This window comes from Drosophila persimilis, unplaced genomic scaffold (genome assembly GCF_003286085.1).
Source record: "Drosophila persimilis strain 14011-0111.01,24,50 unplaced genomic scaffold, DperRS2 tig00000000-arrow-pilon, whole genome shotgun sequence".
Lineage (NCBI taxonomy): Eukaryota > Metazoa > Arthropoda > Insecta > Diptera > Drosophilidae > Drosophila > Drosophila persimilis.
Window position 1 is genome coordinate 15,754,375 of NW_020825288.1, and position 236,095 is coordinate 15,990,469.

General features: G+C 46.1%; 41 protein-coding genes and 1 pseudogene across 62 annotated transcripts; 24 read left to right on the top strand and 18 right to left on the bottom strand.

Annotated features, from left to right (window-relative positions):
- Positions 1–8,230: 8,230 nt before the first annotated feature.
- Positions 8,231–9,405, bottom strand: LOC6587412 (rRNA 2'-O-methyltransferase fibrillarin). The gene has a single exon (XM_002013830.2). It carries the CDS (start codon positions 9,403–9,405, stop codon positions 8,479–8,481), a length of 927 nt encoding a protein of 308 aa, XP_002013866.1. The 3' UTR covers positions 8,231–8,478.
- A 4,777-nt stretch (positions 9,406–14,182) lies between these two features.
- LOC6587421 lies at positions 14,183–29,095 on the top strand. Its single transcript, XM_026994682.1, has 7 exons — positions 14,183–14,304; positions 17,055–17,364; positions 22,631–22,784; positions 25,785–25,993; positions 27,892–28,025; positions 28,094–28,415; positions 28,620–29,095. The coding sequence occupies exons 2-7, from the start codon at positions 17,316–17,318 to the stop codon at positions 28,817–28,819; spliced, it is 1,068 nt and encodes a 355-aa protein (XP_026850483.1). The 5' UTR covers positions 14,183–14,304; positions 17,055–17,315; the 3' UTR covers positions 28,820–29,095.
- Positions 29,096–41,557: 12,462 nt separating this feature from the next.
- On the bottom strand, positions 41,558–43,005 carry LOC113567433 (odorant receptor 67a). Its single transcript, XM_026995247.1, has 4 exons — positions 42,149–43,005; positions 41,887–42,088; positions 41,674–41,829; positions 41,558–41,611 (listed from the first exon to the last, which is right to left on the bottom strand). The coding sequence occupies exons 1-4, from the start codon at positions 43,003–43,005 to the stop codon at positions 41,558–41,560; spliced, it is 1,269 nt and encodes a 422-aa protein (XP_026851048.1).
- A 6,650-nt stretch (positions 43,006–49,655) lies between these two features.
- Positions 49,656–63,150, bottom strand: LOC6587228 (probable aminopeptidase NPEPL1). The gene is made up of 6 exons (XM_002013833.2): positions 63,020–63,150; positions 61,026–62,038; positions 60,805–60,961; positions 57,288–57,464; positions 49,997–50,107; positions 49,656–49,929 (listed from the first exon to the last, which is right to left on the bottom strand). Exons 1-6 carry the CDS (start codon positions 63,083–63,085, stop codon positions 49,798–49,800), a joined length of 1,656 nt encoding a protein of 551 aa, XP_002013869.1. The 5' UTR covers positions 63,086–63,150; the 3' UTR covers positions 49,656–49,797.
- Positions 63,151–64,054: 904 nt separating this feature from the next.
- LOC6587440 (kinetochore protein Spc25) lies at positions 64,055–65,063 on the top strand. Its single transcript, XM_002013834.2, has 3 exons — positions 64,055–64,246; positions 64,313–64,529; positions 64,604–65,063. The coding sequence occupies exons 1-3, from the start codon at positions 64,102–64,104 to the stop codon at positions 64,956–64,958; spliced, it is 717 nt and encodes a 238-aa protein (XP_002013870.2). The 5' UTR covers positions 64,055–64,101; the 3' UTR covers positions 64,959–65,063.
- A 235-nt stretch (positions 65,064–65,298) lies between these two features.
- Positions 65,299–67,485, top strand: LOC6587400 (probable cytochrome P450 304a1). Its single transcript, XM_002013835.2, has 4 exons — positions 65,299–65,396; positions 65,476–65,727; positions 66,084–66,940; positions 67,003–67,485. The coding sequence occupies exons 1-4, from the start codon at positions 65,303–65,305 to the stop codon at positions 67,336–67,338; spliced, it is 1,539 nt and encodes a 512-aa protein (XP_002013871.1). The 5' UTR covers positions 65,299–65,302; the 3' UTR covers positions 67,339–67,485.
- Positions 67,346–68,150, bottom strand: LOC6587250. The gene is made up of 2 exons (XM_002013836.2): positions 68,070–68,150; positions 67,346–68,006 (listed from the first exon to the last, which is right to left on the bottom strand). Exons 1-2 carry the CDS (start codon positions 68,117–68,119, stop codon positions 67,490–67,492), a joined length of 567 nt encoding a protein of 188 aa, XP_002013872.2. The 5' UTR covers positions 68,120–68,150; the 3' UTR covers positions 67,346–67,489.
- Positions 68,151–68,812: 662 nt separating this feature from the next.
- Positions 68,813–69,623, bottom strand: LOC113564895. Its single transcript, XM_026984140.1, has 2 exons — positions 69,501–69,623; positions 68,813–69,437 (listed from the first exon to the last, which is right to left on the bottom strand). Exons 1-2 carry the CDS (start codon positions 69,548–69,550, stop codon positions 68,921–68,923), a joined length of 567 nt encoding a protein of 188 aa, XP_026839941.1. The 5' UTR covers positions 69,551–69,623; the 3' UTR covers positions 68,813–68,920.
- A 1,296-nt stretch (positions 69,624–70,919) lies between these two features.
- LOC6587428 lies at positions 70,920–71,671 on the top strand (annotated as a pseudogene).
- Positions 71,672–71,682: 11 nt separating this feature from the next.
- LOC6588630 lies at positions 71,683–72,490 on the bottom strand. The gene is made up of 2 exons (XM_002013838.2): positions 72,367–72,490; positions 71,683–72,303 (listed from the first exon to the last, which is right to left on the bottom strand). The coding sequence occupies exons 1-2, from the start codon at positions 72,414–72,416 to the stop codon at positions 71,787–71,789; spliced, it is 567 nt and encodes a 188-aa protein (XP_002013874.2). The 5' UTR covers positions 72,417–72,490; the 3' UTR covers positions 71,683–71,786.
- Positions 72,491–74,753: 2,263 nt separating this feature from the next.
- LOC6587463 (cell death abnormality protein 1) lies at positions 74,754–78,794 on the bottom strand. Its single transcript, XM_002013839.2, has 10 exons — positions 78,713–78,794; positions 77,527–77,834; positions 77,351–77,468; positions 76,665–77,285; positions 76,478–76,597; positions 76,296–76,415; positions 75,816–76,220; positions 75,616–75,747; positions 75,400–75,552; positions 74,754–75,278 (listed from the first exon to the last, which is right to left on the bottom strand). Exons 1-10 carry the CDS (start codon positions 78,771–78,773, stop codon positions 75,178–75,180), a joined length of 2,139 nt encoding a protein of 712 aa, XP_002013875.1. The 5' UTR covers positions 78,774–78,794; the 3' UTR covers positions 74,754–75,177.
- A 9,670-nt stretch (positions 78,795–88,464) lies between these two features.
- LOC6587218 (sialin) lies at positions 88,465–90,648 on the top strand. 2 transcript variants are annotated; one of them, XM_026988637.1, is made up of 6 exons: positions 88,465–89,033; positions 89,090–89,326; positions 89,382–89,678; positions 89,737–90,016; positions 90,077–90,321; positions 90,380–90,648. In XM_026988637.1, exons 1-6 carry the CDS (start codon positions 88,749–88,751, stop codon positions 90,536–90,538), a joined length of 1,503 nt encoding a protein of 500 aa, XP_026844438.1. In that variant the 5' UTR covers positions 88,465–88,748; the 3' UTR covers positions 90,539–90,648. The 2 variants fall into 2 exon arrangements, with proteins under 2 accessions (XP_026844438.1, XP_002013876.2); XM_002013840.2 differs by having other exon boundaries at positions 88,466–89,033; positions 89,093–89,326.
- A 2,648-nt stretch (positions 90,649–93,296) lies between these two features.
- On the top strand, positions 93,297–96,778 carry LOC6587471 (polyadenylate-binding protein-interacting protein 2). Of its 2 annotated transcripts, XM_026994938.1 has the most exons (4): positions 93,297–93,485; positions 95,032–95,183; positions 95,243–95,343; positions 95,406–95,535. In XM_026994938.1, exons 2-4 carry the CDS (start codon positions 95,040–95,042, stop codon positions 95,533–95,535), a joined length of 375 nt encoding a protein of 124 aa, XP_026850739.1. In that variant the 5' UTR covers positions 93,297–93,485; positions 95,032–95,039. The 2 variants fall into 2 exon arrangements, with proteins under 2 accessions (XP_026850739.1, XP_002013878.1); XM_002013842.2 differs by lacking the exon at positions 93,297–93,485 and having other exon boundaries at positions 95,406–96,778.
- Positions 96,779–99,024: 2,246 nt separating this feature from the next.
- LOC6587204 lies at positions 99,025–103,963 on the top strand. The gene is made up of 8 exons (XM_026994981.1): positions 99,025–99,332; positions 99,406–99,626; positions 99,726–100,324; positions 100,388–100,439; positions 101,530–103,098; positions 103,172–103,313; positions 103,372–103,530; positions 103,593–103,963. The coding sequence occupies exons 1-8, from the start codon at positions 99,156–99,158 to the stop codon at positions 103,806–103,808; spliced, it is 3,135 nt and encodes a 1,044-aa protein (XP_026850782.1). The 5' UTR covers positions 99,025–99,155; the 3' UTR covers positions 103,809–103,963.
- On the bottom strand, positions 100,406–101,503 carry LOC6587486. Its single transcript, XM_002013844.2, has one exon. The coding sequence runs from the start codon at positions 101,434–101,436 to the stop codon at positions 100,465–100,467; it is 972 nt and encodes a 323-aa protein (XP_002013880.1). The 5' UTR covers positions 101,437–101,503; the 3' UTR covers positions 100,406–100,464.
- Positions 103,964–104,630: 667 nt separating the features above from the next.
- LOC6587497 (L-dopachrome tautomerase yellow-f2) lies at positions 104,631–107,305 on the bottom strand. The gene is made up of 4 exons (XM_002013845.2): positions 107,053–107,305; positions 106,595–106,987; positions 105,107–105,762; positions 104,631–104,908 (listed from the first exon to the last, which is right to left on the bottom strand). Exons 1-4 carry the CDS (start codon positions 107,243–107,245, stop codon positions 104,768–104,770), a joined length of 1,383 nt encoding a protein of 460 aa, XP_002013881.2. The 5' UTR covers positions 107,246–107,305; the 3' UTR covers positions 104,631–104,767.
- Positions 107,306–109,560: 2,255 nt separating this feature from the next.
- LOC6587509 lies at positions 109,561–120,171 on the top strand. 3 transcript variants are annotated; one of them, XM_026989454.1, is made up of 15 exons: positions 109,561–110,774; positions 110,845–110,928; positions 110,993–111,183; positions 111,256–111,417; positions 111,499–111,644; positions 111,703–112,285; positions 112,355–113,152; positions 113,211–113,237; positions 113,892–113,972; positions 114,036–114,172; positions 114,231–116,936; positions 117,003–117,830; positions 117,886–118,820; positions 119,232–119,430; positions 119,499–120,171. In XM_026989454.1, exons 1-15 carry the CDS (start codon positions 110,070–110,072, stop codon positions 119,867–119,869), a joined length of 7,953 nt encoding a protein of 2,650 aa, XP_026845255.1. In that variant the 5' UTR covers positions 109,561–110,069; the 3' UTR covers positions 119,870–120,171. The 3 variants fall into 3 exon arrangements, with proteins under 3 accessions (XP_026845255.1, XP_026845258.1, XP_026845263.1); XM_026989457.1 differs by having other exon boundaries at positions 117,006–117,830; positions 119,499–119,869; XM_026989462.1 differs by having other exon boundaries at positions 111,005–111,183; positions 119,499–119,869.
- Positions 120,140–123,233, bottom strand: LOC6587176 (protein MEMO1). The gene is made up of 6 exons (XM_026989541.1): positions 123,044–123,233; positions 121,646–121,727; positions 121,503–121,571; positions 121,329–121,441; positions 121,159–121,270; positions 120,140–120,779 (listed from the first exon to the last, which is right to left on the bottom strand). The coding sequence occupies exons 1-6, from the start codon at positions 123,090–123,092 to the stop codon at positions 120,317–120,319; spliced, it is 888 nt and encodes a 295-aa protein (XP_026845342.1). The 5' UTR covers positions 123,093–123,233; the 3' UTR covers positions 120,140–120,316.
- On the top strand, positions 121,755–122,940 carry LOC6587503. Its single transcript, XM_002013848.2, has 2 exons — positions 121,755–121,970; positions 122,038–122,940. Exons 1-2 carry the CDS (start codon positions 121,891–121,893, stop codon positions 122,819–122,821), a joined length of 864 nt encoding a protein of 287 aa, XP_002013884.2. The 5' UTR covers positions 121,755–121,890; the 3' UTR covers positions 122,822–122,940.
- Positions 123,234–123,400: 167 nt separating the features above from the next.
- LOC6587238 (C-terminal-binding protein) lies at positions 123,401–138,514 on the top strand. Of its 12 annotated transcripts, none has more exons than XM_026989474.1 (8): positions 123,401–123,803; positions 131,131–131,694; positions 131,773–132,078; positions 132,159–132,419; positions 132,505–132,645; positions 132,754–132,976; positions 137,242–137,504; positions 137,954–138,514. In XM_026989474.1, exons 2-8 carry the CDS (start codon positions 131,500–131,502, stop codon positions 138,035–138,037), a joined length of 1,473 nt encoding a protein of 490 aa, XP_026845275.1. In that variant the 5' UTR covers positions 123,401–123,803; positions 131,131–131,499; the 3' UTR covers positions 138,038–138,514. The 12 variants fall into 12 exon arrangements, with proteins under 12 accessions (XP_026845275.1, XP_026845281.1, XP_026845269.1 ...); XM_026989480.1 differs by having other exon boundaries at positions 123,401–123,632; XM_026989468.1 differs by lacking the exon at positions 123,401–123,803 and adding an exon at positions 123,884–124,037.
- Positions 138,515–138,898: 384 nt separating this feature from the next.
- On the bottom strand, positions 138,899–144,043 carry LOC6587543 (traB domain-containing protein). 2 transcript variants are annotated; one of them, XM_026989564.1, is made up of 5 exons: positions 143,901–144,043; positions 143,295–143,669; positions 140,771–141,477; positions 140,581–140,700; positions 138,899–140,521 (listed from the first exon to the last, which is right to left on the bottom strand). In XM_026989564.1, exons 2-5 carry the CDS (start codon positions 143,434–143,436, stop codon positions 139,856–139,858), a joined length of 1,635 nt encoding a protein of 544 aa, XP_026845365.1. In that variant the 5' UTR covers positions 143,437–143,669; positions 143,901–144,043; the 3' UTR covers positions 138,899–139,855. The 2 variants fall into 2 exon arrangements, with proteins under 2 accessions (XP_026845365.1, XP_026845369.1); XM_026989568.1 differs by lacking the exon at positions 143,901–144,043 and adding an exon at positions 143,729–143,799.
- On the bottom strand, positions 141,510–143,275 carry LOC113565981. Its single transcript, XM_026989558.1, has one exon. It carries the CDS (start codon positions 143,192–143,194, stop codon positions 141,557–141,559), a length of 1,638 nt encoding a protein of 545 aa, XP_026845359.1. The 5' UTR covers positions 143,195–143,275; the 3' UTR covers positions 141,510–141,556.
- A 2,861-nt stretch (positions 144,044–146,904) lies between the features above and the next one.
- LOC6587549 (cytochrome c oxidase assembly protein COX20, mitochondrial) lies at positions 146,905–147,746 on the top strand. Its single transcript, XM_002013851.2, has 3 exons — positions 146,905–147,010; positions 147,083–147,270; positions 147,325–147,746. Exons 1-3 carry the CDS (start codon positions 146,981–146,983, stop codon positions 147,437–147,439), a joined length of 333 nt encoding a protein of 110 aa, XP_002013887.1. The 5' UTR covers positions 146,905–146,980; the 3' UTR covers positions 147,440–147,746.
- Positions 147,747–148,228: 482 nt separating this feature from the next.
- On the top strand, positions 148,229–153,756 carry LOC6587207 (xanthine dehydrogenase). The gene is made up of 5 exons (XM_002013852.2): positions 148,229–148,487; positions 149,497–152,109; positions 152,172–153,317; positions 153,384–153,551; positions 153,619–153,756. The coding sequence occupies exons 1-5, from the start codon at positions 148,434–148,436 to the stop codon at positions 153,667–153,669; spliced, it is 4,032 nt and encodes a 1,343-aa protein (XP_002013888.1). The 5' UTR covers positions 148,229–148,433; the 3' UTR covers positions 153,670–153,756.
- A 1,631-nt stretch (positions 153,757–155,387) lies between these two features.
- Positions 155,388–156,961, top strand: LOC6587554 (serine protease snake). The gene is made up of 6 exons (XM_002013853.2): positions 155,388–155,740; positions 155,792–155,961; positions 156,025–156,167; positions 156,236–156,471; positions 156,532–156,689; positions 156,743–156,961. The coding sequence occupies exons 1-6, from the start codon at positions 155,395–155,397 to the stop codon at positions 156,914–156,916; spliced, it is 1,227 nt and encodes a 408-aa protein (XP_002013889.2). The 5' UTR covers positions 155,388–155,394; the 3' UTR covers positions 156,917–156,961.
- LOC6587235 (serine protease snake) lies at positions 156,956–158,959 on the bottom strand. Of its 2 annotated transcripts, none has more exons than XM_002013854.2 (4): positions 158,555–158,644; positions 158,120–158,491; positions 157,815–158,064; positions 156,956–157,759 (listed from the first exon to the last, which is right to left on the bottom strand). In XM_002013854.2, exons 1-4 carry the CDS (start codon positions 158,631–158,633, stop codon positions 157,174–157,176), a joined length of 1,287 nt encoding a protein of 428 aa, XP_002013890.1. In that variant the 5' UTR covers positions 158,634–158,644; the 3' UTR covers positions 156,956–157,173. The 2 variants fall into 2 exon arrangements, with proteins under 2 accessions (XP_002013890.1, XP_026839899.1); XM_026984098.1 differs by having other exon boundaries at positions 157,670–157,759; positions 157,819–158,064; positions 158,555–158,959.
- On the top strand, positions 158,960–161,429 carry LOC6587561 (serine protease snake). Of its 2 annotated transcripts, XM_026984100.1 has the most exons (6): positions 158,960–159,127; positions 159,185–159,500; positions 159,828–159,937; positions 160,611–161,028; positions 161,092–161,224; positions 161,297–161,429. In XM_026984100.1, exons 1-6 carry the CDS (start codon positions 158,970–158,972, stop codon positions 161,383–161,385), a joined length of 1,224 nt encoding a protein of 407 aa, XP_026839901.1. In that variant the 5' UTR covers positions 158,960–158,969; the 3' UTR covers positions 161,386–161,429. The 2 variants fall into 2 exon arrangements, with proteins under 2 accessions (XP_026839901.1, XP_026839900.1); XM_026984099.1 differs by having other exon boundaries at positions 158,960–159,500.
- Positions 161,430–161,514: 85 nt separating this feature from the next.
- LOC113564956 (small lysine-rich protein 1) lies at positions 161,515–161,843 on the top strand. The gene is made up of 2 exons (XM_026984714.1): positions 161,515–161,721; positions 161,775–161,843. Exons 1-2 carry the CDS (start codon positions 161,515–161,517, stop codon positions 161,841–161,843), a joined length of 276 nt encoding a protein of 91 aa, XP_026840515.1.
- A 701-nt stretch (positions 161,844–162,544) lies between these two features.
- Positions 162,545–164,996, top strand: LOC113564954 (heat shock 70 kDa protein cognate 2). The gene is made up of 2 exons (XM_026984678.1): positions 162,545–162,890; positions 163,184–164,996. The coding sequence occupies exons 1-2, from the start codon at positions 162,717–162,719 to the stop codon at positions 164,912–164,914; spliced, it is 1,905 nt and encodes a 634-aa protein (XP_026840479.1). The 5' UTR covers positions 162,545–162,716; the 3' UTR covers positions 164,915–164,996.
- Positions 164,997–164,999: 3 nt separating this feature from the next.
- On the top strand, positions 165,000–166,506 carry LOC113564955 (transmembrane protein 135-like). 2 transcript variants are annotated; one of them, XM_026984681.1, is made up of 5 exons: positions 165,000–165,345; positions 165,408–165,531; positions 165,588–165,968; positions 166,020–166,342; positions 166,401–166,506. In XM_026984681.1, the coding sequence occupies exons 1-5, from the start codon at positions 165,041–165,043 to the stop codon at positions 166,438–166,440; spliced, it is 1,173 nt and encodes a 390-aa protein (XP_026840482.1). In that variant the 5' UTR covers positions 165,000–165,040; the 3' UTR covers positions 166,441–166,506. The 2 variants fall into 2 exon arrangements, with proteins under 2 accessions (XP_026840482.1, XP_026840481.1); XM_026984680.1 differs by having other exon boundaries at positions 165,588–166,342.
- Positions 166,507–166,531: 25 nt separating this feature from the next.
- LOC6587567 lies at positions 166,532–168,044 on the top strand. Its single transcript, XM_026984682.1, has 5 exons — positions 166,532–166,783; positions 166,850–167,104; positions 167,155–167,487; positions 167,554–167,879; positions 167,937–168,044. The coding sequence occupies exons 1-5, from the start codon at positions 166,625–166,627 to the stop codon at positions 168,028–168,030; spliced, it is 1,167 nt and encodes a 388-aa protein (XP_026840483.1). The 5' UTR covers positions 166,532–166,624; the 3' UTR covers positions 168,031–168,044.
- Positions 168,045–168,065: 21 nt separating this feature from the next.
- LOC6587575 (methanethiol oxidase) lies at positions 168,066–170,126 on the bottom strand. Its single transcript, XM_026984679.1, has 6 exons — positions 170,052–170,126; positions 169,817–169,980; positions 169,289–169,758; positions 168,736–169,228; positions 168,556–168,681; positions 168,066–168,484 (listed from the first exon to the last, which is right to left on the bottom strand). The coding sequence occupies exons 1-6, from the start codon at positions 170,062–170,064 to the stop codon at positions 168,290–168,292; spliced, it is 1,461 nt and encodes a 486-aa protein (XP_026840480.1). The 5' UTR covers positions 170,065–170,126; the 3' UTR covers positions 168,066–168,289.
- A 1,157-nt stretch (positions 170,127–171,283) lies between these two features.
- Positions 171,284–172,718, top strand: LOC6587533 (3-oxoacyl-[acyl-carrier-protein] synthase, mitochondrial). Its single transcript, XM_026994820.1, has one exon. The coding sequence runs from the start codon at positions 171,299–171,301 to the stop codon at positions 172,619–172,621; it is 1,323 nt and encodes a 440-aa protein (XP_026850621.1). The 5' UTR covers positions 171,284–171,298; the 3' UTR covers positions 172,622–172,718.
- A 1,843-nt stretch (positions 172,719–174,561) lies between these two features.
- Positions 174,562–183,802, bottom strand: LOC6587587 (metastasis-associated protein MTA3). Of its 2 annotated transcripts, XM_026994810.1 has the most exons (13): positions 183,775–183,802; positions 181,967–182,128; positions 177,981–178,088; positions 177,272–177,648; positions 176,883–177,203; positions 176,632–176,820; positions 176,267–176,554; positions 175,951–176,201; positions 175,624–175,874; positions 175,207–175,560; positions 175,016–175,143; positions 174,829–174,944; positions 174,562–174,768 (listed from the first exon to the last, which is right to left on the bottom strand). In XM_026994810.1, the coding sequence occupies exons 1-13, from the start codon at positions 183,800–183,802 to the stop codon at positions 174,633–174,635; spliced, it is 2,709 nt and encodes a 902-aa protein (XP_026850611.1). In that variant the 3' UTR covers positions 174,562–174,632. The 2 variants fall into 2 exon arrangements, with proteins under 2 accessions (XP_026850611.1, XP_026850615.1); XM_026994814.1 differs by lacking the exon at positions 177,981–178,088 and having other exon boundaries at positions 174,633–174,768.
- A 685-nt stretch (positions 183,803–184,487) lies between these two features.
- Positions 184,488–187,655, top strand: LOC6587565 (protein transport protein Sec23A). Of its 2 annotated transcripts, XM_026995478.1 has the most exons (6): positions 184,488–184,827; positions 184,900–186,164; positions 186,245–186,398; positions 186,470–187,018; positions 187,169–187,189; positions 187,357–187,655. In XM_026995478.1, exons 1-6 carry the CDS (start codon positions 184,549–184,551, stop codon positions 187,444–187,446), a joined length of 2,358 nt encoding a protein of 785 aa, XP_026851279.1. In that variant the 5' UTR covers positions 184,488–184,548; the 3' UTR covers positions 187,447–187,655. The 2 variants fall into 2 exon arrangements, with proteins under 2 accessions (XP_026851279.1, XP_026851284.1); XM_026995483.1 differs by lacking the exon at positions 187,169–187,189 and having other exon boundaries at positions 184,490–184,827.
- On the bottom strand, positions 187,650–189,218 carry LOC6587216 (calcineurin B homologous protein 1). Its single transcript, XM_002013861.2, has 2 exons — positions 189,102–189,218; positions 187,650–188,411 (listed from the first exon to the last, which is right to left on the bottom strand). Exons 1-2 carry the CDS (start codon positions 189,166–189,168, stop codon positions 187,909–187,911), a joined length of 570 nt encoding a protein of 189 aa, XP_002013897.1. The 5' UTR covers positions 189,169–189,218; the 3' UTR covers positions 187,650–187,908.
- A 1,157-nt stretch (positions 189,219–190,375) lies between these two features.
- Positions 190,376–191,425, top strand: LOC6587598 (mediator of RNA polymerase II transcription subunit 27). The gene is made up of 3 exons (XM_002013862.2): positions 190,376–190,545; positions 190,606–190,872; positions 190,946–191,425. The coding sequence occupies exons 1-3, from the start codon at positions 190,376–190,378 to the stop codon at positions 191,388–191,390; spliced, it is 882 nt and encodes a 293-aa protein (XP_002013898.1). The 3' UTR covers positions 191,391–191,425.
- LOC6587603 (gametogenetin-binding protein 2-like) lies at positions 191,409–194,507 on the bottom strand. Its single transcript, XM_002013863.2, has 4 exons — positions 194,263–194,507; positions 193,144–193,710; positions 191,887–193,086; positions 191,409–191,747 (listed from the first exon to the last, which is right to left on the bottom strand). Exons 1-4 carry the CDS (start codon positions 194,356–194,358, stop codon positions 191,538–191,540), a joined length of 2,073 nt encoding a protein of 690 aa, XP_002013899.1. The 5' UTR covers positions 194,359–194,507; the 3' UTR covers positions 191,409–191,537.
- A 1,916-nt stretch (positions 194,508–196,423) lies between these two features.
- LOC6587576 (DNA damage-binding protein 1) lies at positions 196,424–200,603 on the top strand. The gene is made up of 7 exons (XM_002013864.2): positions 196,424–196,588; positions 196,742–197,153; positions 197,210–198,134; positions 198,193–198,544; positions 198,606–199,800; positions 199,859–200,255; positions 200,321–200,603. The coding sequence occupies exons 1-7, from the start codon at positions 196,528–196,530 to the stop codon at positions 200,399–200,401; spliced, it is 3,423 nt and encodes a 1,140-aa protein (XP_002013900.1). The 5' UTR covers positions 196,424–196,527; the 3' UTR covers positions 200,402–200,603.
- Positions 200,604–201,518: 915 nt separating this feature from the next.
- On the bottom strand, positions 201,519–202,015 carry LOC6587611 (nuclear envelope phosphatase-regulatory subunit 1 homolog). Its single transcript, XM_002013865.2, has one exon. It carries the CDS (start codon positions 201,975–201,977, stop codon positions 201,597–201,599), a length of 381 nt encoding a protein of 126 aa, XP_002013901.1. The 5' UTR covers positions 201,978–202,015; the 3' UTR covers positions 201,519–201,596.
- Positions 202,016–207,206: 5,191 nt separating this feature from the next.
- On the top strand, positions 207,207–227,188 carry LOC6587614 (protein single-minded). The gene is made up of 9 exons (XM_026987245.1): positions 207,207–207,420; positions 218,717–218,911; positions 220,060–220,229; positions 220,516–220,617; positions 220,742–220,909; positions 220,973–221,172; positions 221,969–222,075; positions 222,144–223,169; positions 227,094–227,188. The coding sequence occupies exons 1-9, from the start codon at positions 207,408–207,410 to the stop codon at positions 227,186–227,188; spliced, it is 2,076 nt and encodes a 691-aa protein (XP_026843046.1). The 5' UTR covers positions 207,207–207,407.
- A 6,496-nt stretch (positions 227,189–233,684) lies between these two features.
- LOC6587584 lies at positions 233,685–234,264 on the top strand. The gene is made up of 2 exons (XM_002013867.2): positions 233,685–233,710; positions 233,780–234,264. The coding sequence occupies exons 1-2, from the start codon at positions 233,686–233,688 to the stop codon at positions 234,121–234,123; spliced, it is 369 nt and encodes a 122-aa protein (XP_002013903.1). The 5' UTR covers position 233,685; the 3' UTR covers positions 234,124–234,264.
- The last annotated feature ends 1,831 nt before the right edge of the window (positions 234,265–236,095 follow it).

The following is a 236,095-nucleotide window of genomic DNA, read 5'->3' on the forward strand; positions in this document are numbered from 1 at the left end:
TTAACAAAAACGCTCATGATTGCAAATTAGTTGCCGAGAATGGGCCTCAAATTGAAATGGTTATCGATTGCCGCTCTTATATTCGGGTTTATGTATGTACAGATTGATTTGAGGGCCGAAATTTATTAGCTGTTGGCTGGAAAATGGGAGCAGGAGGACTGTAGAGTGCCGACTGCTGTTGACTGCTGATTGCTGACTGCTTAGGCAGCAGCCAAACGGATCAAAAGTTAAATTCCTGTTTGACTTTTCATTCGAAAAATTGGATTTTGCATTTTCCCACCGACAGAAAAACTTTCGCCCCACGCCTTTCGCCGTCGGGGGGATAAGCCGCTCAGAGAATGCAATCCTAGGCAATGCAATCCTCTTGGAAGGCAATGTCGAAAAATAGGGAAAACTTTTGTAGTTTTACAACTAATTTATCAAATTTCAGAGATTTGTTTCGTACTTTCTGTTTGAGTTGCCAGTGCTGCCACTGTGCGGGCTTCGGTCCGGATTACAGATGCCCTGCCCCGGCTAAATGCCGAAACAATGGCCATAATAATTTCAATTATTTAAGTAACATCAACGCCCACAACCGGAGCTGAGCGGAGCGGAGAAGCAGCAGCCTAAGCCATGGAAATGCATAAACAAATCCAGTTGTCAATTTGCTAATTGCTGTGGTCTTGCCTTTTAATTGCGACCGCAATTCCACAAAAATAAAAGTGGGAATCCCCCAAAAAATGCCCAATAAAAATCCAGAGCTAGAGCGGAAGCTACTAGCGGTGGCTGGTGGGTTGTGGGCGGTGGGCGGTGGGCGGTTGCTGGTGTCTGGTGGATTGTGGATTGTGGCGGTGCTGCCCTTTGGCGCTGCTAGCGCAATTGAAGCGTGTTATTAGCTCTAATTGTTATAAAGCCCTTTTAATTGGGTGTCTGATAAAGTTGCGCCGAAAAGAAAGCTCAAGTGTTAGGTAAAGCAAAATCCTCACTCGCTTCTCGTCTGTAGGCCTCCAGAGATCCAAGCTGGTATTCACCTTAATGAAAAAAGGTCTTTTGTGGAACCATTAAAGAAAGAGGCGGGGCGGGGCAGGCTTTACAATTTCTTTTTCGAATGCCTGATAAAACTTTTTCGCCAAGTATTTTTCACACGCGCCACACTGCGTATGCGTAATCCTAGGTAACATCAACCGGAAACGGCAGCCCGGGAAGGCAGGGCAGTGAAGCTGGAGGGTGTGTTTGTTTTTCCAAGAAGATCTTTTTATTTTAAGCATCTTGTTAACATGGTTTCAGCGTGTGGCTTAATTAATTTTCAATGTATTTGCGGGCAGAATAAACACCCCACCCCACCACAACTTTGAGCAGAACCAGAACCAACCAAAACCGAGTCAGCAGCGCCCAACCATCGCCAGTCAGAGCAACGGCAACGGCAACAGCAACGTGCCCAAGCATAAAACCCAGGGAGTCCGCCGCTAATCCACTTTCAATTAAGCGACCAGGGCTTATATATGTACTCATTCGTATAGACCGGACGAACCCTCAACTTATAGGAATTTACATTCATTTAGAGAATGAATACAGGGCCACCGACATGGTTTGTATTACTAAAAACGTGGTAGTGGCAGCAGGTCTTCGAGCAGTTTCAAAAATCACGAGTATTTACTCAGCATTTATTCACAGTAATTCGTAAAGGAAACCGAAGAGCTGGTTTTTTTTTACCTCTAGATGTTTTAGTTGCATGCAGCTTCTATCTTCTTTAGTTTTGCTACTTTGTGCTGCCAAAATAAGCGTAAGTGCATATTATTAACATGATAGAGACCGTCAGCTCTTGGCTATTGTAACAACAATTTACTCTTTGCGTTTTAAATTGAAACAATTGGGAATGAAAGTGTAATTTGATATTCTCTTGCATTCTGTCTGCAAACGATTCAGTGTCGCCCTCGAGATATGTGCATTAATTAGAATAAATCCGTTTTGAAATCAATTAAATCCGATACACGATTCCGCAATTAGACTGCCAATTATTGGACTGTCAATGCCAATTAATTGAATCTACTTATGTACATTTATACCCGTATACTCGTACTCGTATATTGTTTGCTCCTGGGCACCGCCGTGGCTGATGCAGCATGCAGCATGCAGCATGCAACGCACGCAATAAGCAACAATAGAAAGAAGCAAGGACCTGAAGCGAGGGCAGAGTCTGCATTTGAGTTCTGCTAAAAGTTCAAACTAAAAACTGAAAAACTGAAAACCCAAATCCGAAATCGGAGCGGAACAATGGAATGCGAGCGCGGAGTTATTGTGCCCCAGAGTCAGAATGCACAAAGGGCGTGCGGAGTGAGGGCAGATGCCCAAGAGCGAGGGGCGTGGCAATAGATTGGGAAAGGAAGGCAATGCAAAACAACTTAAAATGTCATATAAAATTTGTAGCGTTGCTGATTGCACGTGTTAAAGAGTCAAAGCTGGGACGGGTTGCGCGGCCGGGACGAGCGGAAGGAGTGAGTCCTTTGCTCTTTTTTCTCCGTACGAGACCCACACATGGATATAAAATACACCGTCAGACATAACGGGACAGCGCGTAAATCCAGTCACGCCCCACACCCAAGGGAGCTTGGAGCTTCAAGCTGGGGGCCACTCCGGGGCGTTCCGAACTAAAACAAAAAGCAGCGAAAGCTCTACGGATCCGAGAGCGAAACGTGCAAAATAAAAACGAATGCGAAAAATCACAAATTCCAACAAAATCTTTAAATCCCACGGATTTATGCATTTTTACGTTGCATTTGCCGCTGCTGTTTCAGCCGTTCCGTTGCATGTGGGCCGTCTCTGATCTCCGCGGCCGTGTCCCCGCACCCTACTTACTTATGCTATGTGTTTTTGTGATTGTGCGAATGCGGGTTAGAAGAGGGCCGGGTTTCGGGTACAGGGAATAGGACAACATGCAGCGGGCGGTGGGCGGTGGGCGATGGGCGATGGGCGTTTATGTGATTTCTATAGTTTGCCAACAGCGCCTCAAGGTGTCACTGCACTGCACTCAGGAGCACTGGTCTGGTCTCCGCTAAAATGCGTGCTGATTTCCGTCAGGATGGTGCCAAAAATATGGGATTTTCTAAATACTCGGGCGCGGGTTGCTCTATAGAAAATTGGTTTAAAATTTCAATTTGTGCAGCTATCAGATATCATCCCCTGTAGCTTTGGTCTATGACGTTATGGTCCCAGAGTAAATACATAAAAATAGGACCACCAGCAGCAGTTTATGAAACAGTTTCAATATAAGGACTTATCGAGTATCAACAATATTAAACCAAAACTCTTTCAGCAATATTTCCACCGTAATAAAAGGTATGATGGAACCAATCGCAAATTTATTTATGCACCAGCCTAATGGATAGCATCTCCCGGAACAGCGCTCGATGACAGTGGTACCTCTATCTCTCGCCCTCTCTTTCCACTCCTCACACCATCTTTCGATGCCACTGCCACTACTGCCACTGCCACTGCTGCTGCTGGTGCAGTGTGTCTGTAGCCCGCTATCAGAACGACGACAGCATCGTTTCTCCCACTTGTGCTCCCCTCCCTGGAGCCAACAGTTAACGTCACCAAAAAAAATCCCCACAATCGATTGGCGCTGCTTTCCACTGCGCCCACAATCACCAGTGGCAGAGGAGTTGGCAGTAGCAGCGGCAGAGCAGCATGGCAGCGGCAGCAGCAGCCATCAGTGAGGTATTCCTTGTTTTTGTTCTTGTTATTGTTTTTGTGGCGCACTGCAAACTATCTGTCGCTTTTGTTTTACGATTCCTTTTGGACTTGATGATCGTCAGCGTCGCAGTCGCAGTCTCTGCCGCAGTCTCTGCCGCAGTCTCTGCCGCTGCATGCCCATTGGCATAATGAAGACATATACAAAATAAGGTGAGGCAGTCCTATTTAATAGATGCTTCGGCAAGTCTTGGGCCTTTGCATGCAGGACTCACAATCGTTTCAATCCTATAAGAGAGACAACCTGACCTTCTCTTAACATACCTTGAGCATAATCGTGTTACTGCTTGCTGCATGGGATGTTTGTTTGTCTTTCCCACTGCCGTCGCGGCTCCTGCCACAGCTCCTTCCACTGCCGTCGCCGCTGCAGCTGCAATCTCTGTGTAATATTTTATTTTCAATTCGCATTTAGTGCAGCCCTGGCAGCATCTAAGGGAGCAGGAATAAATTGTATCTGACAATTGGCAATTGGCCTATCGGACCGTTTGATAGTGTTCCAGAACCAGAACCAGACGCAGGCCCCTTTCCCATCCCTGTATCTATCCCTGTCCCTATCCCTTTCCCGATCCCTCTTCCCATTCCAATGGCAATCCAAAAGCTTGCCAATAAATCCAGCAGGAGGCGTGGGCGTTTGCCCGACCGCCAGTTTATGCTGAATCACGAATTACATTAGACAAGGCTGGGGCTTTGGCTGTGCCACTATTCCGATGTCCCAGCCGATGTCCCGGCATACAGTGCCTGCCAATTGGATTATCACATTTGAGGGCCGGGGCTTTGTGAGAACCACTACCGACTACCGACCAAACCGTGCCGTGCCGTGCCGTGCCCGTGCCGTGCCCGTGCCCATTGGCAGTGCAGTCGCTGACAGTTTTCATTAAAATTTCTCACGGAGCCGGCCAAGTGCGTGTGGCATGTTCGGAACAGCTCCATCAATGCCACAACCACATCCCGCTTCTGGCTCCTGGTCGGGAAATCGAAAGTCGGCAGTGCAGTGATAAATGTCAAATCAGCTGCCGAGTGTCCTCCTCCTCGCTGGACGGTGGCGTGAAATGCTTTTTAAGCACTCACATGGCTCCGGACGCATTTACAAGAGATGTACGGAACAGGCGAGGACGGGGGGCCGGCTTCTGAGTGGAACCCAATGTCCATATCCTTGTTGAGGGCACATTACGAGCAAACAAAAATTTGCGCTGTCAACTAAATGTCAGAAAAATGGTTCGGCATCGGCACTCGCTGTGAACGCTGGGAGCATCGTTGGAATCTCCTTGCTAGTGCCGTGCCACTGTCCCCGGCACGCACGCACTTGATCAATCATGCGACGCCATCGATGTGGCCCAGCTGGAGGATGACGATGTGAGTCCGGATGGGGATGGGGGTGGAGATGGTGCTGACAAGTGCGCTGCTTGGTATTTGCATTGATGACAACTACACGTCCGCAGACGATTATGGAGCACCTTGGATCCAAACCCATCCCCAAGCAGACTGCAGACTGTCCCGAAAAGTCTGTCCTCACCTTGCACTCGTCGCATATTAATAAACCGCTCTGCCAGACATCGATAATAAATCGAGTGCCATTCATCTTGGCCCGACGGCAATCGACAGACATTAACCACCAGACCAGGCGCTTCCCGCTTGGAGGTTGGCGGCTGGCGACTGGCGGGGCTCAAAATAAAAGCGAAAAATTATATGTCTAAGGCAAATATTGGAAAGCGACGGCCAAATCCAAACAAATGTCTGAGCTTTTAACTGGGATTATCGGCGCGTTATTTATGCATCACCATTTCTCTTGAGCTCAATAGGCGGCGAGGCAGCTGTCTGACCGCAGCATCTGCTCCTCCAATCGTTAATTTAAACAAATGTCGGGACAACAAATCCCTGGTTCTAAATCGAGTTTCTCCTCTAATCGGCGTTCGAGGGAAGGGGCGGAGGGGGCTATAATTGGGACTCTTCGATGTTATCACAGTAAAAACCAAGTAAGTATATGGATCTGCACATGTGAGTTACTCTCTTTGCAGCCTATTTAAACAACCCGAACCTACCGTGAGGATATGCGAGCAGGTTCTGAAAAGCTGGAGTTACTACATTAGACGCTTATTAAGTAGTTTTGTAATAGCAGCACATAGTCATGATTCTGAGAAACAATCTGAACAAGTTCAGATATCTATGCTAGTTCCTGCCCCATCATCAGAATGCGCGACAAGATTATTCTCTTCATAACTCGCTTTGACAGACGTCTGGGCCTGGGCCTGGGCCTGGGTCCGGGCCTGGACATGTCCGGCAACTTTCCTTTTTAGCGCTACGTGATTTAATGAACTGTTGATTTGGCAAATGCGCGATCCGGCTACGGCTCCGTCTGCTGCATATATTTACAGGCGTCAAATACGAGTGCGACGGGCAGGGCAGTGACTCCACCTCCAGCTCCAGCTCCAGCACATATTTGACTTTTGTTCTGTGCGTTTCAAACAGTTTTCCAATGCCTGCGACAGGATGAGGCGCGGGGGCTTTAAACGTGAACGCCGCGCCATTGGGGATCCCGAGCAGTGGCGGAATCGCAAAATTATTTAACATGTAAATCAAGGAAGAGGCAAAAGCGAAAAATCTAACAGAGCTCAGTGCGAAACTTTTTTAATTTCAAAGCAAATAGCGAAGCGGGGAATGGTGAATGGGGGGGGGGGGGGGGGGGGGATGGTATGGGAAGAGCGGGTCAGTTGTGTATGGTGGCAGTAGTCGGTGGGGGGTGGGCGAGATGCTGTTGCAGATTATGAGGCGGCAAAAGCAAAATCGCGATGATTATAGTCACGTACTTGCGCCACCGCCTCTCTATCCAAATCCAACCAACTTTCCAGCGACGAGTTGTAATTACATATGTGTATGTGTGCATGACGTGCATGTGTGTGTTAGCATGGAGTTGGCATCTGCATCAGTGTGCGTGCGTGTGTGTGTGTGTGTGTGTAGGTTGGCAAATATTGACGCTCAACTTTTATTTACGCACACAAATGTTCAAGTTTCCAACAAAAGATAAATATGAAGTATTCTAAATCGTTGCCATGCCGGGCTCGTCCTGCGCCCGGGCTCTCCGCGCACTCTGTGCCATTTACTCATTTAACTGACAGTTAAAATTACAAACGCTTATCATGTACCAGAATCATATCATACGGAATAATTTATTATGCCCAACGCTTAATGTAATTCCCGAGCAGCGAAATTTTCGCTTCACATGCCAAGCGACGAAAGTGCGGATGAGTCTGATGGAAGATGGGGCTTGGCGAGGAGCCCTGGGTTCGGGGTTCAGGGTTCGGGTTTCGTGGGGATAAGGGATGTCGGATGGGGCGGGCCACGGGGCATGAGGCATGGAGGTTGCAGATTGGGGCAGCCGGGGACCGGCAATTGAGGGGAGTACTGGCTTCGCTGGTTAACTGACTGGTTTTGTCTTTGAGATAGATGGGATAAAGTGCGCAACATACAAATGAATATGTGCGCACTCACACTTGCCCTCAAACACCCACACACTACCGTACATACACCCCATGGACACACACTCGCATTCAAACACACACACATGTATGTTAGTACATATGTATATGTACATAGTTTTATTTGCTCAGCTTGCCTTCGTTCATTTGAAATGCTCGCGTAATAGACATCCTGGATAAGGATAAGTATAAGGGTGTGAGTGTCGAATGACTGTGTATGTGTGTGCGTGTGTGTGTGCGCTGGTTTATGCTCTGCACCCCGAGGTTAATTAAGATTTTGCCATGCATTTGTTTGAGCAAATGGTGTTTGTGCTTGAAGAAGTGCGGATCCCGGTACCCGTGCCCGGATCCGGACCCGAACCCGGACCCGGACCCGGACCCGAACCCGGACCCGGACCCGGACCCATCCGAGTCAGCGAAATGAAAAAGTTTTATTAGTTGTAATCCCTAATTAAATTAAAATTGTTCGTTGTAATTAAATGCGGGCCAAACGCGTGATATATGATGAATGTTGAATGAGATTATTAGAAGCTTTTAGCCTGTCTAAGCGAGTGGCAGATACATTAATCATTTGCGCGACCCCACGTTTTACCAAAGGTGAAGGATTTTTGCCCCATTCATGGCCAAAAACTAAGTTTATGTGATAAGTGGATAATTAGTAAGTGGATTAATTAGTATACAGATGTCTCGAGATATCAACCTGTGCGTGAGGTATAATTATATGAAACTCAGGATGGTATCTCGTTTTCAACCATTCATCCTTGGTATTTTGCAAACCCATTAATAATAGACTATTTTGAGTTATTTGACAAACTGATTCGGTATATTTAATTTTTCGATCTATTGTCGAACATCAGGAGGCTCAGGAAGGTGCAAGTCGGATGAAGCTTCCCAGCGGAATCATCCTGCAGTCTACATATAACCATAGATTACGTGGCTACACACACTTGATACATATGTAAATCTAGTAGTATGTATCTCTGATCAGTCCAAATTTGATATTGGCCATAAAAATATCTTTATGGGAAGACTATATTGAATAGATCTTTTTATGTATATTGCATTTTCATTTAATTGATTCATTACGTTCCTGCTAGTTTCATTAATGTTCTGAAATATTTTCATTCCGCTTTGGGGCATAAATAATTTGTGATTAATTCAATTTAGCAGGCAGTGTGTCTTGTCATTCAGTGGAAACTATAATCAATGGATAATAAATGGCTGGTTCTCTGCAGTTCTGGGACTATGAATCACTATATATGAATCCTAGAGATCATTATAACACTGGCAATCGAGTGTAAACGCCCACTACCAGAGCATTACCACGAACATAGGGATCCAGTTGGACCAGCTGGAGAGGCTCAAGATGGTATTTCTTGAGCAGCTCCATCTCGGCTATGAGGGCCATCTTCGTGGGCGCCTTGTCGTAGATGCTCTCCGCATACAGGAAGATGGCAAAGTGTCCGTTTGGCTTCAGAAAATGCCGGGCATTCAGCATGAGTATACGAGCCTGCTCTGCTTGCTGCAGGTTACAGATGATCACATCGATTTTGTCGGTGAGCTGCTTGTAGTACTTGTACGGTGCTGAGGGGTCCTCGAGGATGGGCACAACGTTTGGACGGCGCTCGGACAATGCTGAGAGAGGTCGTACCGCCCAGGGTCCGGGCTCCACGGCATACACCACTCCAGTCTTATCGATGATGTCAGAGATGTGGGAGACGGTCCGCCCAAGCCCAGCCCCAAGATACAGCACCTTCGAGCCACTCTTCAGGTATAAATCCTCCACTCCGCTCATGATGGCGGCGGCCAGATTGGATTGGAAGGGGGACCAGGTGCGAAACTCGCACCGCAGTCCACGGAAATCCGCCCTGAACCGATGCTCCTCGTAGTCCTGTTCGGGCTCTGAGGCATCTCCAGTGGCCTTGTTCCGAGTAAGCAGCTGAACGGAATCGTCCTTGTTACGTGCCAGAAATATTCCATGGTAGCGATGCTGCTCTACGACGATGTTACGAATCTTTGCGACGGACTGAGCCTGCGTCTCGATCTTGGTTAGGAGCGGCTTATCTCCGGTTTCTGCATCTTTAACTGGAGACCCCACTGCGGGCGCGGCAGCCTTTGAGGACTTTGGGGCCTTTTCGGGGACGCGGTTACCATCGCCCCGTTTCCCGCCCTTTGGGTGTTTCTTAGAGTGCTTTTTAGGCATTGAACAACTCCAAGTAAAAATGTAACTTGGTTCTTACAATCTAAAGTCAATGCTGTCTAGAGTTGTTTATAAAGAATTAAACAAAGCACGGTTGATTTCTCTGATATGACAGTAAGCTCTGGGTAATTGCTGGAATTCAAACAATAATGACTCAGTAATGCAGTAAAGAACTCCGTAATGCAATGTATGATACGGATGATAATATCAAAGACACCCATTTTAAAGCACTGCGCAAGAGGATCACGTATCAGGATCAGAACTAGATTTATAACTTTATAAAATACTAGGGGCTAAGACCCTGCGCGGACTTTGAATATAAATATCTCAACCAAATCCCGTCTCAGTTGCTTAGGCAACAAAAAAATACCCTTTACATGTTTTTGAATAAAATATGGGGCGACGAGGACTCGAAATAATTAGAGATAAATGCTAGAAAAAATCAATTAAACATTGTATTTAAATTATTAATTCTGTTTGCAATGTCTGAAGACTTTGACCAATGAATTTTTTTAGATATTTATAGCCGAGCAACAGTTTTCATTATTTAGATTAATTTCCAAAGAGCAATCTCAGGCAGCACTCAAGAGTAATCAATAATATTTTTCCTTTTTGAATGTATAGTTTTAAGCTTATTTAATGCATTTAATATATTTATTAATGTATTCTTTGAATTCATATATACAATTTGTATATTAGTCGTACGAATAATTTATTATTATTTTATTATTATGGTGATATTATTTCAAGCGCTGGGAATAATATGTATGTATAGCTCGCTCTCTCCTGAAGAAGAGAAGGGCCGTTGGGATCCAGTCGATTCGCCATGTAAATGTATCCGCAAATGCTGCACATAATTTAACAAAGTGAATTGTACCGCAGCATCAGTGGCAGCAGCACCAACAGCAGCATCACCAGCAACAACATCTGTGGCAGTGGCAATAATAATAGCTCGGGAACAACAACAACAGAACAGAAACATTTCGACTTCATTTTGTTGTGGTTTTCTTTTGTACATAAAACTTTTTCGGGCACTACAATTTTTAATGCCCTCTCTGACATTGCCCCGACCTGAGAGTATGAGAGTAGGCGGGGGTCGGGAGGAGAAGGGTTCGGGACTGGGGCTGGCCGTGGAGTACAAGCAAATGAAACTCAAGTGCATGTAGCCTGGGCCTGGCCAAGTGGCACAGAAAAACGAACAGTGAAAAAATGTAGCAGCCGAAAACAAAGGAAAAACGAAACAAAAATAATAAGCCAGCAATGGAATAAAACAGGAAAAGAAAAGCAAAGCAACGAAAGAAAACAATAATAATACACAAGGGAGGCTGTGGCATGGGGCGTGGGGCGTGGGGCAAACTCAAATTTTTAATAAACTTGCCGCGGCTCCTGGGCTTTTTTGGTTGCCGCTGCATACTTTTGGGCGCAGCGACAATCGCGGCCATTGTGGCAGCCTACAGTCCCCTCATTGTTGCTCTTGCCTCTCTTATTTACGAGTATTTGCCTAGGAATGTGGCAAGCGGCTACGTCTAGGGGCGGCTTGCCAAGTGGCTGCCTATAGAGGCATCCCCATCCCCATCCCCATCCCCATCGCAGCCACAGCCACAGCTCCAGTCCATCCGCATAATGAGGCACCCAGCCAGACGACGGCAGTTCATGAAAAATCAAGAGCCAAGAACTTTTAGCTGCTCCTGCCTGGCTCCTGCCACTGCCACTGCCCCACGCAACAAAACTTTTGCTCAATGTAAATTTGGCCTGATCATGTTTGAAGTTTATCCGCGAGTGGGGCTGTGGGAGGCGGGTTCTGTGACCACCTACACCACACGTCTGATGCAACTCCATTAACCCGCTGGGTCCCGAGATGACACTCATATGCCAGACCATCAAACACTGAGGGAAAATAGCAACCTCAAGAAATATCTCCAGCAGGGGTTCCGAAAACTGTATAATGGTGTTTTCCCATGTGATCAAATTAAGTTAATAGATTTAACTGACATTGCCACAACCTGAGAGTAGAAGAGTAGGCGGGGGTCGGGTGGGAAAGGGTTCAAATATTCCCGAATCCTTCTTATAGCTAGCATAGCGACAGTAGCCTGAAAACTATTTATTTTGAATGTTCCAGGTAAATCAGATTGCAATGGAATAACAATCGGTAATATTGAAGTCTTTTATCATACATTCCCATTTATTTGAAAGTCTCCTTAAGCTGAATACATGTCCCTCTTGTGGATTCGTGGAGGATTTTCTGTTCGATTCGTTTCTTGTTCTTAGAACAATCAAGTTTCTGCCAGTGTACCCCAAGCCAGAAACGCTTAGTCTCAGCAGCCGAGAAGATTCTATCCCAGCGCGGCCAGGCCAGCACGTGCTGGGGAAAGCTGCCCCGGCAAAGGCACAAGGGGGGGAATGCATTTTTAACATACCCGCGCGCATTTTCCGCAAATGGCAACAAACGGCGCCAAGTTTAGCAGCTGCGCGGCCTTCGGGCGCTGTAAAATGCAAAATCCAAATGCTCTGGCCACTCTGCCCCTGCCCCTGGCCCTGCCATGGCTGGCTTTTGGCATTACATTTTTAGCATATTTGTTGTAGTCCAAACACGTGACAAGTGTGGCTGTGTGTGCGAGTGCCATTAGTTCCTTGGTCATGCCCAGGCCACGGCAAACTCACGTGCCATGTTCGGATATGCAGGTTTGGCCCAACAAAAATGATAAAAAATGTGCAACTTTACCGCAAAGGCGACAACAACGGGAATAGATGGCGCCTGGCAGAAGGGAAATGGCTGCGGTCATATATTTGCCATTGCATCGCCATACTTTTGTCCACATTTTAATCAATTTTTCAGGCTTTTAAGTGTGCAACATGCGAGGGTCTCCCCAGTGGCATGCCACTGCATGCACAGCCCCATTAATAACCAAACTCTACCTGAATGATATACATACTTGTTATGGGTTCTTTGTTCTGATTATATTTTGAGGTTCTTAACTCGCCTTTATGTAATGCACATTTTAGAATAATCGACAGTCGATCTGCATACTTTTAGAGGGCCTCCAGCAGATACTCAGAATACTCTGCCTACTTCTGAATTCTGCAATGATGCATTAGGTCTTTTTTAGACTTCAAATAAGCTGCAACCTCCGTAAACCAACTTCATTCTAGCTTCCATTTTAGAGCAACATCGCAATCGCCATAGTTTGCGATCTCACCTCTGGGGTCATGGCCGTGGCCTAGGGCAAATCCCTCGGGAAGGCAGTGTTTTTCAGGCCACAATGCCAGAAATTAAATAAATATGCTCGAATATTTGCAGTTTATAGCGATGTAAGTTGCGGGAAAAGTGTGCAAAATATTTTTGATAAATACTTGAATATTAAATCGGCTTAATGCGAGGGCCTGGCCGTGGTGGGGGCACCGTCACCTTGTGGACTCGTTGAGCTCATTAAGCCCATAAGCTTTATTGATTTTTAACAAGCCCGAAATGGCTGCGCCGTCAATTTACAAAAATTAATTATTGCCAGCCGAGCAGAGAGGAAAATGCATTTGAATTGATTTGAGTTGATTTTAATATCCTGTTTAAACTTTATCAGCAAAATTAAATTATCTGAGTCGAAAGCATGTAACCCATTAAGGATAAATCGGTGGCAGGAGTGTCTATGACATCATTATGGATTTGAAATATTGCTTTCGTGAACCCGCCAGAAGCATCGGAGCGACAGTGCCACAACAAACCACAGCACAACATTAACATCAGCCTGGCTGTCAGAAGCAAGTCGGGTACAGGACTTGGCTGTCCCTCCGAGCATTCGTATGGCCTTGCCACGCGCAGCATCTGCGACTCTGTGAGTGACTGATAACTGCAGCCGTTTCCCACTGGAAACCCTTGCCCTGCCTGCCCCCGAGCCCGTTCCCGGGCCCAGGCCGAGTACAACAAATGAAATCGATAAGAAACTAAGCGGCTTGCCGCTTGCCAGCGGAATTCCATTTCTTTTCCGCTGCAGCTTAAGCGATGCATTTTCCCGTCCAAAAGAGACAGACATGTGGCTAATAGGATTTCAGCGCCGCAAGAGGGAGGAGTCGCGGTTTTCTGGTTATTTTTCAATTGTCTACTTGGATGCACAAGGCCGCCGCCCGTTAATGCTGCAGTTGAACCTGCCACGCGCTAAGAAGCTAAGGTCGAAGCTTAAATGAAGGGATTTAGCCAGGCTGAACAAGGGCACAAACTTCGAAACACTGCATATAAACAGGTGAGGTCGGAAAACGTTGGTAACATTTCAATCGAAACGATATCGAAGTCAAAATTAAGCCATGATGCACGTAAATTGAGTAATTGAGTAAACCTCCGGCTATATAAAGTATTTCCATTTGGAATCGAGCCCTGCTATGCCATTACTTTGTTGTGCTTTACATGGAGCAATTTTAATCAAAGCCACAACCATTTAACATAACATAACCATAAAATACTGCTTCGTTACAGCATCCATATTCTAACATGCTCTGTTCGCTGTTATTGGTTAAAACAGTCTGTTAATAACTCTCCACTCTGTTAACTTAACAGCTGTAAACGGCAACAGTAGCTACAAAGGCTACAAAGCGACAAAGAAATAGAGCAAAGAGAGGACTAGCAGCAGAAGGCGCGCCCAGGACATTCGGCAGCTTTGGGGATGAACGAGCGGAAACGAAGCTGCTCCAGCAGCCTCAGCGAGACGGCGGCACTCCGCCGGCAATGGTCTGCCAACCATGTCCACGGCATCAAAGAGTTGCCACTCTACGCAGCGGCGCGGTGCAGAGCGGTACGAAGCGGAGCGGCTCGGTTCGGTTTTCTAAGCGACAACGAAAAAAGCGTCAAACCGGTCCACCAAAACCAAATGGCAGTTAAATAAAGCTATAAACTCATAGAGCTGTATGATCGTACAAGTATGTCCGATAATGTGTGTGTGTGCGAATGTATTTGTTGGTGTGTGTTTGTGAAATTATGCATTTATGCAAATGGAGCCATTGAAAAACAGCAACAGCGCCAGCAACCACAAGCAGAGCCAGAGTCAGAGCCAACTGACTGTTGCTGATGCACAAAACTCATAAATATTTCAAGAGCCAGCAGAACCGTGTGACATACTCTGTGTAGGTTTTAGATGTGTGTGTCTGTGTGTATGTGTGTGTGTGTGTGTGTTTGTGTGGGAGGGAGGGTGCACGAGAGTGTGTGTCATTTAAGCCAGTCAATGAAATGTTTGTTAATTATGTATGTGTATACATTACATTGCCATTAAGTAATTAACTCGGCTCCAAGCAGAGCTGTTTAAGTCTCTCACACGGTGTATGCGTGTGTATCTGTGTGTCCCTGTTTGTGCGCTCCATTTCTGTGTACTGCTGAACGAGTGTGTTTCTGCGAGTGTGTGCTTGACATTGTCTCCTTTGATTGGAAACATGTTGCGTATACGCCATGTTAACGTACAACAAATTGAGAGCAAATTGATAAGCCCAACAAAGGAAAGGGCAAATGCAATTGCTGGTGCAACTGGCACTCAAATTGGCAGTAGAAGTGGAAATGCCAATTGAAGCCACTCTGAACATGTCGATATTGCCATTAATTTGATATTTTCATTATAATTGCAAGACGAGAGACTCGAGAGATTAGAGCGCCTGCAGGCCTGTGCAGGAAGTCAGAGCAAAACAATTGTCAGAGAATTCAAATTGGAAAACTGTCATTGCGACATTCGACAGCCTCTCCGACAGAGTAGATTGTTGTCAGGCTGTAACTGAAATGTGAAAAGGCTATTCTGCATTTGATTTGATTTCGTTTTGTTATCTGTCTTGCAAGGCATTTTTCGGATTCATGTGCATGCGCATGTGTGTGGTCGCTCTGGGTGTTCTGGGAAATGCATTTGAATTGCAAATCATATTGCTGTCTAAATATTTTTATTGTCGTCCCAAAGCAGACTTGGCTCGATTTCTCTGACAGACACACATTCCATGGCTCAAATGATGATGCCGAAACTGCACTCAAATTATTCAATTAGCAGTTGGCCAAACTCTCTTCGCATATGGCACGGAACAACGGCTCGGAACAAGGCAATTTGGCCAAACTTTATATCTGACATTGACACTCCAACGAGTTGATTTGTTGCTGGCCAAATTGGTCTCGACTATGGTGATTGATATGGTTGGCATACTCGTATTAGAAAACGCTGAGCAACGAACAATCAACTTTGTTTGTATAACCTTTTTATAGATTCGTAAATGTACACTCATTTCACTAAAATATTTCATAGACATACATGCCAAAATAAACGTTTATGATACATAGGTAGGTATTTGTTTTTCCTGTTTCATTAGTTTCATATTCTGCTTCATTATTTGTAAAGGGTTTTCTCCTCTGCTCACACTCCTTCCTTGTTGGAGTCCCGTCTTTTGTAAGCGATCTCTGACTGAGGTGTAAGTCAAAGTTGGAATAATACAGTACTAAACGATTTTGCCTTAAACAAATAAATTGTTTTTAAGTTAATTTCAGACAATATTTACTCAATATTTCAATATTTTTAGCTATCATGTACAATATTTGTATTCTGTTCAGTACACAAAGAATGCGTTCAGAGCTAAATTCCTTAAACAAAGGCCAAGTTAGATTACATTTATTGAAACTTACATTCACATCGATTTGAACTTGGCCAAATAATCAAATATTTAACCCATTCACTTGTGTTTATTCCTTCCTTCCGTCCGTTCGTCTGGGCTTCCTTCCTTCCCCGCCCTAGCCCTGAATCGTAAATTATTCAGGCTCGAGCGAAATTAAATGGATATTTTTAGGAGCAAACATCCGCTTGTGCCCCATCCCACTTCCATTTCCATGGATCGTCTGTCTGCTCCGTTATTAAAAATAAAATGCCGTTCCGCAGCAAAAGTTTTCCACGGTAATTTTAATAAACGCGTCAATGAAACCAAAACAATGACGACAGCATCAGCAACAGCAACAGCAACAATAACAGCCACATTAACAAGGGGCAACCTCCGCAAGGAGGGGGCGGGGCACGGGGATATGGGCGCACAAAAAAGAAGCCACAATTTGATTAGAGCATTAAAGGACTTTGTGCCACAAAGCCCGAATCGCCCTGACCTCGGACTCAGACTCGGATGTGTCTGGGACTCAGCCTGAACCTGAGACTGGACCTGGGCCTGGGCCTGGATCACAAAGTGGGGCAGGGCAGCCATGGGGAGTTTTTGGCTTCTGGCTGAGGCAGACAAAGTTGTAGCAACACCAACAAAAGCACTGTCTGCACAATTTTTGTATTTTTTCCGCTTTTGTAGATTGTTGTTCTTGTTGCTGCTGTTCGACCATGGGAAATTTTGGAAACTGTCAACGTTTAAATAACGCTGACAATGACAATAAACAAATGCAGTGGCCAAACAGAATGGAGCCAGCAAAAAATAGAAGAAGGAAGTTTAATAAAAAAGCAAAACTGAAACTTTTTAAAAGTCAGACACGTGCGGCAGCAAGAAAGAGAGAGAGATATAGAATGTGTGTAAGAGAGAGAGAGAGCCAGCGGAGATGAATGTTCTTTGGACTTTGACGCCAAAAAAGTTTTCAAATTTAATAACCTTAAAACAAAAAGCAAAAAAAACACGAGTTCTTCCTTCTTTTTGTAACAAGGATTCTCCATTTATTTTTCTAGCTCATTGGCCGCTGAACTGTCAATGGCATTTATCGATATCGGAACTATATGTATGTAGATATACGGCCGCCTGTGTAATCATGAGCGACGCGTAGGGCGAAAAGTTGGCTTCAAAAAGTTTGTACTAATAGAAAATATGGCCGGCCATTGAGTGTGGCCAAAGAGCAAAGTTTCTGGCTGGATTCTCCGCCCCATTCCCATTCCTCGGGGCCAGGACGAACGGCCTGAGAGCAACAAGGAATTTAAAAGGCGACCACCACAATGGACTATGGCCGGTGGCTGCTGCAGCTGAGCGTCCACATGCTCCTGGGTAAGTCCAAGTTAAAGCCGCAGCCAGACCAAGCTCCCAGCCCAGCCCCTAGTCTGGGACGGGACAGGCCGGGGCTGGAGCTGGTCCGAGCCAAGCCGGTTATAATAATGAAAATATTTGAAACTTTTCATTTTATTGCCTTTTGCTTTTAATCCTTTCACAAGCCGTACCAAACCTTTTTTACGACACAGTCCACGATGTCGGCAACTTTGTGGCTGCACACCAACACTCGCTCACACACACACACACACACCAGCACGATGGAAAGTCATTTAGGCATTTCCGTTTCCGCTCGTCGCCATTGTGCATTTGGCCGCCGTGTGACTCGAACTTGGAGCTCAACTGAAACTCGAAATTAGCATAGCAATAAATGTGTTTGTCTGGGTGTCGCCGCCTCCGACCCGACCCGACTCGACCCGCCACGACCCAGAACCAACCTGATCTGACCCGACCCGACCCGACCCGACCTTAACCACATCAATTTATGTTAATTTTATGCCACCGAAATTGTTTTTTAAATACACTTTTAATTATGGCCCAATGAAGGGAAAGAAACGAGCTGAATTCCGCATCGCAAATAAAAATAATAATTTCAATTAGCTTTTATGCGTCTGCCGCAGATAAGCCAAGTGTTTTTTCTCCCCTGTCCTTCGCCTGTCCTTGACTTGGAGTAGAGTTGTCTGTCCTGCCTCTGGCTGTCCCACACTGCGGATGAGCGATATTTGAGGATGAGACATTCGGAGGAAATAGATTTTATTGAACTCATTCGCTTTGCGTAAATTACATGGGTAATTGAGAATTTACATATAATTCCAGCTGAAATGATAGGCAAGAGAAGGGAACAAAATTATTATGCAAAACGAGAAAATGAATGCAGAAAATGGAAATTGAAAGGGGCTTTCATCTGCTTGAATATTGTGATAAAACTGTGCTCTTTTGAGCTGGTTAAAAATATATTATATTTTTTATTGATTCTTTTTCCCATTAAATTTTCCATTTATGGAACTCATTATCTATGCAAACCAATTTCATTACCAAGGAAATGTGTCAACAAACGATGCACAAAATGTCCACAGTTTTCGCTTTTTATGCCATGCATTGTTTGAGGAGAGAATTCTCCACTGGCAAGGACAAGGACAAATGCCCCGACAGTCAACAAATTTGCATAAACCAAACATAAATGCGACAATTCCATTGCGGAGTACGCCTTAAAGGATTTGCCCCACACACACACACACACACACACACACCCCAGTATGAAGAGCAGGAAAACTGTGAAAATATAAGTGTGTCTCGCTATATTTTATTTGCACTTTTCTTAAATTTATAGACGCTCTGAAAATTCAGTGCAAACACAGACGGGGACTGGGACTGGGGGTGGGGGTGGAGGCTGAGGCCATTGCCTGCTATAAAGAAAATAAATATTTGCGGGGCAGGCACTCGCTCACCCGCTTCGAGAGCCATAAAGTTTATTTAAACAAATTGCCGATTTTACAAGTGTCTTCAATTTTAGTAAGTGTGCGTTATGAGCCGGCTCCCAGGCTCCCAGGCTCCCCGGCGTAAACGAAACGATGTCTCCGCCTTGTTTGCACACACAAATTACACTTGAACGGAGGATGCAAAGTACCTCCCGGGGAAACTATAAGAGTTTCGACTGTCATGGGCCAGAACTGACACTAATATGATGCCAGGCAGCGGCAGACAATACCGACAAATCCTCTTGCCAAATCCAAGCCGCAAGTCGAACTCGAAGTCAAAGTCGAAGTCAGAGCCAAATCAACTTTAAACTTTCACGCGTTTGCGTAGCTCCGCTCCCGATTTAGCTCCCGATTCAGGTCTTCCGATCCGGCTTCGGCTGCATACCAAATGGGATTTGAACAAAAAACCAACCAGAAACAACAAAAGCTCCGCATCAGCTAAGGAATCTCAGCATAGTAGTTGTCCGGGCAAAGGCAACGGCAACGGCAACGGAGCCATGCTTTTTGCTGCCCCACTTGCCCTGCTCATGTTGCTCGTTTAGATGCTCGATTTTTTGTTGCCTCTGCTGCTGCCGCTGCTGCTGCTTCCGCTTCTGGCTGAGATTAGCATCTTTATTTGTGTTTGTTTGCCGCAGCGCATCCAACGCAACTTGCCCCCGACCAAACTAAAACAAACTCCAATCCCAGCCACGCCCTCCCCTGCCCAAACCAAACCGAAGCGAACCCAATCCAAACAAACCCTGCCATGGACTTGAAGTCTCCTACTTGTCGTTGTCGTTGTCGTTCTCGTTGGCCCCGCATTTGTATGCAAATTATAGACGCCTGGCCTGGTCTCCTTGTTCCCACCTTCCCACAGCTGCTTTCATATTCCTTCTCCAGTGGGCCAGTGCAGATTTGTCTGTTCGAGCGTTTATCGTCGGCGGCAAATGTTTAAAGCGGATTTGAGCTGAAGCCCCATAGTATGGGCAAAAATAATGTTGTCCCGCTTATGGCCAACGGAAAAGGCGGGCATAAATAGGAGGATGCTGTTCCGAAAGGCATCTTTGCTCGTAGATAGTGGCACATTCCAAGCAGATGGTAAGCACCCTCAGAGCTGAAGCTGATTAAAAATCCAGGGTCATTTCTTGGGCAGAGATCTTTATATCACGAAACTTAGAAGTCAATGTCCTACAGCTAATGCAGACTCTTTCTACAAAGAATACACGCAACAAATCATTGGCTTCTTTGCCAACTGGGATCTATTGTAATCTCCTTGACTCAAACACACTATATCTCATCACACATTTCTATACGAAGGGAATCTGTTAGGCTTCGATCGAAGAAATTAGAGACGCTCTGTGAGAAGCAAACGATCGTTGATTCTGGATTTGAGTTGGGGGATCCCTCTGAATCTTCTCACGAGTATAGCTCTGAAAAGCTATTCCTTTTTGCTCCTTGACTTTCATTAGAAATGGCAAAGATATCGGCTTTGGTTGAGCGGGTTCGAGGGGGTTTCCAGACCGCAAGCGAACAGCTGCGCCAGAGTCAGACGAGCAAGACGAAACGTGCAGGCAGACACAGACAGAGAGACACTGGGATAGGGAGAGAGAAAGAGAAAGAGAGAAACTACAGCCGCCACAACAAATTGATGTGTTGCCGTAGCTGTCTCTGTCTCTGTCTCTGGTTCTGGTTCTGTCCCTGCGTCTAAGTCAGTCTCTGTTCCAGACTACGTCCGTGTCTCTGTCTCCGTCTACGTCTCCGCCTACGTCTACGTCTCCGGTTCTGGTTGTTAGGCAGCAAAGTTCACTCAAGTGCGTTGATTGCCGTGCAAAAAGTTTCGTTTGTCTGTATTTGATGTACTTATTTTTATTATTTACATATACACGCAAAGACACGGCATTTGTTTGCATAGGTACACACCGACATACACTCGAACGAGAGCCGCAGCCGAGCCCAGGACGTGCCTTTGGCCGCGCAGGTGAAGTTTTCCTTTTGCTTTTCCTCTGCTGGAGAACTGCTGGAAAGCCTGTCATTAAGCTGCGGTTGCCGCTGCCATTTGCAAATGTGTTTTCCATTGTCGTCCTTGTTGCTGCTGTTGCTGTTGCTTTCGTTGTTCGTCTAGTGCTTTGACATGCTTCAAAGGACTCATGTCAGGATCAGAATCGAAATCAGGCTGCAATCGCTGCGACCGCTAGGCACTTTTGTCTGTTTGTCTATGGAAAGTTTTAGCAAGTTTCGTCTGCTCCTCTGCCCCTGCATCTCACAAATCCCGATGTTCTGCAATCAAACAGCGCTCTGGATAGGGACAGGGATAGCCAACAATTCGAAAAGGTTGTTGGCAGTGGTAGTGGTAGTGGTAGCGGCAGTGTCGAAAAACGAAAATAAATACTCGACTAAGCTGCCTTTGGCAATCGCAACTTTTGACATCCTTGCAAGTTATTTCAACTGTAAACGGCGACAAATTAAATTCACGAGTGTTGCAGTTGCAGTTGCAGTTGCCACTGCGTCAACTGTTGCTGCCTCTGTTGCTGTTACCTAATGCGATTTGGTGAAATTATGCACAAGTTGTCGGTTGCCGGCTGTCGGCTGTCGGCATCCACTTGCTTTCGTCTCCGGGATTGCTTGCTTATCATGCGGGACTGGGCTCCTGCAATGCAGTTGCAACTTCAACTGCAACAAGCCTTTGCCCGGATTATGGAAATTTCCACCAGCAACTTCTTCCAGGAAAAACGCGAAGGGCCTTCGGAGCAATAGGAGGCAGGAAAAACACCTAACCGCTACCACAGCAGCAGCAGCAGCAACAGCAGAACCCATTGCAGCTAATGATATTAACCATTTTTTCCGGCATTTCCTTTTTTCTCTCGCTCTGTCTGTTTGCACTTAAGAACGTTCCGCAAATTGTAAAAACCAGCTCGCGGTTTGTCCTTTTTCTTCTTGCTGCTCTGCCGGCTGCTGCTTTTGTTGGTGGCACCGTTTAGCTGGTTTTTGTTGCATCTGTCGTTGCCCCAGACTCTGCCCGTCTCAGCCTTAGAGCTGAGCATTTCTACAAGTTCATTCAATTAGGAGTTGTGCGTCGCTTTCCATTGTTCTCAGTTCCCTGTTTGTCTGTCTGTTTTCTCTGACTACTTTAATATTTAACATTTTCTTCTTGTGCTGCTGATGAGATTAAAATGTACCATTCCAAATAATTACTAATTTACGACCATGAATGAGGAAAAGATAACATAATTATTAGATCTTTACTTTTGTTTAAAGAACTAGTTAGAGATTTAATCTCTATAGTATATCTCTTTGGAGTATATGTATACTCTTGTCTGATTTTATAGACAACAATCAAAGTAAGCACTCTCAGACTCCGATCAAAGCTTACACAATACCCGCCCCCTCCCATTTTGCTTTTCCTTTTGCTGGTTTTAAAAAAATATACATACATACCAAATTATATATCTTTTTATTGCTCGGCAATCTCTGACATGCCATCGAGACCGGGTGCTGCTCGGCTCGGACTGGCTTAATGCCTCAATTTAAAGCAGACGAATGCAAAACATTTTCCATTTTCCATTTTCGTTTTCGGTTTTCTGATTTTTTGATTTTCTGATTTACTTTTTGTATACGTATACGTGTATTCCATATTTTTATGGCACTTCTCATCATTTTATCTGACGTTTTTCATCTCGTTGCATGGCACTAACCTTCTCTGCTCCTCTCTGCTCTGCTCTGCTCTGCTCTCCTCGGCCCCGCTCTGCCACCGTCTGGGTCCATGCTCTGCTGCTCTGCTGCTCTGCTGCTCGGTTGCTGGCGTGCGGCAGTTGTGCGACGCATTCAGTGTCTACGTGTGACTGACATCAATGTGCCACAAATTGTTGATTTTCGTGATAACGTGACATTATCCTGCAGCTATGACATAAGTGGTCACACGTTAAATTCGGTTAAGTGGTACAAAAACGGAAAGGAGTTTTTTAGGTAAGTACGCAGCAGCATCAAAATGGCATATTTGGGCATTGGGGCATTGGGGCGTTGGGGCGTTGTGTGTGCAGACGTGCTCTGGCCTATGCATGTGTTACAAATACAGTGCGTTATAGAACTATAGCAGCATAGGTTAAATAATGCAATATTTTTATCAAATATTTTAAGCATATTCTTAGAAGGGATTTATTTAATGGATTTATTCAAAGATTTTAATGATAATTAGTTCTTAGTTCGTTAACATACTTTTTTACATTTACTTTTTATATATCATTAATTTGTTGCCTTAATGTTTTCCCACACAATTATTGTAATCCCTGCCAATATTTTTCAATTGTTGAACAGTGAAAAGTATAGCTATTAAATATTTAGTAATCGTTAAAGTGTGTTTATTAACTCAAATCAAATGATTGACAAATATGAAACACGGTAATGTAAAATGAGAGCCACAAATTATACCAATTTTAAAACATTTACATAGTACGTGTAATTTAAATTACTAATTAATGAATTATTATCATAAATTTTAGTAAAATATGCAGTTGACAATTGAGAAATGTAGTCCGTTATTATTACAAGCAAACATGTTGAGGCCAACAATAAGTTTCATTCAATTTTTGTTGCTAAAATGTTGTATTTTTTACATACGTCGTATAGTTTTTTGACGCACTGTTTTGGCCATAATTTATGATATTTATTCCAGGGCGCAGCTGTCAGATGCATGTGGCATCCGTGCCACAATCAGGGGTTTGCCTCAGAATGCTTTTGCATGGGGGTGTGCGAGTATACCCACATATATTGTACGAGTACGCATATTCCACACAAATATGTTCATTGTCTGGCACTGCGGCAGACTTTCTTGCTCCATTAATTATTAAATAAATTAATTTGTGTTGGCAAATTAATTTAAATGTTTGGTCACCTCCTCCTCCTCGTCAGCTCCTCATCCTAGGCGGCATGTGCTTGCGCAGACCTACCTCTTGAGCCCTTCCCCACTCACAGCATTTATTATTTATGCACACATCGTTTGCAGCGAGACAAACAACAAATTAATTGGCCAAAAGACCCAACCTGGCCAGATATTTTGTCCGAGCAGGCCAAATATGATGATTAAATGGTCATTCGACCTCAAGTCGGCCACAACAAGTGGCAAGCCGTCATTATTCTCTCTCTTTGAATGCCTCTTCGCCAGTGGGGAGGCACATGCCTCATGCACATGTCTGGGGCAGAGTAATGAAAAATCTCAAGTGGGTGCTTCGCGTTTTGCTTAATTAAAAATGAGCAGCTCCCTGATATCCGCCCTCACATACTTGCAGCACAACTGTATGGGTATAGGGACAAAACGGAGAACACACAGATACAGATACAGATGCAGATGCAGATACTGATATACAGATGGAGGAAGCGAAGGAAAGCGGAACAGTTAGCAAGCGCCAGGGGGCTAAGGTTAGGACGAGGGCGGGAGAAAGTTTTAATTAGACAGCAGCACGTAAAAGTCAACTGAAGGCAAATTGCAATTCCACTTGCACTCGCCAGCCAAATGCAAATTAAAGCAAACAGTGCCAGAAGAGCTACCAACAAAGAGCAGCAAAAGTTCGCAGAGAAACTTAAATATTTGTTCAAACTTTTGGCCACTTTTTTGTGGAATTACTTGTCAATGAAAATTATTAAGAATATTGCGAACGGAAAAACTGTTCGAAAGTATTTCCTATCATTAAAATTTGTTTTTTAATCTTACCCTTAATGACCCCATTTATTTTGTAATGAAATTTCGGAGAAAACGCTCATGTATTTTTCACATGCCTTTTTAGAACGAAAAAATGATTTCAATAGCCCGGAATAGAATCCGAAATCAAAGAAAAAAATTTGAAAACAACGTGAAACATTTCTGTGGAACTTGGGATACTTTTGCCATGAATTTGTGAGCAATTTCAAGTGAAAAAATATTCAAGTGATTTTCAGTTGAATCAAACATGGAAAAAATGTTTCCAAAAATTTGTTGGCTTTGTTTGATTTAGTGCTGGTTGGGAGTATATAAAGCAAACGTCTCTCTAGCCCCCAGCCAGATTTGGCCTTGGCCAGTTATTCCCTTTGCAGAAGGTTTTCCCCAGTAAAATTAATGTAATGTATATTTTGGTTTTTTACTTTATTCCCAAAGAAAGAATCTGTCCATTCGCCTCTGTCCCCTCACACAAATCCCCTTGTAACGAGGCGCTTTTGGCACAGGGAATGGGGCTGGGACAGGCACTGGGACAGCGGCTGCCGTTTATATTGCTTATCAAATTTGTTGATTTGCTGCCGCAGTTACCGCCTAAGCCGCAAATAATGCGCAACCAGCACCCGGCCCGTCCACTGCCCCATCCCCTGTCGTGGCTATTAACAAGTAGCACACAAAGGCGACTTATCAACACTACAGCAGCGCACAAAAGTAGGCAACGCTTTTTCTCAATGCTTGGGGTGCTTTTATTTATATGCCCCAAGGCGTGTTGGAGACCCACTTGATAGCTCTGTGCTTGCCTCAGTGTGTGTGCTTTAGTGTTGGACAAGTTTTCCACTTGAACACTTTTTGTTGTGGATTTCTCTTTTTACATGTTTTGAGGCATTTGTGGGATTAATGAGCATCAATCCACAATACAAAACAAATTAAAGGGATGCCCATGCCCATGCCCATGTCCATTTCCACATCAGACCCACATTGGCAATCAGTTAAGGTTGAGTGCATGTAAGCCACTTGTCGGGGCGAGGGATAGGGCTGGAGGGAAGGGAAGAGAAGAGAAGGGGAAAAAGAAACGATTCTCTCCATTTCCTGGCCAGTTTTCGTTGATGGCTTTGAAAGCTTTTAACCCAAGCCTACGACACACATCTGCAGATTATCAGTGGGCCTTGGTTGAGGCAGGGGAGGCAGGGGAAACGGACTTGCTGCAATTTGCGGCCACTTTGCTACTCTGCTAGAACATCTTCCTTCCTCGCTCACTCTTCATATCTTCTCCCTTGTAGATACTCGCCACTTACGCCACCCACATATATACCATTCGCGGTGGACGGTGTGCAGCTGATCGATGACGGCAACGAATGCAATGAATCCTCGTGTCGCGTGGAGCTTAATTTATTGGGCATCAAATCGTCCGGAGTCTACAGGTGCGAAGTGTCCGGCGATGCGCCCCACTTCCAGTTAACTGCACGCGATGCCAACATGAGCGTAGAGGGTAAGTGGAAGTTGATTCGAGGATTCCAGCACTTGCTGACTAATGAAATGCTGTTTCAATTGTTAGTCTTAAATTAAGGACTGACTCACCTACATACGAGGACGAGGACGAGTACGAGTACGAGTACGTGGGAGTGTATGATGTAAATATTTTACGCCGCAGGCTTACTCTTCGTTACCATTACCTCGTTGCCATTCCCATTCCCATTCCGGGCACACGTTCAGGGCTGCCACTGCCACTACAGGCACTGCCTTTGCTCTGCATTGCATAAGCAGAGTAAAATGTGTAATTTCCGTGATATTTTAATAGTAAACAACACGGGAAGAAAACTGCAAGGAACATGCAGAGCAGGGGCCGTTTGCATATATGACGAGCTGGCAAAGTGGCTGCCACTGCGGGGGGAGTGCACACGCACAGGATAAGCTGCAAGGCAACCAGGCAGCCAGGCAGGCAGGCAGGCAGGCAGGCAGGATGTGCTCGCGAAAGGAACAGCGAGCGTTCATAAAATGTAACCAAGAGATGCATGTGATTCGCATCCGCACAGCGAGCATACTCCCACTCAGATACACGCCCGCCTCGACATGGACACGGACACAGCGCACAGGAACCTACGGCTCCTTCCACTGCTCGTGTGTGTGTGTCTGTGCGGCTCTGTGATTTACGGCAGCACTTTATGCTTAAAAAGGATATCGCTAAAATGAAAAGCTCCGCCACTGCCACCGCCTCCGCCTCCTGCCGGCTCTGGCTCCTCATCAGGCGACTCCGCCAGGGCCCACCCGCCTGGCTCACTTCTGCTACTGCTACTGCTCCTGCTCCTGTCCCTGCCCCTGCTGCATGTGCGTGTTGCCTTCCTCTCTGTTCTGCTTTATTTTATTCTCGCTTTTACTTTTCCCTCGCACAACCTCGTGGAACAACCCACAGCCATACACAAACATGCAGGATGCTTCTCTGCATGTGTTTTATGATCATCTATTTTTCCGCTGATATAGAATAAATATCTTGTAGATGGGGGGCAGCAGAGCACTGCCTCTGTGTTGCTCCCGCGTCTGCTTCAGGCTCTGCTGCTCCACTGTTGCTAAAATATTTTTAAAAATTTATCAAAAGCAAATAGAGAAGTTTCGCAACACAAACACAGCCAAACAGCGAGAACAAGAACGACGGCAGCAACAAAGGTGCGCCATTTGCATGTGTAATGTGCGTTTAAAATTAGCTAAGGAAATAACTGCGATGCAGTCAGCCAGAGAAGAAATCATCTGTCCTCCATTCACTCTGTGCGATGGGAATACGTTTACTTAAAGTTGTAGCTGAAGTAATGGATCTTTTGCGACTAGATTGAAGAGGCACTTTCCTGAATACATAACCAGACTGAAGAGCTACTTATGCAACATCTAAATATTGAATATCCATATGTTGGTTCATGCTCCTCCTTTTCCTTTCAATTCGAACATGAACCTGATAACAACGCCTTGAAATCCTCACCTCACTCCTAACCCTGCATCGTTTAAGCTTTTCTCCCTTCCCAATGAAATATCTGGAATAAATAAAACTAAAATCGCAAAGCCTTCTCTTTCATTTTGTGCCACTTCAGTAGTTCGAAATCCCCTACCTTTGCCTCTGCCCCTTACCGTTGAGAAAATCCATTTTTGAAAAGCACAGATCCCATAACCCCCTTGCTGTCGAAAAATCTCCAATCCTTTTCACAAGGTTAGCTCTTGAAAGGAGAAAACAAGAGCTATGCTTGTCAGTCGCAAAGGTTTGGATAGCTTCAGTTTCGGGAAACAATAAGTAGGCCAAGGATACCATAAGCATATCAGACTTCTTAGATGATTTAGAGGGCATTACACTCTTCACAAGATTTATATTATTTAATATTAATATATAAATGTTCTCCCTTGCAGCTCTTCCTCAGAACAATCCCCTTATCAGCAGCTTTCACTCCATGTACCGCTTCGACGACTTTGTTCAGGTGAATTGCAGTACGGACTTCTCCAGCCTATTCACGCGGATCGCATGGTACATCAATGGAGTGAAGGTATGGACCACTCATCCATCTATGATTACATATGCTTTAACCAAGTCTGTTTCTTCAAAATTAAATAGGTTTCGCTGGTGGATCTCCTGCCCAGCATTGAGACCACGATTGCCGCCCACGATTACAATCTGCGGCGCATCGTGTCCCAGCTGAACTTCTACGCCAACGAGCCGCGCTTCCACCAGGCACAGCTGCAACAGCTGATGCTGCAGCGTCAGCAACAGCCGCAGCAGAAGCGCACCATCTCCCCGGCCCGCCTCGGCCTCGAGCTGCGATGTGTGGCCGAGATCGACAGGTATCCGCAGCTGCAGCGAGAGGCGAGCATGTACGCGCAGCTCTTCCGGGATGACATCGACCTGAAGAACCAAAAGCTGATCAACTCGAGATCGGGTGGGTGGCCCTTCCAGTCCTCCTCCCCCTCTGTGGGCGACCTCTCTTAATGCACTCGACCGCAATTGCAGTGGCCGCTAATTAAAAATAAATATATTTTTAACGGACTGACATGCGGACAGACATATTTGGACAATTTTCAACACAAATTAATACAATTTCTCTCTCTCTCTCTCTCTCTGTCTCTTTCGCTCTGTGTTGCAGTTGCCACTCGTGGTGGACACAGCATACAATTGCAGCAGCTGCTGCTCCTGGTGATGGCGTCTGCGGCTGCAGCAACCGCAGCGCGACTCTTGACGCCACTGACATTTCAATATGGCGCACGGAAGTCGGCGCGCTACAAAATGGCGTCGACGAGTGCGTGTGCGTGTGCGAGTGCGAGTAGAATCCCCTGCTGGCCGTAGTGCGGAATGGACTTTCTGTTATTTTCCGGTTTTTGTTGCGTTTGTTTCAACCATTTTATAGCTCTAAGCAACTGAAATGCACGTGAGAATTTACAAAAAACAAAAGGCAAACCTATGTAATTTGTATGTATAATTGTAATAAATGTCACTGAGTAACAAAAAATAATTACATGAAGTGGGGAGACCTGTAACTTAAGCCAAGGCAAGCGAACCCTGTAAATAGCCTCTAAGTATGCAATGGTATTGTAAGAACAAACGAAACATCATCAATAAACATGCAACCAAACAAATGATTTCGTCTGTTTTTTTGTAAGCACATTTCCAGGCACGCCCACGATTTCCACACGCCCGCCCATGCATCCTTTCAGACAACCGCAAAAGTGCTGTTAAATATGTTGTTGGGTTCCAATTTTTTCGGATTGTTTTTTCTTTTGTTGTTTCATTTGAATTTCGTATATTTTTTTGTTTGGAGTGAGTACATGCCTCTCGTGCCTCGGGGCCCGGCAGCTATGTGTGTGCCACACCCATACATCGCCATCGCCATTGCCTTGCCATTTCCCTGGCCTGCTCTGGCATCGCCCCGGCCTGAATCGTTCGTCTCGTTTTCATTTCGTTTTTAAATCGAATTCAATGAATTCAATTGCAATTCCCCTTTGCATACGCAAGTTTGTGGCTGTGAAAATGGCAGCCGACAACAAGTGTAGGGGCCGTGTCAGGACGCCGCCCGCCTGTGTGGCACCCAGTATCCAAGCCTCCTCATCCAGGCATCCGCAACACTCGACAGCAAAGTTGAGCTTCTTGGGCGTAGTCCTTGTACTACCTGTATTTAGGAAAGCCTGCTGCTGTATGTGTTGTCGGATTCAATTATTCGTACAGGTCGAACAACACCAATCTCAAAACTCAGTAGTATTTTATTGGTATAGCACAGCCACAGCCAATAGATTTTGTTCACAAAACGCTTAAAAGCTAACTTTTTATGGTCCTCAATTTCATGTCTCATAGTGTTGATAGAAGATACCCCGACACCATCTCGCATTGCATATCATTTACGTCCCTTGACGCACTGAGATTGATTTCTGTTTGCCTGGAAAAAATCGAACAATAAACCATCCACCCATCCTCTCAATCCCTGGGCAGCCCCTCTTCTGGCTTATCTTATTATTTTTCAGTTTTCATTTTCCGTTTTGATGCATTATTGGGCCCTATTTTTGTAGAAATGGCATTTAATGCTGAGAATATAAAACAGTGGTCACTGAGATATGTCCATACATAAGTAAATCGGAAAGTGATGATTGAGACTGTGCATCAGAAATTATCCAAACAATCGACCAAGATAGATAAGATCATTTTCCATAGCTCAGTGATATTACCATTTTTGTTTTTGCGCTATCACATTAATCATTGATCAACGAATAGAATACCTTGGTGGAATCTGGCTAAAGTCATTCTGAAACCCTCTTTCAGTGGTCAGCTAACTTATTTACCTGCAAACAGAATGGAGAAGTATCTCGGGATTGAGTCGTCCATCAGTAGACTGGTGAAAACGTTAGGCTCCCACACTCTGTCATATAAAAATTAAGGATCAAAGTTGCGGGGGGTGGGGGTGGGGCAGGAAGAAGTAGAAGTGCCCCGCAGCACCGACAAAAACAACAACAACAACAGTAAAAAGGCTATTAAGCGATAATTTATTTGTAATCTGCGACGTGGACCGACGGTTGCGCTCTCCGTCAAGTTCGCCTTCTGCCTCTTGCTATCCTCCTGTTGTCCTCCTGGCATCCTCTTGGCATCCTCCTAGATGCTGCTGCATCAGCAGGGTGGTGGGCTGGAGAAATGAAGGGTTGAAAAGAGAGCGAGTGCGAGTGCAGCGGCGAGGAAAGGATTCCGCTGCCCGGCTCGTGGGGCAATAAAACAGCAGGAGCAGAAGGCCAGTTCCTGCAAATATTTAAAGGCGCTAAGATGGGGCCAGTCATCAGTAGGTGGACCTGGACCTGGCACTCCGGGGGGCCATTCGAGAAAAACTCTTTCTGGACTTTAAGGGGAGCCCTTCCAGGAAATGATTCGGCCTGCCGCTTAAATAGCAACAAATGCCAATTACAATTGCTTTAATGGGTAAATGAAACGGACGGACGGGAAGAGGGCAGACAAGTGGACAGTGGAGCAGTGGACAGAGTGCACTTGCTGCTCCAGAAGACCGCAAGGATTAAGTAATTTCTGCCAGACATGCAGCAGCCGCAATCGCCAAATGAACACAAAAACTTTGCCCCAGCATTGGGGGCAGACCAAGACAGAGGCAGAGAGACACAAGCGAGCCCAGAGATAGAAAGAGGGAGGGCGAGGGAGAGAGAGCTAAGCAGGCAGGGAGATGGGCAGGGACTGTGGCACTCTAATGCACTCGTGTGTGCAATAAATTGGCATATCCTTGCGCATACACACACACACACAAACACATACAGATGCAGAGAGAGATACTCGCACACAGATACACACAATAGCAATGAGTTTTGCGTGTGCCGAGTCTGGTGTATTATGCACAGGATGCGCATAAGAATGAAAATCCTTTTGCACTTAATGGCAACACGGAAAAAGGCAGCAAAAGCAAAAGCAAAAGCAAAAGCAGAGGCAGCAGCAGTCTGCCCCCGGTCCATCCGTGTCCCATTCCCCGTTGCCAACTACTCGTCTCTGTCTCTCAGAGTTTCTCTCTCTCTGTGCACTCTCTTTCTCCCATTCCTTCTGCTTGGGTAATATTATTTTGTGCAAAATTTCTTATTTTACCGTGGAAACTCATAAAATTTGCTGCTGCTCTTTGTGAACTCAATGAACTCCTGGCGTCCGGCTAGCGAGTGTCCAACGAGCTGCATCTCCTCCTGCTTAACCACTTTGAAGGCCATTAATTTGCAATGACCGTGGCGGGGCGGGTGCACCGAGAGGACCGTTGCCGAGTGCCAGCACATCCTGGCTGGCTTCTTGTCTAGCTTGGTCCACTTTACGAGCATTTCAGCGCCGCTCTACTTTGCACATTTATTGTTTTTAATGCATTTATGCCAGCTTTATGCCAAAAAAAAAAACAGTAGCCTATGGAGCACGTATGCTCTGGCCAGGGATCAAGCGGAATGGCTTGGCACGAAATGAAAATTGAGCGTCTTAAAGACGAACGCATCCGTCGGGGCATCGGCATCACCGTGCAAGACATATGGCCATTATTTATTCAAGCCGCACAGAAGCATCGATGTCAGAGAAGAGGGAGAAGAAAAATAGGTGCCTTCTAGCTCTAGCCCTCTAGCTGCCTGGTGCTGATGCTGATGCCGAGATTGCATACAATTTGCTTTGGCAGCACATTTCTCTAGCGAGTGCAGCTAATGAACCATTCCAAGGGAGAATGATGTGTAACAGAGTGTCCTCGTAATCGGGCATCGGGCATCGTGCATCGAGAATTCCATCTACATCTAAAGCTCCTCAAACACAACAGGACAAGGGGTCCAAAACATTAAGTACCCTTGCAGATGGATCGTTTCTATGTTAGGTGGAATACCAGTATACAACTTAAGTACAACCTATTTTTAATGCACTAGTCGTACCATCTGATCAATATTTGACTTACAGTAGTGTGAAAAATAGTATGGACACTTGACCATGTTTTATTAAATGACTATTTTCAGTAATTTTCAAGTGATCTTGATTAAAGTAAAGGTAAAAAACCTATGTAAAATAATAACAACTTTTTTGGGTTATGAAAACATTTTATATTTTGTAAAAACAACGTTTTTCTAAGTGTCTTTTTAGTTGTTTTTTTTTTAGATATATCCTATAGATATAGTACACAAATGCTATTATTTTGTACACCACTGTATGTACATACAAAAATAGATTTATTTCTTTTATTTATTTTATAATAAATATTTCACCTATGGCTTACATTTTCCTTTATGTGAAATTTGCAACGTCTTTCTTTTTTCGACAACACTTCCCAGTATTCCCTAGAATAGCATATTCTTGCCACAGAGACATGGCTACAGGACTGGAACATCGTGGTCAATGATGAGCAATTAAAGCACCTAACCTTACGAATGATACCATACTAGGTCTATTAGACTGTTCTTTATGGAGTCTAAAATACCAACTTCCCAAGAAGAAGTGGTTGGTCCTTTGATCAGAAATAGACGGAAACTAACTCCAGCAAATTGCTGTAAATACCTGCTTGTTGTTAAAGTTCAACTGCAACTCCTGCTCGAAACTCGAGCCAGAGAACTCGAGCCCGCTGAAATGAAACGGAAAGTGTTCTGGCAGGAACAACAGCAATGATGATTATAGCCGGTGCTGCGCCAACTGAGGGGAGGGAGCCAAAGCGAGGTGATACCAAAGTGGGAAAGCATTTACTTGAATTGACTTTATTCGCTTTACTTTCAGCTGTTGTTGTGGCTGCTGTCCGGACTGGTCCTAGTCCTGGCAATCAGGCGCAACGACTTCCGGCAGGACAACAGCGCTGGCGACGCCTGGCAACCTGGCAACCGCAATTGAAATGTTTTCATGGCAGCAACTAAAAATTGTCATCGGGATTGCCATTACCTGCGGCCAAGTTGGCTTCGGCTTCGGCCACGCTTTATTAAAGATGCTGCACTGCTGCATTCACCCAGCTAAGCCCACATCCTGAATCAGAACCAGAACCCACATAGAGCCCTTCCATAAAGTCGCCCATGGCCGTAGGCAATTGGCATTGGGGCTTAATTAAGTTTGAGCCCCGGTCCTCCATCTCCTACTGGTCACTGGTACCCATCCTCCAGTGCCTGCAATCAGCGTAGTCAGTTGCAGGCGCCAAGGAAAACCAAATCCCTTTATCCACAGAAAATGGCGTGAAAAAAATGCAATTAGTATTTCGCTCAGCCCACGCCATGCCACGCCATGCCACGCCCATGGCCCGTGGTCCGTGGTCCGTGCCCCATGTCCATTTCAAGGACTCGCATTTAATTGCGAAATGCGGTAAATTAAATCATTTTCACTAGTGCGTCTTAAAGTCCTTTAAAGGAAATCCTGCTAATGGCAGCCAAAAGGTTCGCCCGACAAACCACAACGGACCAGAGACCCAGAGCCAGAGCCAGCGCCAGAAGCCAAAAGGAAATGCATAAGAGAGTAACCAACGAGCAGAAAGAGAGCAGGCCAAAAGAGACGTGTGAGAAAGAGAGGGCGCGAATGGTAAAAGATTTGTAGACTGCATTTTTAATTACACTAAAAGCAACTGAGCAGCAAAGTGAATGCCTGTTCCTTTGGTTTCCATCTCGCATCTCCCATCGCCCATCACCCATTTCCCATTCTCTCAGATCTGAGAGTATCTTCCATCATTAAGAAGAGCTTTTCATCTATTGTAGATGGATGCCGCATATACTCCAAAGTATAGATATGTATATATAGATGTACGAGTATGTGGATGACACAGAGATTAGCATAAATATGCGGCCAAAGAACAACTGCAGAATGGAAAGTTGTAAAAGCAAACACCATTAAGCACATCAACTGGAAAAGAGCCGAGAAACTCATTTCATCTGTGACACAGAAAAAACGTCGTATAAAAATCAAATTGGACAAGGATGCCCAGCATTTCGGGTGACCAGAACTTGTAATATAAGACAAACAAGGGGACAATAGCGAAATGTTGTTCTTTAAATGGCACAAAATGTTTTCAAAGCTTATTTTTCATTTGCTGCAGCAACAACAGCAAAAAGGATACGTCTCCAATCTCCAAGGAAAGAAACGAGCAGCCAGGACATGGCACGGCAATGTCCGGGGCAGGGGCCGGGGCCGGGGCTGGGGCTGGGGCCGGGGCCGGTCGGCAGCAAGACAGCATAATGTGCAAACGTAACAAGCAGAGCAAACAAAAAATTTACAAAATATAAGAAAAATAGCTAAAAAGATAGTGAAACACCAGGAGCAGTGCGGATACCCCTAGCATCAGGATCGGGGCTAGGAAGGACATCGACAACGACAACAACGACGACAACGGCAATGGCAACGAGCGGCAAATAAAAATAAACAAACATGGCAAATAAAATGAAAACAAAACTCTATAAAAATGTTTTTTCTGCTCCTCGAAAAAGTTAAACATATAACAAGCGAATGTTTATGCACATGCGAGAGTGGCCAGCCCCCTCCCCACCCCCTTTCTATACCACAATCTGGTTGTGTCTTTGAATACCCTATCAGGGCATGTCGTTTTCGATCAGAAGTTTATCCCATTATCAGTCGTAAAACTCTGCACTTTTCTTTCTAAAATTTTACTCAAATTTAATCAAAATTCCTACGACACATGGCAGTGAAATATTATATCTTCTTTCCAAGATTTGATTATTGATAATTATTATTTGCGAATTTGGTGTGTGCCTAAACTTTCAGAGCAGATAATACCCTGGGCAATATCGGACCAGTTATCGTACGAGTACTGCAGTCCGAGAAATTATATGTCCGCAAGGGTATCCAAAGGTATACTTTCCTTCTCTTTTATGGGTGTTGTTGTGTTGTGTTTTGTTGTGGGGGTTAGCCGCATGGTGCTTTTGCAATTTCCCCTTCCATTCCGTTCTACGAGTATTGCTTGATGTTTTTTGCATTTTACTGCAGTTTTTACAACACAAATCGAAATTGTCATCCATTCGCTCAATTTGTCGTCTTGGGCGCGACCCAGCCAACACCCAGCCAGCACCCAACACCCAACACCCAACACCCACACCCACTATGCATATGCCCACCCACTTTCTTGGGAGCATCTTTATGCTTGGTTACACAAATGCCGTAGAAATCGTTTCATTCATTTCTTTTCGTTACATTTCTTCGCCTTTCTTGCCCTCTTGCATTCTCTTGCCCGTAATACTCCATTTCATTTTTGCTGGTTTGCCAATCAAATGGCAAAAACAACCTCAGCAAATGCGAATGCGAATCCGAGTGCAGGAAAAACCCAGAAAAAAGGCCAGAGCTCTGTTCTCTGTCCCAGTCCCAGTCCCTCCCTCACTCCCAAAGTTGTTTGCGGGTGTAATGAAGCGGAAATTCGCTGTATGCCATATGTCAGGAAAAAAGAATTAAGTCAGAATTCATTCGGCAAACCCTCCAGGTACCAACCAAAGCTCCAAGGACCTGCCCGGAGCAGGGATCAGCTCAGCTAATTGCTCACTTTGATGCGAGTATAGTTTTTATTTCGTTGTTGGGGTATCCCCGTTCGGAAGGGAAAAATTACGACTGTACTTGTATTATCTACATAAGTATGCATCTGGGGATAAACGCGTAGGGAAAAATTATAAAAATATTTTAAAATAAGCGACGTAAATATAGGGTATGGCTGTGCAATTGTTCGGAGCTAATGCTCTTGTTCCAATGGCTCTTAAGATATTTATATAATTGTGGTCTCAGTTCATACACTCAGTCAAAATCGTGGTCGAACGCGGAGTTTGATACATTACTTGTCATTCACGGCCCCCTCCATCTTTGTACCTTAAATCATAGAACAGTAAGGCCCTAATTAAAAATCGCACAACGGAGAAATCGTATTCTTTAAGTTTCCAACGGAAGCGTTGCTAGTTTTCTCCAGGCGTTCCATGATTCAGGTGCGTCTAACCTTCCTCTTAGAAGGCTCCTGGCTATAATCTCAATTGTCGTTAGCAACGAGGATTTATGTCCATCAATATTTGGCTTGTGAAACCAGTGGGTGCTATGCAACCGATGAGCAACCAATGGAAATAAGTCAATGTTGAAACTTGGAAAAGTGAGTGTACACCACTACAGATACGAGTTTGAGCATAAAGTATAATCTCGTTCTGACATTAAACACAAATCTCCAAGAGAATGTAAATTGACAGCTTGGAGAATAAAGAGGAAATTCTAAAGCTCTTCTGCAATTAGGAAAAACCATCTTCATCTCCATCTGCATAAATGTCTTCAAGCTCAACGGACAGGACATGCTTATACGTCAAAAGGAACTTCAACAGTTGAAAGCACCGAAGTCATAGAAGAGCCAATGAATTCGATAAACATGGTTAGCAATAACAGAGCCATGGATAAGGAAAGTCAAAGCCACAAGAGCCGAATGTAGCAGGCGGAATGTGTGGGCACTGGAGCAACTCGATTAGGAAATTACAACTTGTAATTAAGCAAAACACGGACTGAAAATTGAAATTCCATAGTCCTGTGTGTGTGTTTGTTTCAAAATAATAACAAGCTATTCGCAATTATTGGATTATGAACATTTTGGCCAGGGCCTTGTCTTAAGCAGGCAACAATACTCAAAATTTACAAGTTTTCACTGGATAATTGCACATTAAGCCATCGGCAAATGCAACGGCATTGCCATCGACATCGCCATCGCCATCCCAAAGGGCATTATCACGGAGGGACGGACTGGACAATCAGAGCAGAAGTGCAATATCGATTGGAAGGCAAGTTAACCTTAACTCGCGATATTCCCGCTCCCGAATGGGAATACATAAAATTACTGCGGAAATAAAAGGATTTTCAGCGGGGAAATGCACTTCGGGCCATGTCAGGGCCGATAATATAAAGTTTGCGCAATTGCCACCAAGACACTCAACGACATCATTAACGTGGCACAAGGAGGGGAGGCGTGGAGTGGGGTTGGTTGGGAGTTTTGTGGCGCGGCACCATGGCAGCACTGGCGAAGGCCAGGCCCGGCCCGGCCACTCTTTGGGATTGTCGTATTGTTTAATGGCCGGCAGGCGCGACAGGCACATCGAAATTATGGCCGACTTTTGCCAACTCAATTAATGAAAAGTAAACAGACGATGGGCCTTTCACAAAGGATTCCCAATTTCCGTGAGAATGTGTATGAGTTCCTATCGGATAGTGGAGCCCATTCAGCGACAGAGAGAGACAGACAGAGACAGGGAGAGATATGGGGGTCAACTCCTGGATGGCACACAATGCAAAATTAATTAGCTTACTTCACTTAATCGCTTGCAATTTGACTGCAACCAGGCCGAGAGGCAGAGTGCTTAACCTATTCCTCGACAGCAACATCCTCATCAGCATCAGCAGCCCCATCATCGTCGTTGCCGTTGTCCTGGTCCTGGTAGACATCGTCATTGTTGGCATCCTTCGTCTGCCCTGGCAACTGGCATGCCGTAAAGTAATTTGCATTTCAGGCTAATGCCATTTGCATGCGCATATTCCGATTACAATTTAGTTAAATTTGTCCCCTCACCCCACTACACCACTGCCCCACTACCCACAGCCCACCCACCCGCTGACGGGCGGCAATTGTCCTTGCCAGAGTTGAAATTTTCAACGAGCCAACTATTGACAATGAACTAATTGCTATTGTTGCCGTCTGGGGACATATTTCGACTGCAAATAAACTCGTTTCTAAAACGAAAGTCACTGCCAGAGACAGTAACAGGGCAGGAGACAGGGACACGAACAGAGCAAGAGACAGAGAAAGAAGCATAGACAGACAGACAGACAGAGAGGGAGAGCTGGAGTTGGAGTTGGAGTTGGAGTTAGAGTAATAGTCAGAGTCAGAATCAGAGTCAGAACTATGCCCCAAGGCGGTTCGGGGGCAGCTTTAACTGGAACTCGTTTGCTGTCATCGTTGGCTCCTCCTACTCCTACTAATTCTCCGTAGCAGCCCGCACCCAGCCCACAGCAGCCCACAGCAGCCCAAGCGGCCACTCAAATGTCTCAAGAGTCTCGCCATCCTGGTGCTGGACGAATGCATCCCAATCCATGTCCCCAATCCCAATCCCAGCCCACTCCAGTTCCTGTTCCAGCTCCTGACACACGCCACACTCTCCAAATCGCAAACAATTACTTTTTGAAGTAGTGCAAACGCCCACTCTACCATCTTCCATCGACCGTCGACCACCTACTAGTATCCAGCATCGACGCTGCACAATCACCTGCGCCTGTTCATGTGTCTGTGCCACGCTGCTCACCTGCGCCACATTGATCTAGCCCCATTCCAAATGCCAGATAACGAACCATCGACGGAATGCCTCAAGCCCGAGCGAGCCGCCTGCTGTCATGGCGCATAGATACTCGTACAGCGGGTAACAAGATTACACATAGTATGGGAAGTCATGAGTACAGTGCCTACAGGCTACAATGGCAAGGCCACAATACATATAAGTACAAGATTTTTGCAGAATATTTGCGCATATTAAAAGAAATCATATAAAGGAGTATGTATACTAAGATATACCTAACTGAAGGACTGAAGCAATTCTTAATGCATAATATACACATGATATTGGTATAATTTCTTATGTATGAATATATGTATTGGTATGCATATTCGATGTATGAAATCCAAATTACTGTGAGTCAACGTCAAATAACTTATAGTTCAAACAAAAATAGTTCGTATCATTTTACACGCTAAGCATCTTTGCTATTATCTGTAGAGTACTGTAACCTTGTCAGTGGCTTTGAAAGCACACATCGAGCACACCAGCACCGAGCACCGAGCACCGTCTAGCGCTATGGATGGCACGAACCTTTGGCAGCAATATTTTATAATTAAAATTTCAAATGCTCGCCGGAGGGCGGAACAGAAGGGGCTTGGGGTTCTGGAGATCTCATTGATATTGGTAAACGCTTGGCTGGCTTCACCTATAGCTATCCTCTTTCGCCATAGCCACTGCTCCGCGCAATTCAATTGAAAGAGTTTCAGGATAACATGTTGTTTTTGTTGCTGCTTCTGCTGCCGCTGCTGGTTTTGCTGATGAGGTGGAGGTGGAGTTGCAATTGCAGGCAGTGGAATTGTTCCCCGAGCTGCGAGAAATACTCGTATATAACTAAGTATTCAATATGGTCGGTTCAATTTTATAGCCGCGCACTTACAAAATGGTGGTGGCAGCCATTAAAATTGGTAGTTAGCCGGCCATAAAGCGAACTGCAAATGGTTTAAGCGCTTTACGACTCTCCCGAGTGGGGAGGACTATTCATTCGGTCAATCAGCTGATAATGAACTGCAGAAATGCCCGATTCTCACCTGTGCCCGTGAATCATTCGGCGAGAAACAACTACAATGGCAATTACGAGGTTGCAAAATCAGGATCCTTCGCTTATCCTTTGCCGCAGCCGTACGACTATGGGCTGTCGGGCTGTCGGGCTGTCGGGGGGGAGAAAAGGGAAAAACCAACCAAGTTTCTCAAGTATTTATGAACTTTGTTAACAGGCCAAGAATTACAAACTTGTGAGCGGGTTGGGGTAGCGGATGGAGATGGAGATGGAGATGGGGATGGAGGGACGCGGCACACGGACACTTCTGAATGAGAAATTGTGTGCAAAAGCGACAGTGTTCGTTGGTGCCAGCCAGTGAAAATGAATTAAATGGCCACGCCCACACACCAACACACTCACACACACACACACAGCTTCGTTGTGAAAGGTGCACTAATTGCCAACAACTCGCCGGACAAGTTTACGGCCAAGGTAAACGCGGCCAAGCTCCGTAGGCCAAAGTTCAACGTGGCTCAAGTTTTTCGACCGTGCAACGCCTACTTTTCGTGTGTCTGTGTGTGGGTGGGTGTGCATGTGTTCGTGCATGTGCTTGTGCGATTTTGGTGTTGCCTCTTTGGTACTTCACCTTGTGCAACTTTTCCTCTTACTTGTACTTTTGTGACTTTTTTCCACTTTGAATTCCGGCTGCACCCATGCCCATGCCCATGCCCAGGCCCAGTCCCAGGCTTTTCTTCCTTTCTTTCTTCTTTCTCTGTGACGTCGCTTTAAGGCGCCTTAATTTCAATTTAAACTTCAGTTTTTTGCCTTTGTCTACGGCTGTTTCCTTTCGCCTTATGATGTTTACGACTTGTTGGTTTTTCTTTCCATTTTTTCCCCACGTTAATCACTTTTCTTCATGGCTTTTCATTTGGCCTTACTCGATTCGCGGCCTCCGAGCTCTGGGGGGCTCTGCCTGATTTTATTAAAGTACCATAAAACTACATCAATCTAATTAATAAAGTTTACCGTCATTTTGTATTTAAGAACTACTGAGAGTGCACTCTCTACGCTCGACTGAGTCGGGGCTTTAGACTTCTGATTCGGTTTAATAAGCCGTAAATGCAAAAGAATCTCTTATGTTTGCAAACCCATTAGTTTTTCAGTCGTACTATGCTGATTCCTGAAGACAGCAAATTGGATACATGTCCTTTAACACATATGTACATATCCTTTAAAAGCATTACAATGCATTTTATAAATACATTTATTTAATTGACATAATTCCATCTGCGAAACCCAGAACCTTTTAACTCATTAACGACACAACATTTCGTAAAACTTTCACGGCTTTCAGCGCCATCTTTTTAAAATTTGTATGGAATTAATTTACGTGTAAATGGAGTGACACGTTTAATCTGTTTGAAAACACCTTTAAAGCATGATTTTTCCTACATATTTTATACAAAAATATTACCTACCTCGTGCACTTTTATCTATGATGTCTTAAAATTGATATGGAGATAAAAAACCACCACCAAAGCATTCCGAGATTTTCCAAGGCACACAGCTCCATAGACAAAGAAAACTAACACACTTCATAAATCCGATTTATTATTTATCAATTGTTTTCAAAACTGCTAGACCAGAACTTCTGGCGGCTAAGAAAAAGTTTCTGTTTTAATGGCTCTGATGAAAGAGCATATCCTACAAAAGCATTGCGATATAGTGCGAAAATCTCTACTAAAACCAAATGGCTTTAAAAACATTGTGCACTTAAAATCTGATATATGCTTATATAATCCATTTGATTTACTGATACATCGTACGAATTGCACAGAAGAACTTATACGACATCCGCAGAAACTGACAAACGAAGAAATGATTTCAGGACGAATTTGGAGGGACACTCGTTTGGTTGCACTTACGATGCTCATGGTCTCAATGGAGATATCCAAAAAGACAGTAGCCGTGAGACAGACAGGCTTCTGGGCGCGAAGGGCCAGTACGATGAGCATCTTACGGAATCTGGGATCGGCCTCCGACCAGTTCATATCATAGACTGCATAGCAAATGCTGCCACTCTGCGAAAAAGGTAAGAAGGTAAGGTGAGAAAACCCTAACGATAAGACATAGCCTACAGCATCGATTAGCATCTGGCTGAAATTACAGATTAGATAGATCTCCGAATTTGCCGAGATCAGAATTAGAATCAGTTTGGCCAGCATTTCGGGACTGATGCCGATAGATATCTGGAATCCCACAAAGCAGACCAGCGTCGACGATGCCAAAAAATTCAGTAAGAGCGCCAAGCCGAAGACCTCGTTCATCACGTCGGTGAGGCTAAGGGGGGAAGTGAAAGTGAGAGTGAAAGCAGTCTGGTAGTGGTATCTGGAGACCCACCCGAGAATCTTGTTGTGATAGGCGATCAATTCCTGCAACTGCTTCAAGTCCTTGTCAGCGCCATCCTCCTCGGACTGTGCCCGCACCGAGAACTCGGTTAGGGACTTGGCCAGATGGTCAAAGTGCATGATGACCTGTATGGCCACGGCAAAGATCATGAGGTCGGCGGAGATGTGACCGCAGGTGGCCGTGTACCCAGCCATCGACTGGGACAGATACGTGGGGTAGAACTTCCAGTTGTCCTGCCAGGTCCAGGGAGTCAGGGGCACATAGGGGACGGTCTGCTTGGCGTGCGGCGAGTGCAGAATCCATTTCTGAATGGAGTACTGGCAGATGGCAAACAAATTGTAGGTGATGACGAGTGTCATGTAGAGTCCGCCGAACCCCTTCGTGTAGCGGAGGCAGCGACGCAGGTAGCGACGCACGTCGTACTCCTCCTGCTCCTTCTGCCTTGCAGGCGGAAAGACGGACTCCATTTGGCGGACCAGATTAGTCAGCTTCTGCTTCTGCAGGAGGACGGCGCCGATCTTCAGATCGCCCACAATCACGAAGCCGATGTAGCTCATCACCATGCAGGACTCGATAAAGTTCTCGTTGTTCCTGAAGGACACGTAAACAAAGAATATCTCCAGCGCCAGCACAAAATTCGCATTGATCATGTGGAGCAGGAACAGGATGTGAAATCCAATTCCGGGCTTATTGTTGGTTCCCGTCAACTCGTACGGGTTCAGACCAATCGTATGGTAGAAGTAAACCGGCAGCTTCATGAAGTCCTCAATGACGATGTACGCATTCTTTGGCTTCTCGGATTTTCCCCGTCGACTGAAAATCTTTTCCTTCAGAAACTTCACCGACATGTCTGCGATTCCAGTAAACAATTGATGGGTGCCCAATGCTACCTTGTCTTTTATAGTCAGGATTGACATGCAGAAACCGCAAGTTTTTCCTTCCAAAAATCCTTCCATTCCTACTGAAGGACATACTCGTACGACTGAAATGAATGGTTACCTGCTTTGTTGTGGAAAATGTTTGCGGTTAATTTACTATGTGGGTTTTTGTTGGCACAACAATGTAATTGAGCTAAAATCGATTGATATACCCAGTCCAGATCGATAAAGCCAAGAATCGGGCTTTCGAGATGTTGTCGAAGACTGAAATGCCGTTTTTATTGCCAGATGAATAATTGCTGGCTACAAAAGAGCATCGTTTCCTGTGCAGATAAGTTTGATTAAAAAACCGGGATCAGAAGTAATCAATCACAGAGAAGATTAAGCATTGAGAGCTCTGGCTCTACTCCGTGAGCCTTTTACATGCTGCAGCGCTGCATGTGGCCATTATGTAATTTCATTTAATATCACGCATACGCCCTGTGAAACGGCCTCAAAGTGCAGCGAGAGAAAAGATGCTCGGCTAAGAGGCTGAAGGTGATGCCAAGAAGTGGGGATGCATGGCATCGGCAGTCAGCACCAGGCACCAGGCACCAGGCACCCGGCAACCGGCAGTCGTCGGCAGGCAACGCACTTGAGTGCAGCTTATTTTCCTAGGCTTGCATAATTTACGAGGATTTTCATTGATGATGGCAGAACAGCAGAACAGCAGCACAGCAAAGGCAGAAGAGGAGCTTAACCGGGACACTTTGGGCAGGTAAGAGTCGGAGATGGTCCATGGAGAGCGAGAGACACGCACAATGCACATACTCGTGCTCTCCCAGATACTCCATTCAGATACATAGATACAGATTCAGTCACTTAAATTAGCCTTAAGTTGGCTGCAACGAGTGTTTTGCTTAGTTGCTTTGTGCACTTGGATAAGTGCAAGACGGCTCCAGGTTCTGGGTCCTGGGTTCTGGGTCCTGGGTCCTGGGTCCAATGCCATCTCCAGGAGGAAAGAAACTATCAACTGCACAGCGACATGCAAGACTCATGAGCTATGCTGTGCATAAGCTTCTGCTCATGCATATCCTAGTGGCATATTTCTCCTCTCCCGTTCCTCTCTCCGTTCCTCTTCATTTTACTTTACTTTAGTTTATTTTTTGTTTTTTGCTCAACATGTCCAAGTTTGTGACTTTGTGAAACTAAAGTTTCGCTCCAGTCCTGGCTGCGTCCCCCTTGATTACTGCCTTTTTATTAGGTACCCAAAAGCAATTTAAATATGCTCCTGCTGTTGTCAATCCTTTTGCAGGTTCTTTTTTCAACGCCCTACGGCACACGAGAGTGCAGCCAAAAACGTGTATACAAAAAGTATATTAAACATCAGCATAACTGGATGATACTTGTATTATCTGGCTTACGACTGGGTAAAAGGATGAGCCTTGGGGTGAAAAAGTTTTAAATATTGTTAGCTGCAGCATTATTTTATTATCATCCTTATTATTTTATGTTGCCGATTGCCAGCTCAACAATTTCCGAATGTGTATCCTTAATGAGGCATGTCGAAGTTTCCTCCGGTATTTAAGGTGCAGCCGCCCATGGAGTGGCTTCCCGACTTCGTCGCAGTTACGTCTTTCAACTTTCCAGCATCCTCCAGCTTCCAGCCTCCAGTCTCGGGTACCCCCGTTGCATTTTCAATTTCGTTGAAACAAGCGCAGGAAAATGGCTACGAAGACAACACAACGTGAGCCAATATAAAGGATGCGATACATGCTCCTCATCCACCCTTGTAAGTCTCTTACTGTTAAAAGCACACTTTTTCATGCCCTTTCACATACGAAAATATGATAAATAATAGCTATAAGGAGATATATCTGGTAGGTAGTATTTTTCGAGCGGACTCCTTAGATCGATGAAGCGTATAGACTCTATGATTACTCATCTTCTTAAACAAGCCAACAATAGGAGTACAAGGAAAAATATAATGTCTTGGCAGTCTCACGGAAACCTTTTTTAGGATCTAACGTACCCTATTCGAAATTTAGCTGTGGACCTACACATAACTACCACAAAATGGTGCATAAAGTGCTCCTTGTGCTCCTTCATTGTTCTCATTTAACCATAAACTTATATAAATAATCAATTAGATCTGAAAGTGTGTGTTAAATTCGTGGCAATGTTTTGGCTTTGCTTTGACATACACGTACGAGTATGTATCCTTTTTTTTCATATATACCCAGTCAAGCAGCGTTCACACACACTGACAGAGTTACAGACAGACAGACAGGCAGAGGGGGACGGGCACCCACACCCGCACACATGCAATCACCCAGGGCCAATGTAAAAGGCTCGATTATGCTCCCAGCGGGTTTCGGTGCCTTCCAGCGGCCAAGTTTTATTATCAGCCGCGCCGAGAGACGCCGCAGAAGTAGCAGCGGCAGCAGCAGGAGGTGGTTGGGTGAAAGCGGCAGGACCAAAAGCAACAACAATAAAACTCATAAAATATGTTTGCCATCAGACACAAAAACACAAAGACAGGCAGCCGTTTTTTATACCCTTGCAGAGTGTGCAAGGAGGCGAGTATTTTCAAGATGTTTGCAGCGGAGACCCTTTGATGATCAGCCTTGCGCTAGGATCGAAACTGTAATTAGACTAATTTAAACAAGTTTCAGCTTACAACACAGTGAAGATCAATCATTGTCGGTCTAGCAGATACTAGGACGGTGTATGCCATACATCCCTTGTCTTTCTTGTGTGGTAGAGATCAGACCCTGCAAGGGTATCAAATTGCTCGGCACTAGCTCGCCTTTCACATTTGATTTTGTTGTATTTTCTGCTTTATTCTTCATTTAACAGCATGCCCCTTGGGAGGTGCAGAGCCCACCCACAGGGCCGCTCCTGCACTCCTCTTTTGTTTCGGACCACTCGGCGCTGCTTTTGGGCTTATTATATTCTGGCCTTACACTCATTTAAACCATTTTACAGTAATTTTGCTTATAGCTAATTTTAAGCTATTGCCCTGCGGCCAGCACCGGCGCCCCAACCCCCCACCCAAGCTCAACTCCTTGCCACCTGCTCTGCGGTTTGCTGCCGCCGATTGCTGCCAGTTTTGTTTGCGCCTTTTCACGTATTCTGCTGTTTTTTATGACAGCTTTTGCTCCGCCGAGACAGCGACTGTTATGGCTTTTCTTCGCATTTCCTCACTTTTCCACTCCTTCATTTCTTTTCCGTTCATTTCCTTGTCATATTTTGTTTTGGTCTTTGGCCAGGGCCTAGCCACAAAGTATTCAGTTAATTTATTATTTATTAAACTTTTGGCATCCATTAGCCGGCTCAAACTTTCACTTTATAAATTGACAATTTGTTATGCTGCTCCGCTCGCCTTCTATTATTTATTTGCTCTCTGCTATCTGTATCTGTATGTTTTTCTAGGTACTGCTGAAATTATTATATATCTTTTATATCGAGCACTGGGAATTAGGCAAATCTCCGACTCTGCATAATCCTGGAGCGGGCATAAAAATTAAACATTAAGATGGCAACGGCACGGCACGGCACGGACTAAGCCGAGATCTCTGTCACTTGAGGTGCGGAAAAGAATTATGTATCTGTGCGGGATTTGCTCGGAACTTGTGCAGCTTAAACGCTGTGCTGGGGTTAAACTGTCGTGCGGCAGCCTCAACCACTGGAGCAACACCAAGAGGAACGCTCGGGAAAACAATGAGAGCTGCCACAAAAGCTGCCCGACGCCGCCACTGGCCACACAGCAACAAATTCTTATATTTCTTTTGCTTTTGTTTTTTGTGCCGTCTTCCTCCGGCCGCCACTGGGGCACGCACTGTGGACTCGGACAGTGGGCTGTTGGCCTCAAATTGAGTTGTGGGACCGTTCGAGACCGTAAAAAACCCAGCAAGTGCTCTCCCAGTCCGTGCCACTGGGGCCAAGCGCCAATGCGACAAAAGTCAACTGCTGCAAAGGGAGACGGCGATGGACAATGGACAATGGACGACGGACCAAGGACCTGGTGCCCAAGTCTCAGTGCGAAGATATTTATGGCCAATGGCCAGAAGCTGCTGGCCAGGGCCCGACCACTTGGCCTGAGCGGTTCGGCTCTGTTTGTAAGCCGTTCAAGGGTTCAATCTAGATGGGGTCGAGAGTCGAGGTCTATCCCTTGCCGCCAACGCGTCGCATGAGTGATATGTATGCCGTCAACAATCCAATTTCACGAATGTTTGCTGTTTCCCGTTCTTCAGTCCCAGTCCCAGCCGCGGCCTCTGCTCCTCTCGTATTTGGCCAAAATGAAAGGAATTATCGGAATGCACATTTGATGTTGTTCATCTGTGGCAGGGGACAACAGGTGTGGACGGTAAATCAAAACTAATAAATTGGCTAAATGCGCAAACAGCAAATCAGAACGCGTTCGACTTTCGACGACGGGATACCTACTACTCAGATTTATCTACGAAAAGGGTAGTGTGTGCATAGATTTTTGTACATCTCCTAACAATTTTTTTTCTGTATTTTAGCGAATCGGTAGACTATAGATTTTGGAATACGTAGTTCTGTTTTATTATTCCAAATTTGAGCACAATGTCTTTATATACAGAATGCCCTGGTGGGGTACTTTTAAAGAGTATAAACGCCAACTGTTTGTCTGATGTCGGCGTAGCGGTTGCATATGTCAAATACCATTTATGTGGGATTTGAAATTCATAAAAAACCAGCTGCAAATCGCACATAATCTCAGCTGCTTAGCGGGCAGCTGTTAGGAGTAGTTTACTAATTTAATCATGGAAAATATTTCAAAGCCGCCATCAATAATACTTGTTCCGGAAATAAATTAATTGGTAATCAAATCGTGGGCATTTGCCATAGCTTTGCAGATAAGAGTATAGGTGTGTATTTTCCAATGATGAAAAGACGATCAGATAATTATCACAGCCGGAAAAGCCACTCAAAAAAACTTATGGTTTTCTGTTGGCTAATTGATTGTAATGGAAAGGAATGGAAATCTGACCCAGAATGTCTCACAATATAGTTTTATCCAAAAATTACTCAGCATTTTGCCTCAAGCTCTCCTCAATCGCCACTTTGTGACACTTCATGACACACGACTAGGTCTGATCCACACCAGAGATAACCCTAGACATAGCATCGCAAACCAGGGCAAAGCAAACACATTTCAATTTCCCGACAAATCCACTTTGGAATGTTAGCTGCACTTGCAACATCTTGAAACACTCGCCGCCATTCGATACAGGTGCAAGGGGAATGCCAGCCTGGGTGGAAGCGGATACAGACGCAGGGAAAACACACATTTAGCTTTCGCCCCCCTTTTCGTCCATGCGATCTCTGAACGTGGCAGGAATGGGCATTGAGGAGGGGAGCATCACTTGCGCTACATTTCAGGGTTTAACGAATCACCTGCACATACTCCCCGACAGTCTCCGACAGTCCCTGGTGGCTCACCTGATGCGCTGTTTACAGCACTTGAAAATGAAAATAAACGCATTTCAAGCTAATTAAACAATAAAAGAGCAAAGAGCACTAGGAGCGCCCTGCCCCCAAAAGCAAATGGAATAACAAAGGAAATAAAAATGAAGGCAAATTGGAGCAGAAGAAGGGTCCTGGGTCCCTGGGAAAGGGAAAGGGAAAGGGAAAGCGACAGCTGAGAGAGGAATGTAATTCAGCAAATAAAAGTGCATGGCATTGGCATTAGTCGAGGGTGTGGGTGTGCGAGAAAGAGGGCGTGGCACTCTCACTCGTGCCCCAGCCCCAGCCCCAGCCCGTGCCTGACAGCTGACAAACGCGCGCGCGACTTGAAAGTAGGCAACAAAGACGGCGACGACGTGGCACAATGATGTTGCAATTTAATTTGTATTGTCGCCGGGAATTGTAGCTGGCGACACAATTGCAGTGGCAGCAAAGGGGACGACTGGTGTGCTGACAATGATCACCCTGATGATGATGATGATGATGGTGATGCTGATGAATCCACTTAAGCGTCAGGAGCAGCGTCAGAGAACCCGTAGCAGCAGCTTCACAGCAGCCTGAGACATAGAGTGTCGCCTAATTGAACAGCCAAAGGATGACATGAGAGACAATGGCAAACCTGGCAGTATGGTACACGTGAATATGGGCGTGTCTGTCCGGGCATGCTTAACTGGGAAACTGCAAATTGGATTAGCTACTAAATAAAGTACTCTAAGAAAAGCTTTCGAACCTAGCCCCCGTACCGAATGGATTCAGCTAATCAGGTCTCATAGCAATAAATATGACTTGGCTAGAGGGAGCTGAAACTACGAGTATTACCAAAATTCGACTACTTTTCTCTACTTTCATCTGGCTTTCACTTTACAAACATTGTATTTCAATGAACAAACTTTAGGAACTGTGCTCCTAAATATTTTCACATAATTAACTGAAGCAGAGAGCATAGATTCTCCCAATGTCTCTACATACAGCTGCAATAAATGGGAGCCCTATACGAGTTTCTTTAAACATATTTTACATGTAGGTTGGACATCAAAAAGTTCCTGAAACTGACAACATTCTTAGTCTAGGACCTACGGCAATGTATGTATCAAAAATGCAGCATCGCATATAAAACTGAATGCATATTTTTAAAAACTCTTTAATCTCTTCACAACTCTTCATTTATTATTAAAATCAGTTTTCTTTCAAGGCCTTTTGGCTAAATAAATTGCTTCTGGAGCGATTGACACATGGAAAAAAGTGTGTGGGTAGGCTAATGGGTGAGGCACATGGGCTGATGCTGGGCTAATCGCGGCACAGCCGCTTTGAGGGCGGCTCCTCCTCGGTGGGGGCTATCGACTGCAGCAGCGCCGAGTGCGTGTGGCTGCCGAAGAGCGTCAGCAGGAGAGCGACGCCGTAGCCAGTGGCACGTTCCCCCTGAAATCAAAAAGTTTGAAAATATAAATATGCTTAGACATAATGGATGTACAGGCAGATCACTTACGCAATGGACGGGCGTGGCCATGTCGACGTGCATCCAAACGCCGTGGTAGTCGAAGCCCAGATGGGCGGCCACAAAGATGCCGGCACACGAGGATTGCGCATTCTGTCGATCCTGGAAGCGGAAAGGAAATCAGAGTGAAACATGAAGACATACTGATATATTTTCTCGTGTATGTGTGTGATTGTGTTTGCTGTGTGGCATGCAACAAGCAAAACTTGGCGTCGCTTTATTAAAAAAGCGTCCTGTGGTGCGACGCAACAAGGAAATATATTTATAGAGACGGATGTACGTTCGAGGGAAGTTCGAGAACAAGGCAGGTTTTTCTTATATTCGTTTTTCTTTTCTTCTTTTTTTTCTGTAAACACCAGACTGAAGGCAGAAAACCAAAGTATAAGCTACAAAAAAGGATAAATCAGAAGAAGGGCAGAAAAAATTGCATTCTGCAAATGAAATTGTACACGGCACAAAGGAAATTAGTCTCTTTCAGTTGTTGGCATTTCTCAAGTGCTTTAGGCATTCCTTCCTTAAGCTAAATGGATTATTTCATTCAAAGGACCACTACGATGCAAGTATCGGAAGGTGAGACAAGCCAGTCCATGGCTAGCCATTCCTTCTGGGCTTTGGGCTTGCACTGAGAAATTCTCCTGCTTTTAATGAGGGTCTCTACCTCTAGCCACCCACATGGCTTTCGGGCCGGGTTCTGCTGGATCACACCTCGCTTGTGGCATGTTTGGGTGTGCTAATGCCTAAATTATATGCCATGCACTGGCAGCTGCATGGCGGAAGCAGTCGCTCGACTAACTTGAGCGGAAATTGCAGCGCTTAAATGCCAAACATAAAGTACACACACACACACGAGCGGCAGCGACCAGCCAAATAAAGGAGGAACCAACGCACACACTGGCGCACAGGCGAGCACCCTGCTGCATGCTGCCTGCTGATAGTTGGCCAAAAAAGGAGTTAACTGGCAGACTTCACCAGCAGAAGCAGCAACACCAACAGCAGCGACAGCAACAGACTAGAGCGGACAGGACGAGCGGACAGCTGGGGATGCCGTGCAGTGAAAATTACATGACAACGCTTGTTCCTCAAGATGAAATTCACACACACACACACACACTTTACGCAGGGAGAAGGACGTGCAAACATCGTCCGTTGTGAAGCGGAAGTCAAAAGTCCATTGAAGCAACAGAGCCAAGATGGCGTCAGGCAGAAAAGATCCGACCAGAAGAAGGGCAGCACCACACTTGACGTTTGTTTTTCTTGCAGTTGTTCAAAAAGCTTCTTCCTGCGATGCTGATGCTGCCACTGCTTTTGGCGGTTTTGCAGCTAATAACAAGATTTTGTTATGAAACTTGCGGCAGTCGCCATTCCTGATACGAGCACTCCACTCCTCGCCGATTCGATTCGCCCGGAGCATGTGTGTCTTCCCGAAACTTGCATCCTGCTAAATCAGTCGATGACGAGCGGAAGTGCTGAGACCAGATCTTACAGTCTCTGACTTTGGGCACCAATAAAGACGATACCTTGAAGTATCTATATTTCATAACCACTTTCGTTACGTCCATCTCTTTAGAGATGAGGTCACCCCATCAATTAGGGAGAGAGTGAACCCACCAAAAATCGAGGGCCTTCCAATCTCAAAGTATCTGTGGCTCTAATTAAATGTTTAACAGTTGTGCAATCCCCAGGCCAGAACGCACACACACACACAAACACGCACCGGACAAGTCAGCCAGATCCGGATTCAGGCCGGATTCAGGCCGGAGCCCCAGCGTGCTTCCATCAATAATGGCAAACATTTGTCAACATAATGTCATTAACATTGATTGCATTAGGCCCGCCATTGATTGTCTCCCCCTCTCCCCATATCTCGCTTGGTCTTTGGTAAACAACCGAGGACCAGGCTGGGCGTACGCACAAACAGATAGGATCTGCCACGCACACAGTCACTCCCCTGTCCTTCAGTTTGACAATGGGCCGTCGACTAATTGCGCTTTAGAACGTGACCCACACAGTCCAGTGGCAACACAGTCTGCCACAGTCGGTATCCAGCAAAACCGAACCATCGCCAGTCCCGTTCCGCAGATGACGGACATGCAAGTGTCGGCGTTGACGGTAACCAGGTCGATGCGACACCATACCGATTCGCATCCAGCATGCCACATGCCGCATCCCGTATCCGCAATTGGCGATTCATTTGCGATTAACTTGATGTTAAATTAGCCGGCGCGCAGCGTCATTGTTTCGCACTTAAGCTGCTGTCTCTGATATTCAATCTGCGATACATGCCATGTGCAAAGAGACACATCCAGGGGGCGGGAGGCTGACAAAAGATAACACCACTGACAGGCGTAGAGCTGCTTGCCACGCGACTCACTCCCGGGCCCGAGGCCCGAGGCGGGAGCAGTCAGTCTCCTCTGCCAGTGAAGTATCAATTACACATTCATTCAATAAGCGAACAGCCAGCAGCCGGCAGCAGTCAAAGGGATTTGCCCTGCCAGACTCGGGAATCGATGCTCCGCCATCGAAAAGATTCGCTGAACGCGGCAACAATTTTTATTCAATTTTCGCCGCGACGCGCTGCACTTTAAAAAACTTATCATCCCAGACGGAGGGAGGAAAAGAGAGAAAAAGTACTGGAAAATATTAGAAACATTCATTGGGAGCTGAAAAGGAGACCGCTTCAGCTTTTTGTCGGGGCTAAAGTTGAGCGGAAACCGGAGCATAAGAAGCGGAAAGATTTCCGCGAAGGCCGCGGAAATGGCGGCATTCCGAAAATTACGTGACTTGCCACACCCACTGGCAGAATCCTCTGCCCTCCCGTGGCATCCATATTTAAACCACTAAGCCGGGTCATTATTTATGCACTCGCAGGCTTTACCGTGCATTACCCGTACTTTAATCAAAAACTTAACTCCGGCTAAGCATAACCGCAACAATAACAACAGCATCGCACCGACGGGTATTCCCCGTCGTTTACTCGCCTTTGGCGCCTGGAGGTCGTGCCGTAAAAAACTTTTGCCGCATAAAAAGTTCAATTTAATTCATTAAACCACGTAAAAAGTCGCCCTGCAATTGAATTTAAAATGTCGACGCTCAATAAAAGTGTAAAGCAAAGCCAAACAAAAAACAATTACGCATACGCCGCATGGGTCGCGTGGGCCGACGCCAAAGTAAAGACACCGCCGCGACACCGACTGCAACACGTTGCTGCCACAAGATCGTATGGCTATGGCTGGATGGGCTCTATCTAAAATTCATGCCCATCCCCAATGCTGGCAGAACATTTTACGATTTAACATAAAAATCAATTACCAACAATGGGAAAATTTCCCAGTCATAAAATGGCGAAGCGACTTTCGACTAAGATTCCGTCCCGCCATCGCCCGAGAAAATTGAGAAACAATTGGAAATATTTAAGCAAATTTTATTGTTCTGCCGCCGTGTTGCTTATGTTTTACTTATAGCACAGTCTTTCATCCCGAAAAAAGGCACTCCACTCCGCCCGCTGATGGTTAGCAGAAGGCAGCCCCAGACAGAGGCAGAAAAAAAATCTTCTGATTTAGGTAGAGGAAGCCACCCATGGAAACCATGGATTGGGGAGGCTGCTGGATGGCGTCTAGGTCGGCCAGTCGCGGTCATAAAGTTTCCGAAATTTGGGATGATATTTTTATTTTATTTTGCTTACTTTCTGTTTGCCTGGTGCTTAGTGGCTTGGAAGAGGGAATTCGTTCCTGAAGCGCGCCCCGAAAATGCCAAGAAATTTATAATGCTCGAACTCGACACCCAAAAGGTTAAAGGCTACGTCAAAGTAATTCGAAGAATATCGTAATTTAATGGGAATTTTGGTGCCGCATTTGGAGACCATCGACCATGCAGATTCTGTCCATTGAGAAAGCATTTACTGCGATTTTTTGTAAATGGAGCGATTTGGAGCCTTTCAAACTTTCTACATTTAAATTCTTAAATTAAATTAAATTAAAATCTTTAAATTTCAATAACACAGACGGCACAATATTGTACTGCATTCAAGGAACCACAACACGGAGAATCATTGCAAGGAATCAGCAAGGAGAGCTACTGGTGGAGGTATTCACAATATCTTAATTATTTCCATACACTACTCAAAAGTTACTGACACTCGTTAAACAAATGCCAATAGAAAACAATGTATGTAAATTCTACATGTCGTGTGCATAACGAGAAATATTGTTATTCGACTCAAGACAGGAACCGGGATCGGACCCGCCAATGCATAAACGAAATATATGTCGTGTGCATGACAAGCCGAGGTTTTCGCTACTCAAAATTTAAGAGGCCTTCCGACTGCTCTAAATTATTAATAGTAATGAAATCAGCCTTTTAAGCAGCATATTCATAATTATTTTGATTTAAAATTAAAGAATATTTTGACTATTGATTCGATTATTCCATACAAATGCAAATAGTCTCATTCAACAACGACACCCCATGGATTTATGGGTTTCTGCCAAATATTTATCTAATTATCAGCTGAAAGGCTTTCAATCGACTGCCGTGGCATCATCCCACCACAATAGCGACTATGTAGCACAAAGGATGCCAATGCCATGCCAAAACTGGCAGTGGCCAGTGAGTTGTAATCAGTTATTTAAAGGCCAGATGGATAGACAGCCTCCACCTGAGCCACCTTCTGTGGCGAGAGAGCTTGCCAAAATAGGGCCCGGCCGGGCCGGGGCCCCAGCCAAAGCCAAAGTCGGCCGCTAACAACACTCATAATCCCACCATTTAGTGGCCAGCCGGGGGAAGCGGGCCACCGGGCGGGGGCCAAAGACAAAGGGCACAAAAAAATTCTAGCTCATGTAATTTAAACGCAGCGCCTGGGAATTTGCGTCAAATCCAGCCGCCAAGCAGCCAAAAAAAAAAAAAAGAATTGCACCAACCCTCCAGATGGGTTGGCAGGTATTTCACCTTTTTTGCATTTAGCGTTGAATGCATTTGGAATTTAAAACACTTTATCACAGACACCCATTGACAAAGTGCGCGGCGCTGTCACATCAACTGCGACAGGGATGAGCATAGTCAGGGGGGGCAGGCGGCAGGCGGCAGGGAAAGATGCAGCAGCATGGGACATGTTGTGTGTGGCATGGCAAACCTGCAATGGTGTGATATTTTGACTTGATTCGTATTTTTTCCACAGGAGACACAAACAAGCGGGCGCCCCAAAGGGAAACAGAGGTGAAAGAGAGCTGGTCGAAAATCAAACAGCCATCACTGGGAGAAATAAAAGATAGATCCTAAAGGATGCATCTATAGATGTTAGATTGCAGCCCAAACAGCAGTACTAGACCACATTTTTAAGCATCTTGATAGTTTATAAAATAAACCCCACAATTTGGATTCAGGCTGGTATTTCCCCATCGACCTAAAGCTCGTGTTGAGAACTCACCGTTCTCTGATTCAAGCTAATTCAAATCGTAATCCATTTATGTTAATCTTTTCAATGAAAAGATTCATAATTATCTTGAAATGTCGTAAGGATGCAAACAAAACCAAAATGTTCAAAGATTTTACAGATTTAGATTAAAGCTAGCGGTGGGCAAGCTTTTTCAATTTCAGGCACAAGCCATGTATGTTGTTGCTGAATTCTTGGGACCGAGCCTGGAACGCAGTCTCGAATGGGAATATTCGCAGTTCTTTCAATTTGTTCTCGGATATCGTCTGTGCGAGTTTTTCCCAGTGCACATGCAGGCACTTCCAAAAGCTCGACTGAGGGCCAGAGCCAAAGTTAGAACCAGAGGGAGAAAGAGTGGGACGAGGGGGGAGTGAACGATTGGCAGGTAGCCAAAATTGCCACGCCACTTGACCTGCCTGGCATTTACGCACCAGTCCGGACCCGTACCCACACCCGCATCCGGACCCGTCCTGTCCACCCGCTCACGGCGTGACAATGATGAATGACCATTGATCCGAAGCGTTTTCGACGTACAATAAGGTAACTCGATTTGGTTTGCTGTTGTGGCTTGGCTCGGGGCCCGAGGGCTTGAGCCGGCACCAGTGCAGCTCCGCTGGGATGGGTTTATTGCTCCTCGCCAGCCCATCCTCGCCTTCTGTGCCTCCTCTAATGGCTGCGAAAGTGGCTACTGGCATAGATGGAACGCCAAAGTTTTTGATACATGCGGCCGGGGCATAGGGGAGATTTGGTGCATGTGTGTGTGGTATGTGGTATGAGGTCTGTGGCATAAATCAGAGTAATACTAATCAATCTTTAAACCAAACATGACGTTCATCATTTTTCCGCAATGGTGCGGTGCGGTGCGGTCGAGTGAAGACAAAAGAACAACATTCGAGTGCAAGCGATAAAGTTAATTAAAAATGTGTGTAAAATATCTCTTGAGCGAAAAAAAAAACACACACACACAAAAAATGTAGTCGGAAGGAAAGAAGTAGGGAAAATGAATTGAAAACAAATGAATAAAGTTACACCGGAACTTGATTAAAACTTTTTCAAAGTCACTCTCTGGCAGAGAATCGAATCTAGAGGCCGGGAAAGTTCCACACGGGTGTCTTCGATAATGCATAAATTAAGCTACTTTGGGGATTCACTCTGGCGCCGGCTCCGCCTCTGGTTCTCCCTCTGGCAGGATTCCCTGCCGCCAAAGTGATGAAGAAAAAGGACGAGCCAATGACTTGGAGAAGTGAGAAGAAAATAGTTTAGTTTAGGGGAAATAATTCGATTTTGATTAAGGGATTTCCGGAATTAAAAGAAAACTAAAGCCAAAGTTAAAGTGTATCTATAGTTTGTCCGTTAATTTCTAAATAAAAACAAAAGTACTAAAGAACTGGAGCTTGAAAATCGGTTGAATGCTTTGGTTTCGTAATTATAATTGAGCATAAAACTTGGAGTCCTGAATTGTAGGACTCTATAAGTGGGAGTACAAGCGACACCAAGCCGAAGCTTTTTAAGCGCAGATTCCTGGCAGAACGCAACCGACCGAAGGGCGCTGCTGCATGACGCGCCCCAACCTGTAGCGTACATGCAGGAAACATAGATATTAGGCTAATGATAGGAGAAAATTGGAGCTAAAATAGTTAAGCCTGCATTAAAATGATGAATATTAATAAGTATTAATTACGGGAAAGATAGTATATGGTAATAGAACTCCGTTCCACCTTTTTTTTTTAATTCAAAATTCCATTTCTATGGATCGATCTTATCGGTTCGTGTTTGGTATGTTGGATTGTTTTCGATATTCTGTTGGTATTTCCCCTTTTCTTCTTGAAAGCAGGGTAAAGAGTTTGTACTTACCGCCACAGAGTTTTTCATATCAGCAATGGCCGATGCGAATTCGGAGAAATGCAATTCGGGGCAATAAATTATGGGCGCCAATAAATCGCCGGATTTGCGTCCAGCCTGCAACGACTTGGCCTCCCATGTCTCCGAGTTTGTCAATATGGCGCCATGGTATTTGCCTGTTGCTACGCCCTGAAAAGCAATCGAAAGAATACTGAAAATGTGAGAAATGGCAAATGAAATATTCAATGGCATGGCTGAGAGATACATTTAAAAGTCACAGGCCCCCCCTCCCTCCCCCGGCCAGCGCCAGTCCCCTGATAGCGATAGCCCCTGGGAGGGTTTGATAGAAAACAAGCAACAATCAACAAAATGCCAGCAATAAAACTGTATAGCAACTAACAATGTAAAAAGGTTGGCGAGGAACTAAGAGGAGCCGAGGGGAGCGCAAGGGAGCGGAAGGGAGTGGAGCGTGCCGAGAGGGTGCAGGAAGCAGCAACGAAAATTGCGAGCTTCCGACGCGACCAGCAATAAAAAGGTGCAAGGTTATTTAGCACAAGCAACACCCAAACAGCAGCCAGGACGGGGGCAAGGACTCCGTGGCGCGTGTTAAACTGCAGCTGGACAAATGGAGGCAGCAACAACAGGAGCAACATCAGATGCAGCAGCACACAGCTGAAAACAACAGCAAAAGGTGTAACCAGCAGCAGGAACATAAAATGTAAAAGCGCAAAAATTCACAAACACCAACTCCAGCAGTCCGAAGTTCTGATACCCTTGCCGTATTCGAAGATGAAGCTATGGTGAAATATCTGAGAGACAAGGCCGGCGGGGTCGCCACAAGCGAATGCTTATAAAAAGAATACGGGAGATTACATGTCGTGTGCATGACTAGCAAAGATCTCACGCCTTGGTACAGGAGTCTACTTGTGCGCTTTGTTTTGTGTTTTGTTCTTGGATTCTTCGGACCGAAAGCGATCACTAGATGCAACGACGCACCTTTTTAATTCTCTCGCTTGACGAAGAATAAATCTCATAGCTATGGGATTTAGGACATGGTCTATACATTGGATCATTGCGACTCTGACAAAACTTGGCAGAGGTTTAGCCAATATTATTGCAATAGCTTTAAAAATAAATGTAACTTGCAACTGATCGTTCCGATTTGTCTTAAAGATCTATCTGCATAGCAGCTATATAACATATTATGCCATATATTAGGCCCATAACTTTTCGAACAAACAATTCTGATTGATATGAATCCTTATTCCTGCGAATGAAAGGCATAAATCTATCACAACTACGGAAGTAATGTACTGATTAGCTAGAGATCCGTTCAGATGTCTTCCATCCTTCAGGGCGATACAAACAGAGGGCCAATTGTGTAACACGCCCCGACAGGGTACACCAAGTGTTGGCTGCTGTCTGCTCGTTGCTGCTGCCACTGCACTGTTGTTGCTCCCGCTCCTATGGCAGTGGCAGTGGCAGTGGCAGTGGCAGTGGCAGTTGCCCCAATGCTGGCAATTAATATTATTGCGTCCTGTCTGGGAGTTTGCCAGTGTGTGTGTGTGTGTGTGTAATGAAATTAAGCACAACAAGCGCCAAAACGGAATTCTAAACAAAATAGCAAAATGTGGAAAACTTCCAGGGTGGCTGTGTAGAGGGTGTGGCTGCGGAAGAAGAGGTGTTGCCTGAAGTGTTGGTCCTGGTTTTAGGCTGTGCGGTATTTCGAGATATTTTAAGGCTCCAAGGAATTCCTTCCCGAAACAATGCACCCTTCTATGGCTGGCCAAAGCCTTTGGGTGCCACGCATCCATGTCCTTGCTGCTGCCGCCACTGGCACTGCCACTGCCACCACTACAGCCCGTGACCAGCTTCGATTTATTTCCCATCGAACCACAAATAACGTAAATTGGCATCATATTTTAAGCAAATTGCAGTCAAGATTTATGGTAATTGTGCGCCATCGCAGCAGCTACTCAGTTGCTGCTCTCGCTGCAATCGAAAACGAACACCACCCAGTCCAAGGTCCACCCCCAGCCCCAGCCCCAGTCCCAGTCATTGCCACAGCAAGCACCACCCATTCGCTGCTTTCCCCACCCAGCCTGGCAGCTACAACAGCAACAACAAAACCCACAATCGAATCTCTTGCTGTTGGTGTGGTTATAGGAATACTGTTGCTGTGATTCCTCCAAGTTGCCGGCGAAAAAACCAAATTTGCAATTTATTTTTCCAATTAACCTCGTGACTTTTATAAAGCGTGGCATAAATTCTCGCATAAGAAGGCAACGGAGGTACACAAACATGTAGCCAAGACCAGGTGGGTGGATCTCGAAACGGGAACCACTTTGGATACTAGCAAAATAATTTGTTGGCTTCGAATTCGAGAGAATTACTATACCCCATAAAACAGTTTATGGAAAAAGATTCTATTTTTGAATTATGGAAAAATTAATCTACGAGGGCTAGTGCAAGATATTCATAGAATATCAAATGCAAATAAAAGCTTTGTAGTGGAATATGAACTAAAATCATACTAACGTGAACCGATATCTTTCTTTGAATTTTAGCGAAATCTGAATCATTTCGGCACCTCATTTCTTAATAAATTAGTTAGTAAAAGGACCGAGGATCTCGACTACATTAAACTTGATACTCAGATGTTTTTCTGTTTCTATCTGCATTTCATTTGAATTTTAATACCCATAAAAGAGTATTCTTGTTGTAGCACAGACGAGTACGTACATACATACAATATTTTTGTGCCATATAAAAATGCTGACAACGAAAGTATGCTGTTTTGTCCTGTTTTGAATAGTGTTTACTTCTAGAAATGTAGATAGCTGCAGTCGTGGCTCTGCTATTTGCGCTATACCATACAAACAAAAAAATCTCGACTTGTCTCATTAAAAAAAAAACAAAAAACTAATGTTTATCACTTTTCACTTTAAACGCCTGTAAAATCATTAAAAATGAATCAATCCCTGTGATTTTTTTAACAGAGATTCTTTAGTTTAGTGAGAAAGAAAAAAAAACAATAATTTCAATTCAAAGAGATCCTTATCCTTAAGAGATTTTATCTTTTTCAAAAAAAGTCCTTATCACACAAGATTATATTAATATACAAAAATATAAAATTAAGAACTCTCATTTTGGTCAATCGATTGACCGAATACATGCACTTAATAGATATTGCCTCACAAACCAACTGAAGCACTCTGTAATATACAGCCCATATATAGCTCAAACAATATGACATAGCTGAAAGCCTTTAATAGGCTCATTCTTTGAATGAGAAGGCTAGAATTTCGACTAAATTCCACCTTGAAAAGATTTATCTTGAGAAGTTTCACAGCTATTTGGGTGTAGCACAGACCACTGCTCTACTGCCAAAAGCTATAGTTCTTAGTTGCTTAAAACCAAGCGCTTTTAAGGGGAAATAAACAGACACAAAAGGCGTATAAGAAAGTCCCTTCCACCTGCCTGCACAATTGAATCAATGCATATCACAAAAGAAAAAGGCAATGCTCACCTGAGCTCCTGTCAGTGTGGCCATATCGAGGATAATGTTGGCCTTCAGATCCTTGTTGGCAAAGCAAACGCCATCGGCCAGCACGAGGCGGCCCTCGGCGTCCGTGTTGTTGATCTCGACTGTGCGGCCGGAATACAGAGTGTGAATATCATCGGGACTGCAAGAAACGGAAACAATTAGTTGGATCCAATAGAAAAGGTAGACCTTGGATAAATAAGTACCGCGTGGCGTTTGGTCCCACAGAGTTTTCGGCCAGGCAGAAGACCGCATGCAGATTGTCTTTGAATCCGCACTTGACCGCCGCGTAGAAGGCACCCAGAATGGCGGCAGCACCGCCGCAGTCCCGCTTCATGCCCGGCATGGCGGTCTTGCCTTTGATGCTGAGGCCGCCAGTGTCGTAGACGATGCCTTTCCCCACCAGAGCAATGGTCTCTTGGGCGCCTTTCGGCTGGTGGGAGAGCACAACGAGTGCGGGCGGGACGGCGGCTGCCTTGCCCACACCGTAGATGCCCCCGAAGCCGCGCTCCCGCAGCTCCTCGCCGCGAATGATCTGCGGCTTCAGCGACAGCTCCTGGGCTATCTCCTCGATGGCCTGGACAAAGTGATCGACGTTCATCTCGTTGCAGGGCATATCCACAATGCGGGCCGTAAGACGGATGCCACGGGCAGTCTCGTTCAGGCACTTGACCTCATCTGCGGTGAGCGGATCACTCTCAATGCCGCCGTCCTTGTCGATCACAACGAACTCCACGTTGACCACGTTGCGACTGTTGTCTGCGTCCCCAGAGCCCCCAGTGGGGGACTTGGACTGGGCGCCGTTTCCCGTCTTGCGGGAGTACAGCGGGAAGGCCCGCACCACGGCACAGGCGCTGGCAAAGATGTTCTCGCGCTCGCAGACCAGCACCACGCTCTCCTCGCTCACGTTGAGCACATGGTTCTTTACGAGACGCGTAATGGCATGGGCGCGCGAGGCGGTATTGTGTCGCGACGCCTTCAATGGGAGTGACGCCACTGTGGCTACATCCAGATACAGCGACACCTTGTCCGTGGGCGCTGGATGGAGGCAGGCAATGGCATTTAGGAAGGTCTCCTCGGTCACCCGCGGGCTCAGCTTGCTGGCCAGATCGTCAAACTTCAGGAGATTCAGGTGGCGCAGCTGTCCGATGATCAGCACCGGGTGCGCCTGCGGATCGCTGGCGCTGAGCGAGGCTTTAATTCTGATGTCCGTGGCCATCTGAAAGAGCATCAGAGTGGGAATGCGTTAAATTCTGTTGGGCTGTGCGTAAAGACGACAGGCGATAAGCCGCACGTTCGTATCTAATCAGAATTAATCTCTGATTTACCACACTGCAAAGTGCCCCACATCGTTATCAGTCGACGACTTTGCCCAGGCAACACATTTAATTGATGCTGTCCACTCATACATTTATTTATAAAGAAAGTTGACATAGACGAGTGTCCGAATAAATGTTGTGCTGACTGTAAATCACTCGCGAATGCCTACTGACAGAGATGCGGCTATTAAAGGTGTTGTAAACGAACAAAATTCACAGTTCAGGCTCCCTCCAGCGAATGGCTACAATAGTTCCACACGTTCTTTTACGATTTATTTATTATTTACTATTATTTTTTCTATAGATTGCAGTATTGCAATTATCTTCTTCCACAGCTGAAAGTGTGACACCCTGATTTATTATGCCTTCTATATTGTGGGAGCAGCAGATTGTTCACTCTTTGTGGAGCATACTGTACTTAATGGACAGCACACATTTACGAGTGAATGTACGTACTCTTTTGGAGATTGTTTCATGAGATTATTAAGAAGAGAATATCGCTTAAGAAGCAAGTGACCTTGAGCAAGCGTAACGGGACCAACAAGTGGGTCGTTGACCGCTACGCGGGTGGTCCCATCTCGCGGGGCAGTGGGGCGGGAAATTGCAACGTTGCTCGACCGCGCGGTTCTTCTCCACAAGAATATTATCTTGCTTGTCCATTGGGTTGCGTCGCGCTGTTTATGCAAATATTTTGCGGGTTATTTTTAGCATCGCTTTTGTTCGCCAAAAAAAATTTTTTCGCAGCGTCACCAAGCGACTTGGTGCGTTTTCGGCTGTCATTGGGTGGCCATTACTGGCCTGGTGGACTGATCAATTTCAATCAGAATTTCAACCTCTTTTCGGAATTCCAACCCGTTTCGCACTTGTTTTTAAGCACTCACCTTTCCGATGCGGCTGCTGTGGCTGTAGAATCTGCGTAGGGCCTGGCCGCTGTGCAGCAAGCGCATTAACGGGAACTTTGGTAGTAGATCGCACGATAATGCTGCCGTGAAATTTTGCACTTGCAGTGCAATTTGATTCCAAAAATTTTGTTTTAGTTCAAATTGGCAGTGCACTTCAGTTCGAAATCAGTGTGACTGACTCTACGTTATATACCGAAAATACGTCACAAATTTCAAAATATACAGTAAAAATACTGACGAATTATTTGTATGGACACTCCAATTAATTCCTCGTTTTTGATATTCGGTTGATTAATACTACGTAGCTAGGACCCGCAACTCTGGACTCGTAATTTTATCCGATTGACGAATTACTTTCCTATATGATTGAATAATTTTAAGTCCTCATCATTATTGGATAGTTTACAAAATAAGGTTTAAGCAACGACGGTCAACAACAATTTCCACTAAATAACATGATAACTACACGCTAACTACAGTTTTGCTGCATATTAACTACATTTGCATGTAGTTACCAAAGGCGACACCTGAAGGGGAAATGTGTCATTGTCATATAAGCCCCATGGAAGCGCCAGTGTGAAAACCTCCGTTATCTCTTTTTGAAATCACCTTCTGAACACGAATTTGTACTCGGTGTGGTCTGGGACATTGCTCTAAGTAGCATTTCTACACGATTTCTACATTGGTGGATTGGACATGGGTTGGGTGCATACTGGAAAATACTAGAAAACACTATTAAAGGTATAAAATTTGAACGGTGTGTGAGCTAGACATGGTGTCTAAACTAGCAGTGGGACTGAGAAATATATCGTAGATATACCTTTTCCGGCTCCTATCGATATGCTAGGTATCGCAACATCATCCATCGATTGCAGCTTGAGCTCCTTTGCCAACTTGACTGGAAGTATCGATTCGTCAGTATTTATACGGTATATTTTTTAAATGAGACGGTATGTTTCGGTATATTTCTGAGGGTCGTCGGTATATTTTATCGACAAGAAGCGTCACAACAAAATACAAACACAAACGGCGACCTATTTGAAAAAAATAAACAAACTAGTATGGCCATGGCCGATTTAAAAGCAAGCGAGGGGGATCTCTCCGACTACTATATGCGCCTCAAGAAAATCTTCAGCAACGAAACACGGTTGCAAAGCCGCGAGGCGTCCATCAGCAAACGGAGCTCCAGAGTCCACAAAAATATTAGTGAGTCCCGGCAAGCGTTCATCCTATTTCAGGCATCAATTGGTGTACATTCAACGTGTTTTACAGTTAGTGCCAAGGAGGCCATCGAACGGCAGGAGCGCGACTTTGGCAAGCTGCAAAAAGTGTTGCTGAACCGCAACCAGGAACTGGAACGGAGATTCACCTTGGGCGAGGCATTGGCGCAGCAGCTCGAGGTGACCCGGCAGCGCAACGCGGACATGGAAGCGCAGCTGTTGCGGCACACGACGGAGGGCAGGCAGCGCAGCAACGAGCTGATGGAATGGTTTGTTTCCGGCCTCCAATATTCGATCCAGAAAATGCTCAATTGCGTTTCCTTTATTTTTTTTATTTTGTTAGCATGCACAGTCTCAAGCAGGCAACGGGGACGTACATCAACCATGAGGCGTTGCCGGCGCGTCTCAATGGTGTCAGCGTAGTGCGGGCCGACGACGGCGACATCAAGTTGATACCCTTCTCTTTGGACGGCAACGACGCCGACGGCCTGCACACGCTGTGGCGGTCTCTCCACACCCGCACTGACAATAATGCCAGCAAGTGGCGGAAGCTCATTTCGGACCAGGAGGTGGCTGGGGCCAGTCCAGTTACCCCAAGCGGGAGCGAGAGACCGAAGGCGACGTCGAAGCACAGCAACTTTATGCCGACATCTATAATTGAGATTGATCTCACCTCGCCGACAAATGACGCCTCATGATTTGACTGCCACTCCAGTGCCATTTTTCCGATTAATATTAAATTTGTATAAAGAATAATTAATAAATAATATTTAACTCGTCTTAAGTTAAACACAAATGAGAAATTCCAAAGTCCTCCACTGACCCACAGATCGATCGACATACATCCAATATGTACACTCGAGGCGATCTATGTACATATGTATATAGAAATAAGCATTGTTTAATTGCTCCGGCTTGTGCGCGGCTGCCGCTGCGACTACGGCTGTGTGTGTTCGTGTGCGGATTATCAGGCGAGTGGCACCTACAAAAACGCAACGGCAGAGATTTGACAAGTTCAGTCGGTGTCCAAGCCAGTAGCAGAATGCTCACCGAACTACTCCTGACGATCTGCACGGCGATCTTCCTATATCTCTCGTACAGATATGCCGTTGGTCGGCCAGTCGGCTTTCCGCCGGGTTAGTCTGGATCCAAGGACACCTCCATTGGAGCAGGAGCTAATTCTAAGATTCTCGCTTCTCCGTTCTGCGCCCGCAGGTCCGCCGCGAATCCCCTTCTTTGGCAGCTACCTCTTCCTGCTGCTGATCAACTACAAGTACCTGCACAAGGCCGCCCTCACCCTGACCAGGTGGTACAAGTCGGACATCATTGGCCTCCACGTTGGCAAGTTTCCCGTGGCCGTGGTCCACAGTGGCGAGGGCGTGCGCGAGGTCCTCAACAACCAAGTCTTCGACGGCCGTCCCGGTATCTTCCTCGCGGCCATGCGCGACCCCGGCGACGATGTTCGCGGTAAGATTGAAATCAATCCTGTTTCTCCCGTCCCTTTGTGCCCGAATGGGACGCTGATAAAGCCACTTGAAAATATTGGGGTCGATTGATTCTTAATTGCCTTAGGAAACATTCTTATCATCTCTAATTAAATGGTTTATTGTGCTGCGAGTTGAAAGTATAAATAACTTACTATTATTTTCATCCGTGATGCTGTCAATAGAGTGGCCGTGCGCAAGTCCCACTATGGCTGCGTTAGGCTAGGTAATAATATGATAAGATGTCCTCATGTAGGGATAATATGTACATACATGCATATACTCATGATTAGCACCAACGGGAATCGGATTGAATTTAATTGATTTCTGCTCGGACAGGAATCTTCTTCCAGGAGGGTGCGCTCTGGAAGGAGCAGCGACGCTTCATTCTGCGGTACCTGCGAGACTTTGGCTTCGGCCGGCGCTTTGACGAACTGGAGCTTGTCATCAAGGAGCAGATCACGGACATGCTGGACATGATCCGAAACGGACCGAAATACCCGCACGAGCACCATCTGGTGAAGCCGGGCGGCTACAGGGTGCAGCTGCCGCTGCTCTTCAATCCCTTTTCGGTGAACTGTCACTTCCACGTCGTGTACAACGAGCGCCAGTCGCGTGAGGACATGGCCGGACTGGTGCGCCTGGTCCAGATGGGAATGCAGTTCCAGCGCCACGCCGACGACTACGGCAGGCTGCTGAGCATCATGCCATGGATCCGGCACGTCTGGCCCGAGTGGAGTGGCTACAAGAAGCTCAACGAGTCCAACCAGTTCATGCGCCAGTACTTCGCGGAAATCGTGGACCGCCACATCGAGACCTACGAGGTGGGCAGCGAGCGTAACTTCATTGATCTGTACATCAGCGAGATGAAGAGCTGCCCCGGACACGGCTTCAACCGGGACCAGTTCATCATGGGCCTTCTCGACTTCTCCATCCCAGCCTTCACCGCTGTCGGCGTACAGCTTTCCCTGCTCATCCAGTACCTGATGCTGTACCCCTCGATCATGGAGCGTATCCAGCAGGAGATCGAAGAGGTCGTGGGCTGCGGCCGCCTGCCCACGCTTGAGGATCGGAAGAAAATGCACTACACTGAGGCCACAATCCGCGAGAGCATGCGCATCGAGACACTGGTGCCCTCCGATGTGCCACACAAGGCCCTGGCCGATACTGAGCTCCTGGGCTATCACATACCCAAGGTAAGTGGCGCAGATCCCTTAACGATAATGTATTGACCATTGCTCTCCCTCAATTTACGAAGGATACCATTGTGGTGCCCAGTCTCTATGCCTATCACTCGGATGCGCGAGTCTGGTCGGATCCGGAGCAGTTCCGTCCCGAGCGCTTCCTGGACGACCAGGGCGAGCTCTGCCTCAAGCTGGACGTGTCCTTCCCGTTTGGGGCGGGAAAGAGGCTCTGCGCGGGCGAGACCTTCGCACGGAACATGCTCTTCCTCATGACGGCGGCCATGTGCCAGAACTTCAACTATGTCCTGGCGCCGGGCGACCAACTGCCCGATCTGTCCAAGAACCAGAATGGACTAATAATCACTCCGCCCGATTTCTGGGTGCAGCTGGAGAACCGAAGATGTGGGTGATAGAGAATAGCTTTAAGACAACCCAGACTAATTATTTTATAACGAACAATCCGTGTACAAGTGGTTTGATTTGTGGTGTGATTTGTGGTTTGATTTGTGGTTTGATTTGTGGTTTGATTTGTGGTAAATATATGTAGGTGAAGAGCACTTTTTAGTTGGCATCGCTCTCAGTGTCCGAGTTGGTGTACATAGCCAAAATCATAAGGTCCTGGAAGGAGTCCTCTTCCGAGTCGGAGGAGGGCTGGGTGGTGGCCGGACTGGTGGCCAGCGAAATGACCGGACTGGCGGCCTGCGAAATGGTCGGATTTGAGGGCTCGGACATGCCCATGAAAGAGTGCGGTGTCTGCCATGCCCCGATCTCGTCCTCGAAATTCCCGATGCTGATGCTATCGTTTTCATCCCCGCTCTGCCCTTGGTTCTCCACAACGTCCTCGGGGGATTCTTGGTCCTTGAAATCAAGTTCTGTGAGCTTGCGCAGCCTGTCCACTTCGCAAAGGATCACCTCCTGCTTGCTCACGATGCTTTTCACGAATGCCTGCAGACTCGAAATGGTCGCCTCGTATTGTAGCAGCTTAGTGCGCAGCATACTATTCTCGGCACAGCAAGTGCACCGATTTAGCTCATCGAACATGGCGACCTTCCTGTCGTCCGACTCCGTGCATTTGTTTCTAGGGCAGAGGAGAGTCAGTGAATCTGCAGCGCTTAGATGGCAGTGGAAGCGGAGCACTTACATGGTATTTATATCGGAATGCGTCACATGGGACAGGCAAGAGTTCGACATCTTGAGACTATAAATTTACACCAGTTGTCTCTGTTGATGATTGCTTAGAAGTGCCTAGAAATAGCCCCCAAGTCGGTTTGACAGCTTATAACCGGTGTGCTAGGGTCGAGATATAAGCACTAGATCGAAGGAGGATGGGACTCGCACTCGTCCGTGCTCTCAGCAAACCATGAGGGTCGGAAGAAAATGCACTACACTGAGGCCACAATCCGCGAGAGCATGCGCATCGAGACACTGGTGCCCTCCGATGTGCCGCACAAGGCCCTGGCCGATACTGAGCTCCTGGGCTATCACATACCCAAGGTAAGTGGCGCAGATACCTTAACGATAATGCATTGACCATTGCTCTCCCTCTCTCTACGAAGGATACCATTGTTGTGCCCAGTCTCTATGCCTATCACTCGGATGCGCGAGTCTGGTCGGATGCGGAGCAGTTCCGTCCCGAGCGCTTCCTGGACGACCAGGGCGAGCTCTGCCTCAAGCTGGACGTGTCCTTCCCGTTTGGGGCGGGAAAGCGGCTCTGCGCGGGCGAGACCTTCGCACGGAACATGCTCTTCCTCATGACGGCGCCCATGTGCCAGAACTTCAACTATGTCCTGGCGCCCGATCTGTCCGAGAACCAGAATGGGCTAATAATCACTCCGCCCGATTTCTGGGTGCAGCTGGAGAACCGAAGATGTGGGTGATAGAGAATAGCTTTAAGACAACCAAGACTAAGTATTTTATAACGAACAATCCGTGTACATGTGGTTTGATTTGTGGTTTGATTTGTGGTAAATATATGTAGGTGAAGAGCACTCTTTAGTTGGCATCGCTCTCAGTGTCCGAGTTGGTGTACATAGCCAAAATCATAAGGTCCTGGAAGGAGTCCTCTTCCGAGTCGGAGGAGGGCTGGGAGGTGGCCGGACAGGTGTCCAGCGAAATGACCGGACTGGCGGCCTGCGAAATGGTCGGATTTGAGGGCACGGACATGCCCATGAAAGAGTGTGGTGTCTGCCATGCCCCTATCTCGTCGTCGAAATTCCCGATGCTGATGCTATCGTTTTCATCCCCGCTCTGCCCTGGGTTCTCCACAACGTCCTCGGGGGATTCTTGGTCCTTGAAATCAAATTCTGTGAGCTTGCGCAGCCTGTCCACTTCGCAAAGGATCACCTCCTGCTTGCTCACGATGCTTTTCACGAACGCCTCCAGACTCGAAATGGTCGCCTCGTATTGTAGCAGCTTAGTGCGCAGCATACTATTCTCGGCACAGCAAGTGCACCGATTTAGCTCATCGAACATGGCGACCTTCCTGTCGTCCGACTCCGTGCATTTGTTTCTGGGGCAGAGGAGAGTCAGTGAAGCTGCAGCCCTTAGGTGGCAGCGGAAGCGGAGCACTTACATGGTATTTATATCGGAATGCCTCTCATGGGACAGGCAAGAGTTCGACATCTTGAGACTATAAATTTACACCAGTTGTCTCTGTTGATTATTGTTTAGAAGTGCCTAGAAATAGCCCCCAAGTCGGTTTGACAGTTTGACAGCTTATAACCGGGGTGCTAGGGTCGAGATATAAGCACTAGATCGACCTTCGCACTCAATCGGAACATAAATGTCTGGCATCCGAAAGGAAATCGCACGATTGCCTGTATTTTCGGTTCCGATCTCCAATAGAATGATAACCCATAATAGACTTTTTCTGCAATTAAGAACAAAGAGTCGCAGGCCCCTTAGAAGCCATAAAAGTCAACGAACCAATTTTAATAACTTGAGTAGTGCATACATATAAAGATTATCTTGCCGCAGAACCAAACCCAAAGCAACTGATATTGAGTCAGTTCTGTACAGGTGTCAATCAACAATTAACACACGATCTTAAGAGGTTCCCCAAAATATGCGTATCGCAAGGTATCGCCAATGTTGATAATTCTGCCAGCGAAGCAGATTAAACAGGTCGGCTGCCTCGACAATGAAGTACTCTACCCCGTTAATGGGGTATTGGACTATTGTGGTACTGTAATTATTAGAGAGAGATTTTTAAATAGTCTCTGCTTAATATGTATTTTACAATACATTCAGAAATCCCAATCTATCCATCAAGTAACCTAAGCCACCTAAGTCTGACATAATTTTAATAATGTAGTTTCAGGATTGAAATATTTTATATATGAACAAGTTTCACGCGTTATCTAAAGCAGTTTCTAAAGTGGGCACGGCACAAATTCCGAATTTTGAAAAAAAACAACAAAACACTCTTATCGGCAAGAGTCGAAACGAGTATCCAGGGGCGGATTGACCCTAAGGCAAAATAGTCAATTGCCTGGGGCCCCCTATTAAAAAGGGTGCCTGCAAACAGGAAAATGTTTAAAGGCATATAACTTTTGTTCAGTTGGAAGGACTTAAAAGTTTGTTACTGAAAGCTGTGCTTTAGAAATCCAACATTGTAGAGGACAATACTACGACAACGCATCAAGCATGTCTGGAAAGTAGAAGCAAGAATTTTGAGCTTGAATGAAAATGCCATCTATGTTCCCAGCTCACTTAATTTGGTCGGAAATCATGGTGTGAGGTGCTCTTTTGATGTAGTAGATTTTTTCAATAATGCAGAAATTTTCTTAAATTTTTAAAATAAAATTGAAATGAGAAAACGTTGAAATCATTTTCAAAAACACTCTGCAAAGCGCATTTGAATTCGACGAACATGGTTTACGATTTATTTGATATCATATTAGAGACTCTAGAAAACATTGCTGATGACGAATCACAAAATACACTCTTTTAGAGGCGATTTTCATCGCGAATAAAATTCCAAAATTCGAATATGGTCTCATGTTCGATTATTTCGAGGAAAAAACTAAACAATTATTTCCGAATCGATACAGAAATCGTAACACGTACTAGTTATAGTAGAGTTCGACATCTTGAGACTATAAATTTACACCAGTTGTCTCTGTTGATGATTGTTTAGAAGTGCCTAGAAATAGCCCCCAAGTCGGTTTGACAGTTTGACAGCTTATGACCGGGGTGCTAGGGTCGAGATATAAGCACTAGATCGAAGGAGGATGGGACTCGCACTCGTCCGTGCTCTCAGCAAAGCATGAGGATCGGAAGAAAATGCACTACACTGAGGCCACAATCCGCGAGAGCATGCGCATCGAGACACTGGTGCCCTCCGATGTGCCGCACAAGGCCCTGGCCGATACTGAGCTCCTGGGCTATCACATACCCAAGGTAAGTGGCGCAGATCCCTTAACGATAATGCATTGACCATTGCTCTCCCTCTCTCTACGAAGGATACCATTGTGGTGCCCAGTCTCTATGCCTATCACTCGGATGCGCGAGTCTGGTCGGATCCGGAGCAGTTCCGTCCCGAGCGCTTCCTGGACGTTTGGGGCGGGAAAGCGGCTCTGCGCGGGCGAGACCTTCGCACGGAACATGCTCTTCCTCATGACGGCGCCCATGTGCCAGAACTTCAACTATGTCCTGGCGCCCGATCTGTCCGAGAACCAGAATGGGCTAATAATCACTCCGCCCGATTTCTGGGTGCAGCTGGAGAACCGAAGATGTGGGTGATAGAGAATAGGTTTAAGACAACCAAGACTAAGTATTTTATAACGAACAATCCGTGTACATGTGGTTTGATTTGTGGTTTGATTTGTGGTAAATATATGTAGGTGAAGAGCACTCTTTAGTTGGCATCGCTCTCAGTGTCCGAGTTGGTGTACATAGCCAAAATCATAAGGTCCTGGAAGGAGTCCTCTTCCGAGTCGGAGGAGGGCTGGGAGGTGGCCGGACAGGTGTCCAGCGAAATGACCGGACTGGCGGCCTGCGAAATGGTCGGATTTGAGGGCACGGACATGCCCATGACAGAGTGTGGTGTCTGCCATGCCCCGATCTCGTCGTCGAAATTCCCGATGCTGATGCTATCGTTTTCATCCCCGCTCTGCCCTGGGTTCTCCACAACGTCCTCGGGGGATTCTTGGTCCTTGAAATCAAATTCTGTGAGCTTGCGCAGCCTGTCCACTTCGCAAAGGATCACCTCCTGCTTGCTCACGATGCTTTTCACGAACGCCTCCAGACTCGCAATGGTCGCCTCGTATTGTAGGAGCTTAGTGCGCAGCATACTATTCTCGGCACAGCAAGTGCACCGATTTAGCTCATCGAACATGGCGACCTTCCTGTCGTCCGACTCCGTGCATTTGTTTCTGGGGCAGAGGAGAGTCAGTGAAGCTGCAGCCCTTAGGTGGCAGCGGAAGCGGAGCACTTACATGGTATTTATATCGGAATGCCTCTCATGGGACAGGCAAGAGTTCGACATCTTGAGACTATAAATTTACACCAGTTGTCTCTGTTGATTATTGTTTAGAAGTGCCTAGAAATAGCCCCCAAGTCGGTTTGACAGTTTGACAGCTTATAACCGGGGTGCTAGGGTCGAGATATAAGCACTAGATCGACCTTCGCACTCAATCGGAACATACATGTCTGGCATCCGAAAGGGAATCGCACGATTGCCTGTATTTTCGGTTCCGATCTCCAATAGAATGATAACCCATAATAGACTTTTTCTGCAATTAAGAACAAAGAGTCGCAGGCCCCTTAGAAGCCATAAAAGTCAACGAACCAATTTTAATAACTTGAGTAGTGCATACATATAAAGATTATCTTGCCGCAGAACCAAACCCAAAGCAACTGATATTGAGTCAGTTCTGTACAGGTGTCAATCAACAATTAACACACGATCTTAAGAGGTTCCCCAAAATATGCGTATCGCAAGGTATCGCCAATGTTGATAATTCTGCCAGCGAAGCAGATTAAACAGGTCGGCTGCCTCGACAATGAAGTACTCTACCCCGTTAATGGGGTATTGGACTATTGTGGTACTGTAATTATTAGAGAGAGATTTTTAAATAGTCTCTGCTTAATATGTATTTTACAATACATTCAGAAATCCCAATCTATCCATCAAGTAACCTAAGCCACCTAAGTCTGACATAATTTTAATAATGTAGTTTCAGGATTGAAATATTTTATATATGAACAAGTTTCACGCGTTATCTAAAGCAGTTTCTAAAGTGGGCACGGCACAAATTCCGAATTTTGAAAAAAAACAACAAAACACTCTTATCGGCAAGAGTCGAAACGAGTATCCAGGGGCGGATTGACCCTAAGGCAAAATAGTCAATTGCCTGGGGCCCCCTATTAAAAAGGGTGCCTGCAAACAGGAAAATGTTTAAAGGCATATAACTTTTGTTCAGTTGGAAGGACTTAAAAGTTTGTTACTGAAAGCTGTGCTTTAGAAATCCAACATTGTAGAGGACAATACTACGACAACGCATCAAGCATGTCTGGAAAGTAGAAGCAAGAATTTTGAGCTTGAATGAAAATGCCATCTATGTTCCCAGCTCACTTAATTTGGTCGGAAATCATGGTGTGAGGTGCTCTTTTGATGTAGTAGATTTTTTCAATAATGCAGAAATTTTCTTAAATTTTTAAAATAAAATTGAAATGAGAAAACGTTGAAATCATTTTCAAAAACACTCTGCAAAGCGCATTTGAATTCGACGAACATGGTTTACGATTTATTTGATATCATATTAGAGACTCTAGAAAACATTGCTGATGACGAATCACAAAATACACTCTTTTAGAGGCGATTTTCATCGCGAATAAAATTCCAAAATTCGAATATGGTCTCATGTTCGATTATTTCGAGGAAAAAACTAAACAATTATTTCCGAATCGATACAGAAATCGTAACACGTACTAGTTATAGAAAAAAAAACAACCTAACGACGAAGTGCTAGAGTGAAATTTTTACATCACGATAATTTCAGGACAGATTTTCGATAATCGATCATTTTCCACCGAAATCAAACGCCTCATCGAAAGTGTATATAGAGTTTCGAAGAGATTTGCATATCTAATCAACTGTTCTTTAAGCGATGAAGACCTCCACAAAGCTACGTACAATAGATTAGTAAGTTTTTGTTCTAGAGATTTGGAGGAAGTTATCATCAAACTGAAACAGTTCCAACCGTAAACTCCAGATACACTGATGTACAAAAAAGACATAGTCATTTGTTCAAGATTCTAGTGAAAGATAAATTAGCAGATGTACTTTCAAATACGGAAGTAGCTCTTCGGATTACAAATTGTTGATCCGGCCCTGCGAGCATCAATGTGACTCGTCATGTAAGTGACCTGTATTTTGTTTACGCATTCGTGAGACCTAGCCTCGACCGGCTTCGGTTTTCTTTCGATTATGATTTATGGTCATTTAAAAAGTGAATATTGATTTTATGCATAATATTTAATATTTAATGACACTGCCAAAAAGTTACCTTTTCCAAACTCGATTTCAACACTTTGATCTGGATCCGTGTCAAACGTAGACAGACCCTTATTGGGTTTTGTAATCTGTCCAAGTAGTGGACTTTAGCCACATTCAAGGGCTACGTAGAACTTGGGCGGTAGAGGCCCCTAAAAGATTTATGTTCAAATGCTTTCAATATTATTTTTGAAACACACCTTCCTTGAGCGCAATAATATTTACTTAATTCATATTAAAATTCAAGAGAGGAAATAGATCCAATTTTGTGATTTGACGACAGTATATCTACACAGTATATAAATGACTGGAGTTTCTGGTTTTAAGATGACTTATCCGTTGGCCTTAGTTTATTGTGACGTATTTTACAATTCGGTTAAAACTGTCTGCTTAGCCCGCCAATAAGCTAAGCAGTTCAACTTGAAACTTAGGCTAGTTTGTAATTATTGTTATTCGTATCATACGTATGGTGTATAAGCGAGAGTCCCTCCAGTGTTCGTCCCCATATATTGCTTCGAATCCTAAATATCAGCTTAAAGACTACATGATTTCTATTCACGTTGGCCACGGACCTCGATCCATGCCAGTTATTGGCTAATACTGGCAGCTCCACTCCACCACTCTACCCAAAGCGGAAGAAGGAGATCCCGATCCCCATCAGTACCCTGGGCGTTGCCGCTCCTCACAACGCTAGTGTCCAATCGAATTTATGGGTTGTTTGGTGCTTCTCTATGGTCTATCTCGGATCTCTTCAATAGTAGGCCTGCTTAATGGCCGCACTAGTGATCAGGAATGCGGAGCCTATCAGCATGAAGGTGATGATTTTGAGAGCACTGGGTCTACCGGAAGAATCTGTGGGAATACAAAACGGTGCAAATGTAAGCGACTGGATAGTTTAAGGCTTAAGGCCTAACAAATATTTAGCTCAAAGATTTGTTACCATTATTTAGAATAAATAGTCAATAATCCTTACTTTTCTTGTTGGGCATTACGCGAATACATTGCTTCTGATCCGTGTTCGTCTGATAGCCGAATTTACACTGGCAGACAGAGTTGCGGCATTCCACATTCTCGGGATCCTTCTCAACGTGGCATTCGGTGGCCTTCGTGCAGGACTCGCCGAGTTCTATGGAACAAGTCAACATTAAATAAGGGTCGATATGGCTTTACAGCAGAATTGTATAGGTACCGCGCTTCGTTTCACAGACTCCGTTCTTCTCGTGCTGTTCATCCGAGCAGGCGCACTTGCCCTCCACGCTGCAGCTGGCCAGCAGCGGCTTGCACTGCTCATCCTCAATGCACTCGTCCTCCAGTTCCTCAGCTGTAAATGGATAAAGCAGGCTGAGTTTACAAGTGTACTGAGGGGAGAATGCTTCTGGTTGTACGAACCTTCCTGGAGGCACTGGTCCTTGAAGTGGACGTAGCCCTTGCGGCATTGGCAGGAGCGCGTCTGCTCCTCGGAGTCCTTGCTGGTGCAAGCCGTGTTGTCCGGTATGCACTCGTCGTCCTCGGAGCACTCAGCGCCAATGCCCCGCACACAGGTCTCATCCTTCTCCATGTAGTTGTCCGTACAGACACACAAGCGGTTCGAGCACACTGAATGGTCGACAGGACAGGCATCGTTGGAGTCGCACTCAGCCCCCAGGCCGTGCTTGTACTCGCACAGCTGTTTGATGGCGTCGTACAGGGCGTACTCCTCGCAGGTGCACCGCCTGGGTATCTCTGGGTGGCAATAGGAGGCTCCGAACGGGCTGCACTGGCTGTTCGATGTGCAGGACAGGTGATACTGAATGGCTGTCGGACGAGTGGAGATCAGTCACGGAGTCATAAGGTTAGAGGTGGTTGGGGAAAGTTTTTATATCCACTTACGTTTCCTGCAGTTGCGCAGATCGCGCTCGTAGAAGTAGTTCTTTTGGCATACGCAGGACTTGGACAGCTCATCGAACTCGTACTCGCACTCGTCCGTGCTCTCAGCTATCTCCCCGAGCTCTGTGGGACCAAAAACACTGGTCAGTTAATGTCCGGAAAGGTTACAGCTATTCAGTACCCACCCGCAAAGCATTTCCCGTTGCGTGCATAGTAGCCCTGGCGGCAGAGGCACACTTTGTTGGTGCAGATCGAGTGCGGCAGGCCCGTGCAGGTCTTTCCATTTTCCGTGCAACTGCTACCATCTAAGGTACACAATACCGGGAATCGTTAGGCTTCGATCAATCGGAGAACTAAGCCGGGCATACTCACACTTCTTCTCTTCGGCATCCTCGTCGTCCCGGCTTGAGCCCAGCGTTGAATATGTCTTGATATCCTCGTCATCGAAGCGGAAGAGGGCGGGCAGACGGCGGCGATAGTTGTGGGTGGAGTTCCGGCGGCTGCGGCTCCGACTCCGGCTGCTGGTGCTGGTGGAGGTGGTGGCTGTGGCCACATTCCTCACGCTGCGTCCCAAATCCTTCAGGTCACGCAGCTCGTACTTCTCGATGCTGGTCTGAACGGCGATCTCGTGGGAGCGCGGCGATATCAGAGCCTCCGTTTCGCCATTGGTCAGCGAGAAGGATACCTGGGCGGCGGCATCGACGTGTGTGGGGGGCGGGGGGGCGTGCACGAAGGCCTTGGTTAGCTGCCGCCGGAAAAACGATGAGGTCTCCGCCGTGGGCTCCTCTGTCGTCTCTGTGATGGCCTCGGTTGTGTCGTCGTCGTCGCCGTCGTTGTCGTTGATGGTGGGGGTGGTGTCGGTGTCGCCCGATGTGGCCTCGGTGCCGGGAGTTGTGCCAATCTCGTCCACATAGGTGCATACTAGACCCACGCACTCGGCACCAGCGCCCAGTGCATCACAGTCCTCATTAACGACGCAGGCATCGTTTTCTTCTGGAGAAGGTAAGAGTCAGGATTGGTAACAGTTCGGGCTTGAGGGTGGCTCAAGGATTACTCACCCATTGATTTGCGACGGCATATGTTTCCATATCTGTTATAATAGCCATTTGCACAGCCGCAAACGTTTTGCTGACAGCTGACAGATGCACGATCGTAGCCAAAGTAGCAGTCCAAGTCCTGCAATCAGCCGGATATCAGTACAAGGATATTGAAATGGTATAGAGAGAGCACTCACCGTGTCGCAGGACTCGCCGAGTCCGTTCAGTGGCCTACACTTGCCACGCAGATAGGTTTGGCCATCGGCGCAATCGCAGACCCCGGCTTTACAGTTGGCTCCCGTTGGCATAAGATTGCATTGAACGGTATCGTCGCATGTGTCACCAATGAGTGACGTCGTCAGGCATCGCGTGAAGTCCGCCGAGAGCACCGCGTCGAAGGAGGGGCACTCGCACTGGCCGGTGGCCGAGTCGCAGCTGGAGCCGTCAGCTGTGCAGTCCGCCTCGCTTTCACATGGCCAAAAAACGGCCGAGACGCCTCCTTCGCCTGCAACGATTGAATCATGCAGTTGAAAAATGTCTTTTTAATAATCGGAGACGAAAGGTAGTCCCTGTTTTCACCACGCCCCTTGCCCAAACTCGGATATATCGACCTACTTTCACCCGAACAGGCTGCATCCACAGCTACAGTTCCCACAATCAATTGCTAATTGATTGAGCAGCCTCGTCAATCTTTGAGCTCACGCCCACTTATCTAGCTGTTCGGCTGATTATGCACCCGCATAAAAGACCAGCCGTTCCCCGTCCTTTCATCCTGCCCTCTTGGCTCCGGCTTCCTCCCGGCACGCAAGTCGCCGCGTGTCCGGGGCACAAATTTATTACGTATACGCCAACGACTTCCGGACGAGGTTGCGGCAAACGCAAAAATTTCCATGCAAAACAGTATCAACCACAATGAGAATACGGCACAGGATGGGATGAGAGCTGGAACTTGCCCGGCGCTCTGCCACTTTAATTTCCATTTTCCGTGGCCGGCGAAACAATTTTTCAAAGCGAGAAAGACCTTGGGCTTGCGGCTGGAGAGACCTTTCGTGAGACAGGCTTTGCTGGACACGGGGACCAGTGCCAGGGTGCGGATGTGGGTGTGGGTATGGGTCAACAGGGCAAGGTACGAGTACTTGACCTTGATTGCGTTTGCATTAATTACTCCGGTTCTTTCTTTAATGTTATGACTGCCGTTTGCCTCCGATACTCCGATACTCCGATACTCGTATTTGTACACCAATTTGGGCTGCCCTTTCGCTTTCGCCGGCCTCACACCCGACTAATCGGGGCTTCAATTCCATTACTGGAAATTACTCACAACATTTTTGTATGGCTGTCGGCCTGTATGGACTAACTATATGATTTTCTCAACTCGTTTACCTTGTGGATGGAGCACTACACACAGGACGCCGAGCGTCAGGATCCACTTGAGGTTTGACATTTTCCCCTTTTTGTTCTGGCCCTGATTTTCACGAACTGCTGGCAAAAGTGGCAGAAAGACAACTGAACTTTTCTGGTGGGGATTGGGCACGTCTGTCCGACCCGTCCCGTCGCTCGAGTGTTCGATTCCGGTTAATCTTATCTGAGGCAGCCAGCCCCGTACCAGTCATAAAAATACTAAAACATCGATGATTAACCGGTGGCAATTGGAGTGCTGGGCCCGGACAGTGGACGGTGGCTTTACCAGATAATCCTCACATTCATATCCCATTTTCAGTTTGCCAATTTCACCGAAGTTGGTTGCCAAGGATACAGTAATTACCCACTTTGTTGGACAATCTGCCCCGTTCGTCACTCTGGCGTTCGTCCAGCATGCGCCAATCGGTATCAGTAGCGATAGAAAAACCTCACTTATCAGACTCTAACACCTGGCTGTGCACACCTGTTCACCCCTTTAATGAGTGTGGTAAAAGTTAAACCTTTTTTTTGTTATTTAAAAGAGCTAAGTTGATAATGGTGAGGCGGCAAATATTTATCACCGATTAAGGTTGTTACAGTTTAAGACAAATTTGTTTCGAGCTGTATGTATAAAACTCGTATACGAGTATACAATAATCTATGAATCACTCATTCACTTAGCTTTCATTGATAAGATGCTTTAAGCATCAAATTTGATTACTTTTACCTTTATACCTGCAGACAGAGGGCGCACGGGGCTTAAATTCTCTTTCCACCTGCTCATTCGGCATCTGTATGTTCAGCTCATCTGGGTCCCTGAATTCTATATCGAACACAAAGGCGCCGAAACGACGTACTTGTCGGTCCGATAATTTTCTAGCATCATTTTCTTTAGCGACTCAAAAAATCGATCCCCTCGAACAAGCGAATCCCCAATAGCTTTCTTACATCAATTCCTTTTTGATATTCCCTCTATCCTTCTCTCTCCCAGACACCTGAGCCTGAGACGAGACTTCTCCGCGCTCAGGCCACGCTCACAGCGAATACCTATTAAAAGAATAACGGATTGCTCTCCTGCATAGTTTCCGTCTCTCCTCTTACTTATTTCTGTACTTCTTCTATAATTTCTACTTGACATAAACATACATAATGACATACCAGCATACCCAGCAAACCAACAAACGTGCCTTTTGTGAGAGGCCCGCAAAAAGCTCGCGAAATGCCCGCAAGTGATCCGTTTCCATTTCCGAATCCAAATGCGAGCGTTTTTTCGGGTTAAGTCTCGCTTTGGACAAATATTGCTGTCGAGCAATTTAATTTATATCTCTTTCTGTACACAAGCTTTGGCTTTGTAATAATATATAAAGCACATTACCAATTCTGTGCATAAAAATGATTGAAATATTACTGTTTAAAAAGTCGGAGATCCAATTGCAATTAAAAGTCAAATCATTCGTTGCATATCCGGCAAACTTCAAGAGGTAGCCCAACTCCCAACTCCAATAGTTATACAATTTTTGTTCATTGTGTATTAATGATATTAGTTGATTAACTAGTGCGACCATTTTACTAAAACAAGTCGGTTAGAGTCGATTGAACGAAATATAGACTGTTTTTCACACAAACATGGACTTCTATTTATCCCTACGGTTCACGTTTCGCCAAATTTCTAGAATTATCCGTTTAAGAGAGCTACTAGATGTTTAAATAACAAAATATTAACAATAACTACTTCCACTTCCGGGAACCACTTCCTTACCACATTTGCAGCTAGTGCTATTCATATTCATCTTCAATTTAATTAATCAAATCAAATGGAGATTTACAATCAATTTAATATTCAAACTCAACAGGTGCTTCAGCTCAAGTAACATCAACTATTTTCAAGAAGTCACCACAATAATCGATTAATGAATGTTGCGTGGAAAGGATCTCAACTAGATTGGCTTGTCTTCTATAATGACTCAAAATATTAGGAATTATTTATCAAAATCGTGAATCACGAAAGCTCAACTGCAGAGTTGTAGCTCAGCCATTTATATGCCACATTGTTTCATACGAGCAAGTGAGACACATTTGAGAGGCATTAACAGACATTCGTCATACAAAAATTTCCCATATCGATTTGATTCTGCTTGGGACGTGATTTCGTATGCATTGCAAAATGGTCAAAATCGTACGAGTACATAACGTTTATCAAGAGGGGGGCAAAGAAGTCTACCGGTTGCACTTGCAAACAAGATAATTTACAATTTACTAGGGTATTTAGACACCACTCATTTGATGCCACCGCATATAGTCGTATGTATCTCCGATCCCATAAATAGTCGGTAAGCCTATGTTCAGTTCTTCGTATTCCGTATAAACTATTCCATCAGTTTTTAACATTTCTGATTTCTGATGAAGTGTAAAGTGTGTATGCATGTAGGTAACAAGGGAACAATCAATCTACACGGTATTAAAAAAGTCGGCCCTCGAATCATTTATTATTTGTTGTTGAAGGCTGCAATAGTTCACAGACTAATCTTTTATTTAAGTCTAGTTGCTTCAATTGGAAAGAACACCGTATCATATACGTACTCGTACAACAAAAAATATACGTTTGTCAATGGACATAAAGGAAGACCTCCTTATTCATTTAAGAATAAATAAAAAACCCATTGTCGTATCATTATTTAAAGGGTTAATAACTATTATCAGATCTTAAGCAAGATACAAATAAACGTGATTAATTATATTTAAGGTATGCACCAGACTGTTTTCCTTAGAGTAGACTCAATATATAAAACAACAAACCAATACATACTATTTATAATCACAGTAAAGAAGATTATTATTATTAGAACCGTCCAATGGGTCTTCAAGTCCAACAAAGGAAGCTACCCTCTTAAATTATGGCTTAAGGACTCCATGCGAGAATGCACATGGTTTAGGTTGCAGCAAACAGTTTTTCCAAGACTCCTTGCACTTTGTAAATGGACTCAGTACTTAGATAGATACATTGTCCTCAAGAAAATTAAAGTTTGGTTATTCGTCGAGGGGATGTGCTGACCTTATTTAGCTGGAGTCCAAATAGCTGTCGTCAGTCCGTGGCTGAAGGACAGCGGTGGGTTTTGTAAATTACTAATAGTATTGTATTTATAATTCAATACGAATTATGTGTTAAAAATAGACTTACAGCAACGTCGGCAAGTGTGACAAGTGACGGCCTTGAATCTATTTATCGAATTATTCGTTTCTCATATGTGGACACCAAATACTTGTCGTGGAACGTAACGAAGCGAACCCGAGCCCGAATAAGGGTAATATCATTCGCAATCCACAATGGAAGTTCCCTTCTACGAGATCCGCTCTGGGCAGCATCCTCCATATCTGAAAGTCCATTTTAGACCTTGAGCAAACCGATGCGTAGGACTCCATTAGCCTTCTGACTTTCTGACTTATGTCTCTTGGCCGCGTTTCAATTTTCCCGTTGCTTGTTTTTATTGTCGCTCTTCTTGCTTTCCCGTTTTTTTGTCAGACATATAACGTAAAAGGACATTTTGTGGCTATAAAAATGCTTTGCCACGCACGCGATGAAATGAAAAGAGCAGCGGCAGGTGCAAGAGAAATGACAGACCTCCCTCCCTCCCAAACTATACATATAAATATATATATATTTTTATATATTTTATATATACATGAAGGTAAATATATACATATATGGGAGCTATCTAGTACAAGTGCAAGGACGCTCTTGGAAGCTATCGACTGAAGTCTGTTGGGGATTTGGTCTACTCACATTTGGCTTAAGGCAGCTCTTTGCCGGACCGGCCCTGGCCTCTTCTAGTATCTGCTGGCCTAAGTAGACGCCGAAGTTATCCAAACATTTAATTGTAGAATATATAGTTGCATATATTTTGTTGGTATATCAGAGCACTTTTTCACTTTTTATTGTAATATGTTTCCCTCGAACTGAAACGATTTGATTAGCCCGAATTAGCACGAACAGGTAAGTGTCTTTACATTCTTTAAAAGGGAGTGTTCTCGAATTCACTCATCGGATCATGCTGATGATTAAAACGTCACGAGTCAATTGATTAAAAATTCCCCAAATAGGTTAACATCTGGGATCGAATCGGATCGAATCGGATCGGATCGATCTTTAATCAACTAATGCATTTAACGACAAAACAACGAGGAGGCAAACAAATAATACCTTTAATAAACTAAATTAGTGGATTTCGAGAACACATGCGGTTGGACTGGTCAGTTGGTCAGTTGGCTGGGAATGAGCTACCATTCGCTACCCATTCGATATGTAATAAATGACGCCCGTCCTATTAATGCCTTTACACGTATGTCGTTGTGTGTGTTAGCCAGTATGTATCCGTGTTTTGGGACTTTGGGGCTTTGGGTTTTGGTGAGGTTATGCATATAATGGATTGAAATACGTTAAGCGTTGGCGCGCCGCATATGATGACCTCCGTGACCCGTCCGCCCTACCGTCCAGCCCGTCTGTCTGTCCGCCTGTCTGTCTGTCTACGGGAAACACGTTTTTATTCCACTTTCCCACATAATTCACAGATACAACGACACCGACAGCGACAATCGATACTCATTAAATTATTCCCAAAGTAAAATAAACACAAAAGAGCGTAATTATGTAATGCCGAGACTACTCTTATTCACCGATTCCAGAAAAGGTTTAACCAACATTTACGACGAGTATGCAGACGAGGGGCAGTGCAGGGCATACCCCGATTTCCCTTTACTTTCAGCTCGGACTGTAGCTGTATTGACTGGTGTATCTGATTAATACATTAATATGCACTACATTTTCATTGTTTCACTATTTATTTCGGTTGATGTTTTGATGTTTTGATGTTTTGCTGGGAGAGTCATGGAGGGTCCTGTCGTTCAAATATCACTGCATCATTTTTGCGCGCACGCCGTTACATGCTTGCCACACACGAATTGTCGACGATCCTTGTCGAGTAAGCTTCGAGTTGCGACTGTGGCCACTTTGGACTGTGCCCCCTGTTTACGACTGCGGCACTGGGCCAGAGAGCGAGCGCCGGCCGAAGACGGCCACGAAGAGAGTGAGCCAACACGTGAGAGAGGGCCCTGGACAGGACTTGCCCCGACTCGACTCTCGCCAGGCGGCGTCTTCGGCTGCGATTGAAGGTTCCATGTAAATTGTGGAAAAGCAACAATTTCCGCCCCCTCAACTGAGCCAGTGTGCGTGCAGGTGTGTGCCTGTGTGCCACAGAAACTACATATTAATGTCCATGCATATGTATGCACTTTCACGACTCTCACGAGGAGATGGGATGGCCCATAAAGCTCTCCTGTCTCCTGTCAGTCGAAAGGGGAAGCACAAATTAGACAGATAGTAAAAGGAAGGAAGAAATTATAGAAAATTACCTGCGAAGGATTTATACAGACACCAAGGGACCAGGGCGAGGGGTTATTTATTATAAAATTATTTCCTTCACGGTCTCCCATGCGGAAGCTTTACATAAGCCCCCATAAATCCCAACCAGCCCACGTGTAGGGACTTGGAGAACAAAATCCAAGAAACAACCACAGCCGCATTGAATTAGAAAATACAGAACAAATTGGGTCAAGTGGCCGCATTGGAATTGAACCTACAACCATTTTTTAACCACACTCTGTTTGCTCGCACACCCCCCATCACCCCACACCCCACACCCCACACCCACTGCCCCTCCCACAGCGGGCAGGACAGAACAGAATGTAAAGGATTCGGAAATGGTTAACCACAAAAAAGAGCCAAACACTACAGAAAAACTACAGAAGGAGCAACAGAGAGAGAGAGAGAGAGAAGAGAATGGGGTCCGTTTTGGTGGTGTACCCCGAAAACCCCAGTACAAGGTAATCCACTCGGCTCCTCTGGCAGCACGGCAGACTAATGCTTTTGGTCAGCAAAAGTCAGGTGCACGAACACAAGTCGTTCCCTGTGTGGCAGTGGGGATTGGGAATGGGACTGGGCATGTGGGAACACGTATACGTACAATATACAACATTCAGGGGTTTTTTTATTTGGCTTTTATTATGGCTTGAGTATCAGAGTAATTTGTTATATCAAAGTCGTACTCACACTCGGTTGGGGTGTTCCGGGCTTCTCTTTCGATGTGCATTCGACAGAATTTTGTTTGCTTATAAAAAAGAGTGGCTCTACTTTCATACTCGGTTTTCAGTACCCTCTACAATACATTTTATACGTAAATATTTCGCTCACCTCCTCTAGGGGGAACACTGAACGAGAAAGAGTGTGGGCCACTGAGAGAGAATGAGTAAGCGCGAGTATCCGTCCTGAACTGCCCTGAACTGATTCCAAAGTATTCGAGCATATTGGATATACAAACGACTCTATCAATTGAGAGCGGTATATTTTTAAATTCTTTCGGTTGAAACAATGGAGATTTTGTTGGTGAAACTCGGAACACAACATCCTGTTTTTGGGCGAAACGTATTGTTGGCTCCTACAGGCTGACGTGTGTTGTTACCCATGACTAGACGCGCGACAGATGGCAAACGAGGCCATCAAAAGACCCGTAATGACTTAAACAATGCACAACAACTTGACCGAGAGTGGAGTCGGAGACCTTCCTGAGTACTCAAATAATGGCACATATGGGCTACTTCAAATTGTCTCTAGGCAACTATTTTGCCACCCATTTATAATTTATACATTATAAATTCTCTGAGCTCTGAAAGGTGTTACTGTCTTGATTTAGGTAGCCTTTACCTCAGCTAAGGGGAGATCTGGACTCGGATGGAGTAAGCTAAACGAGTCCTGAGTCATGGACTCCTTGGCCAAGGCAAGATATAGATCTCTGTTGGGTTTGAGTGTGCTTAACTTTTTGTTTGGTGTTAAATTTTTGTCATTTTCAGTTTGCGTACATATGTACACAACATTTGTTTTACAACAGAAGCGAGGGGGGCAGGGGCTGGGAGAGGGAAAAACGAGAGCATGTGTGTGGAAATTTGTTGGATTTCCATGACAAAGCTGGACTCCCATGCGGCCGCCGAGCTATTTTTAGGTTATAACAAAGTGTTTTGCTGGTCAGGACACGCGACACCAGGACATGGTAATGGCAACGGTAACAGTAATGCCAATGCTAGCGCTGACGGTAACGGCATTTCGGTTATGCAAATGCAAACAATGCATTGCCCCCGAGAGTCGATGCCAGCATATGCGCTCCCATACAGCACGCCAAGAAAAATAAAGGTACGAAGGAGGGAAAGCCCCAAAGAACTGAGAACTGGCTGAATGGGGCGACATATGCGCTGTATAAATAAAAAATCAATCGAAAAGAAATGTAAATATGTAAAGAACTGTCCCAGTCGTAGTCACATGTCCCTACCCAGTCCTAGTTCCAGTCCAACTCCCCCTCCCAGTCCCAGTCCCCCGGCCCATATGCATGCCAAATGAGCCAACAAGAACATCGCTGAAACAACAACAGCGACTAACATGTGGGCTTTATAAAAAATTCAAAATTTTAATCGAAACATAGTGCAAGCGGAGCGGAAAATAGAAAAATAGAAAATAGAACAGAGCGCCGTGTTCGGGAGAATGAGCGATGCGACCCAGCAGATAAGGAAAGTGCATATATGTAAGTATGTATGTACCCCAGTATGTGTGTGTGCCTGTGTGCATTTGACACGGCAAAGCGAAAGCCAATTGCCTGTCAGTACTGGTCGGACTGGTCAAAGCGTGCACTTCGACCCCCCCCCTCCCCTGCCGCCCACAAACTGCACCTGTCCTGTACACTGAGAACATACGAATGTTAATTAAGAATTTAAGATCATTAAAATAAAATCTATTTCGGGCGAATACCCTTTTTTCAATATCCCACATTACCAGCGAAAGAGTAAACACAAACCTCAGGGTAGCCCAAAGTGGTCCTACAAGAGTTATCCCCTGTAATGGTGGAGTTGTCCCTTAAGAGAGCAATATTCTCAACCACCTCTCTGCTTAAAAATTGTACTGTTGGGGTTGGAGACTCAGAACTAATCCAATAAGTACTCAGTTTCATTAGTTGGAGCCTCAGAATCAATAAATGCTTAGTTTCATTCGGGATCTCCTCCTGAGATCCCTATCCCTCTACTCCTATCCTATCCTAAAGGCAGCTACAACATAAGAACATTAACCCCCACGGTCGCAGTACAAGACCCTACAACAATATTTTTTGACTAGATATTCACCCACTTGGGATCGGGTAAGCGCTGGCTACGATTGAACTGTCTTATCGAATTGTTGCGGGTGTGGATAAGGATCCTCACCAAATTATATCCTCTATTAGACAATACATAGACAGTCAAGAGCTTGAGATTTAAAAAAAAATAAATTCGGAAACTGATTTCTAGGTCTGGATTTCTTCCCAGTGTTTCCGTGCCCTCCTTCAACGGTCGATTGCACAAATCGTAACGTGATAACTGTTTTCCGAAGTGCGGTGTATAGTACACTGTTTACGGTTAGTTTTTTATTTCGTATTACCTTCTGCTGATGACTTTCTCCCTCTCTCTCCCTTTATTATTTGTAGGCAATAACTTGAATTCTGTTTCTGTCTTCTCGGGCATCTCCTGACAGACATGCTACTATTAGCTATATTTTGGTTTAGGATATGTTAAGAAATTAGATATTGACAGACAAGTTCATAATGTTGCAAAAGTAATAAGAACATGTGTGATATGTTCGAACTGAAAACTTGATTGGGGAGCAAGGGTTGCCACAATAATCTGATCTGTGGGTCCATTAAATGTATGCATTAACATTTCTATGTACATATGGTACCAAAAGCACTCAAAAGATATGTTAATACACATCGACACAGAAAACCCAGCTCACAAAAAATGTAGAGAATAAATACAACCAGCCCAACCATCTTTTACGTACAAATTTTGTTCTTGTCGCATTTGATTAAATGCTCAACATTTATTTTTACATTAAAATTTTACTTTTTAATTAAAGTCCAAGTCTTAAATTATATTGATTTTCTTAAAGCATGGCTACGACAAATACTATGCAATAGTAATTTTGTACTTGGCACTAGACAACAAAAATTAGGTTGTAGCCCTGGATGAAAAGATCACGTCGCCACATGTAGAATTTGTAATATACCCCCAAAATCTTTTTATTAAATAAAGAAACCGAGGTTTGGCACCCGGCAATTGCAGCACCGATATCCACAAAAATTTTTGATTTGTAAACAGAACTTGGTACGACACTTTGGCAGGCTTTTTAATTTTTGTCGATAGAGTTATTACTCTATCTACCTGAAGACATGGCGACCCAAGGTAGAAGTTTATGGATGATAAGTTTTTAGTGGTAATAACTCTCAACAAAATTAGCAACTAATCATTAAAATTGTCCAAAGAATGTGCCCGCCTTTCATCATACACAAGCACGCTTGCTTAATTGACATGTAATTCCAATGTTCTATTGCTAGATATGTATATTATCTAATGGAGATCCCCGTGTTTACTTCCAATCTCGCTAAAATCTAAAAATTCCAATGATGATACTGTGAAAGCTCTCAAAATCGATCATAGGTGTTGTCAGACTGTTCAAACCGTAATCGATGATGATTGCGGAGCTTTTTGTGCAAAGAGACTATAAACAAGACGAAAGGAGGAGGGAGGGAGCGAGAGGAGAAGATTAGAATGCTCTAAGCTTGAGATTTACTGAGCGGAGAGTTCTTATCGCCGCTTGTAACATTTTACAGTTCGGTTCGGTCTACAGGTTAGTTTCTAGATATGTTCCGCGCTTTGGGCGAGTGCTGACCGATAAATCGTCGAGAAATCGTGCCAAATTGCAAATAACTTTGCAAAGTTACATGTTTACATCTTGTCAGAGTGCCAGTGTCAGTGCCAGTGTCGATGGCAGGTGCAGTCGGTGGGCATCGTATTCGTAATTAGTATTTCCCCTGCTCGGCTCACCTGTGGATTGTGTCTTCCCTCATCGTCGATTAGTTTTTGTGTGTGTTTTGGGTAGAAAAGAAATTAGAAAATGGTTTGCAAGTCGTGGACGCTGCCGCATCGGTCAGCAGTCCCTCCTGCGTCCCACAGGCTCTTGGGATCGGTTCGCCTCACGTACGCCGTGTGCGCCTTCCTGTCGATCTGCCTCCATTCTGCCATGCGCAGCATGCTTGCCATGGTCATACTACGTATGGTCAAGCCGCGACCCGAGGACAGCCTTCTGATGGCCCTGGAGCTGGAGCGCAGCAACTCGACTGGTCCGGGGCAGTGCGGAGGCCCTGTCTTTGGCCCGGCCTCGGGGATCCAGGTGACACAGGCAAGTCCGATGCGTTTTTTTGTTGGGTGCACAGAAATCTGATCCAGCGTTTGCAGCAGACGGGCGACCTGCCCTGGACACGCAACCAGGAGCTTACCTTTCCCGGCGTCTACTACTACGGCTACGTCATCTCGATCCCCCTGGCCGGACACCTGTCGGATCGGCTCAGCAGCAAGCGGCTGTTCATCCTGTCGCTGGTCTTCGAGGCTTCGGCATACTGCCTCCTCCCAACGATGGCGCATCACAGCTATGGCGCCGCGGTAGCCGGCTTGGTGGTCTCCGGCATGTGTGCGGTGAGATGAGTCCAGCAGGTGGACATTGGATATAACCTTCGCTTTGTGTTCGCAGGGATGCGGCAATCCGCCGCTGTACCAGCTGTTCGTGACCTGGGCACATCCCACGGAGCGGACGTCGCTGCTCTCGTTCGCCTACATCGGCCTTCTCATGGGCTCTATTGTGGTCTATCCGGTGGCCAACTACCTCAGCGACTTTGCGTGGGAGCTATCCTTCTATGTGGTTGGAAGTGTGACGCTGGTCTTCGGCATATCCTGTCACTGGCTCATCTACGACACACTGGACCAGCATCCACGCATCTCGAATGCGGAGAAGGCGTACATACAACGGGAGCCGTTGTCCACGAGTCAAGTAGGTGACTAAAATAGATCCACTGATAACTTTCTCTTTATTTTCCACAATTTGGCAGTTAAATGTTCCTTGGAGACATCTGCTTACCTCGCTTCCTGTGTATGCCTTCATCCTGACGCACGTCTTCCACAACTACACCTTCCTCGTACTGTCCGTCGTGATGCCGCGCTTCATGCGCGAGGCCATGCAATTCACCACCCATGATGTCGGGGTTCTGTCGGCGGCTCCGTATCTGGGCGGTATGTTCTCGAAGCTGATATGCGTCTTTAGCTGCGGCTACGTGGAGCGGCGCGTGGGTCTCAATCAGAGCTGGATGCGTCGACTACTGTATGTCGCCTGTAAGGGTATGCCTATCCAATTCTTTAGATGTTGGATTCATGTCTCCGTTTCCTTTCCAGGTAGCATTTTAACGATGGTTTTTATTGGCATTATTATTGGGGCCGGCTGCGAGCAGAAGACACTAGTCATGCTGATGTACGCGTTCCTTTACGCCACCACAGACATGGGTTTCAGTGCCGGCTACTGGCCCACACTGTTGTACTTCGCGCCTTCCTTTGCCGGTCTTCTATCCGGACTGGCCAACTGTTTGGCCCACCTGTCTGGATTTCTGGCGCCCCATCTCGTGGCCGCTCTGGTGCATACTGTAAGCATGAACTGGTGTATTTTCAAGCTAAACCTTTTATCAATATCGTATTATGCAGGGCACCAAGGCCGAGTGGAATATTGTGCTGCTGACACTGATCCTTTTCAATGGCATGGCCATGTTTGTGTTTGGGCTGTTCAGCAGTACGAGGCTGCAGTCTTGGGATCCACGCAGACACGCGGAGTCTTTAAGTGCTAATCAAGACAACGTTCATTAGAAATTAAGAATTAAACCTATTTTATTTTGTGTTCTTTGTGCTTTTAAATGCGCGCCCATTGGATGTGCACCTCTGTAATATCGAATAAAGTAGATTCTAGTGTTTTCTAATGTTTTATACTCTTTGCATTTCTCGTTATATGTTTGATATCGGATTCAAAACAAAAATAATCTTAACGAGAAATGCAAATTAATATCCCTTCTTATAAACATTGTCGTATCGCCTCTTAAATACATGTATACATAGTTAAAAAGGTGGCATTCCAAAAAATAATATTTTAACTACGTTTAAAGTTTCATAGAGAAAGCTAGCATTTGAATATTATAATTTTTGGTTCCAAATACTATACCCTATATAATCATTAATCTAACTATAATCCCAAGATGTTGCATAAGAGACCAAAGCACACCTACTCGCCCATAGGTGTGCAGAGCCAGGACTACATCAGCTTGATTTCGTGTCGTTTTTTACATTTGGAAAAAAACGCAATTTACAATATTCATGCTTAAAGCAATTATTGTTTTAAATCAAATAATAATTAAATAATAAATAATCTTTTAGAAAAAAAGCGAGAATGAACAGCATCGAAATATTTTATTTATCAACTTCTCGAAGATCCCAATGTAAGCCACAGAAGCATACAAATGGAATTAAAGCACGATTTCAACTTAATAGTTTACTTTCTTTTTAAGTTTAAAAAGTGTTTAATGCATATATTGAATGCATAGTAGTATCAGCATCTGTGGTGCGAAAGAAATTGCTCTATCAACTGAACAATTAATAAGAATTGTCTTGGATTTTTTTCTTTCTTGTACTTTCTTAGAAATTATCTCTGTATGAACCAAGTCCAGTTGGATGAACCCGGCCGTCGTAAGTATTTTTAGAAAGCGGCGATAATTGCCACAACCCATGGAAATGTTTTCAATCTACGACTGCTATATAAGCTTTCGAGCACTATCGGAAAATTGCAGTTTAATTTTAAACATTGCAAGATGCAGTCCTATGTGATTATAGCCCTGGCCGTGATGGTGAGAGCTTTTACTCTGGGAAATAAACAAGAATCAGCTTCTATTAAATCGATCCACAGAGCCTGGCTAATGCCGCACCCAGTGATCCGGACAGTTACGCACCAACTGAGGCTGTTAGTGTTCCATTGCCGGATTCGGACAAGAATCATTTATGCAAATTTCACGAGTATCTCAATGGAGTTAGGATGGGACTTTTTGAGGTTATCATGGGCATCAACATGGACTTTATGTCTAAGGCAGAAACAAATTTCCCAAACGAATTTATTAACTTTTTAACGAATCGCCGCCGCGAAAAGAACGCAACTCTGAGCTTATGGCAAAGGAATTTCGGCGTCGACAAGGACCAGATAAAGATGATCCTGCAGAACAAGACTGTGGCTCAGGAGTGGGCAAAGGATCATGTGTTCGAGTCCCACTACCTTGAGATGCATTTGTCCTTGTTCAATGCACTGCGTTCCCTTAAGGAGCGTATGGTCGAAGAGGCAACCCGATTGAAGAGCAGCCTGAGCAGTGCAACTGTGGCTAGAGAGCATGAACTCTTCGATGACGTCAATCAATTTGAAAATTCGAGGAGAAACGGGGTTAATCCCATAACCGATTTAATAGACAATCTTGAATCGAAGATCGAAAATAATTATGAATGTTCTACATAATCTACATAATCTGAAAAAATAATAAGACTTGTCTACTCCTCAGACCATTTGTTTTGTTAAGGGCTGCAAGATACTAATATAAAAACTTGACATAATATTTATTAAACGTACCACTCCCAGTGGGGTTTCTGATATCTCCATTTTGTATTGTTTCTATTTCACTGCTTCTTAAAATTCATTGCATTAGAAAACTATAGGGCTCGACTATCTGTGATATCAGTTTTTTTATCTCACCAGCAGGATAAATATTTACGTTATATTTTATACCTTTATACATACATATATATTTTGACGTCGAAATTGAGTTTAAGGTATATTTACGATATATCGGTACACACGATTTTTACCGTTGCGTCCAACATCTAATTTGTATGGACAGTTTCCTTCAACTCTTATCAGAAGATGAACTTCTGCATACCCTGGAGAAAAGGATATTATAGAATTGTGAAAATTGTCATACCAGGCTACTGGAAAGTAATCATATCATAATCATATAAATAGGTATAAAACATGTCAATCTGAGAAAAAGTCATTAGTAATATTTCAAATCAGCTTGAAAACAGAATTTTTTAAATAATTAAAAGAAAGAGGGTATAAATGTGTCTATACTCATAGTTGCCGGTTTACCAGCAACGTATATACCAGGCGCACTTACGTTTCATTACGTGCATACTTACGTTTTCTGCTTTAATATATTGTTGAAGTTTTTAGCTTAAACCTAATTTTAGACATAAGGCAGTAAAAGGAAAGTACCAGAAATGAAGCAATCTTGTAGAAAATTGATTCATCAATCGGATAAAATTATGAGCTTAGAGCTAAGCATTCCAGCTAGCTATTAATTTCCAACCGAATATCAAAAACGAGAAATATGAGGAACTTAAACACAAATAATTCGTCAGTATATTTCCTGTATATTTTGAAATTTGTGACTGATATTTCGGTATATTTCTGAGGGCCAGACCGTATATTTCATCCGTCCGCGGTCACACTGCCCACCTTGCTTTATAAATCATTGTAAGTTTTTTAATTTTCAAATTTTGTTTTGCTACGCTTACGAACGTGTTGTGTTCCCGCACAGCACTCACTGGAATACGTTTCGCAATAGATGTATCAAAATTTTCGTGTGAATTCTATCTCGATGCTACAATAAATTGAGCTTTCCCCTTTACAACGCAAAATTCTCAGTGAAAGATCAACACAAGCAACAAGGCGCCGTGACACCTACATATTTTGTTTGGCAATTAAGCGCTCCTTCAGCATTTACAAGTGAGTAGTACGACATGCGAAAAAGTTGGCCGTCAGCAGGATCAAAAAAGCAGAGCCAGTAGTTTCTGATGAACATCGGTGTTTTTGTGCGCAGTGGAGAGGGGGAAAAGAAAGGCGGAAATCAGAATTCAGACGCTCGCTTCCTGATTATATTCGCCTGCTTGCTGCCTGTGTCAGCACTTCCGCGACACTGGGCTGTCGTTTACTCTAAACTGCTTCTTGACAAATCAATAAACGGCCAAGAGTCCAAAGCATCTCCTACTAAGCTGAAACGGGGGGACGACTCTTGATAGATAGCCTACAGTGTGTACGTGAGAGTGCGTGTAAGGCAGCTTTTTTCATTTCGGCGCAATTACAAAAACCGAAATATATTAATTCTTCTGTCGAATATTTAAACACTTGCTACCTTGAGCGCTTCGTGTTGTGTTATTATCATTGTTGCTGTTGGCCCGGGTTGAGGGAGGTTCATTCAATCACATACGCAAGCACATGCATACACATACATATGTTTATATGGGTACTTATATGGATAGCACTGTATACTCAAGTGCCTGTATCCATACATATGTATGCGTGACGGTTTACCACCTTTGTGTTTTATGCATAACATTGGCTGTGCAAATACATTTTAATTTTCACAATTTTATTTAAAATATACCCAGCCGCAACAAGCTGAATTCTACAATAGCGAGAGTGTGTGTGTGCGTGTGAGCGAGCACGTACACAAAGAAAGTCTGGCTAGTGTTGCCTGCTAAAGATTTAAGAGAAAATGCTAGATATAGCTAGAAACCAAAAACGACCAGAACCGATTAAACGATGGGACATTATCTATAACTGGTCAAAGTACCGTTACAAAGATGACCCACAAAAAGAAGAAAATAAATTATGAAACCCAATTAATAAATATGAATTCAATTAACTACTAAATGGTTGACAGTTAAACCAATCTAAATTTGGCGGTAAAAGAGCTAAACGGCCTTAGCTGTCTCACGCACACATCGGCACGTACACACGAAAAGACAAACAAACAACCCCCCCTCCAACGAATATTCGTAGTCGATGACGAACGCCGCTGACCTGACTTATTGCGTTTTTGCATAAATTCATACTTTAAATTTGCACAACCGACAAATTGTATAAACAACTGATAACAATAACGGCTCTTCTATACACCATAAAATGTTTAATGCGTTTGGCGACTGGATGTGATAATGCCTGATATCCTTATCAGTACCTGATAATTTTGTCTCTTTTGCTCTCGTACTTTGAGCTGAATCAATTTGTTTTTGAAACTTTGTATGTACATATGTATTCGAACAAAACAAAATAAAAATAAATGTATAGAAATATCTCACATTGGACGAGTTTCGGTTTGTTTATTCCCTGGAAAGTGCGACCGGTTCTCGAAAACACAACAGCTGGCCTGGTCCGGCGTCTTGCCGGTAGAATATGGACATACTTAGATAATAGAAGCTAAACCCGCCTCGCCATTATACGCTTGGCTAATGAGATTAAATTGATTAATAATACCTATCTCCCCTTACAGGAATCATCATGTTGTTGAAGGTACCATCTGTGGACTGGTCGGAGCAAATCATTTATGTGATAGACGACGACGAGTCCCTGTCGGATTTCGACGATGAGCCAGATTTCTCCGAGTATATGTGGATGGAGAATGAGGAGGAGTTCGACAAGAACGTAAGCAGCACAAAGGATTATAAGTAAAAGTAATTAACGTCTTTTTTACGTTTTGATAGGAACTCCAACGACTAGAGGAGGAGGAAATCATGCAGGAATGTATCGAGGCTATGATGGAGGACGAGCTGGAAGAGCAACTCAACGAGTGGGAAAAGGCAAAGTGAGTTGAGGCCATCTGGTCAGATCGAGCATATGCTCTAATCTTTATCTGTTGCCCTGTAGAACGGAGGAGCAGAACACGGCACTTTCCGCCCTGCCTAAAAGTCAGTGCAATGTGGAAAAGTCGGTTTTGAATCCCATGGCCGATGAATTTGTACCGCGTAGTCATATATTGGACTTGCCCGCCTCGTAAAGTCAGCCAGCCAGCCCGACCACCACCAGACTCGCAAACCCACTCCCATAACACGTGGACCTCACCTGACAGGCGCTCCAGTTAGCGCTCCAGTCGACACGCAAAAATCCTAAGAAAAATTTTTAAATCCTTTGCAAAAACTCGAACTACCATTAGTCCATGCCCCGAACTGCTGCAATAGCAGGATTCAAAGGAACTTGGCCATTACCCAACAGATACGCATAGCCGTAGACAAATAGATGGTTCTGACCGAATCCAAGTGCTGGCGACCGAAATGCAAAAGAATAACATTTCTGAAATCAATTATAAAATTAACAAAAAGCCACTAAAAAAAAAAAAAAAAAATACAAAACGTTAAAAGAGAAACATACAAAAAAAGACCTAAAACACCAACAAACACAGCATGTAACGACTAACAACTATGCCACGTACATCATCGTACATCGTAATTAGAGTTAAACACGAACTGTTTGCGCAGGAATACGGAGCCGGAGCCGGAGTGGAGCTCTCGCTCTGCAGACACTGGCGGTTTGATGGTGAAGCTGAAGCTAGCGAAACTTTGGTATCAACGTACAAAACGAAAACAAATGACTTTTTACACGCGACAATTGTGTGTTGCAACATTTCTACCGACTTAAAAACGAAACCAACTACGACTACCATTAAAACAACTACATAACTGCGCCAATTTCCAGCTAAAGAAAATGTAAGCAAAAACCAAGACTCGACCCGATTGTGTTAGACACAAACAGAATTTACAACCCGAACCGTCATGCCGTTTAAACGAAATTCTATGCAAAGACTTTAATTTTAGTTAATATTTTATTTAATTTACGACACACGACTTCCCGACACTTTCTACACTTATTTTAAGTTGAAAATTTGTGTATAACTTTTGCTTTTATTTTTTTTTAATAATCTGTGTCCCGTCCCCATTCCACCCATTGTTAACTCGTTGTACGTTCTACCTAAGTTACCAAAATCGCTTGTCCACGCACCCCATCTGACTCTCGCTGTACTTGTAAATTACGACTATAATTTAGTGACTAAAACGAATCGAGAATTGAGATACTAATGTTAAAAGCCTCTTTATACAACTTACATGCATAGATATACATAAAATACATAGTGTTAATCGAATGAAAAGAAACGAAACGGGAACGATGCAGAACAATAGTTTGGCGAATTTTAGGTCAAAAATATTGTTCAGCACGTTTGCCCCACAGAGCAAATGCACAAAATATGTAAAACAGATTGTTTTTAATGTCGTTAAATTCCGTTTTGGCATGTAGAGAATGATGGATAATTACTATTTTTTCAATCAGCTTAGACCTAGAAATTAAGACAGCATCAAAAGATCTACTACATTACTTACGTTACGTGTGATATAAAGATACAAAAAAAAGCCCAAACAAAAAAATATCAAAAATGATTTTAAAAATCTCAATAAAAAGAAGTATTATAGCATAAAAATTGAAGAGTTCTTTTATGTTTATTATGTATGTTCATGAAATGCGAATAGGGACTTGATCTAGTGTTTTGCTAAATATACGATTTTGGTTCGTACTTTATATAGTACGAAATATGTGTCTGTATACTTTTTATTAAATATAATTCCTATCAGGGTTTGAAACTCGCGCCAAGTAATTTGACCTACAGCTGATTTGTGCTAGTGCTGCCAGACCCTCTGCCCTCTAAAATGTCTTATATAACTATCGATTCAATTATCGATATATTAAGAAATTATCGGCGCGGATTGAGCAACATTCTTCATACCCTGGGGAAGAGGACATTATGGAATTGAGGAAATTTAAGAGGTATTTCAACAATATTTTGAAGACAACAAGAATTGGGCAGGGCTGAGGATTCTTTCCAGCTAGAAATATTACACGAAATATTAAAATCGAGGAATATGGTTGCCAATCCTCAACGGAGAACGATTAACCTATTGTAGACCAAGATTTTAATATACCACCGAAAATAATGAACAGTCGTTGAACTGTATAAATAAATATCATCACATTAGCCTTGAGTCAGTTCAAACTTTTGGAAAAAATGGCATACATTTTTGTTTTGTGTATCTCGTCAGTCTGAAATCAGGAGCAGTAGAGTGAACATTGTTTAATTTTTAGTTTTGTGTTTTTGGATTCCAGTAAAAAAAAGTAAAAAAATTTGTAAAAAACAAAAAAACGTTTTGAAAAATAATTAAAATTTTTTTTTTTGTAATTTAAGGTTCATATATCGGACTTTGTAGACTGCGCTGCGTCGGCTGTGGGTCCTGTGGCCCTTGCGGACCCTGCGGCGGCCCCTGTTGCAGTCCCTGCTGTGGACCATCCTGCTGAGCCCATGTTCGTCGAATCTAAAAAGGTTAACTAAATGTTAATTTATAAATATTTGTTCTGTCTTATTTGACTTATTCCCTCCCATTTTATTAGGTACTGTACCTTTCTGTTCTGCTGATGCCAGCCAGTCATTTTTGTCGGACCAGCGACGACTAGCTCTTCTCCTGCTTTTTGTGGATAAATCCTTGGCGATGGCAGCCCTTCTTGATGGCAGTTTTGTGCTTGCTCTTGTTTGCTCTTACGGTATTTCCATCATCTTCAGGAGATTTTTTATTGATGCCATCCATCATGGAGCCTTTTTGTAATGTCACGTTGTTTCACGTAGAAACTACGACATTAAAAAAGTCTCTAAAATGGATGGCATCAAAAAAAAAAATCACCGGAAGATGTTGGATATGCCGTTAAAGCAAACAAAAGCAAGCGCAATACTTTCATCAAAAAGGAATGTCATCGCCAAAGATATCTGCAAAGGAAGCAGGAGAAGAGCTACTGCCGGAGGCGCGACGCGAGTCCTCCGAGGCCGAGGAGACGGCGGCCGACGACTTGATGCGTGGTGGCTCCACGACCGGATTGAGCCTACAGTAAGGTCGTTGCGATCTGCACGCTTTCAAGTGGAGACTTTCGAGGCTGCTTTGCTACGTGCCTTCTCCGACGCTTTTCTTTGACCACCTCCTCGGTGATTTGCAGAAACTGGATGCCGGCTGTCAACAAAGGGTTCATTATCTGGCAGTGTCACAATGAAAATCTGCGACAGGAAACTTATGAAGCTACATACAATATTTCTAGTTTGACAGAATACTCAAAACCTACAGGAGCTGCTGTACATTTAAGAAAGGGTATAGAAATCCAATAAAAGCAAGTGTTTAAAATAAACCAGTCAAGTAGAAAATTGATTCATTAATCGGGTAAAATTATGTGGGCATGGCTAAATGTTCTATATAGCGAGTATTATTCGATGGAAGATCGAAAACAAGGAATATGTAAAATAGAACTTGACTTCGTCAGTATTTTTACGGTATATTTTTTAAATGAGACGGTATATTTTGGTATTTTGGACGGTATATTTTATCGAAAAGTCCGCGGTCACACTGCAAACATGGCGTCGATTTTTTGTTGATTTTTTGTTGTTGTATGCAGAAATTTTGCTGAAATTGTGTGAAATGTGAGATTGATTAAAGTGATAGGCCCAAAGCATGCAAATTGAGGACCCGATCCGCATTTCCAGCATTGTAGCCATCGCATCGAGAGCAAAGCTGCCACGGGACTGGCCCTGGGGATATGGCTGCGGCGGCTGCAGCACCTGCGAACTCAAACGCACCTGCACCTCCGTCGGGCGTTAGCTCTGGCGCAACGGGAGTCGGGGCCATAAGCGGCGCCCAGTTTCGCGAAATACACAAGAATACGTGGTTGAAAAGACTGACGACCGATGGAAAGAAACTAACCGTCGGACCCAAGGTAGGTCGCTGAGCGGAGCCCCTCCTCAATCATTGAGACACGAATTAATTACTGAATGACCTTGCTTTTGCAGAAATCAGAGTGCAGCTGGGTGGTGTTCTGCGTGCACGATGACACGGAGGCCCTGCTGGAGGGCTATGCAGAGCCGCGCCAGGCAGCCGGCCACATGCCAGAGTGGGCGGTGTCATTGCGGGAGACGCTGCACATATCGCACGCCCTGATCCCCAATTCGCACGAGTTTGAATTTGTTGTAACGCTTAGCAATGAAGTGTTGCGCTTTCATGCCGTGTCATGGTAAGCTGGCCATGCCGCACGCACGCAGGCACAGACGGGGAAATAATTGCTTTTCTGTTGCCCAAACACAATTCACTTTCGGTTTCGTTTCGTTCACAGGGAAATTATGCAAGAATGGGTGGAAACGCTGCGTTCGAAGTTGCGCGAAATGAAAATTCTGTCGCCGCGCGAAAACCTCTACACAAAGTTACCTGAAGTTCGCGCCCCCTTGCTGCCCACACGGGATCCCACATCGCCGCTGCCGCCGCCACCCCCAGTGCCGGCGGCCCTAGTGCCGGGAGTGGAGCGTGTCGTGGCTGCTCATCAACCGCACCCGCAGACGCAGCATCATCTGCCAGCAAGTGAACAGGCAGCCCCAAGTAATGCTTCCACTCCGGTTCCAACTGTGGCTGCAGTACCACCAGCCACAGCCATGTCCAACACATTGACCCAGCATCTGCTCAACATGCTCTCCGATCCCATTAGCACCTACAGCGAGCAAATAAGCGAGACCGCGACGGCTTCAGTGCCCCCCAATAGACCCGAGGACGAGGAGCAGGCCACCGACGAGCCCCAGCAATTGAACTCTGCCAGTGATGCGGACGTGAACCTCTCTGATGATGAATTCCTGTCGCCTCTTCTCCGAAGGGCCTGCGTTCTGACGGACAATGGCGTGCGGGTCGATGTTGTGGCAGCCACAGCGCAGCGTGCCTCCGCGGGTAAGAAAAGACACGGACCCATATAAAACATATAACAAATATAAATGTTTTTGCAAATTGCAGATCAAATCTTAAATCTGGAACATATGCTGCAATGTGAACGCCTAATACCCAGGTAAAATACCCAGCACTCTCCCTTTTTACAAAATCTCCGACATCTGCTGGCAGCTCCGCTTCAAGAACTTGAGGACAGCCTCCTTTGTGCTGTCGTTGCCCATGTACTTCCAGACGAAGTGCTTGCGGAGCACCTCCAGGTACCTCAGGGCGGACTGGGCCAGCTCTTTTTCCTGGGCGACGAGTTTTCCCTCCATAATCTTTCCATAATGCTCGATGAAGTCGGCGACAACATTGTCGTATTTTAAGCTCACTTCCTGCACCACCAGGTCGCGCTGTTTTTGCTTATAGCCATTGATGGAGTCACGCAATAGCGTATCGAACATCGTGTCAAGCTTCTCCACTTGCGCCAAATCTTTCTCGTCCTGACCCAACGGACTGAACAGGGTCTTAAAGAATTGGCTCTTCGCATTGGCATCTTCTTTGGTGGACAGCAGTTTGAGGGCCATAGTGGCGGAGGAGGCGAGTATTTGCATGTCTTCTCCCGCATCCCTCGTCTCCATCTCCATTTTCTTCAATTTATGTTTTCGCTGCTGAAGCTCGTCTTCCAGACCCTGCAGTTTCTTCAGCTCGCTGCGCAAAGCATCACTTTCCTTTAACAATTGCTGGTTGCGCTCATGTATATCGCTCTCCAGCTCGCTCATCGAGATGGTGCTCTTTTCTGCGCTGGCCCACGACTCCCCATTGTCGTCATCCACGTCATTCGACTCTCTCATCTCATCGCTGCGCTGCATCAGTGCGCGCAAATCCATGTGGAAGCTGGTTGGATCCGTGAAGGGATAGCCAATGTTGCTTTTCCTGTTCAGCTGTGTGTGCAGCTGCAGCAGCATCCAATTGCGCTCGAACCTAACCTCGGGCGCGGCGTTATGGAAGATGTTGAGCCAGTGAGTGCATGTTGGAACTAAGTGGTCTCTGGCTGGCAATTTAACGATCATCTTGGCAACGGTGATCACTTCCTTCACATACATCTTGTCCAGCGTTTCCGCGGAAATTATCATGTCGTCTGATTTGTGTGTTTAGATGTGTATTTCTTTATATATCGAGTGTATTTGACTTTTCACCAAAAGGCAAGCTGCTTTCTTAATTTCTAGACCCCAAACATCCCGCTCCATGTCTGCTGGAGCAGCTGATAAATCAAAAAGGATGCCACGGAAACCACTTATGTCTCAAGCCGCAAGCAGCGGCGTCCCTGGAACAGGAACCGATGAGCCTCAGGACAACATAACAATCATTCAAGTATCGAACCCAAGTAACGGCCTGGAACGGCCGCCCGAATTGCCGCCCAAGAACAACAGTATAATAGCCGAAATCTTCCGCTTTCCCGAAGTCGGTGTCAAGACGAAGGCGGCGATTGGCAATCAGAAGCAGCAGCAACGTCCACAACCACAGCTGCAGCTCGACCCGCAACAGTCTCAAGCACAGCCGCAACACGAGTATAAAAGCAACGTACAAATCATTCCGTCCAATGCCAGTACCATTCAAGTGCTGGGCCAACAGCCCAGCTGCAGCAGTAACACCTATACGACGCCCGTAAAACAGAGTGCTTCCAATGCCCCAGCCCCACAGGCGGCTTCCAATACAAACGCCAATGCAAACACCACCAAGGTGAAGGTGATGAGCGATGGAGAGGCCACCACGGTGGCTGTATACGGCACTTGCTATCCATCTTCGACATCTCCAATGGCAGCGACTGCGCCAAGCGGAAGTGCCGCGAATATCGCCGTCAAACCGCAGACGACGCCAAAGCTCAGCAAGAAGATAATCCTCAGCGCCAACACCTCGGGCATCACGAACATCAGCGTCAACAGCGAACAGACCAGCGACTCGATAATCAGCGGCAACGTGCACTACGAGAAGGTGTTCCTCTCCTCCAGTATACCCATCAGCAGCAGTAACCCAACCAGGACACAGGACGCAGAGCGGGGAGCGATCAGCTCAAGCGTTCTTCAGGATCAAACTCAAACTCCAAGCCAGCCTCCACACTCCACGCCGTTGCAGCCCAATGGCAGTCCGGCCTTGCCGCGCCGTCGCATTGCCTCGCCCGCGGCCCAGCCTGCGACAAGCTCTGGTCGCACCGTGCCACAGCTGACCCGAGGCCTGACCGAGCTGGTCATTAGTTCGCGACCCAGTCGGCGCGACTTCCACTATCTGAAGATGCTCAATACCCCGCTGAGGGGCAAGCCGTCGTCGAAAACAACGAGCGCGGCCAACAACAATATCGAACAGCAGGCCAGCGCAAGCGCGGCCACGCCTGCTTATCGAAGCAATGCGGCCGCCCTTGCTGCTGACAGTCAAGAGCAGCGCAGGCGCAGCTCGTCCACCTCAGATGCCCAGGCTCCTCTGCAGCGTAATGCAGGTGCTGCAGGTGCCACGCAGCCGAACACTCAACGGAACGAACGGAACGCCAACAACAATGAACAATTTACCCCAGGACGGGGCGGGTTTCGAATGCAACCGCCACCTCAGGGTGCTGCCTCGCCTAGCACGAATCCGAACACCGCAGCAATCCAGCAATCGCCCAACAAGCGACTAACCCTGCGCGAGCAACAGGTGATGCAGCTCCGACGCGAGATCATGCATCCGGGTGGAGTGCGGCTGAATCTGCGGCGCAAGGATTGCGTGGGTTCCATTGCCTGGGTGGAAGCCTTCGGGGGTGTATGGTATGTATGAGCATCTTAAAAGTGTTTGCAGTTACACTATACTCGTATTGCATTCCTTGTGGGTTGGTTGCAGGATTGCGGGTTGGAAGCAAAAAGAGCATCCGGTGCTATACAATGCTCTGCACATCGGCGACCAGCTGCTCTCCATAGCAGGCGTGAGCATCAGCAGCGCAACGGAGGCCAACAAGATCATTCGGAACACCAATACTCTCTTTGTAAGTATTTTCTTGGCTCGTTGAATCTTTTCTAAGCGTTTTATTATCGATCAAACAGGTCGAGGTGCTGCTGCGCCGCATTCCCTTTGGTCGGGCATATGCCATACGCCGTGATCGCGAGGGTCAGTGTCTGGGCCTCATTCGTGATGGCAATACCTCAACGATTGTGGATGTGGTGCCCAACAGCTTGGCCGCTCGTCACGGACTGCCGCCAAAGGTAACGTAGAATCTTTGTACCCTAGAATACCTCACTAAACTGGAATTTCGTTCTTCGAACAGACCCAATCGTGCGATGGAAATGCCTTGACCTTCTGGATGCTCACCGAGATCAATGGACGGCCGCTCAATTTGTTCTTCAAGGACCTGGAGATACGCGACCGCCTCAATTCGGTGGGGCGCGACATATCAATATTGGTGCAGCCGTCGGATTTGATAACCAAGCTGAAGAAGCAGCTCAAGTCACTGCGTGGCTATAAGGACTATCTAGTGCAGTAGTTTCTGCCCTGCTGCCTGGTGTCGCATGGGCCACTAGATGGTGCAGTCATTGCATAATAACGTCCAAGAAAATAGTCGAGTCCTGCACACTGTGGGGGGAGGCTGTGTGGCCAATCGAATTGATATATATATTATTTATGTGTAGCTATGAAGCAACTCGAAACTGTTATATGCCTGGCCAGTAATCATTCCAATACCAATACCAACTCCAATTCCAATTCCATTCGCGAATGGAACCACTATATAGTCAACTCGTATATGTAGAACCATTTTATACACATACTATGAACGACAAAGGACTACTTAAAGGACTAAACTTAGTGCAGAACTAACAGAAAGCAAACAAAAACAAAAAAAAACCTATATATTTTTGCAAATTTTTATATAAACTCATATATACATATATATCATATACAAATTGATCATTTATAGATATATATATATATATATGTATACCATATAGCTGACACTTTGAAAAGTTACCAAAATTTACACCTCGATTACGTTTGGATGCGACATTATGAGAAATTTACACAAGTATTTAAGATAATAATTTGATATATTTTTGGTCCAGATTCCAGATATAAAGAATCTATATAGTTCTAGACGCGTATTATACAAAACCTGTGCAACTTAGTATCCTTATGCAATATTAGAGTGCCTCTGATTTTGTTTTGATTGATTGATTGTTTGATGTTTTCTTTAATGTTTTCCACTTGATTCGTGTAAAAAGACATAAGCATCTGCGTAACTTTTAAGATGTGATAAAAACGAGTACTCAAATTTAGGCAATTTTAAACAGTACATGTATTTGTTGTTTAATGCTTTTTGATTTATTTTATATTTTATACATATGTATGTATATGTAAAAACAAATAAGTTTCCAGTGGAGTGGGTAATTTCCATTACATTCATTAAAGCAATTCCACACACAATCGTAAATTGCTCGTTAATTTCAATCACTCACAGACCGTTCCGCGCTTAGCCTTCGAAGTCGACTGCCTCCAGATCCGGAAATTGTAGACATCCGTATCCAGTGTGGAGTATATAAAGATGGGCATGGAGTTGGACATCATCCAAATGATGCCCTCGTCATCGATCTACAAAAAATTAACAAATTATAATTGCGACGAGCAAGGCGAAAACCAAAGACAATATAAATGGCTATTGAACGGTCTTTTTAGGACTTTAAAAAACATGTTAATAGAGTCTCAGTCTTTAAAAGTCTGTGTCCCACTGAAATGTATGGACGTTACGCAGCTTCCTACTATATTGTCTTTGTTATAACCACTCCATACCGTCAAATCGCTGGGATAAATCATATCGCTGGCATTCGAGTCGACTGTGCCATGGTTCTCCACCGAGAAGGGTTTGCTGGTCTTCCAGCATCCAACTCCGTTCTTCTGTATTTCAGCGAAGAAGATCACCCCAGTGCGCGGATCGTACTCGTGCATTGTCGACTGCGTGGACGGACCGCGGCCGCCCAGCACCCGGAAATCACTGCCATGATCGGCGCGGGCAGAATTCGATTCCAGCTGCAGCACCCGACTGGAGACCACAAACTCGTTGGTGCTGGCCATCGGATGGAAGTAGACGTCGCGACTCCCGTCCGGCTGCCGTGGCCCCAGTGTGGTGGAGAAAATTCCATCGTCCCATCGGAACGACTGGCCGCCAATGTTCAGGTCGCCGGCCAGTGGATCAAAGTTGAAGTAGTTGTGCTCGAAGGCCCAAATCCGATCGTCCGACAGATGGTACACGTACAGGCGCCGGTAGACCAGATCCGGAATGTAGGCAAACGCCTCGCCACACTTGTTGGGTTGCACATCGATGGTGATACTGGCCAAGCCCCGACCAGTCTCCACAAGGCTTTCGGGAATCTCAAAGCGCTTGATCACCCGATCAGTGTTGAGGTCGACAATCCAAATGCTGGGACGCCGGATTTGCTGGCGGTTATCTGAAGCCAAAAGAAGTACATCGATTAAAAGTATGTATTGATATCTTATAAAAAGGCTAGACAATTATTTGCAGTCACAGAGTACAGTGGAGTTTATAAACAGCCAGAAGGATGCGTTGCCGACTCCTTAAAGCAAAAATTAGTTTCCCTCTGACCTATCTCGCCTGGCTTCCACGCTCACAATGGGAGTTTTATTTCCGGAGGTCTCCCTCTAACTAGCTATATATATATATATGTAGGTCTCTCCCCGCGAGATTCGTGAGATTTTCATATCCGGTTTGTACTAAAAAGAGGTCTCTCTCTCTCTCCCCAGCTAGCTCTCTCCCAGTAAGATTCGCTCGTTTGAAAATAGGGAAAGGTATAATAAGGTAATAATTATCTAAAATAATTATCGACATTACTGAGGGATACCATAAGATATCCGCTTTCTATTTCTATTTTTGCATTGATATCTGACAAATTATCTATTCCAAATGGTTAATTCATTCAGAACGAACATTACACTAGATGGAGCACCCAATAAAATGGCTTCCATTAGTACCCCCGCAATGGGTATAAATATGTTTGAATTTATAATGCATCCCCAAGGTAAGGCAAGGGAACGACGACCGTGTCTACAATTACTATCGGCTATAACACTACACCTATCCGATTAGTGTTTGTCTCATAAATCAATTTCAATGCAAATGGCACCGATAATTGAGCTTTCGGCACAACACAAAGGTTGGGTGTGCAATGAGAAACGTAAACGTAATTGGGCACGGCACTCCAGGAGGGGATGCGATAAACACGATATGCAAACGATTGGGGGGCAGAGAGATGATCAACTTACTTGGATACTCCAGCATTCCGGTGTCAATGAACCATAAACGCTGGCAGTCATCTACGGTGGTCCTATAGACAGAGACCAGATTCTGCGAACTCTCATTAAACTGGTTCAGTGCGAAATTTGGATAGGCGTGCAGCTTGGGGCTTCGCTCTCTGCCGTCGCGGGACATGTCGATGTAGTTCAAGGTCGACGGGATGCCGACACGCCGCCTGGGCATCGTGACGAAGAGGCGTCCCCGGAAATGTGTGGCGCCCATCGGTACGTTATTGTAGGGAATGTACGGAGCATTAGCATTATCATTGCTCCCAATGCGTGAACTAACGCCGATGGGGGTGTCGCGGGAGGTGAAACTTTCACGTTTTCGACGGGAGTACTTTCCTGGAAACACTACCGGAGCTAGTAAATTAAAGTAGAATACAAATTAGTTCAATTTTTCCATTCATTCGGGTTATCTCAGCTACCGGAATTGTATGGCCTATCGGGTCTGCTGCTGCCCTGGTGGCCCTGATTAGGTTCAACGTTATGGCGACCATCTCCGCGATTGTAAAAGTCCATCTGCTTCCATTTGAAAACCTCAATCATGCCGTCACCTTGCACAATAAATACAAAGTGCGACCACCAGATTAGGCAGATGAGTAAGTGTGAAGATAGCATGGTAGTACTCTATACGCTACTCCGTTTAATTGTAAAAATAACTCGTTAAGCTCCACCATCCGCCTCGGCCGGCTGAGAAATGAGACTGACAAAAGTCGCATCCATTCCATCCATTCCCCATATTGGAACTATTACGTGCGCCCAGCTCAAAAGTTCAATATATTTGATAAGAGAACATTTTATGTGTGTTCTGAGAGCCATCGAACCGGTTTTAATATTTATTCTATATTATATTCTCTGGAACGGCAACGGAAATTGGCGCGCCATTTGAATTTGAATTCTGAGAGTGATTCTGTGAATCGATAACAACAATAATTCGATTGCCATTTTCGATTGCACTGCAATACTTGAGCAGCGCACACACACACAAAAGCAATTGCGACGACCAGGAACAAAGGGCTTAGAATCTTCCGTACGCAGGTTTTTTGAAGTTTCGCTCTCTCAAATCGTACTTCCGTGCATCATTTATTCCAATTGATTGCATTTAAATCCTTGTAGCTCATTCACTTTCAAACAATTTTTATTTGGCGCTCAAGTTGCTATCTTTTGTTTGGGATTTGCTCTCTATTTTGTGGTTCGAAATCCTCTCTTCGTGGAGAAATTTTTCATCAGAGTAATTTCCCTGCAACAATTGGCTTATTTAACCATTGGCAACATCCAATTTAAATATGAAAGGAAATGCAGATTAATAACCTACTAGATGGGTACCCATTTCACTAGCTACTAAACGGGTACCCATTAGACTACCCCTTGTACCCACACAGACGAGTACCCATATCACTAGTTTGGGGGTAAAAGATGTGGTGTTGCGGGTAAAATGGAAATGATGAAAAGCGTTGTTATGGGTTAGTAAAGAAAGTACCCCTGGTCAAAAAAGTTCAAGAAATTTTAATTTTCTTATCGTCGATAAAATTGATCGATAAAATATACCGCAATATACTGACGAATTGACGAATATATTTCACGTCACACACACATACACAAAAGCCAGGCAGAAAATTGCAATTGCATTGCGACGACCAGGAACAAAGGGTTTAGAATCTTCCATACGCAGGTTTTTTGAAGTTTCGCTCTCTCAAATCGTACTTCCGTGCATCATTTATTCCAATTGATTTCATTTAAATCCTTGTAGCTCATTCACTTTCAAACAATTTCTATTTGGCGCTCAAGTTTGGTGGGACATGCTCTCTTTTGTTTGGGATTTGCTCTCTATTTTGTGGTTGGAAATCCTCTCTTCGTGGAGAAATTTTTCATCAGAGTAATTTCCCTGCAACAATTGGCTTATTTAACCATTGGCAACATCCAATTTAAATATGAAAGTAAATGCAGATTAATAACCTACTAGATGGGTACCCATTTCACTAGCTACTAAACGGGTACCCATTACACTACCCCTTGTACCCACACAGACGAGTACCCATATCACTAGTTTGGGGGTAAAAGATGTGGTGTTGCGGGAAAAATGGAAATGATGAAAAGCGTTGTTATGGGTTAGTAAAGAGAGTACTCCTGGTCAAAAAAAGTTCAAGAAATTTAAATTTTCTTATCGTCGATAAAATTGATCGATAAAATATACCGAAATATACCGCAATATACTGACGAATTGACGAATATATTTAACGTCACACACACATACACAAAAGCCAGGCAGAAAATTGCAATTGCATTGCGACGACCAGGAACAAAGGGTTTAGAATCTTCCATACGCAGGTTTTGTGAAGTTTCGCTCTCTCAAATCGTACTTCCGTGCATCATTTATTCCAATTGATTGCATTTAAATCCTTGTAGCTCATTCACTTTCAAACAATTTCTATTTGGCGCTCAAGTTTGGTGGGACATGCTCTCTTTTGTTTGGGATTTGCTCTCTATTTTGTGGTTGGAAATCCTCTCTTCGTGGAGAAATTTTTCATCAGAGTAATTTCCCTGCAACAATTGGCTTATTTAACCATTGGCAACATCCAATTTAAATATGAAAGGAAATGCAGATTAATAACCTACTAGATGGGTTCCCTTTTCACTAGCTACTAAACGGGTACCCATTACACTACCCCTTTTACCCACACAGACGAGTACCCATATCACTAGGTTGGGGGTAAAAGATGTGGTGTTGCGGGTAAAATGGAAATGATGAAAAGCATTGTTATGGGTTAGTAAAGAAAGTACCCCTGGTCAAAAAAGTTCAAGAAATTTAAATTTTCTTATCGTCGATAAAATTGATCGATAAAATATACCGAAATATACCGCAATATACTGACGAATTGACGAATATATTTCACGTCACACACACATACACAAAAGCCAGGCAGAAAATTGCAATTGCATTGCGACGACCAGCGAAACAAAACGAAAAAACCCAAACAAATCCGCTTGCAAACTAATAGAACTGCAGTGGAGTCGAACTACTTGGTAAACGGATGGCACTGTAATAAAGGCTAGCAACTGTATTGGCAAGGAAAGGCGCACTGTTCGTCGCGCGCGTTGTGGGGAAAAACGCGTTGCGTTCTTTTCCATTTTGTGTGTGTTACCTTACAGCACACACACGCACACGACATACAAACATCCGCGGCCACATACACACACATACACACTCGCCAACGACAAACACAACGACAGGCGACGACGAGTGAAAGTGTCTCTCCCTCACGGAAGTGCATCTATCTGTGATTTGTATAATAATGCGTCGCGCATACGCAAATTTCGGTTGCACCAAAGATTAACAAGTGATCCTTGGTTCGGACTGGGACGGGTACTGGGACTCGGATTTGGATTTGGATTCGGATTCGGTCAGTGCTCCCAAGTGCGGCAACAAACGAAGTGAAATCGAATGGCCGAGCAAGTGGAAAATGCGTTGGCGTTGGCGTTGGCGCACACCAAAGAAATGCTGCCCAAGTGTTCCGATTTGGAGGCGTCAGAGGAGGCGGCACTCAGCTCAGGCAGCGAAGAGGAGCCCCCAGACTCCTCCGGCGAGGCTATCAACGGGGAGCTGGACGCCTCCTGTTACCATGTGAGCATGAAAATGTCCATCGACGCGGCCACACCGCGCCTATGTGGCGAGCTCTTTGTGCCGTTGAAATGTGATGCGCTGGCGGCTGCACTGCCTGTTGCCCTGGGCCCTGCCGCCGCCGACACCGCCGAAGATGACGCTGACGATGACGATGTCCCTGCCAGCACGCTTTCCCCCGCCCATGCCCATGCCCACGCCCACGCCAAAGTGGCTGCACAGCTGCCGTCGCCACCGCCCAACCAGGCGATGCCGGCACGGAGCGGCACGCCACCGTGCCAGCTGTTGGAGCGTCTCAATTTCCCGGAGGGCAACATCATAAACACGTTGCACACGATCCTGGCCCTGCCGCCATTCGATCCATACGCACCGCCACCCAGATCGGAAGTTGTCTACAAAGATGTGGTGTCGTTGATGCAATGGAGCCTGCGGGATGACAACGCCATCGAGCTGGAGCTGAGTGACAAATTGTTGCACGAGTGCGAGCACAAGAGCAACGATCCCAACGAGGAGGCGCGCTCGTATTTGGTAAGAGGGTTCCGCTCCTCGATCCGCGCGTTGTGTCATCATCACTTATACTCCTGTGTCTCTCCTGCAGATGGCCATTGAGAACATGAGACTGTTCTCGGAGGATCCAAAGAATCCGCTGCGCGATGCCGACGGACAGCTGCGTGCAATTACGGTGCGTTGCATGGAACCCAGTGCCTAATCAGAGTGCCCCAGTGCGTAATCCTAATGGATTTTAGCTTTATTTCCAGAATCTTGCCTTTATTTTTGTGAAGCATCGAAAGGATGAGTTCTTCACATTTTGTTCCTGCAAGGAATGTCTCGAATATCGCGAAACCATCATGGCCATCATGATGGATCAATTTAAGGCTGCCCACATGGTGGTTATGCTGCTGGATGTATTAATCAAGGCCTACAGCCCCATGTTGAAGTAAGGGACCACCCAATCACCCGACCCAAGCAAAAACCAATACCCAAAACATGTACTCTCTTTGATTTGTAGAAACGATGCTGCCTACAACAAGTTTGAGAAGCTGCTTGAATGCAACAAGGAAATATATTGGATTACCAGCGGCTATCTATACGATAAGAATGCCGAGTATCTTGATTTTATTGATGACACAGCGATCTCCGATAACATGATATTAGTGCTATTCAGCGCCATGTAAGTGCACACCACGCCACACCATAGCCGGATTATTTATTTGTTTAACTCTCCGATGTGCGCTGTCATTCTATCCTCCAGATTGATGGCCAACAATCCGATGCTTTTGCTGCAAATACTCGCCTACAATGTGGAATGCATTGTGAAGGCGTTCTCCGAGGGCATGATTGAGATTGCCCAGAATGTGCAGGAGAACGAGAAGATATCCGCAGAGAGGATGCTGACATGTATGTGTTGGATCTATGCCCTAAATGAATCTATCAATTGTATCTGTCCACCTTTCAGATATACTTGATGGCTACTCCGACTTGAATTGCATCTCACAGAAAATCTCGCTCAGTCTGTTTGCGTTCGAGAATGATTTCCTGCGGAAATTCAAGCTCTCGTGGGTGCTGCTGTGCCAGCGACTGTTTCAGCAGCATGTGTTCTCGCCGCTGGGGGACACCATGCTGGCGTGCATCCTGTCGCTGAAGGAGGCAGCCCCCTCGGTGCAGACGACGGCGCTGATCAAGCGCTACATGCTGTTCGACGAGCACATGCACTCAATCGAACGCCGCTGGACGGACATTTGGATCGAGCTTAACAAGTTTAACTTGTCGGACACGGAGCACGACCGTCGGATGGGCCTCTTGGATGTGTATAACATATTCGACAAGGTCGTCCTCGACGCCACCTCGTTCTCCCTGCCCGACATAAGCGACGACGAGTTCATTGACTTTCAGCGCATCGTCGATCGGCAGCTGGCCTGGAAGAACATCATGGCCTTCACCAAACTGAAGTGGCCCGACGGATTCTACGATCCGCCCAACAAGCTCGTGCACGAGGACCTCTGCAAGAAGTGTAATGCGCTGCTGGAACACCATCACGAGTACGTTCCTTCGCTCTACGTTTCCCCTTACTGCCATTTGTATTAATGATCGCTTAATCCTTGTGGCAGGAACTGCAAATGCATCACTTGCTCCATTGCCGGCACTCCGCTGCGACCGCGGCAGGCTGGCCATTGCGCCAAGTGCACGACGCTTGGGATTGTGGAAAAGGACCCCAAGCTCATGAAATCCAAGATTCTCAGCACCTGCACCAGCGATGAGGCTAAGCACAATGCGGCAACGGCAGCCAGCACCAGTTCGGCGGCCCAGCAGCAGCAGCGCCGCTGCAGCGAACTAGCCGACGCCGCTGTCGACGAGCAGCCCAGTGGCAGTGGCAGTGGCGCGGTATTCCGGCGACAGTCGGAGACCGACGTGCTCCGCACAACATATCACATTGCATGGGCCGTGTTCCAGCATCTGACCACGCGCAAGCGCTACCGACATGAGGCCATCGAGTCTCAGTACTTCTGCGGCGAGAATTGCCGCGTCTCCGCTTGCCAGTTGGCCCGCAAAATTCTTGCCAACCAATTGTCGCCGCCGCTGACCAAGTATCTGCTGCGTTGCTTTCAGCCGCTGTCGTTCACGCGGGAAGAGCTGCGCTCCACGCTGCCATCGCTGATGTTCTTCAACCGCAAGCTGGCGCCGAGTCCCGCCGAGCTGCAGGAGCTGAAGAACCAGCACTACGTGTACAAAACCTACTGGACCTTTGTCCTATCCATCTATGCCAACTTCTTTGTCAAGTTCAACTCCAGCAGCACGGACTTCAGGCATCTGGAGCTGCTCAAGGGGGATCTGCGGCTGCGCCTCAACAGTGTCGTCGGCGACAAGGACGATGGGCGTTTCGAGCAGTTTCTAGCACAGGTTATTGGGTAAGCTTTCCCCGAACCTGCCATCAATGCGATGTCTAGACCTCTATATTTCTTGCAGATACTCTCCCTTCAAAATCACCGACGAGTAAGTGGTTTAAGATGGTCTAAAGCAGATCCGACGCGTGTGGGGGGGGGGATTTCTCTTTGCCATCGTCTTGGGTATTTGCGATCGATGAATCCACCTCATGGCGAGAGTTGAGGAGTTGCGTGAAACAATCTTAGAGGTTTATATAGCCAACGCAACTGATATCCGCCGGCTGGGGCCCCAAACTTGTGAAAAATTGCATGTAACAGAAACATAAACGATCTGAATTGCCTGTGAGGTGAGGGTCAGGGAAAACCAACAGTGCGGCAGCTCTTTTCATTTGGTAGCTGACGTGGAGAGGGATATATGAAGGACAGAGTTGAACACTGCCCCCGGGCGGGGTGAGCAATCCCTCGTTCCACACGGACGGTTCAAAGGCTACTGAGGGGCAACCAGAGCATCCGACTTGAGCAAGCCAAGCCTCCTTAATGCCTCAAAGTATCCTAAAAGACCTCAAGTAGTAGACTGGGTCCCAGGGCCTTTGACTCAAACACAAATATATTAGTAAACGTAGCAGGCTGTTGCTTTGGCTTAAACTACCTTCAAGGGGGGCTCTGACAGTTGTAGATTATAGACAGAAACACACACGACTTTGCTGAGCTCGAAGCAGGATTTTCAGAATTTTTTCAATAATACGTTTGCTCGCATTTACAGTTTCACACTGGGAGATGCCAATATAGAGAAGATGCAGTTTGGAGTCGATCAGCTGATGATGTTGCACGACTCACAGATAATGTAAGTGGCCCACACTGCTTTCCCTTTGGGGGCATTGCTTAATCTTTGGTTTTGGTATTGCAGCAAACGCACCAAGCCGGACAGCACCACTGGCTTGGCCGCGTCCAAGTCCAAGGCGAGTGACATAACCATGACGCAGCCGGGCGGCAGGGCCCACGATGGAGGCGGTTCCAAGAAGAGCAAAGAGAAGATGCGCAAATGTAAGTGGCTTTTAAGCTTTCGAATGGAGCATTGATTCTCATCAATGGTGGTCTCTAGGCTGTGCTGACTACGCGGACATTGGGGAGCCGTGCAAGGAGAATCACTCGAAGAAGCGCGTGAAGAAGGAGTGCAGTCATGCGCGCTACAACGAGACTCGCGATCGTCTTCGCAAGAAGTTGTCGCAGATTGTCAACGATCGAAAGAGCAAGAATGGACAAGAGGCGGGCACTCCACCCATAGCTGCTGCCGCTCCTGGTGCCGGTGCCGCTGCCGCTGCTGCACCACCGCCCAAGGCTAAGCCGAAGACAGAGCCTGAGGCAGCCGCCACCGGAGCCGCAGCGAACCCACCAAAACGGCCGCCCAAAGCGGAGTCCGTGCCAGCCAATGCCAGTTGCAATCCTAATCCCAAGCAGAACCAGCCGGCCAGTCTGAAGGTGTGCGCCACAGCTCAGCTGCAGTCGAGCTTGTCCCCTCCGGCTGCAGCGCCAGCGCCAGCAGCCCTCAACGAGATGGGGGATGAGGTCAAGCGGAACAACGACAGCTTGCTGTGCCTGCACAGCCTCTGCAAGAGCATACCAGTGCAGCCGGATGCAGCCACCTCTGCGGAAGCCTATGCGGAGGGCTATGCGGATGGCTATGCGGCGACCGTTGAGGCTGACGATGATGGAGCTGACGATGAAGAGGGGGCTGCTATCGAGGGCGAAAGCAACAGCAACAGCTATCCCAGCGACTACACCAAGGAGGAGATGATGAACGACTTTGCCGAGTTCCTGGGCAGCTATACGCGCGAGCAGGACCAGCAGCGGTGGATAAATGAGACTTTGAACTTCATCGAGGGCAAGTCGCAACAGCCACAGACCATGAACCCGAAGAAGGCGGCCAAGAAGGCCAAGCAGAAGCAGCGCAAGGAGGAGGAGAAGCGCATCAGGGAGCTGGAGGACCTGCGCAGCCAGTTTCTTGGCATCTACTTCAAAGAGTTCGTCGACAAGTACGAGATGAAGGCTCTGACGGCTGCTGGCGGCCGAAAGCGCGAGAAGAAGCGCATCAGCGAGCTGGAGGCCAACATCAAGAATCTCCAGAGGGCCAAGGGCAAGGTGGAGACGGCCATTCTAGAGCTGATAGCCACCGTGAAGCAGGCCAACAGCGAGTTCAAGTTCTCCTACCTCCCCACGAAAGAGCAGCAGCTGGCCAAGCTAGACGAGATCATCAAGGGGCGGTGCTCCGGTGCCGCCGGGCAGACGACACAACCAGCGCCCACCACGCTCCAGTATCCCGATTTTAGCGGCGGCTGCCCCACCACCACCACCTTCTTTCCGGGCCAACAGAACGCTCCTCCGGCCTGCTACGCTCCTTCCCAGCAGCAGCACCAGCAGCCACCACATAATCACCAACAACAACAACAACAGCAGCAACACCAGCAACAGCAACTGTTCCATTCCATCACTGCCGATCCATCGAAGCGGATTGTCACCATTCGACGTGTTCAACTGCCCCATCCAGGGGCCGAGCAGCAGGTGACTGTGGTCGCCAAGGGCAGCTCCCCGCACGAAGACAAGCTGCTCTATACATTCGTCAACGGGCATATGGTGGCCTCGGCTCACCCAGACACAGTTGCTTTGGCTCCGTCGCATCCCCAGCAGCAGCAGCAGCCGCCACCAGGTCCCAGTGTTCCGGAGAAGAGTGCCAAGGCCAAAAAGAAAGAGGCTAAGAGAGCAGCAGCGGCTGCTGCTGCTGCAACCGCGGCTGCCAATGCTGCTGCTGCTGCCATTGCGGCTGCTGCTGCTGCCACAGCTGCTGCTGCAGCCGCTGAACAGGAAGCAAAGAGTCAGAACGCCGCCAAGAGCAAAAAACAACAGAAGAAGAAGGGTGTGGCAGCAGTGGTGGGTGCTTCGAGCTCTGCCTCCAACAGCAGCTCCAAATCCCACACGCCTCAAAGCAGTGCCGTCAACACGCGGGAAAACTCCGTCTGCAGCGTCCAACCGAAGTCTGCGACGAGCAAAAAGTCTGCCAAGTCTGCTCCGGAGGTGAAACCCACAAAACCGAAGACAGAGGCCAAGCCCGCGCCCCTGCCAGAGCCTCCAAAAAGACAGAAGCGCGTCAAGCCCAGGCTGGATCAGGGACAGCTTGACAATAATCCATTTAAGTCGCTTCACATGCAGGATTCTTCGGAGGGTGACTGTTCCACAGACAGCGAGACGGAGGAGGGCCCTGCCCTGCCGCCGCCGCCGCCGCCTCCCAAGCCCGTGCCCAAAGCCCATGCAGTCTCGGCACCGAAGCAGGCGCCTGTTTCCGCTGTCCCTCCAATGGCCAGCAAGCCGAAAGCAGCTGCCACTCCTGCTCCCGTCAAGCGCGTCAAGTCGGAGGCTGTTCCGCAAAAGTCCCAGCTTTCGCAGGCTCCCAAGAAACCGCCACAGACGAGTGTTAATCCACGCAAGGGCACCGCTTCCTCGATCAAGACGGGACAGAGTCATCACCAGCCACAGCAGCAGCAGCAGCAGCCCGGCAAGAGCCAGTCGCAGCGCACTGCGGAATCCTCAAGAAAGCAAAAAGTTCAGGGGCATGCCGATCGACAGCAGCAGCAGCAACCGCAACAGCCACAGCAGCAGCAGCAGTCATCGCGCGGTGGACGTGGCAGCGGGAGATCGAAGCTACAGCAGCAGTCGCAACAACACTCCGACTCCACCTCGAACGTGGGAGATCCCAGTGCAGCACCGGCCTCTAAGCGATCGCAGCGCGGCAAGCGGGGACATCGCCAGAAGCAGGGTATGTGCTGGAAACATCCACTTTAGCGGCAGATAAGATATCATTCCTTCTCTTTTCATTCGACAGAAGATCTCTCTGGCATTCCACACAACATGGGCTATTTTAATCCCAACGAAGTTGCCATTCCTCCGGCCATGTCAGCGGCGGCACATGCCCCCGGAAATGCCGGAAGTGGCAGCTATGCGAGCACTCTGGCCCAGCAAATGCAGCACCTGCGCATCGGCAGCACCTCCTCAAAACAACAGCAGCAGCAGTCGCCCAACTGCAGCATTATGGATCAGCTGAATCGCGGCGTTCAGGTGGAGCATCTGTCCCTGCCGCCGGGCATTACGCTGACCAAGGTGGATCCGGCCAAGAGCGAGCAGCTGCGCCAGAAGAGCGAGTCCATCCGTCTGCTGTCCAAGCCGATGGTCGACCAGCCGCAACAGCAACAGCACCAGCACCAGCAACATCTCCAGCATCATACCTTCCAGCAGTCGCATCTCATGGCTGGGTACTACGGGGCGGCAGGTGGCTCCGGCGGAATGGACAACAACGCCGTCATCATGGTGGAGGCCAATCCACGTCCCAATCGCAACAGCCAGTCCTTTGCCGCCTCCAATGTGGCAGTGGCTGCCTCAGCGGCGAGTGCCAGTGGCAGTGGCAAATCCTCCCGACGCCGCCGTCGCAATCGTGGCAAGTCCGGAAGCGGAAGTGCTGGCGGTGGTCACTCCGGGGGTGCCAATAAGCAGCGGACTGGAGCCGGGGATCAGCAGAAGGCAACCTCAGCCACCATCGAGTCCAGTGCTGGTAACATTATAACCCTCCGCAATCCCATGTTCCACCAGGGCAACGGCCCAGCAGCAGTCGCCGGCAGCATGATGCCCCCCAATCCGAATCCCATGCCAGCGCCGGGTAAGTGAATCCCCAGCAACGCCTGAAGTATTTACAAACTTTCTGCATTTCGCAGCTCGAAACTTTGGCGGTGGCCTGCCCGCTGCTCCCCCACCGATGGGCGGCATGGATCCGCCTGCGGCGATTATTAAGAATGAGAACGGAATGTTCACCATACGCAACCCGGCCCTGCATCAGGCGGTCACCAATGGTCTGGCCATGGGCGGCTTCCGTCAGTTCGGCAGCAATGTCAGCTACTACACGCCCCAGGAGGCGGCGGCCGAGGCAGCACGCGCCACACAGCAACAGCAACAGCAGCAGCAGCAACAGCAGGCACCGGCATCCAGCCACAGCAGCAGCAGCAGCTCCTCGGTGGCAGCAGCTTCCAGCGATTTCTCATACTTCTCCAGTGGTTCTGTTAGCGGCAGTGGCAGTGGCAGTGGTACCAACGGCAACGGGACGCACAACAATATCAGTATTAGCTGTACAAACGTTCCCCTGGGCAGTGGCAGCGGCAGCAGCGGCTCCGGCAACAGCCCTGGACGTCTGATGGGCGAGGCGGCGGTCATCGCCCGTCCAAAACAGTCGCAGAAGTGTCTGTCCGCCATCGGCAGCGAGCTGAAGCAAAAGACCAAAGACAGCCACTCGACAGGCGCCTCGTCGAGCCAATGGGCCAGCTATGGCCAGCCGCAGCAGCAGCAGCAGCCGGAGTACGGGGCAGGCGTAGGCGCAGGACCAGGCGGTTCCGTGTTGCAGGAAAAGTACCAGCAGTCGAGCTATTACAACGGCTTCGATGTGTTCTCCGCGAGCCCCTCCCAGGTGCCGTGTGGCGGACAGAGCAGCGGACAAGGCGAATGCCACATGCATCACAGCTGTGGCGACGACTCTCCGCCGCCCACCATCACTGGTTTCAATTCCTACCTTGAGGGCATACCCAACACCGGGGTCATACGCTACGACGACGCCGCCTTCCTCAAGAACTTGATACCGGGACAGCATCTCAACAACGAGGTGTGTGCCGGCCATTGGTGGCCATCCTATGCCTCCTACGATCAAAACTTTCAGAGACAGATGGCATCCTATGCACATTACCATCACTACTATCAGAGTCATACTCAGCCTCAGACCCAGAGTCGTAGCCTTCGAGGCCACAGCACACACGTGCCCAAGCACTTGAAAAAGAACTTGTCACCATTATTATCTTCATTCTTCTCGTCTTGATCGATCAATATCGTACACGTTGCCACACACCACACTTGCATCGAATAAAATAAAAGAAACGGGCATTATAATGCTTTATTCTCTTGTTGCAACTCGTCGAAGAGGAGTGTGTGCTTTTTGAGATCCCTTAGATCCTTAGATACCATTTAAGACCTAAATTAGTGCCCCAAGATCTCAACCAGTGATCTCTTCCATTCGCAGGTCTCGATACACAACATCTCGGAGTCGAACTTCACGCGCAACAACACATCGCCAACGCCGCATCGCGTGGAGATCACCAGTGTGTTTGGCAACCGGGGACACTCTTCCAATGCCAATCCCTACGAGCAGCAGGCATCGCAGGCGGGGATCTCCTCCAGCGTCAACTACTGCGATAGCGTGGGTGCCGACTATGGCAGTGGTAAGCGATCAGATCAGATGGGAATGGAGAAAGAGAGGAAAACCTAAACCAATCCCCCCCCGTTGCAGATTCCCACATGTTTGTGCAAAGTGGCATGATGCCGCGACTGTCACAGGCGGGTCCCGGTCCCGCTCCGGGTCCGGACTTTGTGTACGACTTTGAGACCGGGAGCCAGCAGTCGAAGCCAGCCAGCGTGGCCAGCGATCTGAACGAGTTCCTGCGCCGCAGTCCGCTCAGCCAGCGCACGTCGCCGTACAGTCCCGACGAGAATGCGGCTGCTCTGGAGACCTTTGTCCAGAACATGAATGCCCTGCAGATAGCGAGCGATGCCGAGCAGTGCTCGCGTCTGAACGGAACCGGGGGCGGCCCCAATGATGCACTCGTGGCGGATGCAACAGCTGGAGGCGTAGCCGCCGCCGCCGCTGCCTCGTGGTGGTAAACACACAGCAACGGCAGGACCTGGAAGATGATGATCGCATGACAAACACAAAAACAAGAACCCAACGCATCCTTCACACCCATGCCAATGCCCACTCCCACGCCACGCCCCATTACGCAGACATTTCATTGATAAGACGTAAATTAAATTAAAGGAAACGAACACGAAAAGCAGGAAACTGGAAACTGGAAACGCATCCAAGAAATGATTCAAAATGGCTTAAAAGTCAATTTCGATGTTTCAACAAAAAAGAGAAAAAATAAAAGAAAATTTACTTAGATGGAACTCTTGATCTACGCGAAGATGTGATAATAATTGGTTTTTATTTTTCCATTTTGAATTTTTAAATTTTTCAATTTTTTGCTAGTAATTCTTTAAAAATCTCTTTATACTTAAATCCACAAACGGGATGTTACGAAGCTGCCAAAATACTTTACGGGCGCACATTCAAAACTCAAAGACAAGGGAGCCGGAGGCATAACTGACGCTGGAGTCCTCCATGTCCAGGCACTGACTGCTCTGGGCATACTGAAGAAACTTGAAGCTCATCTTGTCGTAGCCCTGATCCTGCAGGGCCTTGACGGCGCCCAGCATCACTCCGATGGGATGGCGGCCGCATATCGTATTGTTGTACTTCCTCAAGTACTCGGTGAACGCCGTGGGGCTGAGCGTCTCGATGAGGTCCATACCCTGCTTGTCCAGCTTCTCGATGGACTTGTGTATTTGGCCGCAGGAGCGATCGTAGTAGGTGTAGCTAAAGCGCTGACCCCAATGGCAGAAGTCGGAGGATATCACAAACAGGTTCGTGGGGTCCATAAAGTACGTGGACAGAAGGCTGCCGTACTGCGCCTCCTGCTCGGGATTGAGCGACCCCACCAGAATGGGCACAATAGTGAACTGGTCCTTGTAGCTGCAGCAAATACATTTCTTGATTAGCACACAACAGATATGCAAGTCTAGTCTTCGGCTTAGGCCGGAGAATCGAAGGGCGAGAAGGGCATCGATCGTAGCCTGGACAATACAAAGAGTTTTCCACTCCAAAAGCGGTTATATTCGACAGGAAGAAGCACCATCTATGGTGAACGGACTTAACGGACTGAGAGCAACAGACAAAAGAGGATTCATTGATTCCTCTCCCTTCCAAGACCAGTATATGATATGCAATCACTGCAGCAGCAAGTGGCCCAAGCGACACCAAGCCGAAGCCGTTTTACACGCAGATTAAAGACAGAAACGCCGCCCACCTTCCTCCCGAGCCTAGCCTAGAAGCCTATAATTATTGAACTCACTCCTCCATGACCTTGGCTATGTAGGGCAAATGCATCTCAATGGAGTGCTCGTCCTCGTCCGTCTTCATGTCCATCCACGAGAACTGGCCCGTCTTTTCGAGCTCAGTGTTGACTGGAAAAACAGATGTAAAATAATGATTCCAGCGGCTGGCAGAGCACCGAAAACTCACTCTGAATGTCAATTTTGAGATCGTAGAGAGGAGTCTTGTACTTTTTCGCCACGGACAGAGCACAGCCGCGCAGACGCACATGATGCGAGGGACCCAGAATGAAGATGCGTTTTCTGCAAGCAAACAAAACCAATTAAAGATGCGGATCCTGCTGCTGCGGATGTGATTTCTTACACAACAACTGGACTGATCTGGCGATAGGCAAAGGCTGAGCAGGCCCCACAGTAGGTATAGCCGGCATGTCTGCAATGGAAGTGAAGTGCCAAAAAATAGTCAAGTGGGACCCATCCCCTCCTCAATGTTTGACTTAGACTCACGGTGCAATGATGGCACGGGCGGGGCCATGCGACAGCTCTGCGGCGCCCAGCCAGCGATCCAACTGCCTGGAGAGCTCGGAACCTGCAAAACAAGTGAAACAGATTCAGTTGGCCTGGCGTTGCCTAGCAGCAAACAAACAATAAACTTCAACACTTCCTGTTCAGTGCTAGAGCAGAGCAGAACTCCTACAAAATAGCAGCGATTGAATATTCTCCTTAAATTTTAGTTACATATATTTTACGACATGGACATAGTAAAGGACAAACAGAGCGATGAGCTGCTAAAACGCATCCAAAACGAACTGACGGCCATTATAGCGGAAGAGTAAGTTTCCTTTCGTCAGTTTTCGTTGCCAGTTATTTGAGGTAAAGCGATATTCTCTCCATGGCAGGGCAAAAGATCCTGAACGAAAGTTGTCGTATGAAACACTGTTGAGGCCCAATCCACTGCCCATCTTTGGTGCCGGAAAGCAAGCAAACGGCAAGCCAAAGAAGACCGTGACATTCCCCAAACAGCCTGCACACAAGCGGGAGGCGGGGGCAAAGTCAGCAGAGGCACGCCTCGCTAGTGGTGATGCTCAGAGAAAGGAGTCGGATCCATCGACATCATCTTCTTCGGCGTCGCTCAAGGCTGCGCTCGCGACCGGCAAGTGGGATGTCCCGCCCACGGATCGCACTCTCCGAGCCGAGTTCATGGACTCGTCGGCGGCCAAGAGCATCGACGTAGACCTGCAGAAGGTGCAGCTAGAGCTGAAGCAAAGCTACGAGCTGTTCCAGGGCATAGGCGAGAAGTTCCAGTCGATCAACTTCAGCGGCCTCAAGAGCCGCATACGCGACTTGCACCTGAACAGCTCTACCAACGAGATGGGCAAGATGGCCACCAATGAGTTGCAGAAAGTGTTCGACGCCCACTACGTGAAGAATAGCCTGGACAAATTGACCACGGATGTGAGCCAAGGCTTCCGCCGCCACCCCGGGGAGTTTGGGGACATTCCGGAACTGAGTACGTTCTTCCAGGCCTGCACGCAGCTGGAGCACGGTTTGGACGCACTGAAGCAGCAGCGCCGGCGCAGCAACGAGCTGGAGAAGCGCCTCTGCTGGGCCACGGAAATTGCATACGATCGCATGGACGAGATACGCAATGCGGTCGGCACCAAGCCAGAATCCAATTTTTAAACTCCATTTTACTCATTCGATGACGTTGGCCCCTGCGACATGATAACGTTATGAGCAATGTTCCTTTTCGTTCTTTATTTTATCAAAAAAAAATTAAATCAAATTCTTACATACGTGTACACAAGTCTCTGTATGTATGCAGTATATGTGTGAGAATATTCACACGCCCACATATGCAGGCTGACATATGAGTTTTGTTCCTCCCCATATTCCGTTACTGACCTGCATCCGTGTACCAACTGCCTGCGTGGGTTGCTCTTCTGGCTGACATGTCGGCGATGTTATTCCAAGGAAAGGCTGCTTTAAATCAATTTCAGTAGTTTCTAATTTGTCTAGTGCTCTCCTCTCGCCGTTCTTGCCTTTCTTTGTGTTTTGCTTTGTTCCTCTTCTTTTCCTGCACAAATGAAATTGATGTCATCGATGTATCGCTGCAGTGCATTCCATTCCTCGCAGGCAGCAATCGAGTACTTATCGATACCCCGGTAGGTATCGTTTTACTTTGCCGCTTGGTGCCAGCTGCGTTCGGACCGCTTGAAAACCCAATTAAAACAATCAAATTAATTAAAATTAAGGTGTTTTCATTATTGTTACTATCGTTTTTACTTTGATTTGAGTTTGTTTATACGAAGGATTTATTTGAGTCACCATATTCCGTGTGAATGTGCGTGGGAGCGTCGACGCGCGAATGGCAACTCCGGTCAGAAGAGAATAATTTATGTGTGCAAGTGGAGAAGCAAATATATTATTCGTGTAAAATCTTGTGCAATTTAATAAATTAATTGTGATAAGTTGGATAAACAAATATTCGCAGGTGTGTGTTCTATTTGGTCGAGCTCAAAGAGCGCATGCATTACAATACGCGGCAACGAGTAGCATCGCGGTAGCAAGTAGCATCGCGTCATTGCTGTACTAAAAACTAAAAATTGCCGTATTCGTATTCCGCCATTTTGAAAGCTGCGAGTGGAATTTGGACGCGTTGCTGGTAAAAAATTTGTTGAAAACTATCTAAAAAGTGCCTATAATTAATGAAAAATAGATACAACTTGTGTATAAACATGGCCGCCAAGTGTTTCTACTCGAAAATAGTGTGTGGCATAGTGTTTGGCACGTGAATTTCGCCCAATTGCAAACTCGCAAAAAACGATAGTGCTGCGGACGCCGCCGTCGCCGCCACCACAAAGAAAAAGGAAAAAGCAATAAAATAAGCGAAAAATATGTGCGTCGCTGTTTAATAATACTATGATCTGATTTCTGCTGCATTTTCACGGATACCTATTTACTTGATTTGTCTTTTTGTTTGCCAGCAACTCAAGTATGCGTGTGTTTGCATTAACCCCTGTATTTGTATGCGTGTGAGTGTGTGTGCGCGATAAACGTGTACAAGAAAAATTTAAACGTGCAGAATTCTGATGAATTTTAAAGCGGAACTATTTTGCGTGTGCATGTGTGTGTGTGAGTATGTACACGATACACACAACAACGTTGTTATAATTTAATGCACAGTTCTGTCGAGTAAGTGAGTGAGTGAGTGTGCGTGCCATAATATTCTCTGCAAAACATAAATAAAATTGTGCAATAATTTCCCATACGACTCGGCTTGACTCGCACACAGATACACATTCATTCGTACGATTGAAATATGCGTTTGTGTCTATTTCTTGTTTTTGCCTTCTGCCGCTGCCCCTGCGGCTGCCAGCGATTGCCTGCCCGCCTGCCCGCCTGCCTGCCTGCCGAGTGACAATATACACGCAAGGTTCACTGCGCAACGACACCTCCCCTTTCCCTGGCATGGTTATACAGAACCCATACTACTGCAACATGCTGTCTCATCGTTGTTTTGCCGCCGCCACCGCATTTAGCGCGGGAGTCAGAGCGAGCCAGCCTGTAAACTAAAGCCAGTTCCTCCTCGGACTCCCGGGGCCGTGTTGACACATTTCTACGAGGTTTTTGGTCCTTTAAAGGGTGAAAGTGCCTCCTTGTTGGAGCAGCCCCCTCCCGTACTACTCGCTCCTGTGCCGCTTCTCGTTCAGCACTTGAAAATGACGAAGCGACCCGGCCCGAGCGACGCTTTAAAGCGCTTAAAGCGGGCCCGGCTCGGCCCTGCCCGGCCCCACTGTCGTTCTCGTGACGTGTGCGCATTAAAGTTTTATCTCTTCCCTCTTGAATGGTTTGGTTGGTTGGTCAGTCGGCACGCTGGGCGCTGAGTGGATGGATATAAATAGTTTTGCCTGCATATTGATTGGAAATCCATGGCTGCCGCTGGAAATACGTTTTCGCATTGTGTTTTGTTTATATGCGCATACACACATGCACGGATTTACACTCACACACAAAACACTCTGAAAATAACATCATAGAATGGGTCTGAAAAGGAATTCGATTTGATAAAGTTACTACTGTCAGTGTCCATAAATATTGTATGCACCCATCACCCACCTAAACCCCACCCCAACCCACCGCACAGTGTCACCCCTTCTTCTTTTCCATTCAAATTGAAGCTTGTTTCTAGTTTTATTACAATTTTTTCGCTTGTCGTGTTTTTGTCGTTGGTTTGCCCTTTCACTGTCCGACGTGCCTGTACCCATCTGACACACACGCACACACACACGATTGTATGCACACACATGGAAAGGCAGACAGAGAAGAGCAACTCTACTTGTCCCCCGCCAGCCCCCCCGCTGCTTCGCCCACCCATATTTGCAACGGGAATATTGGTGATTTTCACGGATGCCACTTTATGCGGAATAGACAGATCGGCACAAAAATAAATGCTAGTGTTTATTATTGTTTTTTTTTTCATCATTAACTGAAATAAAAAAATGTGCATCGTGTGAAAAATATTCATTTTTGACATGGAATACATGTCAGTTTGCGGTATTAGAGGAGAACAGTTAAATTTGATTGTTATGAACTTTTGCCCGCTGTTCTTTCCCTCTTCTTCGAAATGTGTCAATTAAATAGCTTGAAAAAAGCTAAACTGGCAACATTGGGGAATTTGTACAGTTACAAACACATACAGAAATATCCCTTTGAGCATTTGCATTGTTCTGCCTGCCCTGCCGCCCGCTATTCTGCATCGAAAACAAAACTGTACATGCTGTTCCGTTTATTATCACTTGGCATAACACACAACATTTCCGTCTGGGCGAAGAGAGCTCTCGAAAGCGTTCCCCTCCCACCGACCATTTTCGGGCAATAATAAATTTGATTGTTGTGCTGCTGAAACAGTCCACCCCCAGTGCGCCCCCCCCTTCTCTAGTCCACCAATCCCCAGCTGTAGAAGATATTTATTGTCAATGCTAGTGCCCACTAACCCCCGCACTTGTCATGCCCCCTTCTCGTTCTCTCTCTTTCTCTTGTTATCATTTCGTTTTACTTTATTTTCGATGGGTGTTTTCCGTTTTGTTTGTTGCTGACTGCGCGCGTGAAAAAATGCACACCTGCCCAAAGAATTTCACACTCGCTGGCAAGCAGCACAGGCCACAGGCACATGGCGGGGGGAGGGGAGGGTAGGTAGAACAAAGCAAAGCGAAAGCAAGCCACCGAAATACCAAAATAGAAGCAAGCGTTTAAATTTAAATGTCTATGAAACAAATGCAAACAAACACATACTACATTGGCACTGCTGGCTCTGTCTCTGTCTCTATGGCCTGTGCCGCCTTCGTATCGATCTGCGGGCCAATTGACCGACGCGGGTTTTCCCCTGTCCCGTGCCGTCTCGTCAGACAGCGGCCGCCGCACACACTTTCGGGCTGCTGTTCTGCCAAATGCTTTCCGAAACATCAGCAATTCGTAAGCGTGCGAGGGCTACACATATAAACTGTATTTTGTTTTATTTTTTGTGCCAGCTTGCAGTTTTTCGATTTGCGTCATTCGCAGACCAGAGTGCTCCTCGAATCAATATAAAAAAGACAAGACCGCAGCACACTAATGAAAAATTGGGCAATGTCAGTCCTACAGGCACAAATTAAGTGGCTTGTCCCCCCATAATGCTCCTACCAATCGTGCACTATACATAATCCCCATTTGGCAGCGGGAATAATGCCGGGACACCTGGCAGTTTTCAGCGGAAAAAGTGTGTTTGTTATTCAAATAAGGGGGAAACCGGCATATATACATTTGTACATACGGTTGGTATTAGATGTTCGAGAACTTACGTTTCCACAGACGTTTCTATTGTTGATCAGGTGAAACACCTTTTCCTGTCGTCACATTATTCGCCACTTAATTTCGATCGATTTAAAATCTGAGAAGCTTGAGTGTAACTTTAATGCGCTAACAAAAAACTATAAATGTCGCCACGTTTTTACTCGTATCTGGAAATCGATTGCCATTAATTTATGATGCTATGCTGCTCTAGACTTTCCCCGACATTAAATGTTAAACATTTGTGCTCAATTAATTATTTGTGGAGCGCACAAACATGGCAGCGAACCGCGTGGTAGCTTTTGGCGTCATTTTGTGAGCCGGCTTTAATGCATATGCATATGCATGAAACGGAAAGCAAAAAGAAGAAAAAGGCAGCAAAAAAAAACGCGGGAACGCAACGTCATGAGTAGAGGCAGAGGAGCAGCGCAGCACGAGCACCAGCAGAGGAAGCCGTTAATTCGGGCAAAACAAGCTCCGCTCCGAGCTCCGAGGCCTTAAATCGTTGCAGTGCAGCGCAGTCCCCCGCCGCTTGGCATCGAATGCTTTCCGACGCAGTCGCAATGGCAGTTGCATTCGCACTGGCACTGGTGGTGGCAGGGGAGGGGTTAGCGGTTAGGGGCCTCCCCCTCAATTTCCTCTATATGCTAGCGTGTGTTGCAGCATCAGGACTTTAAAAATTTTCTCCCCAGCCCAACACAATATATTTCGGCACACAAATGCGCATGACTTATTTAAACGTGTTTTCTACGAACACACACACACATAGTACATGCCAACGCAAAAACATGAACGAACACGCACTCATACCAGCGTAGGGCAGAGCCGAGCTCGTGCTCGTGCTCCCGGCGGAATCGAATCGAAACGAAACGAATGGTCCGTCGCTGGAGCCAGCAGCAGCAGCGCGTCGTTATTGTGGCATTAAGCCAACAAACAATTTAAGCGAACATGGCTTTTCCTGCCTGAAATTGTGGCAAAAAAAAAAGAAACACAACCAAGTGAAAATAAAGGCAGAGAGGAGGAAAGGAAAGGCAAGGAAAAAAAAACTCTGCCATTGAGCGTGTACGTTTGCTCCGCTCTGCCGCTCTGTTATCGTGCGTCGTCGTCTACTCCATTCGTGTTGATAAACCGGTTCCCGTCCCATTCCCAGTCCCAGTCCCAGTCCCAATCCCCGACCATAAAAGATATGTACACGGCCGCCGTCGTCATCGTTTGCTGGTTACTGGCGGCAGGCTGCTCCCCGGCCCGGCCCGGCCCGGCTGCCGCTGCAGCCCGATGCGATACGATTTCTGTTTCTGTTGTTAGACAGCCGGCGGCTTGACTGGATCGGGTTCGGGCACTCGGCTTCGGCATCAGCTTCAGATTCAGGTAGCAACGCGTCATACACACTCAGAATGTATCTGTTAGATACGCGGCCGAGATTTACTGTACGCCGCTGCGGCGCTAGTGGTTGTTGGTGATTTATAATGTCTCTCCTCTCCTCTCGCTTGCGTTTGCTTTCGCGTTCGATGTGATTTCCCATGTTGTTTGATTTGATATTTCTCTCGCTCTTGGACCGGGACGGGACGGGACGGTGCCTGCTGCCTCGCCTGAAGGCATCAACAGGTTTTATCGGCTGCGACGACTCGACTCCACACAACACATTCTCGCCGGAGAAAACGAGTGCTTCTCCCACTGGCGGTGGCGGCAGCGTGGGCGCGCGCACATTGCTATTGCTGCATCCTGTGGCAGCAGCAGCCTCCTCTCTGCAATCGACCTGAAACCGGTTTTTGGCGCGCTTTAACAACTTTCAACTGACATTTTTCCCCATTTGTGCTGCGGGGTGTGGTGCGGTGCGGTGCAGTCCCGTCGACTCATCGACTTTTCGTCTTTCTGCGGCGCAAACTTGTTTAAACGAAAGAAAAAAAAACAATTCCACCACCATTTCATTTCGGCATCAGTCGAAGTAGTCTCGGGTCGAAGTACATGCGTACGTACGCGCTCGTAAGTTCCATGCGGACTGTGGGGACAGTGCGTTTCGGCGGCATTAGGCCCCTCCGCGATTAATGGTTTGTTGTGGTTCTTGAGTTTCCGGACATATTGAAAGTGAATCGTTTAAATTGTGCCATCAAAAGGAGTATGGGTTGGGGGGCGGGGACTCAAATTAGTTCAGCTTCATGGAGTCTATCAAAAAAGAAGACAAATTCTTGATTCAGATATGCTCCTATGTATTATGTTTATCTAAAACAACCATTCGAAGTGGATCTGCCTCTTTTTGAATGTTTCAATTAATATCTTAAATAAATAGCACTACTTCTGGCTTCCTCTGGTGATAATTCAGCAAATAATAATTGAAAATCCATTAACATGTTTTAAATACTCGATTAGTGGAGCCCAATCAGCCCCATGCCCATAGATACAGAGGAACTGTTTAGAAATAAACAACAAACAAAAGACCTATGCGATGCGATGCGATGCGTCCACTTGACTTGCCTCCGGATCCACGTACTACATGTGGCATGCAGGGGTCGGGGTTGGGGTTGGGGAACGGTAGTCATGGGAGATACTATATATATTTTCTTTTTATTCATTGCTGTATGTCATAATTGCGTCGCTTATTTTTGTATTTCGGTTTGCGATTTAGCGAGCGCTCACTCGAGCGTTCTCTGCCCCGCGACCCCTCCCCCCCTTCCCGTTCCCCATAGCCCCCAACCGCTGGGGCCAACAGCCATAGAGCGTCGAGGTGGCTGTATCTGTGCTGGCTTTTCATTGTTGTTGTAGTTGTTGCCATTATTATTATTATTATTGTAGTCTCGTCGGTGGCGCATTTAAACGTATTTCATACTTTTGCACAATACGTGACACATGGCTGATGATGAGCCACAGTGCCAGTCTCTGGGGGCGGGGAGGCAGTGCGAGGGGGGAGAACATGGCTAAACATAGCCTATAGCCATAGAGAGACGGCAGTCATTGAGGGGCTTATCAATGTACATCGAAATATGTGTACTCTATAACTGTACAAAGAATACAGTATATACTAAATGTATATTTCCGCGCACAAACGATCACTCGAGAGAGAGAGAGAGAGAGAGAGAGATGCCCTCTCACGGCTGTCAAAGTGTATTTTATTGTTCCGATTTGCATTGCTTATCGGACATCTCCGAGGCATCTGTGGCATCAGTGGGGAATCTACAAATGCAACTACAGTTGCTGTTCGAAATCCCCACTTCAAATGCCAGCAAAACCCAAAACTAGAACAAGGATCTTTTTTGTTTCTCTTATGATATGGTACTCCCCTGATGGATCCCCGGTTTTAAGTAGAAATGGGTTAGGAGATACAACCAACCTATATATACTCCCACAATTTATTGTGGGTTGTCGGTCGGTCACATTGCCATCACGCTGGACTGAATGGGGGGCTCTGGTTCCACGTCAGATAACAAAGAAGTGCTGTTTCGCTGATAAGATACGAGGGACTGGGGCTGGGGTTCGAAGCTTCTGGCGGCTACACGTAATCCAAATCAACTCAATACCCGACAATATACAGAGGGTACAGTACAGTGGGGGGGGGGGGTACAGTGTACACTCTACACTCTGCGTACCTGGCACTCTCACACCTCCACTCTCTCTCTCTCCCCATGGCCATGCTCTAATCATGGCACACTCGATAAGCTGTGGAGCACATGGAACACAGTGGAGACGGGGGCAATGCCATGCTGTGCACCGACAACGTGAACCAGCTGCTGGCCAACAAGAAACAACGCCCTTTCATACTCGCACGGAGGGGGGAGGCAGAGGCCTTTCCAGAATGTGAACAGCGTTAAGTTTCTATGTTTCTGCAGTGCCGCCCCCTCCTCTCCCTCCAATCTGTACGCGCAATGCTATCAATGATAAAATGTCGATGTCGCATGGCAGCGCGGGTTGCTGGAGCGTTGCCTCGGCATTATCGCTGATGTTTGCGAAATCCAAACGAAACTTGTCATCGGCCAATTTCTGCTGACATTGGGGCTTTGGACTTTGCCGTTTTTTCTGCTGTATGTGCTGTATGTGCTGTATGGTGCTGTATGCTGTATGCTGCTGATTGTTGCGTTTTTTTTTTGTTCCCGAACATGGACGACTACATCACATTTCATGTTTTTCCATTTAATTTATGTGTTTTGTTGTTCTCTTTCGGCTTATTGCAGGATTTCAATTGCTCGATTTCAATATGAAGCGCCAAAAATGATTGCAGCACCGTTTGCATCGTCTTCGTCTTGAAAAAGGTTTTTTTCCCATTGATTTAATTAAAGCCATCGAAAGCGTGCGGTCGAAAGGGGACCAACCAAGACATAGCAAGAACGCGAGTCCACAAACCATAAGAAGGACAGACTCCCAGTCTAAGAGTATTCCAATTGCGCCCAGCGCCTGCCCTCTCCTAAAACGGAAAACACAGAGGAAACAATCAAAAGGATACAGCAACGGATAGCAGTGACACAGCAGCAGCAACAGCAGCAGCAGCAGTGCCAGGTGCCAGTGCCAGTGACAGTGAAGGACAGAAGTACGAAAACAACAAAATGGACAAGAATCTGATGATGCCGAAGCGCTCGCGCATTGACGTTAAAGGCACCTTCGCCAACGGGCCACTGCAGGCGCGTCCGCTGGTGGCCCTGCTGGATGGCCGGGACTGTTCGATCGAGATGCCCATACTGAAGGATGTGGCCACGGTTGCCTTCTGCGATGCACAAAGCACCTCCGAAATACACGAGAAGGTATTTATATTATATTTGTTTGCAATCTACAAGCATGTATTCTAATCAATCTTGTGTTCGATGCTCTTTCGATGACAGGTGCTCAACGAGGCAGTCGGGGCACTGATGTGGCACACCATCATCTTGACAAAGGAGGATCTTGAGAAGTTCAAAGCTTTACGCATCATCGTGCGCATCGGCAGCGGCACAGACAACATCGATGTGAAGGCAGCGGGCGAACTGGGCATCGCCGTGTGCAACGTTCCCGGCTACGGTGTCGAGGAGGTGGCCGACACAACGATGTGCCTGATCCTGAACCTATACCGGCGCACATACTGGCTGGCGAATATGGTGCGCGAAGGCAAAAAGTTCACGGGCCCCGAGCAAGTCCGGGAGGCAGCACATGTAAGAATCGGCCATCAGCAATCAGCAATCGGCAATCGGTAGCAAGAAAACCAGATCTTTAATCTCTCTCTTTTCCGCAGGGCTGTGCCCGCATACGCGGCGATACCTTAGGCCTAGTCGGACTGGGTCGCATTGGCAGCGCCGTGGCCTTGAGAGCAAAAGCATTTGGCTTCAATGTCATCTTCTACGATCCCTACCTACCCGACGGCATTGATAAGTCACTGGGCCTCACACGCGTCTACACGCTGCAGGATCTGCTATTCCAGTCCGACTGCGTCTCACTGCATTGCACGCTCAACGAGCACAATCATCATTTAATCAATGAATTCACAATTAAACAGGTCAGTGCATACAAAATACTACTCGTAGATCGATCTAGAATCTAAAAGTCTCTGCTTCCTTCTCCCCCGTTGGAACGTATTTTAGATGCGACCTGGTGCATTTCTGGTGAACACCGCCCGCGGCGGTCTGGTCGATGACGAGACATTGGCGTTGGCGCTGAAACAGGGACGGATAAGAGCTGCCGCATTGGATGTGCACGAAAACGAACCTTACAATGTATTTCAAGTAAGAGATTGTTGTAAAACGAGACATTTTACGCAATCTGAGACGACGACGCGCCAATGTCGAGCACGTTCCCTACTAACCTATTTGTAAAACCTTTGACGCTTGCAGGGCGCCCTCAAGGATGCCCCCAATCTGATTTGCACACCGCACGCCGCCTTCTTCAGCGACGCGTCCGCCACGGAGCTGCGCGAAATGGCAGCCACTGAGATCCGGCGAGCAATCGTCGGCAATATTCCAGACGTGCTGAGGAATTGTGTCAACAAGGAGTACTTCATGCGCACGCCGCCCACCGCTGCGGCCGGTGGCGTTGCGGCGGCTGTTTATCCCGAAGGTAAACTACAAATGATATCAAATCAAGAAAAGTAGAGAGAAACAACAGACAGGCGAGAGAGCGAGAGAGGAGAGAGAAAGAGAGAGAGAGAGCGTTATTAAAACAAGTAAAACAACAAAACAAAAAACAAAAACAAAACAAAAACAGAACAAGAATCAATTCAATACAGATACCAGAAATCGTTTAAGAACATCATTTACTTTATGCAACACACTCACACTCGCCCACACACATACCACATACCACATACCACACTGGCACACACGCACACTCCACAAACACAAGCACACATACCCAACCAGATGTAGTATATGCATCCAAAAACATACTTCTATTCTTTCTCTGACTCATTCGAAAGTATATATATATATATATAGTATATAAAGATAGACAGACGGACAGACCGACGACGGGAGATGAGAACGCGCTGTAAGAGTTGATGATATATAAGTGTAATGCAGTTTAAGCCACATATATAAATATATATATATATATATATATGTGTATGTATATGTATATGTAAAGAGGGGGAACCGCTCCTCGGTTAGAGATAGTTTCGATGTCGATGCGGATGCGGATGCAGAGGTTTATAGCGCAGCCGATGTTGGCCACAGTTTATTAACAACTAGCCAACCCGGCAGACGTTGCTCTGCCACGCAACAAAAATCTGGCTAATAGCGAGCAATTTTAAGATGACCCCGTGAACTTTTTACCGACTTGGGCAGTCAATAAGCAGAGTTTTTGTATTTTAAATATAGGTTTTTATTTTTGCCTTGGTTAGGCTTTATTTTTTTCTTCAGTTAAGCATTTTTTGATACACAATATTTTTTGTTTTCTTAGCAGGCGCAAAAACCAACAACAAGGCGCAGCTTTAGACCACATACTTTCAAGGATTGGGCTTGTGATTTGTTAATGGTGAATGCAAGACTTATGGGAAATTTAAGTCTGTTGGGATCATCGGAGTCGTGGGAATAAGAACTTCCTCACCGTCGAATTTCAACGCGTACCGTGGGCCAGGTTTGGCTGCGGAACCAACCTTCAGGCGTAAACCTGGGACAGCCAAGGAGTCGAAACATCAACGAACCAAAATTGTGCAACGGTACGCGAAGCTCAGATTTTCAGGATTCCGATGATCCCAACAGATATGTCGTCTTTCATTCGCCTTGATTATTAGCAAATTTCAAGGCCAGTCCTTGAAAGTATGTGGTCTTAATGTTGTGTATCACAACACCTAAAAAAGTCAAAAATAAAATCTAAATCCGCATATGTCGTGAAAAAGTTCTCCGGGTCATCTAAAAATTGTTTGCTACACATTTAAGAACAGAACGTGTCAGAACAAAGTCTTTCGGTTTAGTTAGCATATATGTATGTATGTGTATGTGTGTGTATGTATGTATGTGGGATATATATATGTATATGTCTGTTCAATTGTGTGTGAAATAAGTGCAACAATTTTCCAACTAGCTTCAGAGATTATTAGCTCCCTTTATTGAGATATAGGAGTCCCCAGAAGCATTCTTCACTCTTATATACCAAGCACAAGCGCAACTATATGCATATATTTATATTGGAAGGAGACACTATCCATATACATACATACATATATATATATATATATATATATGTATTTCACAAGAATATTTACACACGAAAACAAGGTGAAAGTAAACAATATGATGGATTATTGTTGTTAATGTTTCGCGACTTACCCTCTTCCTTGAAATTCCATCCTGATCCTTACCAAATCAATACCTAACTCGTGCCCCGTACTCTCGGCTTTACTTAAACAGAAACAGAAACTAGAAACAATCGGAGAAGAGAAGAGTATGTGGAGTAATATTGTTCGGTGTTGCCACCACTCCACTTGATGATTATTAGAGTATTCACTGTACCAGAGAAAGAGAGAGAGAGAGTTATCCATTTACAAGTTAACACAATTATAAACTAGAAACAAGCGAATAAATACCGAAATACCAACCAGATCGAGAGCTGCTCTCTCGTCAAAAAACAAGAAAGAACAAACGTAATTTTGTTTAGTCATAAGAAGGAACCAGATATTGGTTACTACTTGAATTAGCGCCATTTATTGCTGACTTTCGATTGTAAAACAACAAGTTAAGATCAAAGAACCGTTCCGTTGAATGTTGATCAAATTAAAAATTGAAAATGAAAATGCTATTCTGCTGCTCAAGCTCTGCTCTACTGTATTGCATAATGATCTCATCATCCAAGTTTATTTTCGCCTTACGAACCGAACCGAACACCACATCTTTTGTAACGTAACACAGCAAAGAAGTAATATTTATATACGTTAATATACATATAGGAGACAACACGGCGCGTTAGACTCTCAACAACCACATCTATAAATAGAAGGAAAGAACTACAATTAACATTAAAGCATAGTCTATGTACATTTAAAATATAAACAGAAATTATATTAAAGCAAAAACAAAAAACAAAAAAACCCAACAACAAGAAAACGAAAAAAAAAGAAAAGAAAAGAAAAGAATAATACATGTAATATTAATGAACTTAGATTTACCTTTATGATCGATGATCGATGATTGACGAGGAACGGATGGAAGGGATATTATGGGATCATCAGAGAGTGGTCCTGGCCTCCTTCCCCCCCTCCCCACCACCCCCCATTAAACTTTGTTAGCGTATAAATTGTAATATTATTTAAAGGATTAACGAGATATGTTTACATACATTTAACGAAGGACGCGCAACAATTGTGAGAGTATCATTTTGTACAATTTTGCAATTTAAGTTTAAACGAAAGAACGAACGAGAGAAAAGCTTCAAGCAGTGGGCCAGCCCAGCCCATGCCCATCTGCATATATTGGACAGAGTTTCCTTAGATTTTTTTTGGAACCATCTTTATTTATCTACTCGTTGTATGCACACGCAGATCCAATCGTTTTCCTTAATTAAGCAAGCTATTTCATTATTGCATTAGGTTAGTGTCCATCCACCCGCTCCCGGCCCACTCTACTCCACTCCACTCCACTCCGTTTTTTGGTTTGTTTGTTGTTTTGTAGGGATGCAAATTTTGTAATATTTGAATACATTAACAAGCACAAAGCATACACACCACACACACACAAACAGACAACAGATACCCATGCCACACACACACACACACACACACGCGATCCTACTATATAGCAAGCTGCAACACAACAAATGAGCAAAGTAAAACATAAATAAGCATAAGCTAAACGTAAAAGTAAAGAGTAACGAGTAAAAAAGTAAACGTAATGAGTAATGAGTAAATGAGACAAAAGAATAAAATACTGTTATTTTGTAATGTATAAAAGGATATTTTTAATAACTGTGAAAGCTAAATAAAATTAAAGCGTAACAATTGACGATGAAAATGAAGCAACAAAGCGAAACAAAAAGTAGATGAAGAAGCTGATGATGATGCAGATGATGATTGATGAAAGAGAAGTTAATTTAAAAACCAAGAAAACCTTTCCAGAAAACAATACAAAACAAAAAACAAAAGAAACCAAGAAGATAAAAACAAATAAAAACAAAATCTTTAATGAACCAATTATTGTTTTAACTTGCGGTAGTCCATGTTTAACCGATCGTGTTCGTTGTTCCTTTTGTGTGGCAGTGTTGCAAGACTGTGTCTCCCTAACCAACCCCTCACTGCCATTCACGTTTTTGTTTGGGATCAAGAATCGAGATCAATCAAAGCAGCAGCAGCAGCAGAGCAGAGCAGAGCAGACCAAGCCTTACAGTAGTACCTAACGAGATCGAAAGATTGATATGTCGTATACCTATATATCTATATCTATCTAGTTTAAGCTCCAGTAAGCTCTCCGTTTCTCCCCAGCGAAAGTCAGTAATCGATGGCCGTCCAGCCATAGCCATAGCCATAGCCATAGCTTATTGTACTATTTAGCTGTAAGGGAACGGAATACCCGTGCAGGGCAGGGCCTGTTCCGCACTCATCGCATCACAGTCTCCGCTCTCCGAGCCAGCCCCAACTCTCATAGATCACACGCAGTCACACCACCCAAAACTCAGACTCTGCCAATTCTACCAACGTCCACTACTCGCACAAAACCAATACCAAAACCGAAAACCGAAAACCCAGAACACAAGCAAAAAAGAAAAGAAATCTAAATCGAATCAAAAAATCTTCTCCCCACATAAAACAAAAACAAAAAAAAAACCAGCAACATTTCATAATCTTTACCTAACTTTCAAATACAAATACAAAAAACAATCGAAATACAAAACAGGATTAAATGGCGGCTATTATACAGGCGCACTGCATCATCGGGCACACAGCACCACACCGCACGATGGTCCCCACAGTACAACAAACCTTGGCAGCAGCAGCAGCGGCAGCTCTGCTATGGCTCAGCCTCCGCCGCCCAACTCCGTAGCCGCTGCTGCGGCCGCACTCCTGCCGTCGCCGGTGCCGCCCACCGCAGTGCCCACGGTGCCGCACTTGTCGCCGCAAGTTGGTGGACTGCCGCTCGGAATTGTGAGTAGCCAATCGGTAGGTACACGTACCTCTGTTGTCTTGTGTTTGTGTGTGCGCTATGTGTGTCCTAAGTTTTGCCAGTTACCAGTTACCAGTTACGATCTTACCTCACCAGTTGCCACTTTGCCACTTAGCCACTTCCATTCCCACTCCCACTCCACCATGCAATGCCATGTCGTGGAGTCGCGCAAGCGCCATGTGTGCGTGCGTGTGTGTGGGATTAGATAGTTTGTTTGTTGTGTTGTTGTTGCTGTTGCTCCCGTTTATCCTGTTGTCTGGCGGCCAAAAGCCAGTAGCCAGTAGCCAGTATCTCCAGTATCTCCAGTGTTGGTCGTAGTCACATATATGTAGTTTTCGTGGTTGGCTAGGCTAGGGCTACTAACAGAATGTGATTGAGCTGCAGACGCGCTGCCCCCCAGTCGAAGACCGATGATTCTAATATCCACTTCCACTCTTGCTTTTAGCCCCTGAGTGCGCCCGACCCTAGTAATCATGTGTTATCGAGCATAAAAGCGGAGGTTAAGGCCGAGTCAACGGAGACGCCGTAGGCTGCTGCCGGTGCATCGCAGCTGGAGCCGAGAGCTGGAGTGACAACGGGCAGGTGGTGCCTGGATATCGCCCCAGCGAGACGAGACACACACACAAAAGCTTGGCCAGAAGACGGATAACCAACCAACCCTCTATACATTTCACTAAGGACACGCCGGCAGTCGGTGGTGTGTGTCGTTCAGTGTGAAAACTCTTCGCCCTTCTGTCCTGATGCTGCTGCTGCTGCCTGTCTGTCTGCTCGACGATTCCAGGCGCACCTGCGCCAGCGCTTGATTTGAATTTTTCCAAGTTTCTATGTTACATATTTTATTTAAAGTACGATACACATTTGCATTACCAACAACCCAGAACCCAAAAACCCAAACACCACACACCACACAACAGAGTAAGAAATCGGCTGCGGAAGGAAACGAAACGATGCAAAGCGAAGCGAAGCGAAAGGATGAGAGACAACACCACACCACACGCCTCAAAATTAACTACATATTTAGAGTTTAATTTGTAACTATTTAGAACTTTACACAGTTACAATCGTAAGATTTTTATTTGTATTGCAGGAAATTGTAAGTGAAAAAAAATATGTTACTACATATAAGCGCAAAACAAAACAAAAACAATGTTGGAAACTTTTAATTACGAGAAAACAAAAGAAAACAAAACCCACAACAATTACGGCATACAAAACAAAACAAAACGAAACGAAACAAAAGCAACACACAAGAGAGACGTTTAGTGCTTAAGATACGTTTAAAGTACATAATAAAAAAAAAACAAAAACAAAAGAAACCAGAGAATATACGCATACTAAAACAGCGGCTTGGCTTGGCTTGCTTGTGAGTAAAGGAGTACGATATATACACTTTCAATAATTTCATCTCGACTGGAATACATTTATTTGAGTCTGTTATACACAAGGGATTTTCGGGTTTTTCGGGTGGGGGGAGGAGGTAAATTCTATACTAAATGCTACATAACACCATTTATGATTGGCTAACCTAAGCAGATAATAGATGTGTTTTTGCCTTGTCTTTTGTATTTCTAAAACAGTTTTCACACGTTTACAACGCTCAGATATAGTATTATAGTTAGTAAAGTACATTTAGGTTGGTATGCTTCGGTTGGTTTGGTTTTTGTAAAATTCCTTTCTCTTTTCTTTCTCATTTTTATAACACACGGCCATCGGAAGATCCATCACGTTTATATTAATTATGAACTGTACTATCTATGGTCTGATCTGTTTTTGCTATTAAGGAGTGAACAACAGCTATGAGTATGAAGTGGAAGATAGACCATTAAGCATGCTGAAGGATGATTAATTGTATTCTTGAGCTTAACACAAGGGGCACCAGATCCAGCCCTGCTAGGAAACCTTGTACATACAACGTACAATGCGATGCAAAACTTAGTTTCTTGTATATGTAGTTTAGGTGTTTTGTTTAACAAACCGGAGGACAACAACAAAGGTAAAAACCAATGTAGGACTCGTGGGGGCTTGAGTTTTGGGGCAATTCGAGTCCTCATACTACTTAGCAAATGGGGATTGGTTTCTAAAACTAGGATTATGTGTACAAGTATTTTCAGATTTCTGAAGATGTGTGTCGTCGTGTGTGTCTGCAGGTATGTAAATATATACATCCGTGGTTGTATTTCGTGTATAAGGGATTTCTATCAAAACATTGTACAATACAATACAATACAATACAATGGAATACAATTAATTCTCAGTAAGAGTCATACACATGCTTATATATTCTGCGCAGGGATTTGGAAGTCAATAACACAAATATTTAACAACGTAGTGAAGTTGGGGCCACAGTTTAAAAGAAACGCGTTAGTCGGGGCCGTGCAAAACGGATAACGCCATAGCATCCCAGGCCAATGAGGCCGTACTTCAAGGTGAACTTGCAAACACGCTGACTGAGGCTGGCCGGCGGAATTTCGAGAATGGAGGGTATCTTTTCTGGGTCTACGTTGCCCCACATCTTGGCAATGCCATTGGCATGGCCGATGCCCACCACTCCCACAACTCGTACGGGACGGACGCCAGACCCTCCGGGAGCCGCTTGTGGTAGGGCAGCCACCTGCAAGGAATGGCACAAGAACAGATCACGCTCGCGAACAAATACGTCCGAGAAGGCAGGAAACTCGCCAGCCATCTCCTGCATCAGTTTCTCCAACAAATCCTTTTTCTTGCATTCCTCCACCTCCTCGATGCTTATGCTGTCCGTGAATGTTAGGCGCCAGACGAGCTTCATGGTCTGCCACAGGGACAGAGCGCGCAGCGCTCGGTATATCGTGATGCGAATGGGTCGATCTCCCAGATGCAGAATGCAGCCAGGCAGCTTGTGTATCTCCTCGAAGGCCCGCCGGAATTCACCGCCCGGTGCCATTCCCAGATCCTTTGCGATTTGAGCACTCATCTGGAGCATCAGAATGAAGAAGACGCCGTTGATGTAGCCGTGGGTCTGTATTAAACCGCGTATCTGAGGGTGAATTTCGCAAAGAAGTAGTACTAAAACGTTCTTTTACTTTGGCCTCTTACCTTTGGTATATTGATATTTTTGGCCTCCTCCAGTAGCGTCTTCTCATCCAGCTTCAGAATGTGTATACGTGATGGACATAGCTCAACCATGACCACATCTGGACGGACATTGCGTATAACCTGGAAAAGGAGTACACATATATTGTTAGTCAGAAGCTGAAAGAAGATGAAGATGCAGCTGCAGGCTTACAAAAGAGACGTCATCCTGTGACTCTTCGCTGAAATGCGCCGTTCCGACGAGATAGACCTTGCTACCAAACGGTGTGTTCAACAGCGTCACCGTCGACGGAAGATTTTGGTCAAACTCCTCAAGAGTATCATAGATTTTTATGTCGCGTTTTGTCAGTGGCTGATCGTGGCTGGAGGCAACAACCACCTCCCGGTTGTCATTGTCTCCATCGGCCGCTGCCGAGGCCTCGGCTATGGAGATGTCCAGCTTCTGCTTGCTCGTTTGCAGCAATGACTCTGTCTTACGGCGTCGCTTGTCTGTGGTCGAGGCTGGGTCCGAGGCCGCCGGTCCTTTGCTGGGGGACTTCTTCAGTATGGGCTTAACGTTGTCCCCCTCAATCAGCACGACCTCCTTCTCGAGGTCCTCCGCTTTAATCGAGTTATCGTTTATCTCTATAATTGACAAATTGGGATTATCTGTCTTGAATATTGTCTTGTTGGCCAGCTGCGATTTTGGATCCACCTCCTCCTGCGAAGTGTTCGTGTCGGTGCTCTCGGACTGGATGAGCAGCATGCTGGCATTTAGAGCTGGGGTGGGCGCGGTGAATGCTGAAGGCGCTTGGGTAGCGGCCTTGAAGGCTGCTGCTTCGCTACTAAGATCCGCGCTGACCGCTTTGATAGCGCCATTCGTAGGCGTCGAGCTGTGGCTAATCTCGCTAATCAGACTCTCTGCGGATGAAAGGAAAGAAACCAAGGGATAATATGGTGCAGCAAACAAATATGTTTAATACAAGAAATATAATGTAAATTAGAAACTTCGAGTGTCCTGCTCGTATAAAGCTTTCAGTTCCTTTAGAAATGCTTTGCTGTAGGTGTCGCGGTTGTTGATTTTCAGGAACTGCTCTAGCATATCGAAGCACTTCTCCTTCATTGCTGCAACACGCTTTTTGTAGCTCTTCTCCTCTCTATTGATCTGCTTTTGATACTTTTTCGCCAGCTTCGCTTTCAGAGCTTCAATCTTTCTGTTGACCGTCTTTGTCTCTGTCGGCTTTTTCAGTTGGTAAACGTCCACGCAAAGCTTCTCCACTATGGCCCGCAGCTCGTGGTCTAAATTTGAGAAATGATCTTTCAGCTGCTCCTCGCCTGCGACTGTTGAGAATATTTCTGATAGAAACTGAGTGGGAAAAGTTCCAGCCGTTTGCGCTTCGAGAGCCTTCGTCGCTTCAGCGAAAAGATTCGCTTTAGTTTCGTCAGTGAATGATCCCTTGAGTTCCCTTTCCTGGGCTAGATGCCGTAGCTTATTCTCCACGTGATTCGTTTCTATTTGGAGTACAGTTACATTTAGCTTGATGGTGTCTATCTGACGTACGAGCTCTTCATGCTCCAGCTTTAGCTTATGATGCATTTGCAAATTGATGGGGTCAGGGTTGGCTTTCTGGATGACCTTGAACTTGGCCAGATCCGTATGCTCTCGAGTGGTAGCAGGTTCTTTCAATATGGGTTTGTGACATTCGAGTTGTGGCTGCTTCATCCCCAGCTTCTGATTTTTCGTAGCCAACCGACAAGGACTGCTTGTTGGATATTTTTTGGGTGACTTCAGATTAGGGGGCTGTATATGCCCATGTGTGTTCTGAAGTTCGAGTTGTGGGTGCTTCATCCCTAGATTATGAGTTTTCGTAGTCAAGGAGCAAGGACTTGTTGGTTTTTTTTTTGGTGACTTGAGCTTAGGGGGCTGTACATGCCCATGTGTCTTCTGAAGTTCGAGTTGTGGGTGCTTCATCCCTAGATTATGATTTTTCGTAGTCAAGGAGCAAGGACTTGTAGGTTTTTTTTTTGGTGACTTGAGCTTAGGGGGCTGTACATGCCCATGTGTGTTCTGAAGTTCGAGTTGTGGGTGCTTCATAGCTAGATTCTGATTTTTCGTAGTCAAGGAGCAAGGACTTGTTGGTTTTTTTTTTGGGGACTTGAGCTTTGGGGGCTGTATTTGCGAAGCTTCCATGTGTTCATGTGTGTTCCGATTATCGGAAACCATGGGGACAGGCTTTATTGCATCTGTTTTCTTGTCTGCCTTGGTCTTAATGGGCTTTATAAACGCAGCTTCCAGATGCTTGGGCGTGGTTAGACGATTCTCCAATCTGGGTATGTAGCGTTCGAGTTGTGGGTGCTTAATCCCTAGTTTATGATCCTTCTGCAGAAGCACAGAGCCAGGCTTTGTAGCGGTCTCTGTAAACGCAGCTTTTATATCTTCGTGAGTTCTATCAGGATCGGTCATCAGATGGTGTTGGGCACAATTTGATGAGTCGAAGGAATTGTACGAGGCATTTAGCCAGCGCATGCAGAGATCGTGCTTTTGGGATTTTGTTACACTTGGCGGCCGACACACATGTGGATCCTCATGATGGATTCTGTCAATCTGATCGTCGCTCAACTCGAAACGCAATCCCATTTTCGACGGTTCAGTTATATCTATCAAGGATTGTTTAAAAGCTACTTATAGGGCTGATTGACCAGCCCATGGCCCACGGATAGGCATGAAACCGACTTACCATTACAGGAGTTGTAAGCCGTTGCGGATAGGTTGTCCAGCGCACTGCCGTACAGGGTGGTGTCGCCCGTGTCTGAGCTGCTATTATCCATCGTTGCATTGGAGGACTCAAAAGATGTGGAGTTGGAGGTTGATACATCCATCGTGCAGTATGTACTTTCGACTTGCGCGTCTTTTGTGTGCACAGTTGGCTGGAAGAGTCGGTTACGAGTCAAAATTCGGTTTCAATAGTCAAGAGACACAGCGTCCACGTATGTATGTAGCTATGTATGTGCTAAGCCTTCGATTGGCTTGGCAGCCGTTTCTGTTTGCTGTCCGTGTGCCGTCGTGTGTCCGATGACTGATGTTGGCGTCTTGTGATAAATAACTGCGGGCGCTGCAACAGTTAAGGAGAGAGATTATCAGAGATACAGATAATACCGAGAACTATTCAACTGAAAATTGATTGCCGTGTTTTGTCTACGTGTCCATTCCAAGAAATAGGCAGTGTTTACTATGATTGAAAAGTCCAAGTCAAATTGATATAAGGCATCCGTATGCCAAGGGACTGGGCCTATACTGTCGAAATCCGGGCTCAACAGCGTTGTGCCTACTACAGCCTACTTACCTGAAAAGTATTGTTTTCTGTTGTGTGGCGTGGGGTTGTGGTGCACTGCTAGACGTTCTTTTGGCATCAACGGACCAATAATTGACACAGATTTGTTGCTGGGCTTAGGGCGCGTGATTATATTGATTGTTTTTATATATTCCAGTGAGTGCGATTGTAATAAAACCCAAAAAACTAAAGAGTTAAATAAATTTGTGACGAGCTAAGTGTATTAGAGGTGTCAAAACATCGATGGCACTATCGATAGTATCGGTGTTTTGCTACTATTAATGATACTATCGAGCTCTAATCGGTAACTTGCCATTCTCTACTTTTATTTTGAAAAGTGAAGACCGAAAAACTTGACGAACCCTTTTGATATTTGAAGATCGTTCAGCAATCAGCCTTGCCACCATATAGATCACCGATACAAAAAAAAGGATTTATTTAATTTTGCTTGAAAAAAAGCCTTTAAAAGACTTCTAATCGTAGTTATATGAACCCGATACTATCGATAGTATCGATTTTTTTAAATCATTATATTCGAAACTATCGAGTGGCGCCACTATCGATTATATTATCGATATTATCATCATCATTTGAAATTGAGCCGTTGATTGTTATTTCAAAATAACAATCACACCCTTATTTTTTTTAGATTAAAACGATGGGGAACGTTGTGAGTTGCTGCGGAGACCTCAACTTTACATGTATACCCGATACTTAGTCAGTATGGCTCTCCTCCGGCAGACGCCGCTAATATTTAACGACACGACAAAGAGTGCGTGCGAGAGAGACAGAAAATCAATCTGAGCGTGACGTCGGGCGCTGCGTAGCCACTGCAAATGGATTTGTTCCTATTGGCTATAAAAATGATCCGATCTGATCCAGATTCAGAAATCTGATAGATTTGGTCATTATCTATGATTCTAGCATACAACTGTATGTATATTGGAATAGAGAGAGACGCTGACCAGACTGTAACTGTAAATGCGAAGAAGGTGGAAAGCACGGAATAGCCGTGGAACATCGGCTATTTTTGGGGAGTGCCCTGTGATCAGGACTTACTGTCATTTGAAGCTACTGTAGGCGGACGCACAAGGCACTTTTGCTCATACAACAGTAACATAAGCAAACGAGTATCGTTCCAATTGCTCAATTCTTTATTCCGTCGAATATTCCCAGCTATATAGAACATTTAGTCATGCCCACATAATTTTATACGATTGATGAATCAATTTTCTACTTGACTAGTTTAATTTAAACACTTGCTTTTATTGGATTTCTAAACCCTTTCTTAAATGTACAGCAGCTCCTGTAGGTTTTGAGTATTCTGTCAAACTAGAAATATTGTATGTAGCTTCATAAGTTTCTTGTCGCAGATTTTCATTGTGACACTGCCACCACCCACTCCCACTTCCGCATACAATGAAACCATCAAGTTTGTCCGACTCCAGCTTTATTACTCTTGGCAGCCGGCATCCAGTTTCTGCAAATCACCGAGGAGGTGGTCAAAGAAAAGCGTCGGAGAAGGCTCGTAGCAAAGCAGCCTCGAAAGTCTCCACTAGAAAGCGTGTAGATCGCAACGCCCTTACTGTAGGCTCAATCCGGTCGTGGAGCCACCACGCATCATCAAGTCGTCGGCCGCCGTCTCCTCGGCCTCGGAGGACTCGCGTCGCGCCTCCGGCAGTAGCTCTTCTCCTGCTTCCTTTGCATATATCTTTGGCGGTGACATTCCTTTTTGATGGAAGTATTGCGCTTGCTTTTGTTTGCTTTAACGGAACATCCAACATCTTCCGGTGATTTTTTTTTTGATGCCATCCATTTTAAAGATTTTTCAACATGTCGTACGTTTCTACGTGAAACAACGTGACATTACAAAAAGGCTCCATGATGGATGGCATCAATAAAAAATCTCCTGAAGATGATGGAAATACCGTAAGAGCAAACAAGAGCAAGCACAAAACTGCCATCAAGAAGGGCTGCCATCGCCAAGGATTTATCCACAAAAAGCAGGAGAAGAGCTAGTCGTCGCTGGTCCGACAAAAATGACTGGCTGGCATCAGCAGAACAGAAAGGTACAGTACCTAATAAAATGGGAGGGAATAAGTCAAATAAGACAGAACAAATATTTATAAATTAACATTTAGTTAACCTTTTTAGATTCGACGAACATGGGCTCAGCAGGATGGCAGCAGGATGGTCCACAGCAGGGACTGCAACAGGGGCCGCCGCAGGGTCCGCAAGGGCCACAGGACCCACAGCCGACGCAGCGCAGTCTACAAAGTCCGATATATGAACCTTAAATTACAAAAAAAAAAATTTTAATTATTTTTCAAAACGTTTTTTTGTTTTTTACAAATTTTTTTACTTTTTTTTACTGGAATCCAAAACACAAAACTAAAAATTAAACAATGTTCACTCTACTGCTCCTGATTTCAGACTGACGAGATACACAAAACAAAAATGTATGCCATTTTTTCCAAGAGTTTGAACTGACTCAAGGCTAATGTGATGATATTTATTTAAACAGTTCAACGACTTGAGTCCTGAACTGAGCTAAAATTGTTCAATTGGAAGCCACTGTAGGCAGACGCACAAGGCACTTTTGCTCATACAACAGTAACATAAGCAAACGAGTATCGTTCCAATTGCTCAATTCTTTGTTCCGTTGAATAATACTATCTATATGGAACATTTAGCCATGCCCACTCAATTTTGTACGATTGATAAATCAATTCTATACATGATTGGCCTATTCGAAATACTTGCATTTATTGGATTTCTATACCGTTTCTATTTAAAAATATGTAGTCATGGAAAGGTGGAAAATATTTGGTCATACTACAAAAAACCTTGCATGACGTCAGCCCTGTGTCGTACGACCAGGTTTTTACATGTTTGCTGTATAGAGCAGCACTGGCCACAACAGCTGTTCTGCTAGCCTGTATAGAGCAGCACTGGCCACAACAGCTGTTCTGCTAGCCTGTATAGAGCAGCACTGGCCACAAGTTCTGCTAGCCTGTATAGAGCAGCACTGGCCACAACAGCTGTTTTGAATTGTTTTGGTGGGCAGCAATATTTTAAATTGAAATTAAAGCATGGCCGAGGAACCTGAGGACCCCAGCAAGGTTATAATTGGAAAAAACGCATTGATAACAGTCTACTAAAAGTGCTAACTATCTGAACTTTAATCGTTGTAGAGCTTCGTTATCTTTGGACGCGATGTTGCCCAGATACCATGCTTTCGTAACAGTTTTCTGTACGGAATCAGCGGTGGAATTGGCATCGGTCTGCTGACATTTTTGGGCACCTCCCGTACACATCTTTCCACTCACGTGGGCTTCGGATCCTTTTTCTGTGGCACCATTGTGTACTGGATGAGCTGCAGGTTGGTTGATTTGTCCTTGGCCCGTTGAACCTCTTATCAGTTCATGTTTTGCAGGTATCAATGGTCCGCCCGCCGGTTCGAGCAGCAGCAGTTACGCGAGGCCATGCGTCGCCAGGCCCTGTACGAAGGCACAAACGTCGAACAAGAACTAGACCTTAAGTCTGCGTAGTATTAGTATTACATACATTGTAAATATTTTAATTTTCTTACATTTGTGTGTGTGGATAAGGACTATTGTACGTCTGATCTAATTCAGGTGAACCTTTCATGTTTTAAAATCAGTTTGTTACTGAACTTAAACCGATATAAATAGTTTATTTTGTAAGCGAAATCTTACCTTAAAGTATAACATATAAGAATTTTTTTTTCTTTTGTGGATGTAACGTACAATACCTTGTGAAATATGAAAGATGAGTGTTGTTATAGAAAGCCTCCACCGAGGATAAAGAGATTGACTACATTCATAGTAAATTGAATATTCAAAGCTATGAAAAGCAAAATATTTAATTTTAGTTAAAGGTTTCGAACAGTTCTGCCTATTACAGGTAAACTCTGTACAATCAGTTTCTTTTTGAGCGGATCTATGACAACCGCATGAGATGTAATTGTCTCTTTCTTTAAGACGTTGCTAATTAAATGTTTCACATAACTATGCATACGAGTAGTCGGTCAACCAAAACTTAGATCTGTACAAAATACTGAAAGCGGGTCAATGGCTGTGTTTTGACTGTTGGCCTCTCCATACTTGATTAATGGAGACAGTCTAGCCGACTATTTGGGATTCTACCTGACTGATCAGCGCCGCCGAATAGCTTGCTTTCATTTGAGCGCTGTGCTGATAATTCCCCGAACTCCCGCACAGAGGGTTGTTGTTGATTTATTTTTACACACGTGTAGGCGATCATCCTTCAGAACGATCCGGTCTCTCCAACGAGCCGTAATCTCCAAGTGCCCATGTCGTCGACAGTGTTCGGGGTTCGGTTCACTTGTTCGCATAACGTTTTCGTTGGCAGCGCGAGACGGTTGTGTTTTTCGGCGTTCGCATGAATTTCTCGGTGGAAATTTGAAAACTTGTTTGACTCACTTTATTTGTGCATTAGTAATTGCATGCAAAAACAACGCTTATATAGCCATTGGTACTGAGAGATACTGCCTACAGCACGATGTCGGGCCAGCAAAAAACTTCGGAGCTGGTGTTTTTTGTGAATGGAAAGAAGGTATGGGTATGGCTGGAAGATACAGACACTGGGGCACAGCACACTTGTAGCACGCGTATCTTTGCGTGTTTCAAATGGGTAAACCCTATTTTAATCTGCTGTTCACCCCCTATATCGGGCATTTTGACGTTTTATTACGATAATTTATTTTTAACTGCCGTTTATGCAATTCGACGTGTTTCTCAATTGATAGTGTCGAAGTCGGAGAATATTTTATTTATTGCGTTCGCGGCGCTGATAACAATTGACCCCCCTTTAGAAAGGGTCGTTGTTTGCTTGTGGCCCCGCCGCACCTTATCTGGCCCACTAAAAACAACAGACGGGGGTCTGTCAATGGAATGACGTGACGCCGCACTGAGAATAATTTTATGGGGAGCGTACTATATACTTGGTATGTACGGCTAGAGCTCCTAATCCAGAAATACTATCGGGATTTAGACTGTTTACTGTGTGCCGCCCGCGTGTGCGAAATTAGCATCGTAGTGGAGTGCTATCCAAATAAATGTTAGCCAATAAGTCAACTAGTGTTAGCGCAGAGCAATTAAAATTCTCAAAGGCAGGTGCCAGTCTCAACTACCGAGCGGAATAGCAATAAACAAAGTGTGGTTCCCTTCCCTCGTGTCTTAGATAGTGATAGTGATATTCGTAACAGACTTTATTGGCCCAGGGCTGGGAAATGGGCTTACAGCAGTCATACAGATTACACAAGTCAAGAGAACTCTCAACTGGCATGTTGGCTCTAATGAATGTGGCCGAAGAATTCGGTATCTACTACCTATTATCTATCTATTGAAGATATCGTTCCGTCTGTCTTTTGCCATGAGCAAAAGGATATCTAAGATTGTGAATATGAGGTGTGATATAGCCTTGTTCCTAACGAACGAGTCTAATACAACAATAAAACGCTCTCCATTCTACAAAACTGGTCAGGGCACACACCCATTAAGTGCTTGAAGTATCTGAGACCAGTTTGAAGTCATAAATCCACTTTATTTCATTTGATTTTCAGGTAACGGATACGAATCCCGATCCCGAATGCACGCTCCTAACGTACCTGCGAGATAAGCTCCGTCTGTGCGGCACGAAGCTGGGATGTGCCGAAGGTGGGTGCGGCGCCTGCACGGTGATGATATCCCGAATGGATCGTGGCCAGAACAAGATCAGGCATCTGGCAGTCAACGCTTGCCTCACGCCCGTCTGTGCCATGCACGGGTGCGCCGTGACCACGGTGGAGGGAATCGGCAGCACCAGGACTCGGCTGCATCCTGTCCAGGAGCGATTGGCCAAGGCCCATGGGTCGCAGTGCGGATTCTGCACGCCGGGAATAGTGATGTCCATGTACGCTCTGCTGCGAAGCTCCGAGCAACCTTCGATGCGGGACCTGGAGGTGGCGTTCCAGGGCAATCTGTGCCGCTGCACCGGCTACCGGCCCATCCTCGAGGGCTACAAGACCTTCACAAAGGAGTTCGCCTGCGGAATGGGCGACAAATGCTGCAAAGTAAACGGCAAGGGATGTGGAGGCGGCGACGACACGCAATCCGTGACGGATGACACTTTGTTTGAGCGCAGCCAATTCCAGCCCCTCGACCCCAGCCAGGAACCCATATTCCCCCCCGAGCTCCAGCTGACCCCGACCTATGACAGCGAGAGTCTGATCTTCAGTTCAGAGCGCGTCACCTGGTACCGTCCGACCACCCTGCAGGAGCTTCTCCAGCTGAAGTCTGATCATCCGTCAGCCAAGCTGGTGGTGGGAAACACGGAGGTCGGGGTGGAGGTCAAGTTCAAGCACTTTCTCTACCCCCACCTCATTAATCCCACGCAGGTGCCGGAGCTGCTGGAGGTATGCGAGTCGGAGGAGAGCATTTACTTCGGGGCTGCCGTAAGCCTGATGGAGATCGACGCCCTTCTCCGCCAGCGAATCGAGGAGCTCCCGGAGGCGCAGACCCGCCTCTTTCAATGTGCCGTGGATATGCTGCACTACTTTGCCGGCAAGCAGATCCGCAACGTGGCCTGTCTAGGCGGTAACATCATGACGGGCAGCCCGATCTCGGACATGAATCCTGTGCTGACAGCCGCCGGCGCTCGCTTGGAGGTAGCAAGTCTAGTCGGCGGCAAAACAAGCCACCGGACTGTTCACATGGGCACTGGCTTCTTCACCGGGTACCGGCGCAACGTCATCGAACCCCACGAGGTTTTGCTGGGCATCCACTTCCAGAAGACCACACCGGACCAGCATATTGTGGCTTTCAAGCAGGCTCGTCGTCGCGACGACGACATAGCCATTGTCAATGCCGCCGTCAACGTCCGATTTGAGCCCCGGACCAATGTGGTGGCGGAGATCTCCATGGCCTTCGGAGGCATGGCCCCCACCACGGTGCTGGCGCCTCGCACCTCCCAATTGATGGTCAAGCAGCCTTTGGATCATCACCTGGTGGAGCGCGTGGCGGAGGGCCTGTGTGGAGAGCTTCCATTGGCAGCTTCCGCTCCGGGCGGCATGATTGCCTATCGCCGGGCTCTGGTGGTCAGTCTCATCTTCAAGGCCTACCTCTCCATCAGTCGCAAGCTGAGCGAGGCTGGGATCATTTCTACGGACGCTATTCCGGCGGAGGAGCGCAGCGGGGCTGAGCTCTTCCACACACCCGTCCTGCGTAGCGCACAGCTCTTTGAGCGGGTCTGCAGCGAACAGCCCGTATGCGATCCTATCGGAAGGCCGGAGGTGCATGCCGCAGCCCTGAAACAGGCCACAGGCGAGGCCATATACACGGACGACATTCCCCGCATGGATGGAGAGCTTTATCTGGGACTCGTGCTGAGCACAAAGCCGCGGGCCAAGATCACCCAACTGGATGCCAGCGAGGCCCTGGCCCTGGAGGGAGTGCATGCGTTCTTCAGCCACAAGGATCTGACGGAGCACGAGAACGAGGTGGGTCCTGTGTTCCACGACGAGCACGTATTCGCAGCCGCCGAGGTGCATTGCTACGGACAGATCGTGGGCGCCGTGGCGGCCGACAACAAGGCGCTGGCTCAGCGCGCGGCGCGTCTCGTGCGTGTCGAGTACGAGGAGCTCGCTCCGGTGATTGTCACCATCGAGCAGGCCATTGAGCACGGCTCCTACTTTCCGGACTATCCGCGCTACGTGAACAAGGGAAATGTGGAAGAGGCCTTCGCCGCGGCGGAGCACACGTACGAGGGAAGCTGTCGCATGGGTGGGCAGGAGCACTTCTACCTGGAGACCCACGCGGCTGTGGCCGTGCCCCGCGACAGCGACGAGCTGGAGCTCTTCTGCTCCACTCAGCATCCGTCCGAGGTGCAGAAGCTAGTGGCGCATGTGACCACGCTGCCAGCACACCGAGTGGTTTGCCGGGCCAAGCGCTTGGGAGGCGGGTTCGGCGGCAAGGAGTCTCGGGGCATATCCGTGGCTCTGCCCGTGGCCTTGGCTGCCTACAGGCTGCGTCGCCCAGTGCGCTGCATGCTCGACCGCGACGAGGACATGCTGATCACCGGCACCCGCCACCCGTTCCTCTTCAAGTACAAGGTGGCCTTCGCCAGCGACGGGCTCATCACAGCCTGTGACATTGAGTGCTACAACAATGCCGGCTGGTCCATGGATCTGTCCTTTTCGGTGAGTCTTCTCGAGCCAATGCTAACACAGCGATATAACCCATTCGATGGATTCGATTTCAGGTGCTGGAGCGGGCCATGTACCACTTCGAGAACTGCTACCGCATTCCCAATGTGCGCGTCGGGGGTTGGGTCTGCAAGACGAATCTTCCCTCGAACACGGCTTTCAGAGGATTTGGCGGACCCCAGGGCATGTTTGCCGGCGAGCACATAATCAGGGACGTGGCCCGGATCGTGGGGCGCGATGTACTGGATGTGATGCGTCTGAATTTCTACAAGACGGGCGACATCACCCACTACAACCAGAAGCTGGAGCACTTTCCCATCGAGCGCTGCCTGGATGACTGTCTGGCGCAGTCGCGTTACCACGAGAAGCGCACAGAGATCGCCAAGTTCAACCGGGAGAACCGATGGCGCAAGCGCGGCATGGCCGTCATTCCGACCAAGTATGGAATCGCCTTCGGGGTGATGCATCTGAACCAGGCGGGGGCCCTAATCAACGTCTACGGCGATGGCTCCGTGCTGCTTTCGCATGGAGGCGTCGAGATTGGCCAGGGTCTGAACACCAAGATGATTCAGTGCGCAGCCCGGGCTCTGGGCATCCCCATTGAGCTGATCCACATCTCAGAGACTGCCACCGACAAGGTGCCGAACACCTCGCCCACAGCGGCCAGTGTGGGCTCCGACCTCAATGGAATGGCCGTGCTGGACGCTTGCGAGAAGCTCAACAAGCGACTGGCACCGATTAAGGAAGCCCTGCCGCAGGGCACATGGCAGGAGTGGATCAACAAAGCGTACTTTGACCGGGTCAGCCTCTCGGCAACTGGATTTTATGCGATGCCCGGCATTGGCTACCATCCGGAGACGAATCCCAACGCTCGCACCTACAGCTACTACACCAACGGGGTGGGCATCAGCGTTGTGGAGATCGACTGTCTGACAGGCGATCACCAGGTTCTCAGCACGGACATTGTGATGGACATCGGATCGAGCATCAACCCGGCCATTGACATCGGCCAGATCGAGGGCGCCTTCATGCAGGGCTATGGCCTCTTCACGCTCGAGGAGCTCATGTACTCGCCGCAGGGCATGCTCTATTCCCGAGGTCCTGGCATGTACAAGCTGCCCGGCTTCGCCGACATTCCCGGCGAGTTCAATGTCAGCCTGCTGACTGGTGCCCCCAACCCGCGCGCTGTCTACTCCTCAAAGGTGACATACTCCTCCCTTTCCTGGCATTAAACATCGTATGTAAATACCACTTTTTGTCCCTTGCAGGCCGTAGGCGAACCTCCGCTCTTCATTGGCTCATCGGCTTTCTTTGCCATCAAGGAGGCCATTGCAGCTGCTCGCCAAGAGCAGGGCTTGACTGGGGATTTCCCCCTGGAGGCGCCCTCAACCTCCGCACGCATTCGCATGGCCTGCCAGGATAAATTTACTAATCTGGTAGGTTTTCCCCACAAAGATTCATCAAAGAAAACCATAGACAAATAATTCTACCCAATTATTTCAGCTCGAGATTCCCGAGGAAGGCAGCTTTACTCCTTGGAATATTGTGCCCTAAGGATTGATCCCGCACTCTGCGACATTTCGTATTTTACTGCACGTGACTTTGTACATAGTTCAATCGAATAAATATTTGACATCTAAATTCGCATAAAGCTGTTAGTAAAAGGGGTTTTCGTATTGATGTAGGAAAGGCAGAGGGATGTATATGCACATATACTCGTAGCAATGGAGGCCTAGCTGCTATTGTCTGCTTGATCTCTCCAATCGCCTCTACATCGTGGAGTACGCAAATCCGAATGGTGGTCAATGGGCAGGGTAGCATATACCCAAAACTATATTTCAACGTATACAAATCGTATCCGATCCTTATCAAACAATCACATAATTTGTTTCTAATGACCCTACGATTCCCAATTCTCCAAGTCACTCAGATGTTTCATACCTTTGGGATGGATGGTGCATTAAAAGCTGACATTAACTATGGACATGCATCGCTTGGATGGGTTTTATCTATTGCAGGCGGCAATAGTGCAGCAGCACTATTCAGCAAACTAAGTATCCTCATCTCCAGTTCCCAAGCCTCACCAGATAGGTACGGTACTGCCACATTTGCTGTGGCAACTCCTGCAGTTAACACGTTCCCACTGCCTACAGAGCGGGAAAATACCTCCGTATCCCTCCGTAAGCTGGCTGCTTTGAATCTATCAGTTACGAAAGGGAAGCGAATACAAAATCAGATTGCTAATAAATTTAAATATATTATATATGTACATACAAGTATGTGTACAAATATAACCATAAAAAAAGAGTCACTATATACAATATAATAAAAAGACTTTAAAGGGTGGCTAATTGGACACAATCAACTTGATTTGATCTTTAATTGCACGTAACTATGTATAGTTTGACCTTCCTTTTGATTTGAATGTTGATTTATAAAAATCACCTATGCACGTTCTTCATACCCACATCGAATAGTGAAATAAAGTTAATTTTCTCGAAATATACAATTAAATTGATTTATGGGCACATGTTGATTTCATTAATTAATTTTTTTAATTGTTTACTTTTTCAACAGACACATACACACCCGCAAAGTAATGTGTCGGTAATGTTTTGGCAACTTTTTTTTGTCTAAAATACAAATGAAACAAGTAGGTCTAACGTTATAATATTTATTTATACCGGCGGCTTAGGTGAAAACCATTGCTCGCTCTTATGCCCGGCCAGATAAATGTTCACGAAACGAGATCGGTATGCAAACTTTACGGAGAGAGATCTCAGCATAGAACTGATTCAAAATACACAAGGTGTTCCGCTAATACTCTTTCGGGACTTATTTTACGCTCAGCACTACTTAAAGCGCTTTGACGCCATTTTTGATGAGAGAGAGAAGAACATGCACCTAGCGCTTCGGTCTCTGCTTGAATTTTGACATTTCACTTTTTTCTCGATGCCTATTGGTCTTATATAAATCGAGTCTAGTACACGCTTAGGATGATTTAGATCAGATGGTCAGATCGATATAAATAAAGAATACTCCTGAGTATTCAGTACTTAAATCCGTTCGTTATGAATATGGAAGAAATATTATAAACTTTGTGATATGATAGGATACGGAGAGACTGGTCAAAATTAAATGACTCTATACTACACCCTCGCAAATAATAATTCCACACTTGCGTGAGTAGACAGAATGAAAGACGGGTTTTTAGCGCTCACTTGGCGAGCATCTTTCATTCGGAATCTGGACGGCTGAGCGCGTGGACAAGTGGCAGCTATGCAATCGAGATATTCCCAGATGCTCACATTCGTTGCGACTTTGATACTGACTATAGTATCGGGACACGGCCGGCACTCTGGACATGGACACGGACAACGTGCTCACACAGCCTGGACCGGAGTGGTCCCGTCCTACGTTTCGTTCGACATGTACGGGAACTGCTATGCGCACGATCGTCCCTTGGTGGGACGTTGTGTGAGATATAGAGACTGCATCAGTGCGGTGCGATCCGGCCATCAAGTGACTCCGCTATACTGTACATCGTCCGGACAGGAACTGCTTGTGTGTTGTCCCCACGGCGGATACGTGTTGGCGGAAACAATCCAATCAAAGAGTGAGCAAGGTGTGTGTGTCGAATGTGTCCCGAAACAGATTTAACCATCCCATCCGAAAGCTTGCTCGAAAGCCTACCAGAGAGGCAGACACAAGCGTAGACGCCGTCGCGATACGTCTGCAGATCCTGAGCTACAGGAAGTGGTGGAGCCCATTATTGAGCGCCTTAATCGCACCGAAAATCAAGTAGTGGGCGGCAGACTCACCCAGGAACACGAGCATCCCTACATGGTAACCGAAGAAAATACTCCATAGAAAATATATCTATCGAATCAAATGTATGTATTCTTCCAGTGTGCCCTCGGCTGGCGTTCTTTGCGGCACGGAAATGACAATTCCCACACCTGGGGTCTATCCCGATATGTGTTCAACTGTGGCTGTGTATTAATTTCGCGCAGATACGCCCTAACCGCCGGACACTGTGCGAACGTTGGCGGGTGAGCAGCAGCATCAGTAGATACGCGACGCAGCACCTGAAATGCTAATGAGTCTCTTGAACGAACAGGGAATCCCCGGCAGTGGCGTTGATTGGTGGCGTTGACTTGAACGACACCCGCGGCCAAAAAATTGAAATCAAGCATATCACACGGCATCCCCACTACGATGAGGAGACCCTCAGCAACGATCTGGCTGTGATCGAGCTGGCGAGGAGTGTTCACCATCCGGTGGCCTGTCTGTGGACCCAGGAATCTATCCCAGAACAACCCCTGACAGCCCTGGGGTACGGACAGACGAAGTTTGGTTAGTGCCTTGTTGACATTCCAAAAATGGAAAATTATACAAAAATATAAAATTCTTTAGCTGGACCCCACTCCAATGAGCTGCTGCAGGTGCTTCTGTATCCCCTGGACAATCCAAGATGCCAGCAGTACTTCCCAAATTCTGACAAGTTGAGCAATGGCCTCGGGCCTGGGCAGTTCTGCGCCGGCGACTCCTCTGGCCGCATGGACACCTGCCAGGTTAGTATAGAGTTGCCCTCTATCAATACCAATTTTCAATCTTCAATCTGCAGGGCGATTCGGGCGGTCCCCTTCTGCTCCTCCAGCACATGGGACACCGCCATCAAAGAGTACCCTACGTGGTGGGTCTCACCTCCTTTGGAGGCGCCTGTGCCACCGGGGAGCCTGGGATTTATGTGCGCATTGTCCACTATCTCCGCTGGATAGAGCAACTTGTTTGGCCTTGAGTGATAATTTTCCCATACATATTGTACATTGATTTAATGAGTCCTTTTATTGGTTTTCCATTCAATATTATTCTTAACTTAAAATGTATTGTTGGGATCTCAGGTAGACCTAATGTTTTTAATTAATCAGTAAAGGGGACATTTGATGTCCCTAAAAAGTTTGAAAATATAAGCTTTTCAAAGAATATCGAACATAATCTGTGGATCTATTTGTAAAACATTGTAACATTGTAAAGCTAGATTGTCTAGGACCAGGTCTAGCGCTGCTTGAACGCAATCTTCTCTATCCAGTCGAGGTAGCTGTATATCCTGGTGTAAACGCCCGGAGCATTGGGTGCCGCACAGAACTTGCCAAAGGACGTGATGCCGACGACAAAGGCCACGCAATTGTATTCCGGAAGAACGGCATGCAGAGGTCCGCCGGAGTCACCCTGGCACGTGTCCCTGCCACCTGGCAGGTAGCCGGCACAGAACTGGGCATCGATGATGCCGCGTGGCAGCCGTCGCTCCTTGCGGTACATCTGCTTGCATCGCTGCTGCGGTATCAGATCCAGGTTCACCTGTCGCAGGGCATTTGACTTGGCCCCGAGGAATTCGGTGCGCCCCCAGCCAGCGGCCACGACGCTTTTGATCTGCAGCTCCGGCACTTGCCAGAGGCACGCGGGACGCACCTGATCCGAAAGCTGGGCCCGCTTGGTTAGCTTTAGCAGAGCAATGTCGTGGTAGTAGGAGGAGGATCGATACTTCGGATGCAAGATGATGATTAGGATCTTGATGTCCTGCTGCGCCGCACTGGTCACATTCAGCTGCTGAACACCTAGGCGAACCATGTCCGGGGGCTTGCTGGAAAGAGGACATATCCGATATAGTTGTGACCGAGCAGGAATTTGCCACTTACCTACCCGAGGTGGCACAGTGGGCGGCCGTCAGGACGTAGAGCTCGCTGACCAGCGTGCCGCCGCAGCCCCATTTGATATCGCCGCTGCCTTGCGTCCAACCCAAGGCGGTCATGTGTGGAAAGAGGCCGTGTCGCGTGGGTGTGCCACCCACTATCAGAGGCACGCTGGGCACGCACTGTTTCCCGGAGAATGTTCTGCCGGCATCGGCCAGCTGCAGGCGCCTAGTGGCAGAGTTGTACTCCTGGCATTCTGGGGGAGACCGCTGATAATAGAGCTGCAGTGTTGCACTCACTGATCCACTCACTTGTTGCACTGATGCGCTGGGCCAGGATATGCTTGTCGGCCAGGGGGCAGCAGATAACCGGCACGTTGTTCCGATGGGTGCAAATGTCAATGCGGGTGCCGTGCACCCGATACTCCCGTATCACATGCAGGCACTGGTAGGCCAGGATGCAGTAGCCACTGCGTCCGTCAAAGCTGCGCCGACAGAAGGCTCCTTCGTGCAGCACTTCGGAGGCCGGTGGCATCACTTCAGCGTCGTCATCGAATTTCAAATAGCTTTCCTCCCTTTCCTCTCCTGACGCCGCTGCCGGCGCTCCTTCCTGCTGCGTCCAAGGATCACCGAGTCGAGTGTACTTGGTGGTCTGGTAGTTGATGATCTCAATGGCATCTAGCGCTGAAAGAATGAGATGAGACGAGAATAAGGGCAAAGATTTCGGCTTGTAACTACCCCACGTACCTTCCAGACGACGCGACAGGTAGAGGAGCAGCAGGCAGGTCAGCTGGAGGTGGATGATTGGGGGCCAGAGCACCATCATTCTACTGGCATTTGCGAATAAGTGAACACATTCCACAGCACAGAATCGACAGCCTACGAGTATGCCCGGATAAGATGCAAAGATTGGTTTTGGGATCTGTTGTGCGTGATATTTTGGCCACCACTGTCCCAAAACAAACCCTTGTGTGTCTGTGTGGATTTTTGTTTAATGTATTTTTGTTTTTTTGTTAATTAATGCGGGCGCTCAATTAGAAATTCGGCTGAATATCAATAAAACGTTTTGCTTGAACTGTGTATCTTTCCTCGTGAAAGACCCCGGCGCTCGAGTCTCAGTCGCAACAGTTGTATTCGGTCGGTCAAGCGGGTGAGACGTGCGATGGAGAAGCTGCGGCCCAGCTCTCCCAGTCTGCAATGGCTCTTCTGCCTGATTTGTTTGGTTTTGTGCGGAGTTGGGGTCAATGGACAGTACTGGGACAACGGCGGTAGCCAGGCCCAGTGGGGCTTCGGCACCGATACACAGCCCGAGCAAAACAGGTGGGACTACGGTTACAACAATCAATGGCCGCCGGGTTACTTTAACGCCTATTATAGACCGCCACCGCCCTGTGGTGCCCCGCCGCCCGGTCCGCCCCCGCCGGGACCTCCACCGCCCGGGCCCCCGCCTGGATGTCCTGGAGGGCCACGGCCGGTACAACCTCCGCGTGGTGATGGCGGTGGTGGTGGGAACAAGTATTGGCACGCTCCCCACCGACCTCCCCCAGATCACCATCGAAACTTTCACAACATCTTCCTGAACACGGAACAAAAAGTGGATGCCCAAAACTACAACCAGACGGCCGAAATGGAGGACTTGCAGGATGACTTCAACGGCAGGTCAATTGTCGCACCCGGCCAGTACCCGCACATGGTCAGTACACAGACGGGGAATACAAGTAGTTAGTACATATGTAAAATTAAGGCAGCACTCCACTCCCAACAAAAATCACACAAAACCGGACTCGACTATGGAAAACGCCACACGCCAATGTACCATACGACCATACGTCCGTCCACCGTCCACTGTGAACCGTGCAAAGCGAAGAGAAAGAGACAACTAAAACAGTTTGACGCGTCGCACCTATTGGCAAAATCGATGCCCTACGATTTAATAACAGTTATTAGGCCACGCTCATCTGTCTCATCTCCTCTCATTTCTTCTCTCTGGCTCTTCCACCACGCCGCTCTTGGCATGCAGGCCGCTCTGGGATTCCGCAATGAGAACCACGAAATTGATTACAAATGCGGCGGCAGTTTGATCAGTGAGTATTTTGTGCTTACGGCCGCTCACTGCTTAACCACACACGGGTAAGCTTTCCATTTCTTTTCTCCGAGAACAAATCTTGTACGTATGTATGTATGTGTTGTGTATGTGTGTGCTTTGATGCCCTATTATCGCACAGAAATACCAGAGCTTATTTGTTCTTGGAAAACTAAGCTGCATGCGCGAATTCAATTGATTTAAAGGGAAGTCCCAGCCGGAAAACGCCCTAGTACTTTATAGGATCGTACGTTATTGTATAAATAAAATAATTAAAAATTTAAGGTGGGCATACCTCAGAGAAAATAGGCATCGAAAAAGAAACACACTAATATTTCATATAAATATTCAGTTTTCAAATAGAAAAATCCTGATATTAATAGAATTCACTTTGATTTAAACATAAATATATTAAAAAGTCTTTTTTGATCTTAATATAAATCACTTTAAAAAAATAAATAATAATAAATACATTTTTAGGAATAATTTATATTTGCATATTAGTATAAAAAATTAAGGGAAAAATTTTCTATTCAAATTTCCAATCTCAAATCGATTGGTTCACATTTTTCGATACAATCGTAAATAGTAACAATTCAAGACTTTTTTCTCCGTGTGCACCAAACAAACACTAACAAAAATATTCCAACCAAAGGGGACATTTCCTTCACATAATAAAGTCACGTAATTTATTTGTTCCCTATTTGTATTATGGCCTAGCACCGCACCCGATGTGGTCAAAATCGGAGACATCAAGCTCAAGGAATGGGAGAACGATGTGGCGCCGCAAAGACGCCGTGTGGCACAGATTTACCTTTATCCACTGTACAACACCACGTTCTATTACCATGACATAGGACTGATACAGTTGAACCGACCTGTGGAGTACACGTGGTTTGTGAAGCCCGTGCGGCTGTGGGCGAGACACGAGATCCCCTACAACAAACTGCACTCGATGGGCTACGGCTCGACAGGATTTGCCCAGGCTCAAACCAACATCCTGACGGAACTCGACCTATCCGTGGTGCCGCTGGAAAAATGTAATAGCACTCTGCCAGCGGACGAGAGTGCTCCAGAAGGTATATTGAGTAGTCAGATATGCGCCCACGACTACGAGAAGAATCGCGATACCTGTCAGGCGAGTGGTGTCCCAAAACTTTGTTTTTTTGTACGGATTAATGAACCCATTTATGTCTTACAGGGGGACTCTGGAGGTCCATTGCAGTTGAACTTGGAGCGACGTCGTCGTCGTCGTCACCGGAGCGGTAGGCATTTCCGCTACTATCTGGTCGGTATCACTTCCTACGGCACCTACTGCCGCAGCGAGTTTCCAGGTACTTAAACATATTTTAATTGTGAAATGTTATCTCTAATTTGTATGAACTTTTTCTCTTTTACATATGCAGGTGTTTACACCCGAGTCTCGTCCTACATTGATTGGATAGCGTCCATTGTGTGGCCGAACTATTACAACGAGTTCTCCAATCAGAATTAGTTTACTTATGTTATTTTTATACTCAGCTTCTACTGGTTACAGTTGCTAGGCATCGCAACTAGGGAAATAGTTATTAAATCAATAATCAATCCTTAAATATTTTGCATTTTATTATCTGAGACATTGAACATGGTCGGCAAGAGTAAGAAGAAGCGGAATAGCAAGGATTCCACTTCCAGTAATGCTGGCAGTGGTGAGGGAGATGAAAAGAAGAAGAAGGATGGAGGTGGCGGAGGCGGCGGTAAGAAGAAAGGAGGCGTGGGCAAGTCCATCGGCTGCGATATCTTCAACGATGCTGCCATGGAGAACGCCTACTATGTGTGCCATAATGTCCAGGTGAGCCATTGTTATGCCTGCTATTTGGTGTACTCATCAGATGAATGTTTCAGGATGTGCTCAAATCACGGGGCTTCGCCTGGCCCGATGGCCAAAAGAAGAAAAAGAAGGGAAAGCGCTGAGAACAGGTGTCGGAAAATTTTCTGATGAAATTCATGAGAGCAACATATAAAATTGATGTTGTTTATTTTAAATAAGATTATACAATTTGAGAAAGCAAACATACTCGTATATTTTTAGTGGGAATTGAATTAATCAATTCGTAAGAATAATAGGAACTTTTTTTGAAAGAATTATACAATTTAATAAATAATGTATGTATTAGGGAGTGCGTTTAAATTTTTCCTGAACTCTGTTGTGTTGCTAAAGAATTTAATATGATGGGGGAAGGTGTTCCAGCTCATGTCATCTCTTTAATGAAAATTATTGTATGTAATACATATCAATATTTTGGAATTCATCCATTCCAAAAAGTCAAGTTCAAGTTCAATCTTAAAGGCTATGTCCTCGTCAAATCGTAAAGGCATCTATCTAGATACATATATAATTAAAGACCACGCTAATATATTTTTTGTGAAAGAGGTAAAGATGATAGATCTAAAGCTATTCGGAGCATATTACTCTACATTGCTTTTATTTATACACATTTATATACACGAAACCAAATCGAGGCAGTCATCGATCAAACCATTTCCCAAAAAAAAAACGCAGTCTGCCTTAAGCTAAACGTCAGCACCAATGAGAGCAGCAAACACGTCTAGAACAAACGTCAGAATCTCCAAAAACACGAAACAACACACATTTTGAAATTAGCGTGTGAAAAAATAAGAAAACAAAATTCGGCTCGTTTTGTAGAATTTGCTGCACCATAAAAATCGACGCAACGAACGCACGCCTTTAGTTGATCGAAAACAGCAGACGCAGCAGCAAGTGCCGACGAATCATTGAGAACAGTTTGGAACAATCGGTAGATATATATAAAAGATCGCGTCAGAATGGCCAAGATACCGGCAATCGGAATCGATTTGGGAACCACCTACTCCTGCGTGGGAGTGTGGCAGAACAGCAAGGTGGAGATCATAGCCAACGACCAGGGCAACCGGACGACCCCCTCGTATGTGGCATTCAACGACACGGAGCGCCTGATTGGCGATGCGGCCAAGAACCAGGTGAGTCAGGGTCAGGTCACCACCAAATGGGGGCCAATTATGATTGTCCAAATATGAGCGTGCGCCGATATGGTCAGATATACGAACATAGATGCCCGCTGCAGTGATGATGATGATGATGTGATCCGATTTGAGCGATTTAATTGGAACTTTACACAAATAAATATGAGAGCAGCATCAGCGTCATGTGTGGGTGGCTGGGCGCCTGCCGACACTTGGCCAAATAGTGGCCGTATATAAATAGCGAATGCGCTGACTAATCCCGTTTCCACACCCGTTCCCACCCTCCGCAGGTTGCCATGAACGCCAAGAATACGGTCTTCGATGCGAAACGCCTGATTGGCCGCAAGTTCGACGACAAGAAGATCCAGGAGGACCTCAAGCACTGGCCCTTCAAAGTCGTTAACGACGGGGGCAAGCCCAAAATTGAGATCGAGTTCAAGGGCGAGCGCAAGCGCTTTGCCCCCGAGGAGATCAGCTCGATGGTCCTGACCAAGATGCGAGAGATTGCCGAGCTGTATCTGGGTGGCAAGGTGAAGGATGCCGTCATCACAGTGCCGGCCTACTTCAACGACAGCCAGCGGCAGGCGACCAAAGATGCCGGCTCCATTGCCGGTCTCAACGTGCTCAGAATAATCAACGAGCCCACGGCCGCTGCCTTGGCGTACGGTCTGGACAAGAATCTGAAGGGCGAACGCAACGTTCTCATATTCGATTTGGGCGGCGGCACCTTCGACGTGTCCATTCTGACCATCGACGAGGGGTCGCTGTTTGAGGTCAAGGCCACGGCCGGCGACACCCATCTGGGCGGCGAGGACTTCGACAACCGTCTGGTCAACCACTTCATGGAGGAGTTCAAGCGCAAGTACAAGGCCGACATCAAGGGCAACGTGCGGGCCCTTCGCCGCCTGCGCACTGCCTGCGAGCGGGCCAAGCGCACACTGTCCTCCAGCACGGAGGCCTCCTTGGAGATTGATGCCTTGCACGAGGGCATTGACTTCTATTCGAAGATTTCGCGTGCCCGCTTCGAGGAGCTGAACATGGACCTGTTCCGCTCGACAATGCAGCCAGTGGAGCGGGCGCTCAGCGATGCCAAGATGGACAAGAAGTCCATCCACGATGTGGTCCTGGTGGGCGGCTCCACGCGTATTCCCAAGATACAGCGCCTCCTGCAGGACCTATTTGGAGGCAAGCAGTTGAACTTGTCCATCAATCCCGACGAGGCCGTGGCCTATGGCGCCGCAGTGCAGGCTGCCATCCTGACGGGGGTCGGCAGCTCCAAGATCCAGGATCTGCTTCTGGTGGACGTGGCTCCACTCTCCCTCGGCATCGAGACTGCCGGTGGAGTGATGACCAAGCTAGTGGAGCGTAACGCCCGGATTCCCTGCAAGCAGCAGCAGACCTTCACCACCTACAGCGACAACCAGAACGCCGTGACCATCCAGGTGTTCGAGGGCGAGCGTGCCATGACCAAGGACAACAATCTCTTGGGCACCTTCAACCTGACCGGCATTCCGCCGGCTCCACGTGGCGTGCCCCAGATTGAAGTGACCTTTGACCTGAACGCCGATGGCATTCTGAATGTCGCCGCCAAGGACCACAGCTCCGGCAGGTCCGAGAAGATCACCATCACCAACGACAAGGGTCGTCTGTCCAAGGCCGAAATCGACCGCATGCTCTCCGATGCCGAGAAGTACAAGGACGAAGACGAGAGGCAGCGCGAACGGGTCCAGGCCCGCAACACTCTCGAGGGATACCTCTACGGATGCAAGCAGGCGGTTGATGAGTCGGCCTCTGGGGTCCTCTCCGATGCCGATCGCACCACGGTGCGCGACAAGTGCTCCTCCGAGACGGCCTGGCTGGACAAGAACACGCTGGCCGAGAAGGAAGAGTACGAGCACCACCTAAAGGACTCCCAACGCGTGTGCAGTCCCATTATGACCAAGCTACATGGCGGTGCCGGTCAGAAAGGCAAACAGCAGACTGGCAATGGCACCGGACCCACCGTGGAAGAGGTTGACTAAACGCCGCAAACGAATTCTGCAATTCAAACTATATTATTCATTATATACGAGTATTCGGAAATAAATTAGCATTCTTTAGGCAGCCAAGTGGCGTTTGCAACGACTCTCCTCCAGTCGTGTGTTTCCATGGCTGCGCTGAGCAAGTCGTTCGAGGAGACCATTCGCTGGCGCAGCTGCCAAGAGCTGCTCCATCCGCGCAGCTGCCGGCGGGCGGCACTCGAAAATGTCTGGCGCTTTGCCTGGTCCAACTCGAAGTATTATCTGCCAGTGGTGTTGCTTCATTTGGGGAAGCACGGCATTCCTTCGGGAGGTTCGGGAAGTGCTTGGTTGTCGCCAAACCTACTGCTGGATTCGTTGTGGTACTATGCCCAACTGGTACTCGGCGGCGTGGCGAATGCCAGCCTCATATCGATCTCCATGTGCAGCCTACGGTACGTACGCGGGGCATGTCTGATGACTGATAACATCAGTTGACATCAATTGCTGTTTGCAGCAACCTGCTGGGAAAGTTCCACCTGTACACGTTGCTGTTCGTTCCGGCTGCCATTGGGGGCAGCATCTGTGCCTGCTTCCCCAGACGCGTGAAGCACCTCCAGCACACGGCCATATTTCAGTCAGTGAGTAGTAGATGGAGTTGGTCATAATTCATTCAAGGGCACTCACCCTCTTGCAGCTCATTGAGAGTCTTCTACTGCATTCCAATCCGTTGGCCAGAGCCGTAACGCGTTCCCTGCCGCTGCAAGCTTTGATCTTCATGTGCTGCAGCGCCGTCATCCTGGAGGGCAAACAGAGACGCTGGGGGCATAGTGGCTTTTGGTTTCTAACGCCTGACGCTGCACCGACTGCGGATGCTCTTCATGGAAAGGGGTGCACACACCCTGAACTCGATTGCCGTCTTTACGTAGTGCGTGGCATACGCAACTATCTAATGATTGGACTCGCTTTGGATCTCTTCAGGGCCACTATCAGCTGCACGAAGGCAGGCGAGTGGCGTTTGAGGCATCTTAGTCTCCAGTCAACGGCCTGGCTGGGCTGCTACGTGGCCATCTACAGGGTAAAGAACACACATTTCGATGCATTCAAATCAAGAGATCAACGTTTTCAGGCCGTTCTCTGCTATCTACGACACGGGCCAGTGGTCAAGGACTCGGCCAGGCATCTATGGGCTGGTTTCCTTGGGGGCCTCAGCTACCTCCTCTACCCGAAACCGACCATTTTAAGTTACGCCCTGCTAGAGGCCATTCGCACACTGTGGGCAAGACACCAAGGATCGAAGAAGGACTCAAAGAAGCGTCACGGCTACGGCTACGGCTACGGCGATCTGGCGTTCCCCGTTGCTCTGGCATACCTCATTCACAACTACGTACTGCAGTCGCAGAGGGTGAGCGGACTGTCCGGCGTCATCATCGACAGTACCACAGCCAACTAGTAAGTCGAATGGATTTAGCGGCTGCTCAAATTACAGTTTCGTTCCCTTCTTCCACAGCGCATTAAACATCAGAAAGCGCCTAGCCCGCCTGTGTTGAATCGATTAGACTATTGTTTTATGTGCGTTCCGTTGAAATACACTTTTCCAATGCTTTGCATATTAACCTCCGACTTGAACCAATCCGACTGGCGAGCTTTCAGCGGCCACTCGGCCGGGGATGGGCATGGAGATGGGGTGTACCCCGACAGTCCGTCCCGAGAAGTCACCGCGATCACCGCGATATGGCCGTCGCCCCGAGCAAGTTGTTGGAGAGGCCCTTGAATCGCCTGCATTGTTGCGTCCTGCACAGCCGTCCAGGACAGAGCTGCACCCATGCCCTGCTTTGGAATATCTACCGCAATCATGTGTCGAGTGCCAAATATTACTCCCCCTTGCTGCTGGTCTGCTAGTGTTTCATTAGGCAGTAAATCCCGAGATAAACATTCGGCATTTTCTATTCCTTGCAGCTGCCTCTGGTCTTGAAGTGGCGCAAGGTATCCAAAGGAACGATCCTGGCTATAGTGAAGAACTATGTGCAGTCCGTCAGCTTCGCCTCCTGCATCAATGCGTTCACGTTTTACTTCATGTGCGTGGCCCGGCGTCTCAACGGGCGCTTCGTGTTCATCTACACCCCCTACCTGTCGTGCTGGCTGGCCTCTCAGCTCAGCTGGTGGATGCCACCGCAGGTTCTGCTGTACTTTTCGACTGGCATTACTCATGCGGTGAGTGCAGTGGCTAGAAAGAGTCCCAAATCCGTCTAATGATGTTGCAGGCCTTGGAGAGCCTGCTACGGCAGTGGGACCTTGGTCTGGTGCATTCGCGTTGGGGCCAGACGATGGTATTCATGCTGAGCTCCCTAGTGGTCTTGCACTATCAGCAAGCGCAAAAGTATTCGGGTTTCTGGTTCATCAAGCCAACGCCCTTACCTGTGGACTACCCCAAATGGTCAGCGGTCAAGCGCCTCCGGCAGAGTCTAACCCAGTTTGGAACTTATCTGGGAATTGGTTTAGCACTAGACTTGGGGCACGCCATAATGCGCCGAAACCTCATGCGTCTGCGACTGGATACAACTCGATTCTTGGTCGGCTACATGGGCCTGTTTCAAGTATGTTTCCCCACTCCCCATCTAAAGTACGAGTAGACATGCCATGTGTTTTCGCTTTTATTCCAGTTGATGCAATGGCTATTACTGAGAATGAGGCTGAAGCGGAGGCAGGCGAATGCTGTGGCCGCTTTTGTCAGCGGTGTATCCTTTGCCCTGCTCAATCGCACGACCTTAATGACCTTTGCCATGGTCACAGCCAGCCAGGTGATCTGGCAGCAGGTCTGCTCACGGGACCCTGGCAAAGAAAAGCTACTGGCCTTCCTACAGAAGATACCCTGGGCCAAGCTGTTGATACCGTGCAGTCTGGCTTATTTGGTGCACACCTTCTTTTTCCACGAAGATATTCTCAACGGGCTGGCCAGGGACTTCATTGACTGCACCTGCGACCACAAGTAAGTAAATTACAATATTCCCTGTTGCATTCCCTGTGTAGACCTCGGTTATTGCAGTGGCCAGCGTTTGCTGAACCTGATGAAGCTACCCAACGAAAATGTCATACTAACGACTGTCAACAGGTCTCCAAGAACATCATTTTGGTTTTAGCATAGACCAACATAGCATCAAAGTTATGAGACCGATTAGAAAACCAGATAAACGTCGTATTTTATTGTAAACTATACGCATACATTAACCCAAAACTTGCTTTTGGATTTCATTTTGAAGAAAATGCGATACGCCGGCGATGTCTCCAGTTATGTGAATGAAGATGAGAATGAGATATCTCCAAACATTAATTATAATTAAATATGAATTATCTGTTAAAAGCCTTCTCTTGGAGATAAATGGCACGAGGTAATATGATTTATTCATCGTTAGCCAGCCAAATATCCGAAGTGCAGTCGCCACCGGGATAACGCATTTCATGGGGCAGGCCAGGACCATAGGGTTCGTTTGCAAAGTCCACGAAGAAGTCCTCATTCAACGAGATGCCACCATTCACAGTATCCACATCAATTAGGCAAACATGACCACCCTTGGACACCATCTTGGGATAAAACTGAAATGAATAAGGGATTGTTTTCATAAAATGTCCAAGTATACGGCCTAATGCTATTGATGGCAGCTCACCTGCTTGTCCCAGGGGGAGTATAGAGATGATGAGACGTACAAACGCTTTCCGTCCAGGGAGAGCTGCATCATTTGCGGGCCACCTTCCAGGCGGCGACCTTTGACATAGCGTGCTGGTGGTCTCTCCTGTGCGATGCAATTTAGAACAGATTCAAGTGTATTCTTTCATTCAACACTCACTGTCAATTCTTTATCCTCTTTTACAACGACATTGGGTAGGTCGCTACATATGGCACCTCCTAGGAATAGCTGGCCCGTCAGCTTTGGGTGTTCCGGGTCGCTGATGTCGTACTGCCGAACATCGCCGTGCCTCCAACAGTTGACGTAGAGGAATCTGTCGTCCAGGGAAATAATAATATCTGAAATCATGCCACCCATGTCCTCCGCAGTTCCGCTTCCAGTGTCCACGAGCTTTCCCGGAATGTCAATTACTTTTTTCGCCTCAAACTCATCGGAGTCGGGCTTCTTCTTGAAGTAGAATACCTTGGCGTTCAAGGCACATCCAACGAACCCTTCGGCCCGTTTCGGGTCATGCAGGAAGCGAATCTCCAAGGGCGTTATGCCATCCGTACCCAAATCAATGGTTTGGTATAAAGTTTGCGTGGACCATTTGTAAAAGTTGAGCCTGCAACCATACTGAGTCAAGTCTTCAAGATCTTTGATCTGCCAGCCACTGCAAAGGGTATACAAATAATAATTAATAAACCTTAGACCCCTTTCAAATAATACTAACCGTCGAAATTTATTGGGAGCTCCCCATTCCGACGCAACCATTACATCAAAATACGGCTGATACCAGAAATCATATCCACACAAGGCCTTCTCTTCCCCCTTAGTCCAGGTGCCAATGCAATTGAAGTCCGAATCAAACAGGATGAAATCACCCTTGGCGTTTCCCTTTGCGTCGCCCATTACAGATATCATAATATTGCCATTGGCCAGGCAGTGCGTCGTATGGGGTCCCGTCACGTTGTGGCTCTTTAGCACGTCGCCATCGATAGTCTTTATGATTTCGGGCTTCCGCGGATCCTTGACCACGTCGAGTATGTAGACAAAGTCCGAGTTCAGGGCTGGCAACACCAGTCTGTCCCTCTTCGGAATGGTTTTTGCGTTCTCGTCCACATAGTAGCAACTCGAGCAAGCATTCCACCCAGAGTGGTGCAGCTCGTCCCCTTTCCGATTCGTAAACGTGCGGTGAATTATCTATGGATCAACATCATCAATTAAGCTGAGTGCGAGCCAAGACTGTTTATTATCTTACTTGGCAGTAGGTGGGGCTCTCGGGGTCCACGTCGATTGTTGACAGATAGTCGCCGTGGGGCTCGTCCAAGTTGGGCTGCACCGTCACCGTGTAGAGGAGCTTCTCTCGGGGGCCGCTCTTCATGGCATCCAACGGCGTTGCGTAACCGGGTCCGCGACAGCATGCTGCAGAAAAACAATTCGATTATCAACATTATTCTCGACTTTTATTAATTTTGTACTGTGGTATTTCGTACAATTCTTAGACATTGCTCGGCAAGTTTGTTGTGGACTGGAACCAAAGAGCAGAGAAACGAAAATGAATTGTCTGCTGTTGAGCGAGACTTTTATACGTGGTGCTCTCTTTCAAGTGTAGAACCGGTATATATACATATTTAATACTCCCAGCAATCGTATCACAACAAGTTGTTAGCTTAGTTATATATTGTACAGTCGATCTTCCCTATTACGAACTTCTGTACAACGAAGTTTTCTATATAACGAAATGATATCCAAAACGATTCTATACTATATTCTGCAAAAATGAATTCTATATTACGAATTTTTCGTATAACGAGTGTCCCTTTGGATTCGCTATATGGAAGTTCGACTGTATATACATATGTATTACATATGTACAGATAAGACTCATTCAGTGTTCAAGTGGAATAGATTCAATACATATGCAAGTACAAAAAATAATCCTCCAATTTAGATAAGAACCGCTATAAACCCCCAGCGGGCTTGACTTTATTTTTTTTTAGCTATTATAAATGTAATTAAACATATACTATTTTGCATGTATTTTTATTCTAAAATTTGTATATATTTATTTATTTTATTTTTTATTGGAGAAGTTGATTAAAAGTCTATGTACATCCTTGCGCGGCAAAGAATTAAAAACTGTGGATTTCAAACGAGCTTCTCCTCCATGAAAGCCTACTCAAACCAATTTGGACATATGGAAGTTATCCTGGATGCAACACAACTTGCTCAGAACTCCCTGCAAACGATAATGCCTATTAATAGTGATTTTCATAGATTCATGCATCAGGTGGAGCGTAAAAATATTACGCCCATTATTCCTTTCCACAATATCACAACATTTAAGCCGCCCCTCTGTCCATATATTTCTGATTGGCGTCTGATTGAAATTGAAGAAATGTAATCGATATATCGATATGATGCAACAGGTTTCTGTAACCTTATTTTAGAAAGAATCAATTAAATAGCCAATATTATAGAAAATTGATTCATTAACCTGATAATAGTATGAGTTCAGGACTGAGAGTCTTAACTAGCTAGTAATCCTAAACCGATTATTAAAATCTATTTACAATCAATATCGGATTTTTGTCTACAAGGTATATTGGGCGAAAGGGGCGGATTTTAGCTTGCTTTTTTACATTTTCGCCTGTAGCAATGTGTAGTTACCGTGTAGTTGTCATGTAATAAATTGAGCAAATGTAAACATTGTGTAAACACAAAAAAAAACAAACACAAAATGCGGTTGTTACGCAGTTCCAAGTTTTTTGTTCCTCAGGCTCGAAATTCCTCGACGCAGGCTGGACGACGACGCGTAGTGATCACTGGAAGCGGTGCCGTAACGCCGTTGGGAAACAATGCGCAGGACTCGTGGCGGCGGGTGTTGGCCGGCGAGTCGGCAATCTCAAAACTGGGGCCGGAGTTCAAGGGATTGCCGTGCCAGGTTGCCGCACAAATTTCAAGGGAAAACTTGCAGTTGGAAACGCATCTGAGCAAAACAGACATCAAACTGATGAGCCCTGCCACACAACTGGCTGTGCTGGCAGCAGAGGAAGCCCTGGCCTCGGGGAATCTCAAACCGAAGGAGCTCAGTGAGGAGCAGCGGGAGCGCTTCGGTGTTTGTGTCGGAATGGGAATGTTCGATCTGGCGGAGGTTTACAGCACCTGGAACCAGCTACAGCGTGGCTACAATCGAGTCAGTCCCTTCTTTGTGCCAAGACTGCTGCCCAGCATGGCATGCGGCCACATCAGCATGCGGCACGGTCTACGAGGTCCCAACCACTCCGTTTCAACAGCTTGCGCCACTGGAGCCCATGCCCTGGGTGATGCCATGCGGTTTATTCGCAGCGGCGATGCGGATGTGATGCTGGCGGGTAGCGGGGAGGCATGTATTGACCCACTGTCAATAGCTGGCTTCTGCAGATTACGGGCCCTCAGTACCGCATTTAATGATAACCCAGCCGTGGCCTCGCGACCTTTTGACAAGGCGCGTGATGGCTTTGTGATGGGCGAAGGAGCAGCTGTGCTGCTGCTGGAGGAACTCGAGCACGCACGCGCCCGCGGTGCCCCCATTCTGGCGGAGTTGCTGGGCTATGGCCTCTCAGGCGATGCACACCACATCACGTCCCCCAGCGAGGATGGGGCTGGAGCCACACTGGCCATGCAACGAGCCCTCAAGGACGCCGGTGTCAGCCCTAAGGAGATCAGCTACGTGAACGCCCACGCTACATCCACGCCCACTGGTGATCGCATCGAATCGTATGCTATTAGTCGAGTGTTCGGCGAACACACGCCCCAGGTCCAAGTATCCTCGACAAAGGGAGCCCACGGACACCTGCTGGGCTCCTCTGGCAACCTGGAGGCGCTCTTCGTGGTGCACGCCTGCGCGGAGAATACCCTGCCGCCTTCCATAAACATCGAGCAGCTGGATGTGAACGTGAATGTTGTGACTAAAGCTTGCGAATGGTCCCAGGGACAGGGAAGGCGCGTGGCTCTGAAGAATTCCTTTGGCTTTGGCGGCACCAATGCCTCCCTATGCATTGCCAGCTACTCCGAAGAGTAGAGCGGGGCTGTGCAATTGTTACATTAATGTTGTTTTATATTGTTAACCACGGAAATAAAAACCCTGAATTTTTTCATATTTTTAGGAAAAATGTTAAGTTTTAAAACTTTATTTGGAAAACTTTTCGGTTGCTTGTCACACGCCCTATCAGCCGTCTTCGTCGTTTGGCGCGAACGGACTCTCTGCTCTGTAAAAATGTATAGGCGTATTGTATTATCCAATGCGCATGCGTATGTACTGTTATACTGTATATCTGTATATAATATATATATATAGGTATATAATTATGTATATAGCTCTGTTTGATTTGCTTCTGTTGCTTGTCTCTATTTTTGTTTGTTATTTCTGTTTCTGTTTCAGTTGCAGTTGTTCTCTTCTGATCTTGGCTTCAAATGTGTCTGTGTGTTCGATTCGGAAATAAAAACAACTAAATCGTTTTTTGTATGCCTGCTTAACATTCGCGCTGCTTTAGCTGTGGTCATGTCTGCTTCGGGGACTGTATTTTTGCTGTTTTAGTTGCAGCACGATCCAACGTCTCCGGGTTCTCCTTCACTTAACTAACCATTTTAATTTGAAGTGTTTTATTTTACAAAATTGCTTAAGATGTTAAGTTAAAAGTATATTGGCTTACAATCGAAATTTCTTTATAATCTGTTATTAAATGTTGGTTTTCTGTTTATGATTTGCTGGTTCTGTTTTCCACTTGCCCTGCTCTAGGCTGGAGTCTAGACATTCTCCGTTTGATTTTATATTTTCTGAAACTTTTCTCGCTATTATGCCATACATTTTTAAATGTATTTGCAGCTTTGTTTCTTATGGATTTATATGCGTAAATAATATTCTATATGTGTGTGAGTGTGTGTGGGGCTGTGTTCGAGGGTGTTTCTACTATATATCGCTCTTTAGAGTACTGAACTTTCGTTAATATAAATTATGAAAATACATTTTATTCGAATTTTATCTTTACTCTTTACTGTACAATTGTTGCTCAACCATCAACCCATTCCGTTGTTTAGTTACAGCATAAATCAATATGTTTGCATCATTTTGCACGTGTCACTGTCACTGTCACATTCTTTAACAAGGTTACATTTCTCCCATTCTTCAATTTAAAGCATTCAAACAATTCCCGTACTCAATGGTGGACTGAAAATATTTCAAATTACGGGTAGGCCTTTCAATTTCATTTACGTATCTGGTTCTTAGCTAGGGGTTAGGTGTTAGGCTTAACAAATAAAACGTGGAACTTCGAAGCGCGTTTAGACAGAAAACATATATCGCGGGACCCTGCATACATGACACACACATGCATATACATATACATATACATATATATTTAAGAATGAAACCATGCAAGGGATTCCTTAAAAAAGGACACGCTGGACGATGACTAAACAAGAGCGATCTGTTGAGTTTCATGCTTTGATGCGGCCCACACTTCCAAAGTGGCAGTGCAGTTGGTGTTGGCGTTGGTTTTATGTGTGTGTGTGTGGTGTGGTTGTATTCGGTATGTTGAGATTTTTAAATTTAAAAAAATATAAAATATTTATAAATATTTTGTTGTTTTCATTTTGCGTCCTGTTTACTGCTATTACTGACCTTAACACTTACTATCTTACTATTTGTTTTTTAAAAAGACATCTATTTAAGCGCTAATAAAGTGGTTTTGTTTTATTTTGTTTTGTTTTGTGGTTTCTATCGGTTCGGTTGGATCGGTTCCCCAATACCAATACCAAGTCGTACAGGGATGCTGTAACTCCTGCCTGTCTCTTGGATGTCTGTACTATGGTATGCATGCGGGTGTGTATTGTATGTAGTATGTACATGGCAAGCCAGTTAAATCGGAGAATGGTCACTAGTTAAGCAGTGCATCCATGGTGTATGGAAATGGAGGATGTTGCTGCTCGAATCTGCTGTTTGCTGAAGACGATAACAACTTGGTTGCCGCTGCCGCTGCCGCTGCCGATGGCGCTGCTGCTGCTGATGCTCTTGATGTGTGTGCCGGCGACGGTCAGTCCAGTATGACGATTTGTGATTCAATGGGCCTGCTACTTGGCTCGGGAGCCAGAGGCTTGATGGGCAGTGTGCGCCATGGCTTGCGCGCCGCACGGCGCAGCTCCACGGCTGAGAGTATTTTTCGCGTTTTTCTGCAAATGAAGCAAGAATTTGAGGAGCTGCTTTAGGTCTGAACTCTGTCTTCAACTCACTTGTGTGTTTCGTTGGCCCTAAAGTAAACATCGTCCGGCGCATCCATCCAACTAATGACTTGCTTACGTCCGTTTCCGCCTCGTGCCATTTGCGCAATCTTCTGCTTGCCATTGAGCTGAAAGAGTGAATGGAATCGTTGTCAATCGGGATCAGATCAAGCTCAGATCAGATCTGGCGGTGACTCACATGGTGCCTTGAGAGTGGCTGTCCCGATGCCGCCATCATGGCCGCAAACTGTTCGGGACTAGGACAATGCGAGGGCATAGGATCTTTGTTCGGCCTTTTTGGAGGCGGTCCACTGGGAACTATAGTTACTAAATTTTGGAATAAATATAATATGATATGTATCTGACAGGAAACAAAAATATACAATATACCTTCAGTGCCGTTCAGCTGCTGCTCCTCGTGCGCCCGCTTTCGTATCGTTGATGTGGCATGCGTTGGAATTATTGTTAGTTCTTTCTCGGCCGGCACGGCCACAATGTCGGGGGATTTGTTGGGAACGCGATCGTAGACTAAACTGCCATCCGCTGCTTTGGGCGGCTTGGGGAATGAGACGACAGCGGGCAGTGGCATTTTGTCCTTGGGCGTCAGCACCAGCCACTCGTGGGGACCGCTGCCGGGCGCCCCCAGGCGATTGGCGATCTTAGTAACACTGCCACGATCCTTGGGCTTGAGCAATAGCAGCTTCTTGATCTCCGCCTGAGATTTGCCGCTAATACGATTCGTAACTAAAGAGTGGGAGAAAGAGAAGAGTGCGTCAGAAATGTAAGCAGCCAGACATCGAGACTTACATTCTTGCTTCACCAGCAGGCCATTGATGGCGTAGGCGCTTTGTCGCGCCGCCTTCTTGGGCTTGACAATGCTGCGACAGATAATGCGCGCCACGCGCGTCATGGGATTGGTGTGTAAGTAGAAGGCAGTGCGCGTCTTCATGATGGGGCGCGGAGAACCGGAGCTGATGGCAATACCATGCGCTTGCGCATAGTGGCGTGCCAGGTGGGTCTTCAGCTTGAACTCCTTGCCGCAATTGACAATTGAACACCTATCCGAATGGCAATTGTGGTAAGATATGAGGGACATTCTCGATCGTCTTTGGATGGGAGAGGAGAGGCACTTACCTGTGCAGCTGACGATTGGTTAGATCACTGATTTTCTCGTCATCGTTGAGGTCGACTACGGCTGTGGGTGTTGTAGCCGCAGCTGCAGCGGTAGCCGTAGGGGTCGTCGCAGCCAAGGCCTTCTTCTTTGCATCACTGTCGCTGCTGGCGTCGCCCTTATTCGCGGATTTCATACTGCCGTACCTCCGCCAGTACTCCCAACAGCTTTGGCAGAGACGACACGTTATGTGGCCGGTGCTAAACGAGTTCCACTGCAAGGGGGAGGGAGACTTTTAAGAACTGTCTGCAGAGTGGGTTGCTGTTCTATGTGCCATACCTGTGATGATTTAGTTGTTCCGCACGACTCGCAGGGTTTGCCGTTGCTTGAGAGATCGGTGCCCCCGTTGGTGGTGCCATTGTAAATGCCGCCACCGCCACTACCCGCCTTGACAGAGGCTCCGTTGCCGCCGCCCTTGCCACCATTATTATTGTATTGCGGTATGTAGACCTGTTTGAGCTTCAGCTCCGCCTCGACGGCCTTCACGCGCTTCTGCTGCACATAGCGATCGGTGGTCTTCCACATGTAGTAGTACTCGATGATTTGCTTCAGAGTTTTCCAAGGCAGCTAAAATCGGACAAATAGAAGGAGGATTTAGAAGTGGTCCCACAATAGTTACAGATGGATAGATAGATAGTCCTTACGAAATCTTGTCGAATGTCGTTAAAGTCTTTGCCATATTTGTCCAGCGCTTCCTCGAAGAGATTTGCCTCCGAGGCGCTCCAGTCCTCGATTTCATCGCGACAGAGCACCGGTCCACTGACAGGAACTAGCGAGGACATGGCCTCCTCAATCGAGTAGTCGTGCTTGTGCAGAATGTTCATGGCGTGAAACTAAAGAGAACACCACCATCATCAATACAAGCAAAAATGAGGATTAGTTTTCTATTGCATACCAGTGTAATGTCCCGACTGGCAGCCGCTGCCGACATGTGCAACGAGGGCTGCTTCACAGAACTGCTGCAGTCGAGGGCGCGGGCGAAGGTGCCAATGGAACGCGAAACGACGAGGAACTGATCGATCTTACGATCCGTCAGTGTGTGCTCCGGCGTCCATACCAGCGACTCCAGCTCCTCGAGCTTGCGCTCGTCCGTGACTGTGTCTTTTAGCTTGGCGGGAATATCACACTGATAGCGACTGCCGACACGTATCTCGCCCTTGTCGGCGAGAAGTGTTTTCTGATTCGGATCGAAGACCAGACAGTAGAAGAATGTGTCCTGCAAGACGTCACAATGTAAATAGGTGATTATTGTCTGCCTCTGCCGCGCTACCAACTACGACTCACGTCTTTATTTAGATAACTCTGCAGGGACTCCGTCTCGTTGAGCAGCGTCACGGAGCACTTGCCTCGTATCTGTGTGGCGGGTATCGATTCGACTTGGCGTGAGAGGAACAGCTCGCGGTGCTTGATCTGGTAGCGCTGTTTGCTGGTCAGCGCCTCGCCCTTTTCCGCATCGCCTCCGCTGCCGCTGCCACTGCCGCTGCCACTGCCACTGCCGCTACCACTGCTGCTGCTGTTGTTGTTGTTATTATTATTGTTATTGTTGTTGGTGGTGGTGCTGCCGGCATTGTTGCTGGTTGCAGATGCACTACCACTGCCACTGCCACTGCCGCCGCCGCCAGACGCTTGCGTCGGACTGGTGCGCTCCTCGTCCAAGGCAGCTGGAAATCAGACAATCAATACCGTTAGTGCACCAAGAGAATCAATCGAGAGAAAAAAGAGATCGAAAGAGAGAGAGAGAGAGAGAGAGAGAGAGAGGGGGGGTGAGAGATCTACACAACATCAATTACCAACTGAACAAAAAAATATAGCAGCGAGAGCTTTGACAAACATAAAATCATAGGAATAGGGGGATAAGGGGTAAGGGGTATAAGGTGATAGGGGATACTGATTAAGGGTATATATAGATCTAATTAAACAGATGGCATTCCCAAATTAGAGAGTTCGAACTACGTTTAAAGTTGAAAGCTGTTGTGGTTTTTTTTAGCAGTACCTATTGAGGGGTCGAGCACGGCCTGCGCCGCCTGCTCCTCGCCCACGGGTGTGCGGAGCCAGGTCTTCTTCAGCTTGGTCGCCAGCGGTGAGTCCTCGGCTGTGGCCACTGTTTTTTGTTTTTTTTGTTTGTTTATCGTTTTGTGCAATACGTTGGGGAAATACGTTTATTTACAAATGATCATGTTTCAAGCAATGGTAAATAATCATTAAATAATAAATACAAATTCTGCAGCTCAAAATGAGGTTAATTACAAAAACAGAAAGAACAATACTCCAAGTCGTCGTCTGGAAGGAAAGCCGGCATCGAATTCTAGAGTGTATTAAAGCCTCTTCCCCCAATGCTTGGAGGTATACTCTTCGAGGAAGAGAAGACCAGCCCGAAAAATGCAAAAGAGTACGAAAACCTTGCATGGATGCAGCCCGAGAATCTATTGGCAAAATACACAAGTGGACTGCTGCTGCGAGGTCCCTAGAAAGCAAAAACAAAATACATGTCGTGTGTGTGACTGACTTTCGCTGATAAGGGTTGATTTTTGGACCGCTAACAAATTCAAAAACCCTGCCCACCGCCGCTTAATTAAAGAAAGACTTTTCTTCATTTTATCATTCTCGTAAAGTTGCTATATTCCAAGTGTATAATACTTAGATCGAATGCATATACATAGTAGTAGTATATTTCAATATGATCAACATCGGTGGACCGAAAGAAATGGCACTATCAACTGAACAATTAATAAATATTATATTCCAGTTGGATGAACCCGCCGGTCGTGCGTATTTTTAGAAAACGGCGATAATTGCCGCAACCCATGGAAAAATAGTACATCCACGAATACTATAAAAACTATCCCGCACGATCGGAAAATTGCAGTTCCATTTAAAACATTGCAAGATGCAGTCCTGTTTGATTATAGCTCTGGCCGTTCTGGTGAGAACTTTTTCTGTGAGAAATAAACAAGAATCAGAATCTTTCCAATCGATCCGCAGAGCCTGGCTAATGCCGTTCCCAATGATCCGGAGAGTCACGCACCAAGTGAGTCCGAGTCGGAGTCGGTGACGGAGTCGGTTACGGAGTCGGTGACGAAGTCGGACAGGATTCATTTGTGCGAATTTCTAGCATCTTTCGTTGAAATTAAGCGGGGACTTAATCGGGTCATATTGGGATACGACATGAACCATATGGCCAGGGCAAACGAGCTTGTAGTCGAGAAGGCAGCTCTATTGAAGGACATGCTAAGCGAAGAAGCAGCGACCTCGGAGCAAGAACTCTTCGATGACGTTAAAAGATTTAAAGAATCCAGAAAAACGGGAATTCGACAAGTCAGCAATATAATGAAAAGCCTTGATAGGAAGTTCAAAGCTAAATACCGGTGTTAAACTCAAGGGCAGTACCTATAAAAGACTGAAACAATTTCCCCAGTTATGGGAAATTCTCTACTCTTCGCACCATGATGTTGTTGGTCAAAGGTTCAAAATGTCGTGCCTGCGGATTTTATGTAATCTTTTTTAAGAATTTTAAGGTTTTTTTTAAAGTTTATTGTTTGCTAAAATGTGCTAAACATCCAAGATCCATAAAATGTTTTTAATTGCATTAGGGGAAACATTAATGATAAAAACATGAAGCTTGTGTCCAAGAAATGTATCTGTTTTGTGTATCCTTTAATTTAAGCCAAACTGGCTTTCGGTTTGCGTGTCTGCTCAAAAAAAAAGGTCGTAAAACACAGAAACATTTTCATTTTTATTGAATTTTATTTGTCCCACAAATACCATGAAACATAGGAACTATCCCGGTATGGGAAGGAACCCAAGGTATTATTCAACTCCTATAACTATCGTTCTGCTCAATGGGTGTTTTACTTGTCAATTAGGAGCCACCGAAAGTACGAAACCTCAGAGTAATCTTTGAGTAAAAAACCTTGAACCTTGTTATTTTAATTATTTCTTTAGTTCCAATCCTATCTTTTCGGGATGCGTGATAGCAAGGATTTTATTTTCCTTAAACTTTGCGGGGGCTGATTACAAAATATTTACCTTGCCATACCCACCCACCTCAGACCGTTATCCTGACTCTGGAAAGGGCGTGCAGCCCACCCCCTCAGATGAACACGGATACACAGGGGCGTGGGTGCATTGCTGGAGTTACAGCCAGAGCCAAGGAACGGAGGTAGTAGGTGTTTTTTATGTATTTGTGTTTGTAGCTCTCATCGGAGAGAAGACAACGACAGCAGCCAGGGGTGGGGGTTGGGGTTCAGGTTGGCGTGCTGGCTGGTTGGGGGTGAGTGGCTGTTTGGCGGCCATAGATAGGACACACACACACACAGACACACAGCCACGGGCAAGTAAAAGGCCCACTAGTGGGTGGGGCTTGGTCGGATTCGTTTGCCCGCCGTGGGAGGGAGCCGTTTTGGGTATTTTTGAGATTTTGTGTACCCTGCGCCTCGCCTGATGTCCATTTCTATTGACTTTGTGGTTTACACTTCAGCAACAATAAATTATGACTGCTAGGCCTAGCCGCAACCATAATAGCACTTCAGCATTCGAGAGGCTATCATCGGACTGGACTGCAGGGTATGCACGCGTCGTAGGCCGCGAAGCAGTCGCCTTTCGGGGTTGGAATAGCGGCACACTTGTGCTCAAACTTTAGATTTTTGTGCTAATTTTTGCCTGATTAGTGAGCGGCCTGCCAAAAGGCGGCGCACGGCGCACGCACTGGAAACTCGCTCGCTTCAGCTTCAGCGTGAGCTCCAGCTCCACTGGCCAGCAGCAGAAACAAGATGACAGCGGACCCATGTTGGGAGCTAAAGGGGTTGCGTTAATGGGCATTGTCGGCGCATGTCGTAGGGCGAGTGTGCTGCTGGATGGCATGGGATGGCTTGGGAAGGGGTTTGGCTTCCTCACGGAAAACGCATTTTCGTTGGGTCACGTATCGAGTTCGAGGGGGCCGCACTGGTCGAATCCCATCGTACCCCACCCCATTCATTAAAGTCCGGCATGCTTTTTTGGGGCTGCGGAGAGAGGGCGGAGGGGGGAAATGAAATGGGAGGCGAGCCCTGCCTGTGTGTATGTATACATGAATGCAAAGCGCGCCTCTGCGTGTGCCACATTGGGGTATGGCTCCTGATCCCACTTCCCCTCTCCTCTCCTGTCCTCCTACCACCTTCTTTTTCTACAGCACTCATGAAAATTTTCATACACACACACACAGAGACCCAGAATCATACATATATATATGTATGTATGTATGTATGTTTGTATTTTGTAGCATTCAGAGGTAGACAGCAAGTCTACCTACTACTCTCGAGAGTATCACATTCACATTGACGCTGGCACTGGCACTGGCGTTGGCGTTGGCATTGGCGCCGCCTAGCAGCAACCGAAAACAGCAACAGCAACAGCAACGGCAACAGCAACAGCAACATGGGGGTACAGTGCAGCTCAACACATTATGTTTATGTGGCTCTGGCTGGTCGTTGCTGCTGCTGTTTCTGGTGCTTCTGCTGGTTCTGCTGGTTCTGCTGCTACGGATGCTGGGTATTCCGTTTTCTCTTCACTTTGTGCGCTGCTGCTGTGTGCTTTACAGTTGTTGTCATTGCGGTTCTTGTTGCTCTTGATGTTTGGCTTTGATGGGAGTGAGGGTGATGGTGGCTGTGGGTGGCTATGGGTGGCTATGGGTGGCTGGATGAAAGTGGATGCCTTGACACATTGCACACTGGCCGTCTTCCTGGGCGGTATGGGTGGTGGATGGGTGCCCGCTCTGGGAACAGAGTTCTGGTTTTTGGTGTTTGTGGTGAAAATGTGCTTGGTGCTAGGGATCTGTTTTTGGAAGGTATTAGCTTTAAACTTGTTTGAAGGCCACGACAACGACGGCGACGACGACTTTTCGCAACCTAACCTCACTTTGTTGCCAACAAAAATAAATACGAAAAAAATAAAAAGAGAATCGTTTGGTTGGTTCTTAAGCGACCACAACTGGCGGATACTTACGTTGATGCTTGTCGGCCAGCTGCACCAGTGGGTTGGGCAGATCACGACGCCGGTAGAAGCACATGACCTTCGCCTCCACATTGCCGGTTTGGTTCTTGTTCAGCTCCTCGATGCGGCGTATCAGATAGGGACTATTCGGCGTTGTCTCAACGTACACGTAGTCTGCAACGAAACGAACGGGGGTTACCACAACTGTACATGGAGTCGAATCGAGAAGGGAGGCATCGCGGCGCGGTGTGGCGTGGCGTGGAGGGGAGCTTCACATTGCAACTCCATTCATTAGCAGGCATTACATACGTCACAGGTAAACGCACACATGCATACGTGGACATGCCGCTTAATTACGGCCACACACACACGCACAAACACACACACACACAGTCAAAGGTATGCGCGTTGCGTTGCTCAATTAAATACAAATGTGGGCATCCATCCATCCATCGAGCAAAGCAGCAGCAGAAGGAAAAACAACAACAACTGCAGCGTGATCGCTGCATCGGAACCTGTCGCAGAAACAGATACGATACCGTTGCTTGGGGCTGACCACACGGCAATAAAATGTTAGAAGACGAAAAAAAAAAAAAAACACTGAGCATTGCAAAGAAAAATAACTAAAAGGAAACTAAAACTGTGCTGTGTCTTGTCTTGTCTTGGGCACATTTGGTAACATTTCGCTGGCCATGCAAGATGGAGAGAGATGAAAAAGAAAGTGTGGTCGCGCTCGTATATACATATCTACCTATACTTGGCGTATTTGTCAGTGTGTGCGTGTGCGTGGCCATTAAAAATGGCAAACAAAAAGCGCTTATGGAGACAAAATTCTGAGACAGAATGGGTCGGGGCCGAGTAATCGCCAGGAAAACTGCCAGAAAACCAATCAGATATAATATATATATGTTCATATTCCCTCATCGGTGTTAATATACTTTGGGTATTTATTTTGATTCTGTTAATTAGCCGTTTGCTTTTTCCGTTCATTTACATATCGAGAGAGCGGCAACGTCATCGCTGGGAAGAGAGCGAGCCGGCGATAGGCCAACGTGCAAAGTGCGTAAAGACAGGAGGAGCAGGGGCAACCAACTCGCTCAGAACCCAAACCAAACCATAAGATGCTCGGCCAAAACCCGAAAAAGCTCATTAGCATAAGAAAACACAACAAAGCATGGAGGCATACAAAAATGAGATACACTTTTACCCACACAAGCACACAAGTACACGAACACACACACACACACACCGATAGAAATCACAATTTGGCAAATGCAATTCCATTTCGGTTCCATCATTACCCCAACCCTAAAGCATACGCCGCGCGCACACACACACACGGCCAGCAAACGAGCTCTGGTGCTTATCGGGAGGAACATGTTGAAACACTTGCTGCAGCTGCGACAATTTTGTTGGTTCAATGCACAACCCCCCACCACCAGCACCCTATCTGCTTCCTAGGCTCGCCGTTGTCCAATGTTTCATGGTTGATTTCGACACATCATCTACGCTGTAGAAGCTCGTCTCATTGCGGCATTTAACAAACACCAAGCACATATTTCGGGAGCAGGTTCTTATTGGCGGTCAGAGGGGTTTATCAATGCTTTTGATAACACACATGTCTATGAATGGGAGCTCCAGCTAAGAATTTGTTTTAATTAAAATGCACTTTCATTATTCCTTGCTCTGGAGTCTCTCCTCAGACAAAACACACACATACACACACACACATATGCATACGATGGCCAGGCGAAACTGTGAGACGGCGGCGCCGATAACGAAAGATGATAGAAAAGCGAGTACGGAAAAAATTTTCTCACCTCCGACTCGATACATATTTGTGGCCATTTTCACTACAGTTTCGCACCAAACTTTCACATGTAAAATTGCATACACTTGCTCAGCACTGTTTTTTAATAGTTTTGTTTCAAGTCAGCGCACATTTATTAGCATAAAACTGAAGTTGTTATGATTGCATTTGCATTTCACATAAGACGCGTTTTTTTCGTCGCCATCTTAGAAACAACTCAACTCTAAAAAATACACACACACAACGCCGAGTAAACAGCTGCATCAGGGCTGCATTTTGACTGTTGATACTTTCTCTTATCGATACATCGTTCAATTTACATGGGATTTATTTATTTTTTCCTAAAAATTAATTTAAACGGGTAGTTTCCGATTGTCAGAATCATAATTAAATATCTAATTGTGTATATTAATACATATGCATACACTAAAACAATAAATCAGTTGTATGTTGACATATGAAATTCAATACAAAACCGTTTCCCATGCAATAGTATCGTTGAAATTTCTAGTTCACAGAATAAACTGCATTGAAGACGGAAAGACGGCTGAATTAAAAATATTAAATTAAAATAAATTTGTTTTAATCAAAAAGGTACTTTTTTTGATTTTGATAAATTTTGACTGCATTTGTTTGGAAGTTGTGCGTCACGTCGCGAAGCTGCTTGCTACACAACTAGCTGTCAAATCCGTGACGTGGCCTGGCCGACCGATTTTTCCAATTAGCAAGCAAACTTAGTATCAATTTATAATCAACTATTAATAGATAATTTAGGCTTTTCACGATGACTACCTACGAGGAGTTCATCCAGCAGAACGAGGACCGCGACGGAGTGCGTCTGACGTGGAATGTGTGGCCCTCGAGTCGCATTGATGCCAGTCGTTTGGTCGTGCCGCTTGCTTGTCTTTACCAGCCGCTGAAGGAGCGCCCCGACTTGCCACCTATACAATATGAGCCCGTTCTGTGCACACGCAGCAACTGTCGGGCCATTCTGAACCCCCTGTGCCAGGTGGACTACCGTGCCAAGTTGTGGGTGTGCAACTTTTGTTTCCAGCGCAATCCCGTGAGTAGAAGATGCGACAGTGACTCAGTCCCATTTTTTACTTGAACTTTGCCTTGACGTTGTTTGTTTCAGTTTCCCCCTCAATATGCGGCCATTTCGGAACAACATCAGCCCGCTGAGCTGATCCCCGGATTCAGCACCATTGAGTACACCATTACCAGGGCTCCGACCATGCCTCCAGTCTTCATTTTCCTCGTCGACACCTGCATGGACGAGGAGGAGCTGGACGCCCTCAAAGATTCGCTGCAGATGTCGCTCAGTCTGCTGCCGCCCAATGCCCTGGTCGGACTGATTACGTTCGGCAAGATGATACAAGTGCATGAGCTGGGAGCCGAGGGCTGCTCCAAGAGCTACGTGTTCCGCGGCACCAAGGACTTGACGGCCAAGCAGGTGCAGGACATGCTCGGAATCGGACGCGGCGCTGCTCCGGGCCCTCAGCAGCCGGGCCAGGCAATGCCCGGACAGCAACGGCCGAATGCCCCGGCAGCAGGAGCACCTGTGCCGCCAGCTCATCGTTTCCTGCAGCCGATCAGCCAGTGCGATGCGGCACTGGGTGATCTGCTCAGCGAGCTACAGCGCGACCCTTGGCCGGTGCCGCAGGGCAAGCGCTACCTGCGCTCCACGGGCGCTGCTCTCTCGATAGCAGTTGGCCTGCTGGAGTGCACCTACCCGAACACGGGTGGTCGGATTATGTCCTTCGTCGGTGGTCCTTGCTCCCAGGGCCCCGGCCAAGTGGTCGACGACGAGCTGAAGCATCCGATTCGCTCTCACCATGACATTCACAAGGACAACGTCAAGTTCATGAAAAAGGCCATCAAGCACTTCGATGCGCTGGCCCTGCGTGCCGCCACCAATGGGCACAGCGTCGACATCTACTCGTGCGCCCTCGACCAGACTGGCCTCCTCGAGATGAAGCAGCTGTGCAACTCCACGGGCGGGCATATGGTCATGGGCGACTCGTTCAACTCGTCGCTGTTCAAGCAGACATTCCAACGCGTGTTTGCGCGCGACAGCCGCAACGATCTGAAAATGGCATTCAATGCCACACTGGAAGTGAAGTGCTCGCGCGAGCTAAAAATATCCGGAGGTATCGGCTCGTGTGTGTCGCTGAATGTGAAGAGCCCGTCGGTGTCGGATGTGGAGATCGGCATGGGCAACACGGTGCAGTGGAAGCTTTGCACTCTGAATCCCAGCTCCACGGTGGCCTACTTCTTCGAGGTTGTCAACCAGCACGCCGCTCCCATTCCCCAGGGCGGACGCGGCTGCATACAGTTTATAACACAGTATCAGCATCCGAGCGGTCAGCGGCGCATTCGCGTCACGACATTGGCCAGAAAGTGAGTGCCAGGGAGTGGCCAGGAAGTGACGCAGCTAGCATTCAGTAATTTCTCTTAATTCTGTTTCTCTTCATGTACAGCTGGGCTGATGCCACCACAAATGTGCATCATATCAGTGCTGGCTTTGACCAGGAAGCTGCCGCCGTCCTTATGGCCCGCATGGTTGTCTACCGCGCGGAGACGGATGAGGGACCTGATATTCTGCGCTGGGTTGATCGTCAGCTGATTCGCCTGGTGAGTACATAGCATTGATTACTCGTCGGAGAGAAGTTCTCTTATGAATCGACAATAATCCCTAATTGCAGTGCCAAAAGTTCGGCGAGTACACCAAGGACGATCCCAACAGTTTCCGGCTGTCGCAGAACTTCAGTCTGTTCCCGCAGTTCATGTACCACCTGCGCCGCTCGCAGTTCCTGCAGGTCTTCAACAATTCGCCCGACGAGACCACATTCTACCGACACATGCTGATGCGCGAGGACCTCACCCAGTCGTTGATCATGATACAGCCGATACTCTATAGCTACTCGTTCAACGGACCGCCCGAGCCCGTGCTGCTGGACACCGCCTCGATCCAGGCCGATCGCATTCTGCTGATGGACACATTCTTCCAGATACTCATCTATCACGGTGAGACGATTGCCCAGTGGCGAGCCCTCAAGTACCAGGACATGCCCGAGTACGAGAACTTCAAGCAGCTGCTGCAGGCCCCCGTGGACGATGCCCAGGAGATCCTGCAGACTCGCTTCCCCATGCCACGCTACATCGACACCGAGCACGGCGGCTCGCAGGCGCGCTTCCTGCTCTCGAAGGTCAATCCCTCGCAGACGCACAACAACATGTATGCCTATGGGCAGGTAAGTGCCAGCCAGCCAACAGCTCGGCTGGCTAACTCTCGACAGATCTTTGCAGCATTTTCTTAAACAAATTCTCGTTTTATGTTTGGTTTTGTTTCACTCATTGTGCATACGTTTCCGTTTCCGTATCCGTATCCCTGTCATTCGCAGCCGGCCATTGGTCAGACGACGGTAGTACATTTTTACTGTTTACTGTTCACTGGGAATCTGCTTTATTATGTAGTTTCTAAGCTGTTTTGTTGGTGCTGGTTTAGCTCTCATTTCCCCTCCTGTCCGAACTGCACGAACCCCGTCCCTGCCCATCATTTAACTAATTCTCTTTTGGCATGTCTTGACAGGACGGCGGAGCTCCCGTACTCACCGACGATGTCTCGCTGCAGCTGTTCATGGAACATCTCAAGAAGCTGGCCGTCTCCACAACCACATGAATCGCCCAACGATGAGAGGAGCACCACTAGGAGGGTTCTATTCTACCTAAGATTCTTCAAATACCGAACGAGCTGATCCTTTTGGAATCCTTTTGGCCAAGGCAATGCAATCACAGATACAGATATAAACATGCAACAGATATTCCACTTGATCATCTGATCGTCTGAGACACACAATAAACTATTCAAATTATGTTCAACAATTTAAATGACACGCTGTTGGCCTTTATTTGCAAGCAACTAAAAACAAAATGCCCTCAAAACCTTAAATTACAGCGGAATAAAGAAGAATTAAGAATTGTATCAAGTGCGGGCCGCACCGGCCACACTTCCATAACGACTACTAATACAAGTTATGCCTCTCGGTAGACTCCACCTCCGTCCTAAACTATTTGGTACACACTGACTAAAAAGCTTGCTCTCTCTCTATCTATGTCTCTGGTCCAGGATTGTATCTTGGCCTCAGTTGAGAAACCTTATGGACATCTTTGTGTCGACGTCGGTGCGGTCTAGGGCCTTGCAGAAGTCCTCGAACGATATCTTGCCCTGGCAGCAGAGGTCTGCCTCCAGGATTGTGCGCTCCGCAATGCTGACCAGCTGGTCCTGGCTGATGTTGGCGCCCACCATCATGTGCAGAATGGAGAGCAGCTCGTCCCGGCTAATCACGCCGTCGTCATCAAGGTCATACATCTTGAAGGCGAACTTCAGCTTCTCCTCCCGGCTGTTGAGCATGCTCTGCTTGTTATCCCTCAGCGGACGGAAGTGGGCCAGCACGTTCATGAACTGCCGAAAGTTCACCCGATCGTCGGTGCTCTCGGCGAAGAACGAGTGGACGATGCGCTCGCACAGCGGATTGATGGCCAGCTCCGGGATCCGCATCAGGTCCTCGCGGGAGAGGGTCCCGCAGTCGTTGCGATCCAACGACGTGAAGCGCGAGTACAATCTCTCGATTTGGTTGGGAGTAACTGCGAATGAGTCGAAATTATTAGTTATAAAATTCACCTGAATTATCAGCTCTTATCAGGGAACTGATACTAGCTGGTCGAACAGCACTGGATACAAGTCCGACGAGGTGGCGGCTATTTCAATTGTGGGAAACTTTGAGCTTATCGCATTTACACGGTCTCGGACACTAGATAATTGCTTCATTCCAGTCAAAGGCATAGATAAGCGCCGACTTTTGCCCCCCAGACGACAAATAGCTACTAAAAGGGGGGCGATTGCCGATGACGTCACTCGGAGCGTACAGGTGCAATTGTAATTGTAATGCAAATTGATTGCTGGAAAACGGCTGTGCATATAGCTCTTGCATAAGGCAAGCGCATCGTGCGGATGCTTTTTTAATAAGTAAATATGTATTTTCGTTTTTTAGAGCACCCACAACACAGCAACGTACAAACAAACCCCAGACGCCCTTGAGCAAAGCTACTGATAGTCTATGGAACCAGCCAGCGCAGCCACGCACGGTAGCACAAATATTTGTACAAGTAATTGAACAGCTTTTAGCGCTCAAGTGCGACAATTGGGGCAGGCCAGGCCAGTCCAATGAGTGGATTGGATTGTACATGATGTCCAAATGCGTATTGGTTTCGAAAGTAGTTTCCATTCTGATGACTTCTTGGCCAAGGTTATTGCCGCCCCAGTTTTGTACTTACAACCAGTTTCCTCCTGAATCTGCGCTATCTCCTCGTTCCGGAGGAACAGTGATGACTTGTTGCCCATCTCGCCGTTGCAATTTTGCTTAAAATTTTGGCACCCGCTGAATATAATCAATTCGGATGCAATAGGGATGAGAGTATATAATATATCAGTACATCGATAACTTTTGACAATATATTTATGTCCTTGGAATCTATTAACTGAACTACAATCTTCTGAATTTGGAGCAATGCAATTAATACTATTTTTCTTTTGTTGAATTGACAGCATAATTCTTATATGTCTACCAGCTTCGATTGTATTTTCATGTTCAGCACGGATCGTTTCAAATATCGATATTTTTGTGCGATAAGCTGAAATTGAATTCGGCGGTTATGGTCTTATGACACGACACTCTAATTACAGGCGACTTACTGAGTGTCCTCAGTCTCAGTTTTAAAACTAGACATTTTGGGTTTATTGTCTTCTTAAAAGTTCTTACGAAGACCAAATTTCAAATGCATGAATAGGTAAGAAACATTTCCTTCATTTCATTCTAAGAAAAAGTCACAATTTCGTTTCATAGAAGCTTGGAAAACATTCGAATATTAATTAAAGGATATCATGCCCAATAACGATACAAATCGAGTAAACTGATTTCCAACTCTTGGGTAGAGAACGATAAGCCCGTTGTCGACCAGTAGGCATTAAAATAAACCCAACGAAAATTATATATCTCGAATAATGTTTGCGTAGTCAGGTGAAAGACCTACAAGAACAATTTACGTATACATAGTATTATTTTCCGAGGTTTAACCATTACCGTACAGATGTTCCAGTTCATACACTGAACATGTCGCAAACAATCTTTCTGGATTAGATCCCAGGGTCTTGGGTCTTATATATCAATAGGTATGGGTCTATACACATTTCCCCTTCAGGTTCGCTTTTGATAATTACATAAAATGTAGTTAATAAGTAGCAAATGTGTAGTTAGCGTGTAGTTATAATGTATAAATAATTAAGTTTGTGGAAATTGTTGTTGACCTTTTTGTTTAAGCCTTATTTTATAAATAATCTTATAAAGATGCTGTAAATTAACCAGTAATTACCAATTAACTAACAAATCGAAGAATATGAATAGAAATAGTTCGCCGGTATATTTAAGGTATATTTTGAAACTGTGATTCGGTATATTTTTGAGGGTCAGACCGTATATGTAATGGTCAAATCCGCGGTCACACTGGACTTAATAACAAAAACATTGTTTTTAAATTATTTATTAATATAAATGGATAAGTTAAATTGTACCCTGACTGCTGTTAAGAACCTGCGCTCTAATGTACGACAGTGCTTTGAACACTTGGCCGATGGCACCGATGGGGAGGGAGTGGAAGAAAGCCGAAACAAGTTTGTCCACGATTTTCAGGAGAAATTCGGAGCCATAAATTCACAATTGCGGTAAGGGAATTGAGAAAATCATTGTGTTGTTGGTGTATATCATGGATTAATGCCTTGCAGTGAAGTGGAGCAGTTGATCAATGGGTTGCAAGTGCCGCCCACGGCCTACTCCCTGGGAAATACGGCGTACCTGGCCCAGGAGACATCCCAGGACCGGCAGGCTCTGTATCCACAGCTGGTGAATAGCTACAAGTGGATCGACAAGGTGCACGATCACAGCTTCCTGGCCTTCAACAATCTCAACCAGAACACGCTGCGGAGGTCGTACAACTACTGCTCTCAAAAGCGCCCGCGCCTGCCGTTCTCTTCGTTCAACAATGATCCGGAGTAAGTTTGCGGGGCAGAGCTATACGTATACGCACTGGCTGACACTAACCCCGAATCCTATTTGATTACGCAGCCATATAGACAAACTGCTGAGCGAAATCAACACCCCGCCGCACACCTCATACAGAGTATTCCGTCCGTTTGGGTCCAACGCCGTAGCGATCGTAACCATCAGCAATGTACTGAAGGCGGCCATCGTGTTTAAGGGCGTGCTCATTGAGTGGGTGACGGTGAAGGGCTACGACGAGCCGCTCGAGCAGGATGACCTGTGGGCGGAGTCGCGCTACGAGGTATTCCGCAAAGTCCAGGAGCACGCCCACTCTGCCATGCTGCACTTTTTCTCCCCTACGCTACCCGACCTGGCGGTGAAGAGCTATGTGACCTGGCTAAATAGCCACATTAAGCTCTTCCTCGAACCCTGCAAACGCTGCAGCAAGTACATAGCCAACGGCCTGCCGCCCACGTGGCGGGATCTGCGCACTCTGGAGCCCTTCCATGAAGAGTGTCGCAACTGCTGAAGATTCAGATTAAATATATATCTTTATAAGCATAACTTGTATACTTCATTTATTTCAAACAAAATATTATATGTATTTGAATGCATGCGTGCGGATTTTTAGAAATCGCATCGCTCGACTGAATAACTACAACGGTTTAATGCATTTTTAATGGCCAACTGAGGTGGCTGCGGTTGCTGCAGCATATTGTGTTCGCACACCCCGCTGCAGGCACAGGCGCTCGAAGTTCTCTCGCAGAGTGGCACGGAGTCGCTCGCGCTGCTGCCTCACCTCCGCGTGGTGGTACTTGAAGGCCAGCACCACCTCTTGGGGAATGTAATAGTTTTCATCGTCCTTATCGTAGTCGTCAAAGTCGTCCTGCAACACAAAGTACGAATAGATAAATGAGTTAAAAATTTGTATAGAGTTCAGAGGCAATCCTGCTCCAGTTTTCGGCCATCCTATGTGTGACAGATGCCATCAGTGCCAACGATCAACGATCAGTCAACGAACTCACCCACATCTGCAACAATGAAAACTTGTGCTCAAACTGCGGATGGTGGCAGTAGAGTATATCAGAGACGAAGCTGTTGCGTTCGGCAACATCTAATCCATTCTGCTGATCCTCATCCAGGGGGCCGTCGTGATTGCACAGTCCATCTGAGCACGAGACCTCCGACCCTTCGGGTGACGAGACCACGCTGGAGGTACGGGAATTGATGTGCGAAGTGGGATCGCTTCCATAGCCAGAATCCCGTACATCCTGCTCACAAGGACAGTTTGGCATAGACGCCAAACATTCGTCACACTTGCCAACACCGTTTGGCTGCTTAGCAACATTCGATGAAACGCAACTGGCGACGTCCAAGTGCTCATCATACAGGTGCTGAGGAGCCGAGACCGCCGGCCTTGGCTGTTGCTTCGTGATGACTTTTTTGGAGGCAGATTTCTGCTTCTTTTTCTTAGATTGCTTCTTCGCTTTCGATTTCGTTGGCTTGTCATTGGTAGGAGTCGTTGGCTCCGGCTCTGGCACGAGAGTTACTGCCTCCGTGACAATGCCATCGTCGACACCTACATCGTTAAGCTCCAAATGTTCTTCCAGATCCACATCCGCATCCGCATCGATATCCACATCTACATCTTCTTCCTCATCATCAGACTCGCCTGCGTCCGCGTCTACATCCGCGTCCGCGCTCTCTTCGCACTGGCGATGCAAGTTCTTTTTCTCATCTTTCCTCCTCTTCTTCTTGAGCTTCTTCAGCTCACGCTTGAGCTCCTTGGCCTTCTCAGCGCGACTAATTTCCTGGTAGAGCAGCTCCAAATTGCTGATGCCCTGCTTTTGCTCCACGAATGTATCAAAGCTGCGACAAAGTGCGTGCACGCCCACAGCAGCCAGCACTTGGCAGGCGCGCTCCTCCTCGCGCAGACTTACGTAAATGCGTCGAAGCCGTTCGTACATGATCATCCCCACGCAGGTGAGCACCTCCTCCTGGGCGATCTCCAGCGTTTTGGCGTGCCTTTCGCGCAGTTTCGAGTAGCTGCCGTTCACCTCAGGCTCAGCACGCTTGATCAGGGCATCGAGGAACTCAATTTTATTCGTGTTCACGTGTATGTGCTGGTCGGGAACACACTTGCGGATGTGCGCATACAGTTGAGCAGCATAGCCCTTCTCTTTGGAGGAGATTTCACCAATGAGTATTTTATAGGCGCGTTCAATCTACGAAGAGGCAAGCAGATTAGGTATATCCTTGACCTTTACCTATTCCATTCTCACCTTTGTCCGACAGCCAGAGCAGAACTTGTGCTTCTTTAGATAGTTTTCGAGCACATCGTGCAGCTCCTTGGTTTCGATGATCGTCAACTCGTTGCGGCAGTTGCTCTTCATGGCGGACCACACTTCTCGCCAGGTCTCCGAGAAGGGTTTGGCACGGAAGGCGTCCAGCGAATGCAGTACACATCGCGTCTTGTTGCGCAATTTACTATCGAGCAGATTGTTGAGTACCTCGTGATGTCGATAGAGCAGCGTGCCCAGGGCCTGTGGCGTCTTCAGCTTCTCCTCGGCAATTCCCAGCTTGGCCTTGTCTCGCAGCTCCAGCGGATCGAGCGTGCGATGTCCCGACTCGGTCAGCTGATAGTACAATCGCTCTACTCGGCGTCGGCAGCCCACGCACTGCACGCACTGATTTAGCACCGCCATGAAGCTGGCGCTATCAATCTCCAGCGATTGGCGACGCTCGGCCTCTGTGAGCAGCCTGAATTTGCGAGAGAACTCCTCCAGGTCGCGACCCCGTATCAGGGGGCTGTCGATGACGAGTCCTTTGCTGTTCAGGTCCATTAGCATCTGGAAGCATCGAGAGAAGAACGGTTAGATCGGTTAGAGCGAGAGTGGAACCTGTTTGGGTGCATCCGCTGCTGGCGATTCAGCGGCAGCGTTCCATCTCTCTCTTTTGCTGCACTGCTATGTGCACTTTCAAACAACATGGCGACAGAGGGCGAAGCAGCGAGAAGTTTCGGGTGCGGGTGGGTGGCAGGTGCAGAAATAAGAGACTAAGCGCCTCCTCTCTCTCTCCCTCTCTTGCTCATACCCCTCTCCCTCTCAGCTGACAGAGAACTGCCAGCAGAATAATATCATGGATCAAGTTCAATTAATAAACGCACAATTACAATTTCCGAGCTGTTTGTGAGACGAGACTAACACACATGCAGGCAGGCACTCCATACATATGCATGTACATATACCCGTGTGTTATGAAAGTTTTTGGACAAGCTGCATGGCACAAGTGTGTGCGTGTGTGAGTTCATGCGAGTGTGAGGGGTTCTGCTGCCAGTCATTTTTCGCCTTACATATACAAAATCTGTGCGGACAAAGCATAATATAATGACTGCTACTTACCATTAGTTTATCGCCTGCTACCAAGGGTAAATGCCTGCGACCAACATAACCAGAATCATCGTCATCAGTGGTATAGACTTTTGTCAGTCTCGCCATGTTCGAGAGCCAACGAAGGCAATTTCAGGCACTTTACGAAACACTTCTCCAGGGAGTGGGGGAAGGAGCAACAAAAACACTGCACTGTTTAACAAATAATACGCACTAGTATATCTCTATGCGATTAAAATGTCTCTAGGTCTCTCGAAATTCAGCTGCAAAATCTATTTTCTATGTCAAACACGTAGTAGGTAAATCGGTCCGGTCGCCATTAAAAGTAGTGTGACCGTAATAAAACCGTGTACTGAAATACTGAAATCTGAAATCCGTGAGAGGTTAGTTCTCAGCTGATTTTAGCTTGCTACACAAATTCAAATCCATAAAAAGGACTCAATCGTATCTGTTAAATCTAAATATTAGAGGCCTAAGGGCCTAAGATCGAAACGATCTAAAATTATTCTCAAATTATAAATGGGCACTAGCCATTACTTTCTTTCCATGAAGCTTTAGGATATGATATAATGTGCCGCCCAGTGGGACACTTTTTGGAGCATTTATCATGAAGCCCCTGGCTTGGGCGTAATGGTGTGTTACCTTTTTCCTACCCAAAATTTGACTTAAACTTTTCAATGTGCTCGCCCTGAAAACCTGGCTCGATACACTGCATTGTTCAACTTTACTAGCCCTCTTCGGGCCCGTTGGCTTAAGTTTAGGAATTTCTTTCCCTAGATCCGTTATTTTTTTTACGGCACGGGTAAAAATTGGAAAATTTTGAATTTTTTCAAAATATTTTATTTTTAGAGCTTTGTATGTATGTTTCTTGAGGAAAAGCGCTGTGGTCACAATGGTGACCTTTGCTCGTAACGGTATAATGTGCTCTGCTGCAGCAGCTACAGCTTTAGATACCTTAGTTGAGACACAAAAACTCTAATTTTTTAACAATGTTTCTGTGTGACACCATGCTGTTTGATTGATGCAATCTGACTCATAATCTCAATATTGCAAGCAATAGGCAGGCCATTCTTTTGCTTCAGGTACAGACTCCCACTCTTGTTCATAATTTTGTTTAAAATCTTTACTCATTTTTTTTCTCATTAATTTGTCATTAATTTTCTCGAAAAAGAGTGGAAAGTGTTTGCTTATGAAATATACCGTTATATACCGAATAATTGAATAAACCCACCGATTTATACCGGTATCAAATATAATATATACCGCAAACGGCCAGTATTAAGAAAAAATGGAGATATTTTTGCAGTGTAGTGCTGCCAGATGACAGATAAACGTTGCTGGCAACACTCAATTTCTATGGGCCAGACTCATGTGCCGAGGGAACGAGCAGCATCCTCCCTCAACATTCTGCGTACCCTATCAAAATGGATATTATAGAGTTAAGGAAATGTTTGTCATCCCAGCCTTCAATATGTGCAGAAACTAGTCAGTCACAACGATATTTTACAGTTTATTGACTTTATCAGGATATATATACCGGAAACTCATCAAATGCACGAATAGGTCTATAACATATCAATCTGAGAAAAGATCTTTAATTATTGAGGTACCTTTATAGGGTAATAGGGTACACAAAGAGATACATACTCCGGTTGGCAAGCAACAAGTCCAAAATACCAGCAACATGTAAGAAATTACATACTGTTACGTTGCCAATGTTTTTTTGCTGAACTTTTTTATTTAAACCTGGTTTTATACATAATACAATAAAAAGGTAGTTAATCTTGGACAAAATGTATTCATCAATGGGATCAAATTATGTGGGCAGAGCTGAAAGTTTTAGTTAGCCAGCATTATTCAACGGAATATCAAAATTGAGTAATAGGATTTATTTGTTTGACCTTTGAAGATCCAATAAAAGGGAGCATTTAAAATAAGCCAGTCAAGTAGAAAATTGATTCACTAATCGGATAAAACTAAGTGGGCATGGCTAAATGTTCTATATAGCTAGTAATATTCGAGGGAATATCAAAAACGAGGAACATGTATGACGGAACTTGAAGATTCGTCAGTTTTTTTGCGGTTTCGGAATATTTCTGAGGGTCAGACCGTATATTTTTATCGAAATATCCGCGGTCACACTGACAGCGACGCCAAGGTGCCGAACAATTTTTTAGCGCGTTGGGCGAATAATTCTTTTTTTTTGTAAACTCGTGTTTGATAACTTCATTCTTTGTGTGTCGGTCAGTTAGGTGCACTTCGGAGACTTCTGAGAAAATGTCGCATCACTATGTGGTGACAGCGCAAAAGCCCACTGCGGTTGTAGCCTGTTTAACCGGTAAGGGGAAACGAGGGAGGGGGCCAATTTTCGTTCGTTTCGGCTACCATCGGAACCAGAACATGCATGTTTTGCCGGCTCTTCGCCATGATTATACAAGATACATGGTGGGATCGATATATTAACTGTTGAGCTCTGTTTCTTGTCTTCCAGGCAACTTTACATCGCCCACAGACCTGAACCTGATTATCGCCCGCAACAACCAGGTGGAGATTGATCTCGTCACGCCGGAGGGTCTGCGCCCGCTCAAGGAGATCAACATAAATGGCACCGTCGCGGTTATGCGCCACTTCAGGCCGCCAGATAGCAACAAGGATCTGCTGTTCATACTGACTCGTCGCTACAACGTCATGATATTGGAGGCGCGCATGGTCAACGACAGCATCACAGTCATAACCAAAGCAAACGGCAATGTCTCGGACTCGGCGGGCATTCCCTCGGAGGGCGGGGTCATTGCTGCCATCGATCCAAAGGCCCGAGTTATCGGCATGGTCCTGTACCAGGGGCTCTTCACTATCATACCCATGGACAAGGAGGCCAGCGAGCTAAAGGCCACCAATTTGCGGTAAATTGAATGAAATTACAAAAGTGTTTATCAGCTAAGTTTATCTTTTGCATCAGGATGGACGAGCTGAACGTGTACGACGTAGAGTTCCTGCACGGCTGCCTAAATCCCACAATCATAGTCATCCACAAGGACAACGATGGACGACACGTCAAGTCGCATGAGATTAATTTGCGAGAGAAGGAATTCATGAAAATTGCATGGAAGCAGGACAATGTCGAGACGGAAGCCACCATGCTGATACCCGTCCCGTCACCCATCGGAGGCGTGATCGTGATTGGGCGCGAGTCGATTGTCTACCACGATGGCAGCAACTACCATGCGGTGGCACCACTCACCTTCCGCCAGAGCACCATCAACTGCTATGCGAGAGTGGATGGCAAAGGACTGCGGTACTTGCTGGGCAACATGGACGGCCAGCTGTATATGCTCTTCTTGGGCACGTCCGAGACGAGCAAGGGCGTCACTGTCAAGGACATCAAGGTCGAGAAACTAGGCGAGATCTCTATACCAGAGTGCATTACATATTTGGACAATGGTTTCCTGTACATAGGGGCTCGACATGGCGACTCGCAGCTAGTGCGCCTCAGCTCCGAGTCAATCGAGGGCTCCTACGTCATACCAGTGGAGAACTTCACCAATCTGGCTCCCATTCTTGACATTGCCGTCGTAGATCTGGATCGCCAGGGACAGGGTCAGATCATCACTTGCTCTGGAAGCTTCAAAGATGGTTCTCTGCGAATCATTCGCATTGGGATAGGGATTCAAGAGCATGCCTGTATTGATCTTCCGGGGATAAAGGGCATGTGGTCTTTGAAGGTGGGCATCGACGAAAGCCCATACGAAAATACTCTTGTATTGGCCTTTGTGGGACTCACCAGGATTCTCACTTTGTCCGGTGAGGAAGTGGAGGAAACCGAGATTCCCGGCTTCGCCAGCGATCTGCAAACGTTTCTCTGCGCCAACGTGGAACATGATCAGGTTTGACTTCCCTCGTTCTCCTTTCAAGTGCCTCTTTAATTAAGAATTTCCACTTAAGCTAATTCAAGTCACTTCGGACAGCGTGCGATTGGTGAAAAGTGCCACAAAAGCTCTGATCTGCGAGTGGCGGCCTGAGGGCGACCGCTCTATTGGTGTCGTCTCGTGCAACAGCACACAGATTGTGCTGGCATCGGCACGCGACATCTTCTACATCGTCATCGAGGACGGCCGCTTGGTAGAGAAGTCGCGCAAGACCCTGGCGTATGAGGTGGCCTGCTTGGATATAACCCCGTTGGATGAGACGCAAAACAAATCCGATTTGATTGCCGTGGGCTTGTGGACAGATATATCCGCAGTGATCTTGTCGCTACCCGATCTGGAGACGATTTACACTGAGAAGCTGAGCGGAGGTAAACGATTTAACCAATTTTTTGGGTCATTTGTGAACGAAGCCGTATTGATCGATTGCAGAAATTATTCCCCGCTCCATACTGATGACCACCTTCGAGGGCATACACTATCTGCTCTGCGCCCTGGGCGATGGTTCGATGTATTACTTCATTATGGATCAGACGACCGGACAGCTGACGGACAAGAAGAAGGTTACCCTAGGTACTCAGCCCACAACGCTGCGCACTTTCCGGTCGTTTGCCACGACCAATGTGTTTGCCTGTTCCGACCGTCCGACGGTGATCTATTCGTCGAACCACAAGCTCGTCTTCTCCAACGTTAATCTAAAGGAGGTCAACCACATGTGCTCGCTGAACGCCCAGGCCTATCCAGACAGCTTGGCGTTGGCCACCAAGAACTCTGTTATATTGGGCACCATTGACGAGATCCAAAAACTACACATCCGTACTGTGCCCCTGGGCGAGGGCCCGCGCCGCATTGCCTATCAGGAGGCATCGCAGACTTTTGCTGTGTCTACGCTTCGCATCGATGTCCATGGACGCGGCGGGGCCAAGCCGTTGCGCAATAGCGCCTCCACACAGGCCCAGAATATCACATGTAGCTCGAATATCCTGCCCAAGCCGGGCGGCAACAACTCCACAGCAGCCAATGCAGAGGTTGGCCAGGAGATCGACGTGCACAACTTGCTGGTGATCGACCAGAACACTTTCGAGGTGCTGCATGCCCACCAGTTCGTAGCCCCCGAGACTATATCGTCACTGATGTCAGCCAAGCTGGGCGACGATCCAAACACATACTATGTGGTCGCTACCTCGTTGGTCATACCCGACGAGCCGGAGCCGAAGGTGGGGCGCATCATTATATTCCACTACCACGACAGCAAGCTCACACAGGTGGCCGAGACCAAGGTGGACGGAACGTGCTACGCCTTGGTCGAGTTTAATGGCAAGGTCTTGGCCGGAATTGGCAGCTTTGTGCGTCTCTACGAATGGACCAACGAGAAGGAGCTCCGTATGGAGTGCAACATCCAGAATATGATTGCGGCACTGTATTTAAAGGCTAAGGGCGACTTCATCCTAGTGGGCGATCTGATGCGCTCCATCACCCTGCTGCAGCACAAGCAGATGGAGGGAATCTTTGTGGAGATCGCCCGCGACTGCGAGCCGAAGTGGATGCGTGCCGTGGAAATACTCGATGATGATACGTTTCTGGGCTCGGAGACAAACGGCAATCTGTTTGTGTGCCAGAAGGACAGGTAGCCTTCTATGAACTATAAAGACCATAATCCTGATAATTAAAGTTTATATTTCTAGTGCTGCCACCACCGACGAGGAACGTCAGCTGCTGCCGGAGCTGGCGCGTTTCCACCTGGGCGATACAGTGAACGTTTTCCGACATGGCTCTTTGGTGATGCAGAATGTGGGCGAGCGCACCACGCCCATCAATGGATGTGTGCTGTATGGAACCTGTAATGGAGCTATTGGCATTGTCACCCAAATACCACAGGACTTTTACGATTTCCTGCATGGCCTGGAGGAGCGTCTGAAGAAGATCATCAAGTCGGTGGGCAAAATCGAGCACACCTACTATCGCAATTTCCAAATCAACACCAAAGTGGAGCCCAGCGAGGGATTCATCGATGGGGATCTGATAGAAAGCTTTTTGGACTTGAGTCGCGACAAGATGCGAGATGCTGTGCTGGGTCTAGAGGTTCGATGGTCGAGATTCCGTCATGTATTGGAATACTAAGGGTCTAATTTTGTTTGTACTTTCAGTTGACGCTGAACGGGGAACGGAAGGGCGCGGATGTGGAGGATGTCATCAAAATAGTGGAGGACCTTACGCGCATGCATTGAGGCGGCAATTTATGTGTATATAAGTATATAAAAAAGAACCATACCATACAATTTGTTTGAATGTACATGAAACTTCGATACCATGTATCCTGCTTAACCCCGTAGCGCGGTCACTCTCCCAAGTTTCTCGATTATGTTTGCTCGCACTAAGACTTGACAATGTAGCAACAACAAAATATATATGTTTCAAAGCTCTTACAAAGTTGCGCCTCACCTTAATAAACGTCAAAAGTATTTCGACTTTGCCTAACAATTGTTAATTTCATGGTTAGGAGTTTTCATTTTTCTTTACTAGTCCACAGATGTGCGATCGCTCACAGGATTATTGGCTCAGACAAATATTTTTCAAAACATACAAACTCCGTTATAACTGGTTTTGCCTCTAACTGCAAATTGTGTGGACTCAATTTCCTTATTTATTAAGCATTGTTTTAATATATTTTGCCAAACAAGAATTTCATTTATATATATTGTATGTTGGTCCATTTTTTGGAGTAAATAATAAAGTAAATTGTAAACACTTATTAAACCTTCTTTCTAAATACAACCATAATAAGGCTTAAATGCTGTTGCCCTGCTCTACGTTTTCCATATACCAGTAGTTTACCTCAAACTACTAGTTTACTCAAACTAGTTTTAATAAAAAATTTCTATCGAATCGGCACAGGTGATTGAAGCCAAAGCCCGCCTATTGTAGTCATTACATATCTTCTATTAAGATTCCTTATAACAAAAACCATCATTGTCGTCACAGCCTGCACACCTTGTCTACTATGCGGACGGCCTAGAACACGAAGATCGGGGTGCATTCTGTATTGTATCGACAGCTACATGCATACGTTATAGTATATGATACCCTATTCTACATTAAAGAACGAAGATGTCAGAGTCCTCCGTCTATACCTACCCTGCCCGTGGGATTCAATCGACGCTACCCTGGGCATTACTGCTGCTTTAAAACTTACAAAAGAAGACATTAATTAGTATTGACGATACATTTCACCCTGAAAGCTGAATCTAAACTGTCTTACAGAATTTAAAGTCCCCGATCATTATGTTTTTAGAATGAATTTTATATAAAAAACGAAAATTTAAGTAGTAAAAGTGTCGGGAAGAAAATAGGCATGGAGGAAAGAGTATTTAGATAGTTGTTCTATGCATTAACTAATTGATTGTCTTGGTAGCAGTGGGGTACTCATGTGGTGCCGTCGTAGCTTTGGCGGGACTTCAATATCAGTTTGCCCGAGTCATCGCAGCTCATGTTAAAGTCTCCAAGCACACAACGGGCACGCGTTGTGATGACCTTCGGCGCTATGACCAACTTTTGTATGCCTATGATGAAGAGTACAATTAAGGTTACTGTGGCCGCTGCGAAGATTGGGTGTATCCAGAGGGATTCCGTCAGAGGCACAACGGTGGTGTGGGGATCCCTCAGCCAGTACCAGGCCCCGATGGCCGTGCATATCGACATGGCGGACAGGAGAATGCGCCATCGGAAGGTCGGTCTGTGCGAGAGAACCACTTCGGTGAGTCGCAGCTCGAAAGCCTTCAGATCTTCGTCATCGGAGGGTTCCATTGCATCAGTTTTCTCATTGCTCGTAATCGATTTAATGAGTTTAAATTTGCCCAGGTACTGGAATTTTGTGTAATTTTGTGTGTAGATGCATAGATTTTGACAGGATTTACAAAGTACTTTCTTTTTATGTTGCCACCGAATATGTACGAATCCTGAAATTGTATGTTCATGTAAAACATATAATAAGTATTTATTCCCAGAATCGAAAGTGTTGGTAGTTTGTAAAACACGTCTAAATATAGCTCCGTGGCCGTAATACCTTTTGGCACACCGCACGCATGCGCAGCTATTTTACGTCCTGGGCACGCACGTTTGTGGCAGCAGATCTGCTGGCTCTCGTTCACGTGTGGCAGTCGCAAACAAAGCACACAGAAACGTGAGTGGCAGGGTGGGATGGCCGAGTGGCAGGAGGAGGAGGTGGAGGAGGAGGAGGAGGAGAGTGGTCTAGTGGCATTGGCGTTTCATTCATTAATACACGCACACAGACGTGCGCTGCCTGGAAAGCCACTGGAATGTTGCATGTTCCGCCACCACCAACTTCCAGTCTACGGGCTGGCTCCTTTGAGTGTGTGTATCCGTGTGTTTGAGTCAGTGTGCGTGCGCACTCGTCGCGCCTCCACACCATTTGGCAGCCTTCTGCCACCGCCACCGCCTCTGCTGCCGCCGCCCGAGCTGATGCTGCTTCTGCTTCTGCTTCTGCCGCTGCTGCTGCTGCTGCTCTTGCCCCCAGTTACTGCAGCCTGAGCTCGGTCCATCCGAGTATCACTCATTCGTTCGCCGCCCGCCTCGCTGGTTCAGCTTTTCAGCTGCGCGTCCACGCCGAGTCGCCGTCCGTGCAATCCATCCTGGAGCGTTTATTCGTCGTGCCAGTGGTCTTCAGTTTGAGTGCTATCCAAATAGTGTCCAAATAACTTTGACAAGCGAATATGTTGAAAATTGTTGCTCCAGTGCCGTGACCAGAGCCCAATAAAAAAAGTGACGGGCCCATTAAGCCGATTTTCGCCATTTCCAACGTAAACATAAAACTTGCTCGGCCGCAGCACATTTAAATTTGTTTAAAAATTGATTGCAAAAATGTGCTAGCAACAATTAGCATTCCTCGGTTCGCGGTCGTTACAGCGATTTTCTGTTACGCTGCGCCTCTCCAGTTGGGATTATCGACGGCTGCCCCACTGCAACAATACCAGCGGCAAAACGGATAGCTGCCAGAGGTGAGTGGCAGGCCGCAGATCCTTGCGATGAGTCGCATGATTCATAACCCTTCAAAGTAACCTTCCCTCCAAACACCAAACACCAAACACCAAAAGAAAAGTATTGTGCAAGCAAACAAGTGAAATTCAATGCGAATTGTCGTAGGCGATGATCGAGGGAAATGCATTTGAAAAACATGTGTACGACAAACAAAGAAGCCACCAGCCATGGCATCCAGAGTCCAGAGTCGTCATCGTCATCGAGGGCATGTCACAGCCGCAGTCTGTAATATGACGCCCACAGCCCGAGGCTGCCGTCGGCGGAGGTTACTTCTGCGCCGTCCCGAAACGAAAAAAAATCAGAAATTATTCTTTAGCAACAATAGCAATAAAACGAAATAATACAGCCCCGAAAAAAAACCCATAAACCGAAACGCCCCACTGCCAAATGCAAATATTAAGGCACAGCCACAAACATTTTATAATTATGAAAAGGGAAAAGCAGCAAATCGAATTGCGTTAAAAAGAAACCCCTCTCGGGCCAGACATTCCAGATCCTGTGTCGCTGTGGTCATCAGCCCGACTTTTCTACAGAATCCACTGTAGTCCCCATAAAAAACAAGTCAACTCAACGGTTCTTTTCGTTCTTTTTAATGGTCCCCGCTGCGGATCGATGGCATTATAGAGAGCAAAATCTGAAACCAGACAATTTTCCCTGTTCATTAAACTCCTGGCTCCACCTGCAAAACTTTCGAGTTTTCAGACTTTTTCATTTGATATTATTTGGAAGAGATTTTGGTGTTTAACTCAAATGTTAATCTTAAATCTCAGATCAATATTATCTGCGTGTAGTTTGTATTTGTTAAAAAAAGAATAGAGCAGGAAAAATCGGTTCGAAGTATACCCTTTGAGTCATTTTAAGACGTTTTTTTAGTCTTTCTTTCGGTCTTACAATAATGATATCTGATTAAAAGATTTTGTTGAGTATAATCATACAATCATCTCATATGCACATTTCAATAACAAAGACAAAGAAGACTTTGTCAATCTAAGTCCCAAATATATCCAAGTGTTCAGTCCGGTCAGGGTCCATTCCAGTCCAGTCCAGCCGTAGAGACCAGGCTCCAGACGAGGTCTTTACAATGACCAACGAGAGTTGCCGAGACAGTATGCATTTCAAGTTGAATGTAGAATATGCAAATTGCGTATAGCTAATTTGCATTTATGACAAAAATAATAACTAATAATCTGGCAGGAGGGGGGTGACGGCGGACGGAAACCGAGACGGAGACGGAGACTGAGACAGAGCAGGCCAAAGCCGCCCGGGCCGGACCAGACCAGACCAGACCAGACCAGACCAGACCAGACCAGGCGACAATGACACACGAAAGATATGCGGGAAATTTACTATAATACTTCCAGGAAGCGAGAAAGAGAGTGCCGACCCGAGAGGCGAAAAGCACAAACAAACAAAACAGCATTCGGCAAGGGATATTGGTGTTGTGCAGCGACCAGCGGTACCAGCGTTGTACCAGAAGTGACCATGACGGGTCGCCAACTCCACAACTCCACAACTCCACAAGTCCACAAGGTGGCGCGCGCGCCAAGCAAATTAGCGGCTGTGTCCAATTTGAAAACGAGCCTCAGACCCTCGAGAGGATGTCAGTCCTTTAGAAACCCAGACCCATATATATTTATATGGCCATGTAGGAGGCCATGTGTATATTGTACGAGTATGTGTGTGCATGCTGGTGTCTCTGCCTAGCCCAAGGGTCTCCTTGTCACGTGAAATCAAATCAAGCATTACAATTTCACGCTCAATCGGCAATGTAATTGAGCCGCACAGCCGTGCCTGTTCCTGTGCCCCATCACCAGCCTCTTGCACAACTCCTTTCGGCATTCAAGGCCCAACTGCCGCCACTATGTCTGCCACAAATCCAATTGGTTGACATTGCCCTGCCACGAATCCGGGACTGAAGCGTTTTTCCGGTTGTGCAGCTTCCGTGAGAGTGGGTGGGGGGGCGGCACTGGAGCGTGGCTTGCAGCTGGAGCAACAGTTGAACAATTTTCACAACCAAAAATTTGGATTATATATAGAATATTTTCTTAATTTTTACAGCTACTTGTTTATGGCCTAATTTATGCGCTCACACGAGCTGCAGCATCGTGGCACACATTTCCGTGTTTTGTTGGGCATTTCAACTCTGACGCTCAGCATCGGTTTCGGGATAGTCCTGTCCGCATGTCCTGTGGCCATTGTTTAGATCACGTCCCCGCACCGATATCGAATCTGATCGATCTCTAACCGAAGCCGCAACTTTGTTTCCAAGTGAACAGCCACATAGCTCGGATACTTGCTGGTGTGTCCTTTGTGCCTGTTTCCTCGTCCTCCTGTTGGTCTTCGTCTTGCCATCCCGCTATCGGATAACAGGCCCGCATACGCGTTTCATATTCATGCCCATGCACATATCTGTATCTTTGGCGCTTCAAACTTGTAAGTTTTTCCCTCTTCTTGTGTTTATGAGAAAAGGGTTCGGGATTTTTGTGCCGAAAATATGGGAATCCTCGTGTCCAACTTGCATGTGTGCATACGAGTATTATGCGATCATCGAACGTCTTCAGATACGCATCTCGATCTGTGGGCCGGGCTGACATGCGAGCATGGGAATGCCTGGCTTGAGGGATGCTTTGTCCCGGCCCCTAGACTAAGATCATAGAAATATTTCATCTTACAATCTTGTAATATTTTTGGTTCTTTCTGAGAAGCGCTTTTTATAATTTTTTTGTACAGTGATCTTTAATATTTTCATGTGATCTATAAAGAGTATTTTTCTTTAAAATGTTGGCATTACGTTACGGATTATATATGTATTATAAATGATTAGATGCATGCTTGGTTAGATCCATCTATTTGGCTTTAAGTGTTTAACACTAAGGAGGTTCTTAAAAAGTTACAAATTTAATTCTTATATGCTTAATATCATCTTAAAAGGGCGGCTTTGTTTCCGACCCGATCTAGTTTTGTGTCTTGAATTCCGTGTATTTCAGACAGGCGCCGGAGCCATGATTCACACTTTGTTTTACTATCTGAGGTGGGAGGGCCTACTGTATGTACTGCATATATGTACATATGTATGTATGTATATTCGTTGAGAATATTTCAAATTTTTGCACGTCGAGCGATGATAGTGGCAGATTTAGCAGCAGCGGCCGTGGTAGAGCCAGCAACAACATCGCATTGCACAGCTGAGGGCGAAATTGTGCTTCACTTGCAAGAAAACACAAACGTCATAGCCGATTAGCTCATCGACGCCAGCACCATACAAAAAAGACAAAAAAATAAGAAGCCAAAACATTGTAAGAGACAAATAGCAGCTGAAAAAAAGGCAATATCGACAACGGCACCAGCCAACATCAACAAATCAGCAACACGTGCCACGGGGCCGGCTGACAAGTGCCAGAAGATACCAGGCGTGATCGGCCATAAGTCGATCAATGAATGAATCGCGTAAGACGAGAGTCCAATGAGTGGAGTGACCACAGCAACAAAGGCAAGCGATGACTACAAAAAGGGCAGTCCAAATTTTAGTGCTGATCCAAGCATTTGCTCGGGTAGTGGTACGATCTGATTCAGGGGTCAACTTTTGGCTTATATAACTTTTATGGTAAGAGTCTGGGGGGTACTGGCGTCGCCTTCTGATTGGGCTTGGCTCAGCAAATGTCGCGGCAAAGAAAGCCGAAAGAAAGTCGCTGCAGTTCGAGTGAAATGCAACACTTTTTGCCAACTCCGCAGAAGTCATGGCCGATCCGGGCTCGGCGGCTGTTTGTTTATTTTGAGCAGCGTCTTGGCCCCATCACATGTGACATTGTCCGCAGCGAAGGCGACATTGGAACCGTAGCCCCCCAGCCAAGAGCCCAATCAAAAGTAATCTAAGGCAGAGCAAGCGGAGCAGAGCCGAACCGAACCGTTCTGACCAGGGCAGCGTCGTCGCCGTCAGCGCTGACGGCCGGAGCGTTTTAGTTGCGGTCAGCTTAGTGTCGAATCAAGTCGCACTGCACCCAGTGACCAAGTCGTTGCTGGAGTCGCTGTAGCTGTCCCTGTCGCTGTCGTCGTTCGTCGTTGTCGCGCGCGTTTTATGTGGCATAATTTACGATCTCGCGGACGTTCTGCAACTCCAGAATCTTGGCCGTCGACTCCCTCAAGCGATGCAGCCTGCACTCAAAGCCACTTGCTTATGAGATGGATCCCAAAAGTAATCATTAGCCCCCGGACTAAGCGAGGTTCAGTGGGTCTGCAGCTGCATTGGCCAGCCCCTGCCCTCAGAGTGTTTGTTTTTACAGTGTCTCGGGGTTCTTGTTTTTTCTGTTGTTCTTTTTTTTCTCGTTTTTTGGTTCTCGTTTGTACTCGTATTGTTTGCATATACGGTAGCCACCGAAAATGATTTGTTTTGTCTGCCCCAGACGACAGGCAGCACGCTGAAGGGTGGCGGAGGGGAGGTTTCCGGGCGGGGCCGATTTTGTCTGCCCCCGCAACCATGCCTCCTTCGGTGGCAAAGTGCATTTTGAGTTGTGTTTGTAAAATATTGAGTTACACTTTCAGTAGTAAAGCGTGGCAAGTGTGGACCGTTCTTTATGATGTGCATATAGGAAGAAAAAACCCTGAAATATTAGAAACAACTTTGGATGCCATAATAAAGAACGTATCTTTGTGTTAGAACAATTATTAATTCGGAATGTCTTTTTCGTTGGTGATCAAGTTTTTTAAAATTTAAAATAGTATTGAAGTTTCCAAAACAAGGTTTCATCAAATTAAGCTTCTCAAAGAAAAAATTGAAATTTCAAGACAAAATACAAACGTTTAAAAACAATTAAATTATTTGAGAAAATCAGACTTTGTGTTAATCAGAAACGAAAAAATTAAATACTTTCAATTTTTTGAAGCCAAGGATTTACAAAATTTAAAATTATGTTGCTAAAAATGGGGAAAGATTCATTTTTGAATATATTTAACAAAAAACCATTGTCTTATATACAACAATATTATTGTTAACACGGATGATTATTAAGGATTTTTTTTGGATTGTAAGGTGGAGTAATACACGACTTCAACAGTATATGTATATTTTAACATTATACTGTCACATTATATTTTAATTTGTTTGTCGTATTTAATTAGTTTTCTTGAGTACATATTTATGGACAAAACAAAACAGCAAATTTTAAAATGAGGGAAATAAACGAAATTTACATTTTTATGAGCGGCATAAAATGGTTAAAAATTTCTAAAGGGGAAATAAAATATTTACGAGTTATTCAAGAAACGAAGCAAAATATGGCGGCCATGTCAATAGGAGGAAAACCCACTCGTGCACCAACACAATCGCAAAACTGACATTGAATTTTGACAAGCGGAAGAGCCCAACAGACAACACACACAACGACACAAAAAAACGTGCGTAAGAGGAAAGGGAAATGGCTCAGAAAAGGAGAAAGATTTCGAGCAACGAGCGAAATCCAAACGATTGTCGGCCCCCCAAAAAAAAGGGCTGAAAGAGAAAGCTTAACACTCGAATGCCAGAAATGTTCGCTAATGGAGTGTAACGGCACACACACGCAGCGAGACAGAGAGAGAGAGAGAGAGAGAAGGAGGCGCACGCACACCAGCATAGAAAACAAAATGAAACTCAAATAACAATTATTAAGGCGTTGCCAGACAGGCATACAACAATTATGCGGCTCTGTGTGTGTGGGCGGAGCGGCGGCGGTGAACAGGCGCGATACAACGGAAACAGCAACACAAATACAAACATACATAAACATTTTGTACACACTCACACACACACACATGCACGCACACACCGCTGGCAGTTCCAGTTTGCCGTTCCAGGCCCGCGTCCCTCTGTATGTGTGCGTCTGTGTGTGTGGCACATTAAGCGCGCCAAGACAGCCAATGAGAAAATGTTGTTGGCTCTTCCGCTCTCGCTTGCGCTCGCTGTTTTTGTTTGCCAGAGGGTGGCATGTGGCTGTATGAGTGTATCTGTGTGTGTGTGTCTTCTGTGTGTATGAGTTTGAAAACCTGTTTTTTTTTTTTGTTACACTGAACAGCATAACAGCAACAGCAGCGCAGCCGTATTGCAATGGTCGGTGAATGAACCGAAGAACGCAGCGCACAGTGGGCTCGCATTCTGTGTGTTCTTCTACAATCTGTTTGTTCTGTACAACCGATTGATCTGATTCAACTAACTCATTAAAAGAGTCATTAAAGAGTCAATATATTTTGGGTGGCTGTAACAACAACAAACTATCGAAATATATCGAAGATTTAACTACTAGAAGAATTGAAAATTGGGCACTTTGGGATATGTTATTTTGTTAAAACAGGAGAAAAGGGGTTGTGGTATTTATTGATATATACATAGATCCCAAAAACGTTCCTTTTAAACAAGAGAAATACAATTTTGATTATAAAAAACTATTTATTTGACATAATTTATATTAAACACTCTACGTTTTCCCTTCGATTTTTTTATTCTGCCCAACTTCTTGGTATTCGAACGAAATACATACGTTTGAATCATTCAATTAGAAACCATTTGATTGTGTCAAAAAGGACGCAAAATCTCATATTTTTAATATAATTTTAGCCTTCTTTAGATTTAGATTTTTCAGATTTATATGAGAGAGTATTTTTATGTTTTTTATCCTAAAGTTGGGCTCAAATACAGGGGGATGGTTTTTATTGTAATCTTTAAATATAAACCTTGTTAAACTACACAATACCCATATTTTATACTCATGAAAACCCCCGATTACAGTTACAGAAGTCATGCGAGAGGAAATGAAATCAAATTATTGAATACAACAACTTACCCAGCCCCATGCAAAGACATTTTGGAGTCCTCCCTCTTAAGTGTCAGCGACCTTTGTCATATCTATTTTGGTCGCCTATTGGTCGTCAGATGCACCACTGTGCCTGCCGCCTGCGTCCTAACGCTGCTCAAATGCTACCTGGGACTGAGACACCATTTTCTTATTCTCTCATTGTTGTTTCTTCTGTCAGCTTTATGGCTCGATAGATGATTGCTTGTGTGTGTGTGTGAATGAGTACCTTGTTTCCTGTGCTCGTTTGCTGTAGTTCTGGTCTTGTCTAGAATTTGATGCTTTTTATATTCTTTTGTGTCGTGCATTTTTTTGATGAATGCACTCACACACACACACATATGCAAGCCCAGGGGTTTTGGTCTGAGGGGGCTGTTCTGGTCCCTCTTCTTCTTGTACTTATGCTTCTTGTTCCTACCACCATATCGGTGAGTGTTTATCTTGGTTGTTGGTATTGGTGCCGGCATATCGGTGTGCGCGCGTGTGTGTGTGTGTGTGTGCGTGTTTGACTTCCAGAGAGGAAATCCGCTTAATGCTGTAATTTTGCTGCGCTGTTCAAACGAACACGTCGACTTTGATACGAGTAGTGTAACAATTTCCTGCATGAAAACTTGGTAATTCCTTTACTTTTAAACATTTAATGGGTTACGCCTTCATTTATCCTTAAGAGTTTGGGGTTACTCGTGGTATTGTGGTATACCATAGGCATTTGCTTTTCGAATAACCAAATGCACTAATTGCTTTTACTCTGAAAAGATATTTTACGGAAGCATATCAAAAAACCTAAGCTTTTCATATCGTTTTATTTGCTTTACTGAAATCATCTCTATTGAAAAGAGGGATTAGACAGAGACAGAGTGATTAGAATATAATCAAATTAAAATACAACAAGTTTTAAATTCGGTTTATAATAATTTAGAATAACAGGCCACAGACCATAGGACAGACGACGGAACTTGCGATTGGTGATGATCGATGGCGATGATCGCAGCTCCCGTACGACGACAAACGATGAGAAAGTGCTATACAAAAATTAAGAGCGTAGACAGAAGCGAAAAAATAATAACAATGACAATAACACAGCAATGAATTGCTGTACGTTAAGAGATCCCGGCTCTGTAGTGCTCCTTGCCCTGCCAAGGGGCGGCGCTTAGCCGCACAGATTTTATAAACTGGAGATATATTTTCCATTTTGATCAACATAAGATATTAAATACTTCAAACTGTGCCACTAATCATTTAGAGCGCATCGCACCTTTTTATACCTAATTTAAAGTTAAGGCCCTAAAATCCCAAAATTTTCAACACCATTTTGAGGAGAACCAACTAATTGCCTAGGCTTAGGCACAATCTTTAAGAACTCAATTTCCTGCCGGATTTTGTGGGGAGGAAATCCTAGCCACGCCTGTTGATCCTCCCCCGAGATGGAGAAGTCAGATATTTTTAGCCCGCTCTGGCCCCCAAAACTGAAGTGTCAGCATTTGATAATAAAGTGAAAAGTGTCGTAAATTTCAAGGTGAGGGTTGCCGAGCGATACTCGGAAAAACCATAAGTATATTTATATACATATATGTGCATCTGTCTCTGTGTGTGTGGATACATTAAATATGGCTGCCTTTCACTTAAAGTTTTCATTTGACTTTCAGAACAGTTTCCGAAAACGATTCAATGACGGATATTTTTTTCTGTCTTTATTTTCGCTTGCATAAAACGAAATTATAGCAACAATGGAATTTTAATGCCTTGTATATATGCAGTTGTATGTGTGCGTGTAGTATTCATGGTTTATGTTTGTGTGTGTGTATTCATACTCGTATAGGTATCTAATGAAACGTGATTTTCTCTAAAACGTGACTTTGTATTGATTTTTCTCCAGCCATACTTTTGTTTCATTTTACACCAAGCGCAGCGACTGAGCCTCAGAATTTCTTATTTTTGTTGTAGTTGTTGTTGTTGTTGTTGCTTTTGCCTGCACTCTTAGTGCAGCAGCAAAATGGTATCGTAAACTGCTAAATGAATACGCAGTAGATTGACTTCTGAATAATTTCGATACGAAATAGAGTCATTACCAAGGGGACTAGGAGATCCAGAAATGTGGGCTAAAAGAATGAAATACGAGTAAAATCCAGTGCTGAAATCAGCAGCCCTTGAACAAAAACACAGGGGTATTTATTTCTTTATTTCATAAAAATGTTCACTATTTTCTGAACAAGAAATTATAAGTAAAATATTTCTAGTATTATTTTACATCAAATCGTAACATTTTTCAATCTCTTTGCAGCAAACGGTTTAGAGTTCCTTCAGGCTATCATAATATATATAATATATATTTATAATAAAATAACTTGCCAGAGTAAGAACTGGCTAAACTGGCTTTGAAAGTTAAAGTTTTTATTAAATTATAAAATGTTAGAGCTCCTTTTCTTGTTAAAGAAATATGGAGAGTTAAGAAAAGTCTTAAATTGATTAATCTACGCCTGGATAATATAGCCGAATTGGTCTTCAAAAATATTTTGTTTAATGTGACTTAAATTTGTTAAATATTCTTATATAAACCTTTAATGTTGTACTACAAGTAAGCACTCGAAATACTTGATAGTTGTGCTGTTTGTCCAACTACTATTTGTAACACTATGCTGACACCATTGTTCCAGTCGGGCTATTTGCCAGTTTCCACGTGCATATTTGTTCAGTGTCCACCATCAGCGATGGTAGCCGGACAATGGGTCCAAGTGCAGCATGGACCCATTGTTGTTCCTGCTGCCGTTTCCCGCTGCCGTTTTAGAGCAAATTCAAAATCAAATTCAAATTTATAGTGAACATCACGTACTGACAACGGCCAACAATAACAACAATAGGCGGCGGAGGCGGCTCGGGCCAGTGCCACTTTGGGCTGCATGTCCAGCTCCAGGTCCAGGTCCACGTCCAGGTCTATGTGCTCGGATACGTACTTCGCCCCTGTAAGTGATAATGGAGGTGTTTGGGTATTTACGCGTAGGTGAGGTCGGACAGAGGACAAGTGTACAGTACAGATGCTGAATGCTGGGCACAAAATTATGATTATCGATTTGACCCTCGGAAGTTGTTTCTGTGCGCGGCCAACATGTTGACTTGTTTGATTTCCCAAGGAGACCGACAGACGGGTCGGTCTGTTTTGGAAGGGACTGGGACTGGGGCAGGGACAGGGATGGGTCGGTTTTGATGCTGGTGCTGGGCCATGGGGTTCTTGATGCCGACGCGGCCCATCGGCCATTTGGTTGCAAGTTTGTATTGTTGATCGATTTTACGTGATATTTTCGAGATTTTCCGTATTTATTGCTGGCTGCTTCTCTCCTGCTGCCGATGGTACACATTCTGCTGCTGCCGTATTTGTTGTTGCTCTGCTTGTTTTTGTTGTTTTTTTATTTCATTTGAAAGTTTACTTTCGCATTTTGAACGCCTCATCGCTTTACGTACGTATTTGCTCTATGTACGAGTATACCCATTCCATTCCCCTGGGGATCGGATCGGGAGCTGTGAACCGGGAGCCCTGCCTGGGTCTCTGCCTGTGTGTGTTGGACAAACACAAATAAAATACATGCATAATTATTTTTGAAAATATAGTGTAATGAAAACAGTGATTATGATGTGTTGGTTGATTATTATTACGATTATGGGCTTGGTCAGTCGGCTCGATTTGGTTTTATTTGCTTTCACTTCGCTGCTTTCGCATTTCAGACTGCTCGTCGATGTTTGCCCTGGGGCTTGCATCGGGATTTGTTTTACTGTTGATTTATAAAGAGCTTTATGCACAATAATTTACCGGATTAATAGTAAATAAATGCAATCAGCAACAATTCCCAATTGTGGTGGGACATTGGGCGAATTTCTGGCTGATTTTCAGTTAAAATTTGCATACAAATTTTCACATGCAAGTTTTTACAAATGCTTATTACTAATACTCTGGAATTCGATTGCGCTATTCGTTTGCTATTCCACTGCGACATTTTTACAGAGATACAAATAAGTATTCAATAAAAGTTGATTTAAAATGAACTCATTAGAATTGTACAATTGGAATCTCCTTCTATGATCCCATTTAAGCATATTGTTACTTATGAAACCAGAATGCCTTCTTCTAAGGGACTATATCTGTCTTACATATGTCGTATTATCTATATAAAATCTGAATGCCCTTTTTAAATATATGTAGGAAGCATCGACTATGCACAATCAATTTTCTGAAGAATTTCAATATAAAACGAATTTTGATATCGTGAATAATAATTCGAAAAAGTCTAAAAGTAAATATATACTATACACTTTTTATACCTGAGACCTTATTAGCCACATTTCTATAATTAGTATGGTTGTTGAAAAAAACATTTCAGACTATTAAGACTATTAAGAAAATATATTTGACAGATACAATATTCTTATATATTGTAATACTAATGGTTTTACCGACTTTCTCTGTGATAGTTTTAAGCTTTCGCAGACTTCCTGGATTATTCGGGAATATGTGCTAAACGTTTTGGCGGATATTCTTTCATCGTTCTTGTGACATCATGTGATTGTTGTGCGTCATTTGGTACATTCTTCTGCGAACTCTGGTGTCCTTAGCGAAAATCCTTGCTTTATTCTATGGCCATCAACCATTATGCTAATCAATAGGCCGTTCTTTGCATACATTAAGGCGCCATAAAAGAGCCAATTGTAGTCATAACCCCAAACTCCAACAAAATCAGTAACACCAACAACAGCAACAGCAAGACAGGAGGCCAGAAACAACGACAACTGTGCGCAATTAGCGGATTTGGGCAACCAAAAACAAAGCCAAAGCTAGGGCCTTGTGTTCCCTCGGTTTTTGGTGGTGGTGGTGCTGCTGCTGCCGCTGCTACTGGCTTCGTTGTTGTTGGCATGACCGTCGTTACTTGTTATTGCAGGCAATTAAAAACGTACGCCCAACACCCCCACACACACACACACCCCCACACACACACACACACACAGAGCAGAAAAACAGAGAGCAACTCGAACCCAAGGAACATACCCCTCGGATTGCATAAACTTTTGTTTGATAATGTTAAAGTGCCGCGCAAACAAATCAAAAAGCATATTGAAATTGGGTTAATGTACGGAGGCAGTCACGGGTCTGGTCCGGGGCTAAGGACACTGCGTCGTTGTTTGCTTTACGGGTTATAATCCGAAAATTAAGCGCGAGCTGAGCATTAAAATTTGCGACCCATTCGCTGGTGGTGCCACCACTGGCAAACTGCTGGAGGGGGGGGGGGGGAGGTTGGTGTTGGGTCTGTTGGCCCCTTCAACGTCGCGACGCCGACTGTTGTTTCAAGATAAAAACTTCATGTGCGTTGGAAAAACACAGGAAAAGAGCAAATGGTTCAGGGAGTGGGTGTCGGCCAAATGGGTGAACATTTCGGCAGGAACAGGGAACAGGGAACAGTGAACAGTGAACAGGAGCGACTCTTATCGGGCCGGCAAGAGTGTTACAATGGCATATGTTACGCACATTGAAAACGTATGTTGAGTTTTCCGCCTGCTGTGGCAGCTTCCCACCTGATAGGACTGGTCGTTTGCGGGTGCTGGTGCGGGTGTGTGGGAATCTCTGCTGTGGCATGTACATACCTGGTCCTGGCCATGGTCCTTCTCCCTCTCTCTCTCGCTCGCTCAGTGGCTTTCTCACACTTCCCGGACATGTGCTGACTGTTTTCGCCGTTTTTCCCGCATGGTTATCAATCGGCCGATTGGAAATCCCCGCTAGACTCGCTAGCGTGAGAACTGACCAGCGGGTTTTTAACATATTCGTACCTGTCGAGAATGTTGATGGGAATGTGACTCAGTACGAGTACGAGGACGAGGACGAGGATGAGGATGCCCGCCGCATGCCGAGAAGCGCCGTGGCCGCAACTCCCACATTAGCATCGGCCCAGCGGAAGGTGACCAAGGGTCCAATGTCCCTCTAATTGCTTTATGGACTCTATAGTTTCCTCTTCCCATGCTCTGCAGCGTGGGAACGTCTAACATCTTACCTGTCCCCGGAGGCCACTCCTACGCAATCTTTCCATCCTCCCTAGCACTCTCCATTTTGGCCGCTGTCTTCTCTGTAGTTCAAGTTCAGTGTGAATATTCGTGTTGACTTTATTTTTAAACTTTTTTCATGTGTTTTTAGTTGGCCTGTGTTTGCCTCTAACCAGATTAAGGTCAAGTTGGGAAGGGAGGGGAATTTCTCAGTTTCGGATCGGCTCATTGGGAGGCTAGTCGAAGCGTGAGTTGAGTTTTTATACACTTTCCGGGAAGAGCGATAGTGGCTAGTGATTTATTTATTCTTCTACACTTTAAATATGATAATATTTAGTTCCGAGAAACCCCATGAAACCATTAACATTGAGCTTAATACGATATAAAATTATAATTTTTTTGTATCTACATTCCTCTATTCATATGTAAAGAATTTATCTTTATTTTATGGTTACAAATTACTGTATTAATATTAAGGTTTGACTTCCCAGATAAAGCTTTAACGAATGAAAAAAAGGTGGTCATATTTTTTATATGTTGATACAAAATATTAAAATACAATACGCCCGGGTACCTTTTAACTTCCAAAACTGATTTAATGTAACTTTTCATAAGTGATTATCCATCATTCGACTCATCTTTCCCACTCAAATTTATTAAGATAGGTAATCAGATATCAAAAACTTTCATGAGGTGATTAAATTAAATTCGTTTGGTTCAGTTTTGTCTATCTATTTGTGTATTTTACTTTTTATTTATTCAGAAAAATAACATTCAAATTGGTGAAGACGGTGTTAAGCCTTATCAAAATTATGGAAGAAATATGGAAATATGAGCACAATTTTTCTTATTGTAATACACTGCAAATTTATATTTTTCATCTCTTAAACTAGATTAAAAACTGGTCTAAAAATATGTATACAAAATGCAATTATGTTTTAACTTTATTTATTGCACTTTTTATAGAGAAAATCTATTCAAATCACTCGAATCATTTTTTGTAGAGTATTTGATGGTCAGTTATTATTTGAAAAACCTCGATATGCGTGTACATGATAATGAGCTGGCTGTGTCTGTGATTTCCTTCTTCTATAATTGAAGTTCTGACTTCCGTTTCTTTATGATTGAGCTTATACCCATGAGAATCAATGGTGATACATACATCATTCGATCTGACTTATTTATACGAGTATGAGAATTAATATGAAATGCTAAAGAAGAGCGAATATCCTGAATCATTTGTGACCCACTTAGGGATCATAAACTATCTTATTAGCTGGACTCTCGCACAACTCGCAGATGCTGCTCATCCCTGTAACTGACTCCTGACTTCCGTCCTTCCGTCCGTAGAGGGTCCGCGGGTCGAGGCATTTATAACAGTCGCGGCCCAAATGAAAACGCCTTTTTCTCTCATTCAATAGAGGAGAGAAGCTGCCTCGCCGGCTGCGGTGCTGCGGTGCTGCGGTGCTGCGGCTGATGACGGGTACTTCAGACGCGCATGTTGCCACATTTGCGTTGCGGATTAGCGGAGAATGCTCTTTAGGATTATGATCATTGAGCAAATCTGTTGCTCCTGCGAGTGTGTCCCGTGTGCGTAACGGATGTCTGCAATTGCCTCAATATTTGACTCTTGACAAATGTTTCATTTCTGGTGTGGCCGATACTGAAGGCTTACATTTCGGGCAGTGCTTCGAATCGGAGACTACGTGACCTGAGTCAATAAACTTGTAATTACGTGCAAATTCTATTCAGGCTTTAAAATCTAGGTAAATGGCCAAGTTCTTTAAAATACTCAAAAAATAAACCGTACGAAAGGAAAGAAGGAGAAGTAAAGCAGCAGGAGCCCATGGCTTGGAATTTGCCAAAACTGCGCCAAAATCACGTTCGAAACTATCAATGGAAAGACAACGACCGGCCACATGGCGACGCTGGCTGTGGGTCATCCTGAGCAGAGAATATACATACATACATATATATGGGGAAAATGTATATATAACTCATCTCCCTCTCTCTCGTTTTGTGTGTGTGTGTGTGTGTGTGTGTGTGTGCGTGGGCCATCATTTGTCTATTATGTTTATATACATATGTATGCGTGTATATAAAAGTCAGACTCCTGCGGTTGGCAAAGTCAACCTGTTGAATGCAGAAGTCAGGCCGAGTGAGATGGCACGACCGGCGACTTCCGGTTGCCATTCGGGTCGTGCAAGAGGATCAGAAGGCTCAGAAGTATCAGGGCAAATTAGTAACATTGCAAAAAGTCAATTGGCCTTACAGGTAGAATCCAGTTCAGTCGCCGCCAGCCAATGGCAGGTTGCAGCCCCGCGACAGGTAGATAGATCAGCCAGAGGCCGGTTTGAGCGTTGTTAAAACTGCTTGTCCTGGCCGAGAGCAGCTCAGTTACAAACAGGTGATCGCAGGGACACGAGCAAGTGCTGAAGGACTGCTCACGATCCATTTCGAGACATTGATCCACATATTTTCCAAAAAAAAAAATGACAAACCAACGCAAAGTGCGCAAGGATTCTTACGAGAGCAGATTGCACGGTTGGTTTCCGTTTTCAGTTGGGTTTTGCGAGTAGAGTCGAGTTTTTACCGGCTATGTGTGTACCAGATTTGTCAACGATTTGTGTCTGCTTCTCTTTTTCGTTGCAGATATAGCCAAAACGTGTGCCATGAAGGAGAAAAGCAAAAATGCGGCACGCACGCGACGTGAAAAGGAAAACACGGAATTCTGCGAATTGGCCAAATTATTGCCACTGCCAGCGGCGATTACATCACAGCTGGACAAGGCCTCCGTCATCCGGCTGACCACATCCTATTTGAAAATGCGCCAAGTGTTTCCCGATGGTAAGCTCAACCTGACAACGAATACTTCCTGCACAGCTCTTTCCGGATCGGATCCCTCAATCGGGCGGGAACTCACTTAATTGCCGCTCAATTTGGCTCTTGGTTTTTCATCTCCCGGCCCGGCCCGGCCCGGTCCGGGTGTCGCCCCGTGGCTATGTCAAATGATCCGGAATGTTTGACAGCCACGCGACCGCCACGCTCATTATGGAGTTACGTGTCCACGTATCCGCACAGCGGGATATGTTCCTTTTGTTGTTCTGTTGTTTTTTCTGACCCGTTCCGAATCGCAATCGGAATCGGAGGCTAAAGAAATTTCAAGTTTAAACGGCGACGCGGTGTTTGTTTAAAGCATATGTTTGTCAGGAGGACAGCGAGGACAGCCAGGGAAAACCACTCAACAATGGGCAGACAATAAACAGTCGAGCAGTGCCAGGAAGTGGGTGGGAGAGTGGGTGGCTAGTGGCTAGTGGTGGGAGGCTAAAACACAATGGCGGCTGTTGTTTCACTCAAAAAGCAACGAGCAACGAGAGCCGGACTGGAAGTGGGTGGCCAGTGGGTGGCTTGTCTCTCCATCCCTCTCTGGGGGAGTGTGCGCTGCTGAGATTTTCTGCTGACGAAGAGGGTTGCGCTGCACAACAGCAGTGGCGGGGGGAAGGCTTTGGGGTGGGGGTGGGGGTGGGGGTGGGAGAGGACGAGTGAGTGAGGCGTTTTGCTGGTGTCGTTCCCATTGTTGCGGACCGTTTTGTGCTTTTCTTTTCTGGCTTTATTGAAATAATTATTTTAATAATAGGCAACAAACAACGACAACCGCCAGGGCAGGGCCGAAGCCGAGCAAGGAGCAAGAAGGCACCAAGTACATGCCATACATAGATGACAATACTTGGGACAAGAACATGTTTGAGGATGAGGATGAGGATGTGGCTGAGGATGTGGATGCGGTGTGAGGCATGGGGTGGGCTGTGAATGGGCCACCTACGGCGCTCGATGACTTTAATTGGGAATAATATTTAGACGTCAGCAGTGGCAAGTAGGGCGCTGCTTGACGCTTCTGATGGTGGGAACTTTGCGAATTAAGCTATACCCATGCTGACTGCAGGAGCAATTAGGTTGTGCAAGGCTCAACTCACGAGAATCTCTATTCCTTGCAGGACTCGGCGAAGCTTGGGGCTCCTCGCCGGCCATGCAGCGCGGGGCCACCATCAAGGAGCTGGGCTCCCATCTGCTGCAGACGCTGGACGGCTTCATCTTTGTGGTGGCGCCGGATGGCAAAATCATGTACATCTCGGAAACGGCCTCCGTGCACTTGGGCCTTAGTCAGGTGAGTGTCGCCCGCTCTTTTGATTTGATGTGATTTATGCGCATAAATTGCCGGGCATCGCCGGGACGGCCGGATGGATGCCTTTTTGTATCCTGGCGGCCACTTTCATTTGCAAGTCAATGGGCCACGACGCACGAGGCGTTGGCGCATCAAAAGGCGCGGCCCTTGGAGCCCGGCAATTCATTTGCATTTGCATTTGCCACCAACTAATTGGCACTCACCACATCTCACCTCATTTTCTGCTTGGTTTTGTCTCTAATTTGTGCATATCCTCTTCTCTGGCTAGGTGGAGCTGACGGGAAACTCGATATTCGAGTACATACACAGCTACGATCAGGACGAGATGAATGCCATACTGTCGCTCCATCCGCACATGCACCAGCATCCAGTGAGTAGACAAGAAACAGCAATCTCTGGCCCCTCCTTCCCTCTAAGTCTCTGTCTCTCAAACCTTTCCTCTCGCGCTCTGCGATCACTCAAATGTTGTACTCACGCCTCTCAACCCCCTACAGCTGGCACAGACGCACACGCCCATCGGAAGTCCCAATGGTGTCCAGCACCCGTCCGTCTACGGCCACGACCGCGGCTCGCACACCATCGAGATCGAGAAGACCTTCTTCCTCCGCATGAAGTGTGTCCTGGCCAAGAGGAACGCGGGCCTCACCACCTCCGGCTTCAAGGTATGTCCAATTGATCCCACATCCTGCGCCGTTTATCCATTGATATAATTGTGGCTCGTTTAGGTGATACACTGCTCTGGCTATCTGAAGGCTCGCATCTATCCCGACTGTGGGGATGGACAGGGCAGCCTGATACAGAATCTCGGCCTAGTGGCCGTGGGTCACTCGCTGCCTTCCTCTGCTATTACAGAAATCAAGCTGCACCAGAACATGTTCATGTTTCGGGCGAAGCTGGACATGAAACTGATCTTCTTCGATGCGCGGTAAGTTGTTGAATCTAAAGAAAAGCCTGCTAGAAGTGGGCCTTTCAAATTCTATAGATGTGGGCTGTAGGTGGATGGAATTCCTTGACATTTCTGCATACTTCTTCGAATGTGTCTCCACTTTAAGCCCAGTACATTCGACACTAGACAAATATTTAAACGGGCCGCAGCCTATGGAAAAAAACGTTAGAGCAACCTCCCCCAAAAAGATAATGCTTTCAAAGGACCAGAAAAAAACCATAAAAAGGGAAGAATGTGAAGAAAGGGGAAGAATAAAAAAGGAAATGTAAGCAAGGAACGGGGCGACATGACAAAAAGAAAAACAAATCATTTCCCTCTTGAGCTTGATTTTGCCTTTGTCTGCGTGTGTGTTGGTGTTGGTGTCGGACCGGGGGATGTGAGGGGCTGCGGGGCCAAAAAACCAGCCCACTTTGTCTGACATTATTGTCACTCAATTACCCTCATGATGTTGCCCTGACGCGCCAGCGTATTGGAGTCTGTCCCACTCTGGACCCTTGCTGCCGTGCAGAGCAGAGCCGAGCAACCCCAAAGTGGGAAAGAAAAAGCCGCCCCTTTGGCCCTTGGTTTTTCTGCATAATTGAATTGAACAAAAGTTGACAAAAGTAAACCGGGAAAATACCAGGAAAGCACCAACACAGCACAGCACAGCACAACAGGGGAACCACCAATGTCCGCTCTCTGTTTAAATAAGCGAATCTGGCCTAACCTCACACTGGAAATGTTTGTAGAGCTCGGGCATAACCTCAACTGACGTCGGTTGTTTATTTGCTTACAGAGTATCGCAGCTAACCGGATACGAGCCGCAGGACCTCATTGAGAAGACGCTGTACCAGTACATCCATGCCGCGGACATCATGGCCATGCGCTGCTCCCATCAAATCCGTAAGAAAACAAAGCCTCGATAAGACCCCACCACTCTGCCGTACTAACCGAATCCGTTCTCCGTTTAGTGCTGTACAAAGGACAAGTTACCACCAAATATTACCGCTTCCTGACCAAGGGCGGCGGCTGGGTCTGGGTGCAATCCTACGCCACGCTGGTGCACAACTCGCGCTCCTCGCGCGAGGTCTTCATTGTGAGTGTCAACTACGTGCTGAGCGAACGAGAGGTCAAAGACTTGGTGCTGAACGAGATTCAGACGGGCGTGGTGAAGCGGGAGCCGATCTCGCCGGCTGCCCAGGCGGCCGCAGCGGCGGCGGCTCAAGCGGTTGCCTCCGTCCCCGTTCCCGTACCCGTATCAGTATCCCTGCCCGTGCCCGTGCCAGTGGTGGTGCCACAGTGTGCGAGTGTAGCGGCTCCGGCGCCGGGCACGCCGGTCAGCCTGGCCCTGAGTGCCAGTCCCAAGTTGGATCCCTACTTTGAGCCGGAACTGCCGCTCTCCGTGCAGCCGCAGCCGCCCAATGCCGTTACGCCCGTGCCGGCCAACAACAATCCCAGCAGCAACAACAACAACGGGGTGTGGCACCACCACCAGATGCAGCAGCAACAACAGCAGCAGCAGGGAGGCAGCATGGACCACGACAGCCTCAGCTACACACAGCTGTACCCGCCGCTGAACGACCTGGTGGTCAGTTCCAGCAGCAGCGTGGGCGGGGGCACAGGCTCCAGCGCCGGCGGTGGATCAAGTGCTTCAGCTTCGTCGTCCGGGGTCTACTCCACGGAGATGCAGTATCCGGACACCACAACGGGCAGCCTGTACTACAACAACAACAACCACTACTACTACGACTTCGACGCCACTGTGGACGTGGCCACCTCCATGATCCGCCCCTTCTCGGCCAACTCGAACAGCTGTTCGAGCAGCTCGGAGAGCGAGCGCCAGCTCTCCACGGGCAACGCGTCGATCGTGAACGGCACCTCGCCCTCGCAGACCACCTACAGCGATCTGAGCCACAACTTCGAGCTGAGCTACTTCTCCGACAACAGTTCGCAGCAGCAGCAGCAACAGCATCTGATGGATCATCAGCACTTGCAACAGCAGCAGCATCAGCGCCTGCAGACGCAACAGCAACAGCAGCAGCAGCACCAGCAATACCAACAGTCACAGTACGGAATGCCCCACCATCAACAGCAGCAGCAGCAGCAGCAGCAACAGCAACAGCAGCAGCAACAACGGGTTGTCAGCGACTTCGCCGAGAGCTTCAAGAGCGTGAATGCCGCTGCGGCGGCCGCGGCGGTGGTGGCCACGCCCCATTACACCAGTGTGATTGTGGAGCCGCAGCACTATATACCCAACGATTTTGTGCATTAGCAGCGACTAATTGTTGCTGCTGCTGCTGCTGCTGCTGTTGTTGTTTCTAAAACAATTCAGGCGGCGACCTGTCGCCCGCTGCCCATGGCCAGGTCAGGTCTTATCGGTCTATTGTTTGTGCATCTCTGATATATCAGTTCCATTTGTAATATGTGGCAGAGCCACACACTCCATATTGGGAATGCAAACTTTTTGCAAGTCTCCCGCTGTCTCTCTATCTCTTCTCTTATTTATTGCATACTTTCTTTTTTCCTTCGAGAAGAAATGAATGGAAATGTGAACGATGGAAACGGAAAAATTCTTGTTAACAAATGCAAAAGCAAATACAAATTCTATATTAAACTTTAGTGCTAAGACTTAGCTGTAAGATGTTCATACAAACTAACTTAAATGAATTGCACATACTTATAAATAAATACATACACACATAAACACAGGCATACATACGGCTCTCTATAAACACCATGCATACAAACATACTCACACACGATCTGTAGTAAATGGATAAATATGGAATAAAGTGTAAATAGTGCAGGGTCCGCTCACTGTGCAAATATCTAAAATGATCTTCATAAGTACATACGTAACTGTAAATGTAAAATTACCTATTAACGCGAATTTTTCTAATTTGAATAAACAAATTATTATGTGGGTGAACAATAAAGAGATAAGTATTCAATTGTTCCGATCGTTTTAATAGCCCCATATCCCACGATATGAAAGATTTGGTTCGAGTTTTTATTTAATTATGTAGTTTTAGTTACAAATTCAAATGTTCATTGCAAATAAAATGTTTATTCAGTTATTTTTTAATGTGGTGAATTTTATTAAATTTCCTTTTTGTTTATATTAATTAAACCGAAGCAACCAAATATGGAATGCAACAGTCCATCATCGTTTTGTTGTACTAAATCTTATTCCCCGATGCAAGTCGGAATGGATATAAGAATAAAATAGCTTTATAGTTCAGTTCACAAGGCAGTATAGAAACAACAATTATGCCAATTTTTGGAGAAACGCAAACGAAATCATCTGATTGGTTGTCGTGTTTTCGGCCACAAAAAGAATAAGGTGCTGAAATACAGTGAGTATTTCCCTATAGTCTGTACTCAAAGAGTACCATTTCAAATATGAGTTATTTTTATGCAAATAGGTCATTTGCAATGTATTTCGACCATTTTTTGAATACAAGATCCTACATTAACACATCTAAACGACTAAATATTTTCAATTTACAGCGTTACTATTTCGGCGCGTTGATTCGGCTGTAAAACACAAACAAAATGGCGCAGCTTCTTCAAATTTTGACAGGAATCAGCTGATAGATTCCTTTTGACAGAAGCAGTGTTTCTCTGTCAATTACGAGGCGGGAAATTCAAATTTGACCCCTTGGAACTTATTTTGTGGGTGTATTTGACAAGAAGAGTGCACGCCAGGTTTCTTTGGGCCATTGAAGAGCTCAAAGCAAACCTTCGTTCCGAAATCATCGCTATATCGTGGCACTGCAGAAAAGCGCCATCTGCTACCACTTAATTTTTGGCGCTGCCGGATCATGAAAAGTGTTCATGTTCGACTGAAGGTGTCTCTGTTGCAAGTTGTAGTTCATTACTACATGCTAATGTAGAATATAAGATGTACGAACATTTGAGTGTTGCAAAGTTTCCGATTTCACGCTTTAGTTTGAAGTGTTTGGCGCCAAGATAAAATATGTAAAAAATAATATTTAATTGAAAAGTTCTAGCAATGAAAGTAAAGTTGAACTATGGGCTTTTCCTTGTTTTGATTTACTTTAAACGATTCATAGCAATTTCTATCGCCTCGACTTGCTGCACTCATAGCTAATGAAAACTAATCGAAGCCTCGTGTCCGCCTCAGCTGCTGCCCCGCCCATTATTCATTTTGCTTGCTTATTGGAAAAGCCAGTTCTGGTGCAGCACAACACAAACATGTAAGTAACCCTTTAGGCCAAACTTTTGTTGTTGGCCAGGGATAGTGTCGAGTTGAGCCGGGGTCGGTTTCCCCCCGTGTGTGAGTTGTGTGAGTGAGTGCCATTGATTTATTGCCTGCCATTTGTGTGCCGGCCAAGTAGGCTTTTCAAGAGATGTGCTATCTGCAGATAAGCCCGCCCTGACCGGACCCTTAGGCCGGGCTAATTGTCGTTTTTCAATTGCCACAAATACTCGTACTCCTGGGGGAAGAGGTATTTGCACTTTGTGTTGCAATGCCGGGCCCTTTGCTAATTTATTTCTTGAAGCATTTGGAAAGTTTTACGCCTCGCCTGCACATAGACCGCAAATTATTTAATTGCCATCGGGCCATGCCCCCGAAAAAAGATCCAGGAATACGTACATACATACGTATATCCAAGAGTCGGAGACAGAGTCGGGGTGGGGTTGGGGTTGGGGTTGGAGCCGATGCTTTTCCTTTTGCCAAGCTGCTCAAGGACTCCTCTCCTCCTAGATGCAATAATTTAAGTGCAAGCAAACCGCAACTTTCTGGCTGAAGCACGCACACAGGCTCCGCTTCTCCTGGCCCTCCTCTCTCTGCAACGGGTCGATGTCGACTCAACTTGGCCCAAAAAGAGACAGAGATGGGGATACAGAAAGAGAGGGAGATAGAGACAGGGAGGGAAGAGTTGGGAAGGTCCAAAGGCAAAGAAGTCATATTAAACATGAACAAAAGCAAAATCGCAAAAAAATAAACGTGGGAGTTGCATCCCAGAAGTTCTGGTGGTCTTTTTGCACGCGCTCCCGCTCCCGCTCCCGCACCCACTCCTGCTCATGTTCCTGGTCCTGCCCCAATGCCCCAAAGCTGCCATGTTGGACTAGCCCTCTGTGGCTTTTGGCCTTGCGGCAGCGCCGGACAGCAGAAGCAGTCGAAATGCACTTTAATAATGAAAGTTGCGCCATTTTGAAGAACATTGAAAACATTTCGGAATGCAAACCTAATTTCGGGCTTAAAAACGCAAGTGCCAGTCCGGAACAGCAAAGTATTTCAATTTAAAATTCGTAACGAGCTTACGTGCCAGCTGGCCAAGACAGTACGCCTCTGTGCTGGTCGGTTCTGGTCTGTTCTGGCCTCTGGTCAGGCAGAACTCGATCCGACTCGGGCTCCACTTGCATTTCAAATTAATGCAAACGCAAAAGAGTGTGCCAGTGCCAGTGCCAGTGCCAGTGCCAGGGCTAGTGCCACACTGGAAATTAAATGTCAAGCGAGCTCTTTTAGAGATGCCAGGTGGAGTTCCATGAGCTCATCTTCAAGAAAGAAAGATACGGATTACGAGAAGACTGCTTTTCAGATTCCGAACATACATTTACGAGTTTGATTCCACATAGGATCCCTAAGAAGTAAGGTGGGATGGAATATGTTCCTTCTAAAGGCACTTTTGAAGTTTTGCTGACCATGAACTCAATGCAGAATAGTCTTCAAATATTATAGCAATCACAAAGTTCTTAATGTTAGACTTTTATATTACATTACCTTTCACTCGTAGATCCATTGTCTCAAATCTTTCTTTATGTGTTCCAGCTGGCGCATCTCTAGCCAAGGACGAGGTTGTATTCTGGGAGATTACCTGCTTAAGACTCATTGCGGTTGTGCGAGGGAAATTGTGTAACTGTTTTAAATTTGTAATGCGTGTGTGTTGCAGGTGCAGCCGGAGGCTTCTGCGGCGGCCCAAATCCTGAACCGGAGGTCTGGGCCAGTGCCGAAAGGTGTGTGTCCTGCTACCGGATACGAGTCTAGAATTTCATTGCGGCACACAGTTGTGGCAGTTGTGCAGTTTTTGCGGCTGGCAAATGGAACATTCAAGCCTATTACATAAATGTTTAAATGGGCGAATAGTTGGCAGCCCGAAATTGTCTAGTTCGCAATTTTGGGCCAGGAAGAAGACGCCATTCTCGATGCCCTTCAGCTTCAGTTCAGTGAACGCAGCTGTACACACATTTTCCCCCAGGGACCAGGCGGCAAGGAGCAGGGGGCAGGGGCCAACCCAACATACTAACGGCCCCATTAAAGAGTTTGGGAGCTGGGAGCTGGAAGCTGCCCGAGGCCCGTTGGCCGTTGGCCATGTTCAAAACCCGAATGAGGCCAGTTGAAAAGTGCAATTGGCAAACAGTTGAAACAGAAAAGTTGCAGAACGAAAGAAAAGACAGGCCAAGGCAAAGGCAAAGGCAAAGGCGAAGGCAAGAAAGGCAAAGCCATAGAAAAGACGACTCTGGTAATTTGTTCTGAGCGGCTTTTGTTTTGTGCGCCTTTTTCGTTTGGGCCGGACCGAGACGAGCTGGAGTGGAGGAGGGCGGACAAATCGACGGACGTTTCCTCGCCTTGATGCTTCTCCGGACGGACCTCTGATTGGGCGTGTGAGTGTCTGTCTCTATGTGTGCTGGATCCGTGTGTGTGTGTGTGGGTGCCAAAAAGGCGCTTAACCAACCTTTCCCCGAACTTTCGCTTTTCAATTGACCTTCTGTGACATTTTCCCCAATGCCCCGAAATTTATCACTTAATAAATTTCCTTTTCTCCCCGAACTGCTTCTATCTTCTATGGTAATTGGAACTGCTGAAATCGAAATCGAACAAATTGCGGCTTGGTTAAATTATAGCCCTGCCAAAGTCCTGGATTGCGGGTTAGAAAGTTTGGAGTTATGGGTTTGATAATTGAAAGTTTATTCTGGCTAGCTTCATGCCACACAAATCTCATGGCAAAAGAAAATAGTAAATCGATCCAAAGTTCTGAGGTCTTTATATACAATATAGAACTAGAGACTTTTATTAATAAAATTATACAATTAGCGCTCAATGCTCTGCGGTCCTGATGGATATTTGTATGCGAGATTGTTTCTATATAATAAAAATATATTTATAGGTATTATATACTTTTTTGAAGCATAATAACATAATAAATGAACTCATTTAAGAATTAAGAATCTTCTGGCCAGAAAGAGGAGGAGGAAAAAAGTGAAATATCTTTTTATATTAAAAACATTTCTGATAAGAATTTCAAACAGTTTCGAAAGGTGTTTTTATGTTACCAATCTCCCAGGTACTGGCACTAAGATGGTCGAATAAGTGACAAATAATTCGCGTACTAAGAAAGGTTATCAGGCATTTCAATATTGCTGTATCTGAAGGAAATATATTTCTCTTTGATGGGTGCACTTTCGACTTATGGGTTTGCAAAGGTAACAAAATCTGACTGGTGGCAAGATTATAGTCGAGGCTCTTGCCAATTCGATGTAATTCCAAGGTCATTGCCACTAAAATAAATTTATTTTGCTGAATTGTTGCCTGAAATTTGATTTATATCGCAAATCCCAGCGGATTTATGAGGCATAAAGTTAAAAATATTCAACAATTTCAATAAATTCGCATTGATCTGCATAAAAGGAAAGTATTTTCCTGGGGCTTGGATTGGCTTTTTGCTAAACTGTATCAATAAATGTCATAAATGCGAATAAAAGACCAGAAACAGCGGATATCAAAGGCGTATTAACGTTTTTACGCACTCGTTCGCTCTTCCAAAGCGACTTAAAAGCCAAATCAAGGAAAGGAAAAGGCAAAGCAAGACGAGCGGAGTCCTGCCTGGCTGGCTGGCATATCCTTTCGTGCTGGCACAATTTATGTAAAAGTCTTATGCATAAAATTGCGCATCATTGAGGTTCAAATGCTCGGAGACAGATTTGTGGAGCGGCAGCAACATCATCAATATACTTCGCGTCGGCATCATCGCTGGCCATTAAGTGCGGCCCCCAAGTCGAAGGCGAGGTCTCAAATCCTGCTGAGCTGTTCCCGCTAAACGTTGCGCATACGCCATGTGTGCTGGGGAAACTTAAGCGCGGCTATTAGGACAAATTGAATAATATTGAACGCGCTCTTGGTCTCCCGGTTTCCCGGTTTCCCGGACTCCGTCTCAGTCTCATCCTCCAGCTATACGATATTTTATGCATTTGTTTGTGACTTTGAAGTGCTCTCAACACTTTTCCCATTTGGTGATTTTATTTTTCCTCTCGTTTTATTTTTGGCTTTTATCAGCACACGCACAGACCTGGTCTGGACTGGGGGAGAAGGCTCAAGTCGGCTAAATCTCGGCGATATATTTTACATCATTATAGCTGCCGCTGGCATCTTCCTTGTCTCCTCGTCTCCTTGTATCCTGGTATCCCCGAAGCTCCCCCTGCTCCATCCCGACGCTGTTCTTGTTTATGTTTTGTTGCTTCCCTCGCGATTTTATGACTTTGGCAGGGCTCTAGCTCTACCACTACCCCTCCCAGAACTCGCTTGATTCCCGAACAAAGCTATTGAAGCAGATTCCGCTGACTCTCACTTTCCCCAGGCCCCCCCCTCTGGCTCGGAGTCCCCTTCCTGCCGCACTCAATGAAATTCATTTTTCGATATGTTATTTCTGCCTCACTCATATGTGAGGCATTGGTTTACCTGGAATCTGTAACCGCCCCCATATCCCTGCCACCAGCCGGAGCTCCCATCCTTCCTTCCATCCAGAGCGACACTTTTAGCATCATTATCTGCACGGCATCGAAGGCTCAACTCAAGCTCAAGCACTTTGAGTTATGCGTGAGGCAGACGCTCAAAAAACATAAAAAACAAATAAATGGCAGGGAAAAACGAAGTGTACACAAAGACACACACACACACACGCGCACTGGGGGAGGGGGAGGGGTTTTTCTTGGGGATAAGTCGGGGATGGGCAAAAGGCGATTAAAACATACACACTTTCCCACATCCCAGCCCATATCATTCAAGCAAATAGGAGAATTTTATTACCCGATTTTTCAGTTGAAGATTTAAGAAGTGCCAGATCTAAGACAATCCGATATTTTTTATGGTTTAGCTGTAGCTTTCAATGGGACTTGTAGGGTGCATAAATATATATAAATAAATCGCATACATTTCTTTTCTCCTCTCCTGGCAATGGACAAAAAACATGTGTAACATTTCGTTCGTGTTTTTTTCTGAAAGTAATGATTAAAAGTTGTATATATTTTTGGAAAGTGTTTTATAATTACGAAAAGAGTAAATACATACGATTACATTTAGAGGATGACCTACTTTAGACACATAAAATGTATTTCACATGTGGGATCAGTTTCTATTTGGTATCCATTAGTTTTTTTTCCTCTTCGATTTGCTTTGAGATGTGTTTCTGTTTGGTGTAATCAGTGCGGGATCTTGGCCTTCTTTGTGTTGGTTTCCTGTGGCTGGTGCTCGGAGTCGCGTCTCAAAGGCGCCTTTGTTGGTCCCTGTTTGATAGGGGACACGAGCCAAATGTTTGATTTTAAAGCTGGTTTTGTGGCTGTGGTTAACAATCATCTCATTGATGGGTTTAATTTGCCTAAGTGCAGCCTTCAACTGCAGCACTGTCGGGTCGGAGAGCTCGCACATTTTCACACAGGCAGCAGGACTAAGCCGACACCTCGACCAGGCGTTTGGTTATTTTTATGGTCCAGGTTATTCGATCTCTGTTGGCACATAAACAGGCAGCATCCATCCTATCGCACCACATCCATCGGGGCCGCTGCGGGGCCGGGGGGGTTGGGTGTGGGGTGTGCTTAACACACCATTGAACTGTTACGCAACACGAATGAACCCACACAGCCACACAAAGAGCAACACACACACATATGTCCGGCGGTGGCCCCGGCAGACAAATCCCATTTGATGTTCACTCAGCAGAAAGGCAACGCCAATGAAGCATGCAAAAGGTATTTCAGTTTTTCGTTGCTGTTTCTCTGGCTCCGGCTTCAGATTGCTGAGATTTTGGCTTTGTAACTCAAAATCTGTCGGCAGTGGCAGGGCCAGGGGCAGTGGCAGCAGGGGCAACAAGGAGCGAATGTGCAAACATCATGGAAAACGCTGCCCCAGCAACAGCAACAGCAACAGAAACAACTTTGCCAACAACAAAAGGAAATCCCAAGAAACAAAGGCAGAACGCAGATAAAGACGCTTACAGGCCGCAACCAAGGAAAAGAAAACTTTTCCTTTTTCGCTTTGCTTTTTTGTGCGCTGTTGCTTTTTCCGCATTTTATTGAACTTTAATTCATTTTGCAGTAGCCAGCAAAATGTGCAGAATAAATTGTTTTATTTAAGTTCTACTTTGTGCAAATGTGCCCCGTTCCGGGACGAAGGATGCAGCCCAACATCTCTGTCCATCTGGACCCCCAAGGCGTGGCATCTGTGAAAGTACATGTATGCTAGGGGATCTCCCCCCGTTGTCCATTGGGTCATAAAATGGCTTCCGGTTATACTTCAAGTGAGATTAACTTGTCGTTTACAATTTCCCTTTGATTTGTTTCCAGCCGGAATGGGGCATTGCTAGACGAGATGGCTGTATGGTTGCAGGGAAGGTTGTCCTGGCCGGGCTTTCGCTTTCATCTTGCGACACTCCTTGGTGGTGGCTGCAACGATGACTATTGCCCTGCACTTGCCGGTAAGGTATATTGGTTGTCAACAGAAAATTAGGAGTTATATGCCTATTCTATCCGGGGATTACTGTGCAATTCAAACCCGAAACAAATGCGGAAAAGGCCAGGGATTATTTATTGGGGCCACTTATTTATTGGCAGCAACTAGCCCCTTGGCCGAATCCGAAAGTTTATGAAAATGAAACATTTGCTGTGTGCAAAGGGATTGAGTTTTTATTTATTTATTCACAACAATCTATCATGCTTGTAGTCATGGAGGCTCTAATTTAACTCTGAATTTGAGTGTATGACATTGTCTGAATGTGATTAAAAAACCTTTGGGCGAATTAGTGAAAAATATATTTACTAAATATAGTTAATTGATTGATCGATGAACACAATTAGTATGATATTTATTCACTCGAATCTCGCAGTATATCTGATTTATTTGATTTCAGTTTAGTCCCACAACTCCAATTGTTAGCAACATCAGATTGTGCTTTTTTAACTGCCAAAAAAACAATGCTAAACCTTTATAGAAAATCTTTCTTCTTTTATTTGTATATTCCCTATTACGGGTTCTTTTGTTTCTATATTTTTGGGGAACAAATCGTAGGCCATCAGAGAGTTGTGTAGTCTGAGAAGTGCTCGCCTTTTTTCCACCATTCAGATTGAAAAATGCCCATGTAATTGGTGTATTGTTGTTGTTGGGGGCTGGTACAAATTGATTTACAACAATTCATTTTCGCCCGGGGCAACGGGGCAACGGGGCAACGCCAACCGCTGTGAGACCCAAACCAGCTGACCAGAACCATTGCGGGCCGCAGCCCGGGGAGCGGTCTCTGGGAGAGGTCTCAGGTGTGAGTCTTATTTGTTTTCAAATTGTTTTCCCCGCTTTGTTCTGGTTTCTTTTGCCGGTTTGTCCTGTGCTGGGCTTGAAAGAGAAGCCCCACTAAGAGTGCGGGTCACATTTGGTTGTACTTCTAGCAAGAGTGGGGCTGGGGCTGGGGCAGGGGCAGCCCTGGCCTGGCCTGCCACTAATTCCGTTTTATGCTGGCTATGGCTCCATAGAAGTGCACTCAGCTTTCACTTTCGCGCTGCACACCTTTGGGTAAACACAAAACCAAATCTGGCCCAGTTCGCGGCTGCTATGCAATTAAGCCGCGCAATCAGAATGCAAGATGAAGGCTCTGCAAACAATTGAATTCGGCGAGGACGCCACCTGGCAGGAAGCGACCGTCCTGGCCGTGCCGTCCTGGTCCTGGTCGGTGGCCCAAATGTTGGCAAAATGGCGGCCACAAGCTGCAAAGTCAACATGGCAGCTGACATCTGTCAGATGCTGTTATTTCGCTGCACTTTTAGTTGCCTTTCGGCTCCAGTTAGGCATCTGTGTTCTGTTGTCCCATACTGGGGAGACTGGTCGGACTTTGTATGTTTGCTGAGCCCGGCCGAGCACTTACAATGGCTTACTAAGGGCTAAATTGGAGCCACTAACGAGCAGCAGCAGATGGCACCTTCGATCGTGGAACTGCTGCTCCATCATAGCTTTGCGTTTTAGTAAACCTTAATTTGAATAAGCCATACCACATGTTCTTGAGATCATTTTTTATAGTCAATTCGTGCCAACTAAAGCGGCGCACAGGCAAATGGACATTCCCCCATTATGCATGGTATTAAAGAATCTTTTTTGTTAGGTTTACGAATGCAAATTTATATAATTATTTATGGATTGTGTCAAAGGAACTAATTTGAATGTCACGCTAATTTGCGACTATTTTTTTGCCGTATTTAAACCCCTAGTTCAGCATGTGGCAGTCTGTCACTATGGATCGAATGCTGATATTCGTGGGTGAGTAAAGATGATATTTGTCCTACTCTGATACTACCCTCTCTCTGAAAACCAAACTACATTCTACAGTTCCACTGCTCCTCTGGCAGTTGGTTCACATCCCTGGCTCGACGGGGGGCTACAGTGACTTTGAGATAGCAGAGGAAATAACGACGGTACGTCAATACTTGCCGGGACCTATAAGGTTGCAGAGAACTGAAGGACGGACTCGAAACACTTTGTCAATCGATCAAGAGAATGCTACATTTAATGGGGAAATGGTGGATAACTACTGTTGCTTCTGGGTGTATCAGAAGCATCCAGCGATTCCCGAGAACTGGGAGCATCGGGCAGAGTATCCCTGGGATTTCGTACTCAATGGAATTTTCGTGAAGAACCAACGAAACTATACCGATCCCGATCCAGTCCATTAGACCATTGGAAAGCCGATTCACCCCAATCGATTGTGTGCACTGTGGCTATGCGTTTAATTGGGCCCTGGCCCTGGGCCCACGTACATCTTAACTGAGGCACAAAATTATAATTAACTTTGTCTGGCTAAAGTTTCCTCAAAAGTTGTGATATTCATTCAGTGCCCCCAAAGCGGACGGAGGACTCTTTTTGTGCCTAAAAGCCTGACAGCACATAATGTATTTGACACATTATAATCAGGTTTGCATAGTGTGCTTCCTTCAGTCGTAGTCAGTGGCTCTCCCTCTTGTCGCCCCCGGGAGCCAGGAGCTGGCGACGTTTGGGCTTCTTGGGCACTTTTGACATGCTTTGCTTATTTGGTCAGCATGTTGTTGTAGTTAGGAGTAGTTGTTCATCATCAGCATTAGCATCATCATCATCGTCATCGGGCTGAGCATAAGTCGGAGCCGAGAATGTTGATAAATATGCAGCCCGGGCTCGTGTCTGGGCATTTACTTAGTTAATTAAATTCAACTTCTTCAGTTGAGGGACTTGACTAGGACGTGGGCATGGGCTTGGGCATGGGCTTGAGCATGGGCTTGAGCTTGAGCGGCAAGGGAGCAAGTTTAGTGCTGCCAGGCGAGGTCCTTGACGGAGAGTTGAGCAGGTGGCAAAGTCCTGCTCTCTGCTCCCTGCTCCCTGCTGCTCTTCTTCTTGGCCCGGAACTGGTGGCAAAAGTTTGCCCAACGTATTTGCTCATATCGTAAGTAAATAACTGGGGCGGACTCGATGTTTGCTTTTAATTTCGCCCCTCCTCCTTTCTTTGGTTTTTAATGTGTCTGGATGATTAGTGCGGATGCAGATGCAGTGCATCTTGACCAGGCTATTTGCATAATTCGCATGGACGGGCTTCAGCAATTTCCTGCTCCACTGACTGATGAAAATGGTGAACGGATTTAAATTTGCCACAAGGTGACAATACCAACACACCATTGGGACTCTGCATTTTGTTTCAGGGATGGTGTCTAGTGTGGGTTTGGGTGACTTATGCAAGCAAATAATTTCGATTTAAATCGATTTTAAATGGAATCGAGTGAGTGTATGTAAGGCATACAAGTGTTCCATGCATTGGCCATTATTCGTTCGGTTATATGAACATTTTCCATCAGGATTGCTTGCTTTGAGGAGCAAGAATGGGAGAGCAAACGTTATTTAACACACATACGAGTACGTACACACTTATGTAGTCCGTCTGTCTCCGTTTTGATGCGTAGCTCAAACAGAACAATCTTTTAAGAAGAAGGAGAGGCGGCACAAAGTCGGCATAATCATTTCATAAATGTGAAATAACCATTGTACACATCCATGGAGGTGGTATTGGAGGTGCCCGGAATGATCTTGTAGGCGGAAATAACCCATCTATTTTGACACCTGACAATGCATTCTTAGACTTAAGCAAACGAACACGAACGTTGTGAGTAGCAGCTAGGGCAGCGACTCTATATCCATACTGGATACTAAGTCAGTAGGGCTCACTCCGCCAAAAGGGAATGCTTTGTTCCTTCAGACTATCATATTAATCTGATCTAATCCAGACAATTCGACAATCTGGTACATATGGTCATTATCTATGATTCTGAGTTTTCGGCTTTTTCGCATAATTAAAATTAGAATTAGAGTGCGAATACGAATTTTACTTTACTACGACATCCAAGTTCTCACACTCAATAGCTGTCTTTCCATTTCTACTTGGCCATTGATATGATTGTGTGAAATGCTAAGTTATTCTCTATTTCTAAGATTTCAAGAGTCGCCGAATCGATTTTAGAACTTCGGTCGCTATCGGGGTTTAAATATGTTCAGATCAGCGGGAAGCTCTTAGTTCCAGATCAAGGCAATAGAGTGCTTTTAAGTGTAGTATCTCCATCTGTCTGTTTTGTAGATCAGTACGATTCCATCCGCAACATTAACTTGTAAACCGTGTTTTAGTCAAAA

Bases quoted from the DNA above. Each gene is read 5' to 3' on its own strand.
- LOC6587204 (XM_026994981.1), top strand. From the start codon at position 99,156: ATGGCTGCGGCGGCTGCAGCACCTGCGAACTCAAACGCACCTGCACCT. The intron at 103,314-103,371 runs GTAAGTATTTTC...TCGATCAAACAG, and splicing joins GGAACACCAATACTCTCTTT to GTCGAGGTGCTGCTGCGCCG. The intron at 103,531-103,592 runs GTAACGTAGAAT...TTCTTCGAACAG, and splicing joins GTCACGGACTGCCGCCAAAG to ACCCAATCGTGCGATGGAAA.
- LOC6587543 (XM_026989564.1), bottom strand. From the start codon at position 143,436: ATGGATGTATCAACCTCCAACTCCACATCTTTTGAGTCCTCCAATGCA. The intron at 141,478-143,294 runs GTAAGTCGGTTT...TTTCATCCGCAG, and splicing joins GGCTTACAACTCCTGTAATG to AGAGTCTGATTAGCGAGATT. The intron at 140,701-140,770 runs GTAAGCCTGCAG...CTCCTTTTCCAG, and splicing joins CACAGGATGACGTCTCTTTT to GTTATACGCAATGTCCGTCC.
- LOC6587503 (XM_002013848.2), top strand. From the start codon at position 121,891: ATGGACATAGTAAAGGACAAACAGAGCGATGAGCTGCTAAAACGCATC. The intron at 121,971-122,037 runs GTAAGTTTCCTT...TCTCCATGGCAG, and splicing joins ACGGCCATTATAGCGGAAGA to GGCAAAAGATCCTGAACGAA.
- LOC113565981 (XM_026989558.1), bottom strand. From the start codon at position 143,194: ATGGGATTGCGTTTCGAGTTGAGCGACGATCAGATTGACAGAATCCAT.
- LOC6588630 (XM_002013838.2), bottom strand. From the start codon at position 72,416: ATGTCGAACTCTTGCCTGTCCCATGAGAGGCATTCCGATATAAATACC. The intron at 72,304-72,366 runs GTAAGTGCTCCG...CCTCTGCCCCAG, and splicing joins CATTCCGATATAAATACCAT to AAACAAATGCACGGAGTCGG.
- LOC6587250 (XM_002013836.2), bottom strand. From the start codon at position 68,119: ATGTCGAACTCTTGCCTGTCCCATGTGACGCATTCCGATATAAATACC. The intron at 68,007-68,069 runs GTAAGTGCTCCG...CCTCTGCCCTAG, and splicing joins CATTCCGATATAAATACCAT to AAACAAATGCACGGAGTCGG.
- LOC6587598 (XM_002013862.2), top strand. From the start codon at position 190,376: ATGGATAAGTTAAATTGTACCCTGACTGCTGTTAAGAACCTGCGCTCT. The intron at 190,546-190,605 runs GTAAGGGAATTG...AATGCCTTGCAG, and splicing joins GCCATAAATTCACAATTGCG to TGAAGTGGAGCAGTTGATCA. The intron at 190,873-190,945 runs GTAAGTTTGCGG...TTGATTACGCAG, and splicing joins TCGTTCAACAATGATCCGGA to CCATATAGACAAACTGCTGA.
- LOC6587554 (XM_002013853.2), top strand. From the start codon at position 155,395: ATGCAATCGAGATATTCCCAGATGCTCACATTCGTTGCGACTTTGATA. The intron at 155,741-155,791 runs GTGTGTGTGTCG...CCCATCCGAAAG, and splicing joins CCAATCAAAGAGTGAGCAAG to CTTGCTCGAAAGCCTACCAG. The intron at 156,472-156,531 runs GTTAGTGCCTTG...AAAATTCTTTAG, and splicing joins GTACGGACAGACGAAGTTTG to CTGGACCCCACTCCAATGAG.
- LOC6587575 (XM_026984679.1), bottom strand. The intron at 169,229-169,288 runs GTTAGTATTATT...TACCCTTTGCAG, and splicing joins GCTCCCAATAAATTTCGACG to TGGCTGGCAGATCAAAGATC. The intron at 168,682-168,735 runs GTGAGTGTTGAA...TGCATCGCACAG, and splicing joins AAGAGGATAAAGAATTGACA to GAGAGACCACCAGCACGCTA.
- LOC6587584 (XM_002013867.2), top strand. From the start codon at position 233,686: ATGGATCGAATGCTGATATTCGTGG. The intron at 233,711-233,779 runs GTGAGTAAAGAT...TACATTCTACAG, and splicing joins TCGAATGCTGATATTCGTGG to TTCCACTGCTCCTCTGGCAG.
- LOC6587463 (XM_002013839.2), bottom strand. From the start codon at position 78,773: ATGTCAAACCTCAAGTGGATCCTGACGCTCGGCGTCCTGTGTGTAGTG. The intron at 76,598-76,664 runs GTGAGTATGCCC...TGTGTACCTTAG, and splicing joins GGATGCCGAAGAGAAGAAGT to ATGGTAGCAGTTGCACGGAA. The intron at 76,416-76,477 runs GTGGGTACTGAA...TTGGTCCCACAG, and splicing joins CAACGGGAAATGCTTTGCGG to AGCTCGGGGAGATAGCTGAG.
- LOC6587440 (XM_002013834.2), top strand. From the start codon at position 64,102: ATGGCCATGGCCGATTTAAAAGCAAGCGAGGGGGATCTCTCCGACTAC. The intron at 64,247-64,312 runs GTGAGTCCCGGC...CGTGTTTTACAG, and splicing joins CAGAGTCCACAAAAATATTA to TTAGTGCCAAGGAGGCCATC. The intron at 64,530-64,603 runs GTTTGTTTCCGG...TTATTTTGTTAG, and splicing joins AGCAACGAGCTGATGGAATG to CATGCACAGTCTCAAGCAGG.
- LOC6587412 (XM_002013830.2), bottom strand. From the start codon at position 9,405: ATGCCTAAAAAGCACTCTAAGAAACACCCAAAGGGCGGGAAACGGGGC.
- LOC6587238 (XM_026989474.1), top strand. From the start codon at position 131,500: ATGGACAAGAATCTGATGATGCCGAAGCGCTCGCGCATTGACGTTAAA. The intron at 132,646-132,753 runs GTAAGAGATTGT...TGACGCTTGCAG, and splicing joins AACCTTACAATGTATTTCAA to GGCGCCCTCAAGGATGCCCC. The intron at 132,977-137,241 runs GTAAACTACAAA...AATACAAAACAG, and splicing joins GGCGGCTGTTTATCCCGAAG to GATTAAATGGCGGCTATTAT.
- LOC6587216 (XM_002013861.2), bottom strand. From the start codon at position 189,168: ATGGGCAACAAGTCATCACTGTTCCTCCGGAACGAGGAGATAGCGCAG. The intron at 188,412-189,101 runs GTAAGTACAAAA...ACTCATTCGCAG, and splicing joins GATTCAGGAGGAAACTGGTT to TTACTCCCAACCAAATCGAG.
- LOC6587207 (XM_002013852.2), top strand. From the start codon at position 148,434: ATGTCGGGCCAGCAAAAAACTTCGGAGCTGGTGTTTTTTGTGAATGGA. The intron at 148,488-149,496 runs GTATGGGTATGG...TTTGATTTTCAG, and splicing joins TTTTTGTGAATGGAAAGAAG to GTAACGGATACGAATCCCGA. The intron at 153,318-153,383 runs GTGACATACTCC...TGTCCCTTGCAG, and splicing joins GCGCTGTCTACTCCTCAAAG to GCCGTAGGCGAACCTCCGCT.
- LOC6587565 (XM_026995478.1), top strand. From the start codon at position 184,549: ATGACTACCTACGAGGAGTTCATCCAGCAGAACGAGGACCGCGACGGA. The intron at 184,828-184,899 runs GTGAGTAGAAGA...TGTTTGTTTCAG, and splicing joins TTTGTTTCCAGCGCAATCCC to TTTCCCCCTCAATATGCGGC. The intron at 186,399-186,469 runs GTGAGTACATAG...CCCTAATTGCAG, and splicing joins ATCGTCAGCTGATTCGCCTG to TGCCAAAAGTTCGGCGAGTA.
- LOC6587614 (XM_026987245.1), top strand. The intron at 220,618-220,741 runs GTGAGTAGACAA...AACCCCCTACAG, and splicing joins CGCACATGCACCAGCATCCA to CTGGCACAGACGCACACGCC. The intron at 221,173-221,968 runs GTAAGTTGTTGA...ATTTGCTTACAG, and splicing joins CTGATCTTCTTCGATGCGCG to AGTATCGCAGCTAACCGGAT.
- LOC6587603 (XM_002013863.2), bottom strand. From the start codon at position 194,358: ATGGCGAGACTGACAAAAGTCTATACCACTGATGACGATGATTCTGGT. The intron at 193,711-194,262 runs GTAAGTAGCAGT...CGATGCTTCCAG, and splicing joins TAGCAGGCGATAAACTAATG to ATGCTAATGGACCTGAACAG. The intron at 193,087-193,143 runs GTGAGAATGGAA...GCCTCTTCGTAG, and splicing joins GCTCTGGCTGTCGGACAAAG to ATTGAACGCGCCTATAAAAT.
- LOC6587235 (XM_002013854.2), bottom strand. From the start codon at position 158,633: ATGATGGTGCTCTGGCCCCCAATCATCCACCTCCAGCTGACCTGCCTG. The intron at 158,492-158,554 runs GTACGTGGGGTA...TCATTCTTTCAG, and splicing joins CCTGTCGCGTCGTCTGGAAG to CGCTAGATGCCATTGAGATC. The intron at 158,065-158,119 runs GTGAGTGGATCA...GGTCTCCCCCAG, and splicing joins CCAGCGCATCAGTGCAACAA to AATGCCAGGAGTACAACTCT.
- LOC6587576 (XM_002013864.2), top strand. From the start codon at position 196,528: ATGTCGCATCACTATGTGGTGACAGCGCAAAAGCCCACTGCGGTTGTA. The intron at 198,135-198,192 runs GTTTGACTTCCC...TTTCCACTTAAG, and splicing joins CCAACGTGGAACATGATCAG to CTAATTCAAGTCACTTCGGA. The intron at 200,256-200,320 runs GTTCGATGGTCG...TTGTACTTTCAG, and splicing joins ATGCTGTGCTGGGTCTAGAG to TTGACGCTGAACGGGGAACG.
- LOC6587176 (XM_026989541.1), bottom strand. From the start codon at position 123,092: ATGTCAGCCAGAAGAGCAACCCACGCAGGCAGTTGGTACACGGATGCA. The intron at 121,728-123,043 runs GTCAGTAACGGA...CTTGTTTTGCAG, and splicing joins CAGTTGGTACACGGATGCAG to GTTCCGAGCTCTCCAGGCAG. The intron at 121,572-121,645 runs GTGAGTCTAAGT...CTTCCATTGCAG, and splicing joins GCCCGTGCCATCATTGCACC to ACATGCCGGCTATACCTACT.
- LOC6587611 (XM_002013865.2), bottom strand. From the start codon at position 201,977: ATGGAACCCTCCGATGACGAAGATCTGAAGGCTTTCGAGCTGCGACTC.
- LOC6587533 (XM_026994820.1), top strand. From the start codon at position 171,299: ATGCGGTTGTTACGCAGTTCCAAGTTTTTTGTTCCTCAGGCTCGAAAT.
- LOC113564954 (XM_026984678.1), top strand. From the start codon at position 162,717: ATGGCCAAGATACCGGCAATCGGAATCGATTTGGGAACCACCTACTCC. The intron at 162,891-163,183 runs GTGAGTCAGGGT...CACCCTCCGCAG, and splicing joins GCGATGCGGCCAAGAACCAG to GTTGCCATGAACGCCAAGAA.
- LOC6587587 (XM_026994810.1), bottom strand. From the start codon at position 183,802: ATGGCCACAAATATGTATCGAGTCGGAG. The intron at 176,202-176,266 runs GTATGGCACATA...TCCCCCTTGCAG, and splicing joins GAACAACTAAATCATCACAG to TGGAACTCGTTTAGCACCGG. The intron at 174,769-174,828 runs GTGAGTTGAAGA...CTTCATTTGCAG, and splicing joins AGGGCCAACGAAACACACAA to AAAAACGCGAAAAATACTCT.
- LOC6587228 (XM_002013833.2), bottom strand. From the start codon at position 63,085: ATGCGCTTGCTGCACAGCGGCCAGGCCCTACGCAGATTCTACAGCCAC. The intron at 57,465-60,804 runs GTGAGCATTGCC...ATTGCTTTTCAG, and splicing joins CCACACTGACAGGAGCTCAG to GGCGTAGCAACAGGCAAATA. The intron at 49,930-49,996 runs GTAAGTGATCTG...TTTTGATTTCAG, and splicing joins TGGCCACGCCCGTCCATTGC to GGGGAACGTGCCACTGGCTA.
- LOC6587218 (XM_026988637.1), top strand. From the start codon at position 88,749: ATGGTTTGCAAGTCGTGGACGCTGCCGCATCGGTCAGCAGTCCCTCCT. The intron at 89,327-89,381 runs GTGAGATGAGTC...TTGTGTTCGCAG, and splicing joins TGGTCTCCGGCATGTGTGCG to GGATGCGGCAATCCGCCGCT. The intron at 90,017-90,076 runs GTAAGGGTATGC...TTTCCTTTCCAG, and splicing joins TCGACTACTGTATGTCGCCT to GTAGCATTTTAACGATGGTT.
- LOC6587567 (XM_026984682.1), top strand. From the start codon at position 166,625: ATGGCCGTCGCCCCGAGCAAGTTGTTGGAGAGGCCCTTGAATCGCCTG. The intron at 166,784-166,849 runs GTCTGCTAGTGT...TATTCCTTGCAG, and splicing joins ATTACTCCCCCTTGCTGCTG to CTGCCTCTGGTCTTGAAGTG. The intron at 167,105-167,154 runs GTGAGTGCAGTG...ATGATGTTGCAG, and splicing joins CGACTGGCATTACTCATGCG to GCCTTGGAGAGCCTGCTACG.
- LOC113564955 (XM_026984680.1), top strand. From the start codon at position 165,041: ATGGCTGCGCTGAGCAAGTCGTTCGAGGAGACCATTCGCTGGCGCAGC. The intron at 165,346-165,407 runs GTACGTACGCGG...TGCTGTTTGCAG, and splicing joins ATCTCCATGTGCAGCCTACG to CAACCTGCTGGGAAAGTTCC. The intron at 165,532-165,587 runs GTGAGTAGTAGA...ACCCTCTTGCAG, and splicing joins ACACGGCCATATTTCAGTCA to CTCATTGAGAGTCTTCTACT.
- LOC6587471 (XM_026994938.1), top strand. From the start codon at position 95,040: ATGTTGTTGAAGGTACCATCTGTGGACTGGTCGGAGCAAATCATTTAT. The intron at 95,184-95,242 runs GTAAGCAGCACA...ACGTTTTGATAG, and splicing joins AGGAGGAGTTCGACAAGAAC to GAACTCCAACGACTAGAGGA. The intron at 95,344-95,405 runs GTGAGTTGAGGC...GTTGCCCTGTAG, and splicing joins AACGAGTGGGAAAAGGCAAA to AACGGAGGAGCAGAACACGG.
- LOC6587497 (XM_002013845.2), bottom strand. From the start codon at position 107,245: ATGCTATCTTCACACTTACTCATCTGCCTAATCTGGTGGTCGCACTTT. The intron at 106,988-107,052 runs GTAGCTGAGATA...TTAATTTACTAG, and splicing joins CGATAGGCCATACAATTCCG to CTCCGGTAGTGTTTCCAGGA. The intron at 104,909-105,106 runs GTATGGAGTGGT...AATTTTTTGTAG, and splicing joins TTTATCCCAGCGATTTGACG to ATCGATGACGAGGGCATCAT.
- LOC6587561 (XM_026984099.1), top strand. From the start codon at position 158,970: ATGGAGAAGCTGCGGCCCAGCTCTCCCAGTCTGCAATGGCTCTTCTGC. The intron at 159,501-159,827 runs GTCAGTACACAG...CTTGGCATGCAG, and splicing joins CCGGCCAGTACCCGCACATG to GCCGCTCTGGGATTCCGCAA. The intron at 159,938-160,610 runs GTAAGCTTTCCA...ATTATGGCCTAG, and splicing joins CACTGCTTAACCACACACGG to CACCGCACCCGATGTGGTCA.
- LOC6587421 (XM_026994682.1), top strand. From the start codon at position 17,316: ATGGACTATGGCCGGTGGCTGCTGCAGCTGAGCGTCCACATGCTCCTG. The intron at 17,365-22,630 runs GTAAGTCCAAGT...GGCGTGCGGCAG, and splicing joins GAGCGTCCACATGCTCCTGG to TTGTGCGACGCATTCAGTGT. The intron at 28,026-28,093 runs GTATGGACCACT...AAAATTAAATAG, and splicing joins GGTACATCAATGGAGTGAAG to GTTTCGCTGGTGGATCTCCT.
- LOC113564895 (XM_026984140.1), bottom strand. From the start codon at position 69,550: ATGTCGAACTCTTGCCTGTCCCATGAGAGGCATTCCGATATAAATACC. The intron at 69,438-69,500 runs GTAAGTGCTCCG...CCTCTGCCCCAG, and splicing joins CATTCCGATATAAATACCAT to AAACAAATGCACGGAGTCGG.
- LOC6587549 (XM_002013851.2), top strand. From the start codon at position 146,981: ATGGCCGAGGAACCTGAGGACCCCAGCAAG. The intron at 147,011-147,082 runs GTTATAATTGGA...TAATCGTTGTAG, and splicing joins AACCTGAGGACCCCAGCAAG to AGCTTCGTTATCTTTGGACG. The intron at 147,271-147,324 runs GTTGGTTGATTT...CATGTTTTGCAG, and splicing joins GTGTACTGGATGAGCTGCAG to GTATCAATGGTCCGCCCGCC.
- LOC113564956 (XM_026984714.1), top strand. From the start codon at position 161,515: ATGGTCGGCAAGAGTAAGAAGAAGCGGAATAGCAAGGATTCCACTTCC. The intron at 161,722-161,774 runs GTGAGCCATTGT...TGAATGTTTCAG, and splicing joins ATGTGTGCCATAATGTCCAG to GATGTGCTCAAATCACGGGG.
- LOC6587486 (XM_002013844.2), bottom strand. From the start codon at position 101,436: ATGATAATTTCCGCGGAAACGCTGGACAAGATGTATGTGAAGGAAGTG.
- LOC113567433 (XM_026995247.1), bottom strand. From the start codon at position 43,005: ATGTCGGTGAAGTTTCTGAAGGAAAAGATTTTCAGTCGACGGGGAAAA. The intron at 42,089-42,148 runs GTGGGTCTCCAG...TTCCCCCCTTAG, and splicing joins TATCACAACAAGATTCTCGG to CCTCACCGACGTGATGAACG. The intron at 41,830-41,886 runs GTAGGCTATGTC...CCTTTTTCGCAG, and splicing joins GCCAGATGCTAATCGATGCT to AGTGGCAGCATTTGCTATGC.
- LOC6587400 (XM_002013835.2), top strand. From the start codon at position 65,303: ATGCTCACCGAACTACTCCTGACGATCTGCACGGCGATCTTCCTATAT. The intron at 65,397-65,475 runs GTTAGTCTGGAT...CTGCGCCCGCAG, and splicing joins GCCAGTCGGCTTTCCGCCGG to GTCCGCCGCGAATCCCCTTC. The intron at 65,728-66,083 runs GTAAGATTGAAA...CTGCTCGGACAG, and splicing joins CCCCGGCGACGATGTTCGCG to GAATCTTCTTCCAGGAGGGT.
- LOC6587509 (XM_026989454.1), top strand. From the start codon at position 110,070: ATGGCCGAGCAAGTGGAAAATGCGTTGGCGTTGGCGTTGGCGCACACC. The intron at 111,645-111,702 runs GTATGTGTTGGA...TCCACCTTTCAG, and splicing joins CGCAGAGAGGATGCTGACAT to ATATACTTGATGGCTACTCC. The intron at 116,937-117,002 runs GTATGTGCTGGA...TTCATTCGACAG, and splicing joins GGGACATCGCCAGAAGCAGG to AAGATCTCTCTGGCATTCCA.